Source organism: Athalia rosae, chromosome 5, assembly GCF_917208135.1.
Source record: "Athalia rosae chromosome 5, iyAthRosa1.1, whole genome shotgun sequence".
Taxonomy (NCBI): domain Eukaryota; kingdom Metazoa; phylum Arthropoda; class Insecta; order Hymenoptera; family Athaliidae; genus Athalia; species Athalia rosae.
This window is the reverse complement of record NC_064030.1, coordinates 3808315-4096672: the sequence shown is the minus strand read 5'-3', so window position 1 is coordinate 4096672 and position 288358 is coordinate 3808315. Positions and strand designations below refer to the sequence as shown.

Here is a 288358-nt window from a genome sequence, read left to right as displayed (position 1 = left end):
TCGAGACACCGGGAAGCTGTCAGAGATCAGATAGCAAAAAGCTCTCTATGTATCTCGCGGTATAATATCACGTCATACACAAATATGTGTCCTACCAACAAATTGTAAGAGCGATCTGTTGGGACTTGGGAAAACAGTGCCCGGAATTTACCTTACGCCCCCGTATATCTGCCCGGCTACATTTCTGTGAGCACGTGAAACGTTTACATAAGGCATGTGATATACCCCGCAGGAAAGACAATCGTATCGCTACCGGAAACCGTCTTCAAACCAATAGTCTCCAACGGCGCGACGTCAGACGTCGTGCGAACACTGAACAGAAATACGCACCCCTGAAAACAGCCGGCGGTACGACGTTTGTATGGATGTAATGTATCCCGTCAACGATAATATTTTATCGTCGCTACCGCGTTCGCAAAGTTTTCCATTCAAACGACGATTACATCCGAACTGATTTAATTACATCGAAAAGAGAGATCGTCTATCGAGTTGATTTTCTGTACTGCAGAGTGATCGTTCTCCCGCATCTGACGAAGAACGAGGCGCGAGTGAAATATTTTGCGGAAATCCAGCAGTGACGAAATAACGCGAAGCGTTAATTTTCATCCTACTCATTGTCAGATTTTTTCGTTTCGTCGCACAGCTCCGTGCATCATACGGTCGTCGTTTCCGTAATTTTTCGTCAACAATCGGGGCGAATGAAATGTTTTTTTTATTTTTTTCGTACTTTTTTTTTTTCAATCATTCCGTTTTATTTGTTTATGTATTTTTGAATGTTCCTTCGGGGCTGGGATATGGAACTGAAACCTTTGATGAAAATTGGCCGCTCATATCGTTTGTAAACCTCCCCTTCTGTGCACTCCCACGAGAGTCGATAAGCCTTTGTTCACCCATTTTGGTTTGGGTGGAAAAAAAAAAAAGGGAAAAAAAAATATATATTTTTTAATCAAAGGAAAATCTCTTCTTCCCAGATAACGATGATCATTTTTACTTTCGCGGTGGCCAATTTTGTTTCGTAGAAATTCAGTTCGGATAAAATTTTATCGGGGAACCAAAGTGGAACGGAAAACTTTAATCAGACCGTTCCAGGTCAGAATGAAAAAAAAGTAGTGCCAAAACGATGGAAATATTGGTATCATAATTTTTTGACGAATTATGTTGTTGATTTTTCCACGGCGATTCGCGATTCACCCCATTTCACCCCGTTCCTCCTTACGCCACATTGTGAAATATGATTTTTTACCATCGTGCTTGCTCCACATTTGCGAGAAACGATACCGTAATATTATGTTACGATATATTTGGTGCTTGAAACTTTTTCCCCGGAACGTTGAGCACTCGGCACCAATATAATATGATATCTTCCGTTCTTTCAATGGCTGGGCTTTGAAAGGGTGTAATTTTATTTCAACAAATTCGGTGGAAAAAGTGGCGGGTACGCGGAGTGTGGAAAGGGAGCATTAATTTCGTTAAATGAGTTGTTTGCTAACTTAGTTAAATGCGCACGGGAGGCTCGATCGCTTGGGCGGCGTATAATGGTTTGACATGGTTATTGACGTTTTAGCCTGAAATCTAATTATTCGATATACGACGTGCCTGTCTGCCGTCGTCGCGACGCGTCACTCCATGTCTATAAATCACGTAACTCTATACACAGCCGTACGCATATATGTAAATATCGGATCGCAAATTTCCAAAATCTCTACCCACGGCACACCTGACCTTATGAAGCCCATTGCCGTCTCGTTACATGCGGCACAATTTAACCACGGGCATTTTTTCTCCACAATGTTCATACAGTGACAGAAGTACAATATACCGTAATATACGATGTATGTACCTCCATTGTACATATACCACACGTACATATAAGTTCGTGTGAAAATTATTCTTTGTGAAAATTTTTAATTGACGTACGCTACAGTGATACGTGTATTTAAGTATTACAGAATAACTTGCCACGGTGAACTTCGCGAACGAGAAAATAAGTGTGAGAAAAAACGAATAAAATAGAATGGGGATGAAATTATGGAAGGATTGTGTGAACTACTTCTCCATTTTTTAAATCAAAACTTCTCACGCAATGAATTACAATTTTATCTCGACGATGCTATGTGAGAAAAAAATCTCTTTCGGTTCCAGTGAAACGGTGGAGAATATTTATCACGTTGAAATCTATAGCAATTATCGTCCGTGTTTGTCGACGGTCACTTTCAGTCACTGCCAATTTTCTTGTTAATCTAGGGTTTGAAAAGTAAAAGAGTAAAAAGAGAAGAGAAAAAAAAAATTGAAAAAAGAGAGAAAAAAAGAAAACCACGGAAGAGAAAAAAAATACAGGGGTAACATCGCGGCGCTTTCGAAAACATTGCGATTTTCGAATCACACGGGATGGTAGGTACGTACACACACACACACACCGTACATACGGGGAGAATTGATCGGGATTCGTGGAGCATCGATACTCGCTAATTGCACATCAATTCGAAACCGTAAAACTACGCGCGGTGAATGTCGCCCGCGGGCAAGTGGAATCCGGAGACAGAGGGAATGAAAAAAAAAATAAATAAATAAATAAAAAAATCAAATAATTACGTTTTCAGTGTAGATGGGTGTGCAGCTATGCAGGAGGAGCTGATGGCGCGTATATGGAGAAAAATATATATACGTGAAATCGGAATGAAAGATTTGAATAATAATAATTTTTTGAACATTTTTTTGCCAACTGGTACAGAGATGTACACGTCCAATTAATAACCATCAAACGGAAGTATGATATTAATTATCGACGCTATTTTTAATTGTTCGGATATATCAAAGGAAAGGTATCAATTGTATAATTTCGAACGGGTCACGCTAACCTTGTACATATTTAGAATTGAAGAATATCCTAAAATTGATCATTCCCGAAAGAAAAGACCAATTTAAAAAAGGCTATCCATTGAATTTCTGGTCCACCTCTGTAAATAATACGTGTGAAAAGGATGGACGAACATCTCGATGTAAAGTTTATATTGTTCCAATGAACGTTAAGTTGACTCAACATTGAAATAACACGTTGAATCCGGGCGATATCGGGGGATGTGCCAATCTCCCGTAGCATAATAATCCGGCAGCTTTCTCGTTATCTATGTTAAATTATGGTCCGCTGGTGCCGCACCTGGTTTCCATATGACGAAATATGGACGAAATCTCTTCACTTCGCACAATATGTGTACGTGTACACCTACAGGTATACATGCTTGCTACGTCATAACCGCCGGACAAGACGTTAGTTGGAACACGCCCACCTGTTTCGATTTCACAGGTGTGCGCCTTGCCCAATCAGTTCCACGTAACTATGTACCTTCGGCAACGCTATTGCAACCTATAATTCTATGTACACATAAACAACCCCATGTGGTACGAATTCATGTAGAACCCGACCATGCAGGTGCGAGAACGTACCTGTGCAACGTACATACATGGGTGTGGTATTTGGGATCTACGCGTTTGTCCGGATTCGAAAATCCAGCGTAAAGTTTTCGCCTCATTTCCCGAAATTTGAAAATCAATTCGATCGCCCCGCATTGTAACGGCAACATCTGTAAATTTTAACGCCAATCTCGCCGCCAGGCACGGAATATCTGCTTCAGTAATGGATCCTCCTCACCTTTGACTTTGTCGCGAAAGCAGTCGAACCTAATTTCTAAGGTATTTCAAGGGAAGATACATCATGGTCGCGTACACGCGGTGCATGGAGTACAACTTGTACCGTACGGTATAAGTATAGTTTAGTTTCAGTCAGAGTGCTATTGGAATGTGTATTATCATACCATACGTGGTCTATCAGGACACCGGACAACCGTATAGTCGGTTACCCCGCAAGACAGAGAATTTCCTAATTATGTTAAGTACACCTGCGGTGCTCTGCGACACAATCTATACAAACTAGCGTGTATATTCAGTATATATGATGTAGATAAAGGATATATATATAGATATACGTATACATACATTATATATATATGTATATATGCACGCATATAATAACGTAGTTACACCGAGTGTACCGCGACACCCAACCAACCCTTGTGATCAGGCAGTAACTAACTGCTTTGACTATATTACGAAACAACAATATATATCTATACGTATATAATGTATATCAGACGCACCGCATATATGTACACATATATTCCATGCGCATCCACTTAAGAGACCCGGCATCACGATGCGTTCACGTCGGCCATACATAACTGTTTGCATATATACTTTGTCAGAACAGCAGATCTGTACGTACCTCACTTCGGTAGGTATACATATACCACCGATACGTGTTGCGACGACGTTACGTACGAGGATCCGATTGAATTTTTCAATTCAAATATATTTCTTTACCCTCGTACAAAAATCGGTGATAAACTTGGTCTTTTTTTTATTCTGTAGATGGTTAATTGGTGGTTCTCCGCTTTGTACGAGCGATGAATTTTTGAATACAATAACGCGAAAGAATATACGATAATTGTCGAAGCAATTAGGAAAGTATTACAAATCTTCTTTGGAGCTTCCCTTATCTTCGCCTTTAACCCGAGCATATTTTAATTACAGAATGGTGGCGTACATCAGCGATGGTTTCTGTAGATCTAAGGTAGCCGAGGTGGAAACCGTTGCCGCTACTCGGAGGTCGAAGACGGGCTACAAGCTGTGGTAAAGTAAGGGTAGTAAATTTATACTTAAGTCAATATGCCCTCCGGCGTAAGGTTCGCCCACCGTGCTTAGTCGCAGGATTCCGTGGGATGAAATGAAATGAAGTGGAATGAAATCGTACCATCTGAGAATATTGCGATATAAGTATATATATATAAACGACGGTGTGCGTGTAACGCACGTATAACGTTCTCCGAAAATTAGGATTAAAATTTAAAAAGGAATAAATAAAAACTCGTCTGAACTGAAGAAAAAGGAGAACAAAAAAAAAAAAAAAGATTCATGCGAATACGGATGTATTTCCCGAGAAGTTCGATTTCAATTTTCTCTTTTTTTATCCCCGCACAGAGATTCCTGCACGATGATTCTCCACATCTTTCTCTGAGCGTGGAGCTTGCGAACCGTCCCCTCCACTTTTTCACAAATTCACTCTGATTGCCGGATGAAGATCGACACGTGGAAAGGGAGAGACGGGAAAAAAAGGAGTAAAAAATTTGGCCGTAGACGTCCGGGTTTCGAGACATGCGAGCCGTTATTTGAACGTTGGTTCGTTGTCGACGAAACCTGCACGATTTGTGGCCACGTCAACGAGGGAAGCGGGAAAAAAAAAAAAAAAACGAACAAAAAAAAAAAATATGAAAAGGGAAAGAAATTAACTGCGCGAAAAAGAGAGAGAGAGGGGAGAGAGTAAACGTGTCGTAAATTAATTAGCAATACCTGCGAGCAGACTCTGTACGAGACTGAAACGTTAAAACGCCCGACGGGGGGGGGGAGGGTGGTGAAGAATTGCAACGGAGTCACGTCAGTCTACGCAGATATAGCTCTCCTGACAACATGAAATCACCCTGAAGGAGAAGCTCGCTGCAACCGAGCAACAAAGCTCTGTCATCTAACGTTATTAGCTACTGGCATACGTATAATAACCCACGTCTGATTCTGAACTTATCGTCGAAAATTTGCCGGGGATAGGTCGCTACGCGTAGAATTTGTTTCGATGGCTAAGAGTACCGTCGAAACTCGAACGGGATATTTTCCATGATGGGTGAAATTTTATGCACGCGTAAAAAAAGGTGAGACGTCGAAACTGCGCGTAAAAAGGTCAACGTCGACGACAACGACGACGATGAGAATTGTCAGATAAATTTTCGATGCTGCAACTTCCTTCCAATTTTCGAAAATGGGATCGATTTCCGGCGTGGAAATTCAATAGCGGATAATCGTCCGCGGGTTTTCTATTGAAAAATATTTACGGTCTGCAGGGTCGCTATACATGAAAGGATTCTTTACAATGAGAACATGTGTAACCAATTCCATTCACACGCAATCAGCGACCAAATTATATGTGGGCGCTTATCGTTTCAAAAGTTTCAAAATTTAACGTAAACGAATCGAAAAAGAGTTTTTTGTTTTTTTTTATTCCATCCAGTTCTTGCATATTTATATCGCGCGTGTACGACACGCGTATCACCGCGCGTTGATTTCGACTGTCGAAACAAATAAACGGATGAATAAAAATTGACGAAATAACGAGAACCACGTCAGCATAACTCGAGGTACGAAGGGGTGGCAAAAAAACACATTTCACGGCGAATTTTCCCTCGGTATAATGTTTTTTTTTTTTTTTTTTTCTCTTTTTTCGATCTTTATTTACACGTGTTCAATTTTCACCACCCCCTGCTCTAATCCATTAAATGACTGGACGACGCTAAAAGCAAAAGCACAATCGATTATTTTTATTTTCATCGGTTTGCTCATTTTATTCGATAAAGATAGGGGATACCGAAAGGGAATAAAAAATTACCCTCAAATCAGATGACAGCTGCAATGAATAAATCCAATCGTAAATCAAAATTTCGCGACAAATATAAAAAGAGGAATACGTACGCGAAATTTTTTACATCGCGAATTTTCCACACTTGAGACGATCGAATGAATTCGTTCGTTTACGGCAAATGTTATTACTCATTGTCAGAGTCGAGTGGTGGTGGAAGGACTCGGCTCGAGACTCCGTTTCAACTCGAGTCACCGTCAAAATTTCCAAACTTTCGTTAAGTCACACCGAAATTCAACGCTTCGACAAAACTTCTATTAATTTATTGTACGGCTGAGACGACCGACTCGGTTTTATGCACATGAAAAGACGGGGCTCAACGAACGTGACGGTTACACCGCTGTCGCGGAATTATTTTCAACGATCAAAAGTTCCCCATACCCTTCGGCCATCGGTATAATTACTTATCCTCGAATGTGACGTTTATTTTTTTTTATCAGAAAATTGAAAAAGAATCGGCACGATGCGAGGCAACGATGCGGCGATCGTTTGAAACGTGACGTTTGCGTAGGAGTTACGACCGATGATTAATATTCGTTATTTTCCATCGCGTATGCGATAATGTAGCAAGAATAACACGCTTAAAATTAGATCAATCTAGTTTTGCAGCCGTTCGTAATAATAATTAGTTGGCGAGATAGCGACTAGGCATCGGGGCGGGGTCGGCTCGGGGGTTTGCTTAACTCGAGGTTAACTTGAGATTAACTCACTTTAGAAGGAGTTGGCCCCACGGCCCCCAACATTGCTCGAGGCCTCTATTAGTACGAGTATTGCTATTAGTATTAGTATTGGTATATTACTACTGGTACTAGTTATCCGGTGAACCTGTTCAGGGGTAGCAGCTATACCTTCTTACACGTCTAAACGCGTTACGCTTCTGCAGATTTAACTCCGTACCTCGGCGTTAATTTGGACGTCAACTTGCCAGTGAAATAATATGCATGACACACGTAATAATAACGAAGCCGAAACAGATTATTTCGTTGTACCACGTTTGGCAACGTACGTACGTACGTACACGGTACATGTGGATTGTGTAAAGCGTACGGTATGTGCGGTCGGGCTGAATATGACGCACTGGTTTCCCGTACATTATATTCATTCGTCGCTTTTTCTAGTTCCCACGCCCGGTCCTTGCTGCCGACCACGGTAACGTGGACATCGACTCCGCACCTGGCACGTATAAAATCTTTGCGGATTCGCACAAAAGCTGACCATATTGCCTGTAGAGTTTCATTTCGAGAAAAAGTAAAATTATCAACGATCCCACATACGTGATTACCGAATGACGAGTGTATTTTTGATCTTTTTTTTTTTCTGCTCGAAAATTTTACTCGCGGGGAGTGGGATGTCTGCTGGCAATCCGCGAAAGTTGAAAGGGACGCGCGAGATAGGTACCTGAGTGACTACGGTACGTCGATAACCGCCAGGAGAGCCCATATACGAAAATCCCTGGGAGCTTCTTCTGCAGGTTACAGCGCGAAACGGTGAACCATCGACCTCAACGTACGAAACTCTTCCCGCCGTGTCCTACAACGTCATGAGATGTGAAGGGCGGCGCGGGTTACTCGGGCGTCGCGGAGCGGAGCGTCGCCGTCCTCCTGGGTAACTCTAGATGGTGAGAGGGAAAAGGAGGGAGGGAAAGAAAGAAAGGGATGATCTGAAGTGAGAAGACCTGTACGAACGTCGCCGTATTCGGGATCCCGCACAACCCCACCCCCACCCCTTCAACAAAATCTCTGATTCAAAGATTACACTTCGCACGCGGGAATCCTACCGGTATATATTCCGCACACACCGAACGTATCAAGCAATTCTTTTTCTCCTTTTTCTCCTTTTTCTCCTCTTCCCCCTCACCCCCCCCCCCCCCCCCCTCTTCTGCGGATGGATGGATTTTTCGCTAAATTTCAAATCACTCCTCCTCAGATTTCGTCGAGCCCCGAAAACCCCCGTTGGCGTAGCTAAGCTCCTCAGAATATTCGATATTACAACTGTAATGCTCGTATACGAGTTGTACACGTATATTTACGGTATATATATTTACCCTGTTATAATTACATAATTTTTATCGCAATTTTAATCAGACTTGGATATTTTCGACAAGGATTACATTCTAATGTATTTTTTTCAACCCAAGGAATCGTTTAATTTCGTTACACAAAATTTTGAATTGAATAATTCCCTTTTTCTGTCACAAGCCATGAAGCCATGCCGCTACTTGACGTTTTCTATAGCCCTTATATTTCTGGTACACGTTACATATAAAATACTTGGAATTGAAATTTCAAAAAGAAAGAATTTTCAACGATCTACGGAAGTTGCGATCACAAGCACAAGTAACGAGTCATTTATCTGTCATCCTATAAAAATGTGTATGGTTACCACGACGTACGTGATAATAAAGGTAATTTTATTGGTAAAATGTTGAGTTAATGCTAAAGAAAGACAAAAGAAGTAAAAGGAAGAGAATGGAGGGAATCCGTACGGGAAAACCTACAGTGTATGAACGCGTTCGGAATTGAGGTTCAGCACTCGGCTACTCGGAAACGGCCATTGCAGGGCTGCACGATGAATAGGAAATCATTGCTCAACCATCAGGATTATAACGAGGCGTAATGATCGTTGTCTCTCACGCATATACAGGTATAATGGTGCACGTGAATAAGGTATATAGTATAGATACACGTAATAGGCACGAAATAGTCGATAGGTCAGCCTCTGACCTGTGATATGCGGTTTCATTACATCCAAAGGTCTGAACGCCGGGTGTATTCGTCGCTCTGCAGAACCCACCAAATTAACCACTTCACCAAGAAACATTGCACAATATCCTGCAGGATAATTGACACCATGTTTTTTTATTCCAATAAAGAGCACGGCGACGGAAACTCGGATCGCTGCATTCTTTGGAAAAACGCAGCTTCGGGAATAAATACGTCAGGAACTTCGTGTTCTTGAAAAAGAAAAAGACGTGGAAATTGCGCTTCATCGTCGAAGCGGTGAATATATTAGTAGAAGCAGAAAAATGAAACAGTGATAAAATAGTTGTATGAATCTATGTATATATTAGGGTGGGTTGAAGAGAAATTTTTTTTTTTTTGATATCTAAAAATTGTCGATTGTGATTGTTTTTTACTCGTTCACTGTTCAAAATTTTTTTTCCTATTATTATTGTAATTCAAGTATAAAATCAGAAAATGACATGCCCGCTTTTTGACTTAAAATTGAAGTTGAGTGAAAAACAATCACAATCGACAATTTTCAGATGTTTCCTATGATTTTTGACCAAATAAAAAAATTTATTGCTGAAAGTACCCCACTTGATTGATTGTTTATTCAAAAAACGAGTGGGCTTTCTCGAAATATCGAGTAGAAAATTTTTTCCACCTAATGATTGCTCGATCGATTGCATGAGTAGATGATTTTGACTGTCAAATTTGAATTTCGGAGCTGATCATACGTGAGATTACTCTTGAAACACCAAACAAAAATCGATTTTTAGGCCAAAAGTAAAGTAGTTTAAAAATGGATTGTATTGCACTTTTCTTACGTATTTTGACCTCAGGAATCCAAATCTGGAAGAAAAATTGATCTATTTCTAAAACTGGCCGAGTTATCGCCAATTTTCAGCTTTTTGGGGTCAAAAATAAAAAATTGATTTTTTAGTCTATCTTCATGTAATTTGAGCTCAGAAATGCATATCTGGAAGAAAAATTGATCTATCTGCAAAAATGACCGAGTTATCCCCATTTTTTCGCATTTTTTGGCATAAATTTGAGGATTTCTCGAAGGGAAAAAATCGTAGCTCAATTTGGACAACGGATTCGTGTTCCTGAGGTCAAAATACATAAGAAAAGTGCCATACGATCAATTTTAAAAAATAAAAATTTTTGGCCAAAATTTGAAAAAATCGTAAGGGGTACCCCTTGGAAAAATCTCAAATTTTGGCCAAAAATTTTTATTTTTCAAAATTGATCGTATGGCACTTTTCTTATGTATTTTGACCTCAGGAACACGAATCCGTTGTCCAAATTGAGCTACGATTTTTTCCCTTCGAGAAATCCTCAAATTTATGCTAAAGAATACGAAAAAATGGGGATAACTCGGTCATTTTTGCAGATAGATCAATTTTTCTTTCGGATTCGGATTCCTGAGCTCAAATTACATTAAGATAGACTAAAAAATCAATTTTTAATTTTTGACCCCAAAAAGCTGAAAATCAGCGATAACTCGGTCAATTTTATAGATGGATCAATTTTCCTTTCAGATTCGGATTCCTGAGGTCAAAATACGTCGGAAAAGTGTAATACAATCAATTTTTCAACTACTTTACTTCTGGCCCAAAAATCGCTACAAATCCCAATCGGTATACCTCGAATTCTTTGGATTTTTGGGCCGAAAAGGAAGTTAGGACACTTTTGTAATGTACTCTGACCTCAGGAATCTAAATCTAAAAGCCGCAATCATCTCTACTCATCCAATCGATCGAGTAATAATCAATTATTCGCTGTTGGGAGCAGAAAAATCAAGACATATCGATTGGTTTTAGTCGTAGACCCAATTTGATTCGTCGCAATCCATGCATGGGTCGAAATATTTGAATTTCTCGGTCTACGAGGGGGCCCGAGCTTATCTGGAGTCGGGTGGTAGCTACGGTCGCGCGGTTTGTTATGGGGCGTCACCTCTACGCAGCCCCGAAGGTGACGTCTCACAACAAAGCTCTACGTTGCTGGCTACCTGACTCCAGCAAAGTTCGGGCTCCCCGACTCAACTTCAATTTTAAGTCAAAAAAAGAGCATGTAATTTTTGATTCTATACTTGAATTACAAAAATAATAGGATAAAAATTTTGAACAGTGAACGAGTAAAAAACAATCACAATCGACAATCTATAGATATTTTCTATGATTTTTGACCAAAAAAAAAATTGTTTTGCTGGAAGTACCCCACTTGATTAATTATTTATTCAAAAAACGAGTGGGCTAACTCAAAATATCAAGTAACTAATTTTTTCTACACTTGGAAATTTTTTGTTTACAAGGTACAAATTCTACCCCTATGCTAAGAAAATAAGAAAAAATTTTTTTTCAACCCACCCTAGTATATATTGTCAGCTCTTTCATAGCAAAGAATGTAATTGAACGAGTTATTAGCCAATCGATGCTGCTTCGTTAGTTGAGTCAAGTTGTTACCTGCAGAAATGATCTGTAATGAAAAAGAGAGGGATAAAAATTGTGCTGATAAAAGTATCGAGAGGAAACGTTGATTGAATGAAGAGGAATTGCGTATAGGTGTACGTAACGTAAAAACTAAGGGACAGAGGATAAAATGATGTCTGCAATAACGTATTTCGAATTTAGGCGATGATACGAGATACTTGGAAGAAATAAAATCAAACGTAACTCTCGTACGGAAAAATAAATAAATAAATAATTTTTCATCATCTCCACAAATCATCTCCAATCTCGTCCGTAAAACGTACTTCTTTGTAATGATTTAAAAAAATTTCATACACTCAGGAGCTTCCGATTTTCTTATTATTCTGATTTTTTCTCTTCACAAGGAAATTTTCATTTCAGAGAACGAGAGACGTGCGATAATTCCTTCGGCACTACGGTGTATAATTTATATCTTTGACTGATTGCGTAAACGAAAGAAAAGATAAAAAAAAAATGAAAATAGAAATAAAAATAAATAATATGAAAAAATAAAGGTAAAAAAAAAAAAAAGGTGGAAAAATAAAAATACGAAATGCGTGGAAAAATATGGAAGAAAAAAAAAGCAAAATAACTCGCCGACCCGAAGACAGGAGCGAAGCTTCCACCGGGTGCGATGCCGGGGGAGATTAATGTCTCCTTCTGCACCGTCGACGGAGTTGCTTCCCTGGGTAGTTTTTTGATTAATTGTCAAGATACGTCACTGAATGCGTGCTACTTTGGTGAAGAGTCCAGCGGACTTCTCTTTCCCTAAAGATTTTTTTTTACTTCTCTCCTCCCCCTCATCCTACCTCATTAAGACTGTACAGCATCTTTCCTCCTCCCCCCTAAACGCGAGAAGATTTTTATGAATTAGCCAGAATTTTCTTTTTCATTTTGTTTTTACAATTTTTTATTTCTACTCGTTTTCCTCGCAGTTTTATTAACTTTACGTCGTCAACTTTTTGAAATTTCTCTTTCACTAACGTAATCAATCAAGGTTCAACAAATTAATAAATTTCTGAGACGCAATATACTCTGCAGATTGTGCGGGTTGCCACGTTGATACGATTGAAAAAAAAATAAAACGAAAGGAAAGATGAAATTCATCAACCAAATTCAATAAACCATAAATAATGTTTTATGCATTGCCGTGGATAAATGGTATCCATGTGGTTACACTTGTTCGTGTTTAATCAGAGTTTTAGTCCAACTTTTATTTGGTTTTTACTTCGTTACGTTTTCTTCTTATCTTTCGTTTTTATTTGTGAGTGTGTGTGTGTGTGTGTGGATTTTTTTTTCAGAACTTCGTTCATATTTATTAGTAATATTGGACTGTCGACTCGAATTATTTGGTAACTCGTCGAGTTGCACACGTGTGGCTGGCCATCTTTGTCTCCCTAATGGCGAGTGACAGCATTTCTGACAGGCGTGTGACATCTGTGGTTAGCTCTTCGGTACATACGCATCTAATTATTAGCCCGCCAACAAACTATACCTTCGCGAATATCATACAGCATCGGTCGATACCGGGTGGTTTTTCTCGGAACCATCGATAGCTGCTCGCGATTTTTTTTTTGAAATCTGAATCTGCCGATCGGTTCAGTCTATCCGTCAGAATTGTCGAGTTATTGTCGATATTTCGTTTTTCGTACCGGAAAAATTGAGATATCTCTCAAAATGGCCGAGTTATTGCTAATTTTTCGCTTTTCGGAACAGAAAAAAATAAGACATCTCGATTGATGTTGGTCGTAAAATATTTGAGTCGACAAATTTCTGTTCCAATGATCGAAATACGTAAAAAATAGGTACACTCAAATAGTGTGAAACAGAAATGTTGATCCTCAGCTCAAAATCCAGACTTTGCAGAGGCTGAATAGTTTTTGCTGCTTTTTGATTTTCGGAAAAAAAAGTTTGAACGGATCTTTGATGATCAACGCTCAACAAGAATAAAGAGAATAAAAAGATTATCGTAAAGAAATATTAGGAATCGAAGACTCGTCGATAGTTCATATGAATAATATGCTCCACATGTATGGAGGTGGTCGATATACGCGCTTGTATGTGCATAGAAATAAATGCTTCAATCAACGGTTGTATAAATTGTATATGACCATTATGTATACGTGCATATATTGACTAGAGACGACGTGTCATATTTTTAACTTGGCGACTGAACCGTTGTTGAACACATCTCGCTATCAAACAGGGCTTTGTCTAACTTTTAATTGAAAATATTGGAATAAATTTTGCCACAGAGGAAGAGTATCTATGAATGTGTACGACGTGACACCCGTACACCGGGTGTATGTATACAGCAGTTATATCGGTATGTAAAATTGTCGAGGGATATTTAAAACGTATAGAGTTTATAGTTCGAGTGTCCATTACATTGTTTCGTTGGAAAAAAAATTTTTGTCGCGGTTGGTCAGACGCATGTTCACATGATTGAAAACTAGCCAGACAATTTAGTGAATAGATAATATGTATAGCTATCTATCCGGACCACCCTATACTCCATTGTCTAGGTGTATTTCCATCAAACTATACAAAACTCGCAGAGATAGAATTTGGTTCATCTGAAAGTTCTATATACGTCTGTTTTCCGTTCATAATACATGTACATAAGGGGTAGTAATGAACAACGCGCAATGTTACGTCTTGATTGAAAAAATTAAAACGGCAAAGTCTCTATAGGTTGAAAAAGGGAAAAACAAATATTCTCAACATCGATCTTTTCAATATCACTTGCACCGTGCACTTTGCCAGAAGCCCCGAAATGGAAAACTATACATTTATATATACACCGGCGCACGATTTCATCAATATAACGTTTAATTTTACCACGTATAGATTTTGATAGACAGAGAGGATGTGCGAAAAAATATATAAGAGATAGAAGAATGCTGAAACGAGTGTGACCGAATTGATAGCGGAATTTAGTTTGTATTTTGTAAGCGCGGGGGTTGACGCGGAAACTGGAGGCAAAGGGTGAGAGCCAATTGGTACGCGCAATGATTGCGCCTACTGTAGTGTAAATATTTCTCATACCGGGTGTCAAAAATGACTATGTATTTCAATTTTACCCGCAAATCCGAATCTGATCAGAAAAACTTCTACCCCTCGCAAAGTAGGTTTGAAATTTTATTCTATATTTTATTTTTATTTTCCTACGACGAACCGCACGATTTCGTTGTATCTGAAGGCAAAGTGAATAAATAAATTGAAAGATAAAAGTCAGAGGTGGTTTCTGAGGAACGCGAACGTCTGGTATCGCAACAATTTTTTCTTTCCTTTTGATTTTCCTTCATTAAACGCGCGGAGATTGTTTAATGTAATAAGTTGTGAATTTCAGGCAGAAGATTTGTTTCAGGTACTGTCGTGGAGTATAATAATTTCACTCGAGTCACCATTGCATTTGAGAGATTCCCGGGACGAGCAGCGGCAGACGCGACGATTATCAGAGTCGATGATTCAATTTCACGTTGCAAATTGTTCGCGCCGGAAGCTCATATCCGGGCACTTCCGGTCCCCCTGTTACCGCCCCTGACGCAGATGAGCGGTGAACTGACTTCCGTTGCCTGCCCAACTCTGCAATCTCTCAGTTGAAAGCTCTGTCTACCTTTTACTTCACCTGGAATTGGAAAAACCTCTTTTATACATCCTTCGTTAATTTGAAACAATTATAATTTCCATATTATTACGCGATTGTCAATTAAAATTATTTACTTACAGGAATATCAATTATACGGACTGAGAAAAAGGAAATACTCTGGCTAATTTTAGACATTCCAAACGTATGTAAAATATTTATTCTTGTGTGTTTGTTAATAAAAGAAAAAACATCGCCACAAGAAATATCCTTCGAAACAGGTAGTAAAAAATAATCTAATATCAACCGAATCCCACTCCGATGTTGTAGAGACTAGATTATATACACTAATAATTAGATCTTTTAACGCCTCGTCTATAATTGGACTCTCAATTTGTTTCCCCAAGTACATATATATGTTAACATCGCACTTCAATAATGCTGAAACTTTGCTGTCGGCATTGCTGAAGATTCGTCATGTTCGTGTTAAAATAAAAAAAAAAAAAAGAAAGAAAGAAAAAAAATCGGTGTCATTTTGGATTTCAAAAAGCAATATCTTCATACCTCGTTTGGAGAGATCTCCGCCTTTACGTAACCGACGTGTGCAGGCAACTACAGACACGCTAATTTTCTACAAGCTATACCGAGCTTAAATATTGACGCGTCTTTGATAACTTTACCAATTCACCTTTCAGTTCGCGAGTTGAATTCACAGAAAGTCTAGTCTTGACTCGCACTTATTCCGACTCTGCGTGTGTAGATGTTCCCGAGTAGATACCTACGTATAAATTTTTTTTCCCCCTCATTTTAGTCATTCTTTTTTGTAATCGTTGAGTGGTTTTTCGCTATTGCGGCGAGATTTCGAAAACTTGCGGGGGTAGAGAGAAAGGTGAAAAACGTGCAAAAGGTGAACTTCGATCGAGGAATCCATTACAAAAATTTGCATACCAAAACAGTGAGGAACACGGCGGATGTGGGTTGCGCGATCCACCGCCGATTCAAACTTGGGGGGATGATTTCAACTTGTTGTACGGAAGGGTGAATCGAATTCTTCTTTTTTTTTTTCTATCTCTCTCTCTCTCTCTCCCTCTCGACCTACGCGCAGCCAACTTTATTCCTTTATTATTATATATACGTCGTCTACAATGATGTACATAAAAGCTACTGATTTTTTAGCCAATTTTTAAACCCGTAAATTTTCTACGCGCGCCTCACGGATTTGCTTCGGTATAAATTACAGTTTCAACATTGGATGGCACAAATATCTTTCATCACAGATGTATTGTACTTTTGTACCGTAAAATTGTAGGCAAATTTTTCACTCGTCTATTAGATTCCTAGTCAAAGGATTATAGTACAGGCAAACATGAAGAAACACTCCTAAAGCAAAACGAACTGCGGATCGTATCGTTAAGCCTGTAGGAGCAGAGGGGGTGGTAAAAATTCAAAGAAGCAAATATTCGAAGGAATAAATTTTCAAAGTTTTCCCCCACGAAATAAGAGAAGAAATGTATAGAGAAAAAATACGAAAAAATGAAGTAAAATAAAATAGAATAAAACGAAGAATACCCGCAAGTTTCTAGTTGACTCGGAAGTGACACAAAAGTTTCACCGTCGTCGTATTGTCACTGAATAAACTTTACAGATTGTTGACGCAACGATTCGCTACCATCACCTTTATATACATATCTATACGTGCAACCTTATACAAAAAACAGTAAAAGGAAAATACGAAAAATTGAAAGAACCAAATTGCCCAAAACGACGTTTGAAATTTTTATAAAAGAGAAAAAACGGAAATGATAAGAGCAGAAAATAAATAAATAAATAAATAAATAAGAACTTTCAATTCATACTTAATCCGCTTTGATCCTTGGAAAAAAATTTGTGGATCCGCAAATAACGAGATTTTTTTTCATCCTCCTCTACTGGGACTGGACAAGAAAATGCCACACACAGGGACGACGTAAGCGATTTCTCTCATTTATTCATTTTTTTCATCTTTCTCCTTCTACTTATCCCGCTCTTGTCCTTACGTATATTTTCGTATTTATACGTGTACATCTTCCGGTACACCGAACGACTTGGATTATCTTTAAAATCTTATGCTAACATTTTTCGTTTCGTGGTTTATATTCTCAATGAGGACCTTCCAGAGTTTTTTCGACAACCCGTTCCGATCTACTCCTATCTATAAAAATATTAATAGTTGCGATAAGTTTCAGCATCTTACTTCAGTTTTATTTTCAACATTTCAACATCCCAAAATTCTCAACGTTCGATTAAACGTGTTTACTTTTCAACGTCTTCCCTAATTATAATAAGTGTATTTTCCAAGACGCGCGTGTATCTATATGGAGACATTAATCAATAGTACGTACATATATATTATACAGTATATTAGTTCGTCAAACAAACTCAAAGCTGCAATACAACCACGTCATAAATCACGAGTGCGAAATTTCGTTCAAAATAAAAATAATCAGGTTTGCTAACATGAACGAGTCTCCCGCACGATCGTCCGTTGTAATAAAATGAGCATACACCGGTTTGCGCAAATAAAAAAAAAAGGTTGCTCGTACGAGAAAAAAAACGGAAAAATGAAAATTTCAAGCTCCTCAGATCAAACTAATATTGACCACGAACAAAAATGTCTATCAAATGGAATGAATAATGAAAAAACTAAAATAAAATCCAAAAAACTTACATGGAAACTGTTTTTTTTCAAGAATGTCCTCTGATCCGGTAATTGTGGGACTGCCGAGCGAAGATCCGAAGGATGTTCACGCTACATTGGAAAGAATTGATTGTCACAGTAGACGTATCAGTTTACGAAGACAAAGCATAGCGCTGAATGCTGTTATCAATCAGAGAAGAGTTTTATTGGGGTAATTATACGCGTGTATTGTGAAATAACATTAAGGTAAAAATTAACATACACCGATTGTTTCAATTCACCAACAACTCTCAGATAATTTTATAATTGTAGCTACGCACTGACCTGCAAATTGAAGTTGGGAAAAGTCGGTTTCTCGATGGATTCTCGCTTAATTTTATTCCGTTAACGAACACTCTGATTTCGTGATTGAATAAAGGGAAGCAAAAAAAAAAATGTATTCATACCCATCAAAATGACCCTTTGATCGAAAAGTTGAATTCCCTCAACCGTAATAATTTCTATCCAATACTAATTTCGAGTCGGAGTACAAAAGAGCGACTCCCGTGAACTATCCCAGACAGAATTGGAATCGATATGAGTTCCACTTTGTAATCTTACAATATACGCTCGAACCTAGTTTCACAATCGGGCTATAGATATTTCGGGAAAATTCTGTACACATGAGATGCTACATCATTCGCGTTTATGTAACACGGAACGATAGAGCACCTTGTTTCGTTTCAATCAACTAAATACGAGATAATGGCTCAAGGACTCTTCGATGTAAGTTTCTACCCGGTATTCAACCCGACATGCGACAGTTGGGACTAGAGAAGGGTGGTTCATTTCCCTCTTGTCGTTGAAAACGTGATGTATACGGATATAAATAAGACTTTGATTCTATTGTGCAGTGTGAAATCGTTATCCGAAAGTCTGATTCAAATGCAATGATTTAGCTTGTCACGGTCCAAATTAGTTTTGATTCAACCGTTGGAGAGATTTTTGAGACAAAGGTTAATCAATTCTATATTATTACCCCTGAAACAGCGCCCTGATAAACGAGATCGGCAGCAACATATCCCTACCGACTTGCATATCGATCGAACAGGATCAGGAACATCCCTCGTCCAATGCAGGTCAGGTTCCGAAACGGCAGCAACAGGAACATCGTCGTCCTTCGACTTTTCAATTAACACCGGTAGCTACCGCAACGGGGACATTGGTGGGAATGGACATGACCAAAGGTGAGTCTGTCCTACCCGTTATCGGCGCTATCGCCATCTTGATATCTGGCGATTGTAATCAATCTTTGTTTGAACAACGACGAAAAGAATTCGAAGGAAGATTCGCGAAAAACCTGAAGATTTTATTATAGTATAGCTTCTACTTTCTCCATTCAAACTATTGAGAGAACTCTTCTACGAGTCGATTCAACTCTCCTTGTTTTCTGCAAATTTAAAAAATAGAACCGGTACGAACGTCAGCCCATATGCAGACCGGTATAAATTCTATAATTTCAGCGTTACCTTCTCCGCTAACACCGCCTACGCCGGCGTTGGAAAAAACTGACCATCACAAGTACCAAGAGCTTATGTCAACTCTGAGTACACTTTACGCAAAGCTTTTGGTCGTCGTCGGTGTCGCTATTCCTGTAACAGCGAGCGTTAGTCAAGGTGTACCTGTAGCTTTTGATCAGGTTTGTAAAAACAATGTATAGTAGCCGTTGGTATACCTTATATAATCATTATTTAAGCTCTTTGCGAGCATCGCCGACCCTGGGAAAAGTATACGTATAATATAAATTTTCTGAAGTTCAAAGTCGTTTCAGTCTCTCGATTTACACCAACCCAATTAATCCTTTCACCTTTCCAACGAATTCTAAACGCAATTAATTTTTTATCAGCGACTCTTTAATCGATACTGTATACACATCTCGTGTTCTTTTTGTTTTTCTTTTTAAATTAATATTCCCAAGACATTTCGTCAATTTTACGATCGGAAATCTTTTTCAAGACACACGTATAAATCGTACCTACATGTATACAAGTTGAAATTTCACAGGGATTCTATCTCTACTTGTACCTAACGAGCGTGGCGTTTGTCGTTATGCTCTATATTACTTTGATGAGGGATAAGGCTGTAAAGAGACTTTTAATAAAACATGGCAAAGATGAGAAGACTTACGACTTTCCAATTGACACCGGCAGGTTGCCTATACAGCAGGTATAATAACCGAAGAAGGGTGACGAAGAATACGATTGAACTGAAATTATAGTTTTTATACTCATTACCTGAATTCCAGGCGCAGCAATACGGGAGTTTCTGTCTCCGGCTTGGCGCAGTTGGTTTCGGTGCGGGTTCCCTAGTTCTCACAGGTTTGCAAATTGGTGCAGAAGTGGCAACCGCCGGTGCATTCCGAGCTGTAACACCAGCAACCCGTCTCCTACTAGTTACCACCCAAATGCACTTTATATTTCTGAATAGCACAGACTTCGATCTTGCGAGGCACGGGGCCCTCGCTAAATTGGGCCTAATGCACATGATAGCCACAAATTTATGCGAATGGTTGCAGGTAAAACGATTCAGAAATCGATGGCTACTCAATATTCATGAGTTCACGCCCACCCACCCACCCCTCCGAAACACAGTGTTTGCAATAAAAAGGCAGGAAAATTCGTTTCCAGAATATCGCGCACTTACATTATTTAACGAAATCCGCTATCTGGTGTATAATTTAAGACTCCGTCTTTTTGTTCTTTTTTCTTTACTTTTATTGTTATTTTTCTAGGCTTTGGTACAGGAAACACATCACGAAATCAGTCAACTGGAACACGAGCACGAAAGTAAACGCGGTATTCTGGCGAGTCTTCTCGCGGACGCGAGTCCTTTTCTTTTCCCTTGCACTATAGAATTTAGCTTGATTTGTGCCGTAATCCTTTTTGAGATGTGGAAAAAAATCGACGAAAAACAATCGCAGAGGGAAATTTCAACGAGATCCTTACACCAGCTTAGCATAGACTGCAGCAGCGCACACAGGCGAGTTCTAGCTTTTCTCTTATTTCTACATTTGTTTATTTATTTATTTTTTTTGCTTTCTTATAAAATTTGTGCGAGTTCCTCGCGCTTCCACGATAGTAAAAACTTCTGAAAATACGAAGTTTAAACTTCCCTTCACCGCGAGGGATCGATAGGGCGTATACTCGGGGTCAAAAGTGAAATGTAGAGTCCTTTGAAAAGCGCTTAACTTATTTTTAATGTCATTGAAGCGAAAGGATAACTCGTAGAACGATCAAATTATTCGTTTACAGCCCCAACACTGTGATTCACTCTGCTAATCTGAAGTTACTTTTTTCAGGGGATTATTTGGTGGAATTCTCGTGATATCAGCCACTGTGCTCAGTTTGATAATGTTTTTTGTTCTCAAGGACGAAAAGCCGGACATAGCGGTGCAACAAGTTACTGTGTTGGAAGCCTCGCTATTAACTTTAGGTAAATTGTTGAAGGAACAAAAGACGAAAAAGTTTTATTAGAAAATGTACGCTTTCCTTCCTGCAAGTAGAGTAATAACTCAGGAACTTTCTCCCGCTGCCCAACCGATCGGAGGATTCTCCTCCAACTTAAAATATAGCAAAATACAACAAAAGTACAAAGTTCCGGTTCAATTATATTTGACAGGTATAATAGCGTCCGTTGGGGCTGCGATAAGAATGCGTAATTTGGAGTCAAAACCTGTAAAAGGTAAAAATCTAGACGACACGCTGCTGGCAGCAGCCCAGGCGGGGGTTTATCTGCACTGCTTGTTCGGCGTAGTTGGAGGAATTCTTACAACTGGACCAAATTGGGGTGTCGCTTTAACCGCCGATTTATTAGCACTCATTCAAAGCACCGTACAAACATTGCTCATTAAGGTAAATGCACACAACAAATTACCAAAGATAGTTAGCCTCCGTTGCTGGTGTGGGTGTTGGTTGTATACTATATGACGTTGTCACGAAGCCGCACTTTGATACGCGCAATGTTCGCGGTTAAACTGTGCACACATGATGCACATGCTATACCAGCACAGTGGTCGTCTGCAGACGCAGTTTACCGGTGCAGGTACCGAAGTTTTGCATTTCCCGGCTACACAGGCTCGGTTACAAGATAAATATGTATACGTCCGGTGGGTGCGAGTATCACTTCATATTGCCGAAAGTATTATATGGTAAATCTATAGTATGCCGCCAACGTGCGGTGGTAATTTTTTCAATTCTTTTTTTGGAAAAGCGATTCAGTTGCGGTAGCGACAAATGTGTCCCGAAATTTGTAAAAGAAATTTTCCGATTTTCGGTACTGTCCTACTTTTTCAAGTAAAAAGTAGAAAGTTAAGAAAAAACGAAAAGTATACCCGTATGCAGCGTCGTCGTAACGTAAGAAATACACGCCGAGTACAAGTGGAGCTCATATTTTATATTCATAGCCCTGTAGAGAAAATGTCTAGTCTTATACTACAGTGTATACTTTGAGAAAAATGTGTAATAACTTATATCCAGGTTAGAGCGAAGCGACATCGCTAGCTAGTTGAAACAAATTTTAATAGCTTTTTCCTCCATGTTTTTTCAGGTCGCTTGGAGACGACGGTCCGCAACTTACAACAAGCCAGGAAAGGAGTTAATCACATTCCTTATAGTCGCAAATATAGCCCTTTGGTCGGTTAACACTTTGGAAAAATCTCGAGCCGGCGTTCGACCTGATCATTTGAAATTTTTTGGTGTATGGGCCTGGACGATAATCACCCACGTTTCGATGCCGCTCGCAATTTTCTTCAGATTTCATTCCGCCATTTGTCTGTTCGAAGTCTGGAAGAGCTGCTACAAATACAGACCGACCAGTCAATCGCAAACACCTTATTAACGATCGGGTAATTTTTCATCGCCGATCGATCATTCGACGGTAAAACGAGAAAAGTATAAATAAAAATGAATAATGAATGAACGAAGAATAGAAAAAAACTTCGGATCACAATATGTAAACGTGCACGTCACCGACGCGTTGTACAGTTCAAGAAACTCGCTTAGAACCCACGCTCGATTTGCAAGGGAATGAAATTTTACGTTACTCTACCGCAGCTCTTGAATAAATGAAAACCGTCCGTGGCAGGTATTGCGAGACAATCACGAGAAGGTTTTAACTTGCGATGTGACTTTATTTTACTTTACAGCAATTTCACAGCGAGGCCGCTGGTTTTACGAAAAACAAAGAGGATCCTCGGACTCGAAATATCACATGAAATACATGTATGTAGGATAAATATTTTTCGGAAATATTTATTTCCAAAATCAATGTATCAGTTATTTTAGATGAGAAAGAAATTTACGTGTGAGTACGTGCAATTTACACCGTGTCAAAGTTGGTTACAAAAAATTGGAAGAAGCTGATTATTTTAAAAGAATACCATTCGAATATTTTCTTCAATAAAATAATTGATGATTAAATTCTCTTCCTCACTCACTGTCAAAATTTAAGAAATAATCGCAAACGTTGAGAATGAGGCGTATAAAGCGTTATTGCTTGTGAATTTGCTAGAGGTTTCATTAGATCCTAAATCCACGCCGATCTGTACATCCCACGATCAAGGACGTTGTCAAGTGACAAGTGGCGGCTTTACGATCGAGAGAACATCGCGCGTGGTACAACACGTATACATAGGATACACACACGTTCTGTATATATATATATTAAGGTCCATAGATAGACACATATACTTATACATATGTATATGCGTATATATAGAATACACGAAGAGATACGAGTGAGTATTCACTCACTGTGGAAGTTCAAATAAACCGTGCGAACGTCCGAATCTATATGCACATATGATATGTATGTATGAAGAAATACGTGTACATGTGTGCTATGCACTGTTCATGTACATGTGCGTAGGTATACATGGGAGAAAAAGGTCGCGCATCCTTTTATCGAGGACCTAGCAGCGAGCACATAGGCAGGTACTATACGCCGACAGTTTGATACAGTTTACGGTAAACACATTTTGGTAGCAATCACGTCAGGGCGAACGACGGGCTGTGGGGATGAAATAGGAGAAGGAGTTGAAGGGGGGGAGGGGGATGGTCGGGATGGTCGGAGCTGGGGGGTGTATAATAGAAGGAGGAAACAGCGGAGGTCAGCGAGAGTGGTCTAGCGGTGGACCCGGCGTGGATTGGAGGTTGACTGAGGGGCGGAATTGGGGTTGACTGGTGGAGGGCTCTTAGCAACCCTTTGCTGCCCAGCTTCGGACGCTCGTCGGTCTCTACACGGAGCCTGGACGAAGACCCTAAGAAGACCCGGAGACCCAAAGGTCTCTGATTTACTTATTGTCATTGAGTGCTCTCGACGTTGTCAACTGGTTTGTTACAAGGCAAACACAATCACCTATACCAAATCAAAAACTTATCGACGATAGAAATCTGATAGAGGTTGGCCACTGAATATATGCTTAGGTATCACGAAAACTGTGGAACCAATGTCACCGTACAAAGATAACTTTTTATCCATCTAATTTTATGAATTCCATTTTTTAGAAAAATCTTTCGAACCGAATTGTATCAGGGATTTTCTCTCTATGATCATCGCAGATGGAATAAGACAATACGACTTTCTTGGCGTTATCAATTATCATTTTCAAGGCATTAACGCGAAAACGTACGTGTTCGCTCTTAGATTAAGCCTTAACGGTGCTAGCAGTGACTCTGCCTATACATAAAAGAAGAGTGAAAATAAAAAAGAGGAAGGGAAAAAATAAGAAGAGAAAATCTGCTACTCTAGGCCGACCCCTTCTTTCAATAGAACGTGTTCGGTTTTTTTTCTCGGATCTAACGAGGATTTACAAGCGCCACCCCCGCGCCAACCTTCACTACGTAGACACAACATTTCACATTCTGTACGCACCCAGTCTCGTAAGGATAAGGACGAGAAACAGAGTAGTATAGCTGGATCTTCGGTGGATGGTTAAAAGTCGTGTAAAAGAGGAGTCCAGGTAAAAAAACTTACTGCATTGTGTGTACTTTCTTCCAGTCCTGGTGCAATAGGGATGAGGATTTTCGCAGCCAACCTCACACCCCTACTCCTCCGTGTCGTCCTTTTATTTTTGTCTATTTTCCACCGCTACCACCCCGTAACACGGTACGACGACAGAACAGATACAAAACAACGCTAAGAAACCTTGATATATCCGCCAAACACGGGAGCTCAAACGCTTCCTGGATTTATCGGGGATGCGGATAACGGATGGACGTGTTCTAGGCGAGGAGGTTTTCAAGAAAAGGATAAGAAAAACATGAGAAAAAAAATAAAAATCAAAAAGAAGAATATATATTGAAAAATAAAATCAAAAGTCTAAAGTGTTCGATGCATGTGAAATTCACGGAGCAATGTAGCACGCTAGGTATAGTTATAATCCAAGTGCATACGGGGTAGGATGGAATAGAAGAACATGAGAAGATGAAAAAAAAGGGAAATTTCATTTTTGATTAAGGAACAAGTTCAACGTTACGTTATGTGTGAAGACGTCATAAAAAAGTCCACCGTGAAAAATGAATTATCAGATTAGTTTATGATAGTTTTTCCTTGTAACGCTGCAAGTATGTTCAAGCCAACGGCGGTACGCGGAATGAAAAATTCTTACGTACTACATTTTCATAGCCGTTTTCCCTTAATCAAGTCCCGATTGCAAAAAAAATAAAAAAAACGTGTAGAAAACGAATGAGATGTCACGCGCAAGAGTTTGTACCGAATGGATGCGGGATTCGGAGACTAATAATCGTTAATTGTTTGACTGGTATATCTAAGGAATGATATAAGATTTTTTCTTCTTTCATTTCGTAGATGATCGGGCTGCGTATACATCGTATGTATGATTTGGTTGGAATATTGCTGCAAATATACGAGTATAATCGTATTATGATTAGGTCTACAGGTATAAATGTTAAATGTACAATATCTGTATTTTATGAACAAATGAAACTGCTGCAGTTTTGCCGAAGCAATTTAGCGATTAAACTTCGGATAACGGAATCGAATCAGCATTTTCCAACGCCTGCGGCCACAAGTGAAGAGAGGCTGCGGGATAAGAGAAAGAGAAGAAATAAAGAACACGAGGATCTGATGAGAATTGAGAGATAAAACATGGTGATTGGTCGAGCAACAGGAATGTATTTAATTCGATTGGTCTTTGTCGGCGGCGAAACGGGTGGGCGCGAGTTTTGTTTCCGGCGGAAATGAGGCCTTCGCGACGCCAAACTCCCCCTTCCACCCCTTTTTCACGGGGGTGGAAATCGCATTTGCGTTCCATCTCCCGCAGCAGGTAAGCGGCACGTAGAGACGAAGAGGAAAAAGGGAGATACACGGGGTGAAGCTGGAGATAAATAGAAAGGAAAGAAGAGAAGACAGATAACATCACCGCAAGAACACCTACACAGTATATTGTACAATGAGGTCTACCGATCCCTCAACTCCGAAAGGGGGTTGACAAACCCATTGTTAAGTAAAATACATGCCCCCTCTTTCTGGGCCTGGTAGTTCGGTCCCTCGACGAGCCAAAAGTTCGGTGTACATATGTAAAATTTATTTTCCTATGTCTTATTTTTTATTTTTTTTTGTTTCATTCCTACAAGGTCAGGTAGCAGGTATATACGTTTTAAATAGATCTAAAATCGCAGCAAGGGAGCAAGAGCTAGAGATCTGCAATACGTATGTATATCTTGCGATAGGACGACGACGTCTTTTACCGACAAAAACCATTCGCGGAAGAGCTGCGAGCGCCATTTCCTGTATTTTCCTTTTTTTTCTTTTATTGCACCCTGGATGATCCGATTATGTACCCCATCGCAGCTTTATCCTAGTAAAAGTTTTGGCAAATGTCGCGAGCCTAAACGACCTCGAGTAGGAGTAATTATATTTTACCGAATTATTTTTACTTCGCAGACACCCTTATCCACAATCGTTGAGATCCTTAGTTATTTTCATCATATTTTCCGATAAATACTCACCACTGTAAGCTTGATTGAAAGAAAAGGAATAATTATAGCATCAAATTGATGCATCGATGATACAAATTGTCTGTACGTGTTCATATTCTGTGGCTTTGTACCTATAATTCACGTAAGGGTGATTCGTGAGGTGATTTTGTACGATGAATAGGGGAAAGAAATTCTCGAAGTACATTTGTGCATATTGCGATTCGCAGATTTTTTTATCTGAAAGTGAAATGAGAAAGTTGACAATTCTTTTCCCCTCAAAAGGCTGAGAGCGCGACGACTGGCTTCTAATCCTAGCATAGAACGAAAATTAGATCCTTGGAGATCAACTGCCATTTATGAAGAGGTAAGAAGCCCTTACTAAGGTCCCCGTTCACTACTGGATTTCCTCGTATACCATACAGTCAGAGGAAAAGTAAGTTGTAGTTAACGCGCAGATATTATAAGGGGGCGGAATTCTTCCGCAACTCATTTTGATTTGCGAAAATTGGAAAATTACTTCTGGTTTTTCCACGATATTTGTTTTTATGACATAAATTATTGTCAATAGATTAACCAGGCGGTATAAATCGGAGCTTTTCAGGGAGGTGATAAATGGTCTATTAATTGTTTTTAGAAATAAAATTATTATTCATAATTTATAATTTAAATTTATTCAAGTTTCATAACTGTTAATTGTACGATCATCAATCGCACCGTTATTCCTAAACATGACTTATAGTTGAGAGAAAGCCAAGGCTTTTACGACGCAGAGTATAAAAAAGCTTAGGCATTTTTATACTTTTATACCACAAAACGCAGTAAGACGACGATTGAATTTATGCAAGAATCAGAAAATACTTAGAACTTTCCTGAATGAAAATAATTATTACACTGCATATCTTGTGGTAATATTACATGCTAAGAGTAATTGCTAATTTGGGGTAGTGATAGAGAAGAATTTTGTCAGAAATTTCATCGAGATTGATTTTGTTACACGGGGGTAGGGCTGGGAATTTTTGGAGGCTCCGTTGTTCGCGGCAGCTGCGAGCATCCCTTTAGTGGCCATACCTTGAATTCGCGAAACAAAATCACGGTAATCAGTTATTATACAATCCAGCGAATAGCCATGTTACAACAAAAACTTCAAGAAGCAGAAATAATTTTGAAATTACAAATTGATGTGCACAGCCGAAAATACATCGCAAAATTACATGGTCATAAATTCTTTCAGAGAATTCGAGCATCAATACAAACAATACTCATAAATACAAAAGACTAGGAACTTTAAGCATATAATGTGAGTGTTTCTATACACCAGATTGCAACAGAAAAAAGTGTTAACAACAGACAGATTGTCGTTTTGATCAAACCAGCTGACATGATGTGAGAGCAAGGAGCTCAAGGGTTGAATGATGTGTTTAAAAAGCGAAAAAAGCCTTTGATATCGTTTACTTGTCTTCTACTTACTTTTGGAACTCCCATTCACGGTTGTCCAATGGGCAAACTTGACGCGTCTTCAGCCAACGAGAGATGCAATGGAAATGGAATGCATGCTGCTCAACGGAAGAAAAATTATGAATTGCATTAGTGTTAACAACTATAACTTAATAGCTGAATAAATGGGAAAACAACAGAATTTGAAACATGGCAAATGGAATATGAACAGTCAATAACTAAGACAAAATGACAAGCTATGTGTATTCCATAAATTTGTGCCACAGGGAATGGATAATTGCTCTGAAAAAGAAATTTAAATTCACAGAAAATTTTTTGCAATAAATATTACTCACATTACAAACACCCCAGGCGACCGTACATTCCTCGCTAGTAGCAGATGCTTGATTCGCCTGACATTCGATGCATAGATCCATTATGTGGTTTCGACAAATCGCACAATTATCGACGACGATATCTATACAAGTAATAAGATAGAAATACATCCCCTTGGATTACCCAACAGACGAACTATTCATCAAGAGAAGCATGCCTCAAGACAGAGCTGGTTGACAATGATCCATCAACAAAGAAAGACTATTACAGTTATCAATGAATTCGAAGTTCAATTTACATAAATTCAGAAAGGATTATGAGGGAAAATTGTAGTTCGAAGGGTTCTTTCAGAAGCCAAATGTAGTACATGGTCAGAAATAGAAGCTGGTTAGATTCTCGGTAGTTTCATAATAAATAATTTAACGACTAATCCATAGTAATTCTGATTAATGTCTCACCCCACGCCCATAAAGCCACAGCATTCCACTGAAACAAAAATCTGATTAATTACTTTGAAAACAAATCATCATTGATTGATTGACGCATGTTGCAATGACGTAGCGAATCAGAGGTTAGGTGTAGCACCTCTCATCGGTTATTATTGTAAGGAAGTTAGATAGTTTTGTAGCAATACCTTGCTGAAACAATCTTCTTACCTTTTTCACTTCGAAACGCTTTTTCTCCCCTTTTCCACTACTAGAAGTTGGCAAATCAATCTCTTCATCGTCGATATCCATAGCCGATGCCATCTTTAATTTGATCACACTTTTCGATTTTCGACCGTAGTGTTTCGTTCGATTTATCTAGAGTCCCTAGAATAAAATGATTGTACGCTGTGCGACTTCAGAGTGTTCAACCTACGCGATATAAGACCGATATTTTACGCGGCGATTGCCATGGTGAATTACAAGTTTATAAATTTTTAAAAACTTAACGGTCGCATTCAAGTCATTTTCAAATTTCCCAATCAGTGGTGATTCAGACGAAGCACACGAAATTTATATTTTGTTAAAGTGATATAATTGAGACTGCAGATCCGCCTCGTGTACTTACTGGGGAAAAACGAGGATATTCCAAGGTAGTATATTATTTTGGAAATACATTCATGTCCTTTATTTGTAATTATCCGTAATGTCTAAGCAAACATTTCGAAGAATCATTTTTTTTCTTAAATACAGACCAAAAAATTAGAAATCAAGATGGACAGTAATCTAAGAGTCAATTTCTATTAGAGGTTGCTGATACGTTCTAAATCCAATTTATTTCCATTCGAATGATAATTAAAATGACAATTGAATGAAGTGTAAAAAAATAAAGTAGGTAACAACATTAATAAATTATTGGTTAGAATTTCGGTTAATGGCATCAGAGCCAAGGCTAAAACTCGCAGGGATGATGAACGACCATGATTGCAAGATAAAGATTTGAATTCATGTATCAAAATAATGATTATTCTGAATGTATTCATAACTATCCCAAGTGTTAATATATATTTTTGGACACGCTCTGAGAAAAAATTATTATGAAAAATGAGACCTTGGCAAAATGTTTCAATATTATCGTCATTTATAAACCAAAGTGAAGAAGGGTACATATCACAAATTCTTTGAGAGTCGACATAACAGTACACTCCCAGGAAACCCTACATTTAATTATTATTATATTTTTAGGTCTAATTTAATTTACAGCATTCATTACTTATTATAGTCAAATATATTCAATTGTTATACACACAACTGCAATAGAGGACTACCATATGCCAAGTTATACACCAAGTCTAGTTATGCAAATGTAGCTTCACGTATGCATCATTTACACAGTTATCCCTCAACTGAATGTTCAAGTTTGTATTCCATTACCTTAGCAATAAAGATATATTCAATTACACATCATCTTTATACTACTAATCAATTCATGGGATAGTGAAGTATTGAATATGATTTGGGAGAAAATAAGACATAGCAAATGTAAATATACACTCAAGTTGTATAAAATTGACACATGGTAGGCTTCCATTGTACGTGATATATTAAACAAACCAATAATTGGCATAAAGTAACATTATGCACCTGATAGATTACAAATTTCTATCACCACTGTAGTGTCTGAATGCGTTAATCGCACACTACAAATATTATATACCATTTTTAGCATTTGATATAAAATAATAAACAATGGAGTCTCACTGACAAGAGTATAGTCGTAGAATAATAGAGTGAATTATTTCTTACTATGTACTTATGTTGCTTTTTCAAGTGAATTTACGATTTCGTAGCAGCAATGGATGCTGATTCAAATTTAATAGCAAGATAAAATGAGCTTTCTTGGTGGTTCTCCCAACTCTACATATAAAACTCACAACACTAAGCTTCAAGCAATGAAAGCTATACAATGACTATCCAACAAATTTCAAAGTTTTATGCATTATCAGGCTTTTGCATGCTCATACAATTTTTTTCACAATGTATCAGCTCGTATACATTTATAAATTGGTTACTATGATATTTCAAATCATTCAGAATTTTTACATGGCTTCACACCATTCTGATTTTCTGGCTACCACATTTATACTATCAAAAAAAGTTTCTATTAACAATAATCGAAACAGATAGTCTATTATTTACGACATGATGAGCTTGTGATTTTTGTTGTGCGATGAACGTACATACATGTATTGAAATTTGAATCAGAATCATGTAATGGTGCATCCATAAATTTACGTCATTCGCATTATACATATACGATTGAAAGTAATGAGTCAAATTTGCAATTTTTGTAGTACACCTGCCGTAGGTAGGAATATTGAATATGTAAATGCTTGAGAGAATCCATCATAATAGCTCTGGATAGATATTTCATAATCCATTTTGGATTGATGCAAAATATAGAAGAGAGTTTATAATTGTCGTTATCCGTTTATTTTTAAGTTGTTGAATTGAATGAAAATAAATAATTAGGCAGAATAGCTCCTGAGTGTATTTTAGACAAGTTATCGTTAATTTTCTGTAATCCCCTGATAATACCTGAGAGCCAAGAATTTGTTTGTGAGCGATAAAATTTTAAATGGGATCAAGCGAACATTAGTTTATTTTGCGTAAACATTTATTTCCAAATAACATATTTCTGTTGCTCAATAATTTATATGTATATGACAAAGCAATACCTTTGATGGATACTCTATATAATTGCTAATTTCATTGTTCAAGCCAGCTGCAGATTAAAATTTGTCTGAACTAATAATGGGATGCATGTGTTGAGGCGCTGTATGACAATAGAATACAGAATACTGTTAATTATTTCATCAAATCTATTTACAATTCTTTTCTGATAATATGTCACATGTTATTGTTAATAATAATTAGGTAATAACCGCTAACTAATATTCATCTATTCATTTATTAATTTATAGTATAATTACTATTTATTATACATAGTAAGTGTATGGATTCTCTTCCTAGTCACTTGATAGACGTACACGAAGAGATTTAACAAGTGAATATGGAAAAATGACAAATAGCCTACATTAAACTGGGATTAAAATTCGAATCAATTTCATTCTACCCATATCAATGTGTGGATAAATCAAATTTTTGATACAGTGACAATGTTCATCAGCAGTTTGAAGTCGCGTAGAAAATTCATTGGCTTTTCGAACATAATCCCACCAACAGTTTGAATAAGTTATGAACACCGACTCAATAATTGAGTTATATTAATCACAAGGAGTCTCCAAAGATGATATACCTGGACAGTTTGAATTTAATACGATAACTAAAAATTGTTATGATAGTTCTTAAACAATCACCTGTTATTTATTGCATTCATATCTATGGTCACCATCAAACAAATAGAATTACCTACTTCATTTCAAAGGCTAGTTTAATTAATCATTAACAGGAAAAGGGGGATTTAGACTAAAAAATATACATCAAAGTTTTTCTCAGCTATCGTATTAAATTTAGTATCTTTTCAGTTAAAATGTACGTACCACAGGCATGAAAATATGATCAGAAAATATAAACAACTATATACCAGCTTAGACTTTCTACAATACATATCATCTAAGCTGAGCCAATTATCTCATACGTAAGGAAAAATTTACGATCAGACAGCGTCTCTTTATACACCTTTACAACATACCAATAATATATGTGTATAGAGTGTACTCATCGGACAATTGAAATCGGTTACCATGTATATTAGTAAGCAAGTAATATAGGATTAGATGCCGACGAAACTTCGATTGATAGTATCAACAAATATCAACTTCTCGTATCAGGATACACGAAATATTGATTGCCTGTAAGACATATACTCATGCAAGAATCACCTTTGAAATCCCTTTCAATCTATAATGAATGATACGAACGATTGAACACTGACATTTCTCAAATATAAAGATCTGTGCTCAAAACCCATAGGATCTGAACTGCCTTATACTTCGATTCCTACCTAATACGCGATCAACTCACCAACAGTGGACGCATTTAATACATCTTCATAAATAAACTTAATGATAATGGCAGTCGTAGGAGTATGACTTTTTAATAGCAATAGGGTAAGCTTCATTATTTTGAGGACAATTATAATTGACCTAATACTCTTGAAGATCGAATTTGTGTATCAGTTGCTAACTGCGAACTGGATATCTTTTTTACCGAATATAGTTAGAAGTTTTGAAGTAAAACATGAAAGAAAAGCTCCACGAGATTTTAACCCGTATAAATCCAAAGTCAATTTGGGAAAACAAGGGGGTGAAAAACGTCGTACAGATCCTAAATCGTCTTGGTTTGGGCACAGGCTTTAATTTAAAAATGTTTTTTACAGCTAAAAAAAATGATAATGATGATAATGAAACTAATATTCAATAATTAATAATAATAAACTAATTTTATATGCCAAGGCCTATCCGTTAAGAATGTGGTAGATCTATGGTGTGGCTTTCATTGCCAAAGATTAAACGTAATCGTTTCATAGGAGGTGGTGGAGGGTTCAAACTAAGCTCTCTTTTTTTATGCCGCCTTTCTCTGTCCCTCGTTTTGTGTTTTTTTCGACGCCTACCCTCCTCAACACCCTCCACCCTCAAAACTTCATACTCGGGTTCATAGCTATCTTCACTGAGACTGGTACCCGACTCGATAACATCGTCCAAAACGGGAGAACGTTTCATCCTTAGAGTGAGCTTGAGCCTTCCTCCTGTCCGTTCTGGAGTTGCAGGACAAACTTGGCAGTTTGAAGTAGTTGTAGACCATTGACAGTCTGGTAATGTTGTTGATTTTCTTGTGCTCTTATTTTCTTCTGTGGCCAGTCTAGAATCAGATATATAAAAAACCGACATATGGAATTGATCCACACACATTGTGACGAATTAGTTTTATTGTATAATTCTTAACGACGGTTGAAGCTTCTCACCTGTTGTGACTTCCACCAGCAGCCCTGGTGTTTGCCTGTGAATGAGTTTTTCCTTGCCAGTTTATTGGATTAGGTGGACCGTTTTTGCTGTGCGGCCAAGACTCCTCGGGTACTATTGCAGGGGGTTGTAGTTGGCTGAATTCTTCACTGATTTGTGGTAATTGCAACCGAGATTCCGGACTGACTGATTGTCTATCATTATGTCTGCTTCGCCGTATAGTAGAAACTTCAATGTTTTCCAAATTACTTTCTTTTTCATTGAACTCATATATATCACCCTGAATTCCTGAATCATCGTCAGCTACCCCAACAACAGGTACTGCTGCTGCTACAGTTCGCTGATAACCTCTGCGTTGACTTCTAGTTAGTCTTACATTGGTCTTGACTCCCTTACTTTTATTTCTTGGCACTGAAACCATCTGTTGCCCACTATCAGGAGAATCACCTTCAACACTAGATTCCACGGATGGTTCGGTAAGCCGCTTGTGACTTCTGCGGGATCTCAAAGTAATCTCTGAACTTTTAGAGCGTTTCTGAGCCAATCTTTTTATTGTTATATTGCGGCGATCTTCAGATTTCCTGAGATTCATGCCATGAGAATTGTTGGCAACTTCTTCCCTTCTTACAAGATTTTGATCCAAATTATCGTTCCTGATCTGTACGTCCTTTTCATCCATGTAATCGTCAGAGCTAACTTTTCCTGTAAAAATGTCAAGAGACTCGTGATGTTCCTGCTTTCTTGTTTCACAAATGCTATCATTATGCCGTCTCAAGTTTGGTGCTTGACACATCTTCTCCAAAATTATTCCATTTTGTTTTACATTAGAATCATCCCTCAGATTTTCACTATTCAGGTCAACGTTATTTGTCCCATGATTTTTAGAATTACTTAACGCCACATTACGTGCATCTTTAGACTCCTTGCACGTTTCCAAAGAATTATCGTTTGTGACATTAATTGTGCTGAACTTTTCTTCATATGAATGACACTTGTTCTGCATTACTTGATCAGCTTCACTATTCGATTCACTTATTTCACGAGATACCGAACTCGACCGGCTCGTTTCCCTGGAATTTCCGTTTTGCTGATTTTTCAGAGTCATCTGACAATCCATTATATGAGATTGGTCATCGTCAAGTACTTTGTAACCATTCTTAGTATTTTCTGATCCAATGTTTTCCGCTATGAGAGCTTCTCTGACATCTTCAGATTGTATCCCATTGAACTTATGAAGCCTGTCCTTGTTTCCATCTTGCAACTCAAACTTTTCCCGTTCTTTTTGCTCAAGTTCATCTTTTGTTTCAAGCGAAGCACTAGAATTTTCTGAAAATTCGTGTCTTTGATGGTCGGGAGCATGGAGATCACTTGTCAGTCGATTCTCAGCATTAGTAACATTTGAATCATCAAAACTTCCGTGACTACCGTCAGTCGTTTCATGTTTTGGTTGATTTGTCTCTAAAGAGTTGAGATTTGACAGGCAATTGCTCAAAATATTCGCACATTTTTGATGTCCTTCAAAAAAGACTTTTTTACGACTGATGCTATAAGGCTCTGCTTCTCGAGATTTATCTTGATTGTCTTTATCCATTGATGAAAGACCAGAACACTCAACAGATTCTCGAGAATTTTCGAATGCATGTAATCTCAGCAACCTGCATTGCAAATTCTTATTCAAGATGTTGGATGTTTTCGCGTCTTCTGTTACATGATTTTTCTGAGGATGAAGCCTCTGATTACTGTTGGAATTTTCGTTAAAAATATCCCCCCTCAGAACTTCTTCGGAATGGTCTTTCTGCAACCTCAATAGTACGTCGACATTGCCAATTAAAGCTTGGTCAGATTCATTCTTGCAATTACTGTTTTCATTTTCTTCTGGATTGTTGGTTGTCGCACTACTTGATCGTGAAGACCTGTCGTCCTCACTGGCTCTCGTTCTCTTTGTCTCGGTCCTTTTTTGAAGCCTGTAAGTCATTTGTGAATATTCGATTCTGTAGACGAACATCCAGAGTCCAGATTTCAAACAATCCGAAATCAAACTAACACAAAGAAATCCAACGTGCTGAGTGCTTGACTTAGTATAACAATGAACTCCAAAAAGAAATATCAACACAAACACAATGTATGCGACTTCACACTATCATTTTGATTATCAATTTCACACAATAAGCATGAATATTATGAAAGGCCCATGATTCATATATCAAGAAATTTATGCCACATCAAGATGTTGCATTCGTTAAACCACCCTGATCTTCATCTATCGTTCAAGTACCAAAATTGATTGATAGATTGATTGTTGTTTTATACGCGATATAAATTGAATATCTATAGAATAACTAGTATTCTATGAGATTTCAGATGCGAGTGAAACATGAAGAACGAACTATGTATTCATAGTATTCTTTCGAACTGTGGAATGTGTATGGTTTTTTACTATATTAAAGTGTTTCAAATGATTGTGACAATTGTCTTGAAGAACTCAAGATGATAGGTCGATGTCAAAGAGGGTAAAATGAAGAGTAATAATTTCATCATTAGTATTCCTGATATCGTACTTACCCTTTTGATCAGTATTCTACGCGGTCAATGGTCAAAATCAAATCACGTAACTACCATGCAACTGCGTTCAGTTTCAATTAAAGGAAATAAGTGACTTTTAACAAAGCATACCTGGAAGCTCTGAGGCTTGGACCATTTTTATTGTTGTTGTTGTTTTCTGTTCTCGCCGCCGATTGTTGTTTATTTCTGAGATTTCGTGGGCCTGTGAGATTGGAGGTAGAATGTTGTCGGACTGGTGGATTCTCGCCATTGTTATTGAGGTTGACGGGTTGCTGTGCAATATCTGAGAATTGACATCCCTGAGCGATCAATAATTCCGCATCATATTTTGTCAATCCTTTCCGCCGCAATTCTTTCATACTAAGAGACAGTGGTGCTACTGCAGCATTTCCCTCTACTATAGTATTTTTTTCCACTAATGGATTTTCTGTGGGCTGTTGTTTATTCACAGACGGTGGCTGTTGTCGATGTTTTGTACGATTGATACGGTTGTCGGTTTCGCGTAAACGGTACCCTGGAAGAACATTAAGGAAAAATTAGGAGTTAATCTTATACCAAGTTCGGAAAAGTAACATAAATACATAAATAATACGTAGTGATAATTTGCTATACAGGCAATTTCAACTCATGAAATATAATCTCATGTTCGTATTGTTTTGTTTTATGTATGTACGTATACTATTATAAGTCAATAAAAATTAAATACTTTTGCATGAATTACCAGAAGAAAGTTCTTCTCCTGGCTTTTGACTGGCAAATGCGCCTGTCCCTCGTCTTTCGCATGTCTCACACTCGCAATAACAATTGCCGTCCCCAAAAAAATCTTCGCCATAAAAACAAGTAATTTCTTCACCTACTTCTATATTGCGTAAAACTTTTACACAGGCAGTGTCTCGTTCAGTAGCAACAAACTAGAAATTGCATATGAAGGCCAATTTTAGAAGACATTCAGATTTTACATTGATGTGTCAAGTTTCAAATTTAACCAATGCTTGGAATATTAAAGTTAAAGGTTTTGTATTGTTCGTTTCACCTTGCAGTTCGCCCGACAATCGTGATTGATATACGCAGCAGGACCCAGCCAAAGCTGAGCACAGTTCTTTCTGCAGCTAAACATCACTGAGAAATCATTTTTGCCAGGGTGTAATAAAGCTGCTTCTTCCTGTAAGTATTATAGACTATGAATTGTTTCCCTCATCAGAAACTAATCAAGTATGCATACAATTCATTGCTTGCAGCATGGCAAAAAAAATCAATTGAATTGAATGTCAAAACATGGAAAGAGGTGGTAACCTTTTCACTGAGCTCTGCTATACAACCCACAAGACATGAAATCTTTTCATGTTTTAACCATCGACGAGTAGCACATATTTTTGCACCCTTCTGCCCCTCGAGCGAATACCTATAGCAGGGCTCAATCGCAAACCCTGAATTCTTGTCAAATACTCTTAGATACCGGTAAATCTGAAAACAGAATTCCATTAAACAAAACCAGTTGCACCCGCTCAAAAATTAAGAATTTGACCTTTTCTGAATCGGCCTGTAGAACTCATATCTCGTATAGATGGAACGACATCCATCAATTATATACACCTAAGAATCAATGAAAAATAGCAAATACAGGGGGAAGATTACATGCATACTCACATGTCTCTCTAAATTGATTTGCTGTTGTTTAGACTTTGTATGAGGTAATCTTGCGCCCCAATCACCTCCCATTAGTTTCTTGTATGATTTTTCATAATTTTGGGTTTGAATGAATTCTGTGATAATCTTGCGCAATTCATCTTTATTTGCCTTGAGAGGTCGGTATCTAAGATATAAAAAATTGAGTTTCAAGAAAACGGATTTAATTACTTGGTATATACAAACTTTTTTATATAAAACGAATTCAACCAAGTCTATAAAATCTGGCCCTACATAGTTATTTTTAATAAATTGTTATGCACTGTGATTGATGATCACTTATGCCCATGTCACATTCATTGTAATTTCCATATCTTAACAAACTTGAAACATAATCCCAGTTACTCTCATACCACATCCAAGATGTTGGCAATTACATGTACGAATAAACTTCAAGATGAGTACAGGATTATCCAGAAATTTATACCTGATATTCATCTTGTGCGTTGTGAAACCTAAGTAAGGATCGAGCACTAAAGAAGTAGCAAGGTCGTCATTGTCGGACAATTCCTTGGGTGTCATGCTTCCGCCAGCACCTCCACTCCCAGCATTGGGCTGCATTTTTGCCCCCACAGTTGCACCTACCCCTAATCTCCGCTCCTGCTTTCTCGCTACGCCTGCTGAGCCCTGAACTGATAAACTATCCACCACCATTCTGCGAGTCTTGATCTCACTAGAAAATAAAATGAATAACACAATAACTCATAGTACAGCAGCAATACATGAGCTGTGAAAACACAGCAAATTACTTGTTGATAGAGATAGAGATTGTCAAACTCAAACAAAGAATCACAAAATACAAACAATTTCATTGACAATTATATTGATGGTAGCTGTCACTGCGTATGAACAAAAACATTGGGATATTCTTGCACATATTTGGCATAATGTTGAAACAATAATGGCTAACGGGGTAACTGATTCATAGTTGACAGGCAAGAGCAATAGAACATGTAACAAGTCAGCATGGAATCAGAGGCCACAATAACGATATGAACTAAACACCAACAAAGTTAAATTACGGCAAATGTGAAAAAGAATTATAATAGTCCCATACAAAACAATGGAATTCCTTTACTCCTCAAACACTAATGCGAGAAGCTAAGGGAAGTAATAAGATAATGTTTGACTTGTTAATTTGTTGTAAGAAAAACATAGTCACAACTCAACATGGAAAGTAGTAGATCAAGTCAGCTGTCAAATATTATTCAGAGTATGAACCTATGCTGTGATAATTGGAAAATCTATAACAAGTGTAAAAGATGTGGTCTGAATCCCTTAACCATCGAGGATACAACCGCTAGTTTTGGTAGGTATAAAACAATAGAAAAATCACGGTGCACTACGTTCAGAAGTGAAGTTCTATTCAGGAATGGATAAAATATAATGATATTGTGACCACTGGAAAAATTCTCACATACCATTTTAAAATACACTTAAGAATATAACTTCACTGAGCTTATAAGTTTAGGATAATTCGATATACACACATAACACTCGCATTGATGATTGCAAAAATGTAATCAAATCAATTGATACTCATGTACAGGGTAAAAACTGTGGACGAACGTTGTTATAAAAGTAATACACATTGCGTTTAATAAAATAAATTCCATTCATTAATATGACATTGCATGATACAAAAACTAATTCTATAGGGAAGGAAAATCATATCGGTATGCCAGCTGATAGACAAGTATTTAATTTATGTAAAATTTGTGATATTTTGACAATTGACAAGGGGCACTGGTGACCATGCCCTAATGGCCGCAGACGAACCGAGTGCTACTCAAAATGCATTTACTGGGTTAATTATGAATTCAATTGTTCGGGTTTCAACGATGTTATAATTGTATGATAAAGCTTGATATCCAAATTAAAGTATAATTACCGTGAAATACCGCTCCTTATAGCAGAGATGTCGCATTTTATAAATATTTTCCGATATTTCGCAGCGCAGAGAAGACGCGTTCCGAGCTATCATGGCAGGTTGACCGCGATACGCACTTGGTAAAATTAAATAATTTCATAATTTTAACCCATCGAAAGGGCCCGTAAGGGGCAGTATATTGTTTGCAAAACTACGAAGTTTTTTTTAATTACGAATAAGCATACATTTTGTACTATATATTACGTGTAATATCGGTCAAACTCTTGTTTTGGAACTATAAAATATCGCGTATGCTTCTGTACTTGCCGAAGTATGCCGATCTAGGAATATTTACACTGATACCAATCGATACAAAGTTAAGGAAATTCGGCTGCGAGTTCCACTTTGCCGTACAAACCATATCACATTTGTTCTTACAGTTTTGATAAGATGAGACTGAGGTAATCAATTTTTGACAAGTCTTTCATTCAACTAATACGTTTTCAAATCATTTACAAGTATAATTTGGATGGATTAATAGTAGAATTCATCAACTGGTGCTGGTACTGCGTTGCTATGACTACCATTTAGCGTTCTTTGTGCAAATGTTACCTAGCAACGAAAGTAAGCGTCAAAATGAAGATGTTACACTAGTTCTTCCCTTTTGACGATTCATTATAGGTAAGTTCATTCAACGATTACGGTATAAGTGACTTGTAAACAATCTTTAGAGAATGATTGAAACCTTTATTTGGTTCAAGTGACAGAGAGAATGATTAACCTCAAGTATGAAAAATTAACCAACGAATCACTGATTTTAGTCAGGATTGATTCAGATTGTTCCTTAGCTCTAGGCGGGGCATGATCCTAATTTTGACACGCCCCTGAATCTTACGTATCAGTGATGAAACACATAACATCTGTTGGCATGCCCCAAGCCCCCAACATCTTTTATCAGCCAGCCGATGGCCAAGCGGCGTTTTCTGAGACATTTACGTATCTCTTCTTGATTGATGGATACGTTGCGGAGAAAAGCGATTTAACGATGCGATACACTATTTAAGAGTCAGTAGGGAATCGTTCTTGAAAACGAAAGGTTCGCTCTCTATGAAGAGGACCGTACTTTCTACTTTCTGAAATCAGAACTTTTGGTTATAAAAAGCAGACCGTGAATTCGAGGGTGAAGGTTAGAATAATTCGTAAGAGGCAAGGAAGAACACACAGGACCAATTAAAAACAAATCCTCATCCGATCGACACGTGTCATCGAAGCGTTCTAGATTTAATTGAGCTTGAGCGATAGTGAAGAGTTTTAGTTCCAAACTAGTTAAGCAAAAATGGAACTGGAACAAATGGAAGTGATCGCAGATACGACTAGAAATTTGAAAGCCGGAATCATCGACTTTACGGCTGGTTCCCTTGGTGAGAATATATTTCAATCGTAAAAGATGTAGGTCTACGTTTTGTTTATGCGTTTTCTTACGAAATTTACTATCAATGTATTTTGTAATGTCTTGGAGACCTTCGTGTTTATCAGTTTAATAGAAATCACTTTTTCATGACATGCTGTTTACGCATAAACTTTGCAATTTCCCTCGCGAAAATGTACGAAATATTTTCAAATATTTAATCATGGTAATTTATCACACTTCATCAAATTTTTTGCTGTGAATTTGATAGTGGCTATTCTGCAGCAAGAACCTGCATCATAATTAAATCTTTTGTGAATCTACGAACTTTGTACTTAATTCAATATTAGCATAAATATGTTGAACATATTAGCCCCTCAGTTGACATAACATGAGACAGTTTTAACTCCCAAAGTCCAAAACAGTTTGTCTTGTTAGTCAAACATTCCATCTATCCTGTTTATAGCTTCTCAGAAAATCAAACTGTTGCAATCTTATTATCATCGGTGCTATCACGTTCTTGTTGACTATTTTTCATATGCCAAGTAACTGAATAAATTATTGCAATCATAATTAGGTGGGGTGGCTTTGGTCTATGTCGGTCAACCACTGGATACAGTAAAAGTCAAAATGCAAACATTTCCCCAACTTTATAAAGGGATGGTAGACTGCTTTATGACAACATTAAGACAAGATGGTATAATCAGGGGCCTGTATGCTGGAACCCTTCCTGCAGTTGCAGCTAATGTAGCTGAAAATTCTGTATTATTTGCTGCTTACGGACTATGTCAAAAAACAATAGCTAAACTGTCAGGTAAGATGGGCATATACATGAAGGAATTTTTTGCATCTCAAGTTAAATTGTCAAGTGTGACTCCCTGCAAGTAGATTTCAATACAAGTATATATAATCAGCAATATTGGTCTAGTGGTAAGACTGATTAAAAAAATTCGACTTCTTCCCTTTCATATGAATTAAGATTAAAGCAACGCGCACTTTTGTTACCTTACTGATTTTGATTTTAATAATCAGTCATTCAAGCTCTCAGTTCATTCATGATATGTTAAACCCAACTATCAATGGGTGTATTTTGTTCAACTCACTCCATTTTACTTCACATTCACAACAGGTGTTCAAAAGGTGGAAGATTTGAGTTCACTGGGAAATGCAGGGGCTGGTTTTTTTGCAGCTTTTTTCTCATCCCTATCTCTGTGTCCCACAGAATTAATTAAGTGTCAATTACAAGCCATGAGAGAAGTCAGCACACAAAAGGCAGCTCCAGGTGAACGTGTTGTATGTAGAAATAACACAGAAATATATGTCATGAAGATACTGATGGATAATTGAAAATTATTCGAAAATGGAGCTTTGTTGTATATCAATAATGCGGAGATTCAAGAATATTAGAGATTGCGTTTGAAAATATAGCTCGCCTAATGACTGATAAAGGTTTCTGAGTAGGTGTGATAGATCATATAGAAAATAACACACCTGTACTTTCAGAATTTTATTGGACCTTGGCAACTAACGAAACGAATTATCCGTGCGGAAGGGCCAGCTGGTTTATTCAGGGGTCTTTTATCAACCATAGCTAGAGAGATGCCAGGGTACTTTTTCTTTTTTGGTGGTTACGAAGCAACCCGCGAATTGTTGGCAAAACCAGGTCAAAATAAGGAAGATATCGGCTGGCTAAATACAATGATAGCAGGAGCTGCTGGAGGTGCACTTTTCTGGCTCGTTATATTCCCAGCTGATGTAATCAAGAGTAGAATACAGGTTTGTGTAAAGATTACAATTATTTCATTATCTTTCAGTTAGTCTCCTAAAATTCTTTCTTGCCCAAGTCTCCTACCTCTATTTTCATCGAATAGGTTCAAGATCTGAGACAGCCAGCCTACATTATTCTCAGAGATGTTGCACGAAATGAAGGCATTGGTGCATTATATAATGGTTTGAAGCCAACACTGATCAGAACGGTTCCTGCCACATCAACACTATTTTTGACTTACGAATATTCCAAAAAGTTGATGCAAAGCTACTTTGATGATTGAAGGTAATTATTAGAAATTGAATCTACTAGCACCACTTTTACCTTGTTGCTGCTCAAAAACCTATGTGAGTAAAAAAATATCCAAGTTTGCAAAAAGAATCGCATTTTCTATCAGAGGCCGAGCATTGCGTTACTTACGCGTGTTTTGTCGATATTTGTTGTTTATCTGTACGGTTAGATTCGAAATAAAATAACTCGTTTATAATTTGAAATTCGTAAAGGTGTTTTTTAACTCAAACAAATAATATATTTTACATAAATTCAATTATTATCATCCAAAGATCTTATCTTTTAAATATTGGATCTTGTACTCTTTGTTTCCTTGCCACTCGTACCACGGTATCTGTAAAGATGAAAATACACTGATCTGAATCATAGTGCTCCTATGCCGCACCTTGGTGCAAAAATGAAATATCCGTCGAAGAAACGTACCACTATAGGTGTGTAGCCTATTTGTCTCAACTGTCTAATTCTCATAGCATCCTTGCCTAACAGCAGTCGAGTGTCCCTAATGTAGCAATTCACACCACATGGGATAACTGCCAGTAATTGAGTCCCTTCAGGCAAATTGCTGGGCACTCGCTTTATTTCTCCCAACTCCATTTCAGGCAGTATCGATTTTACTGGTATTGGAGTTTTGTTTTTATCCAAACAAATTACTATATCGAATAGTCTATGATGCGGTAATAAAATTTCCGTGTGTATCAAATCACAGCCATCTAGGACGTCCTAGAAATGAGTTAATTGATAAGCAGAATTTTCTCAAGCATAACGAAACGTAAAAATGTTACGTGTAATTCTGAAGAACCTTCAAAGTATCCATAATGCTTGAAATGAAGTTAATTTTAGAATTTGCTGCATTATTGCTGTCCTGCGATTTCGGTATTGGCAACGCGTTTTTCTGCAAAAGTAATGATGTTTTTCATAACTCATTCTCAATCACCTATAACCTTAGGGCATATTTCACTTTCTCACACCTTTGCTATAATTGCTCGTTGCTTGGCAGTGAGCCTTGGTCCTGTGTAGTCCGGGACTTCGACTTCGACATTCAAATCAATGGCCAATATCGGATGGATAACAGGCCATGCGTTTGGCCCATAAGTAGTATGGATCTTTTGAGGGTCTAGGACCATGGCTATCAGATCTTTTGGATAAACATTCGCAATACTAAGATAGTGCAGGCAATTTGCCAGGGACCGTGGAAATCTATGTAATTTACAAACATGCTAATTACCGGTTCATGATTTCATGCTTAACATGTGAGAAATTTTCATGTATAAGAGAAGTCTCAGCATGTTAAAGAAAAAATGTAGATTGTTTTAGATCACTCTATTCAAATTAAACGCACTCTGTTAAGCTCTGTGCACGTTCCACAGATCTCAGTTCTTGTACAACCGTTTCAAATATATTTGGTTGTATGTTGGGGGTGAAATTGAAGGTAGTAAGTGCCATCACCAAGCGCTCCAGATCCTTCAATCTGGCATGTTCAATGTTTTTGTGGAATCTAGAATCAATTCAAAAATAATTTCTGAATTAAAAGTTCTGAATCAGACAAGAATATTTCTGGTCTTACCTCAATGTAATTATATTGATTAATTCTTCATGAAACAATCGTGTTCTAACCATAAGTGCAAGAATGTGCACTAAAGCCTTTATGGAAAGTGTTGGTATGCGTGGTAACGTAGAAACAAGCAGTTCCCATATAATATTAGCATCGTCTGGTAGCTGGTGTGAGTATCTGAGGTTTGAAAAGATTAGAATAATCACTAAATGCCAACTATTACTCTGGTGATGCAGAGATAAAAATAATAGCACACTCACCTTATTATTTTCATTAAACTTGCCAAACTTATTTCATGAATAGTATCAATATTTAGGATAGTTCGTTGGATAATTTTAGATAATAACATTGGATTCCTGAATGGAGTTTGGCTCTTGAAAAAGCCCATCGATATAATGGCAATTTCATCTAAATCTAGATCATCAATTATTTGTTCCAAGCGATACTCTATGTTATACAAGTTCGAGGGTCGCGTACGACTGACATTAATACAAAACATGAATTGTATCAGATTTGCTGTTGTCAGATGTTTAGGTCTTCGTCCCATTTTTGTGATAACAAATGAGCAAAAATCGCTGTACTTAGGTAACCCTAACATGTACCAATGGTCAAACACTAGTAGAAGATCTTCCCAACTTGCTGTGGCAGCTCGTTTGAGACATTCTGCATCTAAAGCCGTATATAATGACTTAAAACTTTTGTCATGCCTAGTATGCTTCAAGGGCCACATACAGAGGGATCGAATAATGTCGTTAATTTCAGAGTCTGTGAACTTTGGAACATTTGCGATCAGGTACTTGAGAAATTTTTCGTACTTTGGATCCAACAAACACTCTCCATTTCTCGCTGCGTAATGGGACACAATTTTGAAGGCTTCAACTATCTCCGGTATTGGTACATTCTTCCAAACTTTATTCAGATAAGAATTAACTTCATCCTCATGTATCTCTCTAGTACAAACCGGTAAACCGTGTGCAAGAGTTTTCCAATAAATTTCTTTACTCTCTAGCACAGAGTGCGCGAATAGATTTTCCTTACCATGGATAGCTAGAGAATGAGGTATTTCATATTCAACAACTTGCGGTAGACTTGTATATCTTCTGTTCTCATTGATTACGTAACCAGATTTCATGACATATTGAATACATGCTTGTTTATCACAGCAACGTAAAAACGATATCGCTCTTGGTGCTGTATTGTTGCTACCTTTGTTTATCTGACTTTTACCCACATGGTGTTGGAACAAGTTCACAAGATGTCTGTGACGTCTGGCAATAATATTGAACATGATTCTTCCGAATCATAAATAGCCGCTTATAAACTACAAGAAAAATTCACTTAGAACAAGCACAACTTGAAATTGAGAGCACATTTATTCATACTTTTGATTTACACCCGTTAGGTTAAACCGTGCTGGTGAACCACTGGTAGTGTCTGCCAGTGTCTACATCGTGTGGTGAGCTATCTGAATGAAATCGCTTGAATGTTCGATAGAAGCTCGAATCTCGAATACATTTGACATTTACATTTGACATCTAGCCAAATGCGCGTATGCAATGCGCATCCACGTGCAATTTGAACCACGTGCTCGAATGTTATGACGTCAGCGCTCTTTTGAATACTCAAGAATTTTTAGCAATAATACGATATGAAAATGAATAACACCCTTTATTTGCTGCAATTTCAATTCGCACAATTGACGATAGTAATACTAGTGCACTTAGGGTGTAATCAAATTTTTTTGCACGTTTTACGTTGATGTCACAAATGCGTTATATAATTTGGCATTGAACGTATATGAATAATACCGCACGATAACATAATCATAGGTACATTTACAAAGATGCGAATGAAAATTTAAAATAAATCATAACCATTTAGTTCATACTGGGTACAATGTTTTTATATAATGCATATATATATATATATTCTCTTACATTCATTTCTTTGGGAAAGCTGTCACATAAGTTGGTTCTTACATATATACAAGAATTGTTGATTTCTCCAAAATGATAGAATAAAAGTTTACAGAATTTCAACACAATAAAATTAATAATCTTCGTCGGCAACGTTGTTTATTTGTGGATTTCCCACAACCCATTGTTGCCTGTTGCCATCATTTTTCTCGAGGTGAGCGAGATACCACTCGTACATTGCGTCGGGGTTCAGACCCTGAAAGTATATTTGAATACACAAGTTATTCAATTTCGAGTCTTAAGCATAAAGAATATTTAATTATAGTTACCCTGTCAAGCAGAGCGGTCCATAGTTTCGACTTTTCATAATTGTTGCTGACACCATTACGAGATCGAGATGAGTGAGAAGATTTTTTCGAATTGTCGGTCATACCAAATAGATCTTCGAGTCTTTGTGTGTTGCGATAGTTGGTTGAGTCCGTCCTCTTCGTTTGAGACCCTCGGCAATCAGGATGATAAATGTATACCCTGAGCATATAAAAAAATAGAATATCAATAATTCGCAAACTTTCGACAAACTGCGTAAGATTTATAGACTATTTCAACCCACTCGCAGTCAACGTAGTCAAATGCTTGCAATGTGCTCAGTGAATAGCAGAAAAAGAATCCAACGACGATCGCGCATCTTTGAAAGGTCATGGCTTCTGAAAAAATAAGAAAAACAAAATTAACAACTACACTCAAATGAAATAAAATAAGTTCTATCCCTTTTTACTTATAAGTTGACCAAAATTTGATACACCGCCAGAAACCTGCTCGACTGCAGTATGCATTCGTTACAAGAATTTTGTGCTGGTTTAAAAAGTAAAAACAAAATATATAGAATTTACGATTTCAGACTCGTTGTCGCCTTTTCCGTTCGACAAACATGACACGATTTTAACCCGCGTTTCACCCTCAAAATATCGCTATATGTATATCTGCGATGAAGATTCGATATCCTGTATCCACTGCGGATGTGTATAGATATAGGACAATTTTCTGACATATGATATTCCGTGAATTTAAGTAAAAGTACGAGGAAAGAAATGTCATCATCTAAACTGAGTTTCGATTCTTCGAATCTGAACGGAGAAATTTCGCAAGTCTTTTTTCCAAATGTTTTATGGCTTTGTCTCGAAACCCTTATATAGCATCGAAGTCCAATCGTGGCGTACAAACTAGCGCGGGGAGCAGTTGGTTTTATCTTCAACAATTCGATTCCAATTCTTTTCTCTAACTACGTTTGGTGTACATTTATCGAGTGCTGCTGTTTGTGATATTATGAGCTGAGATAAATCAGGTGTACCGGTGAATCGATTACCTAGAAAGAATTTTCAAAGCGGTCTTCGAACTGCGAGAAATGAAAAAGTCTTTCACCCAGAAATCGATTCATTAGCATCTCGAAATAATTTCTGATCCTCAAAGTTCAGCCAAAATAATAATCCCGATTAAATCACTGTAAGGGACATCCGCGAAGTAGTTGAACAGCAAATCACCTCTGCTGAGCCTATAAGTTTAATAATTTTCATTAGCCGTATCAAGCGATGTAGTTATACACGATATAGTTATTGGCGTTGATACTTTAATCAAACGCAATAAGGATTATCAGTTGAGCTTTTATAATTAAGTCCGTGGGACAATTTACAGGTGAAAATCTCGCGAGGGCGAAACACGCGAGGGATATTGATGATGGGCGTCAGTTTACAACGACAACCAATTATATACGTGCGTCTAAGATTATCAATTCTCCAAGTAGCCCGATAACTGACGGAGATGTTACCCCTGCGAAATTCGTCCTTTCATCGCGGAAGTGCCATAAATTATTTTCAGATATTTTCAATGTAGTGTATTTAGAATCTGTCGATTTTCTTACATTCATTCTGATTCAAACGACGCTGCTTATTGTAAGAGATCAAATGAAAGAAAATTTTCAATGAAGCTGCCAATGGTCCTAAGTGTCAAACGGATTCGGCGATAAATTATATCTCAAACGAATAATGTGTCCTGCACAATCATCGCGGCAACCTGTAATATAATGAACTTGAATTTAATCCAAAAATCTAACACGTAACGTGTACACCGATACAGGATATAAAAAGTTTACGTTGGAAAGTGATGTGATTTTCCTCTTATTCCACAGATCAGGATGAAGCTATTATAAAACCCAAAGGGAGTTTCTTTTTCAGAAGAAAAATAGATAAATCCATCTAAAACCTACCAACTACTGAAATGTTCACAAAAGCAGTGCTCTTCATTCTCTATACATGAGCGGGTTTATTTGTACAGATACTTATACTGTTTGTTCCTCATAAATATTTCTCTCGGGCTTTGATCTACATTTCTGTATAACGATACTTGACAATCAAAAGCTCGAAAATAAGTCACCGTGACACATGTTCTTTTTCGTTATGTTTTCAATCATATATTTCTTGTAGCTCATTATTAGATCACCATTTTATTTGAAAATTGTATTTATTCTCATTGCTTTAACAATTCTTGACGTAAAGGAGCGCGGTTTCATATAAGTATTCGATTCAATAGAGTTTGAAAACTATTCCTTAAAACCTGAATACTTCCTGCCGGGTTTAAAGTTATTTTCGCTTGTTCCTTTTATTTTATTTTTTATTTTCGCCTGTTTTTTCTTATCCAATATCTTGGAAGAACCCGAAACTTTAGCTCGTGGTAAGATCCAGCGGACCATAAGATCGAATACATATCGTGACAGGCTGTAAGTATGCTATACGTAGGAGGCAAACACATAGCTTTGGAGAATGAAAAATAGCTAAAAGTCTTCGTCTATTCGAAGACTCCACGCGGAATTTGAAACATGAGCAATGACGTATGCGTTACCCATATACCACGGTTATCATTTGTATCGTCCAATCTGTTATCGCAAATCACAACTTTGGATAATTTTTTCTTGTTATTTTTTTGTCCAAGCTATGAATCAAGATTTCCAACTATCCAAAAGGCTGTTCTCTCGCTATCCGAATGAATGTAAAATTGTATTAAAAAAGATAAGACGTGAATTTAAACAGTAATTTTGAAAACGAATCGGATTACGAAGAATCAGATTCACGGATCACGTAAATCTGTGAAATGAGAGCGTACATCTAAAAGTTTGGAATCAACGAAGAGCATCTTGAGCTTTATATATTTGTTGCTGTCCAACTTGAGGACAAAAGTAGGAGTTTGGAATTGTAGTGCACTTGAGAAACTGTACTGCGTACGCGTGTAACTCTTTGAACTGTACCAAAAATCTGTCTGGAATTTGTGAGTAATCAGACAAATTGAAGCCTGTGCATTCAGAATTTTTCTATTTCAACTTCTAGCATCGTTCAAAATCGTCACTGTGTTTTTCTAGGATAAGACGGGCGCGTTAAGCTAACATCCTTAAAATGATGGGTCCTCATTTTCAGAATAATTAAAATAGGCCAAGTCATGAGCCGCATAATTACATGTAAGTGAGTAATTTGGCAAGTTTAGTAGTTTGTCGCTAATTAGATACCCAAAGATTAAATCTAACGAAGTTTTTGAAGAACAATATTCACGCTCGTTCGTACATATTATGACGTACAATAGCATATGTATCAACTTTTGTACCGGCGAAAAAAAAATGAAAAATTACCCGGCAGGGACCCCGATGCATAATTTTCAGAAAATGTAACGTCGATGCGTTCGTTATTATTTATTACAAAGGACTCCGAAATCAGCCAATTTAAAACGCGATTGTCATCGGGTGCAGTGTAATACATATGAAATATTTCCCACGGTCCGGTAACGAATGAAACAGCCAGACAAATAGACTGCAGACTTTTATGGTTCACATCAAGATAGCGCAATTCAGTTCCCAAGGGGGTTAATTGGCCTTTCTACAGTTTTATAAGCGATGTATATCGCCACGTATAGGCGGTATTCGATAGACTTTGACTTTGAATTTCCTCTTGGTATACATATATTTTTTCAATTATTCAATTTCCTTACTTCTTCAATAACGTTCCAACTAATTAATTATCTCTTTTTCTCTCTTCGACGATAAATCGGCTAATAGGATTTTCCACCAGATTTTTAAACTCCAAACCAATTGTCTTGCGGTATCAGGTACTAAACAGGCGTGTTAAGAACACGGTTATTTTTAAACAGTGTTTAAAAATAATTGAATAATGTAACGACACGCGGAATTTATAACCTGAGGTATTCCGTTAAGAGTTGATTTAATCCGGTGCTACTCGATCCGCGGGAGTGCCTGTGGAATTTATATTAAAGTACAGGACATTTTATTTAACGATAAAAAAGTGACGCGTGTAATCGACCTGCGGGCTAATTTCACCGCACAAATTTGAGGACTTTGATAATTGACTATGATTTCATCATCGATTAATAGGAATCGATGCTGCAAATTTTCGTGGCTATTCCAATGTGAAATTTACGAGACGTGTTAGAAGAACAGAAAAACCTTTTCGTTTGATTATATATTCTGGCAGCGCGAGCTACGCGAAACACACTATATTTTATTGTAGAATATCGTAGCTCACGTGACTTTTACTTGAATTTTTAAACAAGTCAAAAGTTATGACCACGACGATCGCCCTAGTTTTTATCTTTTCCTACGTACATCTAGGTATGTGAAAATAAATGAATGAAACAATATAGAATATGAAAATAACTCGTGCAGGTGGAACTTCCTTTTCAACAATCACGAGCAATTAAAGTAGGCACGCTAATATAGTTGATGATTTCGATGAATTTTAAGCAGCTTTAATTTCCTTACAGGTAATAATTATTGAGCTTGTGATGATCAATCGTCGATAAAGTGCAGCATTAGAAATTTTAGAGAATGATATAAAAAGTAGAAACGTAGGTGTTAAGGGAGTTCTTAAAGGTTTAAGAAGTGAACGTAGGCATGCATGTAATCTATTATACAATAACGTTTTAAAAGTGCCTCTGGCCCGAAATATTTATACCCAGTCGAAGCTAAAGTTCCGTAAGAAACTGACAAACTCGAAAAACTTGGCCCTTTTTCACAAAGTTTTCTTTGCTTCGGATTAGCCCGAGGGCTAAAGCTTCCTAGATTCCTAACTTGTGTAAATTTAATTGACCACGAGGAGTCGCCTTTGAATTTCAAATCTGTATAAGATCCCTATTGCTATTCGTACAAGTTTACATTTAATTTCCGTTTTATCTTCACTTCTTTCTCTCCTTTTCTCTACCCCTTCTACACCTATCACACGTCAAGAGTTCACGACCGTTTTACGAGGAGACTGTAAAATTCATAGATAAATTTATAAATCGCGTGCCACTTGATTAGCTAATTGTTCATCCAATATCCAAGTGGATTTGTAAATCAGTTCCAGGAAATTCTTACGCTATGATAATCACAGTGCAGCGAAATTGAGCGTAATTATTCGAATGTGAATTTCTTACAATTAGAGACTGATTTACTTATAGTATCGTACAATATGGGCGAAGGGTTATTTTTAAAGTGAATAACACAAGGTGTACTTGCCTCCAGTATAAAGTAGATAATCACATTTTATCGATAAGATTACCTCAAATTATACGAACAAAAAGTTTGGCTATTAATTTCCGCCTTGAAAGTTGGCTAAAAATTAAACAGGGATGCGAAAATGGCGGTTTACATTTTAGGAACGCGGTTCTTATAAATTGAATCGCAAAATTAGCATTTGAATTCAGGGTGAGACTCTGGAATTCTTTTCATTAAACACAAACATTAGAGAAAATTCAATAATCGACCAATACTACTTGTATTTTTCATCTAGTCCGTGATTGGAAAATCTTTTTATGCAAAATTTATTATCTAACTGAAAAGCGCGAATGTTCGATCGAGAGAAAAGCGAGTGTGCTTATATAATTCGCGTACCCATTGCACGTACGTTACAACAATCTCGGAATTTTATGAGAAATTATTTTCAGAACATCATCAGATTCAATCGACTCGAAATTGCGAGAATGTTTTACGCTGTATAAGGAACTGAAGTAAATCAAAGGTAAGGTGATAAACCAATGTAAAAATAATGATACGTTCTACCTTTTGAGGAATTTCGACACACGTGTGACAAAAAAAAAAAAACAACTATACATCGTACTTTCTAATGCAAAGCTCGATATTAATTCTGGCTCCACGTGTACAAAGGTTTGAAAAAATTTCATTAAAAATCCTTTCGAAAATTTTTCCCATGATTTTTACGCGCAGGTATAGAGAAAATATGATTGTATCACAACCTTTGACGAAGGGCTCGACACCACATCCATATGCACATCGAAACTCCTTTTCGTTACCGGGAATTACCCTTAAATTTGCATAGATTATAGCCGAGTATACCTATATGCACCATATGTATTGGCGTGCATCCTAACATTCGAAATAAAATCAAAAGGACGATCAATAATTTGGATCATTGGTCATCTCCCTTTCTGGATATAGTGAAACCATGTGAAATTATAAAATTGTACAGGAGCAAAAAAAAAAAACATAACGCGAGGAGAATTATTTATTTATCTTTTTCCTGCTGCTCTTTTAACATTCTTCTATTTACTGCGACAGAAATGTACGTACGTACGTACGTACGTAACATGTCCGCATGAATGAAACAGTGAATCCGCGTAGAGTTCCTCGTAAAACGTAACGGGCTGGCGTCTCTCGTTGGAAGAAGATAGAAAACGGGGAGAAAAAGTGGATGTGGGGCGCCACGGCGTCTTCGTGTCTGCATCGAAAAAGCAACCCAATCCGGCGTGGTCACCGTGCGACCGTTTTATTTTTAACACCAAAATTTATATGATCGATACACGTCCCACATTTTTGCTCGTCTATCAATCGATCGAACGATCGATACGTTTTACTAAAAAGTCATTTCCGATTTCGCTTTTGATTTATTTTTCTAATTCAAATTTTTTTCTTTTCAATCGCGGTATAATCCGCACGCGTACTTGTCATCTTCAACGATATTTGAATAACATTATAAACAGATTCAAGAATGAAAAACTTAAATTCCACCCAGGTATGAACATAGCGTAATTATGATATAATAGCGAACTCGTCAACTTTCAAAGTTTTACTCGCTCCATCAGGAAACGTTGAATATATATACAAGATAATTTTATTCATGCAAAACTGTTATACCTTTATCGTTGTTGTATCGTTATAAAATTAGGCTACTCCTTGAAGTGTAATACCTATTCTACTTCGATGCATCGCGGGATTAAAATTCATCAACGTAATTATTTCAGTCTCCACCCTGCCCCATCCCTGCCCGGCAGTCCGCAAAACTTGCTTCTGTTAACCAATCGACTAGAAACTTGATCAGAAATTATTTCTTCTATGACAACTATTTAGAAAATAATCAGTTTATGCAGTAACCTACGCAAATATTAAAAGAAATCACGCCCAAAAAAAAAAAAAAACCAAAAAAAAAAAAAATATTCGAAAAATTCATAAAATAAATAACTTACTTCGTTACCGAAAGAGTCTTCGCTCTGATCAATGAAACTAGTGCGGCACTGCAAACTTCTCCGTGCACAGATGATGGTTTTTTTTTTTTTGTTTGGTCGTACGATTTGAAGATTATGGTATTTTAGTTTCTACTGTATTTCTATTGTTTGAATTGAGATGAACGTTGCACTCTATTTACTGGAGATAACCCAAAACCTACTCGAAGTTTGGAGATCGGAGAGCGAATGATTGGTAGAGCTTGCGCGACTCCATTTATATACACCAACCCCCTTCTTCGCGCTGTTTCCGTTGTCTTTCGTGCGCTAGTGACGTCACTTACATACCCCCCACGATGAAGTCATGAAAAAAAAAAAAGAGAAATAAAAAAAACTTGTAAATCCAGAGAAATCGTAAACTATAATTTTCCGAACTGTTAGCAGAAATTTTTTTTTACCTACAGCTTATAATTTTTGGTATACCAGCCGATGCGATAATTGTTCGATTTTTGTATAGATCGGGCAGGGTGGATGGTAATTGTCTGACGACGATTTGTAGCACGTTTTTACGTTGCTTGTACGTAGTAAGCACTTGTGGAAGACATAATAATATAAGGGGTGCAGTGATACCTGAGTTCTGGTGACGATATGCAAATTAAGCTCTGGAGAGACTGAATAAAAAGGGGGATGAAACGGTGTCGTAACCGTGAAAAGTTTGAGAAAAAACAAAAAATTTCAAACGGAAAATGAGAGAAAAAAAAATATATATTATATCAAACAGCTTATGACCAAGGATTCCCCTGCGTAGTATTTCACTAAAACTTAAAAGAAAGAGTAAAGTTGCTCGGTCGTATTATTTTACTATACGAAGACATAACTTTTGAAATCTACGAGTCGTGGAGTAATCGTGCAAGGATGAAAATAAGTGATAAACCAATTAGCTTTTTTACATGTATCCAGTGGACAGATATAGGCCTTCCGCGGCGCCAGATCACTCGAAGAAAATGAATGGCGAGAAAATGGTCATATACGTACACATGTGTATATACAGGTATACCTGCGTAGGAAGTTATGCTGTAGTAATTATACTATACGTTGTATATCGTTAATCGTAAAAATAAATGAAATTAGGCGAAATGAAGGACCTTATTCTCCAAGAGCTTTTTCTTCCCCTATTTTTATTATTCCTACTCACGTATCACATATTATATCATTTCTATTACAGTAGATTGATGAGACGAATATGTTTTTTTCTCTATTGCCGATAACGATTGTTTGGCATAGATCTATAAGAGCGTAGATACTCGGGGGATGCATATCTTGCATAATCGACTCTGCGAAGAATTAGTTTGTCGCTTAAAGCTCGATCACATTCGTTTGCATTGGCAACATCCTTTTTCGGGTGAATAATATAGTTTCCTAATTGAAGTTTTCGACGTTTTTCTGGACACAAACTTGTACGCGAGGCCATGTTTCCCATGATTTTCCAGGTTCATTGTTCCAAGTATCGCAGTGGTTTGAAAATTTTCTTTACACTATTTTTAGAATCAAGTGTCGCGAGTTATTAAATTCCGCGCATGTGGGTAAAATTCCCTGCGCGTTTGCTCATTAAAATAGACAGGGAAGAGTTGGCAAATTGATTTTCATTGTTATCATATTTTTTATGTAAGGATGTTATGAGAATTTTATAAGAATGCGTGCGAATGATATATATGATAAAACGGACATAAAACAGGTGGACTGTGTACGAGTGACGTAGAATATGAATACATATAACATTAAAATCGCCATCGTACGCCTCGTAACAAATGGAGAACGATTAAAAAATTTTTATTAAGAAGTTTTTGAATATTAAACGTGAAAAATAATATTATTCAAAGGAACTTATTGTTAGACCAGACGTTCTTCTGAAATTTTTTTTGATCATATATACCTATTTATTTATATATAATGTGTAAACCGCGCTTTTATACACACTTTACTACCAGTAAGAGGAGTTGCAGACTCAAGTTCACCATTTTGATTATGCAAATTTTTCGTAAGTGCTTCAATCTTTCTGCAAGAAATTAGTCAAGTTTTAATCAACACTGCGAACGCCATGCGTCTTACGGCCGACTGTCTCGGAGCCGGAATCGTTCTGCGAAAATTCTCATTTTTAAATTCGTGAATAAATGAAAAAAAATCACTTGATATTTTCCTCTCTCCCTTTAACTGTACCCCGAGTGAATTTAGAATTCTGTAATTTTTCAATGGCTAATTTCTCACAGGACGGGGTACATACGTGAAATTCGATACACCAATTCGGTGAGATCATGCATGAATTTTAAACACACTGTCTCGAGTGACCAATAAATTTTCGAGCGATTGATTTTAGTAATCGGTCATCAGAAGCAACAGACGCTAGAAAATTTCTGATTTATAGACGTTTGCCAATATTTTAATTCCATTGTTCTCGAATTTCGACACGTTAATTCGCGGAAGGTAATCAATTTCTTTTTTATTACATGCCGTTTATACGAAATTGCCTGCATTGACCAAGATATCGATGTCATTCGATGTCTTTCCTATGATCCGCTGCGTCGAAATATTGAGATGATGAACACCTCCTCGGATTCTCTCGAAACTCATTTGACTAGAATGACCGACTCGTAGCGAACAAAAATTGTGGTGTCAGAATTGAATTCTCCAATATTATATGCTCCAGTCGATCGCTATATGGTGAACAGATTTGACTATCTAATACGTACGTTCTTAATAATTCGATAAATATATTTGAACACTTCTTATACCTTCGAAATGTTAGACGAAACAACAGCAAAAAAACATCGGCTAAAAAAAACTCTGCTCTCAAGCATCCCATTATTATAACAGAGAAGGAGTGAAATTTTCAAAAAGTCAGCAAGAAAAGGCAAAAATTAACTCACCTTCAAATATGTACGTTTGAAAAGTTTGAAGTGTTTGATATGTATACACTGATTGTAAGTTTCTAATCGTATAATAGATAGTAAAGAATTATTCATATGGTAAACTCAATCGTTATGGATTACACGATTATCTAATATATTATGTACTACGGAATAAAAAAATATATATCTATATACAATCTACTTGAGTATAAGTATATATCGACGAGAACACGAAAATGCTTCTGAGCACAATATCTATCGTTTTAAAATTCAGTTCTAAAATTAAACTCGGAACAAGATTTTGTGCGGTTCATTATATCCTGAAGAACCGCAGGCTCAGTTGAAAAGTTTATTATCCCTTTAGATTTCTATAACCCTCGAAACAAGTATCCCTCAAGAATTAAACATACGGTCATACATGCGTGATGTGAAATTAAAGCGAAATTCTGAAAATGTGAATGCTTGTTTCCGAACGGTCTGCGATTCGAAGTTTCAGGATTCCCGTTGAAATTCTACAAAGTATAAATTTACAACCGTTGGTTCGAACGTCACAAGTAATTCGCGAGGCAAGTAGATGATTTTACGATACCAAACAACGATATAACTCCCGAAGATTCATCGTGCAGAAAGCAGAATACATTCATGGATGAATTGCCATGGGCGAACGGAGAGTAAAAATTCTGTTCGTACGACCAGAGCTATATAATTAAAACGCATGACGTCTTCATAAGGAAACCGGAGTAAATGTAGAATCTAAATACACGAAGGGAGCGCGAATAGTATACCTTGACACTAAAAATCTTCATCATTTCAAAGAATGTTAAGAGGTAAAGTATTATACGTGAAAAAGACGGCGAGCTGAACATCCGTAATAGATTTATATTCGATATAAAGAAATTCGCGTCTCAATTTTCTTTCCAGATATTTTTCTATCGCAACGGAAGTTCTGCCGTAGCTATCGAATAAAAGAAATTCACCGAGGAATTGGCAATATAAAAGTTATGCAGATTCCATTTTACATTGGCGTATATGAAATGTGTTTTATTACAACGCGCAGCTCTGGATTAGTAAATATGAACCGGACTTTATTTTTTATTGTTAGTAAAAACCTGTACCGCGTGCAACGCGACGAATTATTTTATTCATCTCCCGCTACGTCGCACTCGAAATTTTAAACGCACGTCTTCAATTATCATAGAAAATGATATTTATCGTAAAAATAGTGCTGTACTGGTAAGAAAAATTTTAAATACCACAGACTTGCATCGGGTTCTGAGTGCAAAAAAGACAAAAGTCAGTTTTTCATCCCACAGTAATTGTTCCGGTCGTATAGTTATTATTCCGACCATTTTAGCCCCGGAAGTCTTGAATACATAAACGACTTACGAGAAAACTTTAATTAAATGATTTTCTTCCAGGATCTAGCTAGATTAATTACTTTTTTAAACGTTCGGTTGGACGATGACCCGAAGGATTTTTTTATCGCGAAATTCGAACGACGGTTTCCCTTTTGAATTTACTTTTGAAAAGATTTTTTTTTTTTTTTCACACCTCATATCAACTGGTTTTATGTCATATACTTCTGGAGTCTAATGAGAGAGCAATTACTAGCTAATAGCAAAAATAACACGGTGAACAAAATGACATGTATATATACAGAAACGAATTAAGCACATTAGCATCTCGCTCTCGAGCCAAGCTTTTTACTTCGTGGATTCAAGGAACAATTAATTTAGGGGAGTTGGAGGGAGGTTGTTCGAGGTGGAGATGTCCAGACTCCACGGCGCCGGTTAAAAGACGCTCTTCGCATCGCTCTAGCTATACTGTTCGTGAATTGCTGCAGAAATACGCAGAAACATCCGTGTTGTGTGTTCGCTACAATTTTTCCACCGATTTCACTCGGTTTCCGATGGATTTATACAACAAAAAAATATAAAATTAGATACAGCGATATTCGACCCCTGTAAAAATTCAATATTATTTGTAATCTAATTCGATTGCAATGCGGCAAAAAGTGAACATTCCCCTGTTTGCTATCGTTCATATTGTTCTCGTCAAAAAGGAAGAGAGAAAAAAATTGGCATCGAATTCCAGCGTAGGTCTTTAGCTATTAAATCATCAACCGATCAAGAATTCCGCAAATCCATCTCATCGCAATGAAGAACTGAACTCTGACCCCTCTCAGTTCTTTATACGTCCGATCAAATTTCAACGTATTAATCATTATCTGAAAAATGACCGATATACCTTGGTCAAAAAAATATCTACGGTACATGTATTTATTACACTACCCATTTCTCTGCAGCGACGAACAACGAACAATTCAGAATTTGGGTATAAGATTTCTCGTCCATTTTTCTCTTCTTTTTTTCTCTAGCGACCGTCCTAGATAAGTGTGTAGCATATTTTTAATTTAACAAACCCGTGTTACGTGGATGATTTGTATATTATTCTTCTAGATTTCCGAGGTATCTGCTCACACACTTTTACATGTCCGTATAAAACGGCGCTTTCGATTCAGGTTTGAAAGCTCCCAACGTATACCCCCACGTGTTTTTCCTAGACCTAGGACAGTATTGACACATTAGTTCGAGTCAACAGACTTATACCGGCGTCCTGTCTTTCCGACCGCTCATGTTCTATATATATACTTTACGCGTACTTTATCTCAAGAAATTCACTATGCATCGTTATATCTCATGCATCATTATATTTCTCCATTTTCTTTTCTCAGATCATCAGGTGCTTCTCATTCACCGCAGCTAAATTGTGTGCATAACGACAGCGAAATATTTTTCTCATTTGGCCAAAGACGGAGAGCGACCTGCGCGTTCGTTTTCAGTAGTAACGCGTACCACTGGTCAGCCATATCAGCGTGCGTTGTAAGTAGTATGCTCATAGTTCGGTCGGACATGAGGCGTTCGTACCCGATAATTGATCGGAAAAAAATTAATGAAATTTAGAGGTATATAATTAACTACATTGATGGGTAATTAGTTCCAATCGAAAGTTCTTATTGCATAATTACACCGGTGAAGTGTAAAAAACAGAATCAATTTTTTTTCAAAAGCTAGCAATTTTTTTTTCGTCAATATTCTTACGTCAAGTTTTGGTAGAGGGAAAAATGAACCGATAATTTTTCTTCTCCTTTCTCTTCGCATCTGTGCAATTATGTCTGAATGCATCGTTGGGTTGTAGGGGGTGTTTCAAATATTGGGTCGATAATTGTACAATCGTAATTGGCAGTAGGAAACCGAACGTTTATTTTTTTGATTGTTCTCCCTTTTTTATTTTCGTCTCTTTTTATCTATTCGATGATATGCAGAGGTTATTGAAAAGATTGTTCGCGTGGGAGTTAAAAATGTCTTCTACTTCGGCAGGAAGCAAAGGCAGATGGGGTGGAAATCCCGGGTATTATACGTCGAAAAGGGGAAAAGCTGGTGAAGGGACAAAAGTTTGTTTAACACGTTTGTAAAAACGTCGCGTTTATTGTTGTAAGCGAAACAAACAAGGCGAATATATATTCATATGTATTGTATAAGTGTATGTATAGGAGGAATGAATACTCCAACAAATATTTCATACGAAATAATGGAAATTTTCGCGATAATTTTAGTAGAATTGAACTCCAATTTTATAATAACCGCTCATATTCGTATCTACCTACACTATATATACGCATGTAAAATTGGGGTTGCATTTATTCGGTATCTTATTGGAAAGGAGGTGAAATTTAACGGTTTATTATTCTTACGTCACAGCATAGGTACATTTCGTATATTTATCAATCACAGCTAATTAGTAATACCAGACGGTAAAGTTGGTTATGGTACTCTACATAACTCGGTGCAATATTAATTTATATCAAAAGGTAGGTTCGTTAACGATTCTTATTGCTTTATTTTCTCGAAAACTGCTTCGCAGACGATACGTGCAACGGCGATAGACCCGAATAATATGTTCTCGCCATTATTATTTACCGTTTTTTCTCTTCTTTTTCCCCCCGAATATCGTGGTAAATTTACCATAGATTTTTGCGAACAGTTTTATTTTGTTCTAGAACTTATACTTCAAATTTCATTTTATGTGAGATTGAAACTGACTCGTCAGTCCTCGTTATTATTGTTGAAAACAGGAAATTAAAGAGTTCGAATCTTTTTCAGGTACATAACGTTTTACAACTGAAGAAAAATTCTTTGATCTTTCGAGTACCCTTATTATCTTCTGTTCGAACAAAAGCTGCGGTATATTATCGAAAGTTCTCAATACTTTAAGGCGTAATAATCACTTCCGGTCAATCTGCAGCAGAATCATATTCAAATTTCAACAGCTACATGATACATTACTCGGTTACTCAATTCTTACCCGCTGACTTCAATACTCTGGGGTCGGTACGTACGCATATGTACGTACAGAACATAAAATATAATTCGATTCATTATCGTATGGTATATTAATGTGAATTCTAATTATAGCAAATCATTAACGTGAAGATTGCTTCATAATTATTACATAAGCATAACTCCAAGTAATATGTGGTAACATCGAACACGCTATACAAGTTCATGACGTCGAGAAGTTTATTGGGAATGGAAAAAAAAAAATTTAATTATTCCCAAAAACTGCATGTAAGAAACATCGCAACAGCATTACCGCCATCGTCATCATCACCATCGTAGTCTAACAATATTTGAAAGCTCATAATGTGCTCGAATTATGCAGCGCATTTTTCCATCAGATGTAAGATTTTTCGTGCGACTGAAGTTATCAGGATTAAACATCCAGGTGATTGGAAATTTTGAGGGTAGTTAACGATTAAAATAATGCACCACTTGCTCGCGTTAAATCAATGTCAATTTCTTGCCTATAAAAATTGAAAATTATTGTACGATTTAACAAAGCGTTGTATCCTGAATAGGGAGGTATCATCTCGTCTCTTCGGGATTTTTACCACTGTTGGCGGGGGCGTTGCGTGGGATGCTGTTGGCGCCAGAAAAGAGATAGCCGATTGCAGGATATGACGGTACCAGGCAAACTAGATAGAATAACTTAGATGGACTCGTCTATACTCGCAGATAACAGCTATCTGCATATAAAATCGTAAAATTCATGTATAATGTCCCTTGACTTGATAATGTACGCGTAACGCAATGTATAAGATCATATCGTTATAGATCATGAACACCACCTTGAACAAAAAAATGAATGAATTTAAAAAAAGTAGAGAAATAAATCGTAGTAATAGTCGTTTTTTTTCGAAATTCATCGTCAGTGGGAAAATGCCTGGATAAGTTCGTGTAAAATTTTCGAATTGGGATTTCGTGACTATCACTTACGTGTCATATAATCAACGTGGAATAATTTTAATTCTGGGTTGTCTGCGGTATAAAATTTGGCAGTTGAATATTTTCTATAAAAATAATCAACTTAAAACTTGGCACGAAATCACAGCGCACTCAATTTCATTGAATCACGTACCGCATCACCTGTAGCTTTCAACGATAGAATATACAAGCAGATCATGTATGTATCAAAAAACGAGAAATTGGTCACAACTCAATAATTTCGACAACTAGATCAATTTAGTTCGCGATTACGCGAGACCGACCCACAAATCTAATTAAAAAGAATGATGGGTTCTGACCCCAAAATGAAGTATTTTGAAAATCGATCGTATGGCACTTTTCTTACGTATTTTGACCTCAGGAATCCAAATCTGGAAGAAAAATTGATCTATCTCTAAAATTGACCGAGTTATCGCCAATTTTCAGCTTTTTGGGGTCAAAAATTAAAAATTGATTTTTTAGTCTATATCAATGTAATTTAAGCTCAGGAATCCGAATCCGATAGAAAAATTGATCTATCTTAAAAAATGACCGAGTTATCGCCAAATTATCGCATTTTTTGGTACAAATTTGAGGATTTCTCGAAAGGAAAAAATCGTAGATCAATTTGGACAACGGATTCGTGTTCCTGAGGTCAAAATACATAAGAAAAGTGCCATACGATCAATTTTTAAAAATAAAAATTTTTGGCCAAAATTTGAAAAAATCGTGAGGGGTACCCCTTGGAAAAATCTCAAATTTTGGCCAAAAATTTTTATTTTTTAAAATTGATCGTATGGTACTTTTCTTATGTATTTTGACCTCGGGAACACGAATCCGTTGTCCAAATTAAGCTGCGATTTTTTCCCTTCGAGATATCTCCATTTTTATGGTAAAAAATGCGAAAAAATGAGGATAACTCGGTCATTTTTGCAGATAGATCAATTTTTCTTTCGGATTCAGATTCCTGAGCTCAAATTACATTAAGATAGACTAAAAAATAAATTTTTAATTTTTGACCCCAAAAAGCTGAAAATTGGCGATAACTCGGTCAATTTTGCAGATAGATCAATTTTTCTTCCAGATTCGGATTCCTGAGGTCAAAATACGTAAGAAAAGTGTAATACAATCAATTTTTAAACTACTTTACTTTTGGTCCAAAAATCGAATTTGTTTTTGGTTCTTCAAGAATAATCTCACGTATAATCAGCTTAGGAATCCAAATCTGAAAGCCGAAATTATCTAGTCATGCAATCAATCGAGTAATCATCAATTATTCGCTGTTGGGAGCAGAAAAATTATAAGACATATCGATTGGTTTTAGTCGTAGACCCACTTTGCTTCGTCGCAATCCATGCATGGGTCGAAATATTTGAATTTCTCGGTCTACAAGGGAGCCCGAGCTTTGCTGGAGTCAGGTAGCCACGGGCACGCGGTTTGTTGTGGGGCGTCACCTCTGCTCAGTCCCGAAGGTGACGTCTCACAACAAAGCTCTACGTTGCTGGCTACCTGACTCCAGCAAAGTTCGGGCTCCCCGACTCAACTTCAATTTCAAGTAAAAAAAAAGAGAATGTAATTTTTTGATTCTATAATTGAATTACATTAAGATAGACTAAAAAATCAATTTTTAATTTTTGACCCTAAAAAGCTGAAAATTGGCGATAACTCGGTCAATTTCAGAGATAGATCAATTTTTCTTCCAGATTTGGATTCCTGAGATCAAAATGCATAAGAATACCGCAGGAATCTCGGTAAAAACAAATATCGATTTTCAACCCCAAAATTGAAAATCTGACAATTAAATTGATCTACGAACTGATCCCATCGATATATCTGTATTTTTCTGCCCCGACGAGCGAAAAATTGGCTACAGCTCGATAATTTTATCACATAGATCAATTCAGTTAGCAGATTTGGATTGCGAAGCTGAAAACACCTCAAGTTACTTTCATCTCTACATCTTTTGCTTGAAAAAAAAACTCAAGCGTATATATTTTCATTTCATATGAATTATTATTTTTATAAGATGCCTTTGACTGGAGTTGTTGTCTTCTGAGGCGTTTTGACCGGAGTTGTTTCAACCCAGAGCCACTAATTAGACATCCCTTGATATTGGAATCACTGGGTTGCTCTACTATGTTTGGATCTTCTCTAAACATACAGTAATAATGTATAGTATGTATATAATATTTTGACATGACCCCATGAACTACTAATATCAATAAATATCTTCCCCACCTGGCCAGGTAGTATATCTTGATAATAATTAAATTGACATTACACGTCAACTTTGATAAATGTAGACAGTTCTGAAGGTGGTACGTATATAAATTTATTTATGTTTTTAACAATTTCGAAGGATCGCTAGACGTACATGTGCTACTTGAATTTCGATAGAATTAGAAAAATATATATACGTGATATAAGTTTGGCTCACTATTTTTTTGAATCTACTAATTGACTTTGCTATTAAGCATCGTTAGGAATGGAAAATGTTCAACTTATCGTTTTAAGACAAGTCCTAGGCAATCATTACGTATACCCTTTTACAGAAAAGATTTAATCAAGCGATCTTTGATTTAATTTCATTATTACGCTTCGGCAAACTTATACGACTACGCGACCGAAATACTTAGACCAGACCTTTTCTACAATTCTATCTACAATTTAAACGTTGATTTCCTACGTTCAACACTGCGCTGTACGGAGACAATGATGCGATAAATTCTGGGCCAGTTTTAAGAATTTCCTAACTTTAAATGATGCTTAATCATGTGGAAAAAAATTAAGCTAAAGCTTTTTAAGGTAGACCAGCTAAAAATACAAAAGGGCATTATCAAAGATTTTTTTTTCTCCCCCAATGATTGTGTAGATGGTAGATTATTAAAAATTCAAATCACACAAATTGTAATAGTTATAAATTCAAATGAACGGCAAAATGATTCAACCCTTATTTTCGTGTGACGAATTTAAATATCCCCGCTCGTTCCCATAAATTGGGTCCTATGGACCCCTTACCGCCATCTCTACCAAAAGCAAAGACATATTTTCAACGCATGCGTATCAAAGTTAAGTTTGCCATCGATGATCGAGGGTTGTGCATAGCAGTGTGAGAAAGTAAACGGTGAATCGCTTGGCAGTATTACATTGTAATTTATTTCCATTTCACGACGTGCTATCAAATGTGAGTTCATGGATGACATAGTTTACGATAATTTATCTGTTCATGTCTAGCGTTAGTACGTTTTAACGATCAAATATCTAAAAATTAGGATGCTGCGTTTATTCATCTAACAGAAATTTCGTTGCATGGATCGCACTTAATGGACGTTGTTCCCTCCGTGTTGTGACGGAAAATAATTATTATTTTTCAAAACAAAACTTGGCCAGTCCACCAAAAACTGATAGCTTCAAAGTTGAATAATTCATTTTTTATGCTTGTCTAATGATTACGTCGACAGCTCACTCCTTGTCAAATGTATTAGCGGGTATAACCTTTACTTGGTCCTTGGAAATCAGGAGATTCCAATTGCAAGGTTGTTGCCGTGCGCGCCAATATTTTTTTCTCTTCTGTTCTTTTAATTTGGATCATCCGTTTGCGTCTCATAGTGATAATTGTCAAGTGACATGCTTTAGATGTGCTGAACTAAATATAGAAGAATGCTCCCTATTACCTAGCTGTTTTAATCCAAACTGGCTGCTTTCGATGACTCATATTTATATTGCATGAAAATAGAGATTTTCTCATCCTTTTGATATACCTAACTACGAAGTCCAAATTGAAGTATCTGCTTCGTTTGACATTGTATGTAAAAAAATTTCTTCAACTCTACACATTAACACAAAAGATTAATAAATAAGCTGAAATTCTTCATCCTCATTTATGGTTGTACCAATCACAGGAAAGCCATTCTTGCGAAGGTCATCTCTTATTAGCTACAGATTACTTGAATCCGTTGAATATATCGGTTATTACTCTTTGAAGATGCCGAATATAAAGCTGCAAAGTTCAGATGGAGAAGTCTTTGAGGTGGATGTTGATATCGCAAAATGTTCAGTCACGATAAAAACTATGCTGGAAGATCTGGGAATGGATGAAGACGAAGAAGAAGTTGTTCCATTACCCAATGTGAATTCTGCTATCCTTAGAAAGGTCATTCAGTGGGCCACCTATCACAAAGATGACCCTCCACCACCAGAAGATGATGAAAATAAAGAAAAACGTACCGATGATATCAGTTCTTGGGATGCCGATTTCTTGAAGGTCAGTATTTGTATGAATGAACTGTTATTGTATAAACATAGAATTACAGAGACATAGAATAGAATCATAGCCCATTTAATTGGCTAGAAGTAAGCTATTTTTGTGTTTTTAGGTCGATCAAGGAACCTTGTTTGAATTGATCCTTGCCGCCAATTATTTGGACATAAAGGGACTTTTAGAAGTAACATGCAAGACTGTAGCCAACATGATCAAAGGTAAAACACCTGAAGAGATACGCAAAACTTTCAACATCAAGAACGATTTTACAGCTTCGGAAGAAGAGCAGGTTCGCAGGGAGAACGAGTGGTGCGAGGAAAAGTAGGACCATCACAAGCCACTTTTTCTTTTCTAAATCTGGCTCTGTAACCCTAGGTTTATTTTAATTTCGGTTGTAAAAATTAGTCGCAAACGTTTTTCTATACTGATCAAGAAAACACCTAAATGTTGAGAAAAAAATTTGAAATTAGTCTAGAAGAATCTGATCCTTCATCAGGTTATACCAAAAATACTGATGACTAGTTTGCATTTTGATATCTTTATTTATCAACCTCCCCACTTTCCTCTAATACCTATCTTTCCAGGTGCAAAGTAATTTAGATGCCAATGTTTGAAAAACACGATACTTATTAAAACAATATCTACACAGTATTACTCGCACTTTATTAAAGTAACAAAGGACATAATTCAATCAGTGTTTTCGGCTCTACTTTACCCTTCAAAACATTAACGTAACACAGTCTACAACTTTAGTTCAAATGATATCGAAGCAGTTAAGCGCTATAAATGCGCTAACAAATATTCAAAATCACCCAATATAATCGCATAATAATGTTTTTGATAAGAGTAAATCAATAAAACTTTAAAACTACGTGATATTTAATTAATTTTCTGAACCTTCACTTTGAATTTTCCGACAATGGTGTAGTTGCCCATATAATCCGTACACCTCACAGAGCGCTGGCGCTCCCGCCATTTGCTTGTCATATTCGAATTGTCTGTCAACTGTCTGGTTGATTTCCACGTGACTTGTTGTAAATTTAATTGTACCTGATATTAAAGCATTTTAGAACTTGAGATAATCAAATAAAGGATCCCACCTAATTGACGTGTATAACGCCGCTAAATTAAACGTATTAAAAATAGTGATACGTCGTATCAAAGTCAGTAGAACTAATAATAAGTGGAAGCGGTACAGCGCGCCTATACGCGGCCCCTGATTGGCCTGCTCACAACAGTAGGAGTGGGGAAGCTAGTATGAATACGCCATTCTATGTCGAGATCGACTTCGAATCGTCCAGTTGTTCTCCGTGTAGTACGCCGTGGATCGAACTCTACCTACGTAATTTTAACAAATTCCGAATCTCGTGATAATCAATCAAAAACTTCTAGCTCGTTTCGATGTATAACACCCATGAATTAATCACATTCAAAATGGTGAAACGTCGTATCAAAGTCAGCGGAAGTCGCGAGATCTAGCGCGCGTCTACGCGGCCCCTGATTCGTGCGGTGTCGTCGGCCATGTTGTGTGGTACTAATACGGAGCTGCGCAGCGACGCCATTCCTCAGTCGAACTTCGAATCTTCTAGTTGTTCTCCGTGTAACTCGCTGTGAATTGAACTCTACCTGATATTAACGAATTCTGAATCTTGTGATAATCAAACAACGAATCCTGACTCATTGACGTGTTTAACGCCGCTGAATCAAACGCATTGAAAATGGTGATACATATTAATATTGGCGATGCTGGACGCAACAAGTTGGAGCCGGTAGCCATTGTGAATAATTTTCGAATTCTTCCCGCAACTTGAGCATCTCCGCAGTCGATTTGAAGTGTATAATCGGTGCATACAAATATCTAGGGGCATTCGTACCGGATCACCGCTCTTCCTACCACGAAAATTGGTGAGTCTTGATCTCATTAATTTTTGCTCAATTTCTGTGTAGCGGAATTTCGTCGGATGTCTTCGGCTTGACCCGTTACGATTCGTTTATCCGCTCAAACTGCTTCGCAACAAAAATCTAGGGTTGACGTTCATTTGTTTCTAACCGTTAGTTTTCGTATTTGTTGGCGTCTAAGGTGCAATTGTGTTCGCTTATTCGAAGTTTACTGCGCGTTATAGGTCCGAATAGGGGAAGAAAGTATTATTCTTAACTCATTTCTTCAGCAATCGGAATACCGGGTGTCACCGCGGTACATGCGATTTTTATTTTACTTTCAATTTGATTCAGAATCACGACATTTATATGTGTTTTATCGTGCATTACAGAACTCGGAGCCTGCAGCACACAGCGGACAAGGATCTTGAAGCTTCTTGAACCTATTAATCTGTTCACTCGACTTCAGGAACAAATGGTCCAATATATCTATGGTAAGTCTGAAATTCGATCGTTCTTCGGCTAATTTTTTTTCGAATTCTTTGGTTCGTGTTGCTTATGTACACGAAACTCATTATAATGAAAGTTTCGATATCCTGCAGATATAGCCATCAGGGAGGCAGAGACATCCGGGTAAAATCCAAGACCCCCGAGACCTGGGAACCGGCTCGGGTCCGGTCTTGGTGCTGGCAGCGATGGTGAGCGCAGTTAAAGTCCCTCGACTTCTTTGCCAGCTCACGCGATGGTGAACGCTGGCATCGGGTCGTTGTAATTTATATCTTTCCTCCCGTTTTCTTATATGGCGTGGCGGTACCCTGAATTTCAATTTTATTAGACCAGGTAATTGTAGGGTTGGTTGTTGTTGAGCATAGCGCACGTGCACACTGTAGCGTCAAACATATAAAACTCTTCCTCAGAATTAATCAGTTAAAAAATCAATGAATGATTTAGTCAGTCAGTCAGTCAGTTAGTTTATTAATTAATCAATTAGTCATTTGAGCAATCAGTCAACCATTAGTTCATCAAATATGAACTATTCAAATAAATCACATCTTTGATAAATTTAAGTGCAAGAGTGTGCAGCTCATAGGCAACGGTAAAGACTGTCGTTCGATCGACTTACGCGTTTTTCTAATTTTCATATAACTCTCGGTGATCGATTTCGTTTGCGTTGATCACTGATCGGTGATAAAATTTCGTCGTGCGAATGATGGTCCTTGCCATAGGTTCAGCTTTTTCAGGTACATCAGGAATTGAATTGGATAGCTTCCGCGAAAAGTCAGAATTCATTTAGTCTCAGATTTAATGATCAGCCATCAGCTGAACCAATTTTGCATTCGGTCTCTATATTTTTTATCTATTTGATTGTTTGAAATTCTAATTCATTTAACTCAATTTGAAACAAATTGCAACCCGTCTTTAGGCACCGATAAGTAAATTCACTAGAACTATAACAGGACGTCTAATCGTTTCAGGAATTTTCTTCCCTCACACACAATTTTCAGCCCTAAACTTTTTCTTGCTCAATGAATAGACGTGAGATTAATTAAATTCATTGCTTTACTGATGATATTTTTCGATCAATTCTATCGAGTTTATCAATATGTTGAATAATTTCAATTGTCAAGAGTAAATTTTTCTAAATTCATTGAAAGATCATCGATGTTTTTTGAATTTCGGCCTGATAACAAACATAACTTTTCACAAAATTTAAATATATTACGGCTTCGGCCGGGGCGTGGGCAGCCTTCATATTCCTATACACACAATACAACAGGTTCACAGTAAGTTCTTGAACGAGATACCACGGCAATGAATGTGAGATATGAGTGAGATGGAATGTTTTTGGTGTACACTTTGAAAATGTTTTTTTTCTAATATTTTTTTCTCTAGTCATTTGCCAAAAATGGCAAAACGTATGTGAAGCGAACGTCTGGGTGCGCCGGCGCAAGTACGAATCGGGGTTTTCGTCAGTAAAATCATTTCTTGGATAAATATAGGTGAAAGGCAGGTATAGGTAAATTCATGTATCGCGGAGGGGTTTTATTTGGTATGTATGAGGAGTGTGTATGCGAGTATGCAACTAATAGTTTTAATCCGTTGGGTGGGATGTGGGCTTAACAAAATGGGCAGGCAAGAAATCGGTACTACAATTTTTCTTTCTACAGCAATTCCAAGTGATCAATTGAATAGAGATTATCAAATTGCGTTATCTAATTTTCTGAAATCTTCTACTTGATATTTTTCTAATAATTCTGTTCATATGGTCTTTTAGATATTTTTGCTGAGATCTAATAGATCATTTTTATTTAAATATTTCACAAACCCAACCACACAAATTAAATTAAGTTTTTTGCTTTCCTGTAATATTTTTGGTCACTTGGAATGGGCAAAATGCGTCTGCCTTGCTCTCCGTACCAGCCGTGGTGCATGGAAGTGAGGTGGACGTTGAGCTCGAAGACTTCGCGTCGAAGAGGATCGCCGACCGCCACGCCATACATAAAACCTCTCTCCTCTCCTTTCCTTCTGCAAATTTGAATAAAAGAATGCGATTAAAAATTGCATTTCTTCGATTCTTATGAGCAGAAATACTCCAAGTCTGACGCTGCTCGCGCGGGTATATAGCGCGCGGACAAGGAATCCCATGTCATGTGTTAGTTTATTTTATTTTGTATATAACTAGCGTGACTTGCCATCTTGCAAGGCGCTTTAAAAGCTTGACTTGAGACATTTTCTTTCAGGAATTTAAAGTGAAATAAAAACCCAAGTTTCGTCGCTGCTGCTCGTATGCGCGCGGACTGGGCACTTAAAACATGCATTGCAACGCTTTATGCGTTTTAAACCCAGAAACCGAAACTTTGTAAGGAATCAAGTACTATCGCACCTTTTTGTGCGTGGTACTTGACTTCCACGGGATTATTTGTAAGAAACTAATCATAATTCTACCTTTCAGATTAATATTTCCCTACTGTTAATACTAAAAAATTTTCTTGCAGGTCATAATCACTAGTTTTTATTTTCAGTTTTAATACTCATTTAAATTTTTTTACAGATGTTAGGTTTCAGTCTGTAGTTCTATTGCTAATCAGATGTTGTTCACAGGCTGTCTCTGGCTACTAATGAGGTTTCCTTTCTGTTTTCAGAATTAAGTACTTGCTATACCTTGTATTTTTGGAAAATTGGACGGTTTCCTATTGTCTCAAAAAGTTTATTTTATAACCCAATTGAAAATTTGAGTAACATCTTAAATTTCTGTTCTAGGAATCAGAAAAACACGTTTCCAATTGCGAAGATCGTGGGCCACATCATATTACACACATTTTAGCAGGTAAAATTATTTTGTTAGTTAACATCGATCGTTTCTTATCTTTGCAGAGAATTTCACCCATGTAATAATGATATATCTGTTATACTGGTTTTTATATTTTTCAGGTTCATAATTTACAAATGAATTAACAATTGTGTGTTTTTTTCACAAAAATTTGATGCCAAATTTCACCTATTATAACAATGACTGTATATCACTTTTCTGTATGTCTAGGTCTCGTGTTTTATGAATTAATTGACAAATGCTTTTTCTCTTTTCAGAAATTGTACCATTGTGACTCATACTTTTCAATGATTTATTGCATTGATTATTTGTTGATAATGATGTTTAGTTATAAGATGATTGAAAATAATGTTCATTCATACAACTTACAATTAGTCTCTTACACAAAGATTGTTCCAGAGGACGATGCCACATTGTTGTGTTTAAAATATTTCATCTTCAACATTGATTGTCTATGAACGTAAAACTTGTTATCAACTATGTTTTCGAGTATTTTTTTTAATTATCTGCTTTTAAAACTTTTCTGATATTTTAGTGGTGGAATTTCAGAACTTTCAGGTAGTTAGAAAAAAACCTCAGGTCCCCTAGGTAGAAAGTTAGGGTATCTGTATACTGTAGAAAAATTTGTTCTGCTAAAAACTTTCGTTGAAATTCAAATCTTTCCGGATCGACAAGTTTTACTTTCGTAATTATGCTTCTTGAACTGTTGAGATCTTCTCTCGATGCTTGAACCACTGTTGAACTGGCGCGCCATACTTTGCAGCGCGTCGTCAATCGAATTTGTTTGAGCGGTTTTTAACGTGACAGGTGACAGGTGACAGGTGAAAATAAGAGCGGTATAAATATATTTGATCGTCGCTGTATCAGGAGTTGTACAGATCAACTAATTTTATTGCATGTGTGCACACGTATACCAAGCGTATTATAAATACCTTCACCCCATTATTGTTTGACGTTATGCTGCTGAATCATGTTCAGTATAACCTAAAGTCGAAGTACAAACTGGACCTAAGATACTTATAAAAATACCTGTAACAATGCCTGTTACGAAGTAAAGAGATCATATTATTGAAGCAACAATGGGTAGGTAATAAATTATCTGTGTCAGTAGTGCAAGTTACGTGGTTAGAATGTTGATTCATTTACATATTGCTTTGCTGCCATTCCTACCATAGGATCTCAATCATTACTCAGCATCTGCGACTGGACCAGACCTGAAAGTATAGCGATTGAGTATCACGATTTACTGACAGTTCGAAGAATTACATACTTACATCTTAAAGATGCGACAGCAAAGATCAGTGCAGCCTTAGCTGTGACTGTGAAAAGATATGGATTTATTGGAATAAATTATAACATAGATGCACTTTGTAATCCCGCTTTGATGTTGGGGTGAGTGTTCCTAAGTTTGATTTAATCCAACAGTATTTAATTCTTGAAGCAATCTGAAATATATCTGGATTTGTGGTCTTTACTTCCTACTACCAAAAAATGCTTCTTTTAGAATCCACTTACAAGGATGCGGTTTTGTTAATTTACCATTGAATGATCAAACATTAATATGTTCCAAGCTGAGTATAAGATTTATATTATCTCACTCAATCATGAGAGAAACAAAGTTAATTTGCGAGTTTGATATATTTGGCAAAACTATCAAACTTTTAGAATTAGAGAGCATAGTTTGTGCTGCAAACAATCCCATGAGGGATGAGTTCGCCTATGCTGTTACAACCTCTGGATCCACCGGAGTACCAAAGATAGTAAAAGTTCCTCATGCGTGTATAGTACCAAATATTATTGACCTGAGAGAAAATTTGCCATTGTCAAGAGCTGACAAAATAGCTCAAGTAACTGCACACACTTTTGATCCTAGTGTAGTGGAAATATTCCTCAGCTTATCAAGTGGAAGTACACTGTTTGTTGTTTCAAGTGATATTATAAGCAGCCCAAATAAATTACTACATTTAATTCACGAGTACAAAGTCAATTTCTTGCAAATCACACCATCTTTATGGTTGAGTAGATGGTCTAATCATGAAATTAAAAGAACAATCCTTGGCAAAGACAGTCACTTGAAAGTGCTGCTGTTTGGAGGAGAACCCTTGCCAAAATTAGATCTGATTTTTGCTCTGAAACATGTCGATAATAAGACTAGGATTTATAATATTTATGGTATTACGGAAGTATCATGTTGGGCCAGTATAAATGAAATTGATTCTGTAAATCCTGATCATCAATATTTAGGAAAATTACTTTCGGATACAATTTTCCAAGTCAGAAATGAATGTGGCGAAATTATTCACAATGGTGAAGGTATCTTATATATTGGTAGGTATTATGATCAAATCTTGTCAAAAGCAAAAATTTCCATGATTCAGAATTAACTATTCACTTTTCATATGCCAGGAAGTAGCACAAGAATATGTCTATTAGATGGTGAAGAATGGTGCCTTTTAAAAGCTCCAGTTTTTAGAAAATCTGGAGATATAGTTACGGTGCGATAAAAATCTTGCAGTAAAAGAGTTTGATAACTATTCTACTAATTTTTTTTTTTTTTTTGTCACAAGAGTTTGTCAAAATATTGGAATTTATTGATTGTAGGTAGATGGAAATAGCAAGTTATTTTATAAAGGGAGATGTAATAGGACAGTGAAGCGATATGGTAATAGAATAAATTTGACCAAGCTGGAGACGCATCTATTGCAACTGAATTGTGTAGAAACTTGTCTTGCCATATGGGATGAGAAAAATCACAAGCTCTATTTGTGTATTTCGACTATGAACCATAAAGAGATGAGTAACGCAATTACTAGTGATTTGGAATGTGAAAAGGAAATTGAGAAACAGCTCAGTAAACTGCCTGCTCCTTATCAACCAGATAAAATAAAATATTTTGAGAATTTTCAATTGACTGTAAACGGAAAGATTTGTACGAAAAGTATGATGGAAATATTTAAAAATACAGATGAGTCCTGTCTGACAAGCAGGCACAGTACAAGCATGCACACGCAGATAGTGTGTGAACAACTAGAACAAGTTTGGAAAAACCATTTGACCATAACTGACAGTGGTTTTTTGGAAAGTGGTGGTACTTCTATAACGGCATTACAGATTTCTACAGAACTGGCTACAAGACTAAATATGGAGTTTCCAGAGTTGATTGGTTTGCTCTTAAAAAATGAAACGCTCAACGGATGTACAAATTATGTTAAAAACAAGTTCCAGTCCTCTAGGCAAAAAGATGATAATGAAGACTACATTCATTCATGCTCTAGTCAAACGCAATCCCATATTAGTAAAAGAATAAAATTTAATTTCGTAGCCCCAGACAGTATTATAACAGCGGTTGGATGTCTGTGGCAAAAGTGCAGAGGACAGATATTTGGGATAGTCGAAAAAAATATTCTTTCTCGGAACTTAATTGGATTGAAATTATCTATTGAATATACCCACGATTTAAAAAAATGCGTGGATGCATCACCAACTGTATTCAACCAGTCCAGGTGTGACTTTCATTCATGTTTTCACACTCTCATTTTAGACCTATTGAATTTTATCTAGAGTTGTCTTCGTTTTAGTGGTGAAATTTATGCATCCGTTGGCTCTCATTCCGGAATTATTTTAACTAGGCAATTAAATGATCCGAATTCTATTAGCTATAAAGTGAAACTTCCAGACAGGATTGAAGCTTCAGTCCTTGTTCTCGAGGAACTGAATGGTATTGTAGGTGAGCTGAAAATTGTATATGGTGGAAACAATCATACCTCTAATAATAAATTAAAAATAGCTACATTTGAAGTTGTTAATTTTTGACTAGGGTGCTACGATGGATATGTATACTGCCTGAGTTTAAAAACCGGTTGTGTGAATTGGAAATTCAAAACAAAAGATACTGTCAAATGTACTGCTGCGATAAGCAGTAATAGAAAAACTATATTCGTGGGATCATATGACAAACACCTGTACAGTATCTGTATAAAGGCGAGCATTTATTTTCAGCAATTACATTCAGTCTAGTAGAATTTGTATCTTGGGGACTCCTGAATAATAAATTTTTCAAATATCAAATTCAATATCCAGAATGGCTCAGAAGTCTGGAAATTGAAGGCCAGTGAAGGCAGTATTTCAGCCACACCTCGTACTTGTTCTAAATCTAATTCAGTTATATTTGGAACTCTTGATGGGACTTGTATTGCGCTGAATCAAGATTCTGGACAGATAAATTGGAAGATCAAATTCAAGGACCCTATATTTTCAGCTCCAGCACTTTTAAAAACTGGAGACATTGTATTTTGCACTGTTTCAGGAGAAGTAAAATGTTTCAACTCAGGAACTGGTTCTGAGGTAACTTCTTGGAGTTCAAGCCGGGCAGATTTTTCAACTACTATCTATACATATATGCATTTGATTATTGATTTTCAGATATGGACATACAAAATTGATGGTAATGTATTTTCACATCTGGTTGTGAAAGAAAATCTAATAATGAATACAGAAGAACTTATTATTGGTTCGAACAATAAACGTGTTTATTGTATCTCTATACCAAGCATTACATCTACACCGATACTAAAATATTCAGTTACTTTCGAATGTCCAATTTTTGCAACACCATACTGTGAAGATGGCCTTTTGGTTGTTGCTGATACTGGGGGAAACATAAATTTGCTAGATGCTTGCAATGGGCATATTATAACAAGTTTGAAGCTGAAAGGTGATATTTTCTCATCCCCAGTGATCAATGGTGATTTCATTGTAATTGGGTGTAGAGACAATAATATGTACGTGATAAAAATCAATAAATGATATCAGGTGTTTTAATATAATATCATTTATTTTCGTATGTCTGCCAAATTACAGTAATAAGTGTTTATATTTAACATTCTTTAGAATATCAGTGATGTTTGATAAACTTGTGTATGTGCGAGTGTTGTTACCACGCATCACATAAGCTTGACACTAATTTTTTCGGTAGATACAATTACTTCTTGATATTTATTTACTTATAATTAACAGTATTATGATACATTCACAGTAACAAAGAAATATTCGTGTTCGCAAGCTCACCTAATATATCAACATCTTTTTTTTTATATATTTGTTCACTTACTTAATCATTAATAGTCATAATTGAATGCTTCGCTGCTCGACAACCCACTATATATGTATAAATCAAATACAAATTATGTCGGGTTGGTAATTCCCATCTATATCTTTGCACAGCATACCTACTCCAATCCACATATCTATACCTGACATAAAATCTGCGTTAGCTCAATTCATATGTTTCTCCATACTATAAATCATCATTGACTTCAACTATTCATACTATAATATAATTCTATATCCTATTCTGAAAGGCATGCCAATATGATTTGTGAGCTGGGATGTTGGAAATAATTATTTCCTCATGCTGCAAGCTACATAAGCTTCGTCTCCATTCGGCATAGCTTATTAGTACGACTGTCTGCCCCTGCCCTTAAGACCCCTATAACTATTCATTTAATGTTGATAATATTTTGCCAGTAGATAAAATATGGTAATTATTTATAGCAATAGTTTGGAAAACCTTTCAATATAAGGAACTGAAGATATGGATACATGTAAAGGCCAGCGATTAAATGAACACTGCAAGACACAGATTGTGATAATGTATGTAATCATCAGTATTGTTGAGAAGAATCCGTCTACCAGTTTCAGAAACTCATCAATGTGTTCATGTAAATAAAGATTGTAGAGCAAGTGGATAAAATTCATTGACTTTTTTTTCATACATCTTATGATACATACATCGTGTTCACAGTATCCTAGACTTAACAAAATTAAGAATAATGATACTTATAGTACGGGATGTAATGAACCCTTTGGATTAGGCTTGAATTAAATCCAAGCATCGTATATCAATTCATTCACTAATTATGGTTACTGATCTTCGTCCCCTAATTCTTGCTTGACTTTGTTGAAGTCAAATTCTTCTCCGGTAGCGCGTTTAAAAATGTCCAAAACATCCAGGCAAGTTGTTTCGAAATGCGTTGTGGCATCGTAGCTTGTTGAAATGAATAATTGACTATCCAAACCATTGTCAGTTGGCTCCATATAGTCCGAAACAGAAAAAAATTTCTGTCTAATCGGACCAAGCAGATCAATACCGGGCTTGATTTCAGCTACGGGATTACTTGTTTCCACCGTAGTTGACACCATTGCTACAAACCAGCCTTTGGCTGCTACTTGATGTGTATGTGATACCAACGACACATAGATATCAGAGTTGCGATTAACCTGTGTTGAGAAGGTATTTTGTTACTAATCATTTGAATCAATTGTACAAGTTTTTGACCGATAAAGGTAAACAAAATTTGAGCACAAAGTATATGCACACCTGTTTCTGTGGGATGATAATCTGTGTTGAAAGAGCATCACCAGTTCCTGAAATTGGATGGTCCAAAAGGCAAATGCATCTTATCACTTGTGCTACTTTACGGACCTTATCAGGAACGTAAGTTGGGTCGCAAAATACCTGCTTGCACTTAGCTACTTCCGTTCCAGAACGAACTCCAACTACCTATAAAAAAATAGTCAATTATACCATTGCTAAAATATTAAAGTTCTATATTTTATCTACTGGATTTTTTATAGAAACTCGATATGAATAGGATAAATAGGATAGATTGATGCAAAAAATAAGGATAAAGTCATGTATCCAAATCGTGGTATGAATCACTACAAGGGAAACTTGACATGGGCATCATAAAAAAATAATAATGACTGCAAAGAACAGAGAGTAAATTCGTGCCCTAAAGCCAGTCTTTCACCTTGCCGTCCTCCATGACAATTTCGTCTATGGGTTTGTCTAGCATGTAAGTGCCTCCATAAATCGCACTTAGCCGCGCAAAACCTTGGGGTAGTTCCCCTAAACCATACATTGGGTATAGGTATGGAGACTTTCCATAGCGTGCCAAGCTGTCACTATACAATTTGATTCTCCGAATAGTACCAATAGCACTTTGAACAATGTAGTCATCATCCCTGATTTCAGAAATCAAAATATTAATGATAATTGTGGTGGAAACACTAATGGTATTCTAAATAAATCGACGAATAAATTCATACCTGTACAAAGCAAGTGCATGACCAGTGAAGTCTTGCGTATTCTTGTCGATATTGAATTTGCTGTAGAGGGCTTGCATGTTGTTTGAAAATGGATCAAATCCATCCCAGGTCTTAGGGTCGTCTTCTTGGACATTCTGAACCCAGATCAAGAAGTTTCGGAATCGTCTCTTTTCAAAAATTCCCATCAAATCGCTAGTTAATGCTTCCTGCTGATCGATAGGCACTTTGGAAATTTTTCCAGACTTGTATACATAGGAACCCTCTACGCACTTGAATTCAAGATACCGAGTTACTCCGGTGTGAATTAAGAGCTTCACAAGCATGCCATTTGCCATCAAAAACTTGGGAATCAAATCCACATTCCATTCTCTACCACGGCCGTAGGTTTCATCCGGTGGTGGTGCTTTAAATTTGCTAAAATACACAAAAATTCAGAATATGTTAAATAAGGTACCATGAACGTGATAGGATAAGATAGAACGGAAAATGTTTCATTTCAAGTTCACTTGATGAACAAAGACCGAATCTTTCATTTTTCTGAGGGCCCCTTTTGGAGCATCCTGTAGCTACATTCCTGGTACCGGTACTGAATAGTGCAGGAGAGAAATTCAACGAGAATTGACCATGACGGATGATTATTTTGCGTTATACTGAGTGGGGTAATTTGAGCCCTCAGAGGTATCGGGAAGTGGGTAAACGATTTGTAATTATTTTTTTTGTCATTATTTGCGTGTTCTCAAGATCCCCTAGGTCAGGGATGTATAGGCTTTTGAGTATGGTCAGACAATTCGTGGAAATCGATACAAGAGAATAGGCATGGGGTTTTCCATATAACGCGAGAACGTCGTCGTCGTTAAACTTCCCCACCGTAATTGGTTTCAAGAACGGACGTGTATAAAATCCGCTTATACTCCAGGGTATACGTAATTCTGGTTTTTATAAGGTTGTTCAGTATCCTGACGGCGCGCATTCGCAAAAAATGGAAGTAAAATGCTCGATGTCCGACATCACTGATCTCCTCAGCCATGCGAAACCGTTACCTAAAAAGTGCACTGTACGCCGCTATAGAAATTCATGAGTATTTTACCCGCAGTTCGAATTGATATCGATATTTAATATACCGTAGTTACGGTACACATAAATTCAACCGGTGCATAGAACCCAGTAGCAACTACATTTTAATGAGGGAAATTTTGTATTTAATCAATCCCCCCCCTAAGGTCAGTTTACGATGGTTATTGCCAAAGTTCCGGTGCTCCGGAACGCCAGATAGCGTGTCTGCATAATTTTAACATTTCAACCGTACAGTGGCCTCAGAAAATACAATTCTTTAAATTGGTATCTAGAACAATTTGACAGCCGGCTTATCTCTGACTTACGAAACCTCCTTTTTCTACCACCAGCGAGCGAACTACAAGAGACATATGATAATTTTTTAGAAACATGATATAGGTGCCCCATCTGTTCATTAAATTGGCGAGTACATAGATATACATAAAAATCAATATTCTTCCCGGTGTTTCGTGACAACACCTTGGTCCCAAGGTGATGTCGCGTGGATAAGGAAAAATAGGAGGATCTGTGCACCAAAAGCACGTAGGGGGTAATAATTAGCAGCGAACCTTAATAACTTCGATGAGATTGGAAAGATCTGTGAAACGTTTATTATCATTATACCTGAATAGGTCTTCGAGTGGCGTTATGGAGGCGGATTCACCGCCGTAGTACTTGTTGCGATCGACATGTAGAACCTTTTTCCCGCTAACGGATAACATCCCGCTAAGGATGCACTCCTTTAGTCCCGTTCCGAGGACAATAGCGTCGTATTCCTCATCCATCTTAAGACCGAAGTATATTAGTACTCGATTAATAAAAGCTTATTGCACTATTATTCACTCTTGCCAAAGGCTACTATAACAATTGTTAGCTGCTACCACTCAGTTTGCCAACTCGCAACTTCCGTGGGCAAAAAGTTGCCTAGATACGCCGAAACGAGTCGAAGCAATGAGGATATGGCACCACGAAGTACAAAGTCACGGATAACGATCACGGATTCACCAAGAACCAACGGAGAACGAACGAAATGCTGGCTATTTGCTGCTGCTGCTGCTGCTGCTGCCTTCCTCCTGGCACTCTACGTCAATTTCATCCCCTCCAATCAAAAACTTTCCGTATATCGGGTGGACGTGAATGCGATTACACGAGGAGGGCGTAACATGAAAGGTGGAACAACCCGAACCGGTTATGCGGTTATATCAGTGGGATGTATGGACGTGGCTTTGAGTTGAAACAATTCTTCGACAAATATCCCTAGAAGATCTTATCTTAAATTATTTTTGAATCTTACTACATTTCGAAAAACTGCACAGAATTTTTAGAAGCAGAATGTGAGATCCGTGCGCTTTGTTATTTCAATTTCAATAGCAAATGATTATACCATTGATATATATTATACGAAAAAAGATTGCAGAGTTGCTATACGCAGATAATATGCATTTGCGCACATTCGTATTGTATATCTATTTATAAAACTTATCATTCCAAATAAAAAATTCAATTTACGTATGTGCCGATAACTAACATTGGTTGCGACTTGCTTACAGTGATTAGATATTGAGTAAAAATCAGACCAGTCTCTGCATCACGCATATACAAGGTCAAATAGGACGATCAGGATGCATATTTGATATAAAACCATTTGATAACTAATTCTCAATTATTTCCATTGAAAGCAAATGCGTTATCGTGATTTGGATATTGTAATAATAATATCGAATGCTATGTACTCCCAATGAAGAAAGATTCAAACAGAATAAGATAATCCTCAAATTGCATTATGCAAATCTATGCCGATATCTGATACAGGCATTCGAATACTGACAATGGTGGTGTTGCAATTTCTGTTACATTTTATTCCGACACCCGTTACATCCTATTCTAGTAGAAAATTTTAGGGGTTGGTGTACTTGAATTTGGGATATTCCGTGAGGTGGCGTTGTACGTGCGACACGCTGCACCGCTAGACACGCCGTCAGTTCACTCGCCTCTGAGCTGCGAGTCAGGTGTGCGCGTGTGTATCTTTCACGCTCTATTTTTCCCTAACATTCCTTCTATTTACAAATATATTATTATTGTTTTTTTTTTTTTTTAATTTATTTCGCGATTACCTTGTAAAGTTACTCGATTATTGATAATAACTGTGTAATTAAACGAGGTGTCGTGGAAAGAAGAAAATTAACCATACTAAAAGATACGTATGATGAAGAAAAAAATAATTAAAATGATAAATAGATAAATAAATAAATAAATGAGGGATTATATAAGATTATAAACTTAAAAAAAGACATTGTGGTTTAAATGTACACGCATGTTGAAGTTCATTGAATGAAATAGGTTAGAACGTGTACGAGTGTACGTGATGTTTTTTTTAAAAAACTCCAAAACCGTGGGATAAATATGTTTAAAAATATTCATTTATTAAGTGTAATATTCGTAACATAGATTGAAAAAAAAATATAAAGGAAAAGTTCGTGTTGAGCTACAGTGAACCGTATTTGCTCTTATAACCCTCGTAACGTTTGTGTTTTACGCGGTTATCATTGTCAAAAGTTGTGGTGAAAATTCACATGTAGAATGTGGTCATTATTGTACGTACATAATAAAAATGTACTTTCGAATTTGATGTGAGAACAGACCTCAGTTCGCCCCAGAGGAATCTTCAAAACTGTTATTGAAGCAACGTGGAAGTGTTTAGACGCCTGGAAAAATGTAGGTCCATATTTTCTCCTGAAATTATCTTCTGTATCTGCCAGTGCATGAGCGTCGTTCTCTTCCTCATCCTCCTCCTCCTTTATCTCTTCTTTTTCTTCTTCCTCAGATTCTTCTCTTTTAACGCACACACGTGCATCCAGCCTCAGCGGCCTCGCTACCGCTACAGAGATTGGTCCATTCCATAACAGATGTTTCATTTCTATTTGAAAAACCTGTATTTTCCAACTCTAGCCTTACCTTCAGTCCACCTACCATACCCATGGTCCAGACTTGCTGCTAGCAATATTTAAAAATTCACATTTCACACGTTTCGAATAATATCCTTCGTTTTTTAATTTCGTTCATTCGTTCTCCCGAAGATTGAATTCCCTTCTGACGTTCAGAGTTCTCTCTTCTACTGGAGATATTTTTTCCGCCAGAAAAAAAAAAAAAAATAGACAGATATTTTTCAAGCCACTATATTAATAAATATTCTATTGTTAGTTATTAGACCGATACCGCGATCATCCCTGGAGACCAAAGTTAGCTTTACGTTTTGGTACGGAGATGATATTTTTGAGCAACCGGAAACTGTTATCTATTTCAAGGCCCAATGTCGCACAAACTTAAAAAAAAACCGGGCATTTTCCTTGAATTCTTATCGTCATTAAATTAGTCGCTGACCACATAAAAATGGCAGTAAAAAGAGCTACTAGATTTAACCCGCGAATTTTTCCCGGTGCCAAGATTCCTCCTGTCTGGAAGTAATTATTTTTAGATCAACAAAACCTTTGAGTCCATGAAAACCGTTCTTGATAAATTAACGAGGAAACCACAAAAATGAAGCGGTAATTTATACAGGAAATACGAAAAAAAACCTCAAGTCCGCGACGATAAAGTTTCGAGCCTTCTGCGTGGTATAATAACGTCGTTTGATTTTTCAAGAGGAATACAAAAGCACCGTTATTGGTGGAAAAGATACTCGCGGTTTTACTCCACGCAGCGAACTCTAATAAGATTCATTACCGTTCCTGACCGAGTAAAAATATTTGAGTCACTGACAATCGCACAAAAAATAGTGCGAACTTGTAAGTTTCTATCATAGAGAATAATGCAGTTGACAAAGAAATAAAGTAGCTTCTATCCGGCTAATTCCTGATACTTTATTCACCGAATAATAATTATTCCTATCAATTTTGATAAAGTACAACGCGAATAATAACTTATGTACATATTTTAACCGCAGTTTAGAAATTGTCGCGAAATTTTGCGAAAGGAAAATGGAAAGTGAGGCGATAGGCGTACCTGCAGCCATCGCGAAAAGCCTTTTCGGGACATGGGTATATAAATATAACTGTAAACCATCGTCATTTTGTCGCAAGAAAATTGAGCGTCGAAAAAATCTTAGATTCAAGCCGTATTTAAACAATGAAAATTTTTAGCGAATTATCCTATTGAATTTTCTTCTTCCCACGCTTCGGTGAAAGCAAGACGAGAGATCACGATTCGAAATAACATGCATAGGTACACGACGTACGTGTAGTTTTAACTGGAATGTGCTCTATATGAATAAGAAGGCGTTTTTAATATATTATGCACACACTTGTCAAGTAGACGAGTTTTACCGTCCATCGTATGTCCGCCTAGTAGAATAGAAAATGTAAAAAAAATTTGCAGCATCAAATTGAACTTCGTTTCTGTGGTTCGCTTGATGTTGGACATAAAACAAGTTGCCTATTTTTGAATCTCGGCGGGGATCCGATAGTTTTTTTGTCTTCTTTTATCGGTCATCATATGTATTTCTTATGTCAGTTGAGCCAGTGACATACGTGCTTACGCAAATGCGTAATAAATTGTTTACCACGGTTAAAAGTTTGGGACACACGTGTGTCAAAAAATCATACAATAAAAAGCTTTAAATGCACCACCGTAAATAGGCTTTAATGAATCTGATCTTTTTGTCATTGCGTACCTTTCCTTGTTCCAATTCCTTTTTGGAGAGGTGATTTTGAAACGGAATTTTTAGCGAATTGAACTGTTACATGCGTGTAAAAATTTTACAAAACGAGTCTGCAGATTTGATACAATCTCCAGGCTTGGGTTATAGAGCGCGCGAGATATTTCATTCTCCGTATTCGTACATCTCACAACGTGTCGTCCTTGTAATTCTTTTACCTCACTCGAAAGTTGACTTTTATTTTAAATTTATCAAATTTATTCATCATACATGTATTATTCACCCATTCCGTTTCTGAATTTGGATATATAACCCTGTTATTGATGCCATAAAAATGTTCGCTACATCCGCACTGTTATAATTAACTTACGAAATTGTAGGCATGCTGATATAAAACATGCTAGCGCGAATTGATTGTCAAATTCTCTTCACTGTGTGATAGGTATATTTTGAGTCTAGACCGTGTCTGTAGGGGAACGCGGGGTATAATGGGGTACCCCAAGAATTGCGTAAATAATTTTTTAAAATGATCACAAGGACTTCGAACATCATTGTGGATTTGAATTATTTTTCTTCTCACGGTTTTCTTAAGCAACCCGTTTCGCCCCACCATCCCCTACACAGTCTAATAATTTTTTATATTTTATTACATTCGTTGACGCGTTTAACGATACAACTCACAATAAAATTTTCAATATCTTGACGAACGCGTGCCAAAGTTGTTTTAACGAAATATGAGATTAGAATATTCCTAACCAATATATCCTGTGCTGTAAGTACGCGTCAGAATATTTTATCTCCATTATTATATGTAACCCGTCGTAGTCATTTCTTTTCCTGTGTTAGGAATACTTTTGTATGAATAAGTATAGGGCGGGTATGCCAACTACCTCCTATATACCATTTTGCGAAACGCCATTGATATCCGTATATTACCCATACACTTTGAAAGTAAATATACCGCGTAATGGAACGGGATGTTTGAGTCGGATGTTGATTAGATGTTTCAATTAGACAACAGCTGCTTCGTATAGTTTTGACGTTTGGTGTGAATACGGTCTAGCTATTACGCGGCACTATTCACCTGTCTCGTCATACGCGTTGAACGATAAACCTCGCCTATCTATCTATTGTGTAAAAGTTTTCATCTATTTAGTTGGATCTGTTTTAGAATATCGAAGTCTTCGCAGAGCGAAATGTGCGAAACAATTTTTAGAATTTCCCGAAATATATACGATTTCTCGTAGCTATATGCGTCTGCGTACGCTGCGTGCTGCAGATATGTATAGGAATCATGACGCGTCGAATTTTGAAGAGTGCTTCCTATCGGTTTTCCCTCTCGCTGCAAACTCGAGTTCTGAGTGCTGTTTACATGCGTTTCAAGTGACACCCAGAATTTCACAGATTTGCGATTAAAATTTTTGCCATACGTAAAACGCGCGCACCCGTTACAAAGGACACTGTATCAGCGGTTGGCGAAGTGAAGTTTAGCTAAGTATAGGGACGAACGGTTCCGCAAATATTCGAATCGACCTCTCAATGTCTGCTGTTCAAACACGTGTAAAACCCCGTGTTGTATACCTATACACGCGAATAATTCAAGAGCTGACAAAGCAGCTCGCCCACCGCATAACTTAAGGCCATTTCTGACGAGGCGAGATATACCCGACTGGCCAAACCTATGAAAAAAGATGTTGATATATTATGTAAAAAAATAAGGAAAAAACGAATCCAAATCTATCCCATAAAACTAATAGCTGCTACGCATTAAAAGTCATAACACGTTTGTATCTTCTCGATTCCATTCGGAGTATACGGAATGAATTTTTTATTCATCAGGATTACATCCAACATGTCCGCACAAAATACCGATTAATGATATTTTTTATTTCATACAGTTGAAACGTAGAAAACCAAGATCGTCGCAGAGAAAATATTAATGTGAAAACCAGTGATTCTCGCAGTTATACAACACGGTTTTTTCTGTTGCTTGATTGACAGATGTGCCAGTATGTCCGAAAGTGTCCTGGAAGCAGCGAACAGCGACAACGATCACAGAGCATCTCTGTACGTGTTCCCCGGAGCATTGCAGACTCAGAACAACGTCGCACCTTTGTACAGCATAAGCAACAATTCAACAGGTCAGCAACAACAACAACAACAACAACAACAACAGTATGGAGGAGTACAGCAAACTCTGCTGTCGCAACCAACGACTGCGAGCGGTGTCGCGACCATTTCGTCGAACAGCGGGACTGCGACTTTTGCACTGCAAACGGGAAGCAACAATCAAACGACATCGACGATGCCGATGATGAATTTGGGGCCTATAAACACCGCGATAGTAGGGTCCAGGACGTCGAGTTTGAAGACTCACGCTCGATCTGCAAGCCATGGCGGGGTTCTGGCGTCGGGTCTTGTTGCGGCTACGTCATCGGCTGGGGCCACGGCCAGACCCTCGGCCCTGAAAAAACCCGGACACCAAAGAGCCTTCAGTCAAGGGCAAGTCGTAGATGTTCACGGACCGCAACCTGTCACTGGACACAGTCGGGTTGGCTCAAAAACAGACTTTATACTGCCACCGGGACACCGAGAAGATCCCAGACCATCTACAGGAGGAAAAGTTCCATCCTTTCGGGGACACTCGCGCCAGGCATCCAGGTAATATATATGTATTTCTTCAGAGTCACCGAACCAAACGTGGGCTTATATTATTTGATGTAAAATTGAATTGATTGCGATCCAGAGTCATGTTTCTGGTTTTTTCTGTGACTCGAAGAAAGTATTTTGATTTATTTTTGGCTCGATGTAGATCCGAGTCTATCTACACGATAAGGCGTAGCGCCGCGCCTCCCTGGTGGAGGAGACTTTGGGCACGATGCTTCGGTCCTACTGCCGAAGAACCTAGATTAAGGACGATTGTTCCAAACCACTTGGTCCCGCCAAAAACGCCAAAGACTCAGCATCCCAACGGGCTTAGAGTGGGTAACAGGTAACGTCTAATGATTTTCATATCGCTGAAATATGTATGTATCTTTGTTTTCTCTGTATAATATGTCTCCTCTTTATTACCTGATCTGCAGAGTACGCACAACGAAATATACCGCGCTGAGCTTTCTGCCTCGCAATCTTCTCGAGCAGTTCCATAGGGTAGCAAATATATATTTTCTATCGATATTATTGCTTAATTGGATACCGGCAATCAATGCTTTTGGAAAAGAAGTTGCCATGCTTCCTGTTATTTTTGTACTTGGAGTTACAGCCCTTAAAGATTTCTTCGAAGACAGACGAAGGTTCAGCAGCGATCAACGAGTGAACAATTCAACCTGCAGAGTCTATGTTGGGTGAGCTGATAATTTTTCCTTATTGTACTTCTATTTCATACGGAATATATTTGCTTGAGTCACTTTGAACACATGGATCTCTCAAATACCACAGTGGATTCATGGAATGGATCCGGAAAATTTTTCAGTCCGTTCGTGGAAGATCTTTTCATTCTCATTTTTCTCTCAACTCATCAATGCGGGCTGTGTGCATTGAGTTAATGGAAAGGTCATCGGTTTTTATCGATTTTTGTTGTCACGCCAACCGAATGTATGGCGATTGACGGACGTTCGATGATACGTATATGTTATCATGAAATCTAGCTATTACGAATGCTTTTATTGACGATATATGCGACAAACGATTTCGGACGTGGCTAAACGCATTCCAATTTGTAATGTACATGATTACTATACCTACTCGTATTTCGAGTACTACTACTCTACCATACCTTGTATCTTTTTTGCACATCAATAACTTTTATTTCACTATACTTTTGTTGTACTCGTGTACATCGATTTCTGAGCCACTCGTCAAATATAATAGAATCATTCCTGTGCTTTCAAGCGAATTATATTAGCCGTTTCTGACCGACGTCTTAGTTTTAAGGGCAACACGGTGCCGAAGGTTTACCTCAGGGTAACGAAGTTCATTGCAGAGTAACTTAGAGGGGGGGAAAAAACGTTACGAGTTTAAGATATGTGCCAGAAGTTTAAGAGATTGAAGATATAAATCGATTGGGCTGCAGTATATCAATTCGGCATTGAAACTTTTAATATAAAAGTTTTCCAACGAGAAAATAGAGGAGATAAGAAAATTATATTTATAACTACGGTTGGAGGTTCTTTTCGAGGGAACTCTGCACTTTGGTTTTATCGTCAGTTTGAGACTCATCCCTTGTGCGATTGTTTCAAACTTCAAAGCGGTCGAAGTTCCGTACATATTACATTTGAAATGTATGAAATTTATTTTACCTTTATGCCAAAGATCTTCCAGTACTCCCAAGTTTGTCGAAGAGATTTCACTTACGTCCATTATTTGATCTCTGATGTCAGAACGATTTGCAAATTTCAAAATCTTGCAATTCTCATGATACGGATCTCGTTTATGGATATGGCGTGAGATTTTCGAACGTCATAGGCGCCTAGAATTTTATACATAATAATGATCTTATCAGGGAAATATTTGAATTTAGATTTTAAATCTCGCTACGCGATAAAAGTCTGAGATTGCATTAGAGCCATATTTTAATCATTAGATAAATATAGGGTATCTATTCACAATTCCGTTATCCATCATGTAAGTAAACGTGTATATTTGTATCGTACATACTATATGCATTACAGATAGACAAATAGATATCGTATGGATATTGAAGCCCTTCTAATTTCGTTGGTTAACAAAGCCGTCACAGTTTTTGACCTTGGCTAGTCATTTACGGAGATGGAAATATGCACGCGACGTTACTCGGGATATAGTAGGTCGTTTCTTGGCTTCATTTTTTTTTTTTGTTTTACTTTTTTCGTCGAACCGGATTGCAAAGAGCAATTAGCCCAATGTATATGTGTTTCGTCAATTTTATGGACAGTACAGCCATAATCCTGACAAAACCAAAGAGAAAACACGTGGGATTCTGTCAGACCAGACAATTTTCAGTGGTCAGGATTATGACGCGTATCTTCCCAACCACGATCAGATCCGAGTTTGGTTACGTGATCGGATGCGGAGGGGAAATGCCATAACTTGAACTTGTTGTGGTCTGTAAAAAACGGGAAATATAGCAGGGAAATACAATGAAAAAATATTGAATAAGAGAAGAAAAAAATAGAAAGGATTTTTTTGGATTTCACGTATAAAAAAATGTTTACGCACGTTCATCATATAATTAGATTAAAATCTTTAATTTTCGAAAAGTGAAAGACTTGGAAAATTATTCACGGCTGACTAGAAATCACGAAAATAACATCGATCGACGCTCCAGTCCGGTCATCTCATTACAATAAAAATTATAAATTCATCATACCGCGCTCGGAATTAGTCGTGAAGAATTTTAACTCCCGTTGATTATAGGCGCCGCAATTATCCATCGCTATACTAGCGTTTACGAGTCAACAGATTAAATGTCAAATTGCCATATGTACTTTACTTAGCACAGATTGCTACTGCAATATTCATTTCGCTTTTAAAAATTCAGCGTTTATTCGTTCAAAAATCTTTACATGTATTGTCGTACTCGTGAAAAATCACGCGGCTGCACATTGCGGCTGGCATATTTTTCACCGTATTTTTTTTTTTCTTTCTTTCTTTTCCTCATTTAATTTTATAAGCATTGTAGGTATAAGGTATATAAGATATCCATCTGGCAGATGTAATAGCACCGATTGTATTATCTTACAATTAAATCTATTGTAATAATCTTCAAGGATCATTATCATATTCTATATTATTAGTGATCAGTTTAATTTTCTTGAAGCAACGTAGGAATGAATTCGTTACAATTACATACCATCATAATTATCATCATCCTTATTATTAATAATAATATTGATAATATTTTTTTGCAAATAATATTCCTCTGACTATGATATACACAAGACGAAAAATATCCCAGTCGACAGACGCGGTATCACCGTACTGAATTATTCATCATCTTCACAAATATTTTTTCCTGTTCTTTCCTTTTTCGTTTCTTTTTTTTTCCAACGTACTGGTTTTTTACGTCGAACGATGAACGAAAGTATACGAACGTATTTCTCAACATGTGATCGTGTTGTAAATAGGGAGAGAGAGAAAAAATAAGAACCAAAAAGTCGGGATTTTTTAAACAAATAATCAAAAATTATTCGGCAATTCATCAGTCTACCTACTACATGTACAATTGTTTTTCTCTTCTTTACTCCTAAACTCGGTTAACGTACTTCTACGTCGTATTTTTAAAAAATTTTAATGGATTAATAAATGAAACCAAATGAAATAGTAAGCAGAATGTATCCTTCAGGCCACAAAATTTGCGATAAGGCACGTGCCTATTTACGATGAATGCCTATATGGTTATTTTCTTTAAAAAAAACCTCACGCGTTCAGCAATTACATTACGGTGCAGTACAGCGTACTACATACCGTAGCTTTGGTTGTAATCCTTTTTTTGTACCGTTAAAAAATTGAGTAGGTACCTACATAGGCATTTCGCCCGCGGCATCATAGCGCTATTAGGACGAATTTACTTTGTCAATTTTTTTTTTTCTCTTTTTTCGTTATTGTTATTTCTACGCGCCGACATACACCCATTGCGTGTCTGGTTAATATTTGAGTATGTTTGCCGCAACATTTTTGCAAAAGAAAAAAAGAAAAGAAAAGGGAGAAAAATTATAAAAAATTCAAAATTCTAGCATACAAACCGTATAAGCATACGTATAATGTAACGGTTTATATATGCGGTTGCGAAGGTGTGCCAGGTGGGCAGATGTATAGAGATGGATGGACATCAAAAGGTAATATTAGTATATACTCATGTGTGTCAACCCTTTTGGCCTTGAAGCTCTCTCGGTTATCTGTTGTCCCTTACATACCTAATGTGCCCTCTACATAGGTGTAGTTTGTGCGTTATCTAGTGCGTGTATATAGGTGTATTACAAGTGCAGTATGTATATTGGGGTGGGTTGAAAACAATTTTATTGCTGGAAGTACCCGACTTGATTATTTATTTATTCGAAAAACGAGTGGGCTACCTCAAAATATCGAGTGAAACATTTTTTCCACCTAATGATTACTCGATCGATTGCACGAGTAGATGATTTTGGCTTTCAGATTTGGATTCCTGAGCTGATTATACGTGAGATTACTCTTGAAGAACCAAAACCAAATTCGATTTTTGAGCAAAAAATAAATCATTCTTTAAATTGGGTTTAATATGCTTTTCTTACGTATTTTGACCTCAGGAATCCGAATCTGAAAGAAAATTTTACCTATCTCTAAAATTGATCGAGTTATCGCCAATTTTCAGCTTTTTGGGGTCAAAAATTAAAAATTGATTTTTTAGTCTATATTAATGTAATTTGAGCTCAGGAATCCGAATCCGAAAGAAAAATTGATCTATCTGCAAAAATGACCGAGTTATCCCAATTTTTTCGCATTTTTTGGCATAAATTTGAGGATATCTCGAAGGCAAAAAATCGTAGCTCAATTTGGACAACGGATTCGTGTTTCTGAGGTCAAAATACATAAGAAAAGTGCCATACGATCAATTTTTAAAAATAAAAATTTTTGGTCAAAATTTGAAAAAATCGTAAGGGGTACCCCTTGGAAAAATCTCAAATTTTGGCCAAAAATTTTTATTTTTTAAAATTGATCGTATGGCACTTTTCTTATGTATTTTGACCCCAGGAACACGAATCCGTTGAGAAAATTGAGCTACGATTTTTTCCCTTCGAGATATCTCCATTTTTATGGTAAAAAATGCGAAAAAATGGGCATAACTCGGTCATTTTCCCAGATAGATCAATTTTTCCTCCGGATTCGGATTCCTGAGCTCAAATTACATTTAGATAGATCAAAAAATTAATTTTTTATTTTCGACCCCAAAAAGCTGAAAATTGGCGATAACTCGGTCAATTTTAGAGATAGATCAATTTTTCTTCCAGATTCGGATTCCTGAGGTCAAAATACGTAAGAAAAGTGTAATACAATCAATTTTTAAACTACTTTACTTCTGGCCCAAAAATCGATTTTTTTTTGGCTTTTGAAGGGTAATCTCACGTATAATCAGCTCCGAAATTCAAATCTGAAAGCCAAAATCATCCACTCATGCAATCGATCGAGTAATCATCAGGTGGAAAATTTTTTTTTGCTGGAAGTACCCCACTTGATTAATTATTTATTTAAACCGAGTGGGCTATTTCAAAATATCGAGTAAAAAATTTTTTCCACATTTGAAAAATTTTCTTTTTTTATAAGGTACAAATTCTGCCCCATGTTAAGAAGATGAGAAACAACAATTTTTATTCAACCCACCCTAATGTATATGGGATATGGTGAATGGTTGCGTGTTGCGTGTCGACGCGCGTGTCACTGACCTAATTCTCAACGTGGGTTCTCTTATCGATTGACCCCTAAAAACATAGCGACACCCTTTCATGTTTGCATGTATACTTTGGTTATATATCGAAGGTACATGGGTACATAAATGGGCATGTATTCAACTTGCATAGAAACGCACGACTGTGTTCCCCCGACCGATGCGTACGTATTTGTAGCCTCGTCGACTCTTGTTTTACCTTTATCGCTTTCGTGTCGTGTGAAACTTGAAATGTGTGCCTGGTTTTTAGCAAGGTTTACCAACGTTCATATAGATATATTCAACAGACTCAACGTGGACGTTAATTCACGAAGAAGTTTGAAACTGAGCGTTAAATCTGACTCGTACGTAGATATCAACGCTCTTCTTTGAACACCGTATTAAAGATGTGTTTCTGTTCAAACGAAAGAAGAAAAAAGATCTTCAATTAAAGTGGAATTAATGATCGAAGACATTTATTCGGCCCTTACTCTTTTGATGAATCTCATCCACATACCATCGTTTGCAAAGTACGAAAATTTTACTTAAATTTTATATACCAAAAAAAGTTTGCGTACGAATAATAATTAGACTTTTATATATTCGTTATTTTTTTCGCTTTCGAAAGGCCATAATGAAACTGTTCAGATATACGTATCACCGTATCAACCGTCAAAGGCTGTTAATACTTGCACAACGCTCGTACTTTCTGACATTGCAAGAAGAATAAAAATTTAAAGGAAGAAATAACAAGATATAGAGATATCAGAATCTATCTTTATCCGTTCGACCACAGGGAACGAGATAAGAAGTAAAGGTACCGTCCGCACCGCAAGCTTCATTGGATCGGTGATTTTTTTTTTTTTTTTATACTCCGTTCAAGTCAATTTTTTTTTTCTCTCGTAGTTTCGATCTTGCCGACGTGAAATCTGACTTGGCAAAATCGCATCGTCGAAAATCCTTTGCAGAATCAGATTACCCGTTGTTGTAAATCATTGGCGCATTGTATACTTTCATTTGGACCGATGGCAGTGAGGCATTACAATCAATACGATGATTTTATTTGTGGTGGAGGATATCGATTTATATTAAAAAACGAACGTATACCTTGAGTGAGAGGCGACCCTGGAGTGTATCTCACGGTCGCTAGATCATGCATGTACAGTGATGTATATTGTTAATTCATTGTCACAGATGTTGTAATAATTATGCTATTGAGCAGGTACATAATATTCAATTCCGAATGCACGAATTATAGCCATAAACGCAAAAGTTTTTAAACCCATGTGAGATTATTTTTTGATCGACTGATTTTTATATTTTCAACGCAATTGATTTTCAATATATACATATCTGTTGACTTTTAGCTACGTATGAGATACAGGTGGACGAAATACCTCCGGAGGATCCTTCGGATCTTTGAACGGTGATTCTATTTTTCATAGTGAAAACTTGTTCGATTGAGAGGGACTCCCGATCGCTTGATTAGTTTATGCATACGTGTACATACACATAAGGTTCGCAGTTTATTACGTAACAACAGTTCGCCATAATATCTAACACCGTAATATTACAATACATAATCGTGCGACAGAATTATTTACTCTACATAATTACCGAAGTGTATACCAGATTGATACGTGTGCTGATGATTGTGCAAAACTCTGAATATGACACTCGCGATAGTGTCAGGGATTTTTTTTTCCTGCAACAAACGCTCGGTGCAGCTCTGCTTTGCCTCGCATTTGCCGTAACGCTACGATTATATGACCACTCCGCCGCAGCTATAATTGGAAGGCGATATATTCCATTAATATTATTCTATTATTACATCATATCGTAAATTCACGGTTTATTGCTCGTATTTTCACTCGTAATTAAACGACGTGTGTTCCCGATTTGTAAAGTAAAATCTCTCGTGTAGACGCGACGGAGGTAAATCGTCTTCAAAAAGCAATCTGTACTAGAAAAATGAAATATTTTTTAGGTCATGACTAGATGAATTGAAAAATAGAGCGACAAATAAGTCCTCGAACCTTTGTCGTCTGGTTACCGAAATATTTTTACCATGCACAACGATTGTTATTTCTTTCTTTGTTCCCAAATTTCCGTGTTCGACCGTTAAATATACGATATGTTGTATTTGGACTCGCATAAGCCTAAAACATTCGAAGAGTATAAAACTCCTCGAAACTCGGTCGACCATTTATGTAGGCTATATAACCGTTCGGCGTTGCTGTTTCTGCTGCAGGGTGCGTCATTTTTTAATATAAATGTAAATAGCTCTCGAAATATCGGCACCTACATCATCGCTTGAAACCGTATTCCATCATATGCCCACCACGCAACACGTATGAATATGCGCTTGTGTATTTGACACACCGACGAAACGTCCACCCAAATGAAACAGGAGAGCGCAGTATGCTTTGGCAAACGTTATTATAAACCGCGACCTATTAGCTCGAATCGATTTATCATATTATAGACTCCCCACCCCCTCTCCGTGATATTCCAAAGGCAGGTTTGAATTTCTGTTTAAAAACTCGACCGAAATCAATGCTGTGAGTTTACTCTGTCGGACCCCCGTAGTAAAACGTTCACAAATATTTGTATCGCTCTCGGTCCAATTAGTTAATTAAATTCATAGAACTATAAATTCGTTGTTCCGGTAAACGTGGGCCGATCGAGTTTCGATGCAAAATATTTTGAACCTGTACTCCAAAGATCGTTTTTGAGGTCGCCTCGTACGCGTATACTATAATATTCGTCGTACGATCCGCGGATGAAGGGGTGATGTGAATAAAGTGTGGGTGGCGAATTATGATGTGTAACTCGAAAAATAGGATCTACTCTCGCGTATCCGCGTACGAGTATCGCATATACCTATAACGCGATGTATAGATAGATACACATGAACTGTGTCATGGTCGTTTCCTTCGGCAACAATTACTACACAACGTTTGTACAGGAGTTACGGGTACTGCGGTGCAAAGGAAAAAGAAAAGGAAAAAGTTCTTCCTTTTTTTTTTTAAAATTGGAGGAGGAGGAACTGGTTTTTTGTTGTCATATCTTCAATCACTACCGTTTGCTTCGAATGTAAGGCTTCTTTAACAAATTGCTGATACGTCCGACCGCACGTACTGCGATGTTTTTCGTGTACAACTTTACCGGTGTGACGAAAATTGACGTCATATGGTTGTAACCAAATGACGAGATGTAACCGTGAAATTTCAGTGAGTTAAAACGCGACAGAGTAGATTTTAATAGAAGTAAAAAAAAATTAAATAGTTAAACTAATTAGTAATTACCCAGCACGACTTTTTACCGCGTTCAATTTCGTCATTTCAAACTATTAACGAGTCACGGAATCGCGGTTGATTTCAAACCTCCGTAACATTCGCTATGACCTAAGCTCTAAAGGGTGGGCGATATTTGACGTTCAAAAATTCGAAATTTTATTGCTCTCCAACCTAGTCCTACTGTACACCTTCACGTGCATATATGCGTAAAGGTGTAGGTAGAGATTTCGCCCATCTTGCGGATGACAGAAAGAAAACAGAACAAAAAAAAAAAAAAAGAAAAGAAAATACCAATTTACGTAATGACGCGAATAATTACGATGAGTACAGAGTCCAACCCGGTGTAATGATGTTCGCTATTAAACTGTATAGCAGTAGATGAAATGATGCAGGAATTTAGATGCAGCTTGGCTAATTTGCGCCACACGTCGTCGGTGTAATCTGCAATGTTATAATTGAACTTATACAGTAGATGGAAGTACTTGCTGCAGTTCATTTCTTGCGAGTAGAATCTCTCGATCAAATAACGCGTGTAGAGTGTAAAGGTGATGATTACTTGATTACTTGTTACAGATAAGAGAAATTGATTTCAGTAATTGCTTGGATATCATGAATTGCGCTTTGTAAAAAGTCACGCCGACTGAATTACTTTTATTTTCCTCCTAATTGCAATAGCAATTAATGAAGTATTGAAAAAAATGTTCAATCCAGATACATAGGTCTTCTCTTGTATTAGAAAATTTGTAAGAAACTGAGTTGTTTTTCAACTTGGGCGCCCATCAAATTACCACAGCTGTGTCACCACAATTTGCCAAAGGTATCGCGTCGCACCGCAAGGGATGAAAATATACAAGGAAGAAAAACAAGCAAATTGGAATCGCGCCCGCGTGTTTTTCTCCACGTGCGGAAACAATGATACGTACTCTCGTCGCTGCTCCACGTGTCACTCGTTTTTTTTTCGTTTTACTTTTTCAAATTCTATACATTTTATCTCTCCCATTTTTTATTTTTATTTTTTACTTTTCTAAACGGTCGTACGATACGATTCGCGTGTAATCGCTATTAGTATAGCATACTTACGGCACGCCAGAACGAGCAAAGTCAGGGTCACTACGCATGGTCCGGTGATTCGAATGCTAAAATCGCTGATGCAGATTTTATCGGATAATTTATATCAAAGATCGCACGCGGGCATCAACTTCCGCACTAGTTAGTTCTATGAATAAACTTTTCTTGGCAAATTAAAGTAACCCCGTGTACAATTTTTGCAGCTAGATCGTCGTAGATATTGATGCATTGTAGGCGTATTGATACATCGATAATAATTTTGTTGGAAATATCTCGACAACGATCTCCACATCAAATGACCGCATATACATTACCTTATCTGTAACTCATCGCGGATCAGCTATATCTCCGTGCATAACGATACTGCACGCGTCCGTATTGCGTGCAAGTTTTTCTGTACAAAAATCTATTTATTTTATCTACGATAATAATTTTTGTCGATGATTTTTATATTCGAGTCTCTCGCCTCTTTATCGTCGATCAGAAGGGCTGATGATATTTTCTCGAAAACTGTACACCACTTATTGTGTATATTATATCGTTGTAATTTATTGCGCGATTAATCCGCACGGCGGCTGAATTCGCGTGGATAAGTTTATTGCCTGTATAGTTTCCGATCCGTGTAGGTACAGAAAAATCATCTATCGACATTCATCAATTATTATCAGCTTTGTGTGTGTATACCACCTAGATGGACAGATATTGGTATGTGAATCTCGAATGTGTTCACTGACAACTGCTATTACTAATAAATTATATCGATACAACAGCCAACCGGAACTCTACCTCCCTCTAATCATAAATCACTTCGCGTATCGACGAACGGGGGTAGTTGTTAAATATTTACCAATTTTTTTTTTTTTAGAAGCACATTGTTCTTCCTCTTCTTTTTTATTTTATCTTCACTTCCTCAATATCTTATTCTTTCAGCGCCAAAAGTTGGTAGAATTTTCGTTCGTCTGTTGAACGGGTAACAGCAAAATGTTGATGGGCGTATGTTGAAAGAAAAATGGCAGAGTACACAACTTCCCATTTTCAATGACCTTATAGCATTTCCTGCAGTGAAGAGTAATTAGTCCTTATGTCAACTATATGGGTTAGGTTGCCAGCGGCAATTCGAATAGTTTTTTTAAATAGCAAATAATCTATAAGCAATCGTATAACACGTTCGTAATTACGTCAGTAGTCGATTATTCAACCAAACCTTGAGACTCCGTCAGAAGGCGATACCTCGACACTGACAGGATAGTATAGTGATACGGGCAGAGAAAAACCAACTGTTCGATAGACCGTTGAATTAAAACGAAGAAGGAAAAGAAATGATCGAAAATAGAGGGAATAACTGGATAATAAAAAGTCAAGTATTATCGAGAAGAAAGCATGCAATGCGATGAATTAATGGACGCGATCGTATATAACAGAATATAGTACACCGTATGAAAAAATTACACCCGTGACCATGAAAAGGCTCATTTATGCCGCTGATGCGACACATTTAATAAAATTATACGAACGGTTATCTGATAACTATATGAGATGTATGCATTTTTTTTTTTTAATTTTCAACTGGACATTATCGTGATCATTGTATATTATATCCACGTTCATCAGCGTCATTAACCAGCGATTTTAAATGTCATTGCATCATTATATAGTTCGAGGGCAGAAATTTCTTGCGATCGAATGATAAGACATATAATTCTCCAATTAACCTACACATAACACATACGTTTTAAGTATGCGAGGTGCCGAGTTAATGGTTTCATCATGATATTATACGAACATGATATCCCACCCAATCGAAGTTTAGTCAGCCCCACGATATCCATATACCCTATTCTTAATGAGGTTTCTTAATCGTACGTCACACGTACAGCTCGTTTGACATTATTGTATATTTGAATTATTGGGTTTATCGACCTAGATATTTATACATCGGATAACTTGAACCTCGACGTGATTGATGGATCCGCGTTACGGCGGGTATAGTCTTTTAGTAAATTTGCCATCGTTTCCAATTTCCGCACTGTCAGGTGCGAACATGATTCCAGACTACCGTCAAATAACCGCGATCTTGTCACTTTTGAGGGTGTATAGTTAGCGAGTATATTTCTGAATAGGAGAGCGTGAGTTGGCAGGGAAAATGAAAATGGATCTCCGGGATCGGGTCACGAACGCACATCGTCGCCATATCGGGCTGACGTTGTTCTATCGGGATTGCCGTACTCGCCTCTTAATTTTTATTTATTTTACGTACCCATACGCATATATGTTCGTTTATCAAATAGATCTTCTTATTCAACTTTGTCCAGTAACTTCTGATCCGATCAAGATCGATGGAATGTCGAGTGTCGAGCGTACAAACGCGTTTGGCGACATTCTCTCGATGTACCCGAGCCCGGCTTATAACTATAAAAGACACTCGCGGATTTGATCGAGACGACAGCATCCTTGCGGTGATCGTGGCGGTCGCGTAAACCACTGAACAATAATAATAAGTTAAATAAATAAAAAGATGGATAGGAAGAACATTTTTTCAAACAAGTTTTTATACCAGTCCTTCGAAGAACGCCGATTTCACTCCATTTAATATACGTATACCATAGGGTAGATAGCTCTTTCCGTCGATCAAGGTTTCCCAATAAACTTTCGATTGCAATAATTATCCACCCCAATTTCGTCCCACCCCGCAATGAGCTGGCACTTGTATTTATTCATTTTATTGAACCATTTTTTTTTCTTGTTGTTCCATGTCATTTACAAACGAAATACGTGTGTATGCCCGAGAATCATATAGTAGTCTTCGGAGATACTGATTAATGCGAATTAGGACAGTAAAGGAGGAAGAGAAGAAAAAAAGAGAATTATACAGATACCCGAATCAAACATTTGTGCTTTTTATTGTGCCCTGCCCAATTTGGCCATGAGTTTTAAGTATAACGGGTGGACTCATTCATTGAATCGATTTGTAAGCGCGTCGTGTGTTGTATCACGAGATGCGTTGAATTACAAGCACGATCGATCTCTGGACAGGCGTTATTTTATTTTCTGCAATTCACGCCTCTCGTCGAATATTTCGGCCTGTTTATAGTTCTTTGATTGGAAAATTTGAAAATTCCGGAAAATTATATCCGGATTATAAACGTGAGAGAAATATTCCTTATTCATGAATGTGATTCGAAATGTAACTCGATATTTTTTGCTCTATTCGCTCAGACTGCACAGCGATTATATTGCGGGGGAGTGGCAGACGTTATCAAACATCGGTGTAATTTATTGACAGTCCCGACCGACTGACGGGCAATTTTTATCATTCTTTGTATAAAGTAGAATCATAAAGGGTTTCTGTGCCGCCCATTACCTCCCTTATCGCGGTATATGTTTGTGTAGGGTGAAGCAAAAAGTTCAAAGTGAAATTAAATTAACTCAACAAACAATGAAGATATATATAAAAGTCTAACTAGTTTCTTCAAATTAGTTATTCGCCTACGTACCTCAAACTCAAGTCAAAGTTTATTCCAATTTACTTTCTACTCGTTTATTACTATACAGATACCACCTACACCAAAAACTCTTAAACAAAATTAGAAAAAAAAAAGAAAAACCAGATGAAATAAAAATGAAAAAAAAATATCTCAAGGTTCATCTTCAGACTTTAATGAATCAAGTCCTACTTTGTCTTTTTTGGTTTTTTTCGCACCTCTCTTGATTAGGAAATTAATTAACGGACCAGTTAATGAAGCCGAGAAAATACTTGTACATCTAGGTATACGACCTCTGTAATAATCACTATCGGTTTCGCCGATCTCCGTAATCAAGGATTATGTCACAATGCGTGCGTAGAAATGAGAAAATAAAATAAGATAAATCAACGAAACGTACTTCGCTCGGATATTTTACGACTGACCATATAACCGTCCCGGTGTTCGCTTCACCCCTATACCTACTTACCTTTAATGGATGCCCTCGCCGTCCTTAACTGACAATGAGATTATTTATAAGGAGATTTTGCACACGCGTGTAATTAATACTCAGTATATTCATACGATTCTTATTTATTTATTATTTAATTCTTTTTTCTAACCATTAAATATCTCTTTCATCCATGCACACAACATCATTTTTAGTTCTTCGCTGTGACCAGTTGTAGGTAACGTAACCTTGACCCACCTTGACCTCGAATACACGTTGACACTGACGTCATCAACATTTTTTTCCCCCTCTGATTGAGTTGTGCGTTTTCAACGTGGGCGTGTTGTTTTACGTCAGAGAACAGAAGCATGTGCACTGTTACACGTGAATATGTGTATGTGGGTGTGGACGTAACATAAAAATATTGTAGATAAAAACGTAATTTTTTTAGTTTTATTTTTTGAATTATTACCTGTTCGTTCTAATTTTATTTTATATCTTATTTCTTAATGATATTCCAGGCAATCATCTAAATTCACGAGAGAAAAAATGATAACGATAACAGAATATATAGATTCAATTCGTGACGTTCTAACCGTATATACAAGCGATAAAATCTGACCGTTGTCAGCGAATAATTTTTCAGCGAAAAACTTGAAAAACTTTTATAAATCCATTCGCGTCTAGGTAGACTAGGTGTATACTGGTTTTGTGACCGCCGCAAGCCCTAAGAAAGTCGCCGACTATGACATGACGTCATTCCTGTTCGATGAGGTCAGACCACGGCGTATGAGAATATCGCGTGCGGAATGACCGGAGAATTTTATTATTATAATATTTCGTGGCTGGAAAATTTCCCCGTTAAAAACACCCGCGTATATTATTGCATTTTTATCCTTCGATCTCTCGATTCATAATGTGATCCAATTTTTCATTCTTCTTTTTCTCCTTAATTTCCCATTCATCGTTGATTTTGCGTATTTGTTTCTATGATGGATTTGGGTAGAGATGCAATTTCAGTATAATTTAATCGTGAAAATTTTTGTGCATCTGGGAGGGGGATAAAAGTTAGGAGTAAAATCTGAGAAATGTTATAAATCGTCGGGGTTATAAGTTCAGTTGACTCTGCATGAAATGCCCTAAATAGAAAAGAGAATCAAAAGAATAATTAATTTGACGTCGACCTCACAAGCTTCTGTTATTGCGTACGTATATACCTATATGCGTATACAACGCTACGGCATTATTTGCAAGTGTTGAAATTCCCACGTGCCAGACTTTGTCAAGATTTATAAACGATTTCGCAACAAGTGGTTAACATCGTTTCATTGTCCTTTTAATTTTTAAGCGCTCTTTAATACCTGGCATATTAATCGAGCGACCGAATTACAGCCTATACAGAGTAGGTCGTTAAAATTGGTAAGATTTTTGGGCGTTTCATATCCCGCTTATGTTATATCTTGAAGTGCACATACGATCGAAAATCGATCGTTCGCAAAATAACCTGGTTAGCTTTAACCGTTAGGAACTCGGGAAATCTCTCACCGGTTTTTCGAGTGTAACTAATTACTACTGTCCATATTGATTTTATTAATTATACAAAAGAATTATAATCTCTTTCTAGAAAGTTCTACAATTATTCTCCCCTTCGAACATCTGCGAAGTAGTTTTTTTTTTTTTGTTTTTTTTTCTTTCAGATGTCGAATACACACCCGATGTTGAAATATAATTTCGTTAAACCGGCGACAGTCAGTTTGTCTCGTGGCCATTCAATAATGCGGGTTTTAAAATTAGAATACCTTGTAAACCTTAGGTAACATTTATATATGTGACAATATATGTATGTGTGTTCGGATACGGAACCATTTACAACACGATGAGGGAATAATATGCGTTAAGTCATGAATCTTTCGACATATTCCCAACGTCATGTGAATAGTTTAAATAATAATGCTGCGTACGTAGTTGTAAACGTATAATGTGGTACGTTCGAGTGTGAATTATTAAGATATTTCCAATAACCTCCATTCGCGAGGTATCTGGAATCGTGGTAATTATAGATCCATAGAGCATAGTTATAACATATTCTATGCATAGAGTATATGAATATTGTAAAACGAGTTTCACATCTGCAGAAATGCAGAAGATTCGGTTGGTTATTCCGAAAGAACATTCATTTTTTTTGTATCACCGTCGCACTGTTCGTACAACTTCAAATGTTAAAGCTGAAAGCATTTCGAGAATGAAAGTTCCGAATTCACCTCGGAATTCACCTTGACAACGCGTTAACTTTTCCGAAATTTTTTCTCATGATATACGACCTATTTTTCTTTCTCAAACGCTTATCGAACGAGGGAGGGAAAAATAATTACACCACATCAACTCTTTCCACACAATCAGTAACGATTTGCGACCGAAATTTTCGTGAATAACACGAAATTTGATCAGATTCCGCGATTTTTTTTGTTAAATTTCTTCTATTGTTCACAGAATGCACATAATAGTTGTAGATATCTGTACAGTTTATTATTAGCAGAGTCGTAGTCGCAGATTCATGTCGTGGTTTAAGTATGCAAATTGCATTGTAAATATATGCACTTGATTAATCCGATATTTGTCCTTCGTACATATCGCGTGCGAGCGACTTGAGATGTTCATATTTATTTACGTGCATGCTATAGAATTATCTAGAGGGTGGTTACCCAAAAATTCCCATGCATATACGAGATTGTTAGTCGAGATAAAAATAATAGAGAATCTTGCGCCGGCGTATATAAAAAAAAAATTATTGTTAAACAAATTACGTTGATAGCCGCAATCTTTTGCCAGTAATTGTGCACATATTTGAAGTAACAAATTTGATTTATTGGACACTTTTTACGATTACTATTATTTTTAGATCGGTATACGATCGTACCTGATCTTCAATTTGTTCCCAATATATACCTACTCCGTATATACCTCGTTATAAAAGATTCGCAGAATCGCAGCACGTAACGTTTTATTGAAGGAAAGCTCTGATACCTTACGAGGGTTTGCGTGTCACTCTGTTTTATAGTCTTCATGTATATGTTCTATATACTTTCGGTATATATATAGGTGTACAATGTACATGTACACGGATGGAGTCTGCTCTTATCGTAGAGCCTGATAATTTTTACTCGAAGTTTTGCTAAAAATAGTCAAAAGGGTCGGCGACCGAACGGGATAACGTTGCAAGCTCGCTTCAGTTTGTATAAAATGTTTATAACCCGTGCACACGATCCGTCAGTTTCTAATTGTCTCGAACCAAAAGCTGAAGATCTCGACTGTGCGGTATTTATTTTTAATGTCTTCGTCACATAACTTATATTATTTTTACAACTGAACTCGTATTTCAAGCCAACCTGAAGCTGTAGCACCTAATCGTCGAACGTGATGTTTCGCGACAACTGAAAAGTGCAAGCTATATACGAATGTTCCAAATTATACAATCTCCACCTCAAAAACTTCGAGGGCTCCGCCGTAAGCACTCGATATTTTCAATTGCTTCAGAAGTTTTTGGCGATTCGAATCGGCAGACGAGACTGCGGGCAAAATATTTGAAAAAAACGAAGAATCGAAAGTAAATTGTCAAATGCTCGCGGTTCTCACCGCGAACACGTGCAGAGATATCGGACGAAAAAAAATGGAGGCATCATGTTAATCAAATGTGCTTGTCTCATGGCTGGCAGTGAAACGAACATAATTGACTCCAATGTAGATGGATGTACTAGGTCAATACGTTCCTAGTCAGCCTCGTCTATTAACGTCACTTTTTTAACAGGGTTATTCATTCCGGTTTTATTTTCTACCGTACGAAATTCACGTGCAATTTCTTTGTCTTTCAGCTTTGAACGGGCGTGTATATCTACTAGTTTTACGAGCGTTGAATATTGCCTCAAATACAAGGGGTGAATGAGTCACCCTTTATAGTATACGGTCTTCAAGTTTAACGTGGCAAATGTCTTAGATAAGGTTGGCCTTCGTTGCCAATCGACAATATTTCTACCGATTGTACACGTTCGACTTTATTACTCGCATGCCGAGAGAAGGTATAACGAAATGTATCAATATTTTTTATCGTTAGTTGTGTTTTTATTTATTTATTAATTTTTTTTATTCTCTTCCTTGCGCTAGACAGAATTATTATACCTGGTTAACGCGGCCTTCGCGTTGTTAGTATATGAACTTATCGAAAGCGCACATGTTATTATTAATTTCAATTCACAAACGTCGCACGTTATCCATTGATTCCAAACGCAAATATCATTCGCTGCGTTTTACCTGAAAGCTAATTATTGGACAAACTTAGTTTTTCTCTCTTTTTTTTTGCTTTCATTCGTAAACAGTTGATTTTTTTGAATCGTTGGAACTATCGCTAAAAATTTGTTTAGCCTCGGCGAAATGTCCCACCAATTTCACAGACGTAATTGAAAGAACTTTTTTGTCTCCATCGCAATTATAAAATCTTTTATCAGATTAGGAACACGTATGTTGCAATATATGCAGATTCGGACCGTTAACACCACCGTCAGGGATCCGAGATAAAAGAATGAAAGTGCAGTAGCTACAGGTGGCGAAAAAGACAATTTTCACCCCTATTACTCGCGACCCAACTCAGCTATATTGTAATATGTATGGTGTTACAAAACTCTGTTCTGACGACGTAGCAGAGATAACTAAACCAATTTTCCTTTATGATACACCACTGTACCTTCATATGATGTGTAAGAGGAGGAAAACGCGCGGTGTCCATTTCAAACATACGTCGTTATCGTCCTGCACCATTCGCATGTCCTTCATTTTAGCCTATTTATGATTATCAGCATTTTCCTCTTCTTTTTGCACTCTAGCTCGGAGAGTTTAATTAGTTAATGGATCTACACCTGAGGATATATGCATTTAATTGAAAGTCATTTTTACGAGGGCATACGACTTTCTTTCCCTCTTTTTTAATTTATTACCAAGTTAAAGACGAGAGTTAAATTCTTAATGACAGCGCGAAGGAGTTATTGTAAATAACTTTGACGTATTGTTAAACGCTGTTTTCACGAAATTGTATAATACCATGCGCCATTATCTAAATAACGATCTTATTATAATTAATGAATTGAAGCTGAAGTCTGATACATCTATAGTTACCTAATTTACATTGTAAAGTGCTGACAACGTTATGTATAATCGCACAAATACATGGAGATTTTGTTTTGTTGTTCCATAGCAGCCATTATGATGAATAATTTTACCCACTCTGGAATATTTCATTCATGTACGGTGGTTATCACGTAATATTACAAGGGTGAGTTCAAACTTCAAATTTAATCCTTCGGTACATTATTTGCTACGTATTCGTGACATTGTGGAATTTATTATACGTATAGGTATACCCTTGGAAAATTCATCGATGAGATAAGCCGGTCACGGTATTTTCATATTAGTAATACTCACTTGAATTCCGTTACTGTTTAGGTAACAACTCTATGACTTCCATCGTCGTTAATATCCTGAACAAATTCTAGGATCCCTGAGGGCCCTGTAATGTACGTACCGTCATAGCGTGATGTCGTGATTAAAGCTTTTCGCTGCAGAACAGACTTGCGTGACGTACGAATTGAAAAAAAAAAAGAATAAAAAATCAATAAGCCATGATAGTTACAACACTATCTGACATTGACACCTTGACATTGACCACGAACTAAGCTGCAGTATTTCTCACCTAGCTCCGATGATATATTCAATTTTTTTTTGGTTTTCGATTAATCCGTATTTAAGAATTCTAATTCACGATCGATTGCTTTTGGGTAGAATGAAAATTTCGAAAAATTGATCGATTTATAAAAATTTGGGGAACTGTCATTGGTATTTTTTTTTTCTTCCCTCCGGTAAATCGAACGTGTCCCAGAATCTCTCGCTTCACAAAGTAAAATTTTGTCTTTTGTCAAACGTACAGAAATAACAGATACAAATTATTCCTTTGACATCTACATGTATGTAGGCCGAATTGTAGACGAAATAGAAGAATGTTTTGTGCCGAAAGGGAGAAAAGTTGGTCTTTTTGTTGTCTCCTTTTTTTTTTATAAATAAGTTACGCAAGATTATAATTATGTCTGAGTTGCATAACGTTTGTCTATTTTTTTGCTTCACTTCTAGAATAATTAGCGAACTTTGTTTTTCAACGAAATTTCATGCTCTTTCAGTCCCAATGTGCGTTATACATATATATAAAAAATATATTATCCAGTGAGTAATATTCAGATTTATGCAGTTCAGCGGTGTACAAGTCAAATGCGGTAATATGTCGCAGTGGAAAGGGATATTTGCTAGAATTATTAGATAACGCATCTTAAATTGCGCTCTGCTGTAATTCTCAGGCTGCATTTACCATACAATAAGAGTAGTGTACTGTAATTTGTGCAATGATTAGATCGTTCCGGATACGTGTTTAGTTTGACGTGCTTTATGAATTTTCATTGCGATTCATGCCTCTGAATATCGATAAGCGGCGTCTCTTTCTTTTGAATTCATTTATTTTACAATCAGCGCGATGGGAAACAGTGATTCCGAGGTGAAAGAAAGTTGATAAAATACGATTACCTTTTATTTCTCCGCCATTTCGGTCGCAGAGATCGTTATTTCAGCTCCTCGGCGCATTGATATCCTGGAATATTTGACGTTACACTCGTACGCGTATACGTACTTGTATCCATGTAAGTAATTGCGTTTGCGAAGGAATGTCAGGAACACCACCAACCTTGAACTCGATTGATTCGTGGCCAACCAACTTATCGTTTCAAAACCATCGGTAAAGCACAATACCCGCTACGGACCAAACCGACGCTTCGCGCTTTTCGAATCGAGAGAATCAAGTTACGCTCGACTATTTCAGAGAAATAAATGTTCAACATCGGGAGAATAACTACATATAATTCTACGTGAGTGTTGGAACTGAGTTATGACCGGGTTATATACGATGAGAGGTTTCAAAGCAAACAAAGATGCTCTATCTTTACTCCTTTTCATTTCACTCGATTGTTCCATTATGCTACCGATTTCCACGGAAACGTCCACGAGATTCCATTACCATCTTTTTACATACGTACCGGGTGTTTTGAAGGAAAAGCCATTCTTAAACCGTTGTTCCTATTGATACATTTGTTGTCCGTCGGTCATTTATACATGATCGATCGATCGGTTACCTGTTATTTTTGGATATGTACTTTATTGACGGTACGTGATCGGACTCTCGGCTGATATACGTAAATGTGTGTATACGGGTAATCTGAAAGATCCATAAATTATTGACATGTTTTCGTTTCCGTTGATATTATAATTTCTGAAGCTAAGGCTAGCCTTCAATTAGCTGCAGTATGTCGTATCGGTATTATTTTCTCTGTAAATTATACCGCAGACGTTATAGTAAAAATGATTGATTACTGGCAGACTTTCGTAAATGCAAAAATAATAATAATAATAATAATAATTTGCAACCGCATAAAGATGCATTCTTCCCTACGGTAGAGCATTATCTCTGTGAAAACCGGGGAGTCCTGCTTCCGGTAAGATAGTCACTGGTGAACAAAAAAATATTCAACCACACGCCGGTTTCGTTATACGTGTGTGATGCGCGGAACCAAATAAAATAAGACTAATAATTTGACTGCGCATTGCAATATGTTCTGTATCTTGGTTTTCTAGCGTAAGTTCATTCCACCCAATTTACCTGGAATACAGAAAAATCTAATTATGATTTTTCTAATTTTTCCTTTTCCAAACTTCTTCGGTTCAATTTATTCGATTCTTTCTTCTGTGACGAAAAACGGTGACACGGAGAATTTGATGTGTTTTATTACCGTCTATATAGAGTCGTATAAATCGAACTTACGTATACTATCCGCCTTATTCATTGCGCTATAAACTATGGATTAATAAATACTAACCGTACCAGACTCAAAAAATACAAAGCCATAACCCTGCGTGGACGGTTGTCCGTTCTTATCGTTCTTATACAGTTCACGTCCGAAATACATTTCAATTTATACCTGAAACATTGATGTATCAATATTATAAGCCCGTATTATACTCTGTTACATGAACAACGTCAGCCGTCTGCGAAAACAATTTTTGCCAGCAACATTGAACTCGTAGGACTTCCTTTACGCAACGAAGGATTACTTACAGACTCTTAGCGACATGTGTTGTACGACTGTAGCGAAAAATACCGGAAGTCGACACCGCCGATCTTGAGGGGTGGAGCTGAGGGCTCTTTCATTTCGTACCATTTTTCTCATATACTTTAAATTATTTTTATATCGCACCGACAAATAAGTTGGCACGGTTCAAGTCCTGATCGATATAATTATGGTAGCTTCTCGTTGTTTTCACTGCATATACGCGTGCCTCGATGTAGATTATAAAACAATAGTAATAATAATAATTTTATACTCTTACACGGCTGACATCGCTCTATACTGCATACATGTATATTACCCTGTGCGAGGACACTGCGGCACAAGTACCGCGGTAAAAAGTTGTTTTTTTTTCACGGTATGTTTCATCTATTAGTTTGCCCAAATAGATTGAGGTATTAAACTTTTCCTATAGAAGATAAAAACTAGTAATTAAAAATGGTGCTTTACACTTCGAACCTTTCTTTTCTGCAGGTTTGTGCGATGTACATGACACGTGTGTTTGTAGGGTTGTAGAAAGTTCGGGGGAAATAAACTTAAATAAATTAACGAGGTATATACGAAAACTCTGGAGCATCAGGAATTAATTGGTTGTATTAAAGTACAAAGTATATCTATATACATTACACACTATAGCAATTCGATAATAACGGCGAAACAAGCGGAGATTGGCGAGCAATGAATAAAGAATAATATCAATCAATCGCCGTACATCGGTGGAATGTAATTGAACGAAAAATGTGTTCGGTTAAAAATTCTTGCAGCGTTATCATCGTCTGTACAGTGCTACGATCGTATTACGTTGTTCTGAAAAAAAAAAAAAACTATTTACGAATTATGAACTACGGACTTCTCTTCATTTTTTGTAACTAACGTTGAAGTAAACTTGTTTATAGATTTTATCATGTCTACTTAATTTCTCGGTATGTTTGATTAAATTTTAGAACCATCGGTCTTAATTGAATCGCGTTGCTAATTAGAGAGATAAGATTGAAAATCGTACAAGATTAACGTTGTCAATTTCTAGGAAAAAGACGAAAAGCCGATTCTCAAACGAGTAACGACTGAGTTAATCATAATTTTATATTTTTATCATTTTACCCACATATTGTACAAAAATGATCTCACGTCTGAAGATGGCAGTTGTAGAAACTTTGTACCATATACGTCGTATGAATGAACAAAGGCTCCAGACTCGAAAAGCTCAAGTAATAAGGCTCTAATTGTTCAGTAGGCAAAATTACGTATTGAAACAACAAACAACTCATGCGCGTGTTCTTAAAGCTGTTAATTAAAATACTGCTGTTTTTGTTTTTGAAGCCCGTTTTTAGTTATCCACTAACGTAAACTTTTTTCCATCAGATTCCTTTGCGAATTTTCATTTCTTTTTTTTTTCAAATCATTACGCCAAAAAAGGCTACAAATTATGATCGGTGCCTGCAGGTGCAGGTATACGTACCGCATTATCGGCGTACAAGAATCAAGGCGAGATTTTATATGAACTGAAATTGGATTACGGTCAAATACGGAGATGATCAACTTACGGAATTTGAAACATTGCTAAGTCTAGTGGTATTGTTAAACTTTGGCTACAAGTTTATTTGGCGAAGAACCAGGTGCAGTTTGAATTATTGATTCGAGTAGAACGAAAGCTTTACTCGGCTGAAGAGACTCAAACTTTATGTACCGATTCCAGATAGCTTTATTATACCTATATATCAATAGATTCATTTCACCCGAATAGATTTTCGTCTCTAGATATAGCTACGTACATGGATACGTATCTTGGTTAATTTATTTATCAAGAGAACGTATAGCGGAAATGAAGAAAAACAACGCTACGTATATAAATGGATAATTTTCGATCAGCGAACAACGGGAAAAATATTTCTAATTTGTTATCGCTCTTGTAATGTAACTATCTAACTCCGATTTGCTTTACGTTGTTTTATTTCATTCTCAATTTTATTTTTTAATCGTATGCCTATGCTGCAAAGCAGTTTCATTCAACACTATATATATCAATATTTTATACGAACAATAATTTATATACAATCAGAGCGTTATCGTCCACCATCTTCGTTATCGAATATCTGTCTTTTTGTATGCTACAGACGTAGATAATTTTTTTTCTTTTCAATTTTTACATCAGTCCGTGTCAAAGTTTTGGAAAGAACATCAAAATGAGGCAGAATAGAAGAGAAACTAGAAGTGTAAGAAAAAATTTGCTCTTCTCTCGAAATTTTTTGTCTATCAATTTTGAGAACGTGTGGCACAGATAAAATGCGAAGCAAGTTATAATTGGCATCGCGAAACAGCGGATCACGGACGCAATGACGTCACTCACATCTTCCTGGAGCTGGTTTCATGATAACATATAAGGATATATATAGATTATTTGAAGTGACCATATGTGTTTATGTATATTGAAGACTTATGTGTTCTCCTGAGATTATTTATTAAATTTATTTGTTTCTTTGATTTTCTTCTTGTAATATTTTTAGTATGTTCATTGTATGAATTTTAGAAAACATAGACAATATTATAGTAAGAGTTTATTTAAATGAAGAGTTACTTACGATGAATTAATTTTTTTTTCCTTTTATTCGATTGCAGTGAGGGGGATCGGTATAAAAAAGTTGCTTGGAAGGACGTGAAGGTGGGTGATTTGGTTCACCTATCCAATAACGAATTGGTACCCGCAGATCTTCTACTTTTGAGAAGTAGCGATCCTCAGGGTTTAGCGTACCTGGATACCTGTAATCTTGACGGTGAAACGAATTTAAAACAACGTCAAGTTGTCAGGGGATTCTTAGATAGACAGAACAATTTTCAACCGTCCAAATTTCGATCGGTAGTCGAAGTAGATCAACCAAGCACAAGAATTTACAGGTATAATTTATACCCTTGCAGTTATAGTAGTACAGTTGCAATTACTTGTAGAAAAAAATTGTTTCATCCAATATTGATATTCCGGATAATTTTAGTTGACTCTTACATGGATTTTAGGTTTCACGGAGCTGTCGTTCATTCGTCTGGAGCTCGAGTTCCCGTATCAACGGAAAACCTTCTTCTGAGAGAATGTCTCCTAAAAAATACCGATTTTGTCGAAGGTATAGTCGTTTATGCTGGCCACGAAACCAAAGCTATGTTAAACAACGGAGGACCCCGTTATAAGGTATATGCACGCCAACACACGAAGAATTTTTGAAGGCTGATCAATATTCAGATCCAATCCTTAGGTTTTGAAAGTTGAAATTATTTTGATAATGTTGTGTCAATATTTGGCCCGAAAAAAAAAAAAATTTCAAATGATTGATTATCCAGAGATTAGGAGCTTCCGATAAATTTTTGTCACATCGAATGATTTTAGATCTTTGATCGATAATGACCAGTTTCCAATATTCAAGTATTTTCATCAACTTATGCAGCATCAAAAAACTGAAACTTTATTTTTCAGAGATCCCGTTTGGAACGTCAAATGAACTTGGACGTTATATGGTGCGTCTTCATCCTAGTCGTCCTCTGTTTAGTTGGTGCCGTTGGTTGTCGATTATGGCTTTCTGCATATCCTATGAGTGTTCCAATCCCTTTTCTACCAGACCCTCAGAACCCTACTTATGAAGGGATGCTTACTTTTTTAACATTTGTTATTATATTGCAAGTTATGATACCTCTGAGCCTTTACGTTACCATTGAAATGGCAAAGGTTGTTCAAGTGTATCACATAGGACAAGATAGCGCACTTTACGACCCGGAAAGTGACCGCAGAGCGGAGTGTCGAGCTCTGAATATTACGGAGGAATTGGGTCAGGTATGACGAATGAAAGTTTAGATTATACAGATATAAGTCTATTGATCAATTATTTAGCGTTCTCTGATAGCTTTTTAATGTCGTAAAGGTGATTGACATATCAGATACAATAACTTATTATTATACTTTTACTATTGTACTTCACCTTTTAATTTTAAACTTTGATCAAGTCTCAAATTAACTTGTCGGGGTGACTTTTTGAGGAATATCAACAGTTTTTTTCAGTTCGATATTACATGAATTAAGTCGCGTAGTGCTTGCGATACTGACAATTTTTTTATCTTTTATTTTTTCCGTTTTTTAGGTGCAGTATGTATTCTCGGACAAAACGGGAACCCTGACGGAGAATAAAATGGTCTTCAGGCGGTGTACCGTAAGTGGACAAGACTACGCTCATACAGGAGAAGGAGAAAATTTAGTACCCAGTCTACGATTGAAAGAGGATCTGTTAATCGGCAGTTCTAGGCACAAACTACAAGAGTTTCTCATACTTTTAGCAGTTTGTAATACCGTCGTTGTCAATACATCCCATCATCATGATCTCATGAACGCCAGTGGAGTGATCGAAGAACCACACAAAAATGGTGCTCCCACTAGGTGAATACTTCTCTATTTGATTACCTAGTTTGTAACAAAGATTTTTTCTTTATTCTATCAATTGCTTGTTACGATGAAAATTTTCAGGTACGCGAGATTGACTGAGTCCAGAAGTGTAACACCCAGTCCGCCGCCCCCTGGTGCAAGTTTGTCGTCAATCCAATCTTCCACTAAAGCAACAGGCGATCATGTGCCTCATCCAAAATTGTCTAGGTAAATTATTCAGCTCAAACAGTGTTGATCATTAGAGTTCGAAATCAAAGAAAATTTCGTCAATCAACAAGATGAATTTTATAATTTTACAGGCCTAAACTTTTGGGTGTAGCATCAATTCCGGCTCTTAGTATTAATATGCTCACGCGAAGAGCATCGCCGACACAACACCGTAGTCCTAGTCCTTGTGGTTTACCTGCGGATCCTCCACCGATCTATGAAGCCGAAAGTCCCGACGAATTGGCTTTAGTTTTTGCTGCACGAGCTTATGACGTTAAGCTTCTCAAACGTATGCCTCATGGTGCTCGAATTTCCTTACCAGACAAGTCTATATTAGACTTTGAAATACTCAAGGTTTGTCACTGATGAGATAATAGTTTTCTTTGGATTTTAGGTTTTTACGAACGCATTAAATTTATATCATTAAAAAAAGCATTCTTCTTTTTATTAATAGAGGATGTTTCACAATCCAGGTACTCCCATTTGACTCTAGCAGAAAATGTATGTCAATCGTTGTGCGCCATCCACAAACAAGGGAGATTGTCTTGTACACAAAAGGTGCTGATACTACAATTATGGCATCACTTGCTGGGAATGAAGACGAATCTGCATCGAACGCATCAAATAAGATTAGACAACTGTTGCATTCATATGCTCGTCAAGGTCTGCGTACTTTAGCAATGGCCCGCCGTACACTCACACCTCTTGAGTTCGAAACTTGGCTCCAACGACATACGGAAGCCGAACTTGCTATGGAAAATCGGGAACGTCGTGTAAGAGATTCTTATGCTAGTCTAGAATCTCATCTAACGCTATTAGGTGCCACAGGAATTGAGGATAAACTTCAGGCTGGTGTACCAGAAGCTATAGCTGCTCTTATTGCTGCTGGAATTGTGATTTGGGTTCTCACTGGTAAGTAATATTTATTCAATTACCATGTACTGGAGAGCAAAATTATTGCTAAAACGAATAGCGGGACTCATGATGCCGACTCAATCTTTCTCTTAGGAGATAAACCAGAAACAGCCGTAAATATTGCATATTCAGCTCGACTGTTCTCTCCTTCGATGCAACTGCTATGGTTACAAGCGCGATCAAAAACGGTCGCTGAAAGTTTAATTCATGGCCATTTAGAAGCAATTGAGCAAGAGCATTTGGTCGATTATTCGAATGATGGCACAGATTCAGACCCTACAGATATGGCTGCCCATAGAATCGGTACTCGTAGGCAACGTGCCTTGGTAGTGGATGGAAAAACGCTTACCTTTATTCTGGATCCGAGATCAGGCTTAACAGCATCATTTCTGGAGCTTACTCGTGTATGTACCAGTGTTTTAGCTTGTCGTGCGACTCCACTGCAAAAGGTGAGTGGTAACTGTCATGGATTATTGTTTTAGCGCTAGTTCAATCGTGTTACTCTGCATTCCCGCATTTATCGTTGACGTCATTAATTTTCATCTTATAATTCCAGGCCTACATTGTACGTATTGTTAAGGAACAACTTGGCATGAGAACACTGGCTATTGGAGATGGAGCGAATGATGTTAGTATGATCCAAACAGCTGATGTTGGTATAGGTGTCTCAGGCCGAGAGGGAACTCAAGCTGTGATGGCTGCGGATTTTTCCATTGCCAGATTTCCACTTCTTACAAGACTTCTTCTATTACACGGCCATTGGTGCTATGACAGACTGTCTAGAATGATTTTGTACTTTTTCTACAAAAATGCGACCTTTGTCTTCCTCATTTTTTGGTACCAGGTTGGTTTTGAAATTACTCTTATGAGTTTATTGACAAATATTTGTTTCATGAGAGTTCAGTTCTAAGGAGATATCACAAGATCGGTTGCAAATAATGTGGTTAATTATTTTCAGCTTTACTGCGGTTTCTCTGGGGCTGTGATGGTGGATCAGATTTATTTGATGATGTACAATTTGTTGTTCACATCATTGCCCCCTATCATTCTCGGCGTTTACGATCAACTCGCATCTGCTGGCATCTTACTAGCTTCACCGCCATTATATGTAAGAGGTCGCTTAGGGCTTGTTTATCAGCCTCATTCTTTCTGGATAACAATGGCTGATGCTCTTTATCAAAGCATAGTTATCTTCTTTGTTACCGAAGCTGTAAGTAATTATTATTTCGCATTGATACTCGCAAAATCGACAATTGTTTTGAAGATCTGATTTTTTTCATTTTTCCAAAGGCTTATCATGACTCTGATGTCGATATCTGGGAGTATGGAACAACAATCATGTCATCTTGTATGATCGCTATGCTTCTTTACGTTACCATAGAAACTAGGTCCTGGGTAAGTCTTGACTGTCAGAATATTGTAGAATTATTATCACGTCAATGCGTTGAATATGCACGTTAACCATGATATTACCTATTACAGACAATAATTCACATAGTTACGATAATTATGTCCCTGGGTGTTTATTTTGGATTTTGTCTCGTTTACAACCATGTTTGTGTCAACTGCATGGGTCTACCAGGGTCCTACTGGGTTATGCAAACCGCGATTTCCAGACATATATATTGGCTCACCGTAATCGTTGCCTCAGTTGTCGCCATGCTGCCACGGTGAGTTTGAATGAGATCTTAAATCTAATTTTCATTCCAATGTAATTTCATTGAATAATTTATTGTTGTTTTTCAAATGTTTGGTCCTACTAGGCTAGTTTATAGGGCCGTTAAAACCACAGTATCACCAGACATCGTACAAAAGGCCCTGTTGGAGGTTTCAGCCACAAATCGACAGCGTCGCAGGATTGCAGGCAGAGGTGAGGTTCTCGTTGCCGGTTGGTCACGTTCGACTCAGCATGCTACTATCAGGTAACAAAACTCGCTACAAGGTTGGGCCCTGTGAAATTTTCGATCTCGTATCTGAGTGCCTTAATTATTACCATCAAATCTGTTTTCATTGATGCTGAGGTTGCATCTTTCTCTCAAATTTAGCACTTATTGGAATTTATTCTACACAGCAAATAAATGGATTTATCATTTTTAATTTTTACAAAAATAATTTTCAGTATGTGTGATCAAAAATGCTTGTTCACTTTTTACTTTGTCACAAGTGTTATCTGTGATTCCATCTACTCTATATCATAGACCATTTGTAATTCGTACAGAAGTAGTATCATAACGAGATTACAAATTTCACTTTGATGAGAAATTAATCATCTGGGCCCAACAAACCACAGGTCACCAACAGGCTCAAGCATACTTCTGAAAACCCATCAAATAACCCAGGCCTAACTCCATAATTTTTTTAGCTATTTATTTCGAATTTATAGTTTTCCATGCCATCTAAATGTTCTCATTGTAATGCTAAATTAATACACTTGACTGTAAATCGAATAATTCATGTCACAGTGAAATGATATGCAAATTTGATTCATTCATGGTAAATTGTACATACAGAATAGCTAGGTTCATACCGGCACTCAATTTGCTAATTTATCGATGAATTGTTCGGTATAGCGTTACTTGATCATGGTTTCACGTATTTAATATGAGCTCTCGTCATTAATCATGTTTCACATTGAGAATTCGAACTTCATAGCTATAGCTGTCAAAGAAACTTGACGATTGAGTCTTTCATCACTTTTTGGGGCACTATTTTTTGGCTTTTTCTAACGTATGTGCACCTGCCTCTATTAAGGTAAGAAGCTTGTTTTTATTCAGTACACTTGGACTCTCTACCTTTATTGGTAAGTAGTTACATTACGGCATTAAGTACTCCATAAAGCACATATCCTTTTATCTTTGATCGCCTCTATCGTTTTATGATTCGCCTAAAATTTGTTTTAAATATTTTGCTTCTGCTTCATTCGAAAAAAGGCAGCCAATATTTATAAGTCCACATTTTACATCGACTATAATTTGCCATGATCATTTTAAGATATGTTTCAAAATTACCTGCATACCTCATTAGCATAGTTTAATGAAATAACTATAATTTTTCTGAAGTAACGGTTTTCCCGCTTCTTTTCATTTGAAATAATAAAGCAGGCTTTTATATGATCAACAAATAAATACAATGAGATAATGTGGATGTTTCAGACCAGGAAGTTACGGGACTAAGAATAATACGCTGACGACTGTAGTCGCGTGACATCCTGATGACACGCAAGATACCTCGAAAATAATCTGAGCAATTGATGAAATTGATATCTCAGTAAGTCAAAAGTATTATGCCTCGACACCACAGTACAATGCCAGATGTTATATATTACGTGCTACTTGCCACAGTACCTATACATTTCAGTTGGCAACAATAGTATTCGTGCGATCCGATATTAGATTTGTTGAGTGATCTAGTTTCGTGAGTTGCACTTGCAGGATTGTGAATGAATTTATTCATATTGATCGTAGATTTTTTCTACGTGTTAAGTTATAGCTATGAAACAGAGCTTAGCATAGTCTTAGATTTACAATCGGAATATTTATTAAAGTAGAGGTAAAATCTGAAGCTGTTTAATTGGATTCAAAAGTTTTCCAGCACAGGGGCTTGCTTCGCCAGTTAATATTCGTATCTTACAGGTAAAGATTTTGCCACTACTATAGGGTGCCTTTGCAGATTCCTATCCTCATCTATGAATTTTAAATTGAATCTAATATATACAGTGGTACCACGGGCTTAAAGATAGTAATGGTACTGTAGGATCTGCAGGAAGCAGATAGTAATAGTACGTGAGGTTTCGTGAAAACTCGTGAGTTATATATGCTAGGATCGATGATAAGATATGCCTCCAGGAAGAGGGAAAAGAAAAAATTTGCAAAGGCAGATTTTTAAGAGAATTGAATGAAATTATTTTCGTCTGTGTTTTATAAAGTGATTAGAAGAGCGTGAAAGTCTTGTATCTTTCATGAAATTCCGCAGGAACGTTGTCCATTACTTCATAGTAATACTGTTTGAAAATTGTGTGAAATGAACTCGAAATTGATAGAATATTTACCTGAATAAGAGTGAATTTACATATTGCTGTAGTCGAGTGGCCTTAAACCCAGACTGTTGTTTGTTGCATTTACTGGCTGTGACTCCTAGGGACCAATTATTAGTTTATTAATTATAATTAACAAAATATATGAATACTACATGAAGATATGTGAAAAAAATGAGATATATCACTTGAAGACATGCTCAGCTCATGGAAATAAATATTATGTGTAAATAAAAATTAATGTAATTAATAGCATAAATAACTTTACAGACCTATATATGTATATATTCATATACGTGTGTGTATGCAAATATGTTCAAGGATACAACTAAGTATATGTATATTATATGTATAAATTCATTGTGAGTGAATTCGATGGTGGAAAACAGGCTGCCGTTTTAGTAGCAGTATCTCTATTTTTCCTATGAGCTGCGTATTAATTTTATTTCATTTTATTTTTCTTTCATGACAACAGGCCATGGAATATTGACGGATCAAGGATACTATTCTTCGCGACTATCTTTGATTTGATTCACCTGGTGATAATGTATTATGCATACACACACGTGTATACGGCGTTATATCTCTGCAGTTGGATTATTGTTGCAAATAACAGGGAGTTTGAAGATCTGAAGGTAGTCTGAGCTTATTTGAAGGTTTTATTAGATTATGTGTATGTTAATGATATTGATGCCGCTATTACTATATTTTGATAATGACAAATGAAAATTGTGTGCATATTACTACAATAAGTAAATGAAGTGCTAAATTGAGAATCTGTAGTTTTTCTAATATAAAATTGCTTTTCCAGCCTCCATGATTACCAGAATAATGATGTTCTGATTGTGAGTCAAATTGCTGCGCTAAATTTATGAGTGAATAACAGAGGTAAGAAAGAAATTTCTTTTTTAAATTTTTGGTAGGAAAAAAAAAATTAATAAATACATCAACACTTTGTTTAGAATGAATATTGGTGATAAAGTTTATTTTTACATTTATAAGCAAATCGCTGATGTAGTACATTAATTATTTTACAAATAACAAACCACCCATCATACAAGCACTCGTATTTACATCACGTGAAACATTATCGTGTTTTTGGCGCCAATGATGTACATCTAGTTATTCGAACACGATACCGTCGATAGACTGCACTCAAAATCTACTTATATTCCATTTATTCTTATCGAATAGGTACAGTAAGAATCACTGATCTGTACCAATTAATTCTAGGCACATGGCATGATATACAATTTTCTGAATTCTTTAGTGGTCCGTACTTATGTACATTACGTGTAATCAAGTAGTACCTAGTTGGCATGTGGTGTTCATTCTTATTTTTGTTGTATGTCATATACAGGACTATTTTTTAAGCTAAAAAAGCGTACCATTTGAATTTGATTCAAACTCACTATGATTGAATTTCTCCACGAAAAAAGAATTGCACATACGGGTAGAAAATATTCTTCGGCACATAGCCAGTATCTCTATAATCATCCGAGATTATAAGTCGAGCTTTCGGAAGGACGACTAATCTGTTAGTAGTATTTTTGATTGGTGATTAATTGGAGTAGCAACTACGTCGATATTCATCATCAAACATACCTACATATTATTTATTTGGATTTGAGATGAACTAATCATTCCTAAATTATTTTCCCAATGACTTCAGTATACTGCACTAGATGTTGTTTTGTCCAACTTTTATCTCCTAATTAGTTGGACAAAAACTGGAAAAGTAGCGCTCATTGCTTGGATGAACAAATTAAAAGTTCTATTGGTCGATATCGCAAAAAAATAAAGAATGTTCCAATGATGAATGGATCTATATAATTACTCAATAGCCTTATTGATTAGAATTCGCCACACAACATTTGTGATGTGCAAACCATTCAATTCTTCACAACCACAAAAGTAATTATCTGCAACTGTGAGCAAATAATTTTCGTGTTCACTTGCGATTATACCTCGATTTTCTAGATACATAATCTATGCTATAATGAAAATACGGTGCAAAAATCGAGTGGAAATAGAATCCCATAATACAGTGTAATAGCGATACTGAAAATATTGAATAACATGATTATCATTTGAAAGATGAAATTAAAGACGCTGTCTAGATTCAAATGTCACTGTGAACGTTGCATAGAATCATCAATTATATTATATACAAACGTACAAACACAGTGTTATTCGGTAGATACTTATAATCGAGTTGACATTCAAATCAGGTGAAACACGCAGGATTATTTGTTGTCGAGCACATTGCGCGTAACGATGAAACGACAATGCTACTTACTCGAGTCCTAATGCCCAATGTATTCCTTGAACTAGAAATACGATTAACGGCTGCCAGGCCACCAGCCACCTGATCCAATCCAATAATTGCCCATACAGGACATGAGGTCGCTCCCATCTTTAGTATGTGCAGTTAAGGTAATTATGTAATCAGGACCATTGAAAATGCATAGGATAATTAAATGTTAAGGAACTGTTAGTTTGCAAAGGATACGGACTACAAAACATCTTCTTGAGGTCCACTTTCTCTTTGCAGTACGGACATGTCTGCTTTTTACCCACAATACACCATCCCCTGATGCAAAATTCGTGGAATACGTGATCGCAGCTTAACTTATAGGTATTTTCTATAACTCCCTCCTCATTTTCAGAGACCAAAAGTCGATTTCCGCATACTGCACAGACTCCTGTTTCAAGTGTCCTGGTAGGCATACTACCTGGTGCATAATACTGTGAAACAATATAACTCTATTAACTTCATTATTCTTGAGTCGGTGTGTAAAACTTTTTTAGAAGCTGTCAGAATTGATGTGAATATCATTGACTGACCCCAATATGCGATGCCATTTTGTCAGCGCAAATTTCCGCTATGTCTCTGCCTAGTACACCAAAATAGAGACCATAAAATACGAACAGTAAACCACAGTCCATCCATATATGAGGCTTTACGTCAAAAATTAAATTAAGCCCAAAGAACGTGGCTAATATTATAATGTAGCCAATAATACCCAGAGTATAGCTCATTTTGTAAATAAAATAGAACCATTTGTACACTAATCTGAAAATGAAAATATTTTAATTCAATGCTTATCTTTGTCAAATAGTGACAATGAAGTTACTAAATATGTTTTGTTGTGAATCTCATTTCTCATAAACATTGTGATTAATGAAATATATTGTAAAGAGTACTGACCTAGGAGTAGTGCCTTGTATAGGTCGCTGCAAGGCCTTTCTAACAACAAGAACAGTTATGCATGAGAATACATGCCATAGGAAAATGAATCTCCACCATTGATTTCGTATGCATACTACAAATGGAATAACCCACATAGCAACTAATGTACTCATCTAGAGAAAAAATTAAGAAACACGATAAATTCAGTATCTTCACAATGACAGTCGCCGAAGCTAGTAGAGATATGAGATAAAAATGATAGTCTTTCCTTTTACCTGAAAGGATCTGTAATGTCTTTTCTTCCATTCAACTAGGACAATCTGTGCAACAATTAGAGTGATGAGCAAGATGGCTAGCATTTCCACGTGCATGGATTCGTGCCCTCGATGCTTCTCGTGCATTTTTATATGCTCCACCCTGTGGTGAGATTGAATTCATCATTAATAAAGATGTAAATATAGCTAATTATTCTGTGAACATGTACAACATTAAGTAATTTGTAATTCCAGAGGCGACAGAATATCGATCAGGGTTTATTACAAACATATGACTACTAAATTTAGAAGAAATGAAAATTGGTTGAATAATTCCATTGACACAACTGCCTTCATAGTCTTCATTACTTAAATTTACCTCCATTTTTCTTCTGGAGTTAGGTCTGCTTCACTCTGAAATGAAATGGGTTCTATTACAATTTGTCAAGTACAGAGATAGAGAGGGTGATGTTTAAAATAGTCAATTAGTCGTCACACTTATCGAACCACAGGTAATGACTGAAAGTCATGTTAATATTTTACATGCTGTAGACACAGTCTATCTAGTTGTAGGTTAGATATGCATTGAAAATTAATTCACCCTAAATTGCAACTAATACTCGGGGTTTTCCTCAATAATTCTTACCTTATTTGGCATCACACGAATATCCACATCCATAATTAACTATTTACTTATGTTATTCTAAAAAGATAATCGGATTTTAACCAAATGTCATAACGCAGCCGACAGTTGACTGAGCCAACTCGCGGGCACTGCACACGTATCAACAACGTCCTGTTCACATTTATCCACAAGGTGACATGTACCCATTTAGTACCCACCTTACCATTGTTGCATACGGGCAAATTCTGTAGGCCAGCGGTTGATAACTATCGTTAATCAGCTTGACATCGCACACTTATAACCTTTCCCCCCGAAAAACTATATCGTGAACTTGAAGACATGTCATGACACAATGTCGTTGTGGACACGTGTTAATCAAAATCTGATCGGTGTTAAAAATTGTAATAATGAAAATTTTTTAAATGGTGAATTTGTATTGTTGAAATTACGAATTTGAATTTATGAACAGATGTGAATGGGATTCGGTCGACCAATACGAACGCAGCCACCGATCGGAAAGATTCGTAAATCTCCGTTCATTACCGGAGACAAACCACGCCTATCAACGACCACCAACCAGAGCGGAGAGGGAAGCTGGTAATTTGCCGTGGAGCAGTAATATGAGCTCTCGTACCGTTTCTTGAGAAAATCCGTAAACGTGACGATATTTGATCGAAGTTAGTCGTGTTTCGTATTAAATACGGTGTAATTAAATCGTGTACGCGAGTTAAGTGTGTGTCTGTGGGAATAATTGACCTATTGCAGCCTACGTACACGTGGATACTTTTTTGGTTAGTATTATTGTTTTCCAAAGGATACTTCTACCTGGTGAACACCGTAGGTGATAATCTTCGTCAACGTATTACTTTTGGTGAGTAAAATAATGCCATGCAATTAAAAAGCGATAATTACACGTCATTTTCTCATCTCTATACGACATTCCGATTAATCACCGTTTTTTTCCCATCGCCTTGATAGTGAAAATAAATAGTTTTTCAAGTACATGATAATGTACATTCTCCGCACCTGTTCGCTGCCAGCAGGCTTTGGTTATATCTACAATAGTTAATATTTTGCAGTCAGTCATCTGCGTAATACCATCGTATTCCCCTGCTATTGCGCCGTTCGTATTAAGAATCCTTTCAATTTACTAAATTTATGCATTTGTAATAGTTTCTGTTTTTCTCAGTTTTCACCTGGTTCGTAGCACATAGCTAAGGTTTCAGTTTCAATTCGAAGGCCTCAAAATTTTCACACATTCCTGACTTGTACGTACCGACGTGGTACTATTTTCAGCGGTGACTTTTAAAGTCGAGCCGGCCTAACAGGTAGTTTCTTAACGTTAAAAAAAAGTTCAATCTCATCAAATCGCTGCCACGCTGCAATCTATAAATATACATTGTATACATATTTATGTACACATACGTATATGATGTGACCCTGATTACGTACACAATTGCAGTAGCGTAGGTATGAAAAATACACGTAATCTTATTGTTAGTCACAACAATTGCAGTAAGTGGGACGGAAAATTCATTTCCCAATACCTACTCATGACTCATCGTCACAGAATAAACACACGTCAATACCTGTGTGTAAAAATATTTACAAATAATTTTCACGATCAGTAAGCATTTGCTCGTATGGCATCGGTCGACATTGCATTGAATTCTTTCCCCACTGATTTTGATGCAGTTAAATGAATGGAACTATTGCCGATGCAGTAGCACGATCTCGTCATGGTGTTGACTTAAGAAATTCTCTGATTTGGGATTGGAATTTCGTAGTTAACTTTCAGAACAAGTCGATATATGAACATGTGTACTGAATAGTTTTAATGCGTTGGCTAACTCTTAATGACATTCTGATACATCTGAATCATCATCATTCCGTCATTCTCAAGATTATTCTTGTACACATTATCTGCAGCCTCGTAACAAATACCGTGTAAATATCTCGTCTATGTACATAAATGATCGGAGTTTAGTTCATTAACTTGCTCCAGTTTGTCTCTTTGAAGATTAATCGCGGAAAGAAAGGAAATGAATTGTGAATGTAAAAAAAAACTCGGAAAAAACGAAGTGCAAATTGTTGGATGGGACAGAAAATGATGTGTGACATGGGGTAATTTCTTCTGCGAATTATTGAACACTGTCAAAAATGTGGCCTACCTAAACCTCGACCTAAACGGACGTCTTATAATACATGCATCTAAGATAAATATAAATTACTAGTATACTTATAGATATAACGTATGTAAAAAAATATATTCGTAACGAGTCATTGAACTCGTTACTGTCAAAGTTGACTTGCCGGGATCGCGAGAGAGAAGGGAATCTGCGGCATGATGTCAGATACGGATTTGTTCGACTGGCGTTTATCCAAGGCAGTCAGTTTAGATTTTACCAAAGAATAACCCAATCGTACTCCTAAATGCATTATACATATTCCACACCTTTTGCATCTAATGAATGGGATGTTAAATTTAACGAGAGTTTACATTCGTTACTAACTGATCACATGCTGTTACATGTAATCGTAATGAGCTATCGTTTCGATTCCCCTGTTGTAAGTGTGCACTGCTATTCAGTATGTTTTTATGAATTTTTTAATTTAATTTTATTTGTCATTTGTGCACGATAATCGCGGTAACGCGCAGCTGGGCACATCGTCTGCAAGTGTTAAATTTTGCGCGTTTAAGCCAGTGAAATTTAAAAACACTATGTACCGAACCCGAGGTCTCTGGAATTGAAAATTTCTTACCGATATATATTACGTACATCGTAGGCTAACAGCCTGCCATTTAATGTACAAGAAGACAGGGCAGTCTCAACGTCTGGATCATCACGATCCGCTGTATAATGATAGTGGTCGTCGACGTTTATTTTGTCGATCAACTATCGCCGCCAACTCGCGAACGGTTAGTTTAAATTTTTTCAACGAGTTCCAATTAATTATCGTTCAGCTCACGTAGTTCTAAACCGCGAAAGTAAACGAATATCGAAGACAAGAAAGTCAATGTTGCGAGTCACTGGCTTTCGTTTTCTCATCGATGCACTCCTAAAATCTCTCTCCCTGGATATATGGGGACTTTCCGCTGCACCGCGTTCGTAGCCAATTTCTTTTCTGGTTTTCTTCTCTTCTCGTCACTCCGTTTCTTAATTATTTTCAATTTTTCAAATCTACTCTGATCCGTTATTTCTTGCGGTTTTCCAACTGCAATTGACTTTCATATTCAACTCTACAGCGTATCGTTTCGTGATGTGGATAACGTTCCACCTTTTAACGATTCCAACGAAATTCAGCAGCTCGACCGGGATATTTAGGATACTACGTATAAACAAATGGTTATTTATGCCGGAAACAACGAATACCCATATTAAGTCTTTTTTATTATACTGCGTTCGAAGTGCATACATTACAAAAAGAACCGTACACACTTCTACGCTCTATGTCGTTATTACTTCCGTTCTACATTGGATATAAATATATCCTAGATATACGTTCTATACATGTACGTATTTTTTCATGTTTCCATTCAATTTTACACCTCTGCAACTATTGCAATTTCAACGTTACGATGCAATCTTAGTTTCCACCCCTGACTCGAGTTAGAATTATTTTTTATATGAAAACGGGGTGCGTATATATTCGAAAGTATTGCCTCTTTTTATAACTGCACCTTGAATAATATATTACCGGGGTAATTGTGAGCAAGAATAAAATAACTGAGTTGCTTCGATGCACGGTATAATATATTTTGTAGATTCGCTAACATTAGGTGATTACATAGACATTGCATAAGTTATGTACGTTGAACATTGTTTCGCTCCGCTACGTATATGAAAGAGTTCGTTGAAAATGTTAGAACTTTGACAAGTAGGTTAATTGAAATGATATCCCGATATATATTTGCATGATATCTATACGTAAAGTTGTTCATAAGATCCTACAAATACGACTGCAGTCCATACTTTTTTTTTTATACACATAGAAGATGCATATAACTGTATGTACGTAGTAGGAGAGAGACACGCGAGAAGGGTGAAAATTCTGAATCACAGTTGAAATCAGGCATCTCATTTCATTGTCAGTTGAAAACGTTAGCCATCCTCGTCACTACCAATTTAGAGAATGATTAACAACTGCATTGTCATTCCGTTTTTTCTCCACTACCATTTTGCCTAGACTAGCGTGTACCTATGTGGACAGGGATTAATATTCACTGGGGGGGGGGTAGGTATACGTAGATAAGTAGATAGTTGGCTGGAAAACCTTTCGAGTTTGGACCCTCTCGCTGATGTCGCTACTGCTATCAACGACGAGGGGTACCAACACGTGTGTCGTGTATTTTGTAGTGATGGTATATTACGTATATATATATATCGTGTACTCTTCAAATTGTAATTACTTTAAGCTATATGTATGTATGTATTTTACAACATAGCTACGTCGTTAGCATACTACATTATGCATTAGTTAAACTGAAATCCAATTTCATCTGAACGTGGAATTCACGTAAAATTGCGAATTCCCACCGCGAAAGAATCTGTGTAATGTCGTCGTCGTCGTCGTATGGCTAGGTACAGTGGAGTGTCTGTGCACCTCTTAAAGGGGCAATAAGTCCCAAAGCGTACCGCTTTGTTGTGAGACGTCACCTTCGGGGCTGAGCAGAGGTGACGCCCCACAACAAAACCCCTCGCTCATGGCTACCTGACTCCAGTGAAGCTCAGGCTCCCTCGTAGACCGAGAAATCCGAATATTTCGACCCATGCATGGATTGCAAAGAATCAAAGTGGGTCCACGACTAAAACCACTCGATGTGTTTATTCTTGAAGAACCAAAAACAAATTCGATTTTTGGACCAAAAGTAAAGTAGTTTAAAAATTGATTGTATTACACTTTTCTTACGTATTTTGACCTCAGGAATCCGAATCTGGAAGAAAAATTGATCTATCTTCAAAATTGACCGAGTTATCGCCAATTTTCAGCTTTTTGGGGTCAAAAATAAAAACTTGATTTTTTAGTCTATCTCAATGTAATTTGAGCTCAGGAATTCGAATCTGAAAGACAAATTGATCTATCTGCAAAAATGATCGAGTTATCCCCATTTTTTCGCATTTTTTACCATAAAAATGGGAATATCTCGAAGGGAAAAATTCGTAGCTCAATTTGGACAACGGATTCGTGTTCCTGAGGTCAAAATACATAAGAAAAGTGCCATACGATCCATTTTAAAAAATAAAAATTTTTGGCCAAAATTTGAAAAAATCGTAAGGGGTACCCCTTGGAAAAATCTCAAATTTTTACCAAAAATTTTTATTTTTCAAAATCGATCGTATGGCACTTTTCTTATGTATTTCGACCTCAGGAACACGAATCCGTTGTCCAAATTGAGCTACGATTTTTTCCCTTCGAGATATCCTCAAATTTATGCAAAAAAATGCAGAAAATTGGGGATAACTCGGTCATTTTTGCAGATGGATCAATTTTTCTTCCGGATTCGGATTCCTGAGCTCAAATTACATTCAGATAGACTGAAAAATAAACTTTTAATTTTTGACCCCAAGAAGCTAAAAATTGGCGATAACTCGGTCAATTTCAGAGATAGATCAATTTTTCTTTCAGATTCGGATTCCTGAGGTCAAAATACGTAAGAAAAGCATATTAAACCCAATTAAAAGAATGATTTATTTTTTGCTCAGAAATCGAATTTTTTTTTGGCTTTTCAAAGGTAATCTCACGTATTAACAGCTCCGAAATCCAAATCTGAAAGCCAAAATCATCTACTCATCCAATCGATCGAGTAATCATCAATTATTTGCTATTGGGAGCAGAAAAATTAAGACATGTATCGATTGGTTTTAGTCGTAGACCCACTTTGATCCGTCGCAGTCAAATTGATCTATCAATAAAATTGAGCGAGTTATCGCCAATTTTTCGCTTTTTAGAGCTGTAAAATTGAGATATCTTGATGAGAAAAATTCGTCGATTGAGAAAAAAAAATTCTCAACATGCGTGTGTAATATAATGGTGTAGAATGAAGCAAAAATTACGTCAGGTACCTTCCTAATATTTTGCTATACCCAATGCCGGGTGCATCGTATCACTCGGTAGAATACTCCGGAGGATGATAACGTCCCGCTGCAGTTGTCGTCTTCGTTGAGAAGATATTATCGCATAATCAGTAGCTTTTACTTCACTGGCATGAACCTTATAACATAGTCTACACTGATATAGCATATATGTTTTTTCCGAGATATTATCGCTTCTGCAGTCATGAGGGTCGAGATTGATAAAAACAATGTCTTTTTTCTCGTTAGATTTTTTCCTCCTTACTTGCAGCTTCTCATATCATTATTTCCCAAGAAAATAATCATCTCCAACATTGTATAGATATATACACCGAGTATAATATTATCTCTGATATTAATTTCAATGAGACTACAGTACCAAAGTATCGGGAATTTTATTTTTATTTATCGGGTTTAATTCATTTGATCCGCTGTCATCTATAAACGTAATTATCGAAACTGATTGTAAGTGAACGAAATAATTTTTAATCAATTTTGCAAAAAATTACTCGATAATTTAACTTTGTGTTACACATTTTACATTTCACATACATACAGACACGGTCTTCATTTATGTGACTTTTTCTTTTTTTAACGGGACTCACGCCGTTCCACCGGATATCCATGCCGCGGCAGGAGCTTCGTTGGAATTTCAGTCTAGACATGATAGACATGAAGCTTTTTTCGTTGTTCAGGGAGTGCAGAGTTTGCCGTAGGGATAGTTTTGAGAGGGTGAAATTTTAATGACGTTCCCTATAGACAACCGCGACGACAGCTTCGACGCTTCCCTTATCTTCTTAAATGTACCTATATATTCTGTGTACATAACAACTCGCGGTCGCCGCCAAATAATGTACATAACGTTTATGTATATGTATGTATACGAGCACACAATATTAATTCAGATAACATAGATATTCGATGATACATCGTATGCGTACAACCCCGCACATCGCGTCTCCAATCTTTTTTTTTTTTTTCTTTTAAAAAGAAGTGAAATTAATTAGAATATGAACTTTCAGTACAATTATTCGTTTGAATATCTACGTCTGATTTTCGTACGGATTTTGACGTCTCGCGTTTTTTTTTTCCAGCAGGGAGATTGCTTGTCAGTAATTACGAGCGATAAATTGCACCTAGTGAGTCATTGAGGAGATTGTTGGAAACTACATTTTGATAACAACTTGTAATCAAAAACCGAGTGCGTGGCCTTATAAATGACGACTGAATCGAACAGTGTAAGTGGTGGAAAATTCGGAGTTCACCTGCATTGTATCGTATAAATATTTTCGATAATCTTTGTTATCAGTCTTCTCTATTTTCGTTACACAGAGAAGTTGAAAATTCCAGCGATAATTTCGAGTAGCATAAGATTGCAGTCATACAGAATTCGTTCATACAAGTAACACGCCGGTATGCGTATGAGTTGAAGAAGTTTCACGCAGTTACCCCGCCGGAAGTAACGATTCCTGTTCGCATAAAAGAGCTGAAGGTTGTACGTGCGAAGGTTCGTTACAATTGTCCCTTTCACCTAAGAAATAGTTTGCCGTTTCATTGCAGGCTTATGCAAATTGATACGGGATTTGCAAACTGAACTCCCATTCCAGGCTATCCTTTTGAATCATTTCTCATGCTCGCGACTGTTATTGCGAAAATCCATTCAGGCAATTTTTTAATGTGTTATTTCCTTGGTTACTTCACGTATAGCCGAGCGCCGGCGCCTCGAAACCGTTTCATCCGAAATGATGTGATTCTCCATTCGACTTCACTTAATTATACTCGTAACTCAGCGAGATATCGATGAATTTTGAAAAGCTCGAAACGAGAGAATACGAAATGGGAGGAGAGAAAAAGAAAATTAGAGGTAAACGTGAAATAAGAACAAAGATCAAAGGTAAAAGCGGAACCCGTTAGGAATTCATCCGCGAGGAAGTATCTATATATCCTATAGCGAAATATTTGTGAACGTGTACCGGTGTTGGGCTGCGGTGATCGTGGTGGTAGTGCCGCTGGTACATACCGCTTTCAGTTCACTTGTAGATTTAATTTATATACCTATCCACCTTATGAATATACCATAGGTACGTACGTACGTACATACCACACCTATACAGACACCGTAGCAGCCGCCTATCTCTCGGTTCGTTCGATCTGTGAATATCTTTTACCTTGACTGGGTTGTCGGCCTCTTCAAGCCGTTCCCTCTCCTCGTAAATACGCTTCCGCGCGTCGTTTCATTCATTTTCACTGTACCTATTTCTCAAACAATTTTCCTACAATTATTCGATTGTACCGTACCTATAAATTCAGTTGAGGATGAGGTTGTCCATCTCACATTTGCTCGTGTCTGAGCACTCGATAATTTCCTCGCGAATATCATTTTCTATAAAATATTGAATAGAGCAGATCGAGAAAGCGTGGCCTCGTCGCCACTTTACGCCCGTTACAGAAGATCGACTTTTCTTTCTGAAAACAAAAAGGAAAAGGAAAACTGTAAAACTAATAACCGATAAACCGATGCGATTCTCGACGACGCGTTACTTATTGTGTCGCGAAGTGCAGCCGGCTAATAAATAATATCCTTGCGTGTACTAATCATACATGACTTTGATATTCCCCGCTGTACAGGTAACGACATTCGAGTTGACGAATCGTCTTATTAACTTATATACATACGAGTTACGTAACTGCAGTGCGACTTGCACGGTAATACCGCTTGCGTAATAATAAGACCGACCCGTGCAGTGCAGACACGTCGATCGACATTTGCACACGGTTTGATAAGTCTCTTGTTGAATTACTCAAGTATAATTACGAGTATAGCGTTATTATAAATGCAGGGTGTACATTTTGGATAGCTTCGACTCCCTAGCGGGTCTCCACAAATATCGAACTTTCTTTCTTTCCCGACCGTGTATATTTAGATTTGGATTATAGGTATCCTTGAATCAGGATCGATATCAGACTCATTTTCTGTACGTCGAATTCTGTAGGTCACAGGGTAATCAGGGCCGTAGCAAACGAGATATGAAGAAACTTGAGGATTTTTATTCCGTTTATTTTCCAACATTTTTATCCACATCTGCGTTTGTACGTATCTTCTGTTGTACCGATCAGATAGGTATAAATAACTACTTCGCTCCACCTCATCTATGGTGACGACGCGCGACGCTATTGGAATAATTTAACGTCGCGAACCAGACGACCGGAAGTAATTTTTGTATCACCGCAGACAATCAGACGTACATAAACGATGCAATAAAAATAGCTTTGTCTGCTTGCATATTCCTTGCAGTCGCGTTATAACTTTTTTGTCTTTAATCAATTTTTGGAACCACCTATTCAATCGGCCCGCTCGCGTCGTTTGGTATTTCGCATTTTTTTACGCCTCAAGGGGTTACAAAGAAAATGGTGACGTAATTTTGATGCCCCCATAGCTATATGTATGTGTAGCGGTGTAGGTATACCCGGTCCTCGGGGCGCATTATGTCGAGTAAAATACCTCGGGTTTTTGTATAGGCATACAAACTCTGACCTGATGGTGAATTGTGCGTTCTCTTTATGAAATCGGGATCCATACGCGGCTGTATGGGTCGTACGCTGAAATCAAATTCCGAAGCCATGAGAACACCGTTGTCGATAGCGTATAATAATTTCGTAATATGTTAGACTCTGATGTCATTTTTTATGTCTTTCATAAATTCTTAGCTGATGTAGGATTCAAATCATGCGTGGATACACCGACGACTTGGTGTAAAAAATTGAAATTCCTCCAACTCCTATATCGAGGAGTTTTTTGGTACTTTGAAGATTATTTAAAAAGCATTCAAATCGGCCGACAATATCTGTATAGAGGGGTGAGAGATAATGACGTATGTAGTTTTTTACGTCTATCAAGCTAGCACCGCCACAAGAGAAATATTGAGTTCAGTATATGTAATAATTAAATGCTAATTAGATGCTAATTAAATGCTCTAATGCCGAATTTGTCGCTCTGCATTTTATAAAAAAAACCTGTGGCGGTGCCAGCTTGGATTCAAGCTAGCAGCGCCACATTGAAAAATCAGCTAAGAGAGGGTGATTTCGAAAAAGTGATTGGGCAGTAATTAAATGCTAATTAGATGCTCCAATAATACCCAAGGCCCGAATTTGTCGCTCGTCATTTACGATTTTTTCTCAATTTTTTTCGATTTTTTCTGCCGTCTGTGGGGCTGCTGACGGTGTCGAGGGTCGAATCTACGACGGGGATGACAAATTCGAAAAAGTGATTGGGCAGTAATTAAATGCTAATTAGATGCTCCAATAATACCCAAGGCCCGAATTTGTCGCTCGTCATTTTCGATTTTTTTGCAATTTCAAACGGATAATGGGAATCTTTATTACATTGATACAACTTTGCAGTAAAATAAAAAGCAATTGTTACTGGGAAACGGCTGAGTTCGAGAGAGAAAAAGAGAGAGAGAGAGAGAGAGAGATCGAGATCGAGTTCGAGTTTCGAATTTCGAGTTTCGAGTTTCGATATTTGATATTCGATATTCGATATTCGAGTTTCGATATTCGATATTCGATATTCGATATTCGATATTCGAGTTTCGATATTCGATATTCGATATTCGAGTTTCGATATTCGATATTCGATATTCGATATTCGATATTCGATATTCGATATTCGAGTTTCGATATTCGATATTCGATATTCGAGTTTCGATATTCGATATTCGATATTCGATATCCGATATTCGAGATTCGATATTCGATATTCGAGTTTCGATATTCGATATTCGATATTCGATATTCGATATTCGAGTTTCGATATTCGATATTCGATATTCGATATTCGAGTTTCGATATTCGATATTCGATATTCGATATTCGAGTTTCGATATTCGATATTCGATATTCGATATTCGATATTCGAGTTTCGATATTCGAGTTTCGATATTCGAGTTTCGATATTCGATATCCGATATTCGATATCCGATATTCGATATTCGATATTCGAGTTTCGATATTCGATATTCGATATTCGATATTCGATATTCGATATTCGATATTCGATATTCGATATTCGATATTCGATATTCGATATTCGAGTTTCGATATTCGATATTCGATATTCGATATTCGAGTTTCGATATTCGATATTCGATATTCGATATTCGATATTCGAGTTTCGATATTCGATATTCGATATTCGATATTCGATATTCGATATTCGATATTCGAGTTTCGATATTCGATATTCGATATTCGATATTCGAGTTTCGATATTCGATATTCGATATTCGATATTCGATATTCGATATTCGATATTCGATATTCGAGTTTCGATATTCGATATTCGATATTCGAGTTTCGATATTCGAGTTTCGATATTCGAGTTTCGATATTCGAGTTTCGATATTCGAGTTTCGATATTCGAGTTTCGATATTCGATATTCGATATTCGATATTCGATATTCGAGTTTCGATATTCGATATTCGAGTTTCGATATTCGATATTCGATATTCGATATTCGATATTCGATATTCGATATTCGATATTCGATATTCGATATTCGATATTCGATATTCGATATTCGATATTCGATATTCGATATTCGATATTCGATATTCGATATTCGATATTCGATATTCGATATTCGATATTCGATATTCGATATTCGATATTCGATATTCGATATTCGATATTCGATATTCGATATTCGATATTCGATATTCGATATTCGATATTCGAGTTTCGATATTCGATATTCGATATTCGATATTCGATATTCGATATTCGATATTCGATATTCGATATTCGATATTCGATATTCGATATTCGATATTCGATATTCGATATTCGATATTCGATATTCGATATTCGATATTCGATATTCGATATTCGATATTCGATATTCGATATTCGATATTCGATATTCGATATTCGATATTCGATATTCGATATTCGATATTCGATATTCGATATTCGATATTCGATATTCGATATTCGATATTCGATATTCGATATTCGATATTCGATATTCGATATTCGATATTCGATATTCGATATTCGATATTCGATATTCGATATTCGATATTCGATATTCGATATTCGATATTCGATATTCGATATTCGATATTCGATATTCGATATTCGATATTCGATATTCGATATTCGATATTCGAGTTTCGAGTTTCGAGTTTCGAGTTTCGAGTTTCGAGTTTCGAGTTTCGAGTAGAGAGAGAGAGAGAGAGAGAGAGAGAGAGAGAGAGAGAGAGAGAGAGAGAGAGAGAGGGAGGGAGAGAGAGAGAGAGAGAGAGAGAGAGAGTTTAAAGAAATATCTAATTAGCATTTAATTACTGCCCAATCACTTTTTCGAATGTGTCATCTCCATCGTACATTCGACCCTCGACACCGTCAGCAGCCCCACGGTAGAAAAAATTGAAAAAAAATCGAAAATGACGAGCGACAAATTCGGGCCTTGGGTATTATTGGAGCATCTAATTAGCATTTAATTACTGCCCAATCACTTTTTCGAAATCACCCCCTCTTAGCTGATTTTTCAATGTGGCGCTGCTAGCTCGAATCCAAGCTGGCACCGCCACAGGTTTTTTTTATAAAATGCAGAGCGACAAATTCGGCATTAGAGCATTTAATTAGCATCTAATTAGCATTTAATTATTACATATACTGAACTCAATATTTCTCTTGTGGCGGTGCTAGCTTGATAGACGTTAGTTTTTTTTACTCTTATGCTAAAAAAAATTAAACTCAATGTACTCTGCAATAAATTGAGACACCGACGATATACCTTTTTTACATTATAGATTACAAAGGTTGAAAGAATGGATATGAAATTTTTTTTATACTATTATTTTCAAATTTACGCGTTCTTCCGTGTATTTTATCATCGCGTACAAAATTCTCTGTGAATAATTAGCAATTAACGTTACAACGCGACCGCGTGGCGTAGGCATAAATCACTCTCGTAAATCTTCCCGGGCGATTGCGTACCTACCTGTGTACCTATACGTTTGTACGGACGGTTTCTAGGGGTTTTATGGACATTTCGCACGAACTGTGAAAAAATAAAATTGCAGTATAACGCGACGACGAGGACAGATATATTTTTCATACGAATATTATTCAAATTTTCTATTCAAAATTTCTGATAATCCTAACCTTCGATAGATCAGACGAACTTCCTATTATCTACATCGGTTACACGGCGTCATATGATTGCAGAATGTATTACCTACCATTTATGAAAATGAAAATTATATCCCCGATTCTCGCGTGTACGAAGTAATTTGGCAGCAGCTCCTCATTCTGCAGTAGTACCGTATAACCTCATAATACAAAAATCCGTATGCTGCAGTATAAGAGCGATATGTGAGAAACGAAAAATTCGTGACGCGAGCCAATTTTATTCAACAAATTTGCCGCATGATTCCCACTGGAATCGCTCAAAATTCTTTCCGTATTCATTTACGTGTCACGAAATTTTTTTTCGGTGTTTTCTGTCCGAGCGCAATACCCATGAAAATCGCAGAACGATTATCTGCACCGGACTACGGTGAAAAATCATTAAACGTCCGTATTTTTTTCAACGATTTCTGAAGGGCAATTTTTTGCCACATGCAGAATGCGCGGGCCGTCAGTTTGGAAATAAATTCCGCAGAGCATTTTTCCGTGGGTTTTGTAGTCGCGAACATATAGTCGAGCGTTCGGTCGAGCGTGATAATTGAACCTGCGGTGCATCGTCCGTCTCACGTTAGGCAAACCGTTAATCTACGTATGGTTAGAATATAGGATTAATTAAACTGGAATCGGACGGATTCTCATTGATTACTAACCCTTCGGGGTAACCCCATGTGCATTTATTCACCGGGAATGTAATCCGAAACGATTAAACTAACGAACCGGAAATAGAGAGGATGAAAAAAAGGTAAAAGGATAAAAGACACGCACTAACAAAGCCCAATTATTATTCGTTGGTGGCATTGAAGCATCATTGAATCATGAGAGAGGAGATGCGGGTGTACCCAGGAGCAGCGCATCTGCAGCACATTTGTCTGGTGTACAAGAGCACCGCGATGTCATCGTCCACGCGGTTGGAACCGGTACACCACGGAGGACAGATATCCTTCTCCCCTTTTTTTTTTGAAACTTATTCATTCACGCTCTATTCGTGACGTGCACAGGGTCGCAGATGTGACCAGGGGCCTAAATCACGCTATACGCCGTACCGTGAAATTGGTTTAACCGTGATAGCGATATCGAGCAACAGCATCAATAATGTGTGTATTTCGTAGGTGCCTGTGGTCACATACCTATGTACATAGAACGTGAATTAAGTTCACGTCTGTACACTACAGGCTGCAGTCCAGCTCGAAAATTAATAGCGTGTATATAGGAGAGTCTGGCCGTCGTCGTATCTGTAGAGTTGCACTATATACGTATATAGGTGCGGTGCTGCAGCAGTAGCTATGCCACCATATCTCGTTGATGTGGTAGGGGGTAAGCCGTATGGCGCCCACTTTGGCATCGATTTTGAACATCGTTGACCCCAATTATACAATCCGAGACAATCTGATATTACGAATCAATGCTCCATTTAATTCTGATCATCCCGGAATTTCTCGTGTCAAGAAAAAAAAAAAAAAAAACGAATAAAAAAAGAACTATAAATCAAATATCTGATCGCTCGTGACAAACGTCAGATTCTTTTTTTTTCTGCTTCAACCGAGTGGAAGTGAAAAATTATGGCGCGACGACTTTACCAAAACGATAGAATCGTCGATTCGCTGCATGATTTTGAAAATGTATAGGTTTCCAATTGTTATTCGGTACACGATCAAAAAACAATGAGGCTTCATTCTCACATCGGACAAAAGCGAAAAAAAAACAAAAAAACCGAAATTCTTCACTCGTGCATTATAACTGCAGTACAGAGACAAAGACTGAAGCCACGTCGGTCTTTCCCTAATACCGTCTCCGTTCTTGTATTCGAGCATTTTTTGTGTATCCAATTACACCGCATGTTACGCATATTATTCACTGTAAAAACGTACGAGCCGGTGAGAACCTAAAAATAATGATGCGCATAATAAAAAAGAACCGGTATTTTTTAACGATATAATAAATGCAGTGAAAACGTAGAGAGGACCGTGTTACGTCGTCTCACGTTCGATCCTTACTTTCATTAAGTACACGCGTACGTACGTACAATTTGGTTTTTCTCAAAAAAGCTCACAATACGGCGTTAGCTTCCCGCGGTTTATCACGCATCCATTACGTATACGCGGGATCGGTTCGCGTACGTATATTACATATACGATGAAGCGGCGAACGAATTCATCGTCTGTAAAAATGATAGCGGAATTTTTTCCCCCTTGTTTATCCAGTTGGATCTTTTCTTTTTTTTTTTTTCTTTCTTTCTTTTTTTCATGTTAGTCTCGTTGTCGAGATAAGCCTAAAGACGTTCTTGTTCTCTGGCGCTACCGTTTATGGGAGGATCTTTTTTATTCGATCACGGCGACCTTCCACTATACACCGACGTAGAAAACCGCTTAGGTACAGTACAGATAGTTATAAACGTGAAAGAGTCTGAAGAAGGTATCGCATGGCAATGGCAATGACAGTGGATACCGTCCACCGCCATTTTCCTTGTAAGGAAATACCATCCCGCGTATTCTCCTCTCCACAGATATACAGGCCTGCAGTATTAGGCATTTATGTGTACTCTCCTCGATCATTTGGAATTACGATAATAAGTTTTTAGCATTCGATTTTTATTCGAATTCATTTAGGCTGACAGAATCTTCTAAATTCTGAAAAAGGAATGAACAAAATTCTGCTTCACTTATCCATGAAACTGTGGAAGTATTATCAGGTGAAGTTCTGCATGAGCAAAAAACTTCTATCCTAGAAAAAAAAATATAATCGTGTCATGGAATCTAGGTGTCGCTTTATAATTTCCACAGGTCATTGACCTGTACAGTAAAGGCGAAATGAAAAATACTCTGACGACTATTTTTTGAATGTGAATCTTTTCCTCGGTATCATTTGAGAATATTCGTTTGAATGAGTTCTCGTTTGTGGACGTAGTATTGCACGGATATCGTATTCAGTAAGAAGGATCCAGAGGCGTATAGAATACGGAATTATCTCAGAAAAGGCACGCGGTTGTTCAGCCACCGGCGTATTTATGAATGTAATTAAGACGCCAGACACCAGCCACGTCACGGTTTTACCATTTAATCCAATTGCTACCGTCGCGTCTCTTACACTAACCGTTTATTCATTCGTCTCCCTCAAGACTCGACTATACCCAAATCTTGAAGGGGATTCGAAACGTAAACTTGTCATCTCTGCCGTGCTTTGCTTTGTGTCGATTTTTGTTTGCGCCCTATATATTGTCCATTTTGTTTGTATCATAAAACGCCGGCCGGCCGGCCCCTTCCGCAGCGTTTAAACTTTTGTGAATCAGAGTCGTGAGAGCCAATAAAAGATCGAAAAGGAAGGCCGGCGGTGACCGACAAAACTTTTCAAAATCAGGTCCGGATTAATTGCAAAAATTCTTTTTCGTCGCCCTCGCGACGGGTGTTGACCAAAGTCTTGATTAATCAGCGATCCGGATACCGCGATTATATGTAGGTCTTCGAACTCTCTCCTATCGGGTTAATCATGCTCATACCTCCGCAGGATCAGATAGGTAGTCCGTGATATCGGACGCAGCTGCGGGGCACGCAAACCGGTCTCCCTCAGGAGGGCGCCAACCTGTAGTGCGTAGATGTCCGATATAGGAAGGTCTTTCGTCGGGCATCTGCATACGAGACCCCGACCTTCGTGGGAAAACGAAACGATAGGCTACCTGCGGACTGACCATACGCATGACGTTAACTATACGCGTACAAGCGCAACCTTACGTCACCGTTCTTTCAAAGCACTTGCTCTGCATTTTTTTTTATTATTAATTTCAACATTCGTTACCGTGTGTGGATTATTGTACGCCCCGTTTAACGTAAGGAAGAAACGGGACAGTCGAATAGAATATTCGGAACGTATGAAAGCTCAGAAATTTGATCATCGATCGAGACGGTCCTACGTGTGTAAGTCCGTAATAGCCGCGAGAGTGAATTTCAGGGCAATGGTATGTGGATAATATACGCACACACGTAGCATGAAATATACATGGAAGCACCCCGGGAACTCCTTCATTTATTCTCGCATCCTCTTCGCGGTCCCTCGTTTTATAAATATTCATAAAAACCTCTTCACCGCGGAGTCTCGTTTACCTCTGACTTCGATCCTGCAGGCATGGCGTCGTTACTTAAGTCACGATTTCACGTTACGTTACTTCTGGAGAAATAATTAAAAATATTTCTCTCTGTTTCTCTTTTCCAAAGATTTCTTATTCCGATTCTATCGCTCAACTTAACCGTTACACCCTGTGTAGGTACGTAGTAAAACCAAATTCTCGCAGACGGTGAATTTGCATTTAGGTTTTTTTTTTCATTTTTTACAATAGCATGAAGAGGAAACCTATCTCATATTATTCTTATAATATTGATGAAACGAGAGGGAGTTTAGCGGAGTTTAGCGTTATAGTAGTAGTACGTGACTTCGTGTCAAAATCCGAGTTTCTAACTCCGCGAGGGCGACGATGGTGGAGAAAGATATAGAATTTGAAGGGGGAACTCGATTAGAACTACGTGGAAAAATTGAGTGTCTATACTTTAGAAAAGTTTTCAATCACAAGCACTTTTTCGATGCCTTAGAAAAGTTTGTACTACCCCAGATTGATAACGATAATAATCATACCTGTGAAACTATATCGAGCCAAGAGATACGCAGTCATTCAGCACACCTCGTAACGCTTATATAGGTATTACAATACACATCCTAATTAAGCTAATCAGGCCAAGTTTGCATACGTAATGTTCACTCGGTCGACAACCGCCTATCCGTACAGGCGTAAAGCTCAACCTCGAAATCCGATATATGCAGTACCTTGTCGACTGTACTCTTAACGCGTATAATTTATTGAAAGGTAGAAGCGAAGGTACCGGAATCTTTTATGCGTCGGTCTGCAAAGTTTTTGGTTTTCTTTCTCCTTCAAATGCGAAGTAGAAAAATATTCTCCGATTAGCTTAATTGATTTTCAAGTGGCTTTTATAATCGAGGTGTGCACAGGTGCGTTCCGACCTGGGAGTCGCGTAGTCACCTTTACATGTCCGATCGAATTTGCGCTCCGGAAAGTATGTAGAACGTAAGAGAGACGAGGAAGAGCAAGAGAGGCATTAAAATCAAGCGTTACAGGGCTTCCTTCGCCAACGCCCACATTTATGCTCACCTGAATACATTTATCGTGCAAGATGTAGTCGTGTATGATAACTTACGTACCTGCTCATCTATTCATCGACCCTTGAACCTGCGGTGAATCCACATTAAACCCTTACACACCGTTTCCAACCAGCCAATGAAAAAAAAAAAAAAAACGTTCAATTTCCAATCTAGGAATATCTTATTTTTTTATACCAGCAGAAAGTTTCCGCAACTCCTCATGCAGCCATTTCGCTAAATTCGAACGGGAACAAGGTCTGCTTTCCCTACGTTGAGTGCAGTGAAACAATTTAATCATATTTTAATTTCAATAAATAAAACTTGCAGGGTGCGTATCGTATGTACTTTTCTGTGGCATAATGTACCTGTATAACGTTCATACGTATACCTACCTAGTTTATGCTGCATGCCCAGTAATACCGGATGTTGCACGTGTGCGACTACATCCTCTTTACGTGTATATTATTTTATTAATTATTTCATCTATTCCGTAAACTAGTTGAGTATTTAATTGATCGATCAATTACAGTGGATTCTTCCTTCATAAAAATGGGAATAGGTATTTATTTCTTCGAGGTCTTAGTTATCATTCGTTAAACTATTGAAATCGTCGTTGTATATTTGCGGTTTACACGAGCAACGTAGCGCACCTGCACGGTAGGTGAAAACGAGCGTGATGTTTTCTTTACAGTAAACGCAACTGCTCGGGGCAGGTTTGCAATTAACCACGTAATAACTGGAATCTTACTCTCTGGGTTAACGATTAAAGCAGCCTATGAATAGTCATTTTCAAGTCTGAAGGGACACGACTAACTAACTAACCGTTTTACACTTAATTAACGAAATGAACGTCGGACGGATTTTGGTAACACGCCACGACTGAGCTGTACAATGCTTGGAGTGTCAAATATCCGAATAATGTTTTTTAGTTTTTTTTTTTTTTTTGGTTCCCTTTTAATTCGGTTGACCGGATTGTGTGAAATAAAATACTTGTAGAAGAGACCGACGTGTAACATATTGTTCGGTACGTTCGGATTTCGTAATATGCCCTAATTAGATTGTCACCGCGAAATTAAGCGCGCGGAAGTAACGCGGATTTTGTCAATTTCAAAACTTCGAGCGCCAACGTTAGTTCTGAATATCCTCTTCGCGGATACATAAAAAGTGTTTTTTATTTATTCGGTTATCCTCATCGCGTGTACGGATAATCGGTGTCAAATCGAATTTGGGTACGTTGACTTTTTTTTCGTAGGATTCTCAGTTTCCACCGCAATTTTATAGAAAACTCTCGACGTTTGTCGATTTTATGCAATCCTCAGCTACACGGCGATGAGTCAGGAATTTTCAATGACCTCTCGTTAATCACCCGGCTAAACTCAAACGGATTACCTTATATCCTAATTCTGACGATCAAGCGTCTCGCTTTAGCTTTTATTTCGCTTTGTAAAACGGGGCTGAAAATTCGAGAGAAGAAAAAAAAAGTCAAGCTCATGTTCAGTGAGATTCGCTAAGTTATATATTTCCCGTTCGAGTCACTTCTGCATCATTTCCTCCATTCCCTTCCCCATTTCGGTGGCTGTGAGAAAAAAAGTGGCGAAGAATAAATTAGAAAATGAAATCAGTACCTCATGCCTCTATGTTATAATGCGACAGAATGTTTGCTCGTATGGTATACCTACAAAGCGGGGTCAACGGTGTACCAAGCCCCCGAGAGCTTGCAGCGGACCTGCTTATGGTAACGAAGTTGTTTGGCTTCGGATAAGCTCAGAAACTAGCAGGTACGGCATGAATATATGCGGTAGAGCAAAGTGTCGTCTATAGAGTCATATGGACATATATTTCACTATTATCGCGATAGTAACCACACCGGTTATATGATAAGGTAAAAATTTCGCCCACGTATCTATAGTGGATGAAAAAACCTACAACGAACAATTTTACGATCAATGAAATTTTATTCCTTGCTTCGAATCGGTGCTTTCGATATTCCGATCGAAGCTCAGGGCATTATTTAGCGAGGCGGTTATAACGTGGTATGATAATTATTTTTTTCTTCTTTCGCTCTGCGTCCCGATTTTCGGCTTCGAACTCGTATTACTATTCCTATGCACGCATAATGGTTTGCGGGATTGAAAAACTGCGAGCAATGTGTTAAACTTGAGGATTTCACTTGTCTCGATCGACCGCGATCGATCGAGCGAAAGTTGTACAGGTCTCTCGTGCACCTATACGTATACCTCTGCGCGGTTGTTAAATATATTTGAAACAACCAAATAAACTATCGCGTTAAAGAAATCTTTAAACACGTCGAATGGATGCGAAATCATCAACGATTTATTTGTCGATGTAACGTCGTATACACACAAGCGGATACCTGACTGAATTATTAAGTGAACGAAAGTGAAACTCTCTGCTGAATAAATTTTTCATTTACTTTACTTTTTTTTGTTTGCTAAATTTAATTTCATCGTTCTCTATCTGCAGTGTAGAGAATTGTAGGTATACATGTCAAACGCTGTACTCTGCCACCGCATATGTTCAGTCTTCCTTTTCACCTTCACCTTTCTCTTTTGTAAGGTAGAATCATCTATCGGAAAGTTACGCGTATGGGACATTCCGCATCTCCGACTATTAAAGCCGAATGTCAAAATATCCGATGAAAATTTTTGATCTCGACGTTCTTTCTCGTCAAATTTGTGCTCTACGAATGAAAAAAAATCGCCCCATCGCACGTCCCGGATAAATGTTAATGAAAACAAGATGGAAGCTGTCGCTAGCTTTACCACTGCGCATCTCCATATCCCGACGATACATCTGCTATACCCATTCGTAATATTCGAAATGGATCGAGCAAAATCGATAGGCGTTTATGGATATCAGGTAGGATTAGATTCCGGATCGGATCGGGAGACGGGAAATAAGCGGAATGATTGGCAACGCTTATGAGTGCACGGCGAAAAGCTCTATGCGTAATGAGTTTTACGATGGAATCGAATCTATTATGTGCTTTCCGTGTACAACGGCTGCTGCGAACCTTTAGAAAATCACGTGTTCTTCGGGAAAACTAATAACAGTGATAGACGTAGTATATTTGATAGAATACACGTACAACCTTATACCAATATCGTCGGTTTGAATTGCTATTGAATATGTCTTATCGCTCAAGTAATTCAATGGACGGTTTTCGTCGCGGTTCGTTCGTGAATAGCGATTGAAAATTCGAAAATATGTTTCAACGGATTCGATAATCAGTGACACATATTAGGATGACGCGTAGCTAAGGTGCAGCTGGCGATAATCAGATTTCGGGCTCTCGTTTGATTGCAAAAAGCGATCAGGTGTTATCGAATATCATGTAACTTCGATGCGAAGTACGGGTGCAATGTGCAATACTCGAATATGGTATACGTGCTACGTGCATAGCGCGGTGCAGAAAGCATTGAAAGAGATGAAATCGAGATGAGAAACTCATTTCTATTTTTTTTTTTATTATTCTTCCGCTCGTTTTAGGAAATAGCGAATTAATATTAACACACCACTTTCGACTCAATTAACGTTGGCGTCTAATATTCCATTTGATAGCTGGAACGTGTTTTAATTTCAATCGCGTTTCGCCGAAGAAAAGAACATTTGCAGCCTGGATTACACGAAGCACGAAAAATTCTCAAAGACTAATGATACTTCCGTCGATGCAGGTTTCGTTGAAATTTTACTTCGACGGTCGGTTGAATAATTTTATATAATTTTCATCCATGAGCTAATCAAATTTGTATAATAATATTATTAATTATTCGTACAATCTTTCAGTGGCGGCTGTTGGAAAGAAAACTAAAAATAATGCCTTGTATAACGTAACTGTGTCAGCTGTATTTTCGTTGTATTCTTTATCGGAGATCGTTTCCGATAAAATATATGCAATTAAGTATATCGTATACGCGTATATCTATCCGTACACATGGATACAAACGCTGATCCCGATTCAGCGATATACGTCTCTTCATAAATTGCATTAACGAGATAGGGCGAATTGATCTTCCGTCGCAAGAAAGTCATATAAATGCACACGTAATGCATCCGTATGCAGACCGACGCCGCGATGATATTCTTGGCGTTAAAAAAAAAAAAAAAAAAAAAAAATTCAATTAAAACAAAATGGAATGAAATAGTTGGGAGCTTTTCTCTTTCGCTGATTCATAATTGCTCTGAAACTTTATTAGCGCCAAATGAATGTACAGCTGATTATGCTTTGATAACTTATCACGCAAGTATATGTATACCTATGACGCGTTTGTATATATAGGTATGCGCGATCAGAAGAAAATTATTTCCGTTCCCATTGATTATAATATTCCTGTATATATATATATATATATATATTCATCGATATTTTCAATTATGATTAAATTGGAGGAAGAAAAAATAAAACAATTAGACAACATGATATTACCGCACACGTTTTATCTTGACACGCCCGTTGCCTCCATTAATCGCTTATACATGTATAATGGCACGAGTACGTACAGTGCGTTAACCCTTTCGGTAATTGCACATTTTTATAACATGCAGCAATATGCGGCAGAATTATAGTCGGCTGGTTCGACCGTAATGATTATTACGTACGATCCTGCGGGACCCCCGTAGGCTCTTTTTTTAAATCGTAATCAATTTCTTATCTGAAAATTGTCGACTTATTCTGTAATATTTTCACCTATCGCCTCGGAGGCTTGTACTATATCACGTGATATTTTCGTCGTCTCTAATTCATCGTTATAGTTATTACGTGCAGCTCAAGGAAATCTTTTTCAGGTGTAATAGTTGCGTGACGCACACGCGTTTTATATTTATTTTGAGACTTTTGAGATCCTCGGGGAATGTTAGATGATAACGATAATTATCTTATGTTGACAGAGCGTGAACACACGCGATTTAACTACTCGTATTCATATATGTATAATACGTACCATAAGTATATATGTCTGAATTTATTTCATTTAAAAATTTATCATATTCTCATATTTGGAATAACTTGTGTATTGTATATCTCTGCATTTTTCCCATACGTTACGGAGAGTGATACGGAACGCTCTTACTTTTGTCGTATTGATTCGAAAAAGAATTTTACCTCAGCGATATTTGTATCCGGTTTTAAATAGCGGTGAATTTCTAGGCAGAGATATTCATCAATGAAACCCGCGTGAATTAATCTGGGAGATTTACTAAAAAAATTTCCTTATCGGTACTGCGTCGGTTTTTTATTTATTTAACAAAACGATATCAAACATGACGTTATTCTGCCCACATCTTTTCCATACTCGATCTCGATATCGAAATCATTCTCAACTATAAACGTGAGTAGTTGAATTTGCCCTGCTTTTTTTCTTGCATTCGTTCGAAAACGGAGCTGAGGTGCGGTGTAGTTCTCCAGTTCGTGTCGACCTTAGAACGGTCAGATTCCAGGTATATCTATTATATACGAAAAATCACAGCAATCCAATATAATTTCCTCAGAAAAATCCGGTCGGACGAGTTTCGTAACGAAGAAGTAGAAGGAGGGGTCCGGGGGAGCCTCGTTCAGATGCTGCTGCCGGGCCCCGGATCTAAAAAGATTTTTTCACAAGTATATATGTGCAAGGTATATCTTACATACCTAGGTATATATCGACTAATTTAGATTTTCACTGCACATGGTATACAAATATAGATGCATACGTATGCACTCTGATCTGTCTTTTTTTGTCTTCACTCTACACTCGCGCACATGAGTAAAATTCTCTAGACACTTTTTGCTATCCGATGTTCATGCCTTGCCACGCCGTCGCGCATATCGCGCACGATGCGCACATGTGTCTCTTTTCACGTACGTCTCGTACACGTATATATATCGATGTTTATGCGTGCATGTATATGTAGAAAAGCGTACAGAGTGTGCGTAGAATTATGTATGAAAGTATCTTTACAGTGGTGGTTGTTCGCCACACGTTGGAAACTTCTACAATTCGTTTGAGGATCGTATCAGTCTAGTTTCTTCGGTCGAACGAAGCGTTTGCAGTCGTTCCAAACGCGCCGCGGTTTCTATCGCGGGTATTCGGGATATTTGATTTTTTTTTTTTCTATTTGGTTTCTTCAATTTTCAAATCATCGCGAAGTGTTTTCACAGTTTTGCAAAATTCGTGCGCCGTTCAGTGACATTTTTATCAGATACAATGAACATCTAATTTTATTAAACAATAATTATTTTAATCATACGAATCGATATTATTTAATTGTTTTAAAGTTTCGTACTTATTTTTTTTTTTTTTTGTGATCAGTTACATAAACCAAAGTGATTCGTGAACTTGAGTTTTGAAATTTTTTCAAGAGGATTATATACAGTTATTATGCCCATCGAAGGTATATCTTGTACATCTATTTTCGAATATATGTAGTCTATGACGAGTTATGGATTGAATTTTATTAATATTCATTACATTAGCGGATTAAATTTACATATTTCGCATGTGTATATGTGATAAGCTCTTCGAGGCACGTGAATAAGATGACATACCGTTTGATCCCAATTTAGATTAGATGAATTGATTTATTTATTTATCGTGTATATCGCGAAATTTATACAAACAGATTATATCAGCGTACTCAATATTATAATACCTTCCTTGAGGTAACAGTTTTTGAATTACAGTTTTCGATGTAGTTTCCTTTTTTTTTTCTTCTTTTTTAATATCAGTAACCACTGCAATATGGATATATCGTTGAACGTGATACGAAAGATATGATCCAGAGGCAATTTTTGCGTAACTGTTTTTATCCAGTTGATTAAGATTTTATGGATTGATTAGCATTTTCATGGTAACCGAAGAGTATCTTACAATTCTTTGCTGCGTCGGTTCGGTCTGTAAAGAATCTTTCGTGCGTTTCGGAAACGCGGTATTATAGGTATTACCAAGCGCTATCGTGATCGGTCTGTTATAAACACCGTTAACAGTCAAACTAATTCATGTAATACGTATAGTAAGAGTTTAATGACCCTTTGATTTGGTCTTGATATTCAGATGATAATTGGCTCGAATTGAAGATTCTTCAAGAGAATTTAATTTCATTCTCTATGGATACAAGAGCAAGTAAAAATACAGAGAGGGAGGGGTTGCTCCATTTTCATGTTCTGCTTTCCACCGACTTCATTTTGCATCGCGTCGAACTTTGAATTTCTTTTAAAGATGTATGAAATGTACATTTTCATATGAAATTGGAATATTTTTAAATAATTTCTGGTCAACCACAAGATTACATTATCATATTGAATAGTTGGAAAAAATTTATGAAAAAAAAAAAAGTTGAAATAATAAGAGTTGGTTATAATAAAATGTAAAGACACTGTTCCAGCTTTCCAAAAAGTAATTCGGATCATATACCTTTTTTTTTTTCATTATTCTCTTCATTATACGCACCGTTTAACGCTGGCGCACGTTTTTTCAATAATATATAGGTAGGCCACCTTTTGAAACGGTGATTATATCTACCTCCAACATTAGCTATATGGGCTAATATTATACACACTATGATAAGATAATTTTTTCATCCAGTCGTATCGCTTTTCTTAAGTTTCCTTAATACACCGTGTAATGATAATGAGCGACTTGAGCTGACATGCCTATAAGTTGCGTGAACGAACTTAAAATTCACTTAATCTTAAGATCTATTTAACTATTTATGATATGATAAACGTGGAGAAACGAAAAATGTCTCTCATCTGAAAGAAATGGTTTTTTTTTTTTCGATTTTCTAAAAGTCTAAAATTTACTGTTACGCTTGTATTGCATAGCACACTGTCCTAAGGTAGTAGAATCAAAAAAAAATCGGATTCGGGATGAAATGAAATTTTCTTTCACGGTCATACATGTGCGCGGAAAAATTGCATCTAATCAAGTATACTTGTACTCGTTATCCGATCCATCAGCTGGTTGTAAAATAACCGTTAGAAATGACCTTGCTGATATAACAGGGACTTTTATGCAAACATTAATTCGATGCCCTAATAGTTTAACGTTAAACACTTACGATTATAGTATGGGGTGAGTTGCGTGACGATGATGCGGTGCATAGGACGAGTGATATCCCAGATGGGTCTGCAGCGAAGTACGTATCGAGGGAGCGGTATTGGGGAGACTGTAATTGAAATTAACGGCACAGTGCGAGTTGCGATTTACAGCCTTGAATAACTCTAACTATACCAGACTATATAATCTAATGAATATTCATCTCTGCGTATACCCACCTGTATATATGGAGCATAATGGAATGAAATTTATTGCGCTGTAAAAAAATACCCCTGGACACAGTTGATCGTTGCGATTCAATTTTGAAACGATGAATTTCCATTCGAATATTTCTTTTATCTCGAGGAACCATTTCATTTGTCAGGATGGGAGCATGAAAGTAATAATGAATGACTGAAAACTTCTGTTCAAATTTAATCATCACCGAATTTCGACTCTGGAATCAGGGGTGGGATAGATTCGGATAGATGAAAAATGGTGAGGAAGAAATTTTATTTACATTATCGTTGTTGCACGATGCAAAACTGAAATCGGGCCAAAAATTTGGACGCATCGGATTTCCGGATTTTTTCCGTATCGTACCCGCTGCAGTTTCACGAACTCTCCGTTCATAGAATGTGAAAACGTCCGTATACCCCCGCTCGCCCAAACGAATTCAATTCCTTCTAGTATTATATTCACGCTAGTTTGGAGTTGCATTTATCTATAGTATGTAGCGAGGCGCTTGCGGCTCAACTGCATTCTATTGCTCGAGAAATTCCATCGGTATAGAAATAACGCCTGCAGAGTGCGGCGTCGCGACGCCGGTCGTTGCTGCTGCGGCCGCTGCACCACCAGACAACATCGTATACTAATCTTAGGTACTACACACGTACGTGCGGTATACCTAGAAAATTTATTCGAGAAAATATTATCGGATCCTTTCACCTCGGTGACGTCTACATTTTTCTATTATATTTTATGGCCATACATTTGTCGAAGGAGTATATAAATTTCTGGTGAACTATATGCAGAAAAATATTTTTCATCCTCTGCGCACCCACTTTTACCCTGATCGTTCGGAGAATTTCGGTAAAGATATTCCGCTCTTTATCAGCAATCGATGATTCTTCAATCGGTGTTATAGATGACTCTTCCCGTTTGCGTCGTGATGTGTATTTTATCTACCTAGCTAGCATTCTTTTTTATCTCTCCCTTTTCTTCCCATGTAGGATAAACCAGCTGAATTCATCCATGCATGTTGCATGCCTATATAATTTCTACGTGACCTGAAAACCAACGAAAACAACGTCGAGACTCATTGTATGTGCATTGTTGTTTCGCTTTTGCCGTCAATGCCCGAGGGATCTCTGAATTATTCACACCTACTCTGCCAATGTACCAGGTATATAAAGCGCGGAACGCCGAACCGTTCGTCGTTAGAATATAACCGCAATTTTTTTTTTTTTTTTTTTCTCTCGCGGAAACTGAACTGTACAAAATTATTCAAATCTTGCGAATTTTTCACGTGAGCAATTTTTATCTCCGATCAGTGTATCACAGCGATTCGCACGGGTGAGATTTAAAATTTTTCAGGATTTGGAGAAAGCTTTTGTTAATCTTCGAATTTTTTACGCACGTCTGTCTGCCACCTATAATCTACTCAAATTTTATTCAGTCGCACGTGGGAAATATACCCGTCAGTTGGAGTCGAGTTTTTCCAGCCAGTTGGATAAAATTATTCACGAAAAACGTAACAAGGGTTATGAAAATTATAGAACTCTGAGAATTAATTGGGTTGTCTCCTCCTCTGATTTGGAAAAAAATCTTTTGGAAGTTTACGAGAAACTCTGATATTATGCAGCGCGGAATCTTTTTTCAATTAAACACTGTACTAATTTCATTGGAATTTTGTCCATTCGCCAGCAAAGCACGCGTATATTTGTACAATTTTGTTTGAACTCCTGGCACACACAGCACTTTCGCCGTTCTCTTATCCCATTCACATAATATAGGCGTGGTGTCGTTATTACCTGCCAATATTTTACCAACCTCTACATCCATTTTCATATTTCATATCGTTAAGTACATCTGGTAATTCGTGCTAGGTCAATGGTAAGATATTTTCGACACGCATGGAACATGGAGTTTTGTGCATGAGCTTTTCGAGCGCAGTCAGAACTAGAGTCGTAATATCCAGGACTTGAGTTCTCACTAAACTGCTTGGAACGTCGTGGCGGTGGTGGTAATGCGACAGAATATGATTTAGTAAATGCCGGCATCAAAGGACCTTTCAATTTCCTTTTTAGAGCGGTTTCTGGCGTGAAAGCTCTCGGGTTTATCTGCTGCACGGTATATCGCAAAAGTATTCCCCTACAAACCTATAATATTGGGGCTTGCGAACGGTATTACTTAAAGACCCCTTTCAGTTATCAGCTGTATCCATTTTTTCATTCATTCAAATTTTTTTATGTTTCTTTTTTTTTTGTTCTTTTCTTTGAGTCGACCTATTCAGTACATATTCCATTGTTTCACTACGCGACCCTAACACTGGATACATTTTCTATTGTTCCTGTTCCTATTTTGGTTTCTGTAGTTTTTACTTCGTGCTTTTGTATTTCGGGGTTGAAATGTGCCATTCCAGGGGCTGCACGCTAGCCTAGATTACAATTCTACTAGAAGTTTACAGTTCGGTAAACACTGACGCGCGTCGATGATTGATACCCACGTCTTAATATGTGACGTAACGTACCCCTTCAACAGCTAATTAGAGATGTTGAGAAAATATAAATTTTTTTATATCGGTACAAATGTATATCTTTAAAAAGCTGTCTCTCGGTCGACCTCAGATTACTTCTCTCGAAGATTACAATCTTGATTTTTGTATTGAGTGTCATTTAGTTTTGAAAATTTTCAGGTGATCTCCTCCCCTATTTTTTCCACTTCTCTTTTCGCTCACATATATGTATATGAAAAGATTTGAAAATGTATGCAAAATTACCTATGCAAAATCCAGTTATCTTTGGTCCTGCGCTTCATATCTACAGCATTACACGTATACTTTCTTTTTCCCCCATTTTTTTTTTTCTCTCGTTAATTACGATTAATGTAGAGTCAAGTTCAACGATCCGTGGTAATACCTATAATACACTTTATATAGATGTGTAACGTACAGTTATAAAAGTGTTAATTTATTACGCCGCGAGTACGAGGTAATTGAATCATATGCAATAATAATTAAAAAAATATCTAGAATATTTAGCGCGAATATTCATGTTGCCCGTGTGTGTAATTATAATAAATTATTAATTCAGGTCAAAGCAAACGGTGTTTTTTTTATTTTTCCACTCTTGGAAAAATCTTCATCCAGTATATAAATAAGTACATTTATTGTATATCGTATGCACATAAAAAGGAAGCATTTCACTCGGCAGACCTTGTCTAATTAATGCGGTGTAATTAAAACCCTGATAAAAATTTGAAATTATTTATCCTGACTGCCACCGTACGGTCGCTCTGATGTGTGCGGCGAAACAAATAATTATTCGATAAGAAATAGCAACGTCAATTCATGTGGAAGAAAATAATTGTCAGGAATTTTCTTTTTTTTTTTTTCATATCACGTAGAGAGTTTATCGATTCATAATTTGCAATTCGTACCGTCATATTCTTGCGATATGTGAACTTCATTTACATCAAAATACATTAATACGTGTTAAGATTGACATTGTTTAGTCTGTCTATCGATACCTATATAATTATATATGCCCACGGTATCGCTTCGCAGAATTCCAAGTTTACGTAATTATCACGCGTGGGCGGTACATTCAATTAATAACGGCTGCGGGCGTAATACCTACGCACAGGTATGCGGGGGATGACCTTGGAACATCGCCTTGTCTTGCCTAATTGCTGCTGAGTCGCTTTATAACTTGAGCCTTAGAGTACCTTCTTCGGCGATTAGAAAGCTTGCGGTGATTAAATACTTGACGTTAAGAAAATTCATGTTCCAACTAATCGTGAGATAATTCATATCCATTCGGCCACGAATATACACCAACAAAAAAGTAAGATATTTTTGAGAGTAATTGCATTTTTCGTATGACTATAAAATACATTTTTTGTAATCCCATCTTCAATTTGAGCTCTGTGGATATCATGCTCTTTTTTTGACTCAAAATTAAAGTCGGGTCAAAAACGATCACAGTCGACAATTTTTAGATTCTTCCTATGATTTTTGACCAAAAAATATTCGAATTTTTCGGTCTACGAGGGAGCCCGAACTTTGCTGGAGTCAAATAGCCAGCAGCGTAGCGCTTTGTTGTGAGACGTCACCTTGGGGGCTGAGCAGAGGTGACGCCCCACAACAAACCGCGCGCCCGTGGCTACCTGACTCCAGCAAAGCTCGGGCCCCTCGTAGACCGAGAACTTTGAACATTTCGACCCATGCATGGATTGCGATGAATCAAAGTGGGTCTACGACTACAACCAATCGATATGTCATATAATTTCTCAGCTCCCGACAGCGAATAATTGATGATTACTCGATTGATTGCACGAGTAGATGATTTTGGCTTTCAGATTTGGATTTCGGAGCTGTTAATACGTGAGATTACCCTTGAAAAGCCAAAAAAAAAATCTATTTTTGGGCCAAAAGTAAAGTAGTTTAAAAATTGATTGTATTACACTTTTCTTACGTATTTTGACCTCAGGAATCCGAATCTGGAAGAAAAATTAATCCATCTCTAAAATTGAATGAGTTATCGCCAATTTTCAGCTTTTCGGGGTCAAAAATTAAAAATTGATTTTTTAGTCGATCTTGATGTAATTTGAGCTCAGGAATCCGAATCCGGAAGAAAAATTGATCTATCTGCAAAAGTGACCGAGTTATCCTCATTTTTTCGCATTTTTTGGTACAAATTTGAGAATATCTCGAAGGGAAAAAATCGTAGCTCAATTTGGATGACGGATTCGTGTTCCTGAGGTCAAAATACGTAAGAAAAGTGCCATACGATCGATTTTAAAAAATAAAAAATTTTGGTCAAAATTTGAGATTTTTCCAAGGGGTACCCCTTACGATTTTTTCAAATTTTGACCAAAAATTTTTATTTTTAAAAATCGATCGTATGGCACTTTTCTTACTATTTTGACCTCAGGAACACGAATCCGTCGTCCAAATTGAGCTACGATTTTTTCCCTTCGAGATATCCTCAAATTTATGCAAAAAAATGCGGAAAAATAGGGATAACTCGGTTATTTTTCAAGATAGATCAATTTTTCTTCCGGATTCGGATTCCTGAGCTCAAATTACATTAAGATAGACTAAAAAATGAATTTTTCATTTTTGACCCGAAAAAGCTGAAAATTGGCGATAACTCGGTCAATTTCAGAGATGGATCAATTTTTCTTTCAGATTCGGATTCCTGAGATCAAAATACGTAAGAAAAGCATATTAAACCCAATTAAAAGAATGATTTATTTTTTGCTCAGAAATCGAATTTTGTTTTGGCTCTTCAAGAGTAATCTCACATATAATCAGCTCAGGAATCCAAATCTGAAAGCCAAAATCATCTACTCATCCCATCATTCGAGTAATCATTAGGTGGAAAACATTTTTTTGCTGAAAGTACCCCACTTGATTAATTATTTATTCAAAAAACGAGTGGGCTACCTCAAAATATCAAGTAAAAAATTTTTTCCACATTTGAAAAATTGTCTTTTTTTGTAAGGTACAAATTCGGCCCCCATGCTAAGAAAATAAATAAAAACATTTCTTCTCAACCCACCCTAATATCTATACATGTATATCGATGCATGCATTACTAGAACCGACGTATATTTACGCATCAGTTGTTACCGAGCGTATATACCTATTGCTTTTCATTTTTATCGCCAAATAGAAAGTATAACTGAACTATAAATTACGCCACTTATTCCAAATTCCGTCGCTTCTATCTTACGTAGCCGTACATTTACGTTCCTCTCCGATCGTCTAAATCATATACGTTGAACCGTAATTGTACCCATTGCTGTACACTGCAGTGCATACAGTCGCAAGAGATTCTCGCGATCTTCTTTTCGAAAGTACAAATGACTCCGTATTCCTTTTTCTTATCTTTACGACTTGAAAATATATGTATACGTACATCGTTCGATAAATCGAATTCTGGACTCCAGACTTCATTACGTTTATAGTGTACCTGCTATTAATGCGAATGGTAAAACTGAAGAGATCAGATACCTTATACACTTGATACAAGGACGTTTCATACCGGTGGAATCTGGACCTCGGAATGCCGTTATGAAAGTACCATTCAAGCTGATGTATCGCGGAATGAGAAGAAAACGTGTAGTAAATGGGTGGGCGAGAATGGATCAACGACTTGAAAAATAGCGCTGAAATCTTATCCAGCTTTGGAAAGAAATTAAATTACAAATTTTATATTCTACCGAAGTTTTTAAACACGTACGACGTAGCTCTCGAGGTTTAGGTCGGAATTACTCTCAATTTCAGTACGCGTTATTTGGGAAGATTCTATGGGCGTGGAAAGCACGAACAATGCAAGTCAGTGTAGCGTTGCAGATGAACAATTTTTTTGTTCAATTTTTTTTTTCATTTACTTTTCGTTGAAGTTGAACAAGTCGGTTCGAAGCGCGCAAATCTCGGACGGGTTTATAGAGCGGAAAAAGGTATTCGGAGCTTTTGAAATAATTTTACTCTATACTTCTGTAATAGGAATTCTCCTTCCCTCTTCTCTTATTCCCATATTCACAGAGAATTAAGACCAAACGCTCTTCTGGTTATTTCGGTGTTCGTATTATCTGGATTCCAATCTCCTTTCACCCTCCAGAATTAACCCAGAGTTGTAATAGAGAGATTGAGATTTATGATTCATGAAAAATGATGATGTATAAATGTATATTTAGCGAGAAAAATCTCCACGATTTTTCATGTGTTAAGATTTTCGGAGCTAGGGGTGTAAAATTGTTATTACACTGTAGGTTCATCCAACAACGGCATGTTTTGCCTCGAATGTGACACAAAACGGCTTCGCAAATTGGGCCAATCGATGGAGGGTATTAAGCTTTGTGCTGTTCAATTCTCCTACACCGGAAATAAATCTCGTTTGTTGGGATTACGCGAAACTCTTGAATTTACCGCATTGTAGCTTATCAAACCGGCGATTCTTTTTCCGTCGTTAGATTATTATTTTTATTTTCTTATCTAATTTATTTCTTTTCTGTTCAATCTTATCGTGCGATCTTTTGTTTCTCATGTATCTTTCAAGTATTTCAATTTTTGATGATTTTATGACAAGGGTCTCAATTCGGCTCGTATATCATGCAATAAAATTATTATATTGAAGGTTGATATTTTTTCGGTTTTTTTTTTCGGTTTTCGTGCACTTGTACCTGGGTGACAAAATCCAATTTTGTGTTTTTTTGTTGCAGGTGGGAGGGGAAGTTTACTTTAGGTTAGGATGTCACATCACAGCGACGACAATATGCTGATAGCAACGTCAGATTCATTTTGGGAGCCTGGGAATTATAAACGTACTACCAAACGAATCGAGGACGGTCACAAATTATGTGACAGTTTAATAGCACTCGTACAAGAGCGAGCGGAGATAGAAAAAAATTATGCGAAAGCTCTTAAAAATTGGTCAAAAAATTGGAATGATAAAATTGAAAAAGGACCCGAGTATGGTACGACGGAAGCGGCTTGGAAAGGCGTTCTCGTAGAATCCGATAGATTATGCGATTTGCATTTACGGGTTAAGGATAATTTATGCAACGATATTGTACAGCAGATAAAAACGTGGCAAAAAGACACTTACCATAAGGTGAGAATGTCCGAATTTCAGCTATATTAAAATCGCATGTCCATCGTGCCCGAAGATCGTCTAATGACGACGTTAATTAATAAATCTATTAATTGATGCAAGTTTTATCATTCCTTAGTCTATGATGACGCTTAAAGAAAGAAAAGAAATGGAAGACGCGTTTAAAAGGGCTCAAAAACCGTGGGCGAAGTTACTTCAAAAAGTGGAAAAAGCTAAATCCGAATACCACAACAGTTGTAAAACGGAAAGAACCGCAGCTAACATGGAACGCAATGCTTCCGCCGACAGTTCGCTCTCACCTGATCAGGTAAATTTGTTAGTTTTATTAGTTTTTTTTTTTTTTTTCTTTTACTCATATATGAATATTCATACAAGTCACCCGTCTCCGTTCACTGTACTCATTCTCAAACATGCGACACCTCCTCACCCTCAGTTATTGCCACCGATTAATTACTTGCATCTACTCATGTACAATTTATGATTTATTATATCGAATGCAATTTACTAACGCTTTGAAAGAGTGCATATGAATTGGGGGGAAAAAACAGCAAAAAATTTCTCGCACAAGAAATCAAGTAACCGAAAATCCTTTACAACTGATAGAAGAAAGTTCGCGTATGTCGAGTGCTGAAATATTTACAAAATAAGTGATATGAAATGATGGTATTATACTTTTGGAATCATGAAACCACTAACTACGGTAATTTCAACTAAAACGCGCTCATGCCACTAATTGAATTGGTTTGCATTAATTACCCCCACGCATTAATTACATGCAGATTAAAAATATTAATGTCACGTAGATACCTTCAACAATTGTTTTAGTGATAATTATTTTCAGATGGCCCGAGGCTCTGAAAACGTATGTCAACCGTGTGTTTATATTTAAAAATGCATGTAATCCGTTTCGACCTGATTCTATTAATTTTTTTCCTTTTTTAATCGTTCTTCATTACGTAATGTCCGTTCTATCTTTTTCTAGTCTTGTCTAAACGACGTTTTCTGAATATTTTGTAGTATGAGTAAACAATTGTTTGTGTGTAAAAGTTCGTAGCCATTTTGTTAATTTAATTACCATATTTTCGATCGATGCAATTATTTTATTTCAGTAGTGCGACGGCGTTGTTTTATTATCATGTCAGTTTTGTCGATTTATATATGCTGGTAAAGGCGATGGATCAAATAAATAGACGTAGGAATTGTGAAAGAAAGAAAAAAAAAAAGCAAGAACACAGTCTCGAAGGAGTAGGAAATTGCATTTACTTATAGTTAAATCTGCGTCCCTAAAGGTTAACGACATTTTTAGATGACACAATGTGGATGTGGTGCATGGAGCCTCAGAATGCGAAAGTGTCTTAGAAATTCTAAGATAGGAGACGTTGAGCTTGTATGTATATAACGTCGCATGCTGCATGTTTTAATGTATGCCATTTTTTTTCTTTACAGAGAGCTCTGTTGGTAAGCAGTATTGAATATACTTACTTTTTTTCACATGGAATTGTACATAATTATAGTGTGTGTATTCCATGTGCATACAGATGAAATAAGTTCTCATTTATTCTTCTATTTTCCTCCTCACCTATCACCATATACTCGACTAATTGGTTTGCGGAAGCTGTGGTGCACGATGCAATTTTACTGCAATTGTTTAATTAATTTTTAACAAAAATATACACGAATGTTGTCAGTCTTTTCCTTTCGTTTATATGTATATACTGGTATTATATGCAAGTCGAAGAATATTAGGTATAGTATTGACGCACTATTTATTTTATAGTCATTTTATAAAATAATTCATGCCGAAAACGTTGCATTTTCTTGTAGTATTTTGTACAAAAAAATAACGAGAGCTTTTCAAAACTAATTTTTCAAAATAATGACAACCTGCCAAACAAAAATTTTCTCAGTTGTCGAAAATGCAACGTGCTTTAAACGCTGATTAAAAAATAATAAAAAAAAACTGCTAGTCATGATGAATTTAAAACTTATTTTCATATTCTTAATTAGTTGGGAACGAATTAGTCAGATTTTTAGAATTCGTCGTGCAGTTGCAATTTTGTAAATATATTATGTTCCCTCTGTTCTGTCAGGTAAAAAAAATGCAAGATCGTGTACAAAAAACTAAGGAAGAAGTGCAGAAGTCAAAAGAAAAGTACGAAGCATCTTTGTTAGAGATAAATCAGTACAACCCTAAATATATGGAGGAGATGACGCAAGAATTTGAAAAATGTCAGGAGATGGAAGCCCAACGGTTGCAATTCTTCAAAGATGTTCTATTCGGAATACACAAATGCCTTAATATATCACAGGATCCAGTGTAAGTTTTCCATTTTTAAGTAGGCCCTAAGTTTATAGAGAAGATTATTCTTTGCAACTTTAGAAAATACCTGGCTATATGTTTCATATTTCACATCTTTGATCAAACGTTTATGTGATATTGAATCCTCTCTCCTTGGAGTAAATTATCCATAATAAATCACGTTTACACGTGCGGTGATTGAATTTTTCAGACTTCCGCAAATATACGAGGAATTCTATCACACGATCAACAATGCTGCGCACGAAAAGGACCTGAAGTGGTGGTCGAATAATCATGGTGTAAACATGGCTATGAATTGGCCGCAATTTGAGGTATGTCGATTATTTAACGATTGAATAATTTATTCATAAATAATTTTGGCTCGCATGTCGATAATTGCTCATTGTTGGAACTCACATTATTCATCGATGACTATACGTATAGTTTATGTGTGAATTCAACCTTATATGTGCATATTATGAACTTTACGAAAAGCGTTGTTCATTTTTGTATTGAAGATATACCGCTGTTATTAGATCATATTATTTCTATACATGATTCCCTTTATGAAATTTTAATTGTCCAGGTAAATCCAATTTTTATTCAGTTCTGCAAAGAAAGCGTTAGATTTCTTCAACCGATAATGATTGAACATACATATGAGATGACAATCATATTACGAAATCCATATTCCTCGAAGCGCACCGATGTATTTAAAAGCCGCATATATTTATAAATATAACATAGTTGCATCGCTACGTATTGAATAGATTAGAGATTTGAAATTTGGAATGCATGCATGTGATTGTGTGGGTGTTGCTATTATGCAGGATTATACGGAGGAGTTCCGTGACATCACCAAAGGTTCCAAATCAAAGGAGGCATTACCTGCTGGGTCCATCACTCTCATCAATCAACGCCCTGTCGGTGAAGATCTGCATGTAAATTTTTTCATTCATTTACTCAATTTATACTAAGCTAAAGCTATAGTTGCTCATAATAATTTCATTTACTTTTTGTTTTATTTTAAAATCGAATCCGTTTTTAGGTATCTCACATTTTATTATGTTCTAGTACGATGTGTCGATCCCTCATTATAATATTTGCAGCAAATCCATTGAGTTAGAATAGAAATGCAACTTTGAATTACGAAATTCATAGCTACCCATATAAAAAATCATATTGGGGAGAACAATGACTTTTCGGACTATGGAGTTTTGATATTGTTCTAGATTTCATTACCCAAAAGATTTCTGTACGTTCTAATCTCTTACAAGTAACTCAAAGATTGACAGTGAAATGTTGCATCATGTGCATGATTTTGCTAGCGTAATTCGTTTCAAACATGTCCAGACGACAATCAAATCTTTCGACTATTTATTTTCTTTCGGAAGATATTCCTCAATCATGCATTCACAAGTCATAAAGTTGTCAAAAATATTACTGGCTTTAGTATGCTGAATACTAGCATATAGTAATCTGCGTGTGTAACATTCTGACGATGTTGATACGCAACTTCTGACTTGAAATTCATTAAATGAATACATTCACGATCCTTAAGAATAAACAACATCGCGGATAGAATTCTCATAATTGTTGGAATTTTTTTGGAAAAACAGGAGTTCCCACCAGTCAACCATAAAGCCAGAGTCAAACCCGCAGGACGAGTAATACCAACAGATGCACCGCTCCCAGATACTAAGACCGACACCATCAACTCGAGCAAACAGACCTCTGAGAAGAACAACCATGAGACTAACACTGTCAACAGGACCGCTACGATCACGTTAGTGAATTTTAAATTTATTCATACATTTCTCAATCATCCTTCTGTTAAATTATGCAGTGATGCTTCGCATCTTTTTCATGTTAATGTGGTCGAACTTGAATTTTTAACTGAATCGCAGATTAACATTGAGATATGAAAAAGAAAGATGCTGTGAAGGAAAACCTTGTTATGACAAGTACGGTGTGAAAAGGGGTGGAATTATAAGGGTATCATAATTTTGTAGGAATGGAACGAACGCGAAGCAAGAATCTAATCCATTCGAAGAAGAAGAATGGGACGAAGATGGTGGCGAGCCTTTAGTCGACAACGGAGAACCCGGAGTTCCCGTCAGAGCATTATATGATTATGAAGGTGCCGAAGCGGATGAATTGAGTTTCAAACAAGGTATACACATCTTATTTAGCTATGCAACAGTCTTTTAAAAAATTCTCATATCGAACAATTTGCCTTTTCAGGCGAAGTATTTGAAAAATTGGAAGATGAAGACGAGCAGGGATGGTGCAAGGGTAGGAAGGATGGGAGAGTGGGATTGTATCCTGCTAATTATGTAGACCTGGTGTCTCAGTAGTTTAAAATCAAAACCAAATCAGTTCGTTGGTAATTTAGCCATCTGAATGGTTATGGAACCATTCTACGTCGAATCAGTTGGTTAGAGCAACCGAAATACGAGGGAGCATTCGCATTTTCATGCATTTTGTAAAGTTGTTTGAACCAAGAAAACGACCCTTGAAGTTTTTATGGGTTCTGTAAATTTATTAGATTGAAATATGTAGAAGATTCAGTTATCCGAAAGGCTGTTTATATTTTATGTATGAGAGGAAACAATATTTTCATTTTTATCACCTGAATATACTAAAATGTAAAGATGCAGGTCAGTGAAAGGCATACGGTTACAGCGACTATGTGAAAACTATAAATTTGACAAGTCTTGTAGCAAATCGGATTTGTCTGGGTTGTATTGTTGTTCTTTATTTCCAGTTCTACATTCGTAGAAGAAAGGAGATTCAAGATAACATTTTGTTTCGAAAGATAGCTAGGGTAGTTGACGTCCGTTGCTAGTTGTAAAAATAAAGTATGATAATGCAGACGATGATGACGCGTATGCCAATTTTAAATTCTTTGGTAAATAAAGAAAAAATTTATGTACAGTCATACATTTCGTGACTTATTATTGTTAGGATTATTATCATTATCATTATTATATTTGTTATCGCGGTAAGAACATTTTGGCAGAAATAATTGAAATCATATTTAATTTATTGTTATTAAAACATTGAAATCTAATGTCTATCTAAATGGTGTCATTGTATATAATAATATTAATACTGTAGCAATACATCAGTTATAAATATTATGTAATGAAATATGTAAGAGAAATTAACTAATGTATATCAGGTGATCAATTGAACACAACCGATTAATCACAAATGCAGGTCAATGAAGAGAATCTGATGATTATTTGGGGATAATTATACTCTCGCCACGATGGTAAGTTTAATTTCGTTCGCTAAGATACACGATTTGTGTCTTTATTTCACTTAATTAACCGCGCAGGGGAATATTTTCAAACAATCAATTTTCGTTTTCCGTGGCCAGTCTTCATTTTTACTGGGAAAAGCATACGAAGTACGTGTATGGATTCTACACTAGTAATTTATTCTTATTTCCGCCATTCTTATTTTATTTTTCGATTAACTGTTTGCATGTTGATCAGCGGTGTTCAATGTTGAATAAACTTCCACATCTATTTTTTTTATTTTTATGTTTCGTGAGCAACATAAATAAAGTGTCGACGAATGTGTCCAATAATGAACATTTGATGGTTGACGAAGTGAGAAAAAAAAACGTAGCTCTTTTGGTTAAATAAATCATTCAACATTTATAAAATAATTCGTAAATTGTCGTTGGTTAAACATATGTATATAAAAATCGGTAAAACTGTATAACAAGATTTAAATGAGGGGTAATTTTTTCTGATAAAATGATATACTTGTCGATAAATTTATTGCTGAAAAAAACGCAAAATGACCAAAACTTATACATATAAATGTACATCACATTAAACGAAATGATACTTATCTTTGATTCGTTGATTGAATGATTTCTATGAGTCACTAGTTTTTTCTATGCATGCATACTAGTTGCCGACTATCACAAATCCAGATCAGAGATAGTAAAAAAAAGCAAAAAAAATACAACAACCATCTTTGGTTGTACTACGGGAACGGAGTACTGTATGCAGAATTCATTGCGAAACACAATATTCATGTAAATAAATTAGAATAGAAAGCAATAGGATTTTCTGATTTAGCTCGCGCGCGACTGATTTATTTCAACGCTCATTTCGATAGATCGCCAAAATTATTGTCAGTGAATAATATTACCTATTCCATGAAGTTGTTATGTAGGCTTTAGTTTGTGTATAATAAAGTTTATTATAATGTATATCTAATAAATTACCTATATAAAATATATATTTTTAAAAATAACTACTGTTATCAAGTAAGACGAATCAACGCATTACAATAGTAACAGTCCATGAACGGATGTCGAATATAAATCAAAAACGGGGTATGATTTTTACCAATTTACTTCAGATTAATCGCGAGTAATCTCCGTACTTTTCGCTTACACGAGTACATTCATTGACCACAATTTGTTAAGTTATAAATTGGGTTCTTATTATCCACCTTCGATTGAATCTCAGTAATTTCCGTAACTTTCTGTGATTCGGAATGTGTGTATTTTTCAATGAAATACCAAGAGATATCGATTTTGCATTCTTTTATTGTACCTATTCGTTTTTGCATTCATTTGAATTACAGTGGCACGAATTTATCGGTGTGAGAAGATTCGGTTAGTCTGCAGTTGAGGAAATCTTACAACGGTATAGAACTGAAATTCCTCCATTTTTTCCGTATGTGGGTAAATATATTCATAAATACAACAGTAAGATTGAAATTATAATATATGTGAAAACACTTAAAACTATTATAATGTAAGGGCGGGGGAATTATAGGTGACATCATACGAATCATTTGGAATTTTGTATATTGGAATCAAATTATTGAAGAGAAATTCGGTGATTTGTTTTTTTTTTTTAATGAGTGGCAACGTGGGCTTGAAGATCTTGAAGGGTTCGAAAAGGCTTGTCGCATAAAAAGCAAACTTGGGCATTTTCATTATGTAACTCAAAATGTTCTAATAGAGCTACCTCTGATTCGAATGTTTCAACACATATAGAACAGAAATATTCTTCTTCAAGCCTGGTATTCTCAGTAGATTCCTTTTGCCATTCCGCTATCGCGGCTTCTTCTTCATGAGCCTGCATGTGCATGGCAAGTAAAACATCCGAATTAAATTTCTTTGTACATTGCGAACACTTGAATATTTCTTTGTTATGATCGCTATCATTTGATATATTTATAAGGTTTGGGTTGTCGTCCTCGTCATCACAGAGATGTTTTTCGAGGTGATTTTCCAATGCCTCTTCTGTTTCTAGCGTATCTCCACAAATTGCACATTGATATTGTTCTTTCCCTGTGCTAGCTTCATCGTCACTTATGTCATTGCAATGTTGTTGGAGATGTTTTTTGAGTATCACGTCATTCGTGAATTTTTTGTTACAAATAAAACAAGTGTATGTTTCCCTAGCTATGTCCACTTCTCTATCACTAGATTGATTGTTGGACATATTTGATTCCGATACATGCTGAGATATTTTTTGAGTGCTTATCACATTTCTCGACTGCTTAGCAGTTTCCCCACGTTCTATTTTTTCAATATTAAATTCGGATTCATCATGGGTTTCTAGGTGACAAATTAACATTTTTTCTGACCTGAAAGTAGAATTACAAACGTAACATCTATGAGACTTAGATGACCTACAGATATGGACTCTAACTAATCTTGCATCTACGATTTCATGACACCTTTTACACCGCATCATACGTGGCTTTTTGTGTTTTGTAGTTGCCTCTGAGGATGGAGTCTGATAATGAGATTTTACATGTTCTTCCTCTTCTTCGAGGGTCTTAAAAGTTCGATTGCAAACATCACAACTATACTCATTAGGATTCAATTCAGTTGACTCAATTTCTCTATTCTCAAAGCCGTCAGAAAATTTAACTTTTTTTACTAGGGGTTCGTCGCTTATGGGTTGTGCTGGTAATGTTTTAGTTGTTGTATCACATTCTACAGTCTCACACGTTGGTTTTTCAGCTTGTCTGACAGTCAAATCTTTAACAAGTTCCTGCTGTATGGCGTAAAGTACTTGATCCGACAGCGAGAATTTGTTGCGTCCTCTAGAACCGGATGATTTATTCGCCAATAGCTCATTTATTTTTGAGATATCAGATGTCAATTTTACATTACTACTATAGACTTTTGGGATGGGGGTTACCATTTGATCATCTGAAGAGTTAGTATTCTCTGAATCCAAAGACATGAGGTTGTACCTATGATATTTTGATGGTGGATTAGTGTCTTTTTTGTTAGAAATACTGTTTGGGTCGTCCATATCATCATCGTTAGACTGTTGAAACTCTGGAAGATCAATGTTATTTATCCTATATGGTTTTTCCATCTTAGTTAGGTCTAATCTCATCAATAGAACTTTTGGTTGAAATATTTTGGATCTCATGGCTGCTTTGACAAACGCTGGTGAAAATGTTGAAGCCTTCAGATTACGATATCCATGGGGTATAGCTACATGATTAGTCCTTTCTAGCATGGATGAAGGTTCAATATTTCTTCTAATCGCCTTCTCTACTATTGCTTTAAGTTGTTGATCTAGAGTTTGGAAAGAATCTGTAGGGTTATCTTGTGGTTTTTCAGTATTTTGAGATACTTTGTTAGACAGTTTGATTTTCATCTCATTTTCGACAAAAATTGTCAATTCTGCTTGAACTTTCTGTAGAGCTTCTAATTCAGTTCCTTCAACCTCAATGTTTAAACATCTCTCGACGTTTCTCTTATTATCAGTTTCATTCAATGACTTTGGATTTATTCTGCGTAGTTGTACCGCATCAATAATATCTGTGTTAAGCTCCTGACTATTTTTATCATCGTTTAGATCATTTCCATCTTTGGAACAATTACCCAAATCAGTCTTGTTTAGATAATGGGGTTCTGCTAGTACTAATGTCGAAGTTATTATGAAAATTGCATCACCAACATCTACTTCTGACTTCACCGGTTCAGAGTTGAAGAGACATTCGAGCCCTGCGGGACCATTATCCTCGTCGTTTTGTGCTAACAAGTCCGAATTACTAGATAAAAATTTTGAATCTATAGGGTGATTTTTCAAGGTAGGATTTTCAGAAGTACAGCTGTTCTGTTTTTCATCTAGTGGTTTCTTTAATTTAATGTCTTTCTCCATGTTGTTAGCATTTTCTAAAGAGGGAGTGGTTTGGTTGGGCCGTATGTTATCATGAGTAATGTTTTCTTGAGTTCCGGTTTGTCGTTCTTGTAATGTTACATCTGTAGCAGAGGTAATGATAGTGTTGCTGTCACACTTAGTTTCCTGACCTACTTGCATATCTTTTTCGAAATTTTTTTGTGCTTTTACAATTCTCTTTTGCTTCTCCACTTCTTTATCCGCATTCGTTTTTGCTCGGGCTTTCTGAACTGGTGATAATTTTGACTCATTGTCTGAAATTATAGAATCAGTATCTGAAGCATATTTACCAGTAGCAGCTAACAGAGCTTTTTTCCTTGCCACCCAACGTTTAGTCGATGCTCTCCTTTTTGCTATGGTCTTACCACGCCTCAAGCTCAAATGTCTAACTCTTGTGGGTAACAGGGTAGGCTTAATTCGTTGTAAAACTACAGGTTCAGATTCTGCCTCACTGATTTCCTTTTCCTCAATTTTCACCTGTGTATTTATTGCCGATATTTCTTGTGCTAGTTGGGGTAATTGTTTGTTCTCAGGAGTGGCTGGTGTCTCTGTAGTACAGTCCATGCTAGCAGGTGTGATTGGTTCAGGCTCATGACTCTCCAGCTTGACTTTCTCCTGAAATGATAAATGCGTGTTATTAGACTCAATTCGAACACTGACAACGAATATTATTGCTAGAACACAGAATGTGCATACTTTGCGGTCATCTTCCTCTCCACGTTCTAAATGACTGAGGAGAATTTCATTCGATTTAAGAAATTGATCCTTGAATTCACTCCACATATCCAACTTGTACATACAGACGTGGCATATTTTGTTGGGAAGATCTTTGTCCTCTGATATCTGCTTCCATTGAAAAAATTGGTTTATTACGTACTTGCTTTCAATGAAAATTATAAGGAGGTGTTAATAATCTTGTATACAAACATACCACAACAGAAGTACATTTCGTTATATTATCCAATTTCTGCTGAAGTACATCATCGAAGAGGTAGCTCATATAACCTTCGTCTGCGAGGCAAAGCCGACACTTTGTTTTCAGATCAAGTATTCTCTCTTTTTTCGACATTTTGACGGAGTTTTTAGCAAAAATTATCACACTACAAGCGCGATTACTTAACCCCTAATCCAATGATTCAGACATAAGGACAGACATGGCATTTAAAGCGCTTGAGGTTTTTAACGAACTCTACTGGCTCGTTTCAACAACCTTCACCGTCTCGCCGCAAGGAATTGCCAATAAAAGCTTAGCGCGCAAAGCACGGCACCATTTTCAAATTCGGAAGAAAAACGTATCGAATGCTCACGCCAACTACCCTGAGGGATGAATTGCTGTTGTGATCGGTGAACAATGGATACAATATGAGGACGTAGGAATTGAACAAGGATGACTGAACAGCATCGTGACGTGGGGCATCGCTTTTGGTGAAGCCGGAGGAGCAAAAGGTTGGCGATAACTCGATCCTTCAATAATGCTACGATTCGGTTTTTCATGATGAATAACTTGCTTTTCTTCTGTTACAGGAGTAGGATGGGCATCATCCAAACAAATCGGCCCTGCATCTTTGTATAACACTGGGTTCGTCAGTGCATTTCCGTGATTATTCCTTACAGTTGTAAATTAAATCGAAACACATGTATCATTTGTTATGTAGCCATGCAATATGTACTCCCTAAAGTAGTGACCATTTAAACGTGATTAAAGACATATGTCAGTATCAATGTACCTCAGCAATTGTAAAAGCAATTCTCTATAACAATAAATCTATCTGAAAACAAATAATATTGGAAGAAAAATTGATTTCGTCATATTTCCTATCGTTCATTCGTCAATAGATAAAACTCGATTAATTGTTCATTTGCCATCAATCACATCCGTGTATCCATCATTTATCAACATTCTTGATGAGCGACACATGACGATATCAGACCTTGACGGTTTATGATTAGATACACATAATGAGATCTAATAAGGCCTGCAAGTAACTCAGTAACGTCCTGATCAGTCAGCGAAGAAGAAGAGATTGATAAACCCGATTGAATGCATGCACATGATGAGGCACCAGGTCTCGGAATACCTCCTCGGTTTTTCTGTTCTCCTGATACCTGGAGAATTTTTTCGGCCTAAATTATAAACTTCGGAACTGCTGTCCTAAAGCTAGAAATTGGTCTTTCTCTCTTTTATCCACAATTTATTGAATAAATAAATACATAGGCAGGCATATAGTTCGTTTTGCAAAGAATCAGCCGCTCTCTCCATCGAAATACAAATAATCATGAAGGATTGAATGCATGCACATGATGAGGCACCAAGTTTCGGACCACCTCCTCAGGTTTTCTGTTCTCCTGATACAAATCTCCACTTTTCGACAAACTTTCAATTTCCAGGGCCGGCAATCTAGAGCTTTGCATTATCATCACCGGCGTAAAGCATGATTGAACGATCAAAGACACAGGCATGCATGCGGTCAGTCCTGCAATGCATCAGTTGCTTTCTTTCTAATACTAGGAACAAACAAACAGGGTGGAACGCATGCACATGATGAGGCACCAGGTCTCGGAATACCTCCTCGGTTTTTCTGTTCTCCTGATGCCTGGAGAATTTTTTCGGCCTAAATTATAAACTTCGGAACTGCTGTCCTAAAGCTAGAAATTGGTCTTTCTCTGTTTTATCTACGATTTATTGAATAAATAAATACATAGGCAGGCATATAGTTCGTTTTGCAAAGAATCAGCCGCTCTCTCCATCGAAATACAAATAATCATGAATGATTGAATGCATGCACATGATGAGGCACCAAGTTTCGGACCACCTCCTCGGGTTTTCTGTTCTCCTGATACAAATCTCCACTTTTCGACAAACTTTCAATTTCCAGGGCCGGCAATCTAGAGCTCTGCATTATCATCACCGGTGTAAAGCATGATTGAACGATCAAAGACACAGGCATGCATGCAGTCAGTCCTGCAATGCATCAGTTGCTTTTTTTTCAATACTAGGAACAAACAAACAGGGTGGAACGCATGCACATGATGAGGCACCAGGTTTCGGAATACCTCCTCGGTTTTTCTGTTCTCCTGATACCTGGAGAATTTTTTGGGCCTAAATTATAAACTTCAGAAATGCTGTTCTGAAGCTAGAAATTAGTCTTCCTCTGTTTTATCTACAATTTATTGAATAAATAAATACATAGGCAGTTATATAGTTCGTTTCGCAAAGAATCAGCCGCTCTCTCCATCGAAATACAAATAATCATGAAGGATTGAATGCATGCACATGATGAGGCACCAAGTTTCGGATCACCTCCTCGGGTTTTCTGTTCTCCTGATACAAATCTCCACTTTTCGACAAACTTTCAATTTCCAGGGCCGGCAATCTAGAGCTCTGCATTATCATCACCGGTGTAAAGCATGATTGAACGATCAAAGACACAGGCATGCATGCAGTCAGTCCTGCAATGCATCAGTTGCTTTCTTTTCAATACTAGGAACAAACAAACAGGGTGGAACGCATGCACATGATGAGGCACCAGGTCTCGGAATACCTCCTCGGTTTTTCTGTTCTCCTGATACCCGGAGAATTTTTTCGGCCTAAATTATAAACTTCGGAAATGCTGTTCTGAAGCTAGAAATAGGACTTTCTCTGTTTTATCTACGATTTATTGAATAAATAAATACATAGGCAGGCATATAGTTCGTTTTGCAAAGAATCAGCCGCTCTCTCCATCGAAATACAAATAATCATGAAGGATTGAATGCATGCACATGATGAGGCACCAAGTTTCGGACCACCTCCTCGGGTTTTCTGTTCTCCTGATACAAATCTCCACTTTTCGACAAACTTTCAATTTCCAGGACCGGCAATCTAGAGCTCTGCATTATCATCACCGGTGTAAAGCATGATTGAACGATCAAAGACACAGGCATGCATGCAGTCAGTCCTGCAATGCATCAGTTGCTTTCTTTTCAATACTAGGAACAAACAAACAGGGTGGAACGCATGCACATGATGAGGCACCAGGTCTCGGAATACCTCCTCGGTTTTTCTGTTCTCCTGATACCCGGAGAATTTTTTGGGCCTAAATTATAAACTTCGGAAATGCTGTTCTGAAGCTAGAAATTAGTCTTTCTCTGTTTTATCCACAATTTATTGAATAAATAAATACATAGGCAGGCATATAGTTCGTTTTGCAAAGAATCAGCCGCTCTCTCCATCGAAATACAAATAATCATGAAGGATTGAATGCATGCACATGATGAGGCACCAAGTTTCGGACCACCACCTCGGGTTTTCTGTTCTCCTGATACAAATCTCCACTTTTCGACAAACTTTCAATTTCCAGGGCCGGCAATCTAGAGCTCTGCATTATCAACACCGGTGTAAAGCATGATTGAACGATCAAAGACACAGGCATGCATGCAGTCAGTCCTGCAATGCATCAGTTGCTTTTTCTTTGATACTAGGAACAATCAAACAGCGTGGAACGCATGCACATGATGAGGCAAAAGGTTTCGGAATACCTCCTCGGTTTTCCTGTTCTCCTGATACCCGGAGAATTTTTTGGGCCTAAATTATGAACTTCGGAAATGCTGTTCTGAAACTAGAAATAGGACTTTCTCTGTTTTATCTACGATTTATTGAATAAATAAATACATAGGCAGGCATATAGTTCGTTTTGCAAAGAATCAGACGCTCTCTCCATCGAAATACAAATAATCATGAAGGATTGAATGCATGCACATGATGAGGCACCAAGTTTCGGACCACCTCCTCGGGTTTTCTGTTCTCCTGATACAAATCTCCACTTTTCGACAAACTTTCAATTTCCAGGGCCGGCAATCTAGAGCTCTGCATTATCATCACCGGTGTAAAGCATGATTGAACGATCAAAGACACAGGCATGCATGCAGTCAGTCCTGCAATGCATCAGTTGCTTTTTTTTTAATACTAGGAACAAACAAACAGGGTGGAACGCATGCACATGATGAGGCACCAGGTTTCGGAATACCTCCTCGGTTTTTCTGTTCTCCTGATACCTGGAGAATTTTTTGGGCCTAAATTATAAACTTCAGAAATGCTGTTCTGAAGCTAGAAATTAGTCTTCCTCTGTTTTATCTACAATTTATTGAATAAATAAATACATAGGCAGGCATATAGTTCGTTTTGCAAAGAATCAGCCGCTCTTTCCATCGAAATACAAATAATCATGAAGGATTGAATGCATGCACATGATGAGGCACCAAGTTTTGGACCACCTCCTCGGGTTTTCTGTTCTCCTGATACAAATCTCCACTTTTCGACAAACTTTCGATTTCCAGGGCCGGCAATCTAGAGCTCTGCATTATCATCACCGGTGTAAAGCATGATTGAACGATCAAAGACACAGGCATGCATGCAGTCAGTCCTGCAATGCATCAGTTGCTTTCTTTTCAATACTAGGAACAAACAAACAGGGTGGAACGCATGCACATGATGAGGCACCAGGTCTCGGAATACCTCCTCGGTTTTTCTGTTCTCCTGATACCCGGAGAATTTTTTGGGCCTAAATTATGAACTTCGGAAATGCTGTTCTGAAGCTAGAAATTAGTCTTTCTCTGTTTTATCCACAATTTATTGAATAAATAAATACATAGGCCGGCATATAGTTCGTTTTGCAAAGAATCAGCCGCTCTCTCCATCGAAATACAAATAATCATGAAGGATTGAATGCATGCACATGATGAGGCACCAAGTTTCGGACCACCTCCTCGGGTTTTCTGTTCTCCTGATACAAATCTCCACTTTTCGACAAACTTTCAATTTCCAGGGCCGGCAATCTAGAGCTCTGCATTATCAACACCGGTGTAAAGCATGATTGAACGATCAAAGACACAGGCATGCATGCAGTCAGTCCTGCAATGCATCAGTTGCTTTTTCTTTGATACTAGGAACAATCAAACAGCGTGGAACGCATGCACATGATGAGGCAAAAGGTTTCGGAATACCTCCTCGGTTTTCCTGTTCTCCTGATACCCGGAGAATTTTTTGGGCCTAAATTATAAACTTCGGAAATGCTGTTCTGAAGCTAGAAATAGGACTTTCTCTGTTTTATCTACGATTTATTGAATAAATAAATACATAGGCAGGCATATAGTTCGTTTTGCAAAGAATCAGCCGCTCTCTCCATCGAAATACAAATAATCATGAAGGATTAAATGCATGCACATGATGAGGCACTAAGTTTCGGACCACCTCCTCGGGTTTTCTGTTCTCCTGATACAAATCTCCACTTTTCGACAAACTTTCAATTTCCAGGGCCGGCAATCCAGAGCTCTGCATTATCATCACCGGTGTAAAGCATGATTGAACGATCAAAGACACAGGCATGCATGCAGTCAGTCTTGCAATGCATCAGTTGCTTTCTTTTCAATACTAGGAACAAACAAACAGGGTGGAACGCATGCACATGATGAGGCACCAGGTCTCGGAATACCTCCTCGGTTTTTCTGTTCTCCTGATACCCGGAGAATTTTTTGGGCCTAAATTATAAACTTCGGAAATGCTGTTCTGAAGCTAGAAATAGGACTTTCTCTGTTTTATCTACGATTTATTGAATAAATAAATACATAGGCAGGCATATAGTTCGTTTTGCAAAGAATCAGCCGCTCTCTCCATCGAAATACAAATAATCATGAAGGATTGAATGCATGCACATGATGAGGCACCAAGTTTCGGACCACCTCCTCGGGTTTTCTGTTCTCCTGATACAAATCTCCACTTTTCGACAAACTTTCAATTTCCAGGGCCGGCAATCCAGAGCTCTGCATTATCATCACCGGTGTAAAGCATGATTGAACGATCAAAGACACAGGCATGCATGCAGTCAGTCTTGCAATGCATCAGTTGCTTTCTTTTCAATACTAGGAACAAACAAACAGGGTGGAACGCATGCACATGATGAGGCACCAGGTCTCGGAATACCTCCTCGGTTTTTCTGTTCTCCTGATACCCGGAGAATTTTTTGGGCCTCAATTATAAACTTCGGAAATGCTGTTCTGAAGCTAGAAATTAGTCTTTCTCTGTTTTATCCACAATTTATTGAATAAATAAATACATAGGCCGGCATATAGTTCGTTTTGCAAAGAATCAGCCGCTCTCTCCATCGAAATACAAATAATCATGAAGGATTGAATGCATGCACATGATGAGGCACCAAGTTTCGGACCACCTCCTCGGGTTTTCTGTTCTCCTGATACAAATCTCCACTTTTCGACAAACTTTCGATTTCCAGGGCCGGCAATCTAGAGCTCTGCATTATCAACACCGGTGTAAAGCATGATTGAACGATCAAAGACACAGGCATGCATGCAGTCAGTCCTGCAATGCATCAGTTGCTTTTTCTTTGATACTAGGAACAATCAAACAGCGTGGAACGCATGCACATGATGAGGCAAAAGGTTTCGGAATACCTCCTCGGTTTTCCTGTTCTCCTGATACCCGGAGAATTTTTTGGGCCTAAATTATAAACTTCGGAAATGCTGTTCTGAAGCTAGAAATTAGTCTTTCTCTGTTTTATCCACAATTTATTGAATAAATAAATACATAGGCAGGCATATAGTTCGTTTTGCAAAGAATCAGCCGCTCTCTCCATCGAAATACCAATAATCATGAAGGATTGAATGCATGCACATGATGAGGCACCAAGTTTCGGACCACCTCCTCGGGTTTTCTGTTCTCCTGATACAAATCTCCACTTTTCGACAAACTTTCAATTTCCAGGGCCGGCAATCTAGAGCTCTGCATTATCAACACCGGTGTAGAGCATGATTGAACGATCAAAGACACAGGCATGCATGCAGTCAGTCCTGCAATGCATCAGTTGCTTTTTCTTTGATACTAGGAACAATCAAACAGCGTGGAACGCATGCACATGATGAGGCAAAAGGTTTCGGAATACCTCCTCGGTTTTCCTGTTCTCCTGATACCCGGAGAATTTTTTGGGCCTAAATTATAAACTTCGGAAATGCTGTTCTGAAGCTAGAAATAGGACTTTCTCTGTTTTATCTACGATTTATTGAATAAATAAATACATAGGCAGGCATATAGTTCGTTTTGCAAAGAATCAGCCGCTCTCTCCATCGAAATACAAATAATCATGAAGGATTGAATGCATGCACATGATGAGGCACCAAGTTTCGGACCACCTCCTCGGGTTTTCTGTTCTCCTGATACAAATCTCCACTTTTCGACAAACTTTCAATTTCCAGGGCCGGCAATCTAGAGCTCTGCATTATCATCACCGGTGTAAAGCATGATTGAACGATCAAAGACACAGGCATGCATGCAGTCAGTCCTGCAATGCATCAGTTGCTTTTTTTTCAATACTAGGAAGAAACAAACAGGGTGGAACGCATGCACATGATGAGGCACCAGGTTTCGGAATACCTCCTCGGTTTTTCTGTTCTCCTGATACCTGGAGAATTTTTTGGGCCTAAATTATAAACTTCAGAAATGCTGTTCTGAAGCTAGAAATTAGTCTTCCTCTGTTTTATCTACAATTTATTGAATAAATAAATACATAGGCAGTTATATAGTTCGTTTCGCAAAGAATCAGCCGCTCTCTCCATCGAAATACAAATAATCATGAAGGATTGAATGCATGCACATGATGAGGCACCAAGTTTCGGATCACCTCCTCGGGTTTTCTGTTCTCCTGATACAAATCTCCACTTTTCGACAAACTTTCAATTTCCAGGGCCGGCAATCTAGAGCTCTGCATTATCATCACCGGTGTAAAGCATGATTGAACGATCAAAGACACAGGCATGCATGCAGTCAGTCCTGCAATGCATCAGTTGCTTTTTCTTTGATACTAGGAACAATCAAACAGCGTGGAACGCATGCACATGATGAGGCAAAAGGTTTCGGAATACCTCCTCGGTTTTCCTGTTCTCCTGATACCCGGAGAATTTTTTGGGCCTAAATTATAAACTTCGGAAATGCTGTTCTGAAGCTAGAAATAGGACTTTCTCTGTTTTATCTACGATTTATTGAATAAATAAATACATAGGCAGGCATATAGTTCGTTTTGCAAAGAATCAGCCGCTCTCTCCATCGAAATACAAATAATCATGAAGGATTGAATGCATGCACATGATGAGGCACCAAGTTTCGGACCACCTCCTCGGGTTTTCTGTTCTCCTGATACAAATCTCCACTTTTCGACAAACTTTCAATTTCCAGGGCCGGCAATCTAGAGCTCTGCATTATCATCGCCGGTGTAAAGCATGATTGAACGATCAAAGACACAGGCATGCATGCAGTCAGTCCTGCAATGCATCAGTTGCTTTCTTTTCAATACTAGGAACAAACAAAATGGGTGGAACGCATGCACATGATGAGGCACCAGGTCTCGGAATACCTCCTCGGTTTTTCTGTTCTCCTGATACCCGGAGAATTTTTTGGGCCTAAATTATAAACTTCGGAAATGCTGTTCTGAAGCTAGAAATATGACTTTCTCTGTTTTATCTACGATTTATTGAATAAATAAATACATAGGCAGGCATATAGTTCGTTTTGCAAAGAATCAGCCGCTCTCTCCATCGAAATACAAATAATCATGAAGGATTGAATGCATGCACATGATGAGGCACCAAGTTTCGGACCACCTCCTCGGGTTTTCTGTTCTCCTGATACAAATCTCCACTTTTCGACAAACTTTCAATTTCCAGGGCCGGCAATCTAGAGCTCTGCATTATCATCGCCGGTGTAAAGCATGATTGAACGATCAAAGACACAGGCATGCATGCAGTCAGTCCTGCAATGCATCAGTTGCTTTCTTTTCAATACTAGGAACAAACAAACAGGGTGGAACGCATGCACATGATGAGGCACCAGGTCTCGGAATACCTCCTCGGTTTTTCTGTTCTCCTGATACCCGGAGAATTTTTTGGGCCTAAATTATAAACTTCGGAAATGCTGTTCTTAAGCTAGAAATTAGTCTTTCTCTGTTTTATCCACAATTTATTGAATAAATAAATACATAGGCAGGCATATAGTTCGTTTTGCAAAGAATCAGACGCTCTCTCCATCGAAATACAAATAATCATGAAGGATTGAATGCATGCACATGATGAGGCACCAAGTTTCGGACCACCTCCTCGGGTTTTCTGTTCTCCTGATACAAATCTCCACTTTTCGACAAACTTTCAATTTCCAGGGCCGGCAATCTAGAGCTCTGCATTATCAACACCGGTGTAAAGCATGATTGAACGATCAAAGACACAGGCATGCATGCAGTCAGTCCTGCAATGCATCAGTTGCTTTTTCTTTGATACTAGGAACAATCAAACAGCGTGGAACGCATGCACATGATGAGGCAAAAGGTTTCGGAATACCTCCTCGGTTTTCCTGTTCTCCTGATACCCGGAGAATTTTTTGGGCCTAAATTATAAACTTCGGAAATGCTGTTCTGAAGCTAGAAATAGGACTTTCTCTGTTTTATCTACGATTTATTGAATAAATAAATACATAGGCAGGCATATAGTTCGTTTTGCAAAGAATCAGCCGCTCTCTCCATCGAAATACAAATAATCATGAAGGATTGAATGCATGCACATGATGAGGCACCAAGTTTCGGACCACCTCCTCGGGTTTTCTGTTCTCCTGATACAAATCTCCACTTTTCGACAAACTTTCAATTTCCAGGGCCGGCAATCTAGAGCTCTGCATTATCATCACCGGTGTAAAGCATGATTGAACGATCAAAGACACAGGCATGCATGCAGTCAGTCCTGCAATGCATCAGTTGCTTTTTCTTTGATACTAGGAACAATCAAACAGCGTGGAACGCATGCACATGATGAGGCACCAGGTTTCGGAATACCTCCTCGGTTTTCCTGTTCTCCTGATACCCGGAGAATTTTTTGGGCCTAAATTATAAACTTCGGAAATGCTGTTCTGAAGCTAGAAATAGGACTTTCTCTGTTTTATCTACGATTTATTGAATAAATAAATACATAGGCAGGCATATAGTTCGTTTTGCAAAGAATCAGCCGCTCTCTCCATCGAAATACAAATAATCATGAAGGATTGAATGCATGCACATGATGAGGCACCAAGTTTCGGACCACCTCCTCGGGTTTTCTGTTCTCCTGATACAAATCTCCACTTTTCGACAAACTTTCAATTTCCAGGGCCGGCAATCTAGAGCTCTGCATTATCATCACCGGTGTAAAGCATGATTGAACGATCAAAGACACAGGCATGCATGCAGTCAGTCCTGCAATGCATCAGTTTCTTTTTCTTTGATACAAGGAACGAACAAACAGGGTGGAACGCATGCACATGATGAGGCACCAGGTTTCGGAATACCTCCTCGGTTTTTCTGTTCTCCTGATACAAATACCTTCTTTTCGGCCAACTTTTAATTTCTAGGGACGATAACATGTGTGATGTCATGTATGTTGCTTATAATGATCAAGCATCAATCACGCATGCAGGAATGTGATTGATAGTATGGATATATGTCATAATAAGTCATAGTCAAATGTATCCAGTATAGCTGATTTTTATTGTTCTATCAAATGCTCAAGTTTACATCTATGGATATCACAATGCCTTCCATATATGTTCATTCATTTTTACAGAAACATATATTTTCATGATTGAAGATCCACAATCCGTATTTGAATAATAATTCGATCATTTTCTAACGTTCTCAGAAGTACATATCAAGATTATTCGTAAGTATAACATGATCGATTCACACATATCATCCACTGTTTTCATGTGACGATGGTCTCTGTAGAAGCATCGAGTATAGTCTTGTATTTTCGATTAGACGCCAATCCAACGTATCATGCGCTCTGCCCATCATTCTTCTGAAAAATAAAAATAGTTCAGACTTTAAAATACACGAAGAAAATTAAATTGGTGGTGCGGAAAAATTATTTCATTTCAAAGCGTAAAGATCCTATCTCAATTTACTCAACGGATTTTCATTTCTTATCATGTTGAGCTCAGGTATACAATCGAAATTATCTAAAATAATCACCTAATATAGTTCAATACATCCATGTAACTACTCCCTATTCTTCCAGGAAAAATTTGATTTTCAAATTCAATTTTTGGGGTCTTAGGAGCTTCTTCCATCCCTCGGAATTTTGATGAACTACGAGAGCCCCAGAATAGCAGTGAATTGGTTGGAACTGTATGGCTGATGGTAAACCATCTCTAGGGGTAAATCATAAATGTTGTTCGAGCTGCAACTAACCGGTTGCCGGTAAGGGATGAAATGGTCTCTTCATCACAACTGCAGATGAAGGTACTGCAACTGTTGAAAAAATCACAAGCTGCTATTACTCAGCGTATTCTCGTACGTATGTCGTTTACGGTGGAAAACGCGGGTATGCGCGGTTCCTTATAAACATCTTATACTCAGAATCGCGATACGAAATAGATTAGATAAAATCCATGAAATCAATCAATACAAGCATTGATATTGTAAAGATATGTTACGATGATCTACCTGTGACTCAAAACTCATATACCTCCTATCTACCGCGAGGGATTACCGAGTCAATTATGAGCAAACTTTTCTCCTTTAAATTTTTTCATTGAACGTCATTTTCATTCATCAACCTACATCATTCAACTCTATCTAAACTTGACCTAACTGATCGTATCTAACAGATCAGTTACTTCATATAACTCAACAATACGGACTTTTTATTACTTAATTTAGGACTGACAAACCTTTGAAGGAAATTCTGCACACGAATTCCGAACAGTCGGTGGTTTGGATCATCGATCGCAGTCACACCAGTCTGGACCAGAATGAAACGATTTTGCGTACGCCTTCCGGATTTCTATGCCTCACATATTTACGTGCAGTAGTCAATCGCACGACTGCAACAGACGAGACGAAAATAATTCATATGTTTTTTGGAACTTAGTAGTAAAACGATGCATTGAGGCCTTAGTACCTCGTGCATCGAAGATATAGGTGTTAATTTGTAAAACGCATTGCGTTGTTGCAGATATCTATATTGATAAAATGAACGCTTCTCTGCAAGCAGCTATAATAATAACAATGATAAAAAAATATATAAATTTATACGGATTGATAATTTATCGGCTGCATAGAGGTTGCTGCGTATTGTAACATTGATAATTGTAAAGTTCTTATCGAAAGTTGCGCACGGCCGTAAAAACACGTGTACGTTTCTTCTTGCAGAAATCCTACACACGACACGACACAACGGGGCATCGGAGTAGGGAAATCTGCACAAATATAACTCGAGGTTTGATCCGATCTTCAGAAACCAAACGACCTGTTCGAGTGATCTACACTCTGTAACTTCGAAGAATACTTGAAAAATCAAAGAAACATTCTCGCAATGCCTGGACCTTGTGAAAAGTGCAAAGGTATAAAACGATCGTCGGTTTTTATTTTATTCGTAATATCGCGTCGTGAAAAAAATCGAAGGTAAACCGGTGAGACTGTAACAAAACTTGAAAATTATGTTGCAGAAATTTGCCAGGACTGCAACTGCGGAGGTGATTGCAAATGCTGTGACACTGCGCAAGGTTAGTATAAAAGTGCATAAATTATATGAAACATTGAAGAATTTTCTTCTCACGGCAAAGTGAAGGAAAAAAGAAGAGAAAAAAAGATGCGTTATCATATCCTCTTTAACTTTTCTTTCAGAAAAGTGCGAGTGCAAGCAAAAGGGACGATGCGTTTGTAAGGAATGCGCCTGCGAATAAATTTACACATATTTTCAACGCCATATCATCATCAACGATCGAATTAATATTAACATAGATGTATACGATTTACAATAACTTTCCACACTACTTCGCTGTGTAAAATATCGGCAGAAGCTGTACAATGAACGGAATTGAATAAACCACAAAAAAATCGAATACTCGAGCCGTATAATATTTTATTGTAGCCTCATTTCAATCATGTCCTTACCAAAATCACCAGAAAATGTAAAAATAAGTGCCAAGTAATTTTACCCGGACTGATATGACAGAAATTTCGAACCGAGTGCGAATTTTTCTCCTCTATGGATTCTGATCCGGATGATCCCATAACCCTGATTTAATCCAAGTGAAAGCGATTCGTAATAATTTTATTCCATTTTTTCGGTAGGCGCCCTAACTAACGTGTTTTCCGCGTCTGTTTGTCCGCCCCAAGGGATGAGATATGGAATGCGAGTAGCTGCTGCAGACGAAGAGAACGAGAATTTCGAGTAATTGTACCTTATAGCTTGAGTCGCCAACTAAAAGCAAACTCGAGTTGCGGCTTTCAGCACCTGCAGTTACGATGCAGCTATAGTCATCTGATAAAATTCACCGTGTGTACGCATTATATACCGCGTAATGTCAAGAATTTATTTTACGCGCTACGTAGTTCCATGCGTGCCTTTCGACGATTACGCGATCGCATTTTCTTAAAGTCAATTTCATTAGGGTCAGCTAAAAAATATTACCACTCATCTCCTCTTTCACGGCACATCAGATTTATTCCAGTAACTTCGAACCATAAAATTTTCAGCAATTTTAAATGCGTTAGAAATTTATCGCACAGCATCAAATAATGGTCTGGACTTAGAGACAAAATTTTTTTTCCACATTCTTTCATATTTCAATCGTCGAAAATTATTCGCTTAATAGATCACAAGGATGTTCGGCGTTGGATATTTGGTGCATAGGTGTGTAAACTGGACAATGGCGACCGTAGTCGCACCGAATCATCGGTCATTAAATTTATAGCAAAGTGAATTCGAATCATTATGTGCACAGACCTTGTTGATCTCGTCGCGGACTACCACAGAGAGAATGATTTAGTTTGCTGGTTTATCTGAGGCTTACACCAAACGTCAAATAACCCCGAAATAAATATATCACATGCCCATATATGCATCTATGTGTACACGAGTCTAGATGTACATATAGGTAATTTTCAATCAAATCTATCACAATTTATTTAACTTGATTTTCAACCACAGTTACGCGTGTAAATAAATTTTTGTTCGTCACGATCTGTGTTTTAAAAAAATTCAATGACTCCCTGGTGGTAATTTTACAGCATAATAAAAGGTCTTCCTCGAATCGCGATTTTTTTTTATCACCATCGATAGAATTCCGTACGTGTGTACAACATATTAATGGGATGTGTTTATAAATCCATTAATAATTGCCTCATCGGTCAGTTGTTTTTCTCGCGTCAATATGATAGCGGAGGGCATTTACTTTCTTTCATTTGTGAAATGAGAAACGTAATTGATTTATATTTACGTTTAAATATATATATTTATACAACCATTAGTTTATCAAGAGATACTCTGTGACCGGCGCAACGTCCACATCTAGTTTACATGCAAATTCAGTCTTATTATACCGTTTTGAATACTATATTACATATAATATACCTAGTTTATACCTCGCTTCGAGGAGGTATTGCCGTGGATCATAAAAAAGTTCACATTCAATATTCGAAATGAAATATAAAGCCAACTGTAACTAACGTCGGACAGAATGAGAATTTTAACTTTCAGCTCCAGAAATTTCACTCGTTTATTTGTTTTATCATTTTTTTAATATCCCATTTGCAATAATGAAAATTTTTTTGGAGTAGAAACAAAATATCCGTGCGATATGCATGGATTGTTGGTTTTTTTTTTTTTCAAATTTAAACTTTCAGAGAGAATGACAAAGTCAGAATTATTACGATATATACGTTTCCTTTTTCCCCGAGCGCTCCGAGAGCTGTATATTTCTTCAGAATCAGACGAGATGCGCCTCGTCGTCGTCCACCCTTGTGTATACGTAGATACGTACGTACACGTATATTTATGTAATTTTTCTGCACGCTCAGAAGAAAGGAAAGAACGAAAAAAAGGAATGAAAAAGAAAAAAAAAAAAAAACGCGAGGCACGCAACAACGTTAACGACACCCTGCGCGGCTTTAAAAAATAATATTTCCATCATTGTTGGCTTTTACGACTGCAGCGTACCGACTAAGCCCGGATCTCGTATTGTTACTTTAGACGAGAAAAAAAGAGAATAATAATGAAATAAATAATAATAAAAGTTAAGAAAATGCGAAAGAAGTGATATTTGTTCAACGCAAGGGGTGATTCGAAGAGAAACGGGTCAATGAAAATATGGAAAACAGAGAATAGAAAAATAACGAATTTCGATCAACCGGGGCCTGTATCTACGGCGATTTCAAATGACGGCTGATAAATCCGCGGTGGTCGCGTAATAAATTACAAAGATGGAGTCTCCCCATCAGTGTCTTGAAATAAAAGGAAATGCAAGACTCTAATGGCCGAACTCAAATATTCAGTAGTACGTTGCCCACCAGGCAGCGGGTAACAATAAACTAACACTTGGGCGCACTTTAAAACACAATGCAAAGTCGCACCCTTCGCGCTAACGATCTCACCTATTTTTCGCTACGTCAGATTCGCGCCTAGCTGGGCAGATACATGTGAGCCACGCGTATTTATTTATGTATCTAATTTTCATTCTCTTCCTGCATGGGCTCTTACCTACGCTATACGTAAGCCTACGTGTACGCGCGAAGGGAAAAAAAGAAAATGGCATAAAAATAGCAGCAAATTAGACTTTCGATCTTTTCATTTCGCTTATCCGCGTTCGGCCGACGACGACATTTAGATCCGATCCTTATTTCACTCGGGGAAACATTTTCCTCTTTTCGAAAAATTACATCCCTCGGGTGATATTCTGCGGTGGGGTGATTATACGGTGCAAAAAGGGTTGACCTCCCCCTCGTTCCCGCTCTTGTTACACCCCTTGAATGTTTTAAGATTACCGAATACGCGCGGTATGGGCGACGCGGGAGATCCCAAGACTCTCCGTTGAAAGAAGACGGTTATATTATTCCATGAAGTTATCTTGAAATGCGAGTACGTTTTTTTTTCTTTTTCTTTTATTTTTATTCTCTTCTCTCCTCGCCAAGAAAATAGCAAAGGGAAAGCGACTAGGAGTACCCCGCTGGGCCCAATCGTACGAAATTAATGTCTTTCCATTATTAGCAGAAGTTAGTCTACTTAACCACTCTAGAGTTCCACGACGCGGGGGTGAAATAAGAACAGGCAAAGTAAAAGGGAGAGGAGAGACACGGAGGTAGAGAGAAAAAGAGATGAAGAAGTGATGGCGTTAGACAAGTTTTTTGGGGTTGGCGAAGCGGCCGTATCTGCCTTGGGATTCTTTGCGCGAAAACTAAACCCGAAGTATATATATATATAAGAAAACACTTGTCATTTTTGGTGCTGCAGTCGAATGGCGCGAGTCGACTACAAATTTTTTTTTTTTTTTCTCATCTTTTTTCTTCTTTCTCTATATGCTACGAAGAAATATGAGAATTGGTTGTTTTTTTTTTGTTCTTTTTTGTTGCAACCTGCATCGGAAACTCGTGAAGTAAATCGTTTTTGGATTTTTTTTTTTCTTTCTTTTTTCTTTCACGAACGAAGGAACTTTACTACAGTTGCGGATGCTATATCAGATTTTTATAATATCATTAGCGTCGGGATAGCGACACTTTTCTCAATTATACGATGGATCGTAACGTTCTTGATCAATTTTCTTTTTCCTTACTTTTCCTTTTTCTTTTTTTTTTTTTTTCTGCTTTTGCAGAGATTCTGCAGCACGGAGAAAAATTACAACCAGCACGCCATCGCAAAACTAAACGCGTTTGTCCAGACATCAGCGAAAATTAACTACCGTAGGGTTACTATTAATCTGTAATCCTAGGGGATAGATTATCGCACAATTTCCAACCCTTATTAACAGCTCGCCTCTGTATCTAACAAGTTTTTCGACCGTATAACGTTCGCTTCGATTGCACGTGAACGTAAAGGTTTCTACATCATTTCTCCGATTCCGAAAAATTTTCTGTTTCGAACGAGAAAGGAAAGATTAAAAAAACCATGTTCTGTTAGATGTAAAAATGAAGTTAGCGGAATAGTCGAGTAGAGCTGGTTATAGTACGCGATGTGTATGTATGTAAGGTATTATAATATAAGCATGAGAAATAAACGTTAACGTTCCACTTTTACCAATTAAAACAGAATGCGGAAACACTCTCGGTCGAGCGATGCCAGTCGTAACCATAAATTCTTAAACGAAATCGTCTTGTAAAACTAAAAGTTAGCAACTTCGGTAACATTAGCTGTTACAATGGCTTAGTATATACGTATATACGTAATAGTAAGTTCTTACCGTTAGGCGCTATGGTATAATGCGCTAGCGAAGGTGGGGTGTAGGCGTCGGTGGTGGTTGTCAGTTGAGACAATTTCTTACGATAAAGTCACCGATGGGACCCACAAGAATAAACCTCAACCATGAAGGGGTTCAACGAAACGAACTTGCCACAAAATCAGTGCGGCGTCAAATGGAGATTAAGATTTAGGGCTTACTCAGACTTAATTGTCTGACTCCGGAATTCGTTTGTGGGAGTCCTTCGTCCTTCCGTTGAATCGAGAGGGCGAGAATTTTTGGTTTTCCAGAAGTGAGAAGAGAATTTTTATTGGATTTTATTTTATTTCTATCGGAAAAATGGGTCGTTGGTATTTTTTAATTTGAAATTGCAGATATCGAAGGGACGTTATTGGATATCCGACGATATCTAGAAATTCAACTAGATTATAGCCAGTAGAAATTAGTCAAAAGCAACAAAAGACTGGCGGTATCCCTGGTCTATTCAACACGGTGGCAATCGGGGTTGAATCGCTATCCGCAATTCCACAAATGGGGCGACGTAAACCTCGGAACAAAAGATGTAATAATTCTGGCCCCCTCACCTCGCGAAAACCCCTTTGTTTGCAAAACAAACAAGAATCGTTTGCTCTCGAGTCAGGTTGAAGGTAGGGGGTGGAATTTTAATTACGCGAATAACAAGTTGTTGAATTACATTACCTGATTTCTGAATTAATAATTGGCTTCAGCACAAAGCTTTAGTTTTTCAAAATACATCACGTAAACGATCAAAAAATTACGATCCAACTTCATACCCCGGTAGAACAAAAGTTTCGAGTTTCGTCAGATAATCGAAAGAAGACATAGAAAATTTTTTTTTCTGTAATAGTAGATAGTTCGTGGGATTTTTAAATTTTGTTCTGCGAATTTCAATCATCAAGTTTATTCGAATAACCCGGTAAACGAATAAATGAATATCGCCCATAGATTGCATACACAACCAAATTGCATTTGATTAATGAATATATCTAGAGTTTTAATAATTCAAGGGGGGGGGGGGGGATGGGGGCAACGGGGGTAGACGAAGGTGATAAGGGGGTGGGTTTTATAATGCCACGTCGTGACGGGACTACCCAGCATTGTAAACATTTTAATTAAAGCCCTCGAAAGATATTCAATTTCGAATAATTAATGGTTGCCAACCAAAAATTCATTCATTTCAAAACCACAGAGCGCTCAGCGACCCCCGTCCATTAAATAATATTTAATTTTATCACAAGTCAACAGCTACTAAGTCGTTACAAGACATCGTACAATATTAAAAAAGCTTCCTTTTCGTTTCATTTTTTCTTCCCCGAAAATTTCTTGAAATTAAATTGGTCTTATTTTGTAAACTATTTTTCAAGATATATGAAACACGTCGGCAGGGTGTAAAGAGGAAAGTAAAAAAAAATTGGGGAAAAATGAAAGGATTTCAAGGAAAAAAAAGATAAATTAAAACACGGTAAAGCACGAAAAGCGGAATGTTCCTTGACGGGGTTGTTAGCGGTATCGTGCAACCTCGCGCTTGTGTCGAAAGACAATGCAGGCGGATTCAATAAAACCGCAACAATAAAGAGAAAACCTTGCTCGGTGTTCCGGGCTCGCGGTTGCGGAGGCTGCGGAGGTTTACGGGGCAATACAGCCATACCGGGGTAATTTCAATGGATTGACAAGGGACAATACGCGGGCAAAGGTTTGGCTGCGGAGGAGAGGAGGGCGACGGTTATAAGGGTGGGGGGTGGGGGATGGGGGGTGGGTTGGGGGGACGAAAACAACCGTGGAATCAAATTAGGGCTGGCGGCGATGTTGCGGCGGAGGTACAGCGACGAGGGGCAAGGGAAGGGGTGCTGTAATTATATTTACAAGTGGCAGTTCTCGAAAACAAAAGCATCCAAGATTGCTCAATTCATTCGAGGACTTATTGTGAATATTGTCAGATCTTTTGTCTCGTTGTCGGACGAGTTTGGTTAGAAAATAAGCGCGCCCGGCACTGTTTTACTCAACTCCTTCCACCCCGCGATCTGCTCGCGTCTGACGGTGCGTAGGGACCCGATTAGGATATGCGATTTAATACCACATACCTGCACGTGTACGTAGTCGATCTACATTTACCCATGATTGAGTGGAGTCCGATAAACGAACGATTCACGATGAGGATAATACAAAAGCATGGATGATCGTCAAACTGTTCTTTGTAGTTTTCTACGATTCGTAATCGTTATCCTGGTTGGATGAATATAAAAAAAGAATAATTATTCAAGATTTTAGCCTCACTGGATTCGATTTTTACATCGTTTATCGCAAACTTATTGGTAAAGCGAACTCTGGTTGTAAAAGTACACGAAATCGTTCAACCAAATATCGATTACGGGTAATGAACCCCGGGAGTAACGGAGGGTGAAAATTGTCCGAAGAATTTTCTGATAAATATTTCATTCATCACATACGGAGTATATTATTGCCTTTTACCGAGTATATCGAAACAATTTCGTCGCGCCATTTCCGCGGTGCGGCGGTGCAGCCGGCATTGAGAGTTTTCCGTGCTCTATGAAATCGAGTCACGACGAAACCTTTTTTAAAAAAAAAAAAATGAGTAATCGAAATAAATAATAATACAAACGAGGGAAAAACCAACGGCAAAAATCTCGTTTTTTCCCGGACGTATACGCGATAAAGAGAATCTGTATTACGGCGAGGTAAAAATGAGTAGAAAAGAGAATTCACTTATTTTTTTATTTCTGTCGTTCGCGTTATTTTTGAGGCTTCTATTTGTTTGCTACGAAGCCTTATCGAATCGCCCTCCAACCGTTATATCCCAGCTGCTATCGTTGCACAACGATTTTTCCTAATTCCAGTTACTTAACGTCACAAGTTGGATTATACCTATAGCTGCACGATAAAATGTGAGGTATGTATAAATTGAAAATATTGGTAAAAACACGGGAGAAAAGGTTACGGAATTTTCATTTCTTTCTGTATAGAATAGAAATCATTTTACGCAGAGTTATATGTATATATATGTACACATATTCTTGTCCAAGGGTCACTATTGCATATTATACATACGCGCCGTATACACCTACTACGAAGAAAGTCTTGGATTTTGACAAACAAAGCGAAATTGAAATATTTCAACTTTCGCGTCAAAGAAAGATCTCAGCTCGGCACTGGACATCGTTTCATACGGTTGTAAAATATCTGCCCATTTCACGTTGCCGAAAAACGCGTTGATTTCGCTCATCGAGTAGCTCGCGAATGACGTGGGACGGCAACCCGATCCGCTACGTCCTCGTCATTTTTTGATACGTCTTCATTTTTTCCCGTGTCCTCCGGCGAACGAGTATCGAATAAAATTCTCCGACGGGCATTGACAACACTTCGCCATCCTCGTGGTAAAACGCGCGGAAGTCTGAAGTATCTGAATTTCATGTATTATAGAAGTACCGGGAGACGAAAGCTGGACAAAGTGAAATGAAAGATAGTTCGCATGCTTTTGAATCGTCTTTGAATATATTACCTCATATATATGCTCGTATGTATTTACATATCACTGAATATCTCGGAAACTTTGTCATACCTTAGAACGGTCGTGTTGCGCCCCGTACGTTTCGCGGAACTTCTTTTCTATCAATTTAGCAAGCGGTCCATGCGATCTGGATACCAGCGAGGCTGAATATAATACTAATTTCCCATAACACGAGAGATCGGAGTTCGATTCATTAAACTCGTTGTCTGTATGGAAAAAAAAAAAAGTATATTTCTTTCTGTTTTTCAGAAAAAATTTTTACAATCACAGACCGCATCTCAATGTACTTTATTCAAGGGTAATCTATGCAAGGTGGCGTTTATAATTAGCGTGATTTAAAACCGAGGAGTTGAGTTTTTATCGCGAAGTTTACTCTAGCGACGAGTTTTCGGACCCACGAAGGTCGCCAGGAGGGTGTAGTAAAAGCTTTTCTATTTCTTTTTTACATTTCTCCTCAGAATCAGTTCTGCAGCGTGATTTGAAATTTTCAACACTCAGTTTTTGCATGAATTTGTCTGTAAATTTTATAAGAGGATAATTTCAGGCCTGGAATATTCATAAACTATGTCAAATACAGTTTCCGCAGAGCCGTGAGAGAAAAAAAAGAATTACGCGATTTCTCCGTAATTTTAGTTCCGTTTCTTTTATTTTACTTCTGTTATAAAATAGCGGAATAATTGAAGACGAATGTCGATGGTCAACGGACGACTCCGAGGCGTCGAAGAGAAAGAGAAAAAGGTATCGAGAGTCGCGGGATCTACGTGATATTAATTATAGTTGGCATTCGGTCGCGCACACCTTGAAAATAATCAGCTCGGTACGGAGCGCCTCTCGCTCACTCATACTTACTTACTTAGCGTAATAAAAAGCTTAGCACTTGGCGTAAACTTGGGTGTGGATTAAACTTAACCCGTTTAAGAAGGCAACACGGATTTCCAACTTCACTTTTATACCCCTTTTCTCATTCCACGCGAGGTAGGGCGTGCTGCGCCTTGGTATTTTATAATTAACATGAAATATCTCGTTTCACGCTATATCCTTCTGGATGTATATATTTATTATTATCATAACAACAACCGATGGTATCATCCCTTCCAAGGTGATGCATTATTCTCAAAGTTTAAACCTCCTCCCCCGCCGCGACCAAATTCCTCGCGACGTTCGCGTAAAAGCAAAATATGATACGCGGCGAGGGGGATGAAATAAAATAAAATACAATAAAGCAGATTTCGAGAAGAACGAAGAAGATCTGAATATTTCTTTGTTCGATTCCGAATGATTTCTTTTTTTTTTTTTTTTTTCTTCTTCTCTGACTTAACGACGTAGCGGAATCGAATTTTGCACAACATTGCGAGAATGTTTAAATAATTTCCCTCCTCCTTCTCTCCACCACCGTTGCAGTGAATTTCATAAACTGACTGTACGAGTTTCGTAATGAAGCGACGAGCGTTAAAAAGCTTTGTTGCTTTTAACGATCATTTTACGCCCGCTTAAATCACATTTTTCTCAGGGGTTCGAGCCGGTACCGTACTTTTTACCACCAACACTATACACCCCACGGGGGGACGGAGGAGGAGAAAAAAAAAAAAAAACATAATAAGAAAAGCGAAGAGGACGAAGAAGAACGGAGCAAAAAAGAAAAGGGCAACGAGCAACGCTGCAGATATAATAGGCGGGGTGAACGAGATCGAGGTGAGGGATGAAGGATGACGAAGGAAGCTAATATATATATATAGGCGTTTCGATAAGAGATATTACGAAAATAAAACCCGAAAAAAAAAAAACGAAATAAAGATTCTACGAATATTCGAGCGTTTCGTTTTGTACCGTGGAGACGGGCAGGTCCTGTTTCGCTTTATTATTTTCATCCGTTCGTTTGTTCTTTTTCTAATTTCTTTCCTCGTCATATTTCGCTTTTTTTCCAAATTGCACGTAACACATAAGCTCGGTTGAATATTATTTCAGTCGTCGGCGCACGCATATTTCCGTAAATTAATTTTATGAAAACAATTTTTACTTTTTTAATTAATTGTTGTTTTAACCACCCTTTCACCTACCTCGTTCCCTGACCTGCTGCAGACTGTCCACTCTCCTTCCTTCCCTCGACTCTACGTCCGTCCCACGGGTGCGATTTTTTATTCCTTCTTCTCTTTTTTTTTTGTTTTTTTTTTCAGACTTTTTTCGGCAATGTTACGACCGCGTCTCGCTGTAGAATTGGCAAAAGATTGGAGACTTTTTGAAACCGACGAACCAACGATACAAATTTATTATCGGATTCAAATAAAGTGGAATTCATAGCTCAGACGTACGTAGAGTGGATGATAAAATTATAACGACTAACTATCACAAGCTACCACTTGGCGATCGTCCCGGGAGAACAAAGCGAGAACTGGATTAATTCTCATATACCGGTAAATTCTGTTATGACTCGGATAACGATCGGCTAGGTCCGATATTACCCGATTTCCCGTCTCTCTCCAGGCTTAAACACAGGAGACGATCAATTCCGAGTAACTGTATATCATTCGATCGATGTTGAAAATAATTTTTCTCCTCATACAGCCACGAGATATCGTACGCCTTTGTAATTGGGGGTCAATTTTCATCCGTTTAATATCGGGGAATGGTAAAAAGCAGTCAAGAATAACTGGGAGTGTTCGGTGTAATTGGACTCTTAAATTGAATCATGTTTATACATCGGGAAGTCGAGGTGTGATCGGCAATCGTTACGCATGTAGCGAACGAACGAAGGAATGAATAGAAATAGGTATTACACATCAGTTCCCCCCATCGGATACGGAAGAGCAATGTGATAAATCTTCTTTTTTTTTTGTTAGATTACCCAGGTGCGGATATCGCGTGAAAGTTCGCAGGCAGCCGTACAGCGCGAACGTAGGTAGATGTGTATAATATTTTAAGATATAGGCGCACGAAGCCGTTGACTCGACGATCTGGTGTATTATCATAAATTTGCAATATTCAGCAAAATTCCCGATCAGTTCGTGCGCGCAGCTTAGATTGCTTCGCTGCCAGTTTGACTCTCAGAGAGAGAAAGAGAGAGAGAGAGGGGAGAGAGAGAGAGGAGAGAGAGAGAGTTACACACGTACCGTACATAGGTGTATAAGGGATGTGTATACATCCATAGAAATACGCCGGTATATTCGCGCCCCAACAGAGTTGGTTTTCGCCCTTCTGAATACACAATGCGATTTATTCGAATCGTGGCTTATAAAACACAAAGGACCGCGTATGATTGGTAAATTATTGAGGAAGGCCAGATTTGCTGGCCAATCACGTATATACTGGTTTAAATATTTCACAGAAAATTTCGGGGAAATTTGAATTTCAGATGTCCGCATTGTAGTGAGATAAAGGCGTATCGTGCACGTCCTACAACGATTCGCTGACGAAAAAAATCTTTCAATATTTCTCCAAACTTTTCTTTCCGATCAACGACGCCATGGAAATAATCAGTTATACGTTTCTCACTATATTTATAATTGTATCATTCCAACTATGTATGTATAGGTATTCTATAATTACATGGTAAAATCAATTTACAAAACGCAGATCATACATACGTATATTGTACATAGTTAGGTATGTGAATTTTTACGTATCGTTCTTAAATCATTTCATTTTCTTTTTTTCTTTCTTTCTCAATTTTATATGTATTACACAAATATTCGTATTACATATATTTATATATATATATATATGCTTCTTGATGTTTCAATTTATCTATTATGATAATCTAATATAATTACATTTTAATGCATAACTTATAACAATAATCATTGACAAAATACACGTATACTATAAGTGACAACAATTTTTTTTTTAGTACCTTCAACATAATTACACTAATACGGGATCGATGAAAAAAATAATTTTCCGATCAATTATTCAATAAATATAAGGTGTTCAACTATTAAATTATTTCATCGGTTATGATCATATTATTCGTGTACGCGCGATAACAAATGATATTATTATAATACATATAATATATTTATATTATTTCTAACAATAGATTACACTATAAATTAGGAACATTTACGTGTACTCGATCCAATTCTATGATTTATATTGATTTTTTACTTATTCCTTTGATTTCTTTATTTTTAATCGTTAAATTTTTATGTATGTACGTACGTTGAACCGTGCAGTACATTGTGCATAATTTTATATTTATAAACAAATCAATCGATGAGTGATAACGATTTTTTTTCTTCATATCCGGCAAACAGCGGCGCAGCGCAAAATTGCACCGACTTTCTGCAGCGGAATCGCAAATAGATCGCGGGGAGGGCAATTTATTCTGAAAAACGTATGGTACGTTATATACATGTATTCGGGTATGGCTGTAGCGCGAGGTAGAGCGAAAATAAAACATCCCCCATTTACGATAAAAGTGTTCAAACTTTTGACATAACTCAGGTTCGTTATCTGACTAACAAATAAGGCAACGAAAAGTTTTCCGCATCAATCTGGACTCGTGCGCGGGAGATTCAAAGTTGAAACAATGCTAAGTCACCCCTGACGTATGACTCTCCCGGGCTTTATACCCCCGCCGCTTTTTTCTCATACACCTATGTACCCGACACGCGATGGGCACAGTTTCTCGGCTGCATCGAATAAATCTTATTTATTTCATACGATTCTTGCCAAAGCGAGCCATACGCGCGCCACGGCGACGTAAGGGATGCAAGCATTGTTGTGATTATTATTTGATTTTTCATCGGTCGAAAATTGAACATAACGTCGGAACTGATGTATATATATATTTTTTTTTTTTATAGCATTATCGTTAATAACGATTATACTTTATTGTTACAATTTATTTTTTATTTTCCGTTGATTTATTCGTCCCTTGCTGCGGCTCGGGTTTATTTTAATCGCGATTATTTATCTTATTTAATTATGCATGTAATTTTATTTAATGATTTTTCTTTGGCCGTTAATTATTTTCGTTCTAAGTTGATCCGATCGTCGATTTCTTGTACCGACGTCTTCGGCTCCTGAATTATTTTGATTGTCATTTGGTTTCATACGGTGACTGTGCGCTGATTCCGTTCAAACCATTCAGCTGATTGAGGGCGCTGTTATGAGACGTCGTCGGGGGCGGAGGATATCCGTTGTGATTGTGAGACGCATCTCCGTTCGTCTGCCTCTGAGTAGATCCGGTGGGAGGACCCTGAAATAAAAATCATTCCCCGATGAAAATCCCCCTCTACTCCGCTCGAGTAGTTCGTTCATTTTTTCCTGCGATTTTTGAACGTGGAAATTATCGATTAGAAAATCTTATTCCCCTCAGATGATCTGGTTTTATTAATGATAATCCAGAGTTGTAACGAGCTCGAAATATTCTCGGAGACCGCGGATTCGGGGTACCGGAAAAGCTCGGGACTCGCGATTCGTTGAAGGGGGGGTGGTAATAAGAGGGACGGAAAGTAAGTCGCCCCCTCGCGTAGCTGCTTCTATAACCGGAGAGTTCGGTGTACCTCATACCTATATTAGTTGCCTAACGAATTCGGTCTATTCCCGATTCAACCCTTCCTTCGCCCTCCCGCCCCCTCGCGCGCCCGGAAGCCCACCTCCGACCATCCCCTCCTTTCATACCTTATACCCACTCGCTACGATACTGCACCCCTTCGAAAACAAAAGACTAGAGAACTTGTATCTCAACTTGGGAGTAACTTAAGAGCTTGCGCCGAGAGAGAATGAAGAGGGTTGGAAAGAGATGGAGCGAGAAAAGAGGTAGAAGGCGCGGCGAGGGAAACGCTCGCTACCCTCGAAGGTATATTTATGTGGCGCAAGCTTTACCTCGCCGTAGGAAGAGAAAGCCGTTGAAAACTTAAAACTTTCTCCACCATTTTACTGCAATGTGTTCGCCGAACATCCGAAGCTCCGCAGTATACCGACCGTTTCATTACAAAGTATCGGTCCGCACGTTTAATCCGCACGCGTCTGAAATTTTTCCTCACTTTGGTTTATTTTTTTCTCCTCTTCCTCGGAGAAAGAAAGAGAAGAAAAAAAAAAAGAACACCGAATTGTTTTATTTCTAATCTCCGCGTTGTTTCGCGAAAATTTCCTCGCCGTGGCAATTGAAGATAAAACTGAAATAAGTCATAGACTTAATTTAGCCTCGCGTAAAAGCGTGCTGCACAGGACTTTCTTTCTTAATTGCGTTCCCCCTCCCCCTGCCCCTGCCCCGTACCCCCCCCCCCTTTTCCGCGCCCTTAACCCTTTCTATTTCTTGGGGAAAAAAGGGGTTGGGACTTTCCAACGGAGATTTAGGGATTCTTGTTCGAACGACTAGGCGCTGCACATTTACAGACCCTCCGTTGCGTAATTCCCCCAACGGTTTATACAGCTCGAGTATTATTATCCATTTCTTTTACTGAAAAGTAAGTACCGTACAGTAATTCCGACAATATCTAGCTACTCGGTAATTTTTATCAAAATTATTTACGAGCTAATTAGGTACTTGCCTCGGACGAACTTTTGATCTATGTGTATGAAACCACGACGAGAATCTACCGCATGGTGAAAATTATCGTCTAAGAAATATTTAATCGTCGAGTAATTAAAAACGGCTACTCTGGTCACGTAATTTCAGACGACTCATTGCGAGGGTAAGGTGATTCCGCGAAGGAGGAAGAAAAAATAAAATAAATCGAACGAGGAGCCGGAGAAACAAAGAAATCGACGTTCATCATCGGGTCATTACCGGCATACACACACGCGAAGCGGTTGGTTTTCACGGGGATGAACGTCGAGGGGTGTAAATGGGGTCGGGGCGATCGTTTAGAGGAAAAACCAGGGGGGGTATTTTTCGCGAGATTTGCGCCCGCGAGCGTTGCACGAGTAAGACATTAATCGCGGGCTAACGTATACACGTAGAGCGTCGGGGGTTAGGGGTAGTAGTTTGTAACTGGGTGCAGGTTAAGGGCGGAGGGTAAGGAGGAGAAAGGGGATCCCAGAATCGCGTGTCATTTGTCTGTTGATCTCCCGCCGCTGGGAACCGAACAGGTGCCCCGATGCGCGGCGTGGCCCAGCTTTTCTTTGGTGCAAAAATTAGCACCCCGCCGAGAGAATTAAGCAACTTATTATACTAGTTATTGTTGCTGCGTTCGTTCGTTGTAATATTACGACGATTCTTGTATAGCCGCCGGGGTAATTCCTCGCAACGATGAGATACGTTAATTGTTTTTTCTTTCGTTTCGTGCGTCGCGAAAATTGCATCCAGAAAAAAAATAAACACGAATATTTGCAATTCAACGAACTGTCTCTCTGATAATCCGATAGAAAAACTTCGATTTCGAACGCTTTGATCAAAACTTGAGTTCGATTAGTTTGGAAAGGTTTTTTTTAGGAGTACATAGACTCGGTGATAACGTTTCGACCTTTTTTATTGTCAGAAGGAAAAATAACGATGAAAATTGAAAGAACAGCGTCGATGAGCTAATTTAATTCAATTGGACAGCGATGAGGCTCGTTTTATTGGGGGGGTGGGGGGGGGGGATGAGGGTAATATTTGATTATCCGAATATATTCCGACCTTTCGCCTTTCATTAATTACCGGAGTTGCAAAGCTTAATAATTCTGGCGGAGGGCCGCGAGGTACCAAGTGTAATAATAATCGTTAGAAAACTCGGAGGCGTGTTGGGGTGTGTATATATATATATAAGGGAGTTGTTTCGCAACTAAACTCGTAATCTCGCAACCTGTACTTTCCCATGCGAGCTTTCCGCATAGGTTATGTATAATGTATATCCTATATACAGTTCGACCATATAAACCTGACGATGTGAGTTGTTGCAACTTGCAACGTACCGCATGTATACCCCATAGGGTTTACCATCATTGAACTCACGATCAGTCATGCACCACTGGTTATTGTTGACTAAATCGACCGTAATACACGGCGCGGCCAAGAGGGGGTGTCTGGGGGTGGTCGGGCGGCTGGGGGGGAAGTAGGAATATTATTAGCTGATAATTTCAGGCGAGAATAAGGGAGCGAGGAATTGAACGCGTTCCTCGAACGTGATCGTAAAAATGAGTAGTAGTTCGTGGCCCTTTCACTTTTCCCTCAATTTTTGACGATGATCGTACCTGCGGTATGTTGAAATTTACGATCGAACGGATTATTTGTATATAATACGGCGAATTATGTATTTGTTAAATATTCTTAAGGCGGTATATAACGGCATGGTCGTAAGCCTTTACGGGGTACATTGATCCCCTTAAAGTCTCATGTTTCTGGGGCGTCGCATTAGCATATTATCTGCTACCGCGTCTCCTCCCTGCAACCCGCTACTGCTCGCTACCCACTGCCAACTCCCCCAATTTCCCTCCTTCTTTTTACCTCTCCCTCCCACTGATTCGCGAAGGACTTTGCAGACACTTGAGAGTTTGTTTTAAAACTCAGATAATCGTTTCGAACTCTCTTCTTCTTCTTCTTCTTCTTCTTCTTGGGAAGAAGCCACCCTTTCTAACGCCTGTAGTCCCGTAGAGGTCCCAAGGGGAAAATTAGACCGGAATAAAAGTTTTCGCTAATTTTTGAACACCTCGTAGATTTTATTTCTCATTTTTCGCCCTTTCATGTCTTTACGCCCGTCCTCGGAATCTTGACGGAAGTTTATCTCACCTCCGTCGAAATTTTTGATACCGAGAATTTTTTTCGTCACTTCTTCTTATTTCGCTTTCGCGTATCATCGGGCGCAATCCGTACGTGGAAATATATTTTTGCCGAGAAATTCGTATCGCCCGCGTTTTTCGTCACTTCCGCTCGGGGCTCCCGTGTACGTGAACGCGCATCCCCATAGTCGCGGGCTGCACACTCGACTAGCTTCCAACAAGAGACATCATTTGAAATCACCAAAGCCGCGTATTATATACGAGGAAAACCGGGCAACCGAAGATTGAGACAGCTGTCTGGTTCTCAGGCAATCAGAAAAACTACCCCATCCAGAAAACCGACTCACCCGGGGGGGGGGGGGGGGGGCCCTCTTCTCCCCTCTTTCTTATTTCCTATTTTCTCTCTCTCTCTCTCCTCTCCTCTTTCGAACCGCAGCTACGATGAACACCGCCCGTAACCCTCTTTAATTCTGCTTAAGACACGAGCTTTTCTCGCCACCTTCGAAAAATGACTACGACGAAGAGTCTTGCCGCGTCGCGCGTCTAGGTATTACTAAACTGAACATCTGCAATTTTCTCCGCGCCCGGGGTTCTTTTTCTTATTTTTTTTTTTTTCTCTTCTCTTCTTCTTCTCTCTCTTCTTCAAAACCCTAACGCTTATTTCACTGCCTCCACGGATATCTCCCTTACAGACACTTTGCATTTTACTCGGGAGATTTCTTTGACTAAAGCTTCGCCAAGTTGCATTATACCGCGATGCTCGAAGTAGTTTTGGATTATCTGTGACGGAAGCGTTGAAACGACGTGAATGATTTAATATCTCGATTTCTTTAGTTTTTTTTTTTTTTTTTTTGTTCTCTCATCCGACAGTCATTCAAATGCATTATTAATCGATTCGTTCTATTTATTTATTTGTTCATTTTTATTTTTTCTATCGTTCGAGATTTTTTCCTCAAGTCTTTGTCGACTGTCGTGAAAAATAGCGCGTTGGAATCCCCGAGATATGTTAGGTATATTCAAAGTAGCATTGTCACCTCAACATCGGGCAGCTGTGGCGACGAAATTTATCACGCGATAAATTCATTGTGTCGCTTAGAATGAGACCTCATTATACGGCATTTTATTGCCGCAGGTAATTGATCGACTCCGCAGGTTCTGATCCCTCAAAAAACCCCGCAAGATATAAATGGTACGACGATAAGAGAACGAAAGAAATGATGGAACAGGAACAAACACCCCGCGTTCTAATTACCGTTTCTAACGACTAATTAAACCGATTTTATCAATTAGAATCGACGAGAATTGAAAATAAAGCGACACGCCACACGAGCGCGACTAGCTCGATTTTCATAACGATTTTTGAATAGAGTCACTTTGGTGTAGGTCTGCTCGGGAACCCCTGGAGAACGATGGGCGTAGGGTGGAGCGTAGGGGTGACGAGTGAAGAAAATTTGCATATTATAAGTAGTACATGTTACCAAAGCCGATATCATCACAGAGAGATCTAAGTGTTTCATATTCCATGCACGTTCCATTATCCCCGTATCCATTTCTTTTCGTATATTATATTTTCAATACCTATACAGACGTACGTGTGTACGTACGTGTACATTGACTCGTACATTCGAATGAAGTTTTTCGAAAATTCGTCGATTCGTCCGCAGGTTTATAAATTTTCGAGTGAATCTTGAGGGAGGTAAAAACGATTGGTGGATCGATCGGTTCGTGTAATCTAACCACCGACGCGTTTCCCTTAAACTTGTAACAGCGGTAGGTGTATACCGCCAATATTTTGATAGGCAAATTTGCTTGTAAATTTGTTACGTGATATTTAGAGGTTGTTCAAGATATATCCTTGAGATTTTGCGGAGACTTGAGACGCGGGATTAAGACGGACCGAGGTAAGTTGAGGCCAGGGGCGATTTCTACCCCATTGTTAATCCTTCGACGAATGCAGGTTACGCTATTGTTTTCCCATGACCGTGTTGCTTTAGGATAATTAAACCGGTTACCGTAGCGGCGCGTCGCAGGATCGAGTCGTGATATTTTAATTAAACGTTCAAACGAATGGAAAAAGTATAATCGCGGATCCGTTCGTTGCCAAATCAAAGTCTCTCAGCGGTAGGGATACCTTACGGTGGTAAAATAGTGAGCGCGCAAAACTCGACGCTTTAGAATCTTACCTAAATAATTCCGGCCCTAAGACTTGCTTCGTAGGGTTGGTTCGTAGAGGTGCTTCCGGATCGTTAAGGTATGCGACGGAGTCTCGAAGGGACATGGAGAGCGAAGAGCTTAATTAATAAAGACATGCGATATCCTACTCATAAGAGCTGATGCCTTAGCTTAGGCATCGCGCAGGGGGGAATCCTTTGTTGTCAAGGGCTCGCGATCCACTTTGCTTCTCTTAGGGTCGACGCGCGTCTTTAGCGTCAAGCTGCTAGACGAAGCCTAAGTTTCGCCTAGGAGTCTAGTGACTTACCCTAACTTCCACTCACCCGAGGAACGCGATGTTGTAACGGTAATCGAATCTCGCTCTCAGTTTCGATTAAAAATCCCGTAAAATTTCTCACTACGAAAAAAATTAATCAAACAATTTTGCTCACCTCAGTTCGTAACATTGATAATTGTATCCTTAGAATTCTCACCGCGCTTTAATAACTGCGAAACAGCTTTTATATTTATTCAGGCTTTTACCCCGTTGAACGAAACAAGAAAAAGAAAAAAAAGTAAAAAATAAAAAAAAGGGTTGTTAACGGCGAAAAAAAAAAAAGGAAGAAAATAATACTTTCCAAGTAACGCCGTGTAATCAACTACCCAATCAAGTATCCAATTACTTCTCTGTTTCAAGTTCACAAAGCTCCTTTTGTTGACCCTATATATAAAAATATCACATTTTATGACGCGATAAAAAGAGAAAAAAAAAACCTTTCGGACCTGCCGCAGGCGGGACTTACTTGCGGAGAGAAAACACGTCGTGAAACTCGGCGGTTTAATTTGCGTTCACTCGCGTGCGTCTAGTTTGAATTCGCGCGTGATAAAAGATCGAGGGAAATAAGGCGACGGTTGATATCGATGTCCGGGATAAGAAGCGATGAGATTTTGCCGGGTTTGAGACGGAGGAGGCACGGAGCTCGGCGACGGGGGAGGGAGGAGAGGCCGAGAAGTCAGTTGTGAATTTTCGTATAGGGAGAGAAATTGAGACTGACAGGACTGTTTAGCGGCTCAAGTAGTCCCGCGTTTGTTGTGTGAATAGTTGAGATACCTACCTACATACATTAGGGATAAACCAAGGGGATTTACTGACAGAATTCTGGAATCCTTGCGGTCTCTACGTTAAACCGTCTATTTATGTAGCACCTATCCTCCTCCGCGGTACGTACGCGCGTATGGTTCAACAAATTGACAAACTTACGCCCTTCCCAACAACATACCTCAACCCCCGTCCGCGAAGTACCGCCGACGATTGGAACGATAAATTTGCACAACGTTCGATCGACCGTGTCAATTAGGAAAAGTAGCGTAGAGAATACCTTCAATTATTTATATTGATGATCTCTTACCAGGGGTTGGAGATGCGTCACCTGTCTTTTCATGTGAGCCAAAGATTGGGGAGGAAGTCCAGCCATGTTTGCGAACACGAGCCTCTCCTCGTAGTCGTATTCGCACAATATTTTATTCTCGCACAAATAAAATCTATCGCCGACGCAAAATCTGCAATCAAAAAAATATCAAACGTGTATACCGTGACTGTGAAAGTAGCCGGATCGAATGATTTCTTCCGTTTTTTTTTTTTTTTTTTTTTTTTTTTTCCTTCAATCTCTCTTTCGACTTTTCCGAGGCGTTTACCATCTTTCCCCGGAGGTCGTAGCTACTGCTAAATAGGAAAAATCGAGTAACTGAGTTAAAAAATAGGCGGCACGGTGAGGCGTGTTAATTTCCTCTCGACCGTTTTCCGGCCGTTTTACCACCGGCGCGGTACCCAACCTCCGCGTACCAAGTAGGCAGGAAGATTAAGAAGAGAATTGGAAGGGGGAGAGAAAAAAAACCAAAATATAAAATAAATAAATAAAAACAACCGGTCGCAACGCTCCGGAAATCTCAGTTAAGGCTATTTAAATGCAAATTTCTACTTAATTCGCAGGAAATAAAATCTTTACTCAACATTTTTCATCATCGTTGTTGTATCGTGATTATGATTGTTGTTCTAATTTTTCTCTTTCCATTAGACGAAAAATTTCTCAAGCACACACGCGACTCGTTGCGGGCCCGACCCGTACGAGTAATTATAATAAAAGTATTTACGTCCCATGAAATGTAATCTTCGAACACAAGGAATTTCGCGTACATAAATGTTTCTCCGTGCGGAGTTTAGACTGCAACAGGGTGGGACATGGGACGTGCTCGAAATGCGATATTCGCGGAAAATAACGTAAACGCGTTTGGTTATATGCATCGGCCAACTGTCGCGGATTCGGTTTTGTTCCGTTCCCTGTACGACGACACGACCCTTTAAAATTTCAGGCTTTATATTCCCTCTTTTTTTTTTCTTTTTTTTTTACTTCTTTTTATTGCCAAATTCAAAACTCGAATTTCAGGGACGAACCTCGAATGTATATACGTATTTCATAGATACTTATAGCATGTATGTACCATCGTCTCCCTCGTCCCCGTATCACGTCATGCAGACGAGTCCGCGCTATAAGCGAAAAGCAGCGTCGACGCGCGCCATGAAAAATGTGCAGGTTTGAAATCCTAAGGCCGTTTCAACTTTTACGGGTTATAACGGCTGCTTTTTCTTCCCTACACTTTTATTTCTTTTTTTTCTCGGTGTATACACTTCTTCCTTTTTTCTCCCTTCTCTTCTCAACCGACTAAAGCGTCCGCGAGCATGACGCCGATAATTTCTGAAGACTGTCGTGATACCCTCGAGCTGAACGTACGGTGATTTTTTTCTTTCTCTCTTTAGTTTTTTCGAAGCTCTTCAAAACGGGCCATCAGCAATTCATGAAGCAAAATCCGAATCACAGCCGCTCTATAGTTGTTTTTGGAAACAATTCGGCCGGATAGTTTCGTGGGCTTAAATAAACCTGAAATTTAAAATTACAGTCGCCCCGTCTCGTTTAATCTCCGTGCGCCATCAAAGGGCGAATGTTTTGACAAGGGTGTTTAATTTTTACTCTTCAAAAGACGAGCTGTTCTTCGTATGTTTGTTCATCTGCGGTACAGTTTTATGAATAAAGACGTGTTTTTGTTATTTTTAGACTTGTGTCATTCTGCGCCGAAAAAAAAAAAGGAAATGCAGTGTTATACATGTGTACAACGAGTATGCATTGAATGTAACGGCGAGATGGCAAAGTTTTAAACGACTCTAAAATCGTTTTGTCAAAATTGAGTCGGACCGCATTAAAATTCGCGGCGTGTACTTCGGGATGTTATTCCTGACGGGGGCGTCGATTTTCTTCAACATTTGCCCTCGTGACAAGCGTGTCCGAACGATTTGTCTTGAAAATGAGGATCTGATGTTCTCTCGCTCCCCGTTTCCGTCGCGAGACATGGAGGGAAAAAGCATGCGTCAAAAATTCGTAAACTTTTTAATACGGAGAACCGTATGAAAACCTCGGAATTCTAAACCTCATCCCCGTACCGCGTGTACTAAAAAACAAAGCAGAAGAAGAAGGGATGAATAAAAAAATCATTCACCTTATACGCTATGTATGCAATAAATAAATACGTAGTCAAGGATGTTTACACGCGTTGAACTGGAGCCGAATTTCATCTGTATACGAGTATAATAAAAGTATTCCACGGCAGTATATACGCGGTTTGTTGTGTATTCAAGGCATTTCTCTCTCGACGAATCCTGCAGTTCAACCTCACCAAGTCGGATCTTCGCCCGGGGGTTTATTTCAACGCTTATGTAAATGCAGACGTGATTTTTTCGCCACCTCTGCACCTGCCTCGTTTACCAAACTTCCATCCCTCCCTCCCTCCCTCCCTTCCTCCCTCCCCCCTCACATACCAACAACCCGCAACAAATACAAACAGACAAATTCTGACCGATCCACGAGATCTGCATGTTACGTGGCAGCGAAAAAAAAAAAATAAATAATAATTTCAGTAATGCGATTATCAAAATGTTTCTGTAACCGAATCCAGACTCGTTCCATTTGGCTTTTCTTCGCAAACCGAAAAAGGATTCGATCGTTGATCTGGAGCCTTTTTGACGAACTTATTTTTCGACTCGTGAAAATGGAAGGTTCGTTCGGATAATCATTTGATTCTTCACCTGCGGTGGTGCGATGGGAATGAGGTAAAGCGAGCAAAACAAGATGGTGGCAAAATAGCTGGAGCAGCATCGGCGCTATAAAAAGCAATGCTCCCTCATAACGGGACACGATAAGTATGCGACGTAAAATAAAATCGATTGGTATACGGGCGTCGAACTAGTCTCGTAAAACGGGACCATTAGAGGGGATGCTTTTGTATAATGGTGTTATGATTTCAGGCATAGATACGTGTCGTGTTTGGCGATAACGCGATAAGGGGTAAAAATCGCTAAACGTTCTCTGCATTAGCCATTTTTATGGAACCGAATGCAAACGTGATTTTTTTCCCCGATTTCATTCGGCCCTGCCGTCCGCAAGAAACTGGGGGAAAAGAATCATTCCATCTTCGATGCACCGAGTACACGCGTACGTACAAACCGTCCGCGTAGCGAGTTCCCCGTTGCCGATCTCGAAGACCTTCGCGTCTGGCTTTCCTTCCGAATTTGCATCATAGTATACGTAGTACACGGATCCAAAGTTGGCGAGGAACATCCTTCCGCACGCGGCGAGTCTAACGCGTTTAGCATAGACTCGAACCCTTAATCAGATCTTGTATCGGTAAGGGGAAAAGGTGGCAGCCACCGCGACGCTACGTTCGAGAAGAAAGGGGTGCATTCGCGGGTGAATTCGAAGTAGAAAGGAGCGAGGAGTTTGAAGAGCGAGGCGAAGGGGACGGAGGCGAGGAGGCGAGGAGGACGAGGACGCGGAGTCAACTCGGGCCGGGGGTTCTGCCTCGCTCTAAGGTGGTGCTAAGTGTGAAGTTAATGGAGTCAAGATGCTGCCACGCCGGTAGACAGAAACGACTGCTACGGGGATAGACGGGGTCCCGGTCCCACCAGTGCGATCTAACGTAGCAGTGACGGCGCTACACCGTCTACTTCCACTTCTATCGTCGTCTGACAACCCCCGCCGCCAGATTCAACCCTGTGCATATATACCTGTTCCGTATACAGGTTATACTATACACTACCGTTTGATTATTTAAAGGCAGTCAAGGGCTGTTTCTAACTCTATTGTTTGTAAAGGCGTAAACGTTGTTAGCGTGGAACAGAATTCTGCGGCAGGGAGACAAATAGTTTTCAGTGTTTTCGTTACCGTTAACCTCGCGGAGAATACTTCCTTGATTAAACGTATAAATAGATTCCGAGTTTCGTACGATATCGACCAATTTTAAGTTTTCCCTAAGACGAACTAATCGAAAGCTATGAAATTCGCTACCCCGTACCGCGGTGATTCAAGTGGATTCCTTTGTCGTCTACTCAATCCTGCAAGCAATGAATGGATAGAAAAGTGACTTTTTTCGATCCGCAAACGAGCTACGATTAGGCGCATGAAAATTGCAAGCGGTCGCCGTGTATACTTTCTATATCGGTAGAATACTCGATTAGATAATGGCCGGATGAATGACGGGATCGAAAGTGTACGCGATGAGGATTCGGAGGGCGATAGGGAGAAGGTCTGCCGTTGCACCGAGTCTGCCGAGGTGATGTAATTCCGTCGGTCGCGACTAGCGAAAATAGCTATGACCTCTATCCGGCTACGCGAAATCGACGAATTAATGACGAATGCAGACTGATTGAAGGGCAAATGTGAGAGACTGAGTTATAGATGGACGTACGTATACGGGGACTCGAAAGCTAAAGTGCTATTCATTTCGCAAAGGTTCCTCGCTGGTTGGTTTATCGATTCCTACCTGTACAAAAGGATCAACAAATTAACTCTTCGTCGTCGGCAGACTCCGTTTTCACATTTTTCAGAAATTTAAAACCGGTCAAAATTCTTCGATACTTTCAAAAAATCGGATAAAAATCGACACCCCTTTCCATCTAAAATTTAATCTCTGTGATTTCTCTTTGTCTCCGAAAATTGATCACCCCGTGCATCCTTCTTTTTTTTTTGAAAAAAACTGAATGAAATTAAAAAAAAAAAAGAAACCGAGTCAGTTTCGATAATGGATGACGATACGATTCGCCTGTTGATTAATTCAAACTGTTCGGATATCAGGGTAGTGTTGCGTGCTAATTCGATCAAGAGTGTGTTCACTCCACGAACGGTATAGCTGGAGGGGTAGTTGAAACGGGTATAGATTCGGCTGGCGACAGTCTCGACCCTGCAAAGTAGAGTGCGGTGCGCCGGTGAATTTGACGTTACTATCTGAACGTCACCCAAGCGTACATTTAAGCGTCACTCAGTATATTCCGTTTAATTTTCCAATCGTTGCCGAGCTCTCTTCTGCGTTCACATATATATATATATGTATATATATATATATATATATCTATACACATTCGTACGTACCTATGTACATTATATACACCCCCGTTACCGTCTCTCTTCTACCGTACAGAGTGTAATTGACGTCCTGTCAATCATACCGCGAATCATAATTCCGTGAGAAATTCAAATGGAACGATTTTAGTTTGTTTAATGTAATTGCTTATAAAATATTTATCTCGAATCCACGCAACGGAATTGCAATAATTTTTCACTTCTACATTTTACATGTTTGTTTTTTTTTTTTTTTTTTTTCTCGCGAAACAACGATTCAACGAAAGAATAAGGACGGAGGGCTCGGGGTTCCGGTTATTTCGACCCTTATTCCTGCAACTTTCGAGCAATCTCCACTCCTTTGTCTAGGCAATATTAATCTATATTAATGACCGGGATTACGCGTGAAATTAAAACATTTACCCTCAACGGGAACGCAGCGCGGTAAAGGGTGTTGTATATAGGTAGCGACATTTATACCGGGTATTATAACGCTGGAAGGGTTGAATGCATCGGATGAAAATGCGATACGTCTGTATCAAAGGATCTCCAGCTATATATTCATTTTCTCTCTCTCTCTCTCGCTCTCTAACGCGAAGCGAAACGTATCTCGCGCACACGGAGAAATGGGCGAACGTCAGAAATGTCGTGGATATATTTTACCGCGTGGAAACGCAAAACGGTCCGGGTTGAAACTATCCCTCGGAATTATTTCAGCCCTGAAACGCGTCCGTCTGAGGTAAAGAAAAAAAAAAAAAACAACAACTTTTCCTCCGATAAATGAGGAGTTCGATTTTGTTTTTCTGGACGTAAGTGTACAAGCGACTCTCGGCGAAGCTTGATAATGTAACATCGTCAAAGGGAATGTACGGGGAGGAAATGACGCGCAATCAAATCAAAGATTATTTCCTCCAATAAAGTAGAACGCGGTTTTCGGAGCGTGGAAGGACTCCTCGGAGGTTATAAATCTCGGGTAGCCTGGAGCGGACACTTATCAGTTCCAGAGTTCGGATGTAGTGTCCTCGGCGGAATAGCGCGCGTTGGGAAAATCGTCTCGGAAAATTGACGCGATTCGAGTTAATAACTTGTTCACGGTGACAAATTTCGTGAAATTTCCAATGAACTTCCGAGTCCAACCGAACTACGCGTGTACGTATTCTTATGTTCCAAACTTCCCCATATCGTTTATTTATCACTCCCCCTCTCACCCCCAAAAAAAAAAAAACGAACCGACCATTTATTTACTTTTGAAAAGTCGGGTTGTCCTCATCTGCAAAATATATTTCAACTGCAATTACGTCCTACAACGGGGTACCTACACGGAGGGGTTGCCCAAACTTAGTTTCTCTATGCAGTCCGACGAAGTAGGAGATTAAGTATGACTTAGTACTCAAGTTACGATCATTAGCCGGACTCAGTTCTGCGAGCCAAACTTTTGTTCAACTTGTATAAGAGACTAACAATATAAGGAGGGCTAACTTTGAGTTCGCGAGTACTCCCATCGGGTATATCAGTATCAAGGAATCCCTGCGAAAAAATCATTTTACAATTTTCATCGTTTGAATTCGAGAGAAACAAATTTTGAAAAATTTTCACGACATTGCGAATGTTGAAATTGTTTCGACGGAAGAGAGAAGCGACGAGTTACAAATTTTCAGGGACGTATTCGATGCGTGAATGAAAATTAGCGTTGTGTTTAGCAGCGATGTTACGCTTACCTATATGTGAAGTGGAGCTCTCCAAGGAGTTGGCGCGCGGGCTGGTCGGCGTCGGAGTATCTCAGGAGGTACAGACATAATTTAAAGTTACGGGTGCCGCAGTATAATTACCGAATCTTGTAGCGGGCTGGCCTACGGTAGCTGGTTGTCCTAAAACTTTGACCTACGGCATGCGAAGCGGTGCAAGTGGTAGGAAGGAACCATCCTCCTATAGATATATATAATAATGCCCTCTAGCTATTATAGTGGGCATGTTAAATTAGACTTTAACTAAAATTTAAGCCAAAAGGTCTCTGTCTTCGCCGACCAACCCCCCCCCCCCCCTCCACCCCCCACCTCCCCTCTCTCAGTTTTGCCTGAGTTCCTCTTATCTTCGGTATGGCAGCTTGTTTGACTTCCGGCGGTGTCTCCTCTGACCGGACGTACTTGATAACTGAATATCCCAGAAGCTCAGAGCTTAGCTACTAAGCCTTTCCAAGGGTTCGCGGCTTACATTAACCAGAGTTCCTTCTAACTTTGCCTGACGGTCACCAACTGTCGGGTAACAATATAATCTAATGAACTTCCAATTATTATCTCGATCCGCTACAGCGTTCGCCTCTTACCGAAAATTCCTCCTCCTCCTCCAAAAAAAAAAAGTATCGATTCGCGTATCGAAACCCCTTCGAATTTTGATGTACGCAGAATTTTTTTTTTCTTCTTCTTGTATATCTCATTGCCCGGTTTTTTGTCCAGGGCTAGACGTCGGATATAATCTCCGGCTTCAAGGATGTGGTATAAAAGGATACGGTAATATTTCTCAATAAACGATAAATCAGTCTTGGCAATATCCATCCATGGAGGTATAACCTCCTCTTATAGATCTCCCGTTCTCTTTGATTCTCTCCATGCCATTAATCTATGGTTATCTATGGCGTGTGGCGGATAAGTGCGTTCGAATGAGCCATTTCACCCTTGGGAGTTAAGTTCCTGAGAAAATCGAAGGAATTCCGCGTACCAAGCGAACCAACTGAGGCGGTAGGGAGCTTCGAGAAGACTGTCTCTGCCCTTTTCCCTTCGTTCTTCACCCTCGGGCCACCGAAGAACCTTATACCTATACCATAATATCCGCCCATCCCCACCGCACGATGACCTGTGCAAAACTTGACCACATCATTCCACGGATTACAACATACCCTACATTCGATCATCGCTTCCACAAGTATCGAACCTACTAGGATTTCCTTCCTACGGAATTAAAATTCATTCGGTGTAGAATCTGAACAAACAGAACGTGAAGAAAAAAAAATAATAAAATAAAATCAAAAGGGACAAATCGATCGATAGCTAAGAAAAAGAGAAAAAAAAGTAGAAAAAGTAGAAAAAAGAACTTGGAAAAGAGTCGATAACATATTCTCTTTATCTGCTTATACGTATCGGACGATCTGATCTCTCCTCCTCCCCCTCCCTCTCTGTCTGCGGGGCTTCTTCTCTTTCGGTGAGTAATGTTTCCAGGTTATCTTTTCACCTCGGTTCTCATAACTCCACGGAAAGCGCACCCCTGTCTGGCCCGAACGAAACCCGCCCCCGCGCCCCCACCCGTCCAACCCCCTTTCTCTCCCTGCTCTTCCATCGCATCTAACGAACCAAAGAACTAGTTTACTTGCATGCGCTCGGTTACAACTCTCTCGTCCTTATCGCGGCGCGGCAGTTAAGTGGAAGAAAATGTGCTCGGAATCGTTGAGGCTCGGGGAAAATTCCACGCTGCGATCCATTTAGGCCACCTTGGAAAAAGAGGAGGGAAAAATAAAAAAAATTAAAAAAAAAAAAAAAAAAACTACCGGAAGACAGGAAGCTTGTTAAAACTTAATTTTATGCAGAGGTTACCTCGGCGAAAGCCATGGTGTTATTGATTTTTCGCTACCGCAACTTTTCTTTTCGTTTTTTAATTTTTTTTGTTTTTTTTATTTATTTTTTTTATTTTTCAGACTACATTTGCGGCTGCAGTTCTGGCAATCTGACGACAGGTGCAACGATTGTGTTGCTCGTACATTGTGTATCGAGTGTGAATAGTTTTGTGAGTGACGTCAAACGTGACGAGAGATATGACGTCAAGTTATAGTAGGATATCAAGAACAGACCGTGTCTGGTGAAGTAAGTGTCTGGAGCAGATATTGTACAACTCAGAAGGCAATGTGTCACGTTGGTCTTCAGAGATTGTACGTTCTGCAAGTGTTTCGCGAACTGTCTGAAACAGAATTTCCGAACTATGTACAGGGTGAGCCCTTACGGACCCCGAGGACGGGAGGAGCCTCGTTCGCTTTTCTTGCCCCGTCGACGCGCTCCACGTGAGAAAAATGGGGGGGAAGGGGAGGGGGGATGAAAAAAATCGAGAAACAAGGCTCCTCCCAATCTCGGATTTCCGACAAAATAAGCCTGTAGATCGTCGCTACACTCCGGTGATTTGATCATAAAATGAATGATGACTCGACCCCGAAGCGGAGGGGTTTCCGGTCTTATTAATTGGAAAATAGTTGATATGTCACCGTTGTTACAACAGATTGGAAAAAGGGTTCGTTGCAGCTAAGGGTTTCCGTTCTGCTGCTGGGAATGAAAACACCTTGTCGGGGTTGATGACATTTCGTGCGGGAATATGTCAGCAGTCACTTCGTCGAAAGCACTTGGCATTTGTCTGACCTTTGCCACCCCACAGTCAGCTCTTAACGTCAATTTAACGTCGTTTTAATTTTCGGAATATTATATTCTTTCATATTCGTTGCGATCGTTTAAATGCTTGGATCGAGGTGACCGAATTCAATTCGAGATCGAACCTCTTCGTAACCTTTTCGTATCCAATAGCTGGAAATATCGAATCAAATTAAAAAAGGAAGAAAAATTCTTTCCTTCCGTCTAACGCTGGTATAGTAAGGGAAATATATTGTTTCCAAAGGCGACGTGACGGGGTTTGAGCGTCCGAGCTTTAAGAGCGACAATTGGTTAAGGGTCGAAGCTATTGACCTTGTAAGTGTAGAGGAGAGCGGAAGTCTTTCCGAAGTCACGCGAGCGCATAAAACACTCGGGGGTTCAGTTGCTTAATCATACGCTTTTCAACGGGTCGTATCGTATAATAGGCATACCTTATAACAACTACCTCTGCCTCGGGGAATTTCGAGCTTTCCACTTTTTTGTTCGTTCGAAATTTCTTTTCAACTTACGGTAACAACGGTTAACGCGCTTTATACGGTATATAGTTTTATTGATTCAACGTCGCGACAGATTGCGTGGATCAAAATTTTTCTCTTCGTATTTTTCGAGCTTTAATTTTCCCGCTCCAAAAATTCAAAACCGGTGCAGGTTTTCGACGACGCGCGTACGCGAAAATGATTTCGAACGCTTTCGTATAATGGCAGAGAGTTGAAATAGCGTAGAAAAATAATTTGACTGTACTCGAAATAATATTTCATTACCGAACAATAAAAGCCGTTCATTTACTCTTGTGATATAATATTCGAAAATATGTTCCACTACCGATATCGCTGGTTACGTACATTCCACATTTCTAAAGCTGATAAATTCATTTAATTGTCGATGCAGTCTGCATGTACGGTATATATAACCTTTTGATTTGTGATATTCGTATTATATTTTCATCAGCTACGGTCATAACTCGATATCAAATATTTTTCAATTTAATTAATTTTTCGAAATTTCACGCATATTTTAAAGATTAACTCAATTACGATCTATTTTCGTGGGAAACGCGAGGGTGGCTTTCACATTATATATAAATATATATATATATACATAAACAACGCGATTTGACGTGCTGTAAACGGTGAGAACTGGAAAAGTGAATTGCTCAAAACCAATGATAACCACAATAAGCCCCAAAATGATTGAACGTAGAGTAGGGCTTTGAATTTAAGCTTTCTTGACTTATGATCTGCCGACAGACTCTTGGAGCAGAGGAGATGGAGGAGTAGCTATAGAAACCTATTGTCTATTAAAGTTACGCCATTGTTAAGCGATTACCTTATACGCCGACTAAATCTCACATCTCTCTGATGCTGTATTGTTTGTGTTTATATTGTATTTCCCCATAACTAGTTTAGTCTCGGCTTAATTATCATTGCTTACCAGCCTTGCGTATCGTACCCGTAAAACACATTCGCAGAGGCGATGTGTATAGTCCGTATACCTCAATTCGCGTCAACTGTTCTCGGCATATGACGAAAGAAAGTGGAAGAAATTGAAAGAAGCAGAGAAAAAAAAGAAAAAAGAAAAAAAGAGACCGGGTTCCGAGTGAGAGTGACGAAGCGTAAAAGTTTGGACCGTTGTATAATTTGCTCGAAAGTGTTTCCGAACGAGGTGGTCGTAGTACATAGTTATTCAATTATTCGGAGTTTGAAATTGAACCCTTAAGACCTTATAATTGAACCTTTGCTGGAAGCGTACAGTGGTGGCAATGGTGAAATAGTAAAGTTAACTTCGCACTAGGGTATTCGGACAGCTCTCTCTCTACCGTTGTAGACGATTCAACGTTAGGTGTTTGTTTCTCGAGTGGTTATACTCTTTCGAATGTACGTAACGTGTATATATTCAACCTTCCTTTCGTGCAGCCATTTTGTTTCCGGTGTCCCGGGGCTACTTCCGGTCAGCGTCACGCATACAGTGCCGCGACCCGCCGAGGCAACGGGTATGGGTACCTCTGTGTACTATATCTGCCTATGTAACTACCGAACCCACGCGTAGCAAAAGAGATCTACGTTGCTGATTATATTCAAATTAAATGCGACTTCTAACCGGTAATATACCGCCACCAATTTAGCTACAGCTAACAACCACCGCGGAAGTTACACCCTTAGCTTCTTACCTCGAGCTCACCTACGTAACAACAAAGATTTAATTCTGTAAAATCGTCGCGAGTGTTAAATTCACTTTTCCTCGAAGGTTTCATTTTTTATCGAGGGTGGCTGAAAGTTTGTTTTTTCTCTCTCTTCGTTAATAACCGCGTTGATGCGCCGAACAATCATTTCAATGGTTCGATTGTTGTCGCAGGTAGGAAATAAAATATCGAATTCAGATACCGAAACCGCGAGGTATCGGTTGCATTTTGAATTTTCCAAATGCATCCCGCCGCCCCTTCGACCGATGGAGAGAGACGACACGTGACGGAGAGAGAAACGGAGAGAAGCACTCTCTACACCCGTTGCGTTTGTGAGACGACACGAAAATCGCTTTGTCACCGGATAGCCCAGAGTCCCGTTACTCTATAGCTATGGGGATACAGAGGGGGAAATTCTCCCCCCGCTCTCTGTGTGCTCGACACCGATCTGTAATAGGCACATCGAAAGCTCTCGTCCCCGGCAATCGGTTACAACCGTAGCTGGACCAAATGCGACTTATTTATTTCGTTTAAACGCAAAATCTTCGACAGTTTGTTCCCACTTACTCGGGGGTCGCTGAATCTACTTTGAAATGCGGAAATCGCTCGCGCAATCGTGGAATATATTCGAACGACGGCCGGTCAATGAATCGAATTTGTCGATTATTTTCAATACTGACAATAAAGCGTTGTACGACCGGGGTAGTGGTGACCTCATAAAAATATATAATCGCGAGATAAAATTCAGAGAGTATGTTGGTAATTAGTGGTACGCATAAATCATCGAGGAGCAAATTTCACATAAATGCATGCGCGCACGCCAACACGTGCGCATTTATATCTGTACGTATATAGTTACGAACGCAGTGTACAGCTAATACCCGCAATGATCAAGTGGAACTAAACTGCCGCTGCAGTGGTACGATACGCGTTCATATATATACATATACATATATGTATATGGAGGATCGTTATAAATTGGATCACATTTTGTTGGGTTATACGCCACATCTATTAAAATAGGAATCTGATAATCTAATGGATGCACCGCAGCCAACCAATTCCAACAATACGTGATGATAATGAAAAAAAGGAATACAAGAGATGCGAAAAAAAAAAGAAAAAAACGAACGAAAATTAACGAATAAAAAACACCGAAAACGATATCATCGATGTTGGCGCGATTCGATCGAAACGATTAATCACCCGTACGTAATATTAACGTTGAAATTATTTTTACATGACCCGCTCGTTTCAACGACCTCCACCGAAATTCCCCAAAGTAAGGCCATGTTTCATTTGCGTATATGAAACTCTTAGGGCTGCCGCCTAGATGGATTAGATCAAGAAACCGCGGGGTTCTGACTCGTGGGAGTGAAAACACGTTTTGCTAATTAATTAACTCACTGTACCTTACGTCGGGTGGTTATGGAGCAATAATCATAACTCGAAGAATCATCGTGCAACTTTAGGTCAGAGGTCACGTTGTTGCAACGAGTTTTCTTTTCTCTTTGGAAAATCGACGATCGAGTTCAACGCCGGACACTGAAATAGACTGCAGAGAAAGAAAGAAAATAAATTGGGATGAATTTTTCAAACTCGAATGACTCGCAGCTGAGGCGAGGCGAGGGACATAAAATTTAATGAAACCGCACGAGGCTAAATTAATCGACGTTCGTATTCATATTCGTTCCGACGCGGACTCGAGTGTGTAACACCAAGTATAACAAGTGCAAGGGCCCCTTGAACCGTCAGAACTAGTTCATAACTGTCAAGCGAGTTAAGCTCAAGGTTTTTGAGAAGCTGTCATACGAAGTGATAGTTTAATCTCCAAAGGTTTAAACCCATCCTGGAATAGAATAGGCGAGCGCTTGAGCTTTGCCTGGCTTAAGTTGGCCTTACGCGCTACTCGCATGACAGATAGTTTCCTTTACATCGGATAATAAAGAATGTTGAAAAAAAAAAAAGGAGATTTTATTTGTGTAATCTACGCGTTCTACCGTACGTAGCATAGATGATTTTAAAACGGTTAAGATTATCGAAAATTCGATGAAAAGCGGTCGGGAAATGAAAAAAAAAAATTACGTCATTGAAACGATACACCTATCCATGCCACACGGGCAGGAATTTGTAATTAAATGATTAACGAGAAATCGAACGCTCGTTAATTACTATTGAATTAATCAGAGCTATACAAAATTACATTCGTGTCACCCGACCGAGTAGGTACGTGGGGTACAAAGAGAATAAAATAATGATCTACAGATATTAGCGGTTCGGCGAATATTGTTAGAAACTAATATGATTTCGAACGAACAGAACGAAAGGGGCGTGGCAACGGTTAGCGGCGATTTAGTTTTCATCAACGAAATCAACGCGATGTAATATTTGGGAAAATAATCGGGCCGTTAATCCAATAATACTTCAGTGTAATTTTGTTACCGCGCACACGTGGGTCACGTAATTGAAATTTTCAATTTCATCAGAATTTTGTTCCTTCGAAATTTTTTTTTAAGTCGATAAACGATCTCGGAATTTTCGACAATTTTTTTTATTTTTTTTTTTCCCTCATTCAAACAACGTTCGCAAAAGTTACGCGCGTGTATGGATGGGAATTTTTACGCGGAACAGTTTATCTCAGTTTTCGTTAACAGAAACCGTAATTACGATTAAATGCGGTGGTATACACGTGATATGTTAAAACCTGTTTGTCGTTGACCGTTAAGCGGAAGGATATTTTTTAATTTTCCATTTCGTTGATACCCAACCCGTTCGTATAGGTATACGTGGAGACCGATACACCCGGACCATATATGACAAGAACAAACGCGGTGTTAAATTTTTTGATAAATATCACCCCTCGAATTTCTTGTTTACATATTCTATTTTTTCCCCACCCGAGCAACGTGACCCCGCATAATTGAAGATAATTACGAAGAATGGGTTTGTTTTAAACTGAAATGTATTTATTTACCCTGAAAACAATTAACACTCCGAAGAGGTATGTATATAATTTGCAAATGAACACGCGCATAAATATACTAAAACATATATCGACGTGTTATAATTCGATCCCGATATTCGTTAATTGCATTTCGAAACCCCTCAAAGATCGAATAACCCGAATTTTCGTAACTTTTTTAATCCCCAATCCTCTGTCACGGAGAAAAAAGAACCAAAGAAACTAAAAATGAAGTACATACGTTGTAATTCCATTTAATCGCTATTTCACTCTCACGAAAACTGGAATTGCAGCCGCTCTAGTCGAAGTTCTAGCCAACATCGTACGAAAGCTCACACAAATTCGTTGACATAGAACGTCAGCATTTGCGCACCACCCTTACCATGAGCAAACGCCTCTCTGTTACTACGACAGTAACAACAGTGAATGATGTTCCCCGTGATTCTCGGCTTTCCCCTTATACGTCGTCACGATCGGCCGATTCGCGGTACGTAAATTACGGTAATAGCATCGCGCACAAGAATACCAACGTCAAATTTAATCGATTCGGATTGCTGCGAATCGAACGAGCTAGAAATCTTTCCCTAGCCAAAATTCCACTCCACTCTGTGTGTAGAAAAAATTTCCACAGCTGATTTTCCGATTTTTGATTAGAAAAAAAAAAAATTTTCACAGCTTACCGTGCAACAGGTGACACGCGTTGATAATTTTATTTCAACCTTCTTAACAATTTTCGTCGTAGAATCGGAATATATTGAACGATGCAAAGGTGAACGTAGCTGGCGGGATCGGGTGTGCGGGTGTAGCTTCGGAACTCAAATAGCGGGTTGTTCATTTCCCAGACTTCGGATTGTTTCGCATGCGTCTGTCAGAATATCGCGATTTATTCAAGAAATTAGCCGAAACAATTTGCATTTTACGTTCGTCTCCTCACTCGAATTATCATCTCCCCTGCAGGAGCTTGAAACTCTGCTTCATGTCTCGCCAGATGCCTTCCTTCCCGATTAAAAATTCCACACCACCGGTAGCAAAAATGATTATCAATTGAAAATCACATCAAATCGTAACCAAAAATAAAACCATGGAATGGGATGATCGGGTGTTAGTTTCGCGCCCGAATTATCATCTCATTTGAAGTTGCAACGGAATCGGCGGCGGCGGCGACGGAGGAAAGAGGGGCAGAAGAAGCTTTGGTTATAGAAGCGAGAGAGCAACAGCGGCAAGCAGTTTTGCCGTTTCGGTACCCTATGAGTACCGAGTTGAGCCAACTGGAGTGAGTTTGCAGCTTAACTCAGTTGTTGCGAATAAGTAAGCGAAGTGTTGTAAAGTTAGAGTTTTGGGGCGGTACTCGGGGGGGGGGGGGGGGGGGGGGGTGAGGGGCGGTGTGAGGTAGGGGTAAATTAAATTGTCATACGGATGAGCTGCCTTCAGGAATACCCGAACGAGACGAGCGTACGTCGGCTGTGAAGATTTAATTACAGAATGAATTGGATTCAACAAATTCGTAACTAAAGGAATCTCGAAACGTATTCCTCTTGATAATATTATACGCTGCAGCAGCGTCTGACAACTAATTTTTGGAAGACAAAAGATCTCGTCTCGAACCTTGCGCGAAATATACAAGGTACATAGGTACACGGCGAAATAATGAGATAAGACAATTCCAGATGAGGGCAATGATTCGGAACCTTGACTCACCGATGGTTGCATTGTTGACAGGCAAAACATTCCAGATGATAAACGTTCGTCCTCGCTCTCATGACCATCTCAAAAGCTGGTATCACTTTGCTGCAAGCCGCACAGTAACCGGTGTTTCCGAATAGCCTGTAAATAAAAATTATTCTTTCATTCCGAACATTTCGCTGCACTTTACATTAGCGGTGGTTGACGAAAGAATATTTTTTTACTCCGGGTTACAAAAGGCAATGGTTATCGTAATATGTTATCGTACGAGAATCGAAATAAGGGAGGTTGGAGTAAGCGAGAAAATTTATTTTGGTAGCGGCTGAATATCGGTGATACTTATTCAATGGATAGCCGGTTACCTAATATCATTGACAAATATTTGACCATTAATAAGGACAATAGTTTCAATAACTCTCCGGCCCAACAGTGCAGTGTACGTGACACCTGTACGCTCCCCAGGGAGCGGGTAATCTCGACTCGCGGCTTTATTTGTTCGCGGTATGTTTATTCGGGGTGTAGATATATTCAATAAAGGAAACTCATCTGTGAAATTCGATTTGTGGAACAACGTTAACCTACGAGATCTCGATGTGTTATTTACTCGAAGAAACTCTTCACCGCGAGCTACGTTGTATACGTACGTACGTACGTAACGTGGATGAAATATGGTTACCCGCTACGAGGGAATAATGAAAAATGAGACGATTTTATATTTTTACCTTAGATAATCCCTTTTACACAGGATCAGATTGGCTTTCGTATAGAGCGTAGAACCGACTTCTCCGAGTCTGCAGTCGCAGCATCCGCATTTCAGACAATCCTCGTGCCAGTACATGTCCAGAGCTTTCAGTAAATATCTGAAAATAATTTTTTCCCCGCTCGATAAACTGCGACTTTTTTTTATTCAGAGTAGCCCAACAATCTGCACAGCACTGAATATCAAATAAAATTTGCGCAATAATTTTTTTGTATACATATCATTACTCAATAGTCTGTATAAATTAAAAGTTGATGTATCGGTAGATATGTAAAAAATTTCGCTTTCGTTTTATTTGTTTAAAGAAATTGAAAGAAATTTATGGTACAAAATTATATGAACGGTGAACTTCCCCACGCATTTCTAAAAAATTTTTTTTTCTATTTGCCGGCGTACCCGCAAAATTATCTCATACAAGTAACGACCTATTAAATAAATTTCATAGCTAAGCTCGGGCTCCCTCGTAGACCGAGAAATTCGAATATTTCGACGGATTGCGAAGAATCAAAGTGGGTCTACGACTAAAACCAATCGATATGTCTTATAATTTTTCTGCTCCCAACAGCGAATAATTGATGATCACTCGATCGATTGCATGAGTGGATGATTTTGGCTTTCAGATTTGGATTCCTGAGCTGATTATACGTGAAATTACCCTTGAAGAACCGAAAACAAATTCGATTTTTGAGCCAAAAGTAAAATAGTTTGAAAATTGATTGTATTATACTTTTCTTACGTATTTTGATCTCAGAAATCCGATTCTGGAAGAAAAATTGATCTATCTCTAAAATTGACCGAGTTATCGCCAATTTTCGGCTTTTTGGGGTCAAAAATAAAAAATTCATTTTTTAGTCTATCTTTATGTAATTTGAGATCAGGAATCCGAATCCGAAAGAAAAATTGATCAATCTGCAAAAATGACCGAGTTATCCCCATTTTTACGCATTTTTTTGCATAAATTTGAGGATATCTCGAAGGGAAAAAATCGTAGCTCAATTTTCTCAACGGATTCGTGTTCCTGAGGTCAAAATACATAAGAAAAGTGCCATACGATCAATTTTAAAAAATAAAAATTTTTGGCCAAAATTTGAAAAAATCGTAAGGGGTACCCCTTGGAAAAATCTCAAATTTTGACCAAAAATTTTTATTTTTTAAAATTGATCGTATGGCACTTTTCTTATGTATTTTGACCTCAGGAACACGAATCCGTTGTCCAAATAGAGCTACGATTTTTTCCCTTCGAGAAATCCTCAAATTTATGCTAAAAAATACGAAAAAATGGGGATAACTCGGTCATTTTTGCAGATAGATCAATTTTTCTTTCGGATTCGGATTTCTGAGCTCAAATTGCATTAAGATAGACTAACAAATGAATTTTTTATTTTTGACCCCAAAAAGCTGAAAATGGGCGATAACTCGGTCAATTTCAGAGATAGATCAATTTTTCTTCCAGAATCGGATTTCTGAGATCAAAATACGTAAGAAAAGTGTAATACAATCAATTAAAACACTGATTTATTTTTTGCTCATAAATCGAATTTTGTTTTGGCTCTTCAAGAGTAATCTCACGTATAATCAGCTTCGGAATCCAAATCTGAAAGCCAAAATCATCTACCCATGCAATTAATCGAGTAATCATCAATTATTCGCTGTTGGGAGCAGAAAAATTATAAGACATAGCGATTGGTTTTAGTCGTGGACCCACTTTGATTCTTTGCAATCCATGCATGGGTCGAAATATTCGAATTTCTCGGTCTACGAGAAAGCCCGAACTTAGCTGGAGTCAGGTAGCCACGGGCACGCGGTTTGTTGTGGGGCGTCACCTCTGCTCAGCCCCCAAGGTGACTTCTCACAACAAAGCGCTACGCTGCTGGCTACCTGATTCCAGCAAAGCTCGGGCCCCTCGTAGACCGAGAAATTCGAATATTTCGACGCTATACATTTTTTTTTCGGTCAAAAATCATAGAAAAAATCTAAAAATTGTCGATTGTGATTGTTCTTTACTCAACTTCAATTTTAAGCCAAAAAAAGAGCATGTCATTTTTTGATTTTATACTGAGGACAATGATTTACGAATTGAGAAACGAAGAAACTTGGAGAACAAACCGTCAAATATTGAATCTTGAAAAATTTGAAACTTGGACATATGTATATGATTGAAAAATATTGATTGATTGAAAAATTGTATGATAATACTTATGATTACGATCATGCGCTATGAATGAGTATAATTTACGTATTACATGCTTTCTGGGTTTTTCATGTCAGTAGACAACCACTAAAAATATCCTCCCTTGCATTTTTTTATTCATATAGAGTGATAAAAATGATCTTCGGATCGATTACCTTTCGGTTATGCTTTTTCCGCAACCGGCGCATTCCTGTTGAGTGGTACCATTTTTATTTGGTTCAGTCTTGCTGACGTCCATCGTCATTTTTTCCACCGCGAGTACGTCTCCTGAAAGAAGAGGAAAATTAATATTCGCCAGGGACCGTAACGTAGAGCAGAAACCGAATCGTCGGCGTCGATTAGTTTCCAAGGACTTGTAATTGCGCAGCTGTTAGCTTTCGGCTAGAAATCAAACTATCATATTCACGTTCACGTTTGACCAGATCATCCCTTTCCGCGCATTTAACAAGTTTCAGGAACAGCTGTTACGAGAATCCCACGTCGGGGGTTGTCTATGAGTAATTAGAGTTAAGGCTTGAGAATTTAACCGCGGTTACAGCCATCTGTGTCCGAGCGGGGGTGTACCGAGTGTGGTCAGAGTTTAGAATCGAATTAGTTTGACCCCCTCGGCCTCTGCAGCCCGTTTTGCCTGCACCCGCTACGCGATGTTACCGCAACCAAATAGTAGCGATCCTATTTCTCCCTCCCCGCCAAGTCCCGCGTGTGTACAATACCGTAAATACTATCTATTCCCGCTCTGGATTTATCAAACAACCGCGCGATTTGTCAGGAAGCACCGGACGGACGCCCCCTACGGATTTTCAAACTTTCCACTCATTTTCGTCGGAGAGGCGCTCTTTGAGCCCGACCTGCCCAGAGCCCAAGGTGTGTTTGCAGGGTCGAAGGCGAAGGCTCCGCGCGTATCCCGTCAGCTTATGAGCAAAGTTTATGTGGTTTCAATATGTCCCAACCGCTTGGACAACGTGACCCACCTACCCCCGTACCCCTCGGATATTAATATCTCCGGCTCTGCTGCTACGTCGTCTCAGCTTTGAAGCGAATATTCGCGGTGCGAAATTTTTCCAAAATTTTTTACCCACGCCCATCAGTCGCGTGAAATATCGTCAGATGCAGTCAAGCAACGGGCAAAATACGTGTGCTTTCCTTCCATTTCTCCATATCCACCGTGTCGGACGTGCAGTAGATTATTGTTCGTTAACTATATGGGAACAAAAAATTTCAACCCCTCTTTCCGCCCAGGGAAATTCCCTCGCAACATTTCCGGCTCGGTTTCGTATAAACTGGAATGCGAACGTTGCTTTGAATCCACCTTTCCACCGACGTATCTCTCTCGAAATTCTTTTTCTGACCGCAAAAACATCGGATAATTTAACCCGCGGTAGGCAGCTTTTGGGGGGAGGGCGGGATCCTCTCTCGCATCCGTTGTTGCGTGAATGCTTACCTGTATCTAGAGGAACGAAATTCTCGCCCCGCGGAGAAGACGACGACGACGTACAAACACGCGCGTTGCGGTCACCTCGCGGATATGGAAGAATACTCGAATTTTTGTGGTCTCTGCTCAAAGCTTTGTCGGTCAACTGAAATCATCCCAAGTTCAACAGACTCTGACCTGCCCGGCTACGGTCGTACCCCCCTCCCCCTCCCCCCCCGACCCGATACCGCGGAAAACCGACGACTCCACGCAGGAATCTGAACACACGACCCGTGCCGGGTTGCTTGACGGATAAGCTCCGAGTAGAACTTATGAAATAATTATCGATTTTGGCGCAGAGATTTTGTTTCGACGTACGCATTGTCGCTAGCGAATCCCAATCACTCTATAATTCGATGGCTTTGTAAAATTTTCAATTGTGTATCATCGAATTGAATCGCTACGGGTGATCGTAAATTTGATTTCGCTGGTTTGTCTGTACGTATCGAAAAACGTTATTGTGAAACGTGAACCGACGGTTTGTCAGGTGAATTAGATATCTCTCCGAACGAAACAAATATGTCATTGAAATCGTTGACACGGTATACGCGGTAAATTGTTCATTGTCAATGATGTAATAATTTTATACATCGAGGGCTACTTTATCTCGAGGCTAGTGATATTTCGAAGAAAAGATCCTTCTGATTGTCAGATGCATTTTCATTCGGCAATTACGGGTTACCGTTTACCTGTCGCTCGATGTAAACAGCCGAGACGTAAATTCCCAAAACTTGGTTCGAGCCGAAATTAATCGAGTCAATCAAGATTATCATCTCCGGCGTACCGGGGCGTAATCTGTTCAGCAGCTAACCTTACCTAACTCGACCTAAACATCGCCCGAGGGCTATTGCAGCTGCTTCGCCGCTCTTCGGGAGAAATGGAGAGCGAGAAAGACGGAGTGTGACGGAGCGACAGACCCGGGGATAAAATCAGAATACGATAGAGGGAGAGAGAGAGAGAGAGAGAGGGGGGGGGGAACCGTGAGATCGAGGAAAGGGGTAGAAATTGAGAGAAGGGACGACGTCACTGTCAAGGGATATCCTTCTCGGTATATTCGCGGTTTCCAAAGACTCACAAAAGGTCCTTTCGAACCCTTGTTCGGTCGCGAGTATGCAAAAAATAACGATACTCGAGCAGGATTTTTTTTTTTCCCAACCAAACACCGATTTTTCGGATTGGATTTGCGATCGAAAAATATTTGAAACACAAAGCCCCGTCATTTGGATTGAATTTTCCGTGTCCGTTGCGAAAAACCGACCGTCAGCTCTTTCGAGGTAAACAGGGCTATTACAGAACTAGAGAGAAAAAAAGGGAAAAAAAAAAAAAAAAAAAAAATGGAAAAGAAACGTGCAACGCCCGAAGGGAGTTAACGATCTGCGAATGACAGCGTTCGGTGGATTCGAGAGAAAATAATAACGACAGGAAGATAACCCGCGAGATAGATAGAATTTGACGGTTCAGTTATCGGTCGATGATTGACAGAGCAAGTGTGAGTAATCGAATTACCGTTGCTTTGAGAAGCAAGATCTGTGAATGATCCAATCACGTACCTGAGGTAGTCATCGGCGGTCGTATATATATGTATATATATACACGAGCACGCTATACATAAGGCACACGGGCGTATACGGATCCCGATACTGCGCTACCGCGGTAATTAACAGGGCAAAAATCACTGGAGCGTGTCGATTCAAACCTGTCGAGGGTATGAAACTGGGACCTATGCGTTATTTCAGCGATGCTTCAATTGACCGGTTTTCAATTGCTCACGGAACATTTATCATCGTTAGATTTTATATTTCTACCGTATTCTCAAATTAAACGCACTCCGAACACTACCCCGGTGTACACGTATCATACGAATTTTCCTCGTCTCGTAACGATGGACTCCGCAAGCAGAAAAATTTACAGAGAAGTGAAGAAGAGAAAAAAAAAAAAAAATACAAATCTGAAAAATTCAATAAACTTTGACCATACCGATTTTACCACATGAAACCCGATGAAAATTCACCGCCTAAAATCAAGCTCGAACGAATAATAGATCGCTTTGATTCGACCACCCCCCCTAGCGAGTTTGAACGACTAAAATTCTACGCCGTGAAGATATGTCGTAGGGATTCCAATGGGGGTAGTTGTTGTTGTTGTTCATTTTTCTTTTACTATCAGTTTTTATCAACATTCGCCGTTTAAAGCTCGCTAGGTGGTGCGCTATGACGTAAGCGGGAGTGTCTCGAGCTTCGGAAAGCTCCGCCTTCGCTACCCTCGCACACCTCCGGAGGTTCCTCCCCCAGATGTTATCTAACAGAAAATTTCGCCGGCAAGGCATTACTTGACGATAAAAAAAAATTCAAAAAAAAACGAAAAAAAACAAAATCGATTTTACGAAACAACGGAAAGTGAAGATAGGGGTGAATGAACGAGCTTTTTTTTTTTTTCGTTCCAAGCAAAGTCGAAATGGATAAGATTTTGACTTTGATCGAAATTTTTACCCGCGTTACGTACACAAATACAGCAGAAGTCGGTTTGGAAATTAATCCTACTCGTTTTTTCCTTTTTAATTTTCATTGCAAAAAGCTCAGGACCGAACCAAACCCGCCTGTATTCCGTTAGCTTTTGTCTTAATTTCTCCCGGCTGTTATCTTTTACTTTTATACCTACACACCGCGTCCGGGAAGGTTAGTCGGGTCCATTAATTAGACGGGAGCGCATTAAGCAAGTCATTAATATACTCGCCAGTGTTTTGTTTTATCCTACAGGAAGGACGTATCCGGTCGTTGCTACTGTTGCAGTATACAGTTGTCTGGAACGATATAACGGAATTTCTGCAGAATCTCCCGCTTTGTCCCGAGGGACTGTTTGAATTTCGTTAATCGCTCATGCACCGAACCACGTATACGATAACGTCGCTTCTACCCGTTGAAAAATATCCAAAAAACTCGATGACTCGACTAAAAGTTTGACTAAAAATAAAAAAAAAAAAAACTTCAATCCATCGTCTAAAAAAATCCCCACCCGCAAACGATGAATTTTTTATTTCTACGTCACATGTCCATCGCAGAAATTTCCAAAAAAAATATGAACCACCGTCGAGATCAAAGAAAACAAAATACGAAAAAGAATTAATTTCATTCCGTATGGTGTCACAGACCGTCGTAAAATAAAATACCGAAATTCTTCGTATAAGTGTTATATTTCCCATGGGAATAAATCTCACGTAACCGTGGCAGTGAAATCCTCATTTGCTAGGCGTTCAACCCTTGCTAATGGTTGTAATTTAAGGGGATGTTTTAAGCTCCTCGAAACCACATGTGAACCGTGCAAAAACTTCACATATTATACTCGCCCGTGGAGGAAACATTGCTACCGTAATTAGACATTAGCATTCCGCTAAGCACCGCATCGCTACCCGCTACCGTGGTACCACTCGCGCACCTCCACCTGGCCAAACCGTAGCGCGAAGTCTACGCCGAAACGAGCGTGAAAACTTAAAGCTATCGAAACGGTCGCGCCCAACAACTACCCTGCCAAAAGAACGAGTGACCAGAAATAAAGCAAAAAGAGACTCTCGGAAAATTCAGGACAAATTTCTAATTCCAGTCATGCGATTCATTCCGCTTCGGTACAGAGTTCCGAGAAACTCAGGAGAGCTTTTGATCGCATTATATCTAGTTTCCAGACGATACGCGAAATAGAGATGGGCGGTGGGGGGTGGGGGGGTGGGAGAGGATGGGGTGACCGGAGGTGGAAGGTATACAGTCAGATTACGTTAAGCTATGTTCGTACGTGCTTGCGTAGAACGTTCCCCTCGTCCCCCGAACCCTTCGACATGTCCACCCGTATTCTATATATGTATGTACACGACACCCTACCGGCAGTTACACCGGCGTGAAATATATTTATTGTTGTTTGCAAAGCGGTACGTATGGCTGGTGACAAAAAATTCCACCAACCTCTCGCGTGTACGTCCCGTTCAAACCCCCGCCCCCCCGGAATATTTCCTTCCACCCTCTTCCTCCTCATTCTCCTCCTCCGCGTACACGGTGGATATGTACAAAGCGAATAAACTTTTAAATCACAGAACGTAACCCGCAGCATAAGTTGAACGTTGATCTGAAAATTTATATATTTGCATTTGCGCGTGCGATCCTTTCTAGTTTTTTTTTTTTGTCTCTTTTTCCTCTTCCACCGAAACAGCCGTTCGCTCGGGTTTCAAATCGAGGGTGTGTAGTCGGGGTTTTTGTAAAAATATCCCACGGCGGCGTGGCTAATACAAAACCGATCGTCGTCGAACTGAATCTGACGACAAAAGGGCTGTAACTACTTCGAGAAAGTTTTATCTTCCTGGATTAATGAACGGATTAAAGTATTTGCCGTGGGATGCGGGCTGATTCGGGTAGATGTGGATGAGAGGCACGGTGTACGAGGCGGCTATGCTGCAGGGAGAACGGAAGCGTAGGGCGAACCGAGGCGGTGAGGATCGTGGGGTGGAATTGGGAGGGGATTAGAACTTGATTGGCTAATTTGTAAGTGTCCCCGGCAGCACGGCGCAAACTTAACAATCGATTGTTCGGCTCAGCTCGCCCGGTATACGAACGTACCCCGCCGCCTCTGAGTTGTGCGAGGGTACTTTCGCGCGAAAAGTTCGTTTCCCTTAATCCGACGATGATTCCGAACGACGTGATCGCCGTGCATCCAAAGGCTCGCCAAAAAAAGCAACCGATATCGAATAAACAATTCTCAGCTCCGATCCGAACTCACCAAAACGCAAATCACGTCGAATCCGCGGACGGTTTTTGACTTCCGTTCAGAGCGAAGCATCCGCCCCGATTTGTTTATTCTAGAATCCGGAGAAGCTACGTAGGAAAATTCAACGACGTCGGCGGTCGTGGCAAGTTAATGTGCGGCTACCGTAGGTGGCTGACCACTCGACTGATTTACATCACACCCCTTTGTTGGGGCGCAAAGGGGCGGTTCGGTAGGGAGGGAGGGGGGGGGGGGAGGGAAAGGATTGTGGTCAGCTGAGGGATGTAGCGTGTGATCAGGGCACCGGTTCTCATTAAACACCCGCAAGAGGGACCCTTTGACGAAGGGCGTGTGCGAGCGAATAAAAATCACAGGCCAATCTGGCGTATAACGTATTAGGTATATGCGAAGGCAGCATACGCTTTGACGTTACAACGCACCCGCCTTCGATTGAGAAATTCATTTATCGGGGGGCGAAATTTTCAGGTATCGCTACCGGACGGTGGTTTGGGCCGCGTATTCGATAATGAAAGTTTTCCACTCATTGTTTCTGGCCTTACGAATAGCCGCGGCGACGTTGCTCGTCGTTGAAGGGCCATGTTTTGTCTTTGTTATGAATGGTTCTTATCTATCTCAACGAGTCCGTCGCGACGGTCGCTCGTTTCGTTGTTCACTTCGTATAGAAACTGTCTGCGAATTGCGAGGCGGCAGGAAACCGGAAACGCAACGTCTGGACCGTAGACGTTTTCAACGTATCAATGTAAAAATATCGAGAATGAGAATTGAAAAAAAAAAAAAAATGAAGAAAAGAACGAATATTTAGCTACCCCTCTTTTCCCTGTAATCGCGTACACGTCTGACCGAAAGATATAAATTTCCACTTCGGAAAAAGGGAGGAACGATTAGTCGGGGTAACCGAAGTGAAGGACGATGGAAAAGAGAAAAACGTTCCATTGATTTTCGAGCTTTCGAAAAATTAAAGCTTTTAATTCTTTCGCGGATTAACGGGATCGTTTCTTTATCCATTTTCCCATAAGAAGCAAAACTGAAAAGCCGCGAAGCTTTCACGCGCCAATCCGGCGAACCTGGAAAAAGTTTGTCTGCGGTATATATTTAAATATTAAATTATTTTCACGTTTTCTCGAATAGTTGAACATTTTTGTTTTTAATTCTTTTTTTTTTTCGTTTTTTTTATTTTATTTTCGCTTGTTTTCATTCGGGCAAGGTAGGAACGTTCAAAAGCGGGATTAATAATGATTTAATTAGCATTCCTATGAGTTTGTATAAATCAAACGAACCGAGGGAGAGACGAAACGAGAGAGAAAAACGAGAGGGGTAAACATGGCGTTGAGCTTTCAAGAATGTTTATTAATTACGCTGCCCTCGGTTCCGCCTCACCTGTTCACCCGACGATCTAAACTGTTGCTGGCCGCGATCCCGAACGCGAACACGCTGCCGCGTCGCCGTATGAAAACTTGCTCATTAAAACACGGGGCTCGGAAATTTCCCTAATCGACGCCACGTGTCGTCCCGAAATTTTTTACATAAATTCAAAAAAACTCCCGCGTCCTCATAAATAAACAAACAAAATAATCCAATCGAAAGGAGCCGAAAGCCAAAAATTATCATCGAAAACGAGGGGATCCCGTCGTTTGGTTTTTTTTTTTTTTTTTCTCCTAAACCAAACGAAATTTTCACGGAGCAAAAACAAAACTCGACATCACGCAGATACTTGAAAATGAGGAGGTAGTACCGATTTCGCGTGTACGGGCATAAGAGCATTTCCACTGAATTAAACGCAGTGACCCAGGCCGGTGGAGGGCCACTAGGGATGATTAAGTTAACGGTGCTCGATTCAGCGGCGCATACAGTTCATCTTAAGACGGCGGATCTCGAGTCCTCGTAGAGTAGACGAAGGTCCGTACGCCAGGGACGAATATTCGGCCACTTGGCATGAGTTAGGTCGGCCACAGCGGTAGAGATAGACACATCCGAGTGGCACCGTAAATAAGGAAGCTGGCATCCCCGTGCCATTTGGCGGTTCCCCGAGTTCCTCTCAAGTTCCGCTTCTGGGTTTCGAAACCGGCATTGGCCTTACCGCTGGAAGTCAGCCAAGCCAACCGCCCCACCTTACACGATCCAACATTAACCGCAAACTACCGACGGAGATTTCTCAGGATCGAGAAACATCTTATCAACTGTCCATGAATGATTAACGCCGACCACTTTGAAATGATAAACGCGGGTCAAACGCCTCCAGGACCTCGCCTTCGACTCCCGGCATTAAATTCATAACGGATTCGATCGCTCCGGGGATCGGTATCACGCTCCGAGAATAAGCGTAAATTATCACATTACCCTTCGCATATTCGACTTCGAATGCCGTAGTTTTCGTCGACTCGTTTAAGAAAAGGAACACTCGATCGAAGTGGTGCTCGCTTAAGCCGTCGACAGGAATGACAGGGGCGTCAAGGGGTGTTGCGGCGTTCGTGATATATTACTTCTTCGTACAGTACAGTAGGAGTTGGGAAGGTTCGTTCGTTGTGCGGGGTGTGGTAAGGGGGGTGAACGGGGCGGTGGAAGGGGATCACAGAGTTGTGCAGGGTGTGCGGCTGACGCGGCCAAGTAGGTACCTTACCCTGGATACTTGTTGATTCTTTGAGGAAGCTATAATACTTCGCTAACTTTCCTTTAGGCCATACCGACGTAAAGCGTACGGAACCGGGAACGTCTGCTTCGATTCACCAACTTGTAAATTATTCCCGCTCTTCGCGTACGACGCTTCTCTTTTTTCCCCCCCTTTTAGAAAATACGCTCGGCGATCCTATGCAACGTTTTCGTCGCTCTGCAAATATTTCTCGGAATCTAGAGTCTGGGATATGAAAAAACTATTGCGTCGCAGTCTCGCCGATCTCTGTACAAGCGTTACAGAGTCTGTGCATTCGGCGTTTTCGCAGACTGCCGGCATAACCATAACGATAAAGACGGCTGCCGCGAAGCTCGCCTAGCGACGACGTTCAGCATCTGGCCAAGCTTCGCACGATAAGATGCATTTACTTTATAGTTTCGGTAGGAAGAAACGGTTTTCGTTATCATCTCATACGTCCTCGGTGAATCTGCGTCGCGAGGGCGTTAGATTGTCGGGAAACCTTTTGCGTCCGGTGTTAATTGAATTTTCGTTTGCTTGAACAGCGTATGCGTTAAAGCGGTCGGGGGTAGTTATGAGTGCCTTTCGAATTTCAGGGTGTCCCAAATCAACCTAGAGACCAGCTAGGCGAGTACCGTGTACTGTCCGATAACGTAAATGACCATTGCTGACCCCTGTATATCCGCTGATAATTATGTATATATATATGTGAAGAGGATACGAAAACGCCGCTTGGTCAGCCTTTGCTTAGGACCTTAATGGCACTTCCTTACGTATACCTCTGTTTATAAAGGGTCTCCTCTCCCGATGTTTTCAAGATAATTAACTCCCGCGACCGAAGACTCGAGAGTACGTTGGCAGTAGACGCGTAAGGATTCCCGTGTCTTCGCTACCGCGTTATTTGATTTTTTGTTCGCCTCCTCTTTTTTTTTTCATCACGGATTTCTTTGCGGATATGAAGTATATCCCTTTTCGCAGAAAAAAAATCTCACAGTACTTTCGAGCTTCCAGTAATACACACGCACACGTCGGGCGTGAAGCCCCCGCAAGCATCAGCGGTATAATAAAACCATTAGAATGATCCTCATACGTGCATTCAAACCGTATAAATATCCAGCAGAATCTCTCACGCCGTTTCCAACTTCTGTGTAATGTTCAACTTACGATAAATCCAAGTGTTGCTAACCCCGTTTATATTTTGTCGGATTCTTTCTCTCGCCAGCAACATTCGCGATACCATATGAATCTCGGTCAATATATTTTCAACGGCTCCGCGTTCGTCGAGTGTACCGGGGCACCCCTACGGCCCTAGTGTTGGTATTACGCGTTATATGTGCAATTTTTTCGTTGTTTTTTTTCTTTCTCTTTCTCTCTCTTTCTCCTCTTTTCTTCAACACCGTATATGTACTTTTCAGGTTTCATTATTTCATGTACATTCATCACGAGAACAATAATATATATGTATTTTTTATTCCACTTCATTTTTTCTTCCTTGCCTTTTATATCGCTGTACACCAGGCAACGCACCACTTGCGATTCCAAACTTCACCGCGTGTGACACGAGTATTTGCTTTTGGCTCAACCGACGGAATAAAATTCAATAAATAAAGAATACAGGATCGATTTTATCAAATGCGACGCGTATACGAAATTTATTCAATCGACGGAGATCACCGTCCGCAGCGCAGCGCAAGGGGTGGAATCTCGCGACGGAAATCTGATCGCGAGCTTCGTTACGACAGATATACGTATAAGTATCCATTTTTGGTAAGGGAATCGCGATGGAAAATTAACTCTTTGACGAGGCGTTCGAATAGATACATAATGGGAAGAGACGCGGCTATCGTATTATATCGGTGAGTTTGACGTCGTAAAATTGACGAGGTTGAAATGGTTTCGGTCTAGTAAAATACATGCGGAAGGGAAGGAGGTTGGCTTGCGAAGCAAAAACTAAAAGTGACGTCATAACAGTAGCAGCTTATCGGTCCTCGCGGTACATTAAGCACGATGATGGTACGCCGCCCGAACCACAAAGTAGTAATGGTATGGGGTAACCAACGCTACCGAAAGATTATCTTGTCGCTTTCAATATTCCTATGAAACCTTGGCGATGATAAATTGCCGTTCGACGACGGAACCTCCAACGGACGAACCTCCGATAGTTTTCGTATCGCGAGAATATATCCCTTTCGAATATCAGGCGACGGAGATTCGGGAAAAATTGGTGAAAATTTCGTGGTGGGTGCGTCGAAGAGAATAGGGGTACTTGAAACAGAGTGGAATAAATTAGCGGAATGATTGTTTTTTACGGGTCGGATCGGTCGCTTTTCTTGGAGTTTAGGAGCGCGGCAACCTTTCGGTATAACGATACCGTATAATTATGTATAATGCATACATCTAGGGAGTGGTGGTATACGCGAGCTTCGGTAGTCAACTATTACGGGTGAAAGCTTTGCCTATATAGTTGGTAATCTAGATTTCGCAGCTTAATTATGCAGAGTTCACTTTCAGGATCGTAGCTGCTATGCTAATCCGACCTTATTAATAAGGACTTAGTCAGAGTGGAGATCTCTGTACTAAATGGCGGCTAACCCTTCGCTAAGTCTACCCACCCGCTCGCTCCTTCTCTCCACCTGCAGTACTGACACTTCACTCCCTTACTGTCCCTTTTACGCCCTCGCTCGCCTCTGCAAAGTAAGCGGGATTTCTCATATAATCGTTTTATCCTCCCCTTTCCTACGCTTTTTCCCTCCCTCTTCCCCTCCACCCCTCCCCTCCGCCCCTTCGTTACCATACTTTCGGGGACTTTTGGGACTTATCGTTCGAATGTACACTTCTTCAGTAGGAACTCGGTGGGAAAGCTCGCACGCTGCGTGGATTAAGAAAATTGTCTTAATTAATTTACTCCGATCGCGTTATCGTTTAAACTTTCGAGTAATGCAATGAATGCGTAGACAATTGACGATGTGAGGGGGACATTTTTTTCAACCGGTAGTTGACCGCGTTAATTTTTTTATTCAAATGATTATTTGCCGAATGGATTGAGATTAAAAAAATTCTACACCTGTTTCGGACCCGAGTATAATCTAGCGACGATTAGTAGAGAGAAGAAAAAAAAAAAGAAGGAACGAAGAAAATGAAGGATAGCAATCGATATGTTAGGGGATGACGTATCCTCGACGTTGTAGACAAAAGTCCTGTCAGGAATTTTGACGTACGCGTGCACACGGGGTGTGTGTTGAAAAAATTATTGGTCCGGTACTTGTCACACGTCAGGACAAAGTGGATCGATCAAAAACCGATTAGATAGAATATTGACGGTGAAAAAATAATGAAATCCTCCGACTCGTTGCGGATTTATGAAATTCCACACACCTATTCGTCAGTCCCGGAAGTTGTTTCGAGGCAAAAAAAAAAAACAGAACAAACAAATTAAAAAACCAAATTCGCCTAAAAAGTTATCAAACCATCCCACCGATACGTATGATCAGCGGTAACGGATATAAGACCGCGTCCTCGCGGCATGAATACCGAAAATCTTTTTCTTTGTTGTCCTTCGGATTTTTCGGTGGCAAAAATAACTTTGCCAACGTTTCGATACGTGGATAGGGTAGATGAAGCTTTTTTTTTTCTTTGATGCAACTTCCGCGGTATTCAAAGTCCACAATACAACGCTGATGCTGCCCTGACACCCCCTTCTATTTTCATCCCCAATCATCGCCCCGGAATCTGCACCGGCAGGTTGTTCACGCATTTTTGAACAGGCTCTACCAGAAATAAGTCTTTCTATTCGAAAATTTCTTCCAATTTTTTACCACGGAAAAGTCTCAGATGTTCTGTACAGTAAGGTCGAAACTAGAATTTTGAAAACTGTAGCAGCTCGATCGTCTTTTTCTTGTTATAGATAGAAAATATGGAGGTAGAACAAACGCGTTTGCTATAAATCATTTTCATCGTTTTGGAAGTATTTTTTTTTTTTGCAGAGGAAGGGAATGGGTGTACGTACGGATTCGACAAGGTAGTATACGCGGGTTTCGGATAAAATCTGCGTATTAACCATCAATGGGATTGTGTAACACAATGCGATTAATATCTCTGCGTACCACCCTGAAACGGTTATGGGCACCGATCAGTACCACCCGACTATCAGTTGTTTCCGGTTCACCAAGCAACGTCATGGCTGCCGAACAAGATGGCGCCGGTTTACCAAACCGAAGAGATATACCCCACGTTGCATATGCGATTTGATTTAAATGCACAAAAAATACACCCCCACGCCTTTCCCATGGGTGCCGTAGCTCCGATCGAACTTCGAGTCCAGAATTTTCAGAAATCATCTTTTCAAATACTTCCCCGGAGATTTTCGAAATGTTATTCTCAGTTTTCGAGAGCTTCGATAATTTTGAAAACGAGGATCTGTTCAATTTTTTTTATCTCGTGCCTTCGATCGAAACGATCGGGCGTTTCGAGTTTGGGAACGATTTGATAATCCGGCGGAGGTATCAAAAATTAGATAACTTAGGTACGGAGAGCGAGAGACGGACAGATGTACAGATAGACGGAATACGGTTGTGTCGGGTATCGAGCAGAGTGACTAAATCGCGGCTAATGGCGCTTCACTGAATCAAAACGTGGCGTTTAACAGAGCAAACAGACAGAAAATGGAGCGCAGCCGCATATAAAGAGTCGATGATAACGGAATGATATATGACTTGGTGTGAATAACATAGCCGTGGGCACTGGACGGGATAGTTCCAAGGGGTGTGTACGGGGGTGAGGATGGCGTAGGGGTTGCGGTGCACAACTCCTGACTATATACACCGACGCTTGGCGCTATGATTGATCGGGGTGAAGATAGCCTCAGATATGCGGTTCAGGATTAAGTGAATGTGCGAACACTTAATATCTATGCTTCGCAGCGTATAAATGGATACGTATAATACACCTACAGTGCGACCCCAAACGATACAGGATTTTGCGACCAAAAAAAAAATAATTCTACACGCCGAAAAGATTTTTTTTTATCGCATCCGAATTCGAATGTATGAAAAAAAAAAGTATCTGATAAAAATCGGATCGTCATCGATTCGTTTCCACTGATGAAAAATCAATATCGTTAATCAATTGGGAAGTAAGTACAACGGTTTGAGATAATTTGGATGATATTGATTCGCATTCGCTCACCACCGCAACTAGATTAAAATTTATTTTTCGTTTAATAATTCTTCCTTTTTTTTTTTTTATTCCACTTCTTTTTTTCACAGCTTGCACAGCTAAGATCGCGTGGGGTTTTATGAACCGTGAGATAATTATCTTAGCCTTATAATAATTCAATATTGCAGCCTGTAGGTAGTACATATATAATTATATCATTTCAATTAGGGTAAAAGAACCATAAAATTTTTCACCCTCCTTTCTTTGCAGGTACTTTTACGACTATGGGGGTGTAAAAAAACAGAAGAATTTTCAATATTTTTTGTTCGTTTTTTTTTTGTTTTTTTTGTTCGATATTTAGGTACCACATACCAGACGCCCTAAGTCCGAGTGATTAATTTTTTAAATTTCCATCGATTTATGTATGAATATTAACGAATCACTCTCGATGATTATATCGTTAATATATTATTGTATTAGATTATATATTTATTTATATTATATATATTTTAGAAATTCAAAATCTTTGCATCACATTGTTTTCGACGAGAGTCGCTGCAATCCTACGGATAATAATCTGTATTGATATTTTCTATTTGAAGTAAAAAATATGAAACATTCCACGTGACGTAGACTCTGCGAGCGCTACCTACTCCGATGTATATATGATAAAGATCTTCCCTCCGCGCCTTGAGCTTTTCCATAATGTGGAGGCTTACCGAAGCAAGTAAGTAAGTTAAAGGGGTTCGCGTTGTTTGGTGTATCACGTGTGTGTGTATGTAATACGTTCACGTACACCACGGCGTATTCCTACTAGGTACAATAAAGCACGAATGTTGGATGTAAACGGTAAGTTAATTTCGAGGTATTACTCTTGAATAAGTATACCGTTAACGGTAAATAATACTGAAACTATACAATTCCGGGCAAACGTTACCCCCCCGGATTCTTCCCTCGTTCTTTTACCTGTTTCTTTTTTATACATTTCTCTCTCTCTCTCTCTCTTTCTATTTTACCCCACCTTGTGCCTCGTACCTCATACAATAACTCGTACCACTGATATATTACACCCCTACAAATCGCACTTAAGAATCGCCCGCGGAGATATGGGAATTTTTATCTTATTTCTCACCGAATATGGACCACTATTATTCACAGAGGTTGAATATATCCTTATAACATTTTATTACCTTTGTAAATCAAATGTTATTTTAGTGCTTCTTTTTAAACGAATTTCTCCCGCACACGCGCCCTCAACTATTTCATTTTTTTTCGCCTCGACGTCTCGTTCGACGTTTCAAACTTTGATTTTGCGAATTTTTGAAAAAAAAAAAAATTTTTCCATAAGCTATACGCCTCGATGGAACGACGAAGTCAAACTGCGCCTCGCACGGAGCACGGTTCGAAGTTGTTCAAGATGGTTATTCCGCTTTATATATTTGGTTATAGTTTCAATTAAACCCTTGCCCGGTAGAGTCGAGCATTTAGCTCCTGTTTAATGCATGGTCAGCCTATCCCCGGTGTAGTGTGATCCGCAGGGGCTATGAATACAATAGCGTTTCTACAATCTACCGCCTAAAATTTGCTTAAACCGGTACGGCACCTACACCGAGTTTCGCGTACACGTACAGGCGGTACGGTACCTATAGGAGCCTTATGCGCGCACGATCACGATTGTACCTTGCTAATTACTCAATGGACGATTAAACGGACAACGCGACTATAATCGCGATTCAATAACTATACGTGGCTGCACGTGTTCGCCGAGTCCAAGTTAATTTGTAACCCGTTAATTATTTTCACGTGTACGAATCAATCATTTTATTTGAGTTTTTTTCTTCGTGTTTTTATTTTTACCCAATTTTCAATTCGCTTTTGGTTATCGAAATTCCGTGCATAGTTTTGCCACTCTATAGATTTAGGATTGCTCAAATATGCTAGAATATACGCTAGCCGGACACGAGGCTACGGATTCATTAAATAATTAACGCTAACCACGAGATCGGATGAAACAAAGATCAACAGATTCCGGTCATATCCCGCACCGCCTGAAATTTGATTAAAATTTTACGCGGTTAATAACAAGTCAATTTTTAGCCGCTAAAAGTGGCGGGCGTTGTACGAACGCCGCCATGGAGCTTTTCTATAATTGAAACTCTATAATTGAAATACTCACGCAGCTAAAAAGTTCCAAACGGTATATACCTACGCGGCGTATGGGTAGAAATTCGCTAATGTCTGGGAGTAGATTTTTAATAATTGATCAACAAAGGCCATAGTTAAAATGCGAAAAATAAAGTCCTGAGAGCCGGAAGCTACTTCTCTCGTTTTTTTTTTTACGTTTCCTTTTTTTTTTTTTTTTACAGCAACAGCCGGAGGATCGGAAATGAGTAAAAGACATCCAAGCAAGCTGCATTATTATTTAAACCATAGCTGCTTTCCGCAATACTGGAACGACATCCCATCGCGAGCATTTTCGCAAAAAAAATTAAAAAAAAAAAACAGACGCGAAATTCTCCACCTCCGTCTTCGCGTAATTACACATTATTTAAACTAAAAAAAAAAAATAATTATCCTTTAAACAAATGAAACGAAATCTTTTCATTCAATTCTTCAGCCCCAATTAACTTTAGCCAACCAAATGAAACCCTCGCCGGCAGCGCTCACCCCCCTCCCCCCCCGACTCACCCCCTGCAGAAACCGTTCATTACCTCCAGTCCCTGTATCGAAGAACAGTCCTTCTGTGACGGATCGTATGTACGTGCGCTCACTTGAACGATACGAAAGGGGAAGCCCGATCCCCGTTTCCCGTTTTCCATTCCTCGTTCCCCGTTGGCAACGATACAGCTGAGAGAGCTTCCTTCCCTACCGAACGTATTCTACCGTATCCTGATGCACGTTACCGTACAGATTAGCGACGATGTGCCTGTCATACGATACTCTTACTCCTTTGTACCGACGATATACATTCGGGAGTTACACGCGCACACCTACGGGTACGCACATCTACGCGTAACTTTCGGCAAATCGATCGATGTCCATTTTTTCTGTCTATTAGAATTTCGAAAAACAAGTAATTCGATTTTCGAAGGCTCTCGAGGTCGCGAGCGAACCGCGGACGAATATCGCGCATGAAAACGTTGGATAAACGAAATGAAAAAAAAGTAAAAACGAAAGACAGAAAATAAAAAGGGGGAAAAAAACAGCGTTCGGGCTCGTTACACTCTCGGAATGATCCATTAGCTTCTACTAATGAACATGAGATTAAAAACAGCAGATTAAAGGTATCCCTGCCTCGGGGGGGATTTGGCAGGGTGGCTGACCAAGCCCTAACTTAGTTGTCGGCCAGCCTTGGGGCAGGACAAAATTTCTAGAGCAGATAATTATAAGGGTCTGTACCCTAGGGCGTTTTAGCCACGCGTGATCAGCGTAAAATAAGCCGTTGCATACGAGCCGGATTCTCAGAAGGAAATTCGAACGGGAAGGATGAATTTTTCTGTAACAATTTTTCAAATATAGAATTGACAGTAGGCGAATATCGATCGACGTCTGACATTTCGGTATTTTGGAGCGTCGGGAATAATCGGAGATCCCGAATTAGAATTCGTCAATTATTTCTCACAATTATAGTAGCGTCTGAAATAGCTCTCGGCAAATTTTACAAATTTTCTATATAATCCTTACGTGGTGAGAAATAACCCTTACAAAGTTTATCGGGGAAAAAGTCTGACACGCGTCGAGATTTGTCGGTGAAAAGATTCGGAAAAAAAGCTCCCCAAACGAGGAGTTATATACGGAGCGCACATTTTCAGCTTCTTCCTAACCATCTTTCTCAGACTATGGGGAACCTGCAGTTGTTTCTCGTAATTCATAATATAGACGGCACACGTCTCACGCAGCAGTTTGCGACGGTAGTTATACGGCTTAATGCATTTCGCAGCGAACGAGAGAAAGAGAGAGAGAGAGAGAGAGAGAGAGAGAGAGACCTTTTAGAAATTGTAAATGACGGTTATAGCTTCGTATTTTTGAGAAGGCGCAGGTAAAAAATTTTCACGAAATAACCAGTTAACGTAAATTTCTCAATCGCCTAACTGTGAGACCTGGTGATTTTTTATCCGAATTTTCTTTTTCTCTCTTTCAACTTTTGTTACTTGGCCGTTTTTTTCCACCCCTCGCTCTTATCCCTCCGATCCCCAGGGACGCAAAGTCGCATAAATACGTCATCAGGTGGCAGCGGTTAAGCGGTTTTCCTCTCTCGATTACAAATTATTAAAAAGTGTTCAACTTTTCTGGTCTTTTTTTCTGTTCATTTTATTTTTTTTTGTGGCGTTGTTTTTTCGTCCGTTTTCTACTACAGGGATGGTTTTTTCCCCTTTACTTTTATATTTCGAATAATTTCCGTTTTTCTCCGCTAATTTTTCATATTTCTACCCGCTCTAATCGTTGCCCCTTTCACGGTAATATTTAATTTTTAATCCGACTTTATTCAAATGCCAACTTCCCCCCTTTTTCTCATTCCATGTGGTCCACCGATTTCCCTCCCCCGTTTTCTCCATTACTGGACTTCTAATGGGAATACGATTTATATCCTGGCCTGTGCTTATTTTACATTTATGCTAAGCACAGACTTCGTAGTGAACGGTTTTTTTTGTTATTACTTTTCTCTTTTCATTGCTCTTCAAATTTATCTTTCGTTGAATACGAAATCGAACAAACTTTCACACACACCCGTGATGTGTAAAATTTACCTACGCCGACACACGTGGAGTTCCATGACTCACCCGTTCAAATTTCATATTAAAAGAAGATCCTACTCTAAAAAGTTGATATCCTGTCGAATACTTTTATTTTTAGCCTGAAAATCGAAAAAATCCAAAGGGGTACCCCTTGGAATTTTGTCAATTCTGGGCCGCAGGAAAATATTTTATTTCATATGCTTTTCTTACGTATTTTGACCTCAGAAATCCAAATCTGGAAGAAAAATTGACCTATCTCTAAAATTGACCGAGTTATCGCCAATTTTCAGCTTTTTGGGGTCAAAAATTAAAAATTCATTTTTTAGTCTATCTTATTGTAATTTGAGCTCAGAAATCCGAATCCGAGAGAAAAATTGATCTATCTGCAAAAATGACCGAGTTATCCTCAATTTTTCGCATTTTTTGGTACAAATTTGAGGATATCTCGAAGGGAAAAAATCGTAGCTCAATTTGGACAACGGATTCGTGTTCCTGAGGTCAAAATACATAGGAAAAGTGCCATACGGTCGATTTTGAAAAATAAAAATTTTTGGCCAAAATTTGAAAAAATCGTAAGGGGTACCCCTTGGAAAAATCTCAAATTTCGGGCAAAAATTTTTATTTTTAAAAATTGATCGTATGGCACTTTTCTTATGTATTTCGACCCCAGGAACACGAATCCGTTGTCAAAATTGAGCTACGATTTTTTCCCTTCGAGATATCCTCAAATTTATGCAAAAAAATGCGTAAAAATGGGGATAACTCGGTCATTTTTGCAGATTGATCAATTTTTCTTTCGGATTCCGATTCCTGATCTCAAATTACATAAAGATAGACTAAAAAATGAATTTTTTATTTTTGACCCCAAAAAGCTGGAAATTGGCGATAACTCGGTCAATTTTATAGATGGATCAATTTTTCTTCCAGATTCGGATCCCTGAGGTCAAAATACGTAAGAAAAGCGTATTACATTCAATTAAAACAATGATTTATTTTTTGCTCAAAAATCGAATTTTTTTTTGGTTCTTCCCACAGCGCCGCGTGTGCAATGGTTCCAATTAAATAAAGATTGTTCCTCTATTTCTCCCCAGTATTTTTTGAATCGAGTACACAGTGTACAAATGATCGAACTTGAATCAATAAAGTGTATGGATTGTATTTTCAATTTTCCACTCGGCGTATTTATTCAATTTGACGTAATCAACGAACGGTCTCCTCGATCGAGTGAACGGGCACTAAACTTTGCGAGGTTTAAATTAATGGTCGTTTAGCGATAAATTCGCGTTTACACAGGGGCAAACGTACAGCGATATTCGCAGACGGTGGGAATATTATTTGCGAGTATTTCAGTTGTTGGATTTACCGGGTTAGATTTGCTGCAGGACATTTGGCCGGGTCTAGCGCGCGTATAAGACAGACAAATGCGTTCTGGTCAGTTGGGGGCTTCCTGACTGTTTCGGCTTCTCCGCCAAAGATTTACAAGTTTAGTTACCACTGATCACACTCCAGGGACTAAAACCTGATGGAAACTCTGCACCGTATAATACAAAGTTCCACACTGTTCTACCACCAGAAAAATCGCTTGTACCGCCTCCCCTAAAACAATTGCTATTATATACGTTGACGTAATTACATTTACTGCAGCTCGATGCGTATCGGTTTCTCGAAAAAAAAAAAAAAATAAAGTCATTCGAAACCACATCGGATATTTCTGAAACTCGTATACGATCGTATCTGCATAGCAGATTATTGTACAAAAAGGAGGAAGATTCGAACGAATCTCTCAGTTTCTTCTACATCCATCAATACCGCATATCATCGTCATTACGATTGTTCGTACGACTATTATTATATTTTTTATCTTTCGCGTTGCAAATGGCGGCAACAAATCTTTCCTGTTTCCTAACCGTTACAGATAGCGTTAGCCGGCACCGACTCCGATGTCATTTTTTTTCCTCGCTTATGAATGACCAGCCACGGATAAGCCGAGCTACGCGATGTATCGTTGACCACCAGACCCTCGCAGGGTTTCACGTTCCACGAACGCATTTGTTTGAATTATTTTATATCCGGCGATTTTTTATTATCTGTTCCCTCGACTCGAGTGTTATATATATATATATATACACATATATACCCACACATATATCTACCGATATATATTTTTACACTAAAGCTGCCCAACTGCGATCAGAGGCACGAGAGAAAACCGAGCGAGATTAGGCTTCAACACCAACGGCCACACCGAATAACGTGCCTGCTGACCGGAAGGATTATTATACACCGTAGAATAGGTATCGTTACACCCGACGATTACAAGCTTTAAAAAACATTGACAAGAGAAAAATCAGACTGATAATGGTAATAATATCTCAAAAACCGTATTGGCGTAACGATTAATTTTTACGTCATCATTTTTTTTATCGCCCTGGTCCAACGAAGGTTTTGCGTTGTGAAAATAGAAAGAAAACTGGCGGTATTCTCACGAGGTTGAAGAAATAAGAAAAAATCAAAGAAGGACATCTCCTCGCGTTCGGTTCGCTGGAGTACGAGTAAATAGCTATCGTCATAAATGTATGTAGAATATAGAATGTACCGAATTATACCAACACGTAGATATAAATACATACAGCTCCGTGTGTATGGTATAAAATGGCACTCATTTGGACAGAAAATGCTCGTTTGTCGACCAAAACCGCGAAGCATAATGGGAAAATTTGCGTAAACGTTGGGGCCATTAAACGTACCCTTGTGTGCGGGGCGTGTGTGTGTCTCTGCCGTTACAGGGAGAGGAGAGAAGAGAGAAAGAGGAAAGGGAGAAAGGTGAATCGAGGGTGGGACCATAACTCGCAGTAATACCAACCTAACCGTGTACCCATGATTATAACGCTGCCAATTAGTCAACCCAGCTTACGATGACACCCCAGCTACTGCACCGGCTTTTATAGCTCACACGTTACGTACATACGCGTACACATACATATATACGTATGTCTACTCGTAGCTACATACGTTATTTCCAGGATCTGTATAACATCTTCCGATAGTTAATTGGGCTGGACCGAGAGTTTCCAAAATTGATTTCAATTTTGAAAAAAAAAAGCAAAAGAGAAAAATTTCATCCTTTTTTTTTCTGTCGCCATACAGGACATACGGTGCTAGATGTTCGCAATCTAGAAACGTACGGGCAATATTTATTCCAGAGTCGTAGGTTTTCGAGAAGGAATTGCCGAGGCATAATGCGTCATTCGCGGGGAGTGCCGCTGCTGCTGCTGCTGCCTATATATATATAAATAAGTTTAGTAATTATTCAGCTAAATTACGAGACAGTTGGCAACACTTTGCAACATGTGTTTGTAACCGGGTAAAAATCTCTGAATTAATGTACATACCCGCCACCCTTGCTTCCCCATATTAATTATGTTTATGAGTGTCTAAATTGTACCAAAGTACCAACGAAATTTATGCAAATTCGGAATAATATGCGGGCAGAGATTTTCAAAACGACAATTATAAGTACACGTGTATACGTACGAACTACGTTTCAAATATGCTCGTGTCCAAAACCGAGTTACGAATATCGTCTTCGAATCGTAGGGGTAGTTTCCACGGGTGTATTCAAAAATTCGAAGGCGAAGAAGCTGCAATTAGTCGGGGTTGATTTCCTCGTGTATTTTCCAACCGGAGGCTAGAGTCGGATTATTAAACGTAACGTGTACGTTTCATAGTCACGGTGGAATATGTTCGTACGTTATACCTATATACCCTGCACGCGTGGGGTGTATCGGATATTTAATTAATTTTACGTCGTGAGCAAATGAAATGGAAAAATATAATACGATCTGATCTGCGGTTTGAAAAAAAAATGAAAGAAAACAAAGAATGAAAAAAAAAAAAACAAAAAAAAAAAGAACGAATAAAATAGCTTCCCCGGACCACCCCTTCCCTATATTCCTTCACCCTAACCGCAACGCAACGCCCGCGCAGCGCCGTCCATCGCAGAGTTTACCGTGCAGCATCATGCGGGGAGAGTGGTGAGCGTCAGCGTTTACGATTCGTTTGGTTTTCGTTAAAGCCCCAGGTTGACGTTCTTTTACCATCCTCTCGCCCCCTATTTTTTCTCTCTTTTTTTTTTTGTTTGGTTGTTTTTTTTGTTTTTATTTTCAACCACGATCAACTACCTCTGCAAATGACGGTGGGAAGGGTGGTTTTGAATTTTAATTTTTACCGTTTCAATTTTTTTCCATTTCGTATTTTACTTTTTTATTTATTTATTTATTTATTTATTTATCATTATTATTTCGCTTTAGTTCTTTCCATTTTTTCCCCGAAAACAACACACGCACTAATCAACCCTTACATCGGATCCATAATTTGATTTGCCTGTCTGACGGCTGTATTAAGATTTCTTTTTTTCTTCTTCAATCAGTTCATTTAATTTTGATTTTTGCCGGGATTTTCGATTTTTCCATTCCCGCTGAGAATAATAAACGACGCCGTTTTAATCGATCGTTATATGTTCGTCAATCGGTAATAATATATTCCACGCGATTCGGTTGAAAATTGACATCGGAACACTCGATGAAGTGGACACTCGGTGTACCTGTGCACGCGTGCACATCAGATTCTAGGCATACAGGTACTTACGCGCAATTATATTTGGTACAGACATACGTTATTTGAATAATTGCAATGATGATTGGTTCAGTTTTCCGATAACCAATCATCAGAGGGTACTATTTTGAGTCGCTACTACTGCGAAATCGAAAACCGAATGATTTCTTCAGTTATCTCAACGAAATCTAATTCGTTCTGGAAAGCGAATTGATTTTTCGATGCAGTGTTTTAAAATTGGAACACGTCGATATCGACTCCGAATAAAAATAGTGTCGATCGTTACACGTCTGTAGAAAATAATTATCCATAATTATTATCGGAATTTTCCGGACATTAGATATAACCGTATGAATTTCGAGCGGGCATCGGCGTCGTTCGAACGATTGCGACCGCTGCTCCGGTTGTTTCGGACTTAGCAATAAAGTACGATTCGAGCATTGAAATCGTTGTATATTACGCCGTTGTTACGTACAATTGGTAGAGTGTCGCTGCGTGATAGCAGTTTTGTTAGAGTGCACGTATACATTTTACGCGCGTTACGTTGTACATACCTATACGCAAGTACAATAAATCAAAACGTATGCGTGCCCGGATCAATTTCTACGTCGTAGCGATTTCTACGCCGTCCGTTCGCCCGTATCACGGGGTCCAGATACACGTGTGAAGTACACCCTCCGCTCCATACGTATAATACCACCGTACTATTTACATACGGCATAATATCTGCAGCTTATAAATTGGCCAGCGGATCGCGAACCTTTGTACGCGTATGTCGCGCAATATAATACGCAAGTGACACGATTAAACGCGTTACTCTTATCCGAAATAATTTCGCTCGAACGTCAACTAAATTTCACCGATCGTTCCGCGATGCGGCACCCTTCGGTGTATCTAAACACGGAAAATTTATCGACCCAGAAAAGTTAGATGGAATGTTATCGTTCGCTCTTTCTTTATCTTTGGTTTTTCTGACTTTTCATCTTCGGAATTTCGTTGGATCGAAAATTAGGAGATAAATAAATTGACGAATAATGATCTGCACACGTATCACACTTTCGGGATGAGGAAGAGAAGGAAAAAATGGAGAAGAAAAAAATGGAGAAAGAGAGGGAGAGCGAGGGAGCGAGGGAGCGAGAGAGCCATGATGGAGAGCCTTTTTTGCGTCAATTTTTCAAACGATCGGAGCCTTGCGGGTTGGTCGCGGATTCGTTTTTTTATTTTTATTTTGTTTTTTTTTCTCTCTCTCTCCAAATTCCTTTCAAAATCAGAGTTTGTAAAATAAATTTGATGTTTTCGAAAGGGCGGTGTGAGGGAGCGAAGCCGGGTAGCTGAAATTAGCGTTACAAGTGTGTGCCGTTAGTTAACGATAGGGGTTGGAGAACGGCGGTATAGAGTCGAGGGTGGATTCGATATATATCGAGAACGGGGCATCGATTATATGCTCGATTAATTCGGCCCCTTGGCTAGAGCTCACGTGGACATACATGGTTTCGGCATGTGTACGAAGCAGCACATATTTTCAATCTCTCTCTCTCTCTCTCTCTCCCTCTTCTTTCTCTCCTTTTTACGGTCAATCCATTTTTCCATAACCCGTGCCGTACCTACTCTCACTTTTTATAACTCCGCACACGCAAACCCAACGAATTTTACAATTCTTTTTTCTCCACATCTCTGGACACTCGCCGGTCACCGTCCTTTCTCCTATACGTATACCTACGTATCACCGACGAGGATCAATCATTATTTTCGTCGTCGAAAAACAGACAATGTCCTTTTTCCAAATATTTTTCGAACGATCCACCGAATCCTCGCGATTCTTTCGAAATTAATTTTTCATTTCCGTTTCATTACTTTTCGTCAGAATTCAAATAACGCGACCGAATCACCGGGCCGTACGTCGAACAAATTTCCTGGACACATCGACGCGTTCTGGCGTAGGTATCCGTTGCCAGGGTTGATATGAGTTAGAGATACGTTACCGCGGCACGGCATACGGGGTGTCAGGGAGGGTTGGGGGGGTGGAGGTGGGGGGGGGGGGGTACGGGAAGTGGTGGATTTGGATTTGAAGGGTAGAAGGAAGGGACGGTTGGGCAATTAGCGGGCCGTCACTGGCACAGTAGCTGACAGGGGCCAGGGTGTTCGCCTCGTGCGTACCGCTCGTAATCTACATGCGTTGGTCATACCGCTCGCGCATGTAGATCCAACGAATACCGGGCGGCTGTACTCCGCGACGGATCATAACCGGGCGCGGGAAGAGACGGACGGCGAAAGAGGCTTCCTAATTAGAACGCAGCCGGTACCGCGCGTTACACCGCCCCGTGGTTGCCACCCCCTCCCCCTCCCCCCCCCCCCCCCCGCCCCCGATTTTCGCCACCGGGGTTCGAACCGCCGCATGAAATCGGTCCGGAAACCAACGCCGATCGAATTCTGTGCAGCCGTACTAAGCAGCCGTCCTCGCGAGCCTCGATACCGCTTCACCGGATCCGTGTACGCGTACAACGCGTATAACCGGCCCCTAAGTGCGTACTCCGCTCGGCCGGACTCGAGTACTCGAGTACATCGAACGGGGCTACCAAGTGCTGTTCAAAGGGATTCCATCGCGCGGATCATCCGAGGGATCTTCGACTTCGATCCGCCCAACTCGTAGTTTCGTTTCGATCGTCACGCGTACGCCACGTACCGTTCGATGGAACGTGGAGTGATGAGAAAATACAATCGAGGTTCAAATTCGGAACGACGCGCGTTGCCGCGACGATGCTACGGAAAGCTAAACTGATTACGTTATGTTTCCGCGAAGTCTGAATCTACCCGCCCGCGCAACATTATCGGCTATATTGTAGCGAAACGAGGACTCTACTCCGCGTCACCCCTATGGCCGTTGATCCGATCCCCCCCCCCCCCCGATAGGGTTGCAGAACTATCGCATAGCGCACAAGGGGTAGTTGAATGCAATTATAATTTTAATTTCGAAGGTATTTAATAAAGGGGTGCACCGCGCGTTGATGGCGATGAGCGAGAGAAAGAGGGAGAGAGAAAAGTAAAGCGAGCTAGATGACAACGGAGGAGGGAGGGAGGGAGGGGGTAGGCCGTGAACTAATTAGTAATTACGGCTTGACAACCGACGGTTCCGGCCCACCGTTCGCGTTCATTTATTCGTTCGTTCGTTCGTACGTACATTTGTCCGTCTCTCGGTGTGTCCCGTTACGGTTGGATGGTCGCGTTGAAAGCTGGACCCGGTTGCATTTTCCTGAACGGTGTTGGCATTTCGTTTCAACGTCATATAGGCGAAATACTCCGATTCGCCGGGATGTTGCGTGCAGTCTCGTATTTCCGAATAATTGGTCCGTGAAATACCGACGACGATCGCCTGTCCAAATATACACATCTCCGATCTTCGTCTTTCCAAATTTAAAGGACAAGGGAACAATGACGGACGATCGTCGCTGAAACCCCGTTCGATATGAATTGGCGAATTACGTCAACTTATAGGTACACCCCGTTGTATTCGTTCATTCAACAAGATTATATGGCAAACGCGAATCGTACGTATGTATACGTAATGCGGGTACAATGAATAAATATAGGGGAACGCGGGACGATACGGGGTACACCGAAAATTTGTCTAAAATGTTCTAGGAGGACCTCGAACAACGATTGAAATTTTTTTTTTTTTCATTCTTTTTCTCACAGATCCCTCGACTACCCCACGTCGCCTCGCGTCCCCTCGTAGTACGCGGTATACACGAGCGTACCTGCGTACGTACGATTTAATTAATAATTGCATAACCGACGAGCAATGTATACCTAGGCTCCTTTTTCAATGAGATCCGTGGAACGTGGATCGGAATTATGGAAGACCGGAATTCGATTCGTTAACGAGTTGACGTGTAATTCTGAAGTGCTTCGACGGTCCGTTAATGAAATAAAGTTTGACGTCATTGGTGTAATTATGTTACACAGAGGCGCGTTTTATCAAATCGGCTAGTTGAATTATAATACCGACCGATGAAAACATCAATGGCAAACTCACCGCTCCATAATATTATACATGCGAAACTGAAAGAATCCGCGTTTCGATTTTCCTTTTTCTATTTTTCAATTATTTTTATTCAACGTATCTCTTTGCCTCGGTTTCGGTTTTTTACTCCACGCTCTTCATTGGCGTTTAGTTTGCTTCTTCTTTTTTTTGCATTTTCTCCCATCAGGTTACTTCCAACCCCATCCCCCGGTTCTTTTATTTCGGTCAATTTGCGGTGAAATCGGATGGCATTCCTGATTCAATTACGTGGACAGTACAAAATTTTCCCTCCCACATGTACCGTACGGTAAAAGGCTTTTAAATATTACACGTATATCGATGTATTTACCCTGAATAATTTCCTGAGGATTTTAATTAAAATATACAAAAACACATTACATAAAAATGATTTATACACTTCAGGTAGTATTACGTTTGACGGTTAAAATCGTAATCGCAGTGTTACAATTCTGAAGAAAATTTTGTTCTCTTTTCTAACGTGTACATTGTTCGATTTTTAATCGGCGAGGGCAATAATAATTGGGTAGCGATATTTCACGCTTTCGAATGCCGGTGAAATTTTGATTGGACAAGCTACGTATCGTTATTGGTATTGCAACTGCCGCGCAAAACGTTAACTCAAACATAATGTACTAAAATCACGTTATATTTCCGACATCTAAATGCAATTACATACCGTGCGTTGAAACGTTTCACTTCTACGAATAACTGCCCGCTAGTGTTCACGTTTTTTGAAAATATACCCGCTGTCACGGTGTACCCATACCTATGTATGTAACGTTACACCATGGACGATGTTCGTACGACCATATATTTGTAATAAATTCAATTAAATTTATACCGCCGCATTTCACTATCCATACACCATGAATCGCAATCGACTAATAACACGGGAGCGGTCGTGTAGATTAACCCCGTGAAAATCGGAAAAGAAATTTTTCGTAATGGATGAATAAATGGAATACGGAGATCGGTGATTTTTTCCGCCAATGAAATCAACGTCAAAGAAAAAGTCGTCAAAGTTCGATGAAACGAAATAGAATTAAGGTACGAGAAAACAAAGAGCACGTCATTTTAGCTTCCTTGAAACGTCCCGTACGGTCGACAGGGTTGCGTTTGCGAATGTGCATATATGCAATACATTCGCAAAGTTCGGAATAACACACGTTGCAGAACTAACGGTGTGCGTTACGGGTGTTGGTCGGCGAAGTGTGGGGGGAAAAGGGATTCGCGGGAAATATAGAGAAAGGTGAACAGTGTCGCGAAACGAGGTTCGCGTGTGGAGTGTGCGAGATGCGGGATCTAGGTTGCGGGGGGTTGACGGGGGTGAAGAGGGCGGGGGGGCGGCAATTTTAAACTGTCCCTCGACGAAAATGGTTTTGGGCACAACGTCCGGCTAGTGAGGCGGAGCGTGCAATGATTGATGCCGAAATGAGGGAAGGGGCAAAAGAGCGAGTAAAGGGGTGTGGAGGGGGTTGGGAAATTTAATTAACGTAAATGCCGTCACCACGGCCGGCGCTTATACACACACCGCGTGTACGGGGGAGGTAAACGGGGGGAGGGGGGGGGGGGGGGGGCAGCAATCGCTCATATGCAACCTACCCCCCTTATCCGCCTCCTCCTCCTCTTCCTCTTCTTCCTCTTCCTCTTTCTCCGCGCAACCCCTTGAGCCCAGATTATTAAACACCCTCGACTCGGCGCACGTCGAAAGGGGTAAGAGTTTCGTAGCGTAATGCAAGGGTGGTCAGAGATCTACCCCCGCGATCACGTAACCGCCTTTCCCATATATATATATATACGAGATGCATGCGCTTCGGCTACCCCTACGCTGATCGATTGGATGCATTTGACGTCTGGCTACAGATTTCATCGATATTATTAACGCCGGAGACGAAACGTTCGATCCCGAATCGAATCGGGGTTTTGATTCGACGACCGATTCATACCTAATTCGGTATCGCTTTCCAACTTGCCTCGAACCCACCCAAAATTTCGGCATTTTTGTGTTCTTCGATCGGTCAGAATTTCACGTGATTTCGCGTACATGCGTTTGTCAGGTATCGTTTGCTGTGTCGCGTTAAGTAGTGTGCGAAGGTTTTTCAGGGGATGGTCGTGCAAAGATATGAAGGTGGTTGGATGCTGTGAGCGGAGTCGTTGGCTGCGGGGGCCAACAACAATCGCAATCTTGTAATCGACTTTACCGAACAATTCCATAATCCCTTAAACCTAATTAGGAGCGAGACTTCGGCGAGATACCCAGTCGACTTAACTTTGCAAGCTACAAACAAGAACAATATCCTCCTCCTTCTCCTCCTCCTCCTCCTCCTTCTCCTGTAGAGGGCTAAGAAACTTAGTTTTCTTACTTGTGGTACGGGGGTAGAAAAAGTGGGGATAACATTGTTCCCGGGGACGCCAGAGGCTGGCCAATGTAATCGGTTGTAAAAATGTAATAAAAGATCAAAGTCCATGCCACAGGGCAAAACGGATATCATACGCAGAGGGGGGGACTACCCGGGCCAACGTCGTATGTATCCGAAGTTTCTCAGCTTTTCTTCATTTTTCTATATCATGATATACGTTCGTTTTAAGTATTATGAACGAAAAAAAAAAAAAACACTTTTCTCCACAAATCCAACTTTTTACCCCCGAAAATAAATAACGCGCGTGTGTTTCGAATGATTATTTTTTTTTCAGACCAGACGAACGAATAAGTGAAAAATTTCGATCGAAACTCTTTCGCCTGCGATCGGCGAAGAATTTTTCCGAATCGGCATCGGAAATACGTTCGCCAGTCGAAATACCCGCGGCGAACGTATTTCCTCGGCGGATAAGTAAATCTCGAATACATCTGCCCACACACACCCGCGACTTCGCAAACGCGTTTGGGTTATACGTTGGAGGAATTTTTCATATTTGCATATCAAAGATATTGCTTTGTGTGTTTATATCAAATCATAATATGATGGGATGTCAATAAGACTTGTCTCCGGGCTTATTCTTTACTCAGTGTCTATTGAACAGGAAAATTGACTGTAAGCTCGAGCTTCGAATATTTATATGCAACGTGAAAACGGACACGACTGCCTCGAAACTGTCCCGAAAAAAATAAGATCGAATAAAATGGAGAGGAAAAAAGAAACTTCGACTTATCAACGAGGCTATTAAGCTCCGCCTGGGCTCAAAGGTGTATCGTTGCGAGTTGGATTTTGGACGGAAGATGAGGAGTAATGGGAAATAAACGATCGGAAAAATCCAATGTATCTCGGAAGGACGAAGAGTTCGTGCAGAAACGAAGTATTACGTGTATCGTTTATGTATTTCACGGCGGTTGTATGGGTTATGTATAAAAGTAATGATTTTTCGTTCTCCGTAACGATATCTATAGAGTTTATTTCATTTATTATACCCCAAGACTTCCGATGCCAAGTATAGCGGGTATTAGTCTTGAGAGCACAAAACCCCCCCCGTCTCTCGTTCATCGGTTATTTTACAAGCCCGAGATAGGGGCGCGGTAACGTCTTTGTTTTCACCACAACATCCCCCTTACCCCCACACCCCCTCCCACCCCCGAAGTTCTCCAGAGCCATTTGGCCGAGGGAAAAAGAAGCTTCGGCGACTGCGGATGCGGCGGAGACGGAAGGGGTAGTTACATAGATAAGAAACTGCTTCGCGTTTTCCGATTTTCTTTATTGGCGTATATTTTTACGGAGAATCATGATTGAAAATGAGTCACCGTATCGGGAGGGCGAAGGAGAATCGCGTTTCGCGGACAAAATTGAAATGATAAATATAAGAAAATTCTCTTCGTCGTTTTCACGATTTCTCTTTCTTTTCTCGGAAAATATTCTCGAACGAAGAGCGGGAGAGATTCAATTTTTGAGAAGATAATATTTTTTTTTACTTCGAATTATAGCGTTTAAATACCTGGGGGTAGAGCGAACTACGTTCGAATGAAAATATAATCTCGTCGCCTTTCGTTCTCACAGCGTATCTCCGCTGTGAGAACGATGAGAAGTTTAACGCGGACATTTTAACACGAAACATGTAAATTAGTGGTTTTCTTCGTCGTCCACATTTCGCACGGCGAAAGAGAGAGGGAGAATAGGTAGAACGGGGTTGGTTAACGTCGCGGCGGACAACGACAACACTTCCACGCCAGAGGGGGGGAAAGGGGAAGAGGTTTGGTTAGATAAGGTGCGGGCATAAACGTCCTGAGATAAGGGTAGTTTGCACCCCCGTTGTGGACAGTTAGCCTTAAATGAGGTGGGGAATGCTCAGAGATCGAGCTGCCTTTGTAAAACGGACGATGCGGACCGCGCCCCGTTTCTATTATTCACAAACGATCTATGCACGATCGCCGGTTCTACCAAAACTGTTTTTCTTTTCCCCACCACCTTTTCCATCTCTTTTCAAAATAATTTTATCCCATAGAAATCGAAAAAAATTCGCGATCGTTTCAAATTCAATCGTTGGAGGAGCTCGAAACTAAGCAACGAAAATCTTTTTTCAGTTTCAGAGAATTTTGAAAATTTCAGAAAAATTCTCAACAGTAGAAAAGCTGAGCGATCGCGTCGTCGGTCGAAGGCGGTCGGTATTGAGGAGAGAGAGACCCTTAAGATAAGGGTACGTCGGCGGGCGAGAATGTGGCCCTGCCCCATCCCTCATACATTTCCGCTATCTGACGCTAAACGGCGTCCCCAAAAGCGCCCCTCGTCATACCGTTCGTTTCTTTAGCACCGCGCGAAGTCTGGATACTCGAGTGAGTAACCGTACATCGTGGCGAATGAAATTTTACATAAAACGAAAGAAAATCGGCGCGTCGGTTTTGCCCGCAAATTAGACGCTCTTTATTTCTTTGATCTTTTTACGCTTTATTCTCATCACAACGCCGATCGACGAAGCAACAGCTCGTCGGTACGCGGGGAACGTGAATTATAGGAGATCCGTTAAAACGTAATTTGCTTAAAGTACTTAATAATTTGGTGGTTCGTAAACTTGTAGAAATGTTTAACTTATAATCCCCGAGGTTATAACGTTATACGGTCGGAGGAGGAGGGGGGTAGGGGGTAGGGGTAGGGAACGACTCAACTATACTTTGGCTGTGCATGCAGCGGTAACGCGGTGTATAGTTATCGTAGGTGTACAACGAAAATGTGAGGAGGAGGAAGAGGACTTGGTAGTAACTACAGCGGCAGCCGTACACCGAACTACTCCCAGACACCTATGTACTTAACGTAACCCATGTAAGCTCACGCCCGAACAAATTTACCCCTCGATCTCAGCCCCCCCCCCACCACGACTTTAACCCGAAACCACCCTTATACTGCCAACCGAGTAACCCCCTGTGCCCAGTGTTATGAAGTTATGTTGAACTTTTGCTAGGGAATAGTTTACGAAACACCCTATATACACACAACGATCACTGCAAAAACTTGCCTCGTGTAATATGCGACTTTGGTATAATGCGTTTCGCGATTATCATAATCATTTTAAAAGCTCGGTACGGGGAATGGGGGAAAAAAATTGAGATTTCTCACTCGTAGCGATTACGTTAAATATTCCACCTCTCGAAACGCGACGCTCTCTCGGCTCGTTTAAATTTGCCAAAAAAAATTACACCGCGTTACAGCGAGTGTGCAGTTTCGCGGGTAATTGTATATATATATATACCCGCTCGTACGGGTGGGTATGCATAACGTGTAGGAAGCCCTCAGGGTAGGTACTTGCGGTAAATCTAATAATGTTATAATGTTGTTGGCCCCGAAGTTGTGCCTTCTAAGTTTGCTAGGTATACGTTTACCTGCCCCACTATGTCGGGAATTTCCAGCACGTCAGTCATTTCCAAGGGGTGGATTCGTAGCTTTTTGAAAAGAGGATGGAAAACCAACGCTAAAAAAAACTACACGCGGACATACCGAGACGAAATTCTTACGATATATTATAATTTTTTAAATATTCCGGACATCAGATTTTCAATTCAGTTTTCAACGTAGTTGCGGGATAACGATAGCGACATTTTTTCACCTCCGATAGATCGTTGATTTCTATTAACTCGCTTGAAATACGCGGTTTAAAAATCCGATGGAAAAATTCGCGTCCCTCTGATTTTTTGTACGTGCAATCGGGAGAGTTGTGTACGGGGCGGGTGTTTCCCGTGTGTGCGGAGACAGAATAAGAGGGACTTTTGAGTTTGCTAATACGTATACGTTGCGTACCATTGTGGATGATATGTATATACATATGTATGTATATCGTACACGTATGTAGATAGAAATCCCGCGTCCGTAGCAGCAGAATCACAGAGGAAATCATGTTAGTTCGCGAATCGCTGTGGCGTGCCGGTTAATAATTACACCCCGCTGAATCCGCGTGCACTGCTCGTGGGCGCACAGATAAAAATCAGTAATTAGCCGGGACCATTATGGCGGCTGTTTGAAAAATTAGCGAGTCGGGGAAACCAGCGACCCTCCGGGTATAATCCCACAGCCAACGAGATCGGAGTCCTGCCTGCCGGCCCACCTGATTTATACGGGCTTACTATTAATTACTCTCCCACTATTCCCCGATGAACGTATTTGCCGAGTATCGGTGCGATTTTTACAACCCCACCGCCGAACCAAATTTTTTCTTTTTCTCTCCTTTTTTTTTTTTTCTCTTTCATTTTTGTTTTTTTGACGCACACGTGTGATTCTTGCGCTCGTTAGATTTCTCGTAGAAGAATAATCATTTTTGCATACGTCCGTTAAAATTATCGCGTGAAAATTTTAACGCCGAAAACACACACACTTTGCGCACAGCGACTGTATTTCAGAATTTCGAACGAAACACGTTTGTACGCGTGTGTATATTCGCATAATTAATACGTCTGTTGGAAAACGTGACACATCAATCTGTACAACGTCGGTACACGTATGTATGTATAGGTACAGGTGAAACGTATTACGCCAAAGAATTTTCTCCCCCCCCCCCGTATAAAATTAAACGTCCCGAATTAATTATTGCAAAATAGCAAAATTAGTCAGATATTCGTATGAGCGTACGTGTGTTTTGTATACACGATTTTTGCACAATCTCACAACGGAGTGCGGAATGCGAGGCTCCCTTCTCGCCCCCGACACATTCCAGAAATTCATGTTCAACCCACAAAGCATTTTACCATATAATACGTACGCACACACACACACACACACGTGCTTCGTATATATAAAAACCAACACTCCCGCGCGGAAGATTGATATTTATTTCAAAAGTAACGAATGTATTCCGCGATACGAACAACTTGTTCCTCTCGCCGGCTGGATTTTCTAATAAACTTCCGTCGTTCATCATCGTTCATCACATCGCTAACCGAACTCTCAAAATACCCTACAAATTGAGCGGAAATATATCCGTCTTCCAATTTCTACTTTCTTTCTTTTTTTCCAGATTCCGAAATCATCGAACGTATGTTACGCCCTGTACGGTGTAAGAGTTGAGGGTGGATGTATCGGCGGAGAGCATTTGTCGAGTGGGATATTGAGCTCGCAGACGCGGTTGATCAGGCATCCGACCGCAAGCTCTCCCCCCTTCGCGTGGTCCATAGGTCGCCTCGAGTTCTCCGCTTCGCGTATAACGGGGATCGAGAGACATTCAAGACATAACAGAGCGAGATATGCGTCATTAGGTTTAGCTGCGGTCGTCGGGGGAATCCCCGCCACTCGCGGCATTGACCGAATATCGTTCCCGCGTCCGAGATCAAGAGACGACTGGTATGAGAAATATCGAAGGCTTCGCTAACGATACCAAATCACCGCAAGCTTCGATCGCCGCGTCGATGTGTCGGGGGGCCGGCCCACCGGACCGGGTTTCAAAATTATCGCCAGTTCCTTGGGCTCATGTGCCGTGAAAATTTTAATCGTCGACGCTCTAAAAATTAGTCGACTCGGTTCTCATATTGTAATGGTTGAATTATTGCACGTTTGTTCACGCTGTGAATGACACGTAACGGTCGCTCGACACGAACCCCTAGATTGAATGGTCGGAGAAAACGAAACACATGAGGTGTACGTATATCTCGTTAAGGAAACGGACGATCAACGGAATGTATCGATTCCCCAAAATCAAAAGCAGAGGAGACTAAAAGTATTCCCTTCGATTTTCTCTCTTTTGACAAAAAAAGAAGAAAAAAGAAAAATTAGCACCAACCGCTTGAACGATAACTTTTTGATGAATTCCTCCACGAAAGAGTCGAAAAATCCAAAAGTCGGATAAGAAATGAGCTAATGGATAAATATTTAATTAACCGTCTCGTACCTACAATCTTTTTTCGAAGCGACTCCGCGTCGCTTTTCCAATACCGTGCATGCGGAACACAGAGAGACTTACGCGGTTATAGGTGTAACATATTTATGTTGTGAACCAACCGAGTGCGGGCAATAAATAGTCGCCCCGCGCTGCCCAAACGGGGTTGTACGGGGAGGTGGAGGTTGGAACGATTACACTCCCCTGCCGGTTTCGGAGTAAGGGAGGGAAAGTTAGAGGTAAACTGCCCCGTTCGTTCGTTCGTTCGTTCGTTCGTTTATTTCGCCCACCGTTCGGCCCGCCGGTGAGTTGTTAGAGTGTCGGTGTAGTTGCAAAGGTAGACAGACACACGTTATGTATAGCGTTACATATGTAATAGCCAGGGCATAAGGGATGTCACGGTATAATATTTGAATGTCGAGTATGTTATACCGCGGGAACATGTGAACACCGCATTGTGTGAGTATCGGACATATTAAATACTTGCGAGTACATAGGGAGCGCGCGTACGCGGCTATAGGGCATGAAATTTTAGTGCGCTTGTTCCAAATGTTTGCCCACTGTAGTCGGAGGTGAAACGATACGCCCGGTTAGTATAGGCGTACACGCGTTTTACAGAGGTCCGCAAACATCGTTCCACGATCGTACGTAATGTTTAAGGAATAAGTGGAAATATCGATTTAGCGACAGCACAGGCGAGCGAATGAGATTTCTCGAAAGAAGTTACCCGCTGGGATCAAAACACAAAAAAAAGGACTTTTGGTGCAGGAGGAAAAACTGCCGAGAATTGAGCCGCGAATTTCGCGAACGAGCGTAATTCGCTAGAATTCTCGACATGGAAAGAAGTTCTTGAATATAAATGACTCGAATCGACATTAAGTGTCTCCACGTGCATACAAAAGGTTGGCTTGAAGGGACGGCGCGCGGAGGGGGCGCAACGCGGAGGAGACGAGAAAATTGCGGGGGAACGGGCGAGCTTTGCAAGATAAAAGAAAGACCAACTGTTGAATATCGGCTACCTCGAAGTCAAGAGGATCTTGGGGCGGAAACCCCTCCCCCTCCCCCTGACTGGGTTGTCTGTACTACATATATACCGATGTTGAAAGCACGCCAATTGTCTCAAGAGATAAATTACGCCCCGTCCCATTAGTGCGATAGCAAAATTTTGGCATTTTTTTCATCCATTCCGTTTCTCGGTAGAAAAAAAAAACAAAAAACTTCTTTCACTTTTTCTGTGAGTATGCAAAGAATTTATCTTACAGCTGGTAGAGGAGTGCAGAAATGTCAGAAAAATAGTGCGTCAAAAGAAGATATTTTTTTTTTTTTCTTCTATTCTCAAGCCACATTTAAGTCTACAAAAGTACTCACTATAAGTTTTCAGTAGACGACGTTGCAGATTTCTTTTACGTTTATTTCTTCTCAAACCTCAGTCTTCCCCGGACGAGCTTATCGTTAATTTTCTAAATATCGTTATACCGTTTCACGGATTCAAATTAATACACACTCGAGAAATAATGTTCAAGTTCTATGCGATTCCACAGCTGTACATATGTATAAATATATTTTTTTTTACTCTCCACCCCCAATCGATCCGACGTTTTTGACAACGGAGCTTTTTTTCTTTTTTTTTTTTTCTTTTAATCATACAACAACATGAAAGCAAGCGCACACTTCATAGTGACGACGAATGATTTTCGGCTGATCGAACGTTAGTTGAAACTGGAACGGATTTGTTTTTTTCTTTCTTTATTTTACTTTTTCAAAAACGACCAGTAAAACCTTCGAGACGGGTAATAATAAACTTTGGCGAATCGCTCGAAAGCTCCCTGCACTCGGTGGAGAAAGAAAATATTTCCCACCTCGAACAAGAGAAGCTCCGTAATACACGTGCACCTCGGGCGCACCGCACGTGGTGTTTGGCGAGTGTTTCTGTTTGCAAGCTGCAAAACTGAGCTTTCGAGTATCGCAACGTTCATTGGTCAAGGGGTGGAACCTGCGCACGCTTGTGGGCGTTCACAGAGCTTTCGGGGCGGAATAAGCTCCTGTAGGTGATAGGATGATCTTGGAATGGGCACGTCTTATAGGGGTGGGACACCCCCGATGAGCTTTTAAGGGGTGAGAAGAAACTCTTGGGAATTTTTTTTTTTTCCTCACACCTTCCGTTCTTCTTTGCTGTTTTCTTCCCTTTTCTGCTTTTTTTCACCCCTTTATTTATTTTTTTTTTCTTTTACTCTTTTTTCAAACGCCGATGAAAAGTTGTCCAAGACGGACGCCGGTGTGCTACAAGGTGTATGGTGATAAAAGGTGGGACGTTGAGAATCCGGGCTTTTTTTAAACGCGCTTCACGCTTCACGAGTTTGGAATGATCATATACACGTGGAAGAATAGGGTGAATTTGAATTTAAATCCGACCCTGAGGTAATTGCGGAAATTTTCACTCAAATTTTATGGAGAATTATATCTTCGGTTATAGAGCGACATTTTTTTGAAAATCTGAGGAGGAAAAAAAATTTAAATGAACGCGTATTAATTTTTTGATTCGTCTAGTAAAATGGAAGAGGGTGAACGGATGGTTATCGGTATTTGTCGAATATCGAGCGATCCTTGGATCTCTAAGCTTTCCACCGGTAACAATAAAAATAACATCGAGTGCTTTTAAACTGCATAACTCATAGGTACGCCGTTGCAACGGCGGTTACATCAATCAACGTCATTACCCCGAACTATCCGACCATCCTAAATATTCAATCAGATTCACAAACAATACGCTGTAGCTAAAATTAATCATCGAGGTAGCGTAAAATCAAACTCTAATCAGAATCAAACTGATAAATAAACCAATCTAACGAAATTGTGGGGGGAAATTTCCAGTCTGATCTGCTCTGAAATGTCCAAGTTCGGTTAATGGACAACTCTATAACGTATTTATTCCGACAAAATTCTGATCGGCGAGTCCAGGTTTGCTTGTATTATTCGTAACTCTAAATTCACCGATCGAGTTTTATCGAATATTCAGGAATTATTTTCAATGATCAGAAAAATTAGGTTACCAAAGATTTATCCGCTATACGGTCGACGGAAGATATGATCCACATCGATGAATCTGCTTCAACAATTCCAGTTTTCCAAAAAGTGGAAATCTGACTATTGACCATAATCAATTCTTCGCGAAGAAAATTACGCCGTAGTATTTCTTTTTTTTTTTTTTTTGTTCGCGAAAATTGCAAGCTCACAATATTCTATAAACGTACCGAAATAATTCCGCGACAAACAAACTCGAGTCTTTTTTAATTAAATTTATACGGTCTGTCTCTGCAGTGCAGTTTCTTCCGTCATATAGGTGTACGTTTATACCCACTTTACCGAGGCAAATAATTTATGACAAGTCGTCTGGGACATTGAAAATTAATCAGCTATGCACTTCGCTCTCGTTATATCGCTCACGGTGCAGTGTAATTTTACTCGGAACCGTGAGACACGATTGGATCATTTTATCAAGGGCGTCGAGGCCTCGACGTGTCACGGAGAGGAGAAGAGTAAAGAAATTTTTTTCTTCCCCCTTGAAATCTCAGACAAGTGTCTCGGTTTTGAACACACCCGAATCACCACCCACAGTTTGTTAGCAGGAGAAATTATTCGACGTGTAACGCAACTTTACACGCAACTCCGGTGCGCGCGTATACTATATGTATATACGTATATGTACGTGGCTATCAATTGCGGCTAATCCTTTGCCTTGCACGCTCGAAAATTAATTGTCCATAATCTGGGTTTAATATGTCGATCGGGTACACTTCAAATTCCGCAATAGATTCTCGTTTATATCTCAATCCGTCAATCAAAGTTGTCAAAACTTCGCTGAAATGAAAACGGTTAAATATTGTCGAAAACTTTTGCGTGTCCCGGTTTAGAACGTGGTTCGGCTCGCGGTCAATTGTTCCGCCGGTCGTTGGGTGGACAGGACATGTATATTAGATACCCAATTCCAACGGTAATCCTACCATAAATATCTTTGAATTATATTTTCCAGAGCGTTGGACATCGCGATCCATTTGTTTCGGGAGGGGGGGCATTTACCAGTTAATCGCTCAATTAAATTGGATTATCAAAAATAGTACCCATCCGCCCGTGCGCGATCGTTCCTCACTCCGTACATATAAATACATATACGTCTACATAATATAATAACACACGCGTACGTACGTACATTCATTCATTCGTACGACGTCGCTTTTTGTTCGTTCGCTAAAAACGAAAATCCTTCGCAATTTTTAAAAAACCAACCAAGCAATTTAACAACTTCGATGAAACTCCGACGACGTTAAATCCTAAGCTAACCGTCTGCCTCCTCCCAATTAAGTACGGTTACGGTAAAACCGATCGCGTCCAGGTGTTACCGTTCGAATAAATTAGCGGGCTTATTCGTATGCAACCCTTGTCTTTGACGGTGGTCAGGGTCTCCCAACGTTCCGTCTTCGGTAGTCGCCAAATCGTTGCACTTAGAGAACCGTTCATTCGATTCGTAGTGTTCGTGAAAATTATACGAAACCAGCCGCGATTCGGGGATTTGACATTTTTCCAAATTGAAACATCCCCCATTTTTTTAATTTGTGTGTTTTTTCGTTCCGTTTTTCACGCGCAACGCATCGCGGCGTTCAGCGGTGTTCAATTTGAATAGAACCACCCGTTACGAGGAGTCGGAGGGAGGAGGACGAGAAGGATATTTCGGAAGGGTGGAACTGTGGGGTAATTTTCGTCCAGAATCTCTCCGGTGGACGGGCTGCCCTGCAGTGTCCAGTCGCGGAGGTGGTTCCGTGTTCGTGCGGCTAGTGCCAGACCAGATGTCGCCACGGCCGTGACGTCACTGGTTAACTGCCGACACCACCCCCGTTTCCCCCCCTCGTTCCCCCCGTCACCCCTTTCCACCCCCCTTGTCGACGGGGATGATTCTGATTAATTACCGATAGTTACACAAGCTGACGCCGCACGCGGTGGACCCCGACCGACGACCGAACGTGGGCGAGGTCCCGTTATTGAAAATTTTGCATTTTGATTTTTTAACAATCTGCCCAGACACCGTCGAGCATTATCCCCTATGTGTGCGTATGAATTTAAATGAGTGTATTCGTTTCACGCGTAGGACGCTCTTCGTACGGACGAATTCGGGATGAATATCGCAAGGATATTCTTCCAGTTAAGAAATTATCGCCGATGATACGAACGGTTCGTTTGCTCAATTACCGAGTATAATTGCGGAGCATTTACAGAACTCCGATTCGGTTGGTTGGAGCGCAGGAAGCTTGCCCTCCCCCCCCGGTGAACGGTGGAGGGATGAGAATCGCGGGCAAACTGGATGGATGGAAATATACGCACGTTGCACTTGTGCAGGTGGTACATGCATACCTCTATACCCCGGAGTTGAAACTATCAATATTTGGCAATTACGAAATATGAGTTTACATTAAATAATTGCGGTAAACATACTCCCAAACTCTGGTGATGAGTGAGGTTGTAGGGAAGACAGGCGTTCAATCATACGTCAATATTCACTGGCGCCGCACTCAACTATTGTAGGATTCATAATTCCTGTTCCACCGTTCGTCGACTGAAATCCTCGAGACCCACCCCTCCTCCGTTCCAAAATACATTCCGCACAAGTTTCTTCGTCCGTAGTGCGGAAAAAATCACCGATTTCCGGTCACCCCGAATTAAAATATCGACGAAAAATGGCGAGCACTTTTCACGTCGAAGCCCCGCGGTACCGATACCCCGACAAGAGGCGAGGAATAGTTTTATTTTGTCTTACTTTTTCTCGACTCTCTTTTTCATACGACTACGCGACTGGGGAATATCGGCGGTGTGCGGTACCCCCCCCCTGGGACGGGGTATGGGTCACGATTCAAAGGCGCCTCTAATTAGCATAATTTTGATTCTCCCAGTTTGTTCTATATACACGCGGTACAAGCGACCGGCTCTACGCCTCTGCGCTTTCAGCAAACGGCAGCTGCAGCACACACGATATATATTCTCTCCCCTGTTTCATACCCTCCTACTGTACATCCCCCCGACCCGTGCCACCATTACCACTACCCGCGTATTTCTACGATCGCGGCCCGGTCGTGATTGCTTTTAATTAATATCAATCAATGATATTTGCATCAAATTACTACCTTTCGCCCTTACCCCTTTTCCCGCTCGCCCCTTCGCCCCTTCGCCCCCCCCTTTTTCGTTTTACCTCTATGGACTATTGGTACCGTGTAGGTTCACCGTACACACCGCGCTCGTCGTTTGCGTTCATCGGGTTTGGTTGGGTGAAGAGAGCTCGCCACCCAACCACCACCACCTACCCACCGGACGAACGGCATTTACCCGGAACCCCGAGGTCCGATGACCACTCTAACGTTGTGAGCGGGGAAATTGCACGAGATAATCGGTAACCTCCGCGCCAACCTACCACTCCGCCGCGTACCGACGATTTTACAACCCTCTATCCGATCGGCGACCCCCGCATAGGCAGGTGGATTCGCGGGGTGGATTTTGAAATAAAAATCGAAACACCGAGGATTTTCGACGATAGAATACGAATAAAAGTTAAACACCTCGGCCAACGAATGGGAAAATTTTATTTACCCGTATGAAAACTAACGAAGGTTGGGGTGCTCTCGATTTTTTTTTTGTTCTCAGAACCACCGCTCCGTGCGGGAAAGGGTTGATTTTTTAATCGAACCCCAAAATTGATTTGTTCGAATTAATCTTTTTTCATATTTTTCATATGTACAGGTCTCCCGCGACGTTCGGGATAATCGGCAACGATCTGCGTTATTAGAGGCCCACGACCGAATATCTTGGATATCTGCATTACTACGTGGTTAATACACGGGCGTATTTCTCCCCTGGGAGATGTTCCGTGTTTCGTCGATAACGTATTTGCTTCCGTATGAAGGAGCTATCGATGATGACATTTATTCAAATGTAATATCTTGTCTGGGTGAAGATTACCTTGGCGACCCGGAAATGTCTCCCCCAGGCCTCGAGAAATTCGTCCCCTCATTTTTTTTTTTTCCTCCACTCCTTTTTTTCTCTCTCCTTCTTTATAGGGAGAAACGCGAAATTGGCTGTATAAGGTTATACTACATCGAAACGCATTCGCTAACGGCATATTAAAACTTTCCAGTCGCCAGAATTTCGTCTGTATTCCTATATAAGAGCTGAATATTTTTTCCACGGGACGTTATCAACCCTTTTTCGGGTCGCTGAGAAATTAATCCGACCACGTGGGTACATGTATCCAAATTCGTAATTAATTACGCTCGTCTACGTAGATCGCGGTCGCGGGTCACGCTCTATGGGAAATAGATGAGCTATGGATAATTGAAAAAAATCGTCGCAACTTTTGGATCTTAGCTTGGGATAACCGCGAGATCGTCGGTTGCACGCGAGGAAGTGAGCTTTACGAAAATCGTCGTTCCCCGTGCACGACGTAAACGCTTCGCTTGGGGGTAACTCGAGTCAAGAAACGAACGTTACGATTACCTACACACGTACGCGCGTGCAAAGGTGTACGTGTGTACAGTTATAGATTTCTTCGTGTTCTTTATTTTTCTTTAGCGCGCGCGACGAGGCAAAGACTTCAAAAGTTCTCGGCCACTCAACGCAAGCTGTTTCTAAGGCCTTCAAGCGACTCTGCCTTCTTTCCAATTTCTTAAAAAGCCGCGACAATTTATGTGAGACGTGTTATAAACTACTGCGAACCACCCCCTACCCCTCCCCCCCTCCCCCCCTCCTTCCCGCACCTCCCTATCGCCGTATAAAAAACTCCAGGCGATACAGCCCCTCGAGCCATTCTTTGAGAAAACTAACGCTTATAGTTTTTCCGCTGCCGACCATAATTTTATAGAAGTTAGTTCAACTCGTATTTTTTCGATACTTATCAGTTAATTCTGATCGTAAAACTGAATCGGGTCGTGGGGACAGAGAGAAAGAAGGAAAAAAATACACCTTCATATCCCACGTGGTTCTCCTGATTTAATTTTTCACCCTCCTCCTTTCTCCCTTCGAGACTCACTCGAAATTTCGTGCGATTCGAAAAGTGGAGGGCTCATTGATGGCTCGAGCGCGAATGAAAATCGAAAATCAATTAATCGAACGGAAAATTAAGCCCTTTCGAAGAAATTCCGAAATTTATCCCCCAAGGGTTTCTCGCAGCAAACAGTTTACCGGACCACCGTCGCATGGCAGCACTATTCCGTCCGAGATATAAAGTAAATTGAGAATCTTTGAAAACCTCGTAAAACCCATGGAATCGATGGGTTTTACGAATAGTCGAAACTCTCTGAAAAAAATTACTACGCGCTTTCGAAAGAATTTTCAAAAATATTCATCACGTTATTATTACAAAATCCGAAGCGAAGAGTTTCCGAATTTTTTACAAAAGCACAAAAATCGTACATAGCTCAACCAACCCCCTGATGGAATGATGTTCAGAAATTTTCGTAATTCAGTTTGGGATAACGTAGGTGAGTTGACGGTAAAAAAAAGGGCGAGGTGAAGGAGGGTAAGAGGGTGGTGGACTATTCGAATGTAAAACTAGATGGGAGAATATTGCTTTCGCCGTATTTTACCCTTCCAACACACACACACCGACGTATACCCGCTGGTTGTAATTATCTGTCAACCGTAGCGTAATTAATTGCTTTAAAAGTTTCTATAAGATCGTGATAGATTAAGTTAAAGTGTACAGGTCAAGACGTGACCGGCCACCGTAGCTGCACAATTTCCACTTTCGATATTCTCTCTTATATATTGAACCGGGGGTAGCGCGTGCCTCAAAAAAAAAAAAAAAAAAAAAAAAAAAAAAACAAAAAGAAAGAAGAAAGAGAAAATAGAAAATGAAAAAAAGTAACCCTGGGCACGCCGAAATCAAACCCAACTCCAATATTTCCTTCCCAATATACGGAGGTTGAGTCAACCGCGCAGAGGTGACCCGTTTTCGATTACACTCACCCATACATACGTTTATGCAGTAACAATACCTATGTTACACATACGTCGTTGCTTCGCCGATTTGTTCCGTGATTTCAATTTTTCGGTGATTTTTTTTGTTTCCGTTTTTTTTTTCTTCATTCTCATTTTCTAATTTTCATTGAATCTTTCCCCACCCCCTCGCCCCATTACGTTTTTCAGCCGGAGTCGAGCATTTGATTTCTCATCGAAGTTTTTTATTTTTTTTTTTTTTTTTGTGATTGAATTTTCTCTCTTCTGTTTTTTTTTACTTTTTTTTCTCGGATCAATTAATCACTGCAGATTAACCCAATTAAGTAAGAATGGCCCCTTTATTACACTCGCTCGTTCAGGTGCTCCAATAATAATTCTGAATACGAAATACAATAATTTGCGTAAAACATTCAGCACATTAAAATTAATCGAGAACTTAACAGCCTGCGATTCGCCGGTTTTCACGAATGCTTCGCTTTCTCCGGTGGTAGTTAGCAGAACGAAGAAGGAATCGTATCCAGAGTGAGGGTATAGGAAGGGAAGAATAAGGAAGAAAAAAAGGGGGGCAGAAGGGAGGGGGGCGGTCGGAGTTTGTACTCCTTCTTTTCCAATTAAAATTCAACGCCTGTGGACGCTCCGTGTAATTGGCCGAGATCTCTTTAAGCAGGAAAATTACCCAGAAGGGGTTGACTCCGGGGGCGGGCGGGGGGGGGGGGGGGAGAGGCGGAGAAGGAGTTCACGTCGTGGTTTAACCGTAGGGTTCACAGGGGTTTTAATACCGGGGGCAAAAATCCTACCAATAAATAAATTTAAATATATGAATATCCAACCCTTTTCTCACTATTGCTAATCAACCCCATATACACCTATTATACATAACACGGCTAACATGACCCGAAGATACTCCGCCTAACGTTCCGAACTCCTTCGGAAAAATTTTTAGGAACCGTTTATAATTATCGCTTGTATTAACATGTTGTACATACAACATATGAATTTATAAAGCTCGCCAATTAAAATTATACGTGTCATGTACTCTGGATATTCAAATTGTGTTACACCCTGTACAAAGAACCAGAAAAAAACAGGAAAATTTATGACGATGATTTTTTTTTTCTTTGCTTCAGGAGGTGCTCTCGGATTATCGTTTTTTGAGCATCACGCGCAATTTTCTCTCTGACGTCATCGAGGTGGTTTCAACGACGTTTCCCCGTTTTTTTAATGAATTTTTGCTTTTTTTTTTTTAAACAAGAAAAAAAAAATAAATACCATTTATAATTAGCCATATAGATATCAGTGTATACGTATTACTACTTTTGTATAGTAGCGTGGCGGTGAAGCTGCTGCACTTTATAAAAAGCTGCAGAGAGTAGAGCTGCTATGAAGTGGGGGAGATACCTGGAGTAGCCGGGATAGCGCAATGTAGAGGTGGAGGGGCGGCTGAAGTACCCGCTAATTAATACCCCTAATTGCGCCGACCCCAGCCAACAACCTGGAGTCCCAGGGCTGTATTAATACAAGCGCGGGGATACGTATAAGCTCGCCCGTAAATAGACCGGATTGATGGAAATCCAAAAATCGATGTATCTTCCGATACGTAAATCACCGCGTCCATGTTATCGATGGTATTGAAAATATGCGGTTTTTTTTGTTTTTTGCGATACACACGTATACCTACTTTGACTTGTACGAATACGTAACAACGCGGATATAAGTAAATTAATCAAACGAATAAAGAAAGCATCAGGCTACGTCTATGCCATAAAATATATTAACCCTTTGAAACGTGTAGCGGACCCTTCAGACGAAGTGCTTTCGGAACAGCCTATACCACCTCGTGAAAAGGCCTTCGGTAACATATTTCACATCCCCTATTTTCTATATAGCTCAGCGTATCATACACTCTTAAATTTACACTGTACGAGGTACCCATATCGATACGAGGTCTAAGTTATGGCGCAATCCAAGCAACGTGTCGCCGCCATGTTCTACAACTTTTCAATGCCGATATATTTCCACCGGCGTTTTTTCATTCTTCCTTCCTTCCCATTCTTTTTTTTTTTTTCTTACGTTTCACTCTTTTTCTGCTTTTTCTCGCCCCCTTTTTTTCTCTACTTATTTTCCTTCGGGTGTTTTTTTTTATTCTTACGCGTACCCCGTTAACGCCCGCGCATACGAATACGAATTCGATCTTAATCTCGATTCACGTTTTTTTTTTTCGTCTGTTTCCTCCAATTTTTACCTCGTTGTCGGCTGCGTGAGCGAAATTGGAGGAAGAAAAAAAAGGATACTTTCGCGTATCAACGAGTTGATAATAAAGTCGAAATTATATAATGGTGTTTGATTATTAGGGAAGAAAAATTTCTGTTTACCTTATAAATATTGTAACAACGAAACGTGACCCTCTTGTTCTCGCCATATAATTAGCTACTATACGTGAATACATGGCCCCTATATAAATACCCCGTATACACTATAGGTTCAATAACGCCAAAGAACAATAATTTCATTACTACGGTATCCAGCTATAATTACCTCTGTCTGTAACAAAGGGTCGATAATTAATTCCGAACGTATCGTACATGCACATACATAAATATACGCGCACACGCGCTGTATAGCGCGCACACGCACACACACGCACACACACGCTCGTGCCAACGGTGCAAATATCGCGGATGGACAGTCGTATGTGTACCAAATTCGGTATACGATTCATGAAATTTTCGTTCGTTTGAAAATTCCGTGAATCTAATTCAACCGGCGCGCCCCAAAAACGAAAGACAAAGCTTCTGCGGCAACCGGTTATTATCTTCGTATACCTATGTACACGAGTTCTCAACTTTAATCGTGATTAAAATATAAAAAATTCAACAATCTCGAACGCTAATTTGTTTCAGCAGCTCATAATACGTAAACTCAAAACGAACTTTCGTTTACGCGTGCCCATTTTTTCAATTTTTGTTACTTCTCTTTTTCAATTTTTTTTACTTTTTTCGACGAAGGAATAATAATTATCGTCACACGTCCGCGTGTATACTGTATGTACCTATGTTAAATTTTATTCGCGTAATTTCAGCAGTATTATATCTCTATGTATATACGGTTAATACCGGGTGATATGACGGGGGTTGGTGGGGGTTATGGGCCGGTTAACGCATGTGGCTAACCACTTTGGCGTAAAACAGAGGTGTTGGTCTCTGATATATAACGCCGCGTTGCTCCTGTCTGAGCATATGTTGCCCCTGCGCCGGTATAGTTTGCTCGTTATTTCGCCCAACTATACACGCCTATAAATATATACGAATTTGTACCTACGGACGCGCGTATATATACCTTCGAAATTACAACGCAACGGGGTGTACCGGGCCAGGTGGGGGATGAAAAAGGAATTAACCGTGAAAACTACAACGTGCGGAGGTCATTCGTCTTATGTAAAAGAAAAAAACAAGTCAAACCTTCGAGTTGTAGGAGGTCGAGAAATAATTGAACGGTGATCCGCATCCTCGTTGATGAAAAATTATTCATTCAATATCGTGAGTTAAATATTGATGAACATCGACGCTTTCGAATCGCGGAGGGGTTTTTCAAACTTGCCTAATTAATCGACGCTCTATATTATATTATACTCGTCGATACAGGTATCCCACTTGAACGAAAGATTGTACGACCGTAGTACCTAATACACTTTTCGATGCACCGGTGAGTTTGCCCTAGTTAAAACAAAGCAACTGTACAACAGAAGCGCAGCTGGCATAGATGCTGCCCGAGCCCACAGTTATTACATCTATGTACCTATCTACGGAAGTAGATGAGCATGCCAGTTTCACACACAGGGTGACCCGCAGTCGGAACGACAAAAGAATTTACATAAACGGCCTGCCAATTTTCAATTGTGAATAATCTTTCATTTTTTCAGATTTTTTTTCACTCTTATAACGAAGAGTAGAAGAATCACGATATCGAAATTCCGGAAAATCTCGATCCCTTGCCGATAAATTTTTCTTTTTCGCCAACCCCTAGATACTCTGTACGTGATACTGACGCAGTTACGAGTAAAAGTTATACACCGTAAGTACGTGCAATTATGAACTGGATCTTTTATAAATGAGTAATTTTTAATTATGAACTTAGTCAAAAGACGCTGAGGAAATTAGCGAGTGAAAAAAATGTGTGCGTTCTAGACGAGTGATGTAAAAGCTCGTTCTCAGTGATACGAGTCCGCCCTCTTGACCCATAAATTAAAAATCTGCCTTCGCATTTTCAATTTTAAATTCGAACGAATGCGGCAAACCGAATCTGGATTCGATGACACGATCGTCGATAACGTCGAAGTTGATCGAAGGACGATGATGAAAAAAAATTTCGATACCCGACACACGCGTCTGAATGTGAAGCTGATCTTTTGAGTTTTGCCAAAGATTTTTTCGAGAGAAAATATAAAACGGATTTCATGGACGTACAGCTAGTTCGTCGGGTATTGTTATTAAGACGAAATTGAGGGTAGTATAGCAGCGAGCTTGCACGAAGTATATTCTATTGTGTAAAGTCGCGTGCCCGGCGCAAGTTAATTAAGAGCGTCTAATGAAGCAGCCGCACCACCGCAAACGACGCCGAGCCAAGAACACTGGCGTCTCAATCAATATATTAAAAATTACTCGCTATTCACCTGCCTCGAAGCTGAATGCTGATATAACCGGATAAATTTAACAGACTGAACATTTTCCAATCCCGTTGATATATACGTAAATCCGAGCAGCGGAAGGTACGCCGAAATAAGGGGAGAGAATTTTCGAAAAAATTATCGAACGATCTCCGAACGACAGTTTCTTTCTCTTTCTCTTTTTATCCTCTTGATATATCAACGCGAACTCGAATCGGCGGATTACGGTATAATAATTTATACACCTATAGTACGTACATAAAGTTTTAGCTTTCTAGCATCCGCGCGTCATCTCGCGATGAGAAATTCGTATTCCGGTAATTCTACGCCACTGTAAAATTGTAAATTTATGCCGTGGTTTAACAACGTTTTCATCAGATAAGTAATCTCTCTCCTCCTTAGCTTTATTATTTCTACCGTTCTTATACTTCTCTCTCGAGTCTTTTTCATCCGGCGCTGCACTCGCTCGCTCGCTCACCCCTTTCGAATATATACAGGTATATAGTTGGCACTAAAGGGAGGCAAAAAAGCCCTCAAAAAACAAATCGAAAAAATAATACGATAAAACACATCGACCGAACGAGAGTAGGACCGAGAAGAAGTAAAAAATAAATATTTGAAAAACAAGAACAAAAAAAAAATGAATAAAAAATCAGAAAACAAAAAGCCCCTCTCCGATTTTATTTGACATAATTTTTATTTTAATTACGCTCACGCTCGGGACACACGGAGAATCAGAGCGGAGTTTTACAAACTGGAAAGATTAACTTTTATTGCGTTAATTAATTTTTAACCGTTACCCGCTCTCCCGTTACCCTCCGCAGGCTTTCCCTACCCAACCCTCTACCAAGACCAATTGTATTATTCCCAGTTATTGATGTCGGGAAGGGACGAAATTCGCACAGTCTTTTGTTTCGGTTCCTTTCTCTTCGAAAATTTTATTAACTCGTCGTTTTTATTTTTTTTAAAAACTCGTCACCGAGCCCCAGACTTACGGGAATATTGTTATATTCCTTTTTTCTTTTTCATACTCATTTTAAATCTTGATAGTTCTTTAGAAAAAAGAAAAAATTCAATCCAACGAGAATTGAACCAGGAAAATATCCCCATTACGGTTCATTAATTTTTCTAAAAGAAAACAAATTCTCGTCGAACGCAAATTTTCTTTGATAAAATTTCGTTTCCATCCACGTCTCGAGTTTCCTTGACGAATGTATTGTAGGAAACAGTAGATACATGTGATGCCGAGATCACGACACTTTTTTCTTAATAGTTAACGGCGACGGAAAAGTTCTTCGGCAAAATATCTCGCGTATAGCACGTTGCAAAGCGCGACGGACGTCGCGTCGGGTAACCCGGGGTGTAGGTAAAAGGTACCGGTGGCCCGACGCGTTAGAGAAACGTCTGCACGTCCGCACATCGGCACGTTTCTCCATCTGTCTGGGTAGGATTACGTTTTGCTACATTTTTATTGACCAAAGTAGGTGGTTAACTCTATAAACTATGATATTTTACGTCCTATTTTACTGCCCCGTAGTATTCGCTGCTCAGTTTTATTTTCAGAATCCAACGAAACCGACGAATAAAAATGAAAGAGAAGCAAAAAAAAAATAAAATAAAATAAGAACGAAAAAGAATTCACCTGCCTCACACGCGCCATTAAATCGAAGCACCTAGAAATTCGGAAATTTCAATCCACGTTTTCCGAATTCCTCAATTTGTTTTTTCCTTATCCTCGTCATACGATTTCGCTCTTCATAGCACCGTATTTTATAATTGTCCGTAAATTAGAATATCCCCGTGAATTAAGTCTTGATTAACATTTACATGAGATTGTTTCATGTGTAGGAGCCATTATTCCGAGAAGGAAGTGGCTGACCCTCCCTTCCACCTTTAAAACCGGGGAAATAAGAGCTGGGCGGCTATGACTCGACGATTTTCTGAACTGATTAAAGTACTTGCAAGACTCGCCGACCTATACTTACAACAACGTGCACGACGTACGTGTGGTAAAAAAAAAAAAAAAACAAAAATGAAGGAAATTAAAAATTAAAAATAAAAAATACATCACAATTGCATACGCAGGTAACTCGATGGAGCGAATACGAGTTCGCGTATCGGAATAGGGAGCGATTTTATCGATGATCCATCGACAGAGATCGATTCTTAACGTTATTTAAAACGAACATTTATATATAAACTGCAGGTCTTGGAATAAGATTTAGTTTGAGCGTATAAAAGCAAATTTGGCAAATGACGCTTGAAATCGACAAAAGTCATTGGCGAGATCTAATCAACGGTTGAGTTAAGCTAAACTCGGTTAAACAAGGGATCTTTCCTACGAAGAGAATGAGGGGTGGAAATTTGGGGGGTGGTTGAGGGGGGCGGGGGGGGGAGGGGGGGTGAGATTCGAGGGCGCAAGGTAGAGTATATAGAGCAAACTCTGTAGGGTACGCAGGCGGATTGAGGGAGACAACAGTGTCGGATAGGCCTAAGCAAAGCAAAATCAAGTAAATAGTCTGAATGCCAGGCGTACTAATTAGTTATATAAAGGTACTCACCCCTCCCCCATACCCTCTTCCCCGACGCCGCGTACCATCTCCCTTTCTCCAATCTCTTCGAAAGCTTACACTGTTAATTAACATACCAAGCAAAGGGTGCAGGCGTACAGAAGTGTCGTCGAGGTGTCTGTCCTCCCTTCTCGGAATCGAGTGGTCTAAACTCAAAATCACCTCGCCTCGACCTTGAAAAAAAATTAACATCAATCGTACCACGCGACGAAGATAGACCCGCGACATTCCGGGATAAGAAAATCGGTGCTCGAAATTCATTTTTCGTACCTGTGCTGTAGGTGTTCCAATTTTATTCATTTAAATATACAGTTACACTATATTACCAAAAAAACTCGAACTTCGCAGCGTTTCCGGTCCACGATCACGCGTCGCACCGATTCCGAGCATCGCGTATACGGCGAAGGAATTGAAGAGAATATTTAGAACAAGAAAACTAACGTTACATCGAGTCACTGATACACCGAACGCTGCACTCCACGTTGCAATCGAAACACTGCTTGCGATTTTTTTAGTCGGATGCATTTGGTTAGGCGCATGCGGATCGTTACAACCGTTCACGAATAAGTAAGTTTCACGCTGGCTTCGGATCGTAGACTGACTCGATTTCGCCAGAAGCCTGTGGTACGAAGGTTAACGCTAATCCCCAGTGGTAAACATCGGCGACCCTGGCCGTGTTCGGTTAGAAACCAAATACGACAAACAGCGGAAAAGTAATTCTCGCTTATTCTTGCGTCGCAGATATTCAGGATCGAATGCCCCGTTTTCTTGAGGACAATTTGGTCCTTGGGACCTTTTCAGGATAATTTTGATTTTCGATCTCGTCGCTCTCCAAGATTTTGACGTATTTTTAGGAAGAAAAAAAAATAAAAAACAAACAAGAATAAAAATCGTAGATAATTGTTAATATCCCGAAAGAATCGAAGGGCGGTAAAATTTTGGCATTGTTCATTTCGCTAGGGTTGTACGTTGTGTATATGTATGTATGTGGTGAAGCGTATAGCCTCGTAATAAAATACAAAGTAGGTGCTTTGAGCAATCCTATATATTTAATGCAAGCAGTTTTCTTCGAAAGCTTGCGGTATAGAACAAACAAATAGAGTTTACTGTCCAACTTGGATCGAAGCAATAACAGATTTATCTTGTAAGATAATATCAACTTATTCGCATCTCACGGATTGGCGATAAAGTATATAATATACATTTATATGTACATACGTGTAAGCGGTATACGGGTATAACTGTAGCGTCGTCGTTTGCCTGGGGATTTACAACTCGCGCGGAGATTCCTTATTCTTCAATAGAGTAGAAACTTCCGCGGTTGGTTTTACGCCCTCGCAAAATCAGGACAATGCGAATAATGCATACTTGAGAAACGCTCTAACTGTACGATATCTACATCGTCGCATTCTACGCTAAGATGAAATGAAACAATAGGAGCTGGTTTATTAGTCGTCAAAGCCTCCGGTCTCCTTATTGCGGAGTTAACCGGTCCTGCGTTATACCTATGTACAAAACTTCCCGCCGCTACTGATTTTACACACTCAAAAAGCCTCGGAAGCCTCCCTCCCTCCTCTCACTCCTCCGACTCGGCAGTAAAGCGGCGAACCTCGAAACTACGGTTCTTCTCGGTTATCTACGTTTCCGCAAAGTGATTATTTACCATGAAAATTTGTTAACTTAACGACCGACCAAAATATCCCTTCCATTCTCCAGGCCACGCTGGTACCCGAATCCTTCGACGTATTATCGTAAACAATTTACAATCGGTTCAATTAGTACTTACCGTATTGCCTACCGATTCACCCCTTACGCGAGCTTTCACGAGCTTTTCATACGATGTGAGACACATTCCGCTAATAAATTATGCAACACTTGTTATACCCATGTAAGTTGATGTTTGCAGTGTTATAAATCAGAGCTTTAACCTTTTATTACATTATGCTTCCCAACTATTAATATTGTTATTACCTTGTTTTTTTTTTCTTGGTTTATTTTTTTTTTTGTCCATTTTTGTTTTAATCCAACACAGTAAATTCCGAAGCTCCCGCTGTAACACCGGTGCGACACTTGCACCCCGATCCGAGAGCTCTTGGCATGTTTGAAGAAAAGATTTTTTTCACTCATGTTTCATACTTTACGCGACACTTTTTACACCCCCGTTGCTCGTTGCCCCGTGTCGCGACCCGTTAAACCGACTATAGGTCGGGTATTTTTAATACTTGCGCTCCGACTGATTTATTTGAAAATTTGATGATATTTTTTTTTTCGCTCACCTTCGAAAGTTGAAACGTGGAAAGCGGTGCGAATTTTCGACTCTTTGAATCGGTCGTACGCGGGACTAATTGAACGTAGATTTCCTAACGATTCGATGATTCGGACGATTCCCTATTTTCCGCGTACCGCGAGGGTACAGCGTTAACGAGATTTGGAGCGTTCGTTGCTGCAGCTGAACGATGTCATAAATGTCAGTAGCAGAGACACGGAGCGGCATGGAGGAGCTTATTCGTATGGATGTCTCTTAGGGGCTGTTGGTAACAATGAGACACGAGACTGCAGGTTTCCAAGTATGCACTATCCGTACAGGAATTCTATATAGAGTAGCGTGTTAGTCAGTCCGCAGTTAACGGAGGGAACGAAGGAAGGAAGGAAGGAAGGAAGGACGGAAGGAAGGAAGGAAGGAAGGAAGGAAGGAAGGAAAGGACCAACAAACCAACCAGCCAACCAACTTGGTAGAGATGGTTCGCCTCGCCACGCTGCGGTTTACTGTACCTGAGAGCCTTGCAGTGGTGCAATGCCACTCGCAAATAAAGCACTGCGCGAATCAAAAGGATTTATAATACACGAAAAGTGTCTCACCTCCTCCTTTTTTTTTCCCTCTCTCCTTGGTTTTTTCTTCTCATTTACAGCGTCTGTTACCCGCTTCGATCCGATTCATTTTCAAAGCCTCAATAATTGCTACGTACGTGCGGTAGTTTTTCTTTCACTCTGTCGGGGCGACGGAATTCCAGGCAGTCACACCGTCCCGTCGTTGTACGGGATCCGGAGTCCCTACAACTTAAGTCCAAGTTATACTACGCGTGTAGGTACACCAGGAGCATAAGTAGGGGTCGCGGTCGCTTTAGAGCCATCCAGTTCTCGTTTACAACTCAACCCCCGGGTAAACACCCCCGTGAACCCAACCGACCACCCGTGACAAAACTCGCTTCTTTTTATATCCGGTTAATTTACAATTATTATTATTATTATTATTATTATTATTGTAGTTATCATCGTGTTGCGCGTTTTTAGCGGCGAACAGCGAGGGTGATCTCCGATTATTTTCATCGCCCGCTTGGAGAGCGAATGATTTCGAACTGACGAATATCGATGATTATCTCCGGACGGGCGATGACCGCTGCTAACGCATACCTTATGAATTTAACTTTATTTGCGCCGCAGCTAGAACCTCGCGGGCGTTTACGCGTGTAAGTGTCAGGTATCCTCTGTGTATTCGCGTGGGTGTGTATATCTTCATCGAAGTTTGGTAATCCTGAGTTATGGAGGATTATGCCGTCAATTTCGCTAGACTGTTGCAGGATCAGGTGTTCGGAACCCATCGCATCTCGAATATCCTCTCGCAGCCGGAAGACCCGCGTAACATCTAGCTATAATATCGTAACTATGATAACGTTAGTGGCTTGAAATAACTCAACGGAATCGCCGAGGAGAATCTCGCGAAGCGACAGCGTCCATGATCTTGTACGCACTGTCAGTCGCTCCGATTTCGCACGATTGCGTAGAAAAATTATGGAAATTGACCGAAAATAGGGAGGTGATCCTTCGTTCGAAATTCATCGCCCCCTTTTCGAAGCGACGTTCGAAATACGGGATAAATTGTACGCGGTGAGAATTAGCGAAAATTTTCCATCGATCGAATTAAATCGCGCGAAGTTGGACGCGGGAAAATTCCGAAAATATGACGTTTACACGCGCACGAAGTGAAATGCATCGATGGAAACTCTATAATACAGCGATATTGTAGTACACCGCGTATCCCGCCATTCGCATATCTCGGGGGATCAGCGGCGCTGCCGACACTGAAAATATAAATCCGCTAAAATATCGGGAGATTAGCGACGGGGATATGTTTGTCGCGCGATAGCCTCGGGCTACCGAAGCTTTTCCCACACCCCCCCGCGTCTATCCAACCTCAAACCAACACCGCCAACTACCGCGACTTTTGCCGGACGCTACACACCTACAACCCCGGGAAATATCCCGCATCACCATTTTTTCTCGTAACAATAATTTGTCGTTATCAAATAACGACGGTGAGAGAGCTTTACAATACACCAATAAATGTTTTTGCCAAATAAAATTTTACCACCGAATAATACCGCGGAGTTTGTTGCTATTGAATTCCGGGTCGTTGCTTCAACCCTCGGTATAACATGCATTTTTCTATTTTATTACCTGGATATAAAGGATTTTTCGTCTGGTTGCGTGGGTCCGCCTGCTCCCAGGGTTCTGTCAAAAAATGAACAAAAAAAGAAAGGTGAAAGAAGTAACGGACAAAAGCTCCTCCTCACCTCGAATTCGGACGACGGATCCGTAGTTACATTTTCTCAGCACTGGAGAAGTGATTCATTGGACTTGATGGCAGAAATCTTTGAACCCTAGAAAAACCAAATTCACCTATGTCTTGAATCTGGTTACTGAATGAATCTGTCCATCGAAATGATCAAGACATCGCAAATTTTTTGATCTTCCGATGAAATGAAAATGAATGTGTTGAATTTTGACTCAAACCCCAATTTTTTTATATGCTATTCTTCCGTAATTTGATGCCAGAAATCCGAATATGGAAACCAACTTGATCCGTCGGGAAAATTGATCAAGTTATCGCCAATTTATCAATAAAAAAAGGGGAAAATCACGGATATCTCAAAGAGAAAAATTCATAGCTCAATTTGCTCGATGGATTCGTATTCGTAGGGTTGAAAAAAAATTTTTCCACCTGATGATTACTCGATCGATTGCATGAGTAGATGATTTTGTCTTTCAGATTTGGTTTCCTGAGCTGATTATACGAGAGATTACCCTTGAGAAGCCAACAAAAAATCGATTTTTGGACCAAAAATAAAGTAGTTTAAAAATTGATTGTATTACACTTTTCCCATGTATTTTGATCTCAGGAATCCGAATCTGGAAGAAAAATTGATCTATCTCTAAAATTGATCGAGTTATCGCCAATTTTCAGCTTTTTCGGGTCAAAAATGAAAAATTGATTTTTTCGTCTATCTTAATGTAATTTGAGCTCAGGAATCCGAATCCGAAAGAAAAACTGATCTATCTTCAAAAATGACCGAGTTATCCCTATTTTTTCGCATTTTTTGGCATAAATTTGCGGATATCTCGAAGGGAAAAAATCGTAGCTCAATTTGGACAACGGATTCGTGTTCCTGAGGTCAAAATACATAGAAAAAGTGCCATACGATCAATTTTAAAAAATAAAAATTTTCGGCCAAAATTTGAAAAAATCGTAAGGGGTACCCCTTGGAAAAATCTCAAATTTTGGCCAAAAATTTTTATTTTTTAAAATTGATCGTATGGCACTTTTCTTATGTATTTTGACCTCAGGAACACGAATCCGTGGTCCAAATTGAGCTACGATTTTTTCCCTTCGAGATATCCTCAAATTTATGCAAAAAAATGCGAAAAAATGAGGATAACTCGATCATTTTTCAAGATAGATCAATTTTTCTTTCGGATTCGGATTCCTGAGCTCAAATTACATTAATATAGACTAAAAAATGAATTTTTTATTTTTGACCCCAAAAAGCTGAAAATTGGCGATAACTCGGTCAATTTTAGAGATAGATTAATTTTTCTTCCAGATTCGGATTCCTGAGGTCAAAATACGTAAGAAAAGTGTAATACAATCAATTAAAACAATGATTTATTTTTTGCTCAGAAATCGAATTTTGTTTTGGCTCTTCAAGAGTAATCTCACGTATAATCAGCTCAGGAAACCAAATCTGAAAGACAAAATCATTTACTCATGCAATCGATCGAGTAATCATCTGGTGGAAAAATTTTTTACTCGATATTCTGAGGTAGCCCGCTCGTTTTTTGGATAAATAACTTATTAAGTGGGGTACTTTCAGCAAAAAAAAATTCTCTCAGGATTTTGGGGCCAGAAGTAAAAATTTCATGTTTGGGAATGTTGGAGACAATATTCTCACGTATTTCAGTCGAGGAGTCCGAATCCGTGATTTTTCACATTCTTTCGGCACAAGAATCCAGGGGAATAATAATTTCCAACTGAAATGTATTCGAAACGAAGTGTAAATCTTGATGGTTTTGAGGGCACAATTGAGTGTGACAAACAGCGTATACGTATAACAGGGGTTGTCGTTGATGGTTGTGGTGGTTAGTGGCATGGCAAAGAGGGAAGGCAAGTTTACCGCCGAGAATAATGTTAATGAAATACAGATAGGATCTCTATACAAGAACTCCCTATACCCGTAAAGCTATTGTCGCCTTGAGAAGACCTTGACGTCGTTTCTAACGCAAACTTTATTGGAATAAAAGTAAAAAATAAATATACCGATATACGCGGTGTAACGAAATAAAACAACCGACCGCTGGCACGAAACGTTACATTCAACTAAAAGCGTGCTCACGACTCAACCGCCGTGTCAAAGTATACAAGTATCCGTACCTCCGACCGAAAACTACCCTGAAAATAAATCTTTCGGTAGGAGGGTGACTCAGGTGTATCGCAAACACTTTCTGTCTTTGAAAAAAAAATGGGAGTAAAATCAAGTTTTCGATACCTTTTGAAAGGGACGAGGTGAAAAGGAGTAGGTAGGTACTCGCGTAAGAAACGTCGGAGACTACGTGTATAATAATAACCTGTTTTCATGGCTGGTTCCGGGCGGCTTTGAAAGTTTGCGAGTATCTTCATTTTTCGAAAAGGATTAATTAACCAAACTCTAACAAAACGTTAATTAAGGTACTCGAAGCCAAGTGCCATTAAAGAGTGTAGCGGGAATTACAAGTACAGTTGTAAAGGGTGGGCTTAAAAGTTGGAGTGCGCTCCCGACGTTGAGTTTCAACGGCTGAGGAGAGGGGGAGAGAGAGCGAGAGGAGCGTAGAGAAAATGCTAAGGGAAAAGAGAACGGGCGATATGCAAATGTGGACAACCTTCGTAATACCTGGCCGCTCGGCGCAATAATCATTAAAAACTAAACTGAGGTAGGTGAGGAAGGGAGGGGGGAAAAACGAAGCCTACCAACCGGCGAGAGGTGGGAGCAACGAGAGCTCCGCGAAGGGGTTCTCTCGGGGAAGTAACTTAGGCTCGAAGCTTAGAAACTTAGCGTGGCGGAGGGTAGACGTCGCCTAATTTGGTAGTCATAGCGGAAAGCTCCCTGTATTAACCCTCCGTGCAATTCGCGAACAATTCCGATAAGAAATATCTCTACAGGTATATCTATATACCACCTGCACATACCCACCCAACCACCCACCCACCGCAGGTGATCAAAACTAATGAATTTCTCAGGGACGAAGCGGCGAGAGCGATTTCTCACCGACAAAAAACCAGTATCGCAATCGCAACCCCTGCAACTGCAGCTCCCGGCGAATGAGGATGGAATTCCTTTTTTCTCCCCCCGACAGTCGACCGTACATTTTACGTCGTTTCGCGATTTCTTCGCGAGAAGTCAGAGCGGGGCGAGAGGGGCGACTCGTAAACCGGTCGGTAAGTTAAAGAAATCAAGAACACGTAGCTCGCGTTAAAATTATAACTACGCAGTAACAAAGTATATCGTATGACCGAAGTACGAGGGGTGGGTGAGTCGGTACACGGTAAGGAGAGCAGGGTGAAGAGGGTGTTACGGTGGCTGGTGCGAGGCACTGTGCCGGAAGAAAAGTATCTCTCTTTTCGAGCCTCGCGGGTTCGCGGTGGAAGTACGAGAGTATAGGAGCGGCGGTGGTAGCGAAAGGGGGAACGGGAAGAAACGCGGGGCGCAGAGTTCGGAGGGCGAAAACCGTTGAGCGTGGTTTGAAGAGGGTAGAAAGACGTGAGAAAAGAACGACTAGTCGGGTAGTTACACTCGCGAAGAGAGTTACTGCTGGCAAAGCTGTAATCAAATACTTACGGTGCGCCCGCGAGCTGCGGGAAAACCTCTAAAGAGAACAAGATTGTAAAAACAGTCGAGCAATTTCGATCGGCGGCGCTTTATAATTGGCCGGAAGTCGATATAAAAGAGAAGCGAGCGAACTACTAGGCCACGTGTACTGAAAAATCTATTCAGGGGAAAAGTAAACTCGCCTCACTATCCTCGGCTTAATAAAGAGTTTCGCGTTCGGAGATATTAAACTTTTCGATTCAATTCAAGTTTGAAATATCACAAAAAACAATTCTCATTTTCCGTTCAATTTCGTCCGGGAATACGTCTGACCCCCGTTCACTCGACGATAATGTGCGCGAGAACGTTTTTTTTTTCCACATTTATTTTCGCGCGTATCGAACGCTCGATTTCCGAGGAGGTGCAACGCGCATCACAGCCCTGCATAAATAATAATCGTGGAGAAAAAAGGGTAGGGGGGGGGGGGGGGAAACGAGCGAGAGAAGCGGGGGAGTCAGCGTTAAAGTTTAAGGACGATAATTATCCCTTACGGAAACGTAACGAAGAAGCCTTAGATCAGGAGAGCGGTGAGTTTCGCGGTATACGTGAAACTCGACGAGACGGCGAGATGGTTGGTATGGGTGATAACCTAATCTGACCTAATCTGTGGTCCATACAAATTAATGTTACGAGGTTCCGAGCCATCAATGGGCCCATCGGCGTCCGCGGTGCCATTCCGGTCTTCCGAGCATCCCCCTTAGCCCGTAGAGGAGAAAGGGGATCGTCTTTTCCCTCGTCCTCCTCCCCCCCGCCCCTCTCGTCCCTCTCGCTTCCTCTTCCCCGGTCATATCGTTTCCCGTTGCCTCACATGTCTACGTGCGATACACAGATATATATACGGGGTACGGGAAACCGAAACTCGCACGATCCTCCACGCGGCTGTATACACGGGTACCTGGTTCTTCTTCACCACCACGAGCGTAACGACGACTACCCCTCCTAAGGGTCGCTACGGAGTCCGCAGTGTCTCTCGTATACTATGAAAACGTGGTGGTGGGTTGCTAACGACCGTAGCAGCATCGCGGTTGTTAACTGCTTTCTGGGTTTGGTCGCGCGGACTCGCTTCCGTGCGCGTTTATACCGCGTTCGATGGTGTTGGTGGCTAACAACGGAGGCGAACGGTATAAACCCCCGCGGATAGAAACGCGGCGAAGTTCGACCATTCACCGAAGACGTTGGCCTCGGTGTGCGTCGGTGTCGGTGCTTCGAGAAAATAGCGAAGCTATTGGGAACAATGTCTTGTTAGGCGGCTTGCGTTGCGGTAATCGAGAAGACGGAAGGATCGTTCAGGAGTCGTTAGGATCCCCGGTACTACTTCGTTTGTTTGCGGCTGAGCTTCTTTTACTCGACCGAGAAAACCTTAGTCACTTCTCGGTGACGGTTCGTTGAACCGTTATTTATCGTCGTCGGCCGAGGATCCGTCGAGATCGGATGATTCGAACAAAAAACGAAGTAGAAAAGAATTCGACGTAAATTTTTGTCAGGATTGCGCATGGACAGGTGAAGCGAACGCCAAGTTGCGCCGTTCGTAACCGATCTGCGGTCCCCCCCCGGTCTACGGTGTAATCGCAGAGATAATCGAGCGTCTTACGACTTGATTGGTTGTCATTAAAGTAAAATGCGTTCACGCCACCTCGGGGAGCATTACGTTGGTAGGCCCGTTGAATTAATATGAGGAAGACGACCGGGGGGGGCCGTACGCCACATACCGCTAAGTTATCAAGGTGAAGTTAGGGCGAAGCCAACCGACCCCCGTCCCCCCCTCGCTCATCTATTCAAAGTTTCAAATCTTGAATCTTACCGTGGAGATAATGCCTGACAAATTATTGCTACGAATCGGGAATACCTAATTTCAAATTCTACGACCCCCTCACTACGTTCAGCCCCCCGCAAGTATTCGGAATACGCTCGGGTTATCTTATTAGGGCGACGAACGAATACCCGAGGCTTTTCGAAGAGGTTGACGAATTAATCATTTCCGCAGTCCGACCCGACGACGTAGGTGATTCCAGGGGCGACTGCATTATCATTTTTTACGCTTTTTTTTTCTACTCGTTCCCGCGAATAGCGGCGGGGACGGTACTCCTGAAGGATAGCGCGGTATATAATGGTCAGGGAAGTAGGGGAATCGAACGTCCAGGATAATGTTACTGCTCCTAGTTGCTATGTCAGGTCCACAGAGTGAGGTAAAATGAGTTTGAAGGGTTATGCTTGACCATAGTGGATAATAGGGTGATTGCCAGTGATAGAATCAGCTCTGTGCTCCATGATTCCGCTGATAATCACTTTTAGATTAATTAAATTTTACGCCACTGTCAATAAACGTTAAATTTAACGATCTTTGCCTACTACAACGGTCACTATAACTGTAATACTATGCCCTACCGATACGCAGTCGCATGTGGTTATACTTCGAGGGAAAAAAATAAATATTCACGCAGGATATTACCTCACTGTACCATCGTCATTCGCGATGTCTTTCGTTGTTGATGAAGGATGATCGAGCGATGGGACGAAAACAAAAAAGACAAATTTTTCAAAACGAGAAAAAAACGAGAGACAGATGAACTCGGAATTTTGAGATTTTCGTTATTCTTGAACATTCGATGTACTCGGCGAATATATTTTCACCGTGGGTGACTTTCGGCGAATCGATCTGTACGAATAGATTTTCACTCGTTGAATTCTTTCACCGGTTTTATTTATTAACGTACCGGATATTCTGTAGTTATGGAAAAAGAAGGGGGGGGGGGGGGGGGGGGTGGGAGAGCCGGGGGTCGGGGGATGGGAGAGAATGAAGTTTGAATTGCACGCAGCTCTTCCCAAAGATAATCGGATGGATATGGGGAGGCGGAGGTTGGGTCGGAATGATACAACTGAATTCGTGTTGAATGGAGATGTTCTGCTCCAATATTCGTTACAACCACGGCGCTATAATTGGTTTGAAACGTACGAATAGAATTTAAATCAGAATTCGCGCAAGGTTTGAAATCACGAACTGTATACAACAACGCGCGACCTACGGTTACAATCAAAGGGCGGAAAACATTAACATTCCGTTAGAGCGGTGGATTTTTGTAATTGTTTTTCGTTGTCGGCGACGTGTATCCCCGCGATTCGCTCACTCCCCTCCTCGCGAAATGTTTCGAAAAGAAGAGAAAACAAACTGAAAACGTAAAAAATTAAAAAAGAATAAAAAAAAAAAAAAAAATTCTCACCCGCACCGCCCGACAACTGCCGCTATGCGCCCCGGTTTATGTATACCCCGACGATCTCTCTCTCTACACCCCCCCCTCCCCCCCCCCTCCGACACTGCGTCACATCACACCCCGTCAGAAACAAAACCAAAATGCTACAACTCCCTTGACACTGTACCAGAAGTATACACATAGGTATGCGTTCATTCCGCAGGACACAGATACCTTTTATCTCATTTCGGTTTCAGGATTTCTGAGCGCGATCTCGGCGAAGTCGGGAATCCGAATCGCATGCAGCGGTAATAAAAATATATTCGTCCATTTGGATTTTTACTTTTTACTTTTTCGACTTTAATTTTCGTGACTTGAAATAAAAGATTAAACCGCAGTCGACGCTATCCATTATTTCTATTGGAATAATGACAAAAGTTCCCGCTTTTTCTCTTCCAATTGAATTCTCGAATTGTAGCTCTTATTTGCAAGAGAGGGCTACGGGTTCCTCCCGTATCGTGTCCGGTCTTTAATTTTTTTTTTTCTTTTGGTTTTTTTTGGTTCGATGATCTAACCAGCTTCGGCTAACGATATATCTGGGGAGGATGGTTAGCGGAGTAATTAAGCGATCCGTGTATATATGTGTACGTATATTTTATACAGATATAGATATAGGTGTATACATGTATAGGTGCAAGAACGCACCGACGGGCACCCCGCGCCATTTTTGGTCCTTTTCTCTTTAGCTGGCTTAATTATCACGGGGCTTTCTTCCGGCTATTTATTAGGGTTTTACTTATACCCAGCCCGACAAACAATTGCCCCCTACTCGGAGTTAACTGATTAATTCAGATGGTGTTTTACCCGGTCAAAAGTTTTACTACTAGTTAGCAGCTAGCTGCGTTGAATGAAAGAAGCAAAGCACTCTGGGTAATTAGAAGCAGAGCTATATTCCGCGGCATCCTGTTTCTAAGTTTATAAACAAAGACTGTTCAAATGAAGTTCCTGAGAGCAGTGTTTCAACGATGCCGCTCTGATTGTCCCTCCTCCAACCCCCCCGCCCCTCCCTCCCCTCCCCTCCCTCCCTCCGTCCCCTCCCCGTTCATCCCCTACTTTCCACCCTTACCTATACACTCGCAAACTCGCGCCTATCTTTCCCCACCGTCCTCGAAATACGTGTGTACGTATATACCATGTATAAAATGTGCGATGATTTACGGGGTAAGAACCAATCAAAATGAGTGGAAATTGTCGTTAAAATTTTTCTAAACCTTCCGCGCGTTACCCGCAACTATACATGCAAATTCCCGCGAGTCCTCGTTGTCCGATGACTGAAGCCGTTCTAAAAAAAAAATGGCACAAAATCGCGTAAACTCATCGATCGACGTCGATCGATTTTATCGACGAGGTGCACTTACGAATCGTCGGGATGTTGGAAGAAAAAAAAAAAAGAAAGCAAAAAAGGCGTCGGCGGGCCAGCTAATCCCGTCGTATATCCTTTTCCGCGCGCGTTATACGTGTGCAGCGGAGTTTTATCTTTATTCGAGAACTTGTATCGCTGGTTAGATAGCGCACCGCGCAGTTAGCACAGTCTGCCCATTAATATGCATTGGCTGGGCATTAGCATGTAGTCCCATGGGCAATATTCTTAGCTTAGCGTTGCGCCGCGTCCTACGTTCTCAGAATCGTGTGTGCGTGTGCAACACCGACGTAGAGAAAGAGAGAGATAGAGAGAGGGAATACCGGAACACCTACACCCCCGTCCCGCGAATCCCTTATAAATAAAGGGGTGTAATGGAACGCGTTATACCAATACCGTAACAGATCGAACAAACGAGCCGTTTCGTGGCTACCGCACGCAGTGATAATTACACCGTTTCCACTGCAGATATCGCACCGAAACCGTTTCGGAATCTTCAGACGACCTAACTCATTACACTCCTAATGCTTCGGTTATTGTATCTCAATGGATTTCCAAGGTGAATTTAGATATGCATCGATATGGTAGAGGCGGACGCATAAAGAGTCTCGCGGTTTGTACAATCTATACCGCGGTGCAAATTTATCTCCCCAATGGAAATCGGAATCGCTATTTATACATACGTACGTGTACCACCTATATCCCGGATATGTATAGGTGCATATATCCGACACACCCGTGGAATTCTATTTTATTTTTTATTTTATTTTTTTTTTATTTTTTTTTACCTTTTTTTTAGCCAATTTTTCCCACGAGCGCCATTTGTGGCTGTCTAAAGTAACGATAATATCCTCGGTACGCGGTTGGGTTAACCCACCTAACTGCTTCTAACCGCGTTGAGTACTTTATTCCGCCATCAGGTTAGGCTGCAAGGTTCTGTTAAATTAAGTTAGGCAAGCTAAAGCTAAAACGTTCGTCTGGGTCGGCACTGGGCGTGCGCTATTACAAATAAACGAGGGGGGGTTGAAGTTTTCCCCGACTCTTCCTCGGTCGCTGGCTACCACCCCCTCCGAAAATCCCTCGGATGTCTGTGTACGCCTCGTATTATTTCCCTCTAGCCCGTTATAATCGAGGTTTCGATATCGACTGGCCGCCGATCGGGGCAATGTCAATTTATTTTCACAATTCGAAATTTTTTCTCCCCATTGAAAAAAACTCCACCGAATACGATTGAAAATAAAAACTAGATCAAATTTAATGATTTTCATTTACTAACAACTCCGCTATTGTGCGCTTTGGTTAGTTCTTTCCGAATGAATTGATTGAATTAAAAAAAAAAAACAATAAAATAATAAAAAATGGAATGAAAAGGGAACAAAAAAAATTATTCGTACGTACGGGCATAAAGGAGGCTTTTCGGGAGCTGACCCCCAGGTGCAATCGCTCTACACGATACTGGAAAAAAAAAAAAAAAAAAAAAAAAGAGGCGAAAAATTTGGACCGCTGTAGTGCGAGCAGGGTAGAGTGGTGAAAAATTGCAGTATGTAGTTATGAACGATAAGCATCTCGCGTACGCGATACGGACGTATGAATTACAAACGGATGAAACGAGTGATAGCGTCACACGGATGACCATTTCCCATACGTATTAAAAGTATCAGTGTCAATCCGGTTTAATGTACTAGCGGCCCGATCGAGTATTGGCGAAATTTGCAGCGACAGCAACACCGAGCATCTCGATTCCTCGACTCAACGTTGGCGTTGATTTACCAATTTCCATTGTACACACACGCCCGGATTTATTTGTCAATGATGTGACGGTCGTCCCTCCGTCGTATACCGTAATATACGGACATACGCACACCTGCAACGTTAGCGCTCGTTTCAGTCAATTATTGAACTTGCTATAGATTATTCAACGACGGATTATCCACCCCGAATTCGGAGAACGGGATAGGAGGTGCCAGATTTGCATTTACAGCTCGTAGGATTCTCATCGGCGCCGGCGTTACGGCTGCCGATGATTCCTCGAGAGTTTCAAGATCGCCGTGCACTCGATAACAACGCTTATACCTTTACCGGTGTCCGCGTCGTACATTTTTCACCCCCCTCCCCCCCGTCTTCCGATGAGGAAAATCGATCAGGTGTATTTTCGTTCTATGGACAAAAACTTAATCTGTTAAATAGTTTCCCGGGGACGACGGAAAGCCATTAATGGAACACGATCGCGCCTCCGGTATAGGAGTCACTCAACTTTTGTGACAGATTTCTACGGGAAATGACGGCGAAACAGGAGTTTCCCATCAACGCACATCTCACATGCAAACTCACCCTTATAATTTACGTACATACATTCCGTTCCGACTACACCTTCGACGAACTCCGTTCCCTGGCAGATCCTCCGACTTTCGGGCAGACATCCATCGACGCTCGATTTCCCTTCACGTTTTTTTTAATATATACTGCAGTCATCCCTCCTCACCGGTCGCGAAAAAGCAACCGCCGCCACTTTATCTATACGTAATAGCTGCACCCAATTACCGTTGTGTCACGGGGTGAAGAGAAGAGAAAAAAAAAAGAAAATTCGTAACGTTAAAAACGTATTTCTTTTTTCTCCCGTTCTTAGAGGGGCTAGGTGGCGGGTATTATACGGGAGTCGTGTAAAATACCCGCATAATGTTGGAAGAAAAATCGCAATAACTTTATCTGAAATCATCCCCATACATCGCGAAACATTCGCAGGATTTTATACACGTATAAATATACGACCACACCGATACGTGTATTTGTACACAAATGTATACGCGCGCCCTAGTATATAACGTATTATATATATATATATATATATATATATATATAAGTAGTATGAGGAGGAGTATTATAGCGGTTGGCTTTACACAAGAGCAACGCCGTTATGTATAGGGTGTACCGAAGGAAATAACTGTCATCTGTATTCCCGATAACATCGTAATTGAATGCGGGTGACGG

General features: G+C 39.2%; 13 protein-coding genes and 2 long non-coding RNA genes across 42 annotated transcripts; 7 read left to right on the top strand and 8 right to left on the bottom strand.

Annotated features, from left to right (window-relative positions):
- Nucleotides 1-12606: 12606 nt before the first annotated feature.
- On the bottom strand, nucleotides 12607-20387 carry LOC125500902. 2 transcript variants are annotated; one of them, XR_007278369.1, is made up of 2 exons: nucleotides 20254-20387; nucleotides 12607-15345 (listed from the first exon to the last, which is right to left on the bottom strand). It is a non-coding gene; the product is annotated as an uncharacterized LOC125500902 (long non-coding RNA). The 2 variants fall into 2 exon arrangements; XR_007278368.1 differs by lacking the exon at nucleotides 20254-20387 and adding an exon at nucleotides 17160-17253.
- Nucleotides 15887-23338, top strand: LOC105690855 (proton channel OtopLc-like). Of its 9 annotated transcripts, none has more exons than XR_007278367.1 (11): nucleotides 15887-16341; nucleotides 18033-18191; nucleotides 19010-19206; nucleotides 19483-19658; nucleotides 20024-20185; nucleotides 20265-20534; nucleotides 20751-20998; nucleotides 21318-21451; nucleotides 21638-21870; nucleotides 22565-23101; nucleotides 23163-23338. XR_007278367.1 is itself a non-coding variant. In XM_048655077.1 (11 exons), the coding sequence occupies exons 2-11, from the start codon at nucleotides 17250-17252 to the stop codon at nucleotides 22853-22855; spliced, it is 1890 nt and encodes a 629-aa protein (XP_048511034.1). In that variant the 5' UTR covers nucleotides 15890-16210; nucleotides 16949-17249; the 3' UTR covers nucleotides 22856-23338. The 9 variants fall into 9 exon arrangements, 8 of the variants coding, with proteins under 8 accessions (XP_048511028.1, XP_048511036.1, XP_048511034.1 ...); XM_048655077.1 differs by adding an exon at nucleotides 16949-17269 and having other exon boundaries at nucleotides 15890-16210; nucleotides 22565-23338; XM_048655074.1 differs by adding an exon at nucleotides 16637-17269 and having other exon boundaries at nucleotides 15890-16210; nucleotides 22565-23338.
- A 4268-nt stretch (nucleotides 23339-27606) lies between these two features.
- Nucleotides 27607-29532, bottom strand: LOC105690838 (RING-box protein 1A). 2 transcript variants are annotated; one of them, XM_012408962.3, is made up of 5 exons: nucleotides 29385-29519; nucleotides 29187-29214; nucleotides 28749-28870; nucleotides 28426-28511; nucleotides 27607-28026 (listed from the first exon to the last, which is right to left on the bottom strand). In XM_012408962.3, exons 1-5 carry the CDS (start codon nucleotides 29475-29477, stop codon nucleotides 28014-28016), a joined length of 342 nt encoding a protein of 113 aa, XP_012264385.1. In that variant the 5' UTR covers nucleotides 29478-29519; the 3' UTR covers nucleotides 27607-28013. The 2 variants fall into 2 exon arrangements, with proteins under 2 accessions (XP_012264385.1, XP_020710887.1); XM_020855228.2 differs by lacking the exon at nucleotides 28426-28511 and having other exon boundaries at nucleotides 29385-29532.
- A 136-nt stretch (nucleotides 29533-29668) lies between these two features.
- On the top strand, nucleotides 29669-43926 carry LOC105691041 (mitochondrial ornithine transporter 1). 4 transcript variants are annotated; one of them, XM_048656227.1, is made up of 6 exons: nucleotides 29669-29806; nucleotides 37741-37864; nucleotides 42242-42478; nucleotides 42794-42957; nucleotides 43168-43440; nucleotides 43536-43926. In XM_048656227.1, exons 3-6 carry the CDS (start codon nucleotides 42295-42297, stop codon nucleotides 43713-43715), a joined length of 801 nt encoding a protein of 266 aa, XP_048512184.1. In that variant the 5' UTR covers nucleotides 29669-29806; nucleotides 37741-37864; nucleotides 42242-42294; the 3' UTR covers nucleotides 43716-43926. The 4 variants fall into 4 exon arrangements, with proteins under 4 accessions (XP_048512184.1, XP_048512182.1, XP_048512185.1 ...); XM_048656225.1 differs by lacking the exons at nucleotides 29669-29806; nucleotides 37741-37864 and adding an exon at nucleotides 39444-39695; XM_048656228.1 differs by lacking the exons at nucleotides 29669-29806; nucleotides 37741-37864 and adding an exon at nucleotides 40769-40937.
- LOC105690995 (putative uncharacterized protein DDB_G0282133) lies at nucleotides 29827-40616 on the bottom strand. Of its 3 annotated transcripts, none has more exons than XM_012409225.4 (9): nucleotides 40278-40616; nucleotides 38814-39059; nucleotides 38348-38513; nucleotides 37994-38164; nucleotides 37734-37862; nucleotides 37407-37611; nucleotides 36812-37214; nucleotides 34141-36102; nucleotides 29827-34037 (listed from the first exon to the last, which is right to left on the bottom strand). In XM_012409225.4, the coding sequence occupies exons 2-9, from the start codon at nucleotides 39038-39040 to the stop codon at nucleotides 33641-33643; spliced, it is 3660 nt and encodes a 1219-aa protein (XP_012264648.2). In that variant the 5' UTR covers nucleotides 39041-39059; nucleotides 40278-40616; the 3' UTR covers nucleotides 29827-33640. The 3 variants fall into 3 exon arrangements, with proteins under 3 accessions (XP_012264648.2, XP_012264661.2, XP_012264655.2); XM_012409238.4 differs by having other exon boundaries at nucleotides 37422-37611; XM_012409232.4 differs by lacking the exon at nucleotides 40278-40616 and adding an exon at nucleotides 39808-40229.
- On the bottom strand, nucleotides 43920-54944 carry LOC105691028. Of its 2 annotated transcripts, XM_048656224.1 has the most exons (11): nucleotides 54704-54944; nucleotides 47802-47895; nucleotides 47521-47719; nucleotides 46658-47447; nucleotides 45536-46596; nucleotides 45288-45452; nucleotides 45063-45218; nucleotides 44692-44920; nucleotides 44523-44615; nucleotides 44147-44443; nucleotides 43920-44057 (listed from the first exon to the last, which is right to left on the bottom strand). In XM_048656224.1, exons 5-11 carry the CDS (start codon nucleotides 46561-46563, stop codon nucleotides 43986-43988), a joined length of 2040 nt encoding a protein of 679 aa, XP_048512181.1. In that variant the 5' UTR covers nucleotides 46564-46596; nucleotides 46658-47447; nucleotides 47521-47719; nucleotides 47802-47895; nucleotides 54704-54944; the 3' UTR covers nucleotides 43920-43985. The 2 variants fall into 2 exon arrangements, with proteins under 2 accessions (XP_048512181.1, XP_048512180.1); XM_048656223.1 differs by having other exon boundaries at nucleotides 45536-47447.
- Nucleotides 54945-65955: 11011 nt separating this feature from the next.
- Nucleotides 65956-68041, top strand: LOC105690960 (S-phase kinase-associated protein 1). Its single transcript, XM_012409158.3, has 3 exons — nucleotides 65956-66093; nucleotides 66895-67173; nucleotides 67286-68041. Exons 2-3 carry the CDS (start codon nucleotides 66895-66897, stop codon nucleotides 67493-67495), a joined length of 489 nt encoding a protein of 162 aa, XP_012264581.1. The 5' UTR covers nucleotides 65956-66093; the 3' UTR covers nucleotides 67496-68041.
- A 4316-nt stretch (nucleotides 68042-72357) lies between these two features.
- On the top strand, nucleotides 72358-120407 carry LOC105690932 (phospholipid-transporting ATPase VD). Of its 5 annotated transcripts, none has more exons than XR_007278579.1 (19): nucleotides 82533-83257; nucleotides 87198-87857; nucleotides 88009-88188; nucleotides 88280-88540; nucleotides 112676-112951; nucleotides 113069-113237; nucleotides 113520-113873; nucleotides 114178-114470; nucleotides 114558-114683; nucleotides 114776-115037; nucleotides 115157-115595; nucleotides 115692-116047; nucleotides 116155-116442; nucleotides 116557-116808; nucleotides 116889-116993; nucleotides 117081-117268; nucleotides 117362-117468; nucleotides 118751-118865; nucleotides 120107-120407. XR_007278579.1 is itself a non-coding variant. In XM_048655848.1 (18 exons), exons 2-18 carry the CDS (start codon nucleotides 87208-87210, stop codon nucleotides 118800-118802), a joined length of 4410 nt encoding a protein of 1469 aa, XP_048511805.1. In that variant the 5' UTR covers nucleotides 72358-72376; nucleotides 87198-87207; the 3' UTR covers nucleotides 118803-120407. The 5 variants fall into 5 exon arrangements, 3 of the variants coding, with proteins under 3 accessions (XP_048511805.1, XP_012264528.2, XP_012264517.2); XR_007278578.1 differs by having other exon boundaries at nucleotides 117362-117520; XM_048655848.1 differs by lacking the exon at nucleotides 82533-83257 and adding an exon at nucleotides 72358-72376 and having other exon boundaries at nucleotides 117362-117520; nucleotides 118751-120407.
- Nucleotides 73105-77719, top strand: LOC105690946 (beta-alanine-activating enzyme). 2 transcript variants are annotated; one of them, XM_012409132.3, is made up of 9 exons: nucleotides 73109-73462; nucleotides 73555-73771; nucleotides 73884-74707; nucleotides 74786-74874; nucleotides 74981-75882; nucleotides 75958-76106; nucleotides 76197-76360; nucleotides 76460-76723; nucleotides 76802-77719. In XM_012409132.3, exons 1-9 carry the CDS (start codon nucleotides 73459-73461, stop codon nucleotides 77183-77185), a joined length of 2997 nt encoding a protein of 998 aa, XP_012264555.2. In that variant the 5' UTR covers nucleotides 73109-73458; the 3' UTR covers nucleotides 77186-77719. The 2 variants fall into 2 exon arrangements, with proteins under 2 accessions (XP_020710813.2, XP_012264555.2); XM_020855154.2 differs by having other exon boundaries at nucleotides 73105-73462; nucleotides 76460-77719.
- Nucleotides 78127-81648, bottom strand: LOC105690953 (rab GDP dissociation inhibitor alpha). Its single transcript, XM_012409144.3, has 5 exons — nucleotides 81167-81648; nucleotides 79490-79903; nucleotides 79192-79405; nucleotides 78759-78941; nucleotides 78127-78658 (listed from the first exon to the last, which is right to left on the bottom strand). Exons 1-5 carry the CDS (start codon nucleotides 81325-81327, stop codon nucleotides 78302-78304), a joined length of 1329 nt encoding a protein of 442 aa, XP_012264567.2. The 5' UTR covers nucleotides 81328-81648; the 3' UTR covers nucleotides 78127-78301.
- Nucleotides 120408-120584: 177 nt separating the features above from the next.
- LOC105690939 (RING finger protein 121) lies at nucleotides 120585-123883 on the bottom strand. The gene is made up of 7 exons (XM_012409119.4): nucleotides 123725-123883; nucleotides 123458-123492; nucleotides 123100-123241; nucleotides 122843-122997; nucleotides 122479-122707; nucleotides 122144-122379; nucleotides 120585-122047 (listed from the first exon to the last, which is right to left on the bottom strand). The coding sequence occupies exons 1-7, from the start codon at nucleotides 123755-123757 to the stop codon at nucleotides 121927-121929; spliced, it is 951 nt and encodes a 316-aa protein (XP_012264542.2). The 5' UTR covers nucleotides 123758-123883; the 3' UTR covers nucleotides 120585-121926.
- Nucleotides 123884-124317: 434 nt separating this feature from the next.
- Nucleotides 124318-164548, top strand: LOC105690973 (protein kinase C and casein kinase substrate in neurons protein 1). Of its 5 annotated transcripts, none has more exons than XM_048655849.1 (10): nucleotides 124320-124574; nucleotides 157597-157988; nucleotides 158107-158295; nucleotides 158830-158850; nucleotides 160079-160305; nucleotides 160499-160619; nucleotides 161118-161228; nucleotides 161907-162073; nucleotides 162300-162460; nucleotides 162532-164548. In XM_048655849.1, exons 2-10 carry the CDS (start codon nucleotides 157626-157628, stop codon nucleotides 162642-162644), a joined length of 1473 nt encoding a protein of 490 aa, XP_048511806.1. In that variant the 5' UTR covers nucleotides 124320-124574; nucleotides 157597-157625; the 3' UTR covers nucleotides 162645-164548. The 5 variants fall into 5 exon arrangements, with proteins under 5 accessions (XP_048511810.1, XP_048511806.1, XP_048511808.1 ...); XM_048655851.1 differs by lacking the exon at nucleotides 158830-158850 and adding an exon at nucleotides 159435-159446 and having other exon boundaries at nucleotides 124321-124574; XM_048655850.1 differs by lacking the exon at nucleotides 124320-124574 and adding an exon at nucleotides 148140-148501.
- Nucleotides 164549-164845: 297 nt separating this feature from the next.
- LOC105690967 lies at nucleotides 164846-168687 on the bottom strand. The gene is made up of 3 exons (XM_012409170.3): nucleotides 168406-168687; nucleotides 168171-168317; nucleotides 164846-168089 (listed from the first exon to the last, which is right to left on the bottom strand). Exons 1-3 carry the CDS (start codon nucleotides 168541-168543, stop codon nucleotides 165177-165179), a joined length of 3198 nt encoding a protein of 1065 aa, XP_012264593.2. The 5' UTR covers nucleotides 168544-168687; the 3' UTR covers nucleotides 164846-165176.
- A 12031-nt stretch (nucleotides 168688-180718) lies between these two features.
- On the top strand, nucleotides 180719-181380 carry LOC105690858. The gene is made up of 3 exons (XR_001103313.3): nucleotides 180719-180879; nucleotides 180985-181041; nucleotides 181163-181380. It is a non-coding gene; the product is annotated as an uncharacterized LOC105690858 (long non-coding RNA).
- An 11896-nt stretch (nucleotides 181381-193276) lies between these two features.
- Nucleotides 193277-273177, bottom strand: LOC105690847 (LIM domain only protein 3-like). 3 transcript variants are annotated; one of them, XM_048655128.1, is made up of 7 exons: nucleotides 272856-273177; nucleotides 272577-272758; nucleotides 220827-220938; nucleotides 218443-218580; nucleotides 217736-217861; nucleotides 201460-201610; nucleotides 193277-194453 (listed from the first exon to the last, which is right to left on the bottom strand). In XM_048655128.1, the coding sequence occupies exons 3-7, from the start codon at nucleotides 220913-220915 to the stop codon at nucleotides 194295-194297; spliced, it is 663 nt and encodes a 220-aa protein (XP_048511085.1). In that variant the 5' UTR covers nucleotides 220916-220938; nucleotides 272577-272758; nucleotides 272856-273177; the 3' UTR covers nucleotides 193277-194294. The 3 variants fall into 3 exon arrangements, with proteins under 3 accessions (XP_048511085.1, XP_012264397.2, XP_048511086.1); XM_012408974.3 differs by lacking the exons at nucleotides 272577-272758; nucleotides 272856-273177 and adding an exon at nucleotides 257727-258291; XM_048655129.1 differs by lacking the exons at nucleotides 272577-272758; nucleotides 272856-273177 and adding an exon at nucleotides 222113-222215.
- Between the last annotated feature and the right edge of the window lie 15181 nt (nucleotides 273178-288358).

Bases quoted from the DNA above. Each gene is read 5' to 3' on its own strand.
- LOC105690932 (XM_048655848.1), top strand. From the start codon at position 87,208: ATGTCCGAAAGTGTCCTGGAAGCAGCGAACAGCGACAACGATCACAGA. The intron at 116,048-116,154 runs GTGAGTGGTAAC...TTATAATTCCAG, and splicing joins GTGCGACTCCACTGCAAAAG to GCCTACATTGTACGTATTGT. The intron at 116,809-116,888 runs GTAAGTAATTAT...ATTTTTCCAAAG, and splicing joins TCTTCTTTGTTACCGAAGCT to GCTTATCATGACTCTGATGT.
- LOC105690960 (XM_012409158.3), top strand. From the start codon at position 66,895: ATGCCGAATATAAAGCTGCAAAGTTCAGATGGAGAAGTCTTTGAGGTG. The intron at 67,174-67,285 runs GTCAGTATTTGT...TTGTGTTTTTAG, and splicing joins GGGATGCCGATTTCTTGAAG to GTCGATCAAGGAACCTTGTT.
- LOC105690847 (XM_048655128.1), bottom strand. From the start codon at position 220,915: ATGACGATGGACGTCAGCAAGACTGAACCAAATAAAAATGGTACCACT. The intron at 218,581-220,826 runs GTAATCGATCCG...AATTATTTTCAG, and splicing joins GGAAAAAGCATAACCGAAAG to ATATTTACTGAAAGCTCTGG. The intron at 201,611-217,735 runs GTGAGTCAAGGT...TTTTGATTGCAG, and splicing joins TGTCAACAATGCAACCATCG to ATTTTGCGTCGGCGATAGAT.
- LOC105690939 (XM_012409119.4), bottom strand. From the start codon at position 123,757: ATGGATGTGGATATTCGTGTGATGCCAAATAAG. The intron at 123,493-123,724 runs GTAAGAATTATT...ATTTCATTTCAG, and splicing joins TTCGTGTGATGCCAAATAAG to AGTGAAGCAGACCTAACTCC. The intron at 122,708-122,842 runs GTCAGTACTCTT...TTTCATTTTCAG, and splicing joins ATACAAGGCACTACTCCTAG to ATTAGTGTACAAATGGTTCT.
- LOC105691028 (XM_048656223.1), bottom strand. From the start codon at position 46,563: ATGTTCAATATTATTGCCAGACGTCACAGACATCTTGTGAACTTGTTC. The intron at 45,219-45,287 runs GTAAGACCAGAA...AATTGATTCTAG, and splicing joins ATCAATATAATTACATTGAG to ATTCCACAAAAACATTGAAC. The intron at 44,444-44,522 runs GTTCTTCAGAAT...ACTCATTTCTAG, and splicing joins GCATTATGGATACTTTGAAG to GACGTCCTAGATGGCTGTGA.
- LOC105690946 (XM_020855154.2), top strand. The intron at 73,772-73,883 runs GTGAGTGTTCCT...TGCTTCTTTTAG, and splicing joins AATCCCGCTTTGATGTTGGG to AATCCACTTACAAGGATGCG. The intron at 76,107-76,196 runs GTGAGCTGAAAA...ATTTTTGACTAG, and splicing joins GGAACTGAATGGTATTGTAG to GGTGCTACGATGGATATGTA.
- LOC105690995 (XM_012409225.4), bottom strand. From the start codon at position 39,040: ATGGTGGTGGATAGTTTATCAGTTCAGGGCTCAGCAGGCGTAGCGAGA. The intron at 37,863-37,993 runs GTTACCACCTCT...TAATACTTACAG, and splicing joins TAGCAGAGCTCAGTGAAAAG to GAAGAAGCAGCTTTATTACA. The intron at 37,612-37,733 runs GTGAAACGAACA...TGCAATTTCTAG, and splicing joins ATTGTCGGGCGAACTGCAAG to TTTGTTGCTACTGAACGAGA.
- LOC105691041 (XM_048656225.1), top strand. From the start codon at position 39,557: ATGGAAAGTAGTAGATCAAGTCAGCTGTCAAATATTATTCAGAGTATG. The intron at 42,479-42,793 runs GTAAGATGGGCA...CATTCACAACAG, and splicing joins AACAATAGCTAAACTGTCAG to GTGTTCAAAAGGTGGAAGAT. The intron at 43,441-43,535 runs GTTTGTGTAAAG...TTCATCGAATAG, and splicing joins TAATCAAGAGTAGAATACAG to GTTCAAGATCTGAGACAGCC.
- LOC105690855 (XM_048655071.1), top strand. From the start codon at position 16,316: ATGATTTCAACTTGTTGTACGGAAGG. The intron at 20,535-20,750 runs GTAAAACGATTC...TTATTTTTCTAG, and splicing joins ATTTATGCGAATGGTTGCAG to GCTTTGGTACAGGAAACACA. The intron at 21,452-21,637 runs GTAAATTGTTGA...TATATTTGACAG, and splicing joins AGCCTCGCTATTAACTTTAG to GTATAATAGCGTCCGTTGGG.
- LOC105690953 (XM_012409144.3), bottom strand. From the start codon at position 81,327: ATGGATGAGGAATACGACGCTATTGTCCTCGGAACGGGACTAAAGGAG. The intron at 79,406-79,489 runs GTATGAATTTAT...TTCTGAAATCAG, and splicing joins CATGCACTTGCTTTGTACAG to GGATGATGACTACATTGTTC. The intron at 78,942-79,191 runs GTGAAAGACTGG...ATTTTTTTATAG, and splicing joins TTGTCATGGAGGACGGCAAG to GTAGTTGGAGTTCGTTCTGG.
- LOC105690838 (XM_012408962.3), bottom strand. From the start codon at position 29,477: ATGGCATCGGCTATGGATATCGACGATGAAGAGATTGATTTGCCAACT. The intron at 28,871-29,186 runs GTGAGACATTAA...TTACTTGTATAG, and splicing joins TGTGGCTTTATGGGCGTGGG to ATATCGTCGTCGATAATTGT. The intron at 28,512-28,748 runs GTGAGTAATATT...TCCGTTGAGCAG, and splicing joins TCGCCTGGGGTGTTTGTAAT to CATGCATTCCATTTCCATTG.
- LOC105690967 (XM_012409170.3), bottom strand. From the start codon at position 168,543: ATGTCGAAAAAAGAGAGAATACTTGATCTGAAAACAAAGTGTCGGCTT. The intron at 168,318-168,405 runs GTATGTTTGTAT...CAATGGAAGCAG, and splicing joins CGAAATGTACTTCTGTTGTG to ATATCAGAGGACAAAGATCT. The intron at 168,090-168,170 runs GTATGCACATTC...TTATCATTTCAG, and splicing joins GAGAGGAAGATGACCGCAAA to GAGAAAGTCAAGCTGGAGAG.
- LOC105690973 (XM_048655849.1), top strand. From the start codon at position 157,626: ATGTCACATCACAGCGACGACAATATGCTGATAGCAACGTCAGATTCA. The intron at 157,989-158,106 runs GTGAGAATGTCC...ATCATTCCTTAG, and splicing joins AAAAAGACACTTACCATAAG to TCTATGATGACGCTTAAAGA. The intron at 158,296-158,829 runs GTAAATTTGTTA...AATTATTTTCAG, and splicing joins GTTCGCTCTCACCTGATCAG to ATGGCCCGAGGCTCTGAAAA.